This window comes from Myotis nattereri (genome assembly GCF_964212035.1).
Source record: "Myotis nattereri genome assembly, chromosome: 18".
NCBI classification, from domain to species: Eukaryota; Metazoa; Chordata; class Mammalia; order Chiroptera; family Vespertilionidae; genus Myotis; species Myotis nattereri.
Genome location: NC_138093.1, coordinates 23,925,491 through 24,213,166, shown reverse-complemented (window position 1 = coordinate 24,213,166; position 287,676 = coordinate 23,925,491). Strand labels below are relative to the sequence as shown.

Sequence of the window (287,676 nt, the reverse complement as noted above, 5' to 3'; positions counted from 1 at the left end):
AAATGCCTCTGTAGAGTAAGGGGACGGCTGAGAGGTGGCAGAGGGGGTAATTAATGCCGGGCTTGGTGGTTTGGCTCGGTACTGCAGCATAATAGAAACTGGGAGAAAGGAGGTGGAATTTAGATGTGTGACCTGCCCCGTAGCTTTCGTGCTCTCTGCATTTATCACATCACATCACACCCAGCAAGACAGCCCCCTCCTCCTGGCTCATTAGGAGATTTGGTTCGGCGTGGCTCCTGCTGTCAGCAGCTGTCTGGGGCGAGGTCTTTATGCTCCCTGCTCCCTGAGCGGCAACCAGCCTTCAGCAGGCAGCGGAGCTCATTAGAAGGGGACCCCCTGGACACTGGATTTCTTTCATTGGCGGCAGGAAAGAGTTAATGCCTCCGGCTTCGCTGCCCCCTGCACAGCCTCTGGGTGCAGAGGGAGGCAGCTCTGGGCTGTGGGGACTTCTCCCTGAGCCTCAGCCAAAGAAGCAGGGGAGCAGCTTCGCGAAGCTGAGGAGGAAGGTGCGGGAGGAGTGCCAGGCGAGCTCCGCGCAGGGGCACCTCCAGCATCCTGCCAATGAGGATGGGCGTGCAGCCCGTGCCCCGGAGCTGAGCCGCCGCCCGCTGGGTGTAGGCTGCTCCAGTATTTATTGGATGTGACAAACAGGGAGAAGAGATTTCAGCGGGGCTGCTCGCTGCCCGGCTCAAGTGGTGGGAGGTGGATTGTGCATGCATGCATGTGGAGATGTGTGTGCGTGCCCGCGTGTGCCTGCGTGTGCATGCACACATGCCCTTCACCCGCCAAGGATTTGACTGCTAAACTGCTAAAAGACAGATCTGCTCTCTCCCCAGACCTCCCTCACCCGCAGCCTCTCTGACCATCCCGTTGGCAGAGACCCGCAGGCCATGAGGACCGGTCAAAGACAGTGAGTATTGCTTCTCTTTCTCCTCTCTGGGTGCCCGTGTGGGCTGATTGCATTATCCATATTTAATTAACCTGCCTCTCCATATTGATTGCCTTCTCTCCACCGAGGCTTAATCTCTCTTCCCCTCTTTATAAATCTTTGCTTTGCTTTTAACCTTCTTCTTTTTTTTTTTTTTTTTTTTTGCCCACTGAGCATCCTCTGTTTCCATTTTGACCCATCCTGTAGAGTCACCTGTAACTTGATGTCCACCTCTGAGGGCACATGAACTGTGGGTGTAATCGCACTGCTGGTTTTCCTGGGCTCTGGGTAACCCCAAACTCTGTCCCCCAAAAGTCAAGGGCCAAATGGGATAAGAGCCCCGAGGTGCTGGGGTCAGAGAACCTTGCAGGTCCTCATTCCATGGGCTCCAAGCCTGAGCTCACGGAAGGGGCGGTAGAGGGTCTGAGGCTGGTGGGCACGGCTGGATCTGGAAGAGAGGGAGGCAGGCATGTAAGCAGCTCCAGCAAGCCGGTGTGGGAATGGGAAGAGTGACAAGGCAGTGACAGGAGGCCTGGGGAAACTTGCCCCAAACGACCTTGCCTCTGCTGCGTGTGGGGGTGGGAGTGCCTGGTTCTGCTCAGCTCCAGGGCTGTGAAGGCCCCTGGCCTGGGCTTCCCCCTCCTCTGCGGCTATATCCCACAATCCAGAGAAAATGAGGCTTAGATGCCCAGAACAATGATTTCTAGAGATCCTGACAGCTATGAAAGGCTTCGATCTCCTGACTTCTGAGCAAGCAGGTGTAGGCACGGTTAGGACCAGGATTAGGGAACTGTTCCTGCTGCTGTCAGGGAACACAGCCCCTGTCATATCCTGGGGATGAGCCTTACATAAAATCGAACTTTTTTTTTTTTTAGTTTTAATAAAGCAATCTCGTTATTTTATTAATTGTGGTATTATTCAAAAAGGTATTATAAAAAGTCTTTGTGAAATGTTCCTGGTAGTAGCAAAAGAATTTAAGTGGATCTCAGAAGGGCCTTATCTATCTAAAGGTTTCTTTTAAAATGGATTCTATGTTTGGTGTCAGGGTTCCCCCAGGGGATCCCTTTACGGATAGACTGCTGTCTTCACACGTTTCTTCCTACCAGTTCTCTTCAATGGGAACAAAGGGCTTGAAGCCCTGAGAATGGGACCCTCGGGAGAGCGAGATGATCCATCAATCAGCCCTCAACCTCTGTCCCCTTTCCCTGATGTCCTCCTGCTTCAGGTCGGGGACGGGCCAGTCCGGGGGCTGAGGTGGGCCAGGCAGCTTCCATACGGGGGAGGAAGAGTGACTTGGGTATTCATTTCTTCGGTCTGCGTCTGGGATCCCTGCAAAGGAGCAAGCCTGTGCGGTGACAGTGCCTGGCAGGCTCCCCTGGAGTTACCCAACCTTCCTCCCACTCATGTCCTCCTGAGGCTCCCACACTCTCACCTCTGGGACAGGTTCCAACTTTGGAGGGAGGTGAGAATCAGAGCAGTAGCCAATGGACTGTTTCTGGAGCAAGTGCTGTGTCTCCCCCCCCCCCCCCCCCCATGGCCCCTCCTCTTGGCTGGCTGGTCACAGGATCCCACTCAAGTAACATAAAGAAAACAGTAATTTTTGGCTCGCCACGCCCATGCCTTCCTCCCATGGGGCACGTGCCCCACTTTACTGTTGATGGCCAATAGTTAGGGAGATAGAAACTCCTGACCAGTAGGCAGCAATGTGAACCCACCCAACAATTTTTTTTTGTCCATCCTTGGTTCGTCTCCCTGTCTCGGGACTAGTAGAAGTTTGTGGGGAATGGGGTGTGAGCGGGGAGGTATTCAGTTGGCAGAAAGCCATCAGAAAGGATTTCTAGCACAGTCAGAGAAGAGAGGGTGGCCCCCTCTTACAGCGGATTCTTTGATTTTAGGTGAGAGGACGTGAAAGGGTAAATCCCTGTGCCCCGCAGTCTTATCTCCCGCCCTGACGTCCCTGCACACCGGCCAGAGGGTTAACCATAAGCGGGTGCCTGTATGGCCGCCTTACTGATGCCACGCAGGTAACTGATGCCAACCTGTCTTTTTGCCCCTGCCCCTCTGCTCTTTCTCCACCTGCTCTGCTGTTTGGGCCTCCCAGGGGTAGGCCACTTGTATCCGTCTCCCAGGCCTCCTGTATAGACTGTGCTGTCCTTACCTGGGTGCTTCTTGCAAAGTTATGGCCTTGCAAGCAGAACCTGCTTTAGCACCAAGCTTTCCCATTGATCAGTGGAATTCAATGTGCATGAGCTTGTATTGAACCATCAAGGGACTTCTATGAGTTATTGGGACAGGGGAAGAAGATGAGGGCTAGCCTAGATTTTTTTTTTTTTTAATCCTCACCCAAGATATGCTTAGAGAGAGGAAGGGAGAGAGAGAAACATTGATGTGAAAGAGAAACATCGATCGGTTGCCCTCCACACCTGCCCTGACCAGGTATATGCCCTGATCAGGAATTGAACCGGCAACTTTTTGGTGCACAGGAGGATGCTCAACTGACTGAGCCACTTGGCCAGGCAAGTTTTTGAAAGTAACCTTAACCTCTGGTTCTTGCTTCTGCTCCTATTATTTCAGACTGAACTAAAAGATTAGAACTGAGGTCGCAGCTAGACAAGATGGAAAATCAAAACCATTTTGTTCCAAAGAATAAATCGTGGAAGACTTTTGCAAACTATTGGGAGAATCATTGTTGTCTTGGTAACAAGTAGCACTCTTTACTCTGGCCCCTGCTAACCCTTGTTAGATGGCTTGCATGGATCTGACATTTTTTGGAAATCCTCTTAATTGCTTTTCGGGGGCATGGCCTGGTGTCACAGCAGCCTGTGATTTGTAAGAGTGAGTGGACATGAGACACTAGAGCAGATGTTTTGAATGCCAGGAAATCCGTGGCTTCACAGTGCACCTGGCTGAGATGAGAGGTGGGAGCACAGGATGTGCAGGCTCAGTTTTCTGCAGGATAGTGGGCATTTCTGGGAACTTGGATGTCCCAGCCTTAAAAGACCCTTTCCTCAGAGATGGGCAGTGGCATATGAATGTTGTCCATGCTCGCCAAGTGTAATAACATCCCAGTAGGTGTTTGTTAGATTTCTGTGAATATTTGTCTGAGGGGGTCAAATCCCACTTGAAGTGAAAGGAAGAGATGGAAATGGATGAGCTGTAACATTTCTGCTCAGGCCCAGGATTTGTGAAAAAGAGGGAAGAAACATCAGGCAGGAAGGACTTCCCTTCAACATGGAGAATAACATCTCCTAGGACCGTTTCCAGAGCACATTGTTACAGTGTGTGGTCCTGATCTGATTATACCAACCTCCTGCCACTTACCTTTGCCCTCCATTCGAGGAGTTGCTGGGGTTAAAGTTCGGAGCCAGAGAGTAAATATTTTCAGCTTTTGGGCCATATAGTCTCTGTTGCAACCACCCAACTCTGCCCTTGTGCTCAAAAGCAGTGTTCCACAATACTAGTAGGTAAACAGATGGGAGTTGTTGTGTTCTAATAAAACTTTATTTACACAAACAGGCATCTTCCAGGGCTGACCTCTGGTTGAAGGTAAAAGGGGCTAATGTTGGGAATCAGAAAGAGACATGAACACAATTTCTCATTGGATCCTCCACAATAGATAACTATAATGAAGTGTCTGGACCTTAGGAAAATAAAATGTATGAGAATTCTAAACATGTATGTTAAAATTTTAAGCCTGCTGATTGAGAGATGCCAAAATACAAACAGGAATAGGAGAGCTTAGTTAAGCAGAGAAAAGAACTGACAAAGGGGACACAGGTTCTTCATGGCCGAGTGTTCCAGTCTCCCTTCCTCTCACCGGCAGGCATGGTCCTTGCTGGTCTGTAGCCATTCGTGTATATCCCCAGGTTTGTGGGATGAGAGGGGGAACCCGAGCCACTTGACCTGCCTGGACGCCCCAAGCTTTGTGCTCTGAGACCCTGTGAGATGCATTCCTATATCACACCAGTGCTCAACCCTCCACTCTGTGTGGGAGCTGCTCTGGGGCCTTTGCAGTCGGGAGCTGTGGCGGCCACAGCTTCGCCCTCCTAATGGAGAGCAAAATGTGGTTTGTTATTTTGTCATCACTGTATTTCCTCTCCCTACAGAGAATCCTAATTTAGAAATTCTTCCAAGCTAACGACCTTCATTGACTTACCATCAACTTGCATGTCAGCTTTAAAAAGCTAGGCCTCTCGGGGAGGGTACCTATTGCTATTTCTGTAGTTGAGCTAGGGAGTGAGTCTATCCCTTCTTGATCTTCTAGGGTTTTCCTGATGGAGAAATCTTCAACCCACCCCGCCCTGGGGACATGGTGGGGTTGGGGAGGTGGTGCTGGCTTCTGCAGCAACAACTCCAGGGGCCCTATTATGGAGCTGACAGCTCTTGTCATGACAGGCCAGGCCCTTCTTGTTGCAGGAACAAAGGGATGAGGACTCGACTGGGATGCCTGTCTCACAAGTCAGACTCGTGTAGTGATTTCACAGCGATTCTTCCTGACAAGCCCAACCGTGCTCTGAAGTGAGTAGTAATGGCCACTTGGCATCCCGGGTGCCCAGCGTGGGGCTCCCACCGTGTGGCCACAGAACCCGTTCCTCTCTAGTGAGCTGTTGGCCAGATGAACCAAGAGACAATACATTCCTGCCTCCTGGCAGCTCCTTTTAGACACCATTATGTGAATGACAGAATGGTTATTATCCTTTCCTACTGTATCACTTAGCACACCTTTTCACTCTTTTCACTTTTAAGAAAATCATATTAACCACCACTTTTCTGCAGCTGCGGTGGAGGATATTTCTTGGCCCTACTTTGTTGTCAATCTGAGCTCTCGATTTGGAAAGGAACACTCCAATCTATTTGAAAAATCTGCTTAGGTTGAGATAAACTGGATTCAGTGACTCTACTGTGCAGGCCCAGAGTTAAATGATGTCACAGATGTCACCTCATTTAACCCTCCTAGGGTTCCATGATGGGCGTCTCTGTCCCCCTTACAGAGGCGAAGAAATTAAGGTGACAGAGAGGGAGTCGGGAGCTCAGCCTAACTTTCCTGACTCCAAGACCAGTTTCTCTACATGGAGATCTTGACATTTTTAAATCACGCAATGGCTTAGCTTTGTTCTTTAGACTGAAAGCCGAGATACTAAATTCCCAGAAGGCCAATCCCGAGATTTCCGCAACCATTTCTTAGGCATGTAACACATTCCAGTGACAGAATTTCAGGAATCCAGGTATGGTCTTCATTTGCCCTGCGTTGTTCCGATCTGTTCTGCTAGCAGATCTCAGTGGTGGCTAAAGGCGAGAAGGTCATTTCAAAAATAGTCAAGAGAGATGGTTTTTCTTTTCTAGGAGACTTTCCACGGAAGAAGCCACCAGGTGGGCCGATTCCTTTGACGTGCTTCTCTCCCATAAGTGTGAGTAGAATTCATGTTTCGCGCTGTCTGGGCAAGTCACTCATTTATTAAAACATGCTGCCTACCATGCACCAGGCAGGTGCTGTGCAGCTCCAGCCCCTGCCCTCAGAGCCCTGTCTGGAAGGGCGTATGGATCGCAAAACATTAATTTCCATGCAGTGGAAAGAGGGCCTTCTTTTCTGTTTTCTGGGTTGAAAGTAAGGTCCTAAGAAGCCTTTACGTTCTCAGCAGGTTTAGCTAGAAAACTGTGAGCTTAGGGAGTTGGAATGATGGTCCAGCAGGAGCGAGAGAGTCTCTGTTCCATCCCAGATCTCATTTATAGATGAAATGACCTTCCCCCCGGGTCACTGGAGAGCCTTGGGTTACTCTCGGCAAATGCAGATCCTGTGCATTCTGTCGTATGCTGGAGTTGGCAGATTTTTTTCTTGTTGCTTTTTATTTTGGGGGGTTTACTACCCCAGCTGCATTGTGCCCCTAGGTTTCTGACTGGGTGCAAGTCTAACTAGAGCACATTTCCTTTTCCCCGCTTTCCTCATCTTTTAAGCCTTGTGTTCCTCACAAAGGCAGACATAGTTGTGGGAAGGGAACCTTGACGTTGGCCTCACTTTTCAGTCCTGGCTCTTTCCTCACCGTAAACAAGTCCAAATTCACTGGGCTTTAACATCCAGGTGGCCTTAAATACATGGGAGTGGGAGAGAGAAGGGTCTTTGGAAGAGAAATGGATTCTGACGGACAGTTGGTGCTCCTCTCCAATGTGTCTTGTCACCATTAGAAGTCCTGGTGGATCTGGGAGCAGAAGGACTGCTTTTAGTTTAGTGAATTGATTCCAGTGAATGGGGGAACACGGTTTTGTATAGTGACGTGAAGAGCATTGGTTGGTCGTCAAACCTATCTTCTCAGTTTTGACCCAGCGCAGCCACTAGATGGTTGAGTGGCCCTGGTGGAGTCCCTCAGTCTTCAAAAGATGTCTTTACAAGTGATTTTGCTTCCAAGTGGGTGAGCAGTTTCCTCTGCCTGTGTCCATGATCCTAATGCTTATTAATAAACTAGAGGCCCGATGCACGAAATTCGTGCAAGGGGCTCAGCCCTCACAGCCGCAGCAGCTTGCCTCGGCCCTCGCAGCCCTGGCTTCATCAGGAAGGTCATCTGGAAGGACATCCAGAAGGTCGTTCAGCTGTCCGGTCTAATTAGCATATTACATTTTTATTATTATAGATGCTTCTGAATAGATTTTAAAATGAAATGTGAAATCTCACTAGAAGCACATATTGTAGCAAGTAACTTTGTGAGATCGTCATTTTAGTGTTCTAGGGATTATACTTAGGAAGGAAAATAAAGCAGCATACTACAGCATATATAACATATGGCTACGGCCCCAAACAGAAGCTTATGTGGTGAATTTGCCAAAGTAATGGCATATGTAGGATAATACTTTAGATTTGACAGTAACACTTGCTGTGTGTGTTTTTTTTTTTTTTTTTTTTAAATGGGGCCATTCTGACTTACTTTCTGGAGGCACATGGGGCTACATGAGTGTCACTATCAATTCACACCTTTTCGGGTTGGATTTGACTCAAGGTCATCTTGAGTCTCGCTTCTATTTCGGATTCATGACTGACTCACTCAGTTCAAGTCCCTGAGGCGCTTTCCTTGTTCTAAAATGGGGCTAGAAGTACCTGTGTGCCACCCATCACCCAGATATGAGATTCTTCAGAGAAGGACACCTTTGGATAATTTTGGGTTCTCAACTCCAAGGTGTTTTGTAAGAATATGGTGTTTTTAAACATGAGGCTTTTAATTATCAAATGCAAAATAAATGTGAGAACAAGGTTGCAAGGTTGCTGCCAATTGAGTCATTAGAGACAGAGTTTGGGTGTAAAATGAGTGGCTGGAAGCTTCCGGTAATTGGGGGTTGCTGCAGTGGCAAGCGCTGGAGATGGAAGAGGTTTGACTTTATTTGCTTGATTCGGTGACTCTTAGAACTGTAGACACTTGGTTCTGCTTTTGTCGGGATGCTTTTGGTTTCCAGGAATTCAGTGACACTCTTCTGAGATGAGGACTCCACTAAGGGGCTAGAGGCTGACGCCGGATTGCTTCTTTGGAAAACTACTACGGCAATAGGCTTTGGACTTTGACGTTCTGTGATCCACCTTGGAGTCCGATGTTCTGTTGTTATTTCTGTTTCGTATGGGAATAAAAAGCCAATGGAGTGAATGTCTTTGAGAAAAAGGGGGTCTCTGTGCAGGGGTCACTGGCAGCACTTTAAGGTTTTAGAACTTGAGCACTTACTCCCCGTGAAGGCGGTGGAGGAGTCGGAGCCCAGGTTGCCTTAAAGAGCCCTGACAGCTTTCTAAAAGTCTGACTAATTTGGGTTAGTTTTGTGGCTCAATTAGGGCTGATTAGGCTTTTCCAAAGGGATTGTGTGTGTGCTGGTCCCTTAGGAGGGACAGCAGTTGATCAGAGGTATACAGGGCTTTCGATTAAGACAACAAAATGTCCTAAAAAAGTAAAGAAAGGAAAATCGCTGAATGACTGGGCTCCAGAAAAAATGTGTGTTAATCTAGAACCTACTCTCTGGCAATTCTCCACATCTAGGCAGCTGTCCCTCCTAAGTTTTCTATTTCAGAAAAATTCAAATAATTATTGTTGTTCCCATGCTCCATCTACAGAGCATCTCTGCCATCCGTGCTTTGCTGGGTATTTTGGGCAGTCATTTGTTTTACAAAAGGTGCATTTGAGTGTTCACTGTGTACAAAATCTATGCCACACAGCTGGTTGGCTGATGAATAGAACAGTCCCTCCCTGGTGGAGAATGCCACTTTCTGAGGAAACAGGCATGCATTCACTCAACACAAGAAATAATACAGTGTGCTGATTGCAGACGGGGGGCCCACAAGACTGCAGATCGGACCCCGACATCCAGTGCCCCTCTTAAAGTCCATCTTGTCCATAATAGAAGTCCTCACTTTTGGGAGCGAAGGGCTGCTTTTAGTTTAGAGCATTGCTTCCATTTAATCAGGGGACATACTTCCGTATGGTTAGGAAGAACTTGGCTGGTAGTCAGATTTTGACCCAGCCTGCCACACAACAGCTGGGCAGCTTTGGCAGAATCCCTGCCTCTTGGAAAACCTGTTTCCTCATCTCTACAGTGAAGGGTCTGGAGTAGGATGTCTCAGAGGCTGGATTCAGGTCTGCCCCCTGGATCTAGGATGCCGTCTGCAGTAACCATCGAGGCCCGGCAATAACCAGTTCCCTCGGCAGGTAGCTGGAGTCAGTGCTGCCTGCAGGGTCATGTAAAACTGCTTCAAAGCTGAAATGGCTGGAGCAACCGGAAGAGGGTGTGTTAGGAAGTCTCCTCTCTAGGTCAGGGTCCCATTGTTCAAATCAACTAATTCCAGTTGCAGGGGATCAAAAAGCAAGTCCGCTAGTTCTTAAAGCTGAGAATGAAAAATAAAAATCTGGGAGACAAATATTTGGAGCAGTTTTATTTCCAATCACATTTGCTGACAAATGCAGAAGCTGAAGAAGCGTCCGTGGAGGTTGGGGAGATAATCACTTGCTAAGTGCTCTCTCTCTCTCTCTTTTAACTAACAAATGAAAAATGAAATTAAAATTGCTGATGGCTTCATTAGATAGGGAAGGATTTATAATATGTGTTAATTTGGCATCATTTTCCTGTTCATCCAGTGACAATTAGACTGGGTGTCTAAGTTGGGCACGTAGTCTGCCCCCCAGGGTGTGTGTGTGTGTGTGTATGTGTGTGTGCTCACGTGTGCGTGCACAGACACCCAGAATCCTTTCTGCTTCTACAACTCATACCCTGAGAGTGAAGGCTCCCAGATTGTGGGAGATCTTTTCTGACTGGCTGCTGGAGAGCAGGCCCAAAACTGGGCGTCTTCTGCTTTCATTCCTCATGAGGTTCCGACACATGCTCATAATTTGTCCAGCTTTTAGTGCAGGGATGGGGAATGTCTGGCCTGCGGGCCCTATGAGGCTCAAGAAATCATTTGGTCTGGTCCTGCCAAGGCAGTAGGGGTGAGTTAAGTAAATGTTTGACCAAATATAGCAGGCTAATTTTGAAGTTGATAAATTTGTATGGCCCATGAATTATGTTACAAATATCCATATGGCCCTTGGCAGAAAAAAATCCCCCACCCCTGTTTTAGTGGGACATTCAGCCCTTATCTCCAAATCAGCCCTTCCTTCCTCCCTCCCTCTCTTCCTTCCTTCCTTCCTTTCTTCCTTCCTTCCTTCCTTCTCCCTCCCTCCCTCTAATTCTCGTCTTCCTTCCTCCATCCCTAGCTCCCTCCTTCCTTTGTTTCTTGGACATAAAAGTTGGGATCATTCCACTTTTAAGGTGAAGGTGTAGACAGGGTTCCTTCCCCTTTCCTCTCGTCTCTTTCAGCCTGATCCCACACCTGGATGACAGAGCCCCTCACTCTGGGCATCTCTTTGGTCCTTAGGTTTGTTTTATTGTTTGCACGGAGCGTGGAGGGTTGATGCTGACCTGTCCCCACCAGGCCTAGGGAAGGAAAGGTTAATGGAATAGGATGATTGAAAGCTCTTTTGAGTTTGCAGAGTTGGCATCCATCTCCGAGAAAAAGAGACCAATAAAGAAGCATTTCGTTTTTAAAAATTAGCCTCCTTAGGGATAACGGTTGAAATATAGAAAAATGTAATGACTTGATTGGGTCACATAGCAACTAAGCAGAAAACAAACAAACCAACCAAACAAATACTACTATTACCAACTCATGAAATTTCTTAATTATCCACCCAAATGGTCTTCAGCGCCCACCAAAGCTTGAGAAGCACTGCTCTGAAACGCGTGTAGGTACAACCGTGAATCTGGCGCATCTTGGTGGGGCAGGTGGTCTGTTCTTTCCAAGAAACACACTACCCACTATATCGTAGCTTTCCCAAGTTCTCAGGCAGCACATCCTTTGATGGTATGTCATCTGTGCATTGCAGATTCCACATTTGTGGCAGGTATGGTGCAGGCTGTTCACAGTAACTAAACAAATACGGCAAGTGCACTTTCTGGGTAAATTGGGGATAAGGGTTAGAGATATGTGGAGAGAGGTGGAGGGGAGACTTCTCCTTCTTGCCATCCTCTCTACATTGCTGTAGCTTTGACTTGCAACCAGAGAGGTGGCTGCCTTTAGCCTTTATAGGAGTGGCCGGCTTATATAAGGCACCTGTTCAAAGCTGGTTGAAAAAGTTCGAATGAAAGCAGTTGGACAGGCCTCCAACACCCATTCTGTCATTGACCAGCCGTGTGACCTTTGGCAAATTCTGTCACCTCTGTAAGCCTCCCTGTCCTCATCTGTCAACAGGGAATCATAAGACTTAGCTTGTAGATTTGTCGTGAGAATTCAATGTGATCATGATTGTGAAATGCTAAACATGATGACTTTCACATAGAGGAGTTCCATAAGGGATAACTATTTTTATTAGTTTTGTTATAACATATTAAACTCGTTGAGAAAGCGTGCATTTCGTGCCTCCTATATACTCAAGGTGGTGTTAGCTTCTTGTTTCCATAGGCAGCTTGAGGTTGAGGTTGAGGTTGAGGTACAGGTGGCGGGGGGCTGTATTGGAATCACAGGTGGGCTTATTCAAATTCCATAATACTCCCCCCTCTTTGCCTCATCCCTTCCTCATCCCTCCTCAATTTCCCCTCAATGTATGTGAGAGGGTCCCTCTAGGGATGTAGTTGTTAAAAGCCCAGTAGGTGAATCTGATGAATCCCTGTTGTTTTCCTACGTATCAAACCAACAAGGCAAATATTATTGGACACTTCAATTTTGAAATCATTCCGGCTGTGGTGTACATGGGCTTTTAGAAAAGTTCTCTTGCATCAACAGTCACTTGTGGGTGCTAACCTTTCAATGTATCAGGGGCATTTGTCTCCCCTTGCATAGAAGACTCCTGGCTTGTTTCTCGTAATAGTTGGAGATACAGGCTCTGGCTTGTTATTTTGTCACTTGACTCAGCTTCTGGTTGATAAACTAGGAAAGAACTTTGGAATAGGAGTTGTAAGACCCAGGCTGTTCTTACTCTTCTGCTACTACGTCCTAGGAATAAGGGCCCATGTGACCTCAGAGCTTCTCCATCTCCTTGTGTCCAGCGTAAGGCTGGTCTTAGAATCTCTCATGTCCTTTCTGGCTAAAGTTTCTAACAACCATCATGTCCTATTACTATTATAATATGTCATCTTGCTATATATACCCTAACAAAGTAGAGATCATTGAAGAAAATTATGTTACTCACAAGACTGAAGTATAATTAGCATTGCTAATAAATGGCAGTAACTGGAAATAGTTTGCCCTTGAAATAATGCCCTTCCCTAAATCTTGTTTAGCCCTAGCTATTTGTTTAAAAACAAACACATATGATGCTATTCTTATCACAAATTTCAAATTAGAGAACTTGGTTCGGAATGAAAGTGGTTTTGACTTCACCATTAATACATGTATCTTGGGTTTTTAATAAATAAATGTGTTTTCCTCTCCTATTTTCTACCTGACCTTGGAACCCATTCCCGGTTTATTTTTTCCAATTGATCAGGGATGCGAGAGGACTCTGGTCTTTGGGACTGCACTTTGGTAAACAGAGAACTCAACCAAAAAAATAAAATAGAAATTGCTTGTGATCTTGTAATTTTCCAGGCCTGGGAACCGAGCTAGGCTTAAGCCCACCCCCCGATGCCAGCTCAGTCAGGGCTCCTGGACCTTGAACTGTTACCCAAGCCAACCTCCCTGCTGCACCAGCTGCACGCTCATTCACAGTGACCCAGTTTCCCTTCTTATGTAAGCAGCCCGCGCCAGAGAACCAGAGAGAGTAGGCCGGCAGCAGGCAGCGTGTGCGGCCACGGGACGTGTTCTTGGAGAGCCTGTGCCTGCTCTGGAAGATGCCAATATTCTGCTCAGTGTTCCAGGAATTCTGGACACAAGCCTTACACACCAACCTCAAACACTGTGTCATGTTCTTAGAGCCTGGGCTTCTTAGAGGAGCCTACAAAGAAAACCAAAGGGAAGTGAGAAATGAAAAAGAAAAAAAAAAAGGCAGATCCCCATGTTTCTCTCTCAGTTTCGTGAACTGTCTACCACCCAACACCTTTAAATGACCAGGATTATCTTTGGGTATTAGGCATGTTGTGTTCTGTGTGATGATGCCTTAAAGCACTGAAGTGTAGGCACAATGATCACAAACATGGAGGGAACATTTATGATCTGAGTGTCAGGCTCTGCGTGCTGTTTACATGTATTATGTGATCATCCCCACAGCCCCCTGGGTCAGTGCTGTTAGGGTCTGCATTTCTTTTTTTTAAATTTTATTTATTGATTTTTTAGAGAGAGAGGAAGGGAGAGTGAGGGAGAGAGAAACATCGATGTGCTGCCTCCTGCAGGTCTCCTACCAGGGATCCAGTCTTCAGCCCACACATGTGCCCTTGACTGGGAGTCAAACTGGCAATCTCCTGGTGCACAGGACGAAGCCCTACCAACCGAGCCACACCAGCCAGGGCTAGGGTCTGCATTTCACTGATAAAAGAACCGAGGCACAGAGAGGCTAGTATCTTGCCCAAGTCACACAGCTAGTGTGTGTCCGGACACGATGCCAGGCAGTACAGCCTCAGAGATCAGAGAGAAGTCACTCTGTCCAGCTGCCTGGAATCTGTGGGGATGGAGGAGGCTCTGGTTCCTTGGGTGTAGGGGAGGAAGCAGCATTTTACGTGCACAGAGCGGAGTGCATGGAGCCCTTGCGCAGCTAACACAATGCAGGTCACACTGAGAGGTGCCAGTAGATGCCCGTGAGCCTTTCAGAGATAAACCAGCATCCTGCATTTTAAACCAATTGCAGTGTCTGGGCAAGCAGAAGGGGAGGGTCCTGGTGGAGAGAAAGGGAACAATGGAAAAAAAACAAACAAACAGTGAAAGGGACAGAGGAGAGAAGGAAAAGAAATGGGACAGGAAAAGATGCTGAGGGGTCAGGGAGAAGACCAGAGAAAAGCCTTGCTGAGAAGTGATGGGAGGTGGTAGCGGGGAGGACAGGATGCAGATGGGAAGAAGAACCCCACTGGCTCTGGTCCATACAATTCCGTTGCTAGGTGACATAAGCAGGAAAGGTGGGCCAGGTGGGGGACCAGCGGTCTGTACTCAGAAGCCCTCTGAGGCCATCTGCTCTGGGGAAGGGGCCTTGGGGTCCCGCAGCCTTGGGGGCTTTCTACCCCTTCTCATTTCCATTGTTCAGTGCAGTTTCTCTCGGTACAAGCCAATTCTCTAGGCATCAGTTTCCTCACCCACAAGATGGGAAGAAGTAAAGCAACAACATCCCTGAGAGCGTGTTGCAGGTGTTATCTCTTTAATTCACACAAAGACCCAACAAAGCTGAGGCTTAGATGAAAAGAGATAACATCTGTACCTCGGGTAGCACAAGGCCAGTTTCCTTAGCTGGGTTATCTTCACCAAATACTGTTGATGGAGGCAGAATGGTAATTTTCTTTTTTTCTCTGTAACAAGACTCGGCTTGCTCATAAAAAAAAAAAAAATGATGAAAAGCAAAACAAAATCTAACGCAAACAATAAACTTGAGCTTTCCCAACAGGCTCTTCCAAGTTCCTCCTCTAAGTCACTTTGCATTTGCTCTGTTAGATGAATGCATCGGGTTTTAGGGTCCTCCCCCCAATCTCTCCTGTCCACTCCCTGACTATAGTGGAAAGGCAGCAGGTCCTCCTGAGAGTGTCCATGGCTCTTGTCACGTGTGGGCTGGTCCCACTCAGAGGCCACCTGGGCTGTCTCGGGCATTGTCTCCTCAGAGGCGTCCACAGCTCCAGCTAGGTTTTTATCCAGCCTCTGCCTATGGCCTCGGAGTGGTGGCCATCTCCTGGCAGGCAGTCTAGCTCTCAAGTTCACGTTCTTTGGAGCCTGTGGATGCTTCTGGACCTCCCCTGTGAGAACTTGAAGGAGATGCGGGTGGTAAAGAGAGCATCACAAGGGCTCTTCTGGGCAGAGATTTTAAAATTTGTTTTCTGAGGTATCCCAAGACTTTGCACAGTATGTAGTTGTACATTAGTTTGAAAAATGTTGTTGAATTGAATGAATGATTCTCAGGCCACCTCTCAGCCTAACTACTGCCATGTCACTGTTTCACAGTCACTTTGACTCTCAGTTTACCTGGGGTTTCTACTCCCTCTTCTCAGGGTTTCAAATCCAATGTAGGAATGAGGTTGGGTGGGATCCAGAGCAGAGCTCTGATTTGAGTCTTGACCAGTGGTTCTCAACCTTCTGGCGCTTTCAATACAGTTCCTCATGTTGTGACCCAACCATAAAATTATTTTCGTTGCTACTTCATAACTGTAATGTTGCTACTGTTATGAATCATAATGTAAATATCTGATATGCAGGATGGTCTTAGGCGACCCCTGGGAAAAGGGTCTTTCAACTGCCAAAGGGGTCGCGACCCACAGGTTGAGAACCGCTGGTCTAGACTATGTTACTCTTCTCCTCCTTCCCCCGCACAGGAACAAGCTTATTTCCATCCTTTCTAATGGGAAAACAAGCTTACATAGTTTTCTGCTTTCTCCGTTTTCTATGTCGTAGAGATAAGGTGACCAAATGTCCTCGTTTTTGCCTGTGGGGGTCATAGTTTAAGCCCAGTCTTCCCATGTGATTCACAGAAGTGCCCCCCTTCACTCTCAGAAATGTCTTGGCTCGCGTGATGAGTTCATGGCCACCTCTAGCTTTGTTAGACACTTTCAGCTCATACCTCCAAATTTAGATTTATTTATGATTTCAAATTTAGCTTTGGGAGTCCCACCAGAACCCTTTTCTCTCTCAAGTTGGGGGCTCTTGCAATGAAAAGTCTTAGCTTTATGGCCATTGTTCTAGCATCAGTCTATATTGAAAGACAAATAGTGACTTTTTAATTAGGAGAAATAAAAATGTTTCAGAAAAGTAAAAGCAAACATTCAAGTACATCAACAGCGTAGCGCCGCCAATCCATCAAACAATCCAGCGCACTGTGCTGGCGCATGTCGGTGGACCTCAGATCCGCGAGCAGGGCATGCCATCACCCAGAGTTAAGAACTGCTCACATATGGTCCTCCTAATGAATTTTAGAAAGGAAGTAGTACACCATTATAGCGAGAGCCATTTTTAATAGTGCAGTGACTTTATTCTAGGCGGTGCCTACTCTTCCCCTGAGGGAAGGTCTTTGGGCTGCCAGCGGCCAGGTAGCTGCAGGATAGCTCGCAGAAAGCTATCATTGTTACTCATTTAAAGGAGAGTGTGGTAAGGGTTGAAATAATTCATTAAAATGTTTTAAAATATAAACATCAACTGAGTGCCTAGGCTATCAATGAATACTATTTTCTTCTCCAAATCTATATGGTAACCCTGCACCTCTTCTTCTGATTGGAGGCTCTGTTTGAATAAAAGTGAAAGGGTATATTCATTCAGTCATTTAGAACAAAAACTGTAATTAATCTTAATTAAAACACATAATGTGATAGGCAAGGTCTTTTGAAATAAATGAACTATGTTGTAAACCATTAAAATACAGGGCCTCAGAGGTTTTCTAAAGGAGGCTGGGAACCCCGTGCATGTACTAGAAGGGCATTACCAGCTGAATTTCAGTGTGTGTTCACCTTCAGATATGATTCTGGTTGCAGCAAAGGATTTGCCCTGAGGAATTCACACCTCCCTCTAGTTTATTTTATAATAGATTGGGTTTTTTGTGTATTTTTTCCAGGCTTGTATTAGGGTAAGGAATGGGTTATACGCATTACTTTGGCCTCATTAGAAACACAGGCTCACCAGTAGACCCAGGGGGCAGCCGACTCTGCATTAGGGGTCAGGCAGTGACCACTGACGGCTGATCAGAAGTGACCAGGCCCTCCCATAGTCATTATTACTGTGGTTTCCTAAGCATTTCTCCTTAATATCACTGTTGCCTCTGAGACTCTCTGCATGTCTGAGAGCAGAAAGTCTTCAAGAGGTTCTGGAGGAGCAGTGGGGGTTAGTCAAGGCCACTCTGACATTATTACTACCTTTCTTTCTCTCTTCTGCAGTTCTTGTGCCTAAGCTTCTTTCTATCTCTCTTCCTTTCCACCTCCCTCCACATCCACAGATGGGGTGGCTGCATTCCTCGCCTTCTTGAAGACCGAGTTCAGCGAGGAGAACCTGGAATTCTGGTTGGCCTGTGAGGAGTTCAAGAAGACCAGGTCAACTGCAAAACTGGTCTCCAAGGCCCATAGGATTTTTGAGGAGTTTGTGGATGTGCAGGCTCCGAGGGAGGTGTGTTGGCAGTGGCAAGCTCTTGTCAGACCTCTATCCATGGCTCCTGGCTCACACCTCCCTCCTCATGGGGGTTTGAGCCAGGCATGATGGGGACTGTCTTTGGAACTGAGCTCACTGGCTCTTGATGCATGGGGGGATCCTTTTAAAAGCAGAGCCAAGGGCTTGTGTAAAGGAGCTCCAGGAGGAGTGCTTTAGCTGTCTGCCAGTTAAACATTGCCCGCAGGAACTGTGTTTCTCTAGAGATTCTACAAGGAGAAACACCACTGAATCCATGTGAGTTTTCCTAGTGGAAAGCAGCATGGCTTAATGGAACGAGCATCCACTTTGGAATCTTGTTCCAATCTCAGCTCCACCACTTACTAGCTGTGTGATCTTGGTTAAGTTACCAAGCCTCTCTGAGTCACATTTTCCCAAATGTAAAAGGACCTAATATCACCTTCCTTTTAAGACTACTGTAGGTATTAGGGATAAAGCACCTGTTGAGTATTTGTCGATGCTTATTAATTACAGTCATTTATATTATTTTACCAGAACTTCTTATAATTACTTAGAATAAGAAAATGAATTCAATGTACTGCTATTTTGATATATAAAAGGTAAATTTACTTGGGAGGGTTTTATAGAAGAAAAGCATTCGCTGTCAATGAGTTTAGGTGCATTACACACCTAGAACTCTTCAATTGTGCTTTGACTTGGGCTGCTGGAGGCCTTTGGCCTGTGGCCAGGATGCTGTAGGCTTCTTATAATGCTGCTTGGAACAGAGATGTGCATTCTAATCACAATCTCTCTACCTGGAGCATTTGTTTTCATAGTAGTTAAGAAAGGACAAGAGGGCAAGCTTACTTTAGGGAACCGGCATTAATACTTGTCTCTAGTCTAACCCTTTGACATTGCAAAGGCCTCTGGACTAAGAGTTAAGTGAATTGGGGTTTTGCCTTGGCTTTGTTACTGACTTTCCATATTACTTTAGACCAGCTTTTTAGTATCTCTATTATCTATAAATTGGGATGGGGGAATATCTGGTCTTCAGGACTCATAAGATTCTTTCTAGAATCAGAAGGGATGACCTCCATGAAATCAGTTTGAAAAGCCTGACTAGCCTTATATCTATCAGCTGCTGTCATTGATTATTACATAATTAGGACCAGCTGCCAGGCGCCTTGGCCCTTGAGAGCCAGTGACCATGCTGTCTGTTTGTGTCTCCAGGTAAACATAGACTTCCAGACTCGAGAGGCCACGAGGAAGAACATGCAAGAACCATCCCTGACTTGCTTTGACCAAGCGCAGGGCAAAGTACACAGCCTCATGGAGAAAGACTCTTACCCCAGGTTCCTGAGATCCAAAATGTACTTAGATTTGCTGTCCCAAAGCCAGAGGAGGCTCAGCTAGACCTCAGATGGGGACTCTTGGAGATCGCTGGCTTTCCCCGCCCCTTGCTGCCAAGACCATATTCTAATGTGAAATGTCAGGGGTGTTCTAAAGCAGTGGTGTTTAGGTTGGGAGGCTGGGGGTGAGGAGGGGATGAGGGGCCATTCCAAAGTGTAATTCAGTCACCAGATCTGGGATTCTATTTTATTTACCCATGTTTATGTTTTGGTTAGTGGTAGCACCTGGCTGCACTCATCCTTCTCTGGGTCAGCAACTTGCCCTCCATAACGCCTTGGGTCATCTCCACTGAGAAGGCAGATTCGCTAGGCCGGGCTAACCAGTAAATAATAGAAATGCAGTGTCCATACCTCCCATACCCTCCTCCGTTAGGATTCCTGACACTCTAACTTGTCCTATACCCCTGTGAGGAAGAGTAAGAAGACTGGCTCACACCTGTGATTTGCTATCACAGTGTAACAGCCAGTTCCGGGTGCTGGGGCCTCACAGTTTAGGAGAGAGGTCTCTGTGGAATCCCCGGTCTCTAGAACTATCATTGATAGGGGACCCCTGGGAGAAGGGGCAAACTCCATGGAGTTGGCTGTTTCTTCCATTTCCACAGGACCAGTGTGCAAGGCTGTGCTCACTGCCCATCTTAGTCTAGGATATTCACAAGACTCCCCTACCCTTGCAAGACCCTTCCAGAAAGGGTCTTGGGAGATGTCCCTCACAGCTTCTGATGCGGAGCTGCTATTAAGAAAGATACAGCTTGCCTATCTTCCTACCTTCTACCAAGAAGTTTCCCAGAAGTTGAACAACCAGGAAATGTAGCACCAGTAGACCTTTCTGCAGTGGGGCACCATATAACCTTTCTGCTGCTTAATGTACTCTCTGCCCTCGCTTCCCTGTGGCATCACACATCACCGATCTCTTAGAATGACAGACAGCTTGGCAAAGGGAGGCGAATTCCCATAGCATGGACAGCTCTCACGGTGCCTACTGCTCTCCCTGTCTCTCTCTGTGCCCCCTCCCATGCAGGTCATGTAATTATGATGGGGGAGAATGGGAACTTAGGCCATAACTCTTTCCCAGCTTGCTTCCTGGGAGCACGCTTTCTTAGAAAGGCCCTTCTCATGAGGGCCACCTTGGCTATTCAGCAGCTTCCTTTTTGATTTCTGACCTTTTGGGATTGAACATGAGGCTAAGAAGATCACTGTGAACATTTGCTTGTGGAGAATCTTCCTAAAATGCTTTCCTGGTACCCTGGGGCTGCTCTTGGAAATATGTCAAGAAAGTCTTTCTTAGAGGAAGAACCAGGCACATGGAACCTACTCTAGCTGCCCAGGAAAAAGCTGACTCTGGCACAAGACTGCGGTGCCAAGGAGATGAATCCTCAGCAGAGAGACCAGAAACTGGAAGAGGGCCCTGGAAGAGGCTGGTCTCTGGGTGAACTGAATCACAGAGAATGTGGCGAAGGAACCACTGGGACAATTCAAAGTCAATGGATTGGGAGGCATGGCAGATCTCCAAAACATTTAGTTTGACTAAATGGAACAGCGTCTGACTAGATGTAAGCCCTGGAGTGCAGGTGATTGAGAACTGGGCTGAAGCATTCTCCTCCTGTGGGGTGATGGGCCTTTTTAGACATGCGGGGATCCCAGTGTTTCCATTCCTGTCCAGAATTGTGCGAATCTCTTCCTTCCTTGGCTGTAGCTAGACAAGGCCAGGAAGGCTCTCGAGTCCCACTGGTGTTGGGTGCACTGCCCTGCCATGGCACATCGTATCCATGAGTGAGGATTGGTGTGCCGGTATGAACCACCAAGGAGAAAGAGAACTCATGCCTATAGTTCTCACACGGGAGACACCAGTGGAATTTCATGTTCAAGAACTCTGAAGCCTCAAGTGGTGTTTCTAGTTAGATCAGGAAGTAAGTATTCCCTTGCCCCCACTGGTAAAAAAAAAAAACCCATCCGTAGCTAAAGCTGCCAGGATTAATGTAATGATCAAATTCTCAAACAGGGTATTTTAAACATTGTTTACATACGAAATGTGCATCTGCTGCCAACTCTACTGTCGAAAATGAGGTGCATAGAAATTGGAACAGCACGGAGTTATGGAAATCTGAAACGTTCTAAGAGGGGCCTTTTTACCACTTCCACTATCCCCAGGAGACAAGTCTGAACAAGAGTGTTGTGCGGTGGCCTCACTGGGGCCCTAGAGTTCTTGCCAACTGTTGGTGGAATGAAGGCTTCAGATGGTGGTGTCATGGTGCCTGGTGACTTCCTCCCACAATGGGGAGGCATGAAGGACCAAGCTTGGGTATCCTGAATGTTGCCACTAAGCGAGGGTATGTGGGCATGTGTGGAGGAACATGATCGCTGTTTATGGTACTCCCATGGAGTGTGTGTGTGTGTGTGTGAGAGAGAGAGAGAGAGAGAGAGAGAGAGAGAGAGAGAGAGAGAGAGAACTGTGAGCATTAGACTAGTAACCACAGAGATGGTCTTCCCGTGGGATGGAGCTGTCTGCACACCTGTATGTCCTGCTTCCCACAAAAGGCACAGAGCTCTGCGCTCTCGTGCCTACTTTCAGGCACTTTGGTGATGCCAACCCAGATTTTGGTCTGAGACAAAACAAAGAGAAATGTTTACAACATCTAGAGCAATATCCAAGCATACCTCATCCCCCACCTTCCACCTCCCCGTCCTGCCTGTCCTATTTCCTCTTCCACAAGCCCTCATCGCCTCGCCTTCGTAGGTGGGCCCCCAAGAGGGACCACTTCTTCCATCTAAAGTCTTCCTTTTGCTTCTGCGGTCGGCTTGTGCTGTGAACTGCCTTCTGGGCTCCAGGCGTGCTCTGTGCCTGGGACCTTTGAAGGCCAGGCACATCTATGACTTTCAGGACCGTTCTCCAATGTGAGTGGCCTTTTGGCCCCATTTGACTGTCAAACTGTTTGGGGGCTGGTGTGGAATTTCCTGTTGCCCTTGGCAAACCAAACAGAGCCGTGCTCAGTGACAGGCATTCACAGCCCCGGGCACCACTGGGGTGAGGAAGGGCCCTCGAGCAATATTTATTATTAAACGTGAGCTTCAAGGAAACTGGCCACCCGGGAAAGCCTGTTACAAGTTCTAATTCCCAGGTTCCACGCCCAGAGATGCTGACCCAATAGACCTAGGGTGGGACCCAGAAGTCTGCATTTTTAATGTGCTCCTAGGTGCGTCGTGAACCACACTTTGAAGAGAGATGGTCTAAGATGGTGGCTCTCACCCTTGGCTGCTCATTGCAAATACCTGGGGGAGTTTTAAAAACCCAAATGTCCAGGTCCCATCCCAGAACAGCTTGGCCCTGGGACCCAAAGCATTAGTAGTTTTTGAAGCTTCACAGGTAATTCCAATGTACAGGTGAGGTTAGGAAGCAGGGGCCTGAGGAGTGAGGAGGACACGGCTGAGCGGGAAACACCACTGTGCGGGCCAGAGGGCTGGAGCCCCCCCCGCCTCCCCCCCACCGGCTCCCTGGGCCCCGAGATGCACATAAGCACAGGGACCAGGAACCTGCCAGCCCGGAGTATGACTGTTGGGGTGGCAGCCTCTGTGCCCTTTCAGTCTGCCTTGCTCCTTTGAGATACAAATACCATGTTTCTGCTCCAGCTCCGTGCATTGCTGGGCAGCAGTTATGCCAAAAGTGGGGGCTGAGGGGGATTTGGTTAAGAGAGGTTTTTTCACCCCCCCCCACCCCCAAGTCTTGTTCACAGTGCTTCCTCCAAGCTGGCCTCCTGGGCTGTTCCCCTGTTTGTTTCCATGCATTCTTGTGTTTGGCCATTTTCCAGTGGTTCTCAACCTTCTGGCCCTTTAAATACAGTTCCTCATGTTGTGACCCAACCATAAAATTATTTTCGTTGCTACTTCATCACTGTAATGTTGCTACTGTGATGAATCGTCATGTAAATATCTGATATGCAGGATGGTCTTAGGCGACCCCTGGGAAAGGGTCGTTCGACCGCCAAAGGGGTCGCGACCCACAGGTTGAGAACCGCTGTGTGAGCCTGTGCCTCTGTCCCCAAGGCCATGTGACACAGTAGTTGGAACTCAGGTAGTGGGTGAAGGTGTGTGGTAGTCATCATGGCGGTGGCACAGTAACTTGCAGATTCCTCCAAGGAGGGCGTGTCATCCTGGGAATGTCAAGCTCTCCGAGGCTTTCTTTGCCAAGGCCCCAGTGGGGCTCCAGGTCCTGCTCTGGGCCCTCACCATTCCCTCTTTGGTCTCAGGCAGGATGGGCACCTAGAAACTTCCTAGTTGATTTTACCCTCTGGTGCTTGCTGCTCTGAATCAGCCGAAGCTGTGGGCGGTGTCCTGCCCAGGCTGCAGGCCCCGGGCACCACTCCTCCACAGGGCAGGGCTGGTGTCTGGGCTCTGCAGGCCCTGGGCTGTGAGGGGAAGGCATGAACCCTTGGTGTTGAGAGCTGGGCGAGGGAGGAACTGGGAAGACAAGGGGAAGGGGGAGGGGGAGAGGAACAGGGAAAGTGGGGTCTGCTTCTCCAGGGACCAGAAGGGAGAGGGGGTGAGAGGCACATTCTCAGAGGCAGGATGGGCTCCCACCCATATGAGTGCCCAGCACGCTCCCCACCCTGTCTGTGCCCACATCCAAGCAAGGCCGAGGGTTTACGCTTTTCCACTCGCGGCTATCCTTGCATCGGCCTGTGTCAATCCTCTGAAAATCTGGCCCTCCGGGTTGGAAGCAAGAGGTGGCAGAGTCACCCTGGCATCAACATCCTGTGCCACGGGGCAGCAGACTTGGAGGAAGAACGCAGGAGCAGACATGTCTTCCTGTCCCCGGGGCCTCTCTGGACTCCAACCCGATGCTATGGACCAAATGGGAGACTGTAGGATGGGAACACTGGCCTTCCCGCCTGGGGCCCGGGACCTCTCAATAAACTGCCCCCCTTTTTTATCCTTATTCCCTTCCTGCTCCCTCCCCTCTGCCAGGTGCAGAAAAGGTGGCTGGTCTGGGTGTGTTCCCCAACCACGGTAGCATTAGCTGAGTCACACGGCGTGCACGACATTTGTAGCAGCTCATCTGCCACGTAGAGCGCTTGGCTGATGGAGTCCTCATGGAGTTGTCTCATTACCGTGCAAAGTCGAATCCTGTCACTCACCTTGACTATAAACAAGCCTTGGAGACATAATAAACAGAACCTGAACCCGCTGCCCTTTGCTGTCCGCCCACGTTTCTTTCTGAGGCCCCGCTTTGAGTAACACGTGGACGCCCCGGGGGAACATTGGCCCGGACCTCACCCAGCCCAGGCTGGCAGGGGGCCAGCCACCAGGAACGTGGCGGTGGTGTGGGTGGAAATGGGATGGGGCTGGTTTGGGATGAATGTGGGGGTGGAAAGTGACTTTGGTTACGAGAGTGCCTTTGAAGCTGTAAAAGGCCAGACAAACAGGAGGTGGTATTTGTATTAGTGCCACCTACGGCTGGATAACGCAGGGAGAGAAAGGCTGAGGGATGGCTTGTGTGTTTGTGCAGCTGGGCAATCTGAAACGGAGTGGTTGGTCCTGTTTATGACTGTCCTCACTTTATCCAATTGGCGTGCCCCTGACAAGTGTGCATTCGTCACCGAGTCTTTGAATGTCTCTGGTGATCAGGTTCCGTGGAGGGGACGAAGGAGAATGAAGGGTAGTATCTGCTTGCAAAAGCTCATTTTTAGGTGTAGTGATGATAGAGATATACAAAACCTTAACAATCCAAATAATTAAAATGCACCAGAGAAAGGAACGCGGATATTTCTTCTAAGGTGAATGCTTTGTGTTACATGAAAAAGCCTTTTGTAATGCAGGTGATCACTCCTAAATTCTAATTTTGTGGCCTGGGCAAGGCACCGTGGTAACCTGGGCTATTGCAGACCAGAGGCTCGCCCACTGGGGAGGGGCTATGATTGGATCCTCTCCAGCTTAGCTTTTCTACTCCCTCTTACCCCATTGCTCCCCGGGGCTTCTGACCCCTCCGGGACCACTAAGAGCAGGGAAGGAGGAGAGGAGAGGGAGCAAGGGACACACACCTAACGCACATGCCACCTGGCACAGGCCTCGGGCTCTCTGGGCCTGGGAGGAGACCCTGTCTCATTGAAGACCCTTTCTCTAGGGGATTCCTTCCGCCCTCCAGCTCTCCCAGCAAGGACGAGAGCTCTCCTATTCTGGCTGGTGGCTTGCTCTTTCCTGGGCGGTGCCCCAGCTTCTGTCTGTTTGCCCCTTTAGGGCTCCCTCTTGGACATCTCCTTGGATGACCCCATGCCAGTCTCTTTGTCTCAAGAGACCCATCTTTGGCCCATTAGAAGCATTTGGGCCTTACTTGCCCCTAATAGCGGTTCTCAACCTGTGGGTCGTGACCCCTTTGGCGGTTGAAAGACCCTTTCACAGGGGTCGCCTAAGACCATCCTGCATATCAGATATTTACGTTACGATTCATAACAGCAGCAACATTACAGTTATGAAGTAGCAACGAAAATCATTTTATGGTTGGGTCACAACATGAGGAACTGTATTGAAAGGGCCAGAAGGTTGAGAACCACTGCCCTAGGTGGTCAAGGCAGCAGCCGCTCTGCCCTCATTTTGCAGCCAGAGCCCCACACCGGCCCGCTGCTGACGTTTTTGATTTTTCAGGCCCAGGTCAAGCTCTCCAAGGGACCCGCTGCACTCTCCCTGGGAGTGAGGTGAAAGCCAGGCACCCCACCCCTTCCCTTTTGACGGGGTGGCACTGACAGCTCACTGACAAACCCTCACCCATTCTTCCCAGCCCCTGGCCTTCTCCGTGGGCTGGTTTTGAGTGCCTTCTCCCTGGTCCTCCATGCCCTGCCTGCAGTGTCTGCTTGGCCTGGAACCCCTTTGGTATCTGAGATCTATGTCTTAGGCCTTGACAGAGAAACCGCTTATGCAGGATGGAGGAGGGGAGGGCATCTCATTAACACAGTAAATGTGGAAAAGAACAAACAAAGTCCTTTCTGGTCCTACAGCAAACAAAGCGGAAGGCATGGCCAGAGGGAGCAAAAGAGAGGTCATTGAGAGAACGCACTCCTGGGGGTACACATCTTCCTCGGGGCTGGTCCTGGTTCCCTGTCCAGCGGGTATGGCACAAAGCCCTGGTGAAGGCTGGAGAGGGAGAGTGGGCATTCACCGTGGGTGCTGCCTCCCCATCCATGCCTCATTCACAGAAGACGGGAGTCAGAGCCCAGCACCTATGCCACCGTGGCTGCATGTGCTGCCAGGGAGCGGGCAAGTCGCCAGCCTGAGGGAACTGTCCTTGCCAGGGTCTCATCAGCACTCTTCTTCTTCTTCATTATTTGGGCTCTGACGCTAGACTCTCCGAGTCTGAATCCCAGCTTACAAGTTGTGTGATTTTAGGAAAGTTATCTTCCTGTGCCTCAGGCTTCTCATCTGTAAAACGATGATAATCACAGAACTAACTGCTTGGGGCTGCTGTGAACATTAAGTTAACATGGAAGGCGGTTAGCACGATGCCCGGGACTCAGTTAGGCAACAGCGTTGTGCTAACTGGTATCTTCTTTCACATTGGGGTCCCCAGGACTCAAACCAGCACCTCCGTACAGAGCCGAAAGCAAATGATGTGACGCGCTCCCCGGCTCCTCCTTCCCTTCCAAACCATAACCTCCCTGCGGGCAGAGACTGTGTCTGCCTAGTTCCCGGCTCTACTCCCTAAGTATTCATTGGAAGAATACTGTGTCTACAGAGGTGTTCTGAGCACCTCTCATAGATGAGGCACTTGGGGTGAATGGAGGCAGAGGCAGGAATGCTACAATGCGGGCCCACCCTTACCTCTTACAGGAGCTTAACCCTTCACAACCCTGCACGCGGCCTAGAAGATACAGGTGGATCTCAGATCCCAAAGGACTTACCAAATGAGAGGTGAGGAAAGTAAGTGGCTGCCTATTCCGAAGTGGCAACACTAAAAGACAACTCTTAGGAGCCAGGGACTGTGCAGGGCCGTGTCTGTGCTGCATCTAGTTCAGTGGTTCTCAACCTGTGGGTTGCGACCCCTTTGAGGGTCGAATGACCCTTTCACAGGGGTCGCCTAAGACCATCAGAAAACACATATATAATGACATATTGTTTTTGTGATGAATCACTATGCTTTAATTATGTTCAATTTGTAACAGTGAAATTGGGGGTCACCCCAGCATGAGGAACTGTATTAAAGGGTGGCAGCATTAGGAAGGTTGAGAACCACTGCTCTAGTTGAATGCCTCGACAATTCTATGAGGAAGTGTATTGGTCTGCTAGGGCTTCCATAACAAAATGCCACAGGCCGAGTGCCTTACAAAACCGAAATTTATTTTCTCTCGGTTCTGGGGGCTGGAAGTTTAGGATAGAGTCAGGGTGAGTGTCTTCTTAGGCCTCTCTCGTTAACTGGTCAATGGCCACCTTCACCTGCTCCTCACATGGTCTTTCCTCTGTGACCACCCCCGTCCTGTCTTCTCTTCCTCTGAGGACGCCAGTCAGGTTGGATCTGGGCCCACCCTGATCATCTCACTTTAACTTAATCACCTCTCTGAAGGCCAGTCTCCAAATACAGTCATATTCGGAGGTACTAGGAGTTAGGGCTTCCACATATGAATTTCAGGGGTGAGGGTGCAATTCAACCCATTTCAACAGGTAGATATTATAAGTACCCCCATTTACACATGAGGAAGCTGAAGCACACAGAACTTCACACACCCGAGGCCACACAGCCTGCAGATGACAGAATCATATACCCAGAACTGGTGCTTTTAACCGCAGCTGCACCTCAGAGTAGGAGGGAATGCGGGGTGGGTTGGGGAAGCACCTGGGTCGGGTAGAGCGGGGTGCTGGAGCTAAACTGCTCGTGGGATGGGAAGGTTCCAGCATGTGTATATACACCAATGTGGGGGAGGTAGCGGTGAGAGTAGGGGTGAAATGGGAGTCAATTCCTGCCTTTGCTGGCTCAGAAGTCTGGGCTCCTGCAGGCCTGGTGAAAAATGACCGTGGCTGAAGCCGCTAGAAATTGAATTAGCCAATTATCTGCCCGAGTTCTTCCCCGGCAGCGCTCAGGCACAGTTATTCGGGTTTGTTTTGTTTCAGTGCGATCAGTCCTCTGCCTTCTCCCAGCACAGCTCTGCCATCCTCCTCGCAGCCCAGCAATCTTTCCAGGGCGGCTGAGTCACGCCCCTCTCCCTCAACGCAGGGACAAGTTTGACTCTACTGCCTACACCTGCCACTGGGCAGGCACGTGCATCCATTCGGTGCAGGCTCCAAGCAGCCCTTCCCGAGGCGGGAGAAACAGCCCCATCTCCCCAGGCACTAAGACCAGCCTTGCAGGCACCCACAGGGGCAGGGGGCTCTCCTCCCAGCCACATGGTGGAAAAGAACAAGGAATTTGGATGCACCAGCCTGAGACTGAGTCCTGACACTGTTGCTTACTCCGGGTGTGGCCCTGGGGGAGGAACTGAGCCTCTCCTAGCCTCCATTTTCTTCTTAGAAGGGGGAATAATTAAACCTACATTTGCAGGCAGTGTGGCTGCCAGGATTAGAGATGGCCTGTGCAAATCTCCAGGGCAGGAACTAGTCTGTGCAGGTGCTCAAAAAGGAGTGTATTAAGTATGAGAGATGCAGGCCCTGGTTTGCAGACATTTCTGGGCTGTCTCTAACCTTTCCTGGGGGTCTTGGGGGTCAGAACCAGTCACAGAACTGTTGGCGGTCGAGTCTATAGGGCAGGTGAACGCAGGCTGTGCTTGCAGGAAACCAGGACCTCTGTCCGCTAGACACAAAACAAGGAGCCTTTCGTTCAGGAGGGGGCTCTGCCCCGGGCAGGGTATTAGGGCCACTCCACGGTGCCCTGTGAGCTCAGTGTAATAGGGATCACTCACTTGTCACACAGGCTTTTCCATGAGGCATTCAAAGGCAAACAAATTAACTGGCTTTTAAATTGGCAATTAAAAAAAAAAATCTCGGAGTCTTTCCAAAACAAATCAACTCATCAGCTGCCTTCAGCATGCCCTTTTGTAACTGATCCCAGGATCCGAATTATACTTTTGAAGCCTTTGGAGAAACAGAACTGATGTGGATGTAGTCATTCAAGGTACATGGTATGTGAGTAGCTCTGGATTAAATTAAAGTAGAATTTCCCCTCCTTTGCCCCCCACCTCCCCACCTCCTTGCTGCAGAATAGCTGTGTGTAGACTTCCTGGGATATTCAAGAAAATTATTTTAATCATATATTTTTAAAAAGAAATCAGGGTTGCTTTCTTGAAATTACAGAAATCCCAGTAATGCTTTGTCAGATCACTTGTAACCAATAAGGCAAGTATGATTTCAATCAGCAACTCCACGAGGGTCTAGAATGGCAGCATGTCCCAAGCCATGGCAAGGAAGCAGGGAGCTGGGAGCTGGGAGCTGGGAAGGGGGCTTCGAGGGCCTATGAATCATTATCCCTGGAGACAGTCAGTCGCCTGCTGGGTCAGGGCAAACTTCCCTGCATCACAGGGGTAAGGGGGGTTGGCTCCTGGGGGGAGAGTATGGGGCAATTAGGGCCGGAGGGCAAATCGGTTTCCTTTCCTGACTCATGGTCAGGCGGTTGCTAAGAGAAAGGGACTTGCAGGAGAAGAGAGGGGCTCTGTGGGACCCTCGCCCCTCCCACTGGCAAATGGCCCTTTCCTGGCAGCTCTGCGGAGGGACTTGTCTCGGCCAGGAGGAAACATTCTCACGCAGGAGGGCGGCATCTGGCCTGCTCTGCAGCCGCGGAGACAATCTTGCCCGCTGAGGGAGCAGCTGTCGGCCACCTGCTCACCAGCCCGGGTTAAGCCTTCTTTTGAGCAGAAGCAGGGGGAGCCTGGCCTCTGAGAATAAAGGCCTTCAGTGCCTCCTGCCCAAGCCATTAACTTCTGGAGGTGAGCCGTGAACGGGGTAAGGTGGCCTAGATGCCTATCACGTTCCCCTCCCACCCCATCCAGCGTCCCATACACAGGGCCCCCTCGGCAGCTGGCAGCTGTCCCGTCTTTTTGTCTCAAGAGCACCTGCCCCTGCTCCCACTTCCCTGTCCCAAAGGAGGTGCCTGTCCCAGAGCCAGCATCTGTTTCAGAGCCAGACAGACTAGCAGCAGGCTGGGCAGGGGAGGGCCGTGCCAGGCCCCTGCGGAGACGGGGGCTTTGGCCTGTTGCCCTTGCCCTTCCGCTAGGGCCCGAGCAGCCTACCCCGCAGGCCCCTCCCAGAGCAGAACCACGGCCTTTGGGTGTCTCTGCTGGTGGGAGGAGAGGAGCAGGGAGTTACGCTCTTTAAAGCTGGAGGAGAAATGCCCTGTGTACACATCCACACCACCCAGGAAAGAGAGGAAAGAAACAGACGAGAGGTGAGGGAGGAACGCATCCCATAATCGCTGAGTGTGAGCAGAGAACTCGGGGCCACTCAGTTCTTCCTGCAGAGAACGCTGCACCCACGAAGCACGCACTACATGTCTGTGCCTGATTCAGCCTCACCCAGCCCCGCAGAGCCGGCCTCATCACCCCATTTTATAGACGCTCTCCAGGGCTACGTGCCTTTCCCCAGGTGAATGGCAGGATGGGATGGCAGCCACGAGCACCTGTGCCCTCGGCCCTGGCCTTCCCCCTCCTGTGCCGGCCCTTTCCCTTCCCAAAGAAAAGAACCTCTCTGGACTACCTCTTTTATGAGAGCTCGAATCCATTTACTTAACTTTTCACCAGTTGTTCATTGTCTCTTCTTAACAGAATATAAGCTCTCAAAGGCCAGCGCTAAGCCTGATACTTCTTGGCAGGCAGCTCCTGCCGCCCGGGCCCCCGATGCACAATGAACACCTGAGTGCTCCCTGCCGATCCCAGGTAACACGGGGCTGTCCTTTCTGTGTGAGAAGACATCCCTGACCCGCTAGCTGCAGGGCTACCATATTACTTTTTCCAGTTGGGACCCACACTCTTTCACCCAATTACCCTTAAAACCATCAGCAAATGCCATTAGAAGGAGAAGGCCTGGAGAAGGCAGGTCTGTGGCCTTGGCAAGCGCGAGGCCTCTGTCCAGAGGAACAAAATCTGCACCCATTCTCCCCCGATCACCGCCCCCCACCCCCCGGGGTTTTGTAGGCCCTGCCGTTCTTTAAATACACACAGATCTGTGAATCCTGCAAGCCCCAGGCCAGTGAACAGCTGGTCTGCCAAGGGCATATTTGCCTGGTAATTCTAATTTTTATTTGAATGCCCATCTGCCCGTCACTGACATCACAGCGCAGCTGCGCGTCTTGTTTTCCCTTCCTGGAGCCTGTGCCTGTGGCTGGCCTTGCACTCCGGATGATTAAATGGCTCTGTGGGTGGCCTCACCCAGGAGTGTGTGTGCCTGGGGTGGGGGTGGGGTGGGGCAGGTGGGACCAGGAACAAAAGGGGAGGCCCTGGCAGGGTGTGTGTGTGTGTGTGGGGGGGGGGGGGCGGGGGATGGTGGGGCCCAGCAGGGGTAGAGTCTGGGAGTATCTCAGCTGGTGGGGGGAAGGGGTGCCCCTGGGAACAGGCTGCTCCTGAAGCCTAGAAAGATTTGCCACTTCCGTAACAAAGGAGTCATTTCTGGGAATTACAGGGCCAAGTGGCTGCATCAAGAACCAGGGCCTGAGTTTCCCCAACCTCTGGAGCCTCCCAGCATAGGCCAAAGGGCATGAGAACAGACATAGACACCGCGCAGCACATTCAGCAGATGGAAGTTCTTGTCTCGAGATAAAATGTTAAAATATTTCCTCATCACTCTGAGGACCCCTCACTACCCCCTAACCCCCACTTTTCTCTTACCTTCTGTTCTTCATGGCAGAGCTGGGTTGAAATCATGGATCTGGTTATTTTACTAGCTGTGTGATCTCGAATAGTTTCCTTAACTGCTCTGAGCCTCAGTTTCCTCATCTGTCAAATGGGCCCAGCATTTGCCACTCGCATGCAAGAGTGTTCTTAGTAGCACTGGTAGACCGAACACCACACAAAAGGCCCTCAGAAGAAGAACGGATAAATTGTGGCATGTTCGCACAATGGAATAGCAAACAGCTGTGAAAATGAGGGGGCTGTAGTGACATTATAGTAACCATATGGGTGAATCTTAGCAAAATAATGCTGAGCTAAAAAAAAAAAAAAAAAGCCAAGTCCTTTTTAAAAAATTTAAGTATAGCCAAAATAAACAATATAATTTGAGATTTCTATGTATATGTAATAAAACTAAAAAAGAGCAAGGAAGTGATAGGGGAGGAGGTTGCCCTGGGGGAGGGGAGGTAGGGAGGAGCATATGAGTAGATGGAAGTCACCGTCAGTATTCTTCTAGTTCTTGGGTTGAATTTAGGTTCTTTATTCCACTAGAAACATGATTGAACAATAAATAAATAAGACTCAAGCATGGACCAATAAGGATCGTATGAAATGAAACAGGGATTATAAAGATTAATTCAATTTTGTGCACTGAGGTCCATTAAAAAATATGAGCACAGAGATGGCAAAATTGCATTAAATGAGATAATGTTCGTCACAGCCTCCTCATGCACGATCTGGCTTCCAGCACGTATTCAAGAAATAAGGTTAATGTCTCTGCTCTCCCAGCCACCCACGGACCTTATCTTGTTCCCCATAAATCAGGATTCTTAGCGCTTTGATTCTTTAGGGCTGAATTCTAAATCGTTCGCTGATTTCCTTTCTCTTCCTCCCTCTCGCCCGCCACTGTCCTCTCCCTCCCTAGAGCAAATAAAGCTTATCTCTCCGGTGTCACAGAGCTGTGGGGACAGTAAATATGAGAAGGCTCTGAGACTATGAAGTGCCCCCAGTAAGCGGTTGCTTTCCTTTCTCCCCTGCGTTCTATCTGTAGAGGAAAAGGATAAGATAGGACTCTGAGCCTGGGCAGCTTCCAGGTGAAATGGACACCTGGCCCTACTGTCATATTCTGAGTGGAGAGAGACTGCTGGGACTGGAATATTCTAGGAGGATGCTGGAGGACATGGCCTGGGGTTGCACCTGGAATGGCATCTGGGGTCTAATAGAAAGTACCCTGGGCCCTAGCCGGTATGGCTCAGTGGATAGAGCGATGGCCTGCGGACTGAAGGGTGCTGGGTTCAATTCCAGTCAAGGGCACAGGCCTGGGTTGTGGGCTTGATCCCCAGTAGGGGGAATGCAGGAGGCAGCCGATCAATGATTCTCATCATTGATGTTTCTATCTCTCTCTCTCCCTCTCCCTTCCTCTCTGAAATCAGTAAAAAAATATATTAAAAAAGCAAGTACCCTGGGCTTGGATTTAAAGCTGTGAAACCCAGGGTAGAATGATCCTGACCTTCCCATTCCTGGGCTGTAGGTGGGCAAGTTACTCAGCCTCACTGAGCCCTGCTTTCCTCATCTGTAGGATTCATCTTGGAATGTAAATTAGACACACACACACGGGCACCCACACCCACACAATACAATGCCTGCCTGACACAAGGTGGACATTCAAACACTGCTGAGTCTGAACCCCATATCGTCTCCAGACTTTGAATTTCCCGCTGAGGGTTGATACACTCACTCTAGCTAGACTGACAATGGCTTTATCCAGATTTGCCTAGAAAGTGTCCTTTTGAGATTCAACACTGATAGATTGGTGGGCTAGATGGGTGGCGTTTGTCACGGGGTGGGAAGCAGTTCCCCAATTCCCATCCTTGCTTCCTGAGCCTCATGTCCCCGGGAGCAGGATGCCCGGGAAAACGTGAAAGGTCCCAGGTGCTGCCCCCTCTTTTTGTAACTTTTGCGCCAGATAGAAGCCAGGGAGGAAGGCCACCAAAGCAGCCCTGGGAGGAAAGAGAAAGCAGTGGAAAGTAATTGGGGAGAGCCCTGCTTCATGGTGATGGAAGTTGGAAGATTTGGGGATGCTGGTGGTTGCATAACCCACAGGCCTTTAAAAAATTGTTAGGCGTGGCCTGAGAAAGTTACCTTCTTTTACCCTCAAAAACAGTGACTTACCCCAGCTCAGCACATAATTAAGGTCTAGGTCTGTGGCATAGACTAGAAGCCTGGGGTAAACTCTTGTTACTTATTTTCAAAATAGGGATATACTGAACCCTCACAGGTGCTGGCATGGTGCTAAGCGTTTTTGTATACTTACAAAAAGTCTATCTTCAGGGTATCTAACCACGACCAGTCTCCAAATGTTCGGTTTCTAGGTGTGCAGTTGACAGTTTCTTAGATCCGGTGGGGGTTACCCTGAGATAAATAGTGAAAATGTCGGGGCAGACACTGGGCGTCTGGGTGGGGGTGGCTGCCACAGACAGGAAGTGCGGCATCCTATGTCTGAGGTCACACTTGCAGGTCTAACTCAGAGGCGGGGGTGGTGTCTGCAGATCATGACTGGGGCCCCGTTATGAGATGGGAGGGAGGCCCTGGAGGCCCCCAGCTTCCCAGTTGGAAATACCTCCTGTCATTACTGACCTCATGTGGAAACCAGAGGGTGCCTAAGGGGGGCCTGTCATCCCAGCGTCATTGGCATTCAGCTGGAAAAAAGTCCTAAACGGAAAAAGCTTGGTGAGATTTTGGATGTCCGTTGGAATTTGGGGGGAGGAAGAGCTTAAAAGGACCCTTTGAGTGGCCTTCTCCTCACTCCACAGGGGCAGAATTCAGTCCTATTGGGAAATGTGGTCACCTCCCAACTCCCCACCCTCCCACATCTTTGAAACTCTGAGCTATTTGCTTGTCTTTGTGAGTAGCGAAAGGCCTTTTTACATTTAGGGACACTCTTGGGGAGGGAGATAAGGTATATGAAAGTGTTTTATAAATAGTAAAGGGTTACGTAAGTGTAAGGCGGCGCTTTTCTTGCTGCTTCCTATGGTGCCTGCTGCAGGCAGAGGCCTCTGATCTCGCCACTGGGAGCCCTTCTCCCTTCCTCGGAGCCTGGCCCAGATTTGAAGCCCAGGAATACATCTTATGTAAGGTTTGGCTACATTGGACAGAGCCCCTCTCCCCTGTCCACGTTTGTTTAGATTGATTTCAATGAAAAACTTTTACTAAGAGTTCAGACACTGTGTAGAGATGAGGATACAAAGAAGAATCCATGTGCATAGTTCCTGTATGTGAGGCATTTATAGTTCAGTGGAGTGGCTAAAAAAAAAATGTGGACATTTTTTTGTTAAAAGAAATTGTAGTTGAAACCCCAATACACAAAATGAAGAGGAGGCCACTTTGATTGCGGTGAAGATAGAGGAAGGAGGTAAAGGAAGTGGAAGGTCAGAGGTCATGTTGGCCAGGCCTCACCATTTCTCCTCGAGGCCCTTCAAGGGTTCTCAGAGGCCGGTTCCAAAAGCAGTTAATTCCCATAAGGCTTCTAGAAGAAAACAGGAGAAGACTTTCATGGCTTAGAGACAGGCAAAGATTTATTAGGACTCAAAAAGCATTAAGCATCCAAGGAAAAGAATAAATTAGACTGTGTCCAAATTTAAAACTTCTGCTCATCAAAATGACATTGTTGAAATAAATAGGAAAGCCAGACTGGGAGGAGACATGTGCAGTACACTTATCTGACAATAAATGTGCATCCAGAATATGTAAGGAACTCCTACACTCACTTTAAAAAAATACAACAATTTAGCCTGGCAGATGTGGCTCAGTGGTTGAGCGTCAATCTATGAACCAGGAGGCCATGGTTCAATTCCCAGCCAGGGCACATGCTTGGGTTGCAGGCTCAGCTCCAGTGGGGGACGTACAGGAGACAGCCAATCAATGGTCCTCTCTCATTATTGATGTTTCTATCTCTCTCTCCCTTTTCCTTCCTCTCTGAAATCAATAAAAAATATTTAAAACACACACACAAACAAACAACAAAACAATTTGAAAATTGGTCAAAAGACTTACACAGATACTTCACAAAAGAATGTACATGAATGGTCAATGAGTCAAATAAAATAAAAAAAAAACTGGTCAACCCCATCCATCATTAGGGAAATACAAATCAAATCGTTTGCCAGCAGCTTGCTCTGCGCATAGTGGTGCCAGCACTGGAATCAGCGTTGTGTCCTCAACGCTTCCATGGGTACCCAAGTGCTTTTTCTTATTTTAGGTATAAAACTTTTCCTTATATCCCTTCTCTGACTCCAAATTATTTTTACCCACAGCACTGAAGCCATGAAGGCACAGCTACTAGATTACCCTCAGATGTCAATGCTTATGTAATCCTTCGCTTGCGGCCTCTGAGGCCTCTTCTCTCTCACAAGTGACATATTAATATTTCTCTTTGCCAGGCAGGGAGCTCTCTGTGGGCTGCAGTTACCACCCTCTGTACACACGCAGACCCACATTACTGTTAGTGTGGCATCAGATGACTCTCTCCCGACCACGAACAGCCGCACTTGCGAAGTACAAATGACAACCCAAAGGAGTGCTCAGAGACCCCTGTGGGGAGCTCTAGAGGCTCTTGCAGGGACTAGGGGACGTGTGGGAAAATTACACCAAAACCCACAGTGAGGTTCATTACATACTCACTAGGATGTAAAATGAAGGTCCTGATTCGGGCAAGGATGGGGAGTAACTGGGATTCTTCTACCGTGCTGACGGGGATGCAGAATGGCACAACGCGCTTGGGAAAGCGTGTTGACGGTTTCATATGAAGCTAAAAATATATCTACCCTGTGGTCCAGCTATTCCACTCATGGGTCTGAAAACATGTCCATAAGAGGACGTGCACAGAGATGTTCATAACAGCTGTATTCACAATAGGCATAAACCTTAAAAAGCCCAAGTGAGTAGGACAATGGGTAAGCAAATACGGGGAATTCCTACCACAAAGAATGCCACTTAGGAATGAAATGGAACGCGCTCCCGACCATCGTAACAACGTGGATGAATTTCAAAAACCTGCCGAGTTGCAGGAGCCAGACACAAAGCACTACATTCTGTATGATTTCATGTCTGTGAAGTATTTATGGGGAGAGAGCCCACAAGTATAACTTTACGGCTGTCCCTTCACATGAAAACACAAGGAATCAGAAATACATATTTCCCCCAACAATCAAGTGGGATTTAGACACAGATCCACATGGCCACACATTTACTGCATCAATGGGCTTCATTCTAGAAGTTGAGGGCAAACTAATTTCTGGGCCCTGAGTCTAAATTAAATGGACTAAGAGACATTTAATGGTGAACTTTCTGTTAATGGGATACTTTCTATATTCTTTCATTCACTTAAATACTTTCTGTACACCTAACAGTGCATAGTCCTTGAGCTCATGGCTAGGCAGAATAGGATCAATTCTTTACCTCAGGGAGCTCAGCAGCCCCTCCTAAGTTACAGCTCCGGCCTCAACTTACTTTTCCAGCATATCTTCTGCTGATCATTTTTGTGCCTCCTATTACCAATAAATAGGATCACTACTTGTGGCCCCTATATATGTAACCCCTACCCTGTCTCATCTCTTGCCTTCATTTATGCTATTCCTTTTGCCTGGAATCCAATTCAATTAAGCATAACTTTTGGAGCATCTGCTGTGGTAGGACTCTGGAGGCAACAAAGAGAAGTATTATCTGGTTACTGATATTGCAAAGCTTGGCCTTTAAATATCTATATGCTATTTATCCTTCAAGGTCCACTTCCTACATGCAGCCTTCCCAGATTTGCTATCAAGCTGGAATCTCTGATCTTTGCCTCTGGAGTACTTTAACTGTGGCTTTAAATGGTGTTTCAGCCTTCTGATCGGTGATTCCTCAGGCAAACCTACCTGGGGGAACACAATGGAAACACCCCACAATTTCTTGACTCATCTCCATAGCAGGGTCCTTGGAAGCTCATCTTTCATTCCCTCGTCCCCAAATTTTGCTGCCTAGCATACAACAGCAGGAAAAGGTCATAGTTTATGAATGGTGAAGGCAACCACATATTGGCCTGCCGGCATCTTGCTTGGCCATCTCCTCCTCCAGCTTACGTTTGCTTTGGTGGCTGTTGCCACTCCTTTGTCATCTTCCTGTTGCTACGCTATTGATCCTCTCTGCCTTTCCCTCTCACATCCTCCCACCTCGGTCCCTGCACTTCAAGCTGGAATGAGCCCCAGCCACAGATGCCCTGCCTCTCCCCCTTTCCACCCATAGCCCAGAACCTCCGATTTTTCTGTCTGTCCTTTCATTCCATCCAAGTCCAAGTCCATCCCAGGAAGCCAGGGCTGCTCTGCCCTGGGCCAGAGCCAGATCACATCTCAGTGCAACCCTGGGGACTGCTCTGGGTTTTTCCAGCTGTAGACTTACCAAATGTCTCACTGGGCCAGGGAATATGAGCAGATCCTTTTTTTCTGCTGTCTGTCCTGGAGCAAGGAATGGGGAAGGCCCCCTCTATTTCTAAAGAAATTTTGGTTTGCAACGTAAGTTCAACTCAAACCAGCATGAATAGAAGGGGGGTTTGGCCAGAGTACTGGGACATCCTATGGATGGAAACAAAAGTAGGGAGCAGAGCTCCTGGGGACCCAGCAGCCCCGTGTCTCCTCCCCTCTCCCTTTCTCTCTGTGCACCTGTCCTCCCCTTTTTTCTTCCTGCAGACTGTTTATTCTCTTTCCCAATTCCTGTGGCAAAAGAATGATCAGTAGCTCCCATGTTTACATGTGAGACCTAAGGCAAAGACATCGAGAGGGAGACCTCTCCATCTGTCAGTATCTTGGGCCCCGGATTCCTGAGTAGGGGACTGAGTGTCCCAGCTTGATTTGGAGGTACTCTCAGGTCAAGGTCGCTTGATCAGGGCACAGCACTTCTGCTGCGTCTGCGTGGAGGCAGGAGGGGAAGAGAAATTCCTAGAGAAGGGTGTGCTGGGGCCTCAATCCGGAAGGTGCCTTCCCACTGAGCGCGTATTGACAGCTACTTCCTCTAGGAAACTAGTCCCCCAATGCCGGATCCTGGCCCCTGGACACTATTGTTGGTGAGATGCTTGTTTATGGGGAGGCTTCAAGCCCCTCCTGAAGCTCCTTGGAGGGTAGGGACAGGCTTGAGGTCTTTGTATCCCTCACAGCTTATCCGTGCGGCACTCAGCAGGTTCTGCTGGAAGAATAGAATACATGTACCAAGAATTGTTCTGACTCCTTTATACATCAACTCATCGAATCCGTGAAATAGGATTCCTACGAGGTAGGAACAATGCAGACAACAGAGGACGGTAAGTAACTTGTACAAAATGACACAGCTAGTAGGTGGCAGAGCCAGGATTCAGACCCAGGGAGTGGTGCTCAGGTTGGGGCTCCTAACCAGCACACCTACCACCTCTCCAGGAGGTTTTGGTGGGTTTCTACTTTGCTTCTCAGGGTTTTCAAGTGAACCACCGCTAGACTGCACACAGGCAGCGCTCAATGTGGAGGAGAAGTGAGGAGTTTCTTGGCCCTCCTCTGTTGGGTGGCATTGGCTTCTCTCACCTGTGCATAGGAAGCATCCATAATTCTTCCCCGTACCTGTCTGTTTGTGTCTATCTCACATACATGACCAGTGGGGTTTGTGTTTGATATTTGCTTAACACACTTTTATTTTAAATAAAATGATCGATGGGAAATTAGTTGAAGTTATATGTGTAGAAAAACACACACAATAAAAATTAGCCATTTCTTAACCCCTCCCCCCACCCCACCTCCTTTTCCATGGAGAAAACCACTGGCAACTCAACGTTAAGTTATTCACCTGGTATTTGCCCTTTATTTCTAACTCACAGTGTGCTACTTGCTCTCAATTCAATTCTAGACATTAGTAATAGACTCCCTATTATGCTAAGGAGAATTTAAACTCATGTAATTTTCCCTCTTCTAGTCCTCCCTCATTTCTTGGGTAACAATTGCTTTTGTGATCATGATTGTACAAATATTGTTTACTATGAAGCCAATGAATGTGTGTTAATGACATATGCATTCTTGCATAATTTGTTTTTGTTTTTCCTGGGGTTAATAATTGCCTCTAATTTTCACTTGTTTAGTTTTCTTTCAACACCTAAGTCCTCCCACATGTTCCCACAGCTCTGTAAAGCACTGCTCATAACATTTCCACATCGACAAGCCTGGGAGATATTCCCCTTACCTCTCGGCCCAGGCCCCAGGACCCCAGATGTCCCGCCTGGAGTCCTCTGACCCCCTGACGAGGAATCCGTTGGTCTCTCGGTCTGCTGTCTAGCTCTTGTAACCCTTTCCTCTGCTGAACTGCCTGAGAATTTCTCCCACCCTTTTCTTGTCTCCTAATTCCTATCTCCCACCTCATTCTCTTTCCTGTTCTGATTTCAGCAGAGCCTGTTCTCCAGTAGTAGCTTTCTATGAAAGGGCACATGGAAGATCAATCAGAAAACCTCAATCCCTGCTCACTCTTGATTTGGTTGGTTTAAAATGCCAGGTTGAAATAGTTTTCACTTAGAACTTGGAGGCGTTACTATTGTCTTTGATTTTCAATGTTGCCATGGAGAAGGCGGCTGTCATTCTGATTCCTGATCGTTTGTGGCCTGTTCCCCATTCCCCCTCACCCTGGTCTCTAAACTTTTAGGATCTCCTTTGTGTTCCAGCTTCTGCGTTTGCAATGACGTGGGCTTATCACCAGACGAGAGCGCTTGGGAGGTCTTGTCCATTTCGAGACCGATGCTTCACTTTGGGGGCCCCCTTTCTCTTCTTACCTTTCCCCACTTTGGGGGAGAGCTCTTCAACGCTGTCGTTGAACACTTCTATTGGTGTTTTTGTTTTTGCTCCCATATTTTTCATTTACAGAGCTTGTCCTTTTTTAAAATTACTCTTTAGAAAACAAAATTTTGTTTTTTTGTTTCATGGATGCAATATTCTCTCCCACTTCTCTGAGAATATTAATGATGGCTTTTGGTTGTTGTTTACTTTTTGTTGTTGTTCTTGTTGTTTACTTTTACTCTGTTCCCAGCATTGTGTCTGTTTTTATTTTTATTTTTTGACCTTTTTCTTTTGTGTTTGAGGTTTTGCTCTAAGGGCTGGTGATCCTTGGTCGTTCACTCATACTTAAGAGCAAAGCACCAAAAACAGGACTGGAAGCTTCATGGGTATGAGCAGGGCTTTTATTTATTTATTTTTTTAAATATATTTTTATTGATTTCAGAGAGGAGGGGGAAGGGAGAGAGAGATAGAAACATCAATGCTGAGAGAGAATCATCGATCGGTTGCCTCCTGCACGCCCCCTACTGGGGATCGAGCTCACAACCCAGGTATGTGCCCCCAACCAGAATTGAAAACCAGGACCCTTCAGTCTGCAGGCTGACGCTCTATCCACTGAGCAACACCAGCCAGGGCATGAGCAGGGCTTTTAGAGAAACAGGTTTTTTCCGTGGGGTCCCCCAAATGTCAGCATCGGCAAGTCTCCTCTATGGAGTGGTTTAGCTTCTCCATTGGAAAGAGGTTCTTGGGGGCTGGGGGCAGGGAGGAATAAAGAGCTTCTGGGTTATCAAAGCGGAAGGGGTTTTCCAGGGGTGTCCCCAGGGAGGCAACAAGACCTACAAAGGATTGATGGTGGGGGTCAGGGGGCCATAGGCAGGACGGCAAAAGGCTCTTGTTCAGCAAGAGAAGTAACCAAGCAACAGAGAGCTGCTGCGCCGAGAACCTTGTAGAGAGGAACTGTGCTGTCTCAGCAGGAACCTGAGTGGACAGAGGACCAGAGACCAAGGCCACTCCCCCCACCCCTCAAGGCCTTGGCCTTCTACAAAGCCTCACACCCTGGTACCGTGTCATGGGGAGGCGCCTTGGGAAGGTCTGGCTTCTTGCTTTGTTTTGTGTTTTGCCTCTTTAGCAGTCTGCAGAATGGGTGCTCCAATTGAGAAGTTAGGGTAGGATATAGGAAATAAAGAAACTTGCAGGGGTTGTGGACTGGAATCCAGACCCGGTATGTGTACATTCTCATATAGGCTTTAATGCCAAAAGTGCCAAATAATGGTGACATTAAATCAATTCCTGGGCCCCCACTGCGGGCGTTCTGGGTGGGCTCCTGTAGGCGCCCTGGCCGCTGCCAGGCTTTCTATGCTGAGTCTTGCCTGCATCCTCCACCAGAGGAGGTTGAAGACTGATCCCCCCTGTGTCACCCACTCGTACCCCATCAGGGATCACCAATCCTACGGCGGGGACGTCACATAAATGCAGCTGAAACTGCCGGCCTTTCTGGAGAGAATTTCAGTCCTATAGCTCAGGACTCACACATGTGTGTGCACCCATGGACATGAGGACTGGCTTCCTAACCCAAGTAACCAGGAGAGAGATGGGGGAACCAGGCTCATTTCCGGTCTGATTCCTGCCCAGGGGTCCCCAGGCAGAGCCCCAGTGCCTCTGCACATGAAATCACAGCCCCAAACAGTGCCTGGGCAGCTGGGGCCAGCTCTGCTTCCTAGAGTCCGTTAGTTCCAGAGAGGCAGGGTGGAGAAGAGAGACGGTGGCAGAGCCTGGAGGCTCACAGGAGGGTGGCCACAGGGACTGGACTCCTGGGCACTGGCCAGAGCAGCCCTACCTCCCCTCTCCGTGCCCACGAGCCCGGGTGCTGAGGCAATCAGTGTGTCACCATATGTTCAGCCGTTCTGCTAAGTTGTGTCTCAGAGAAGCGAAAGACAAATCTCCAGAGGTTTGCATGTTTGATTCACACCTAACACAGCAGCGTCGTGCTGCCGGGGAAATGTTCCAGCCGCCGCTGTAGCGTCTTCAGCCTTGCAGCTATTTTGCTTGTCCTGTTGGCCGGGCCTTGGGGAAAAGCGTGAGTGATGCAACGCCACCCTCCTCGCTCAGGGTGACTCGCTCTGGGAAACCAGAAGCAGGGCCCAGGAGAGGGCCCTGAGCAAGCAGTGGCAGCCCCCTTTTTCCTTATACCCAGAGGTCCGATGCTTTTCTCCTGGCAGGCATATGCAGATGGCATTCTAAAATGCCGGAGAACCTCATTAAAATCTCATGACTCCCTCACGAAAGATGCAAAGGAGACTCTGCCCTGTATTTCAAAGAGAGAAACTGAGTCCTGAATGGCTGACTGGGTGGCCCAGGATTAATCAGAAAGGCCCAGAAATCCATATTCATTCTCACTGCCTCTCTCCATCTGTCTATTCTTTTTGACCAAATGACCCACTTTATAGTACTGATTTATTATGAGACCACGAAGTAGAGACATGTCATCTGATGAAAAAAACAAAACAAAACAAAAAACAAGAAAAAAATCCAATGCAAAATATGAATGTATTAGGAGATGATCAAATCAAACAGCATTTTTTTTTTCCACTTTATGATTCCTCTTGGGAGTCCATTAATGGTGAGCTTCCCTGGTACATTTAAATATTGGCCTGTGGATCTTTGCTTGCCAAGTGAAGTAGGGGAGGCAGGGGGCGATGCTCCTTGAAGCTGAGTGAAGTACCCCGATGTCAATGAGCGCTGAGCGTGGTTGGAGTTAACAATGATTTCTGAAACGATGGTGTATATAGAATTGGTTCATAGAAATGCAATTCCCGTGCAGCTTGGGGCCTATACACATTTTATGAAAGCGAGCCCTGCCTTTAGAGGTGTAAACCCAGAAGTACAGAACTCCAGAGGGGCTTTCTGGAGGCCTGGTGGACTAAGCTTGGGAGATGGAGGGGTCTGCCTTGGCAAGAAGGAACCAGAGAACCCTGCCAAATGGCCTCAGAGCTCAGCTCCCCGGGAGGCTGGGACAGCTTCAGACCTAGGGTATCACAGGTGATTGGCAGGTAAAGGGCTGTAGATGGAGTCCTATCCATTTAGGACTCCACCTGGTCCTAAATCCAGATGGAGTTCACTGCCTTCCCTCTGTATCATGGCCAGGATGTGGGAGCGGGGACCACGTCTATGCTGAACATTTGTCTAAATTCCAACCCCCCTAGAAGCCAGTGTGTGCGCCTGAGAACATAATAGACCTGCTTTCAAATTTGAGCTCAGCGATTTCTTACTCTGGAGAGCCTGGACACGATCTATAATCTCTCTAAGCTTTAGCGTCAGCATTTGAAATGGAGAGAGTCATTAACGGCCTTGCAAGGAGGGAGTCAGTCTTAGAGATGATGTCTGTGAAGGATTTGTGTCTAAGAGGCGCTCGGAATTAGTCGCTATTATTTTTATCGGAAAAGAGGCTGAAATCTCATCAAGGGGAAAGAGAAAGCTGCAGCAGCCAAACTGGGTCAGGCAGGGGACAGTTCAATAAGGAGTGGATGGAGAGTCAGGGCTCCTCCCCATTCCCTGCCCTGCCTGAAGCTCAGGTCTGCATATTCATCAGTGCCAGCAAATGCCCATGTCGGCTCAGCACAGCTTGGAACTTTGCATCAGCAGCAGCGGGGCGCCAATGAGGTGCACCCATCTGGGTCTTGAGTCAGGAGCTGGTGATGCAAAGAAATGGGTGGCGGAGAAGCCACTTTGAGGTTAGTGGTGGCGGCAGCATCCGGCTTCCAGGGCACCAGATGTCCGGGGAGTTCCAGCGTTGGCGCGGGGCAGGCAGGGGCGGCTAGCCTCGGCCCTGGCACCTGCTGGCTTCTCAGAGTGGTTTTGCGGAGGGATTTTTGGCTGCTGCGTCTCCCTTTGTTCTTGTCTGTGTTGACACTTCCTGAAAATGTCGTGGGCTACCCAAAACTCCCTTCAATGATTTTTTTCTCTCTTTAAGTCAGAAATAATCCTTTTCTGCCGTTAGCAACAGGAAGTTGACTAGGACACCTTTTCAACCACCCTGCTCAAAGTAGTTGCCCTTTGACTCTCCGCTTCCTTTACTGCGTTGATCACTCCTGCCAATTATTTTACCATCCGATGATCCTTGTTTATGATCTGTCTGCCTCCCGAACGCGGAGAGTAACAGCTGCTTTTCAGGTTCTTATGATTTTGGTTCCATCACTTCAACCTTCACACTCCGGGAGGACCTTTCCTCCAGGGTCAGGCTGACCACCTACCAGATTGGAATTTGATTTGGGGTCCACTGGGTCCCAGACCCAGGACCCCGTCTTCCAGGTGGCTCTCTACTTCCCAGCACTTTACACCTGCATTTTGCTACATAAACAGCCCCGACTAAGCGCTCAGAGCCTGGGAAGTCAAGCTTCTCTGAAACCATGGAGTCATGGACCCCCTCCCCCCTCTCACTGTCTTTCCCCAGCCCCTGGGGTCAGCGGCATGGTCACTGCTTCCGGGAGGAGCTGCTGCTCCAGGGAGCTCCAGGCCCTGGAGGCTCCAGGAACATCAGGGCTCGCATCTCGCCCGGATGGGGCGCGGGGCGGGGCGGGGTGGCCAGCCAAAACTCCACATTCCTCGATGACTGCTTTTCTCTGGAATCTGCGTGCTGCTTTTTCCACGGCCTCATCGGCTCCTCTGGGGCAGAGGCCTGAGAGCCACTTGAGCCAAGGTTTCTGTGCGCCTGCTGCGTAAGCAGAATGGTGCAACGGAGCCCGGGGCTGGGAGTCCAGACGTTTGCTGCTCTATTTTAAGGTTCTCCACTCTGTTTCCCAGCAGCTGTCACTTGGTCAGAGGAAAGGGAAAGAGGGGGTGGGAGAAAATGAGGCCCAAGCCAGAGGCGCTCATCACTCCAGGCTGGGTGGAAATTCCCACCCTTTAAGGAGGCGAAGCACCGCCTCCTACCCCCACCCCAGCCTCAAACTGAGTGACTCAGAATTCTGCACTGATCATAGGGAGGACAAAATCTTGCTCATTTTCATAAGAAAAATGCAGATAGCACTGCATTGTTTGTATAAGTCTTTGACTTCTCAGAGCATACTCACACACTTTCCTCCATTCGTTGGGCAAGACAGACTTGTTACTCCTTGCTTGCAAGTGAGAAAATTGAGGCACAGAGAGGTTGGTAATTGCCTGTGGTCACACAGCTGGTTAGTCATAGAGCCAGCCACAGAGGCTAGATCTCCTGATTTTTACTTATGTTCTGCCATCCAGTAAACAGCCATTTGTTGCCTTTCTCCCATTTCACAGTAGCTTTTTCTGTGCTGATGGGCATCTGCCTTATGGGGAATGAGCATCTGTCTGACAGAGAATGAAGCGTGGTGGTGGGTGTATGGTGACTCCTATGACTTCCTGTTCCTGTGGCTTATTGTTCATCAAGTTCAGCCTCACAGGAGAGGACATCCATTCATGCAGATAACCAGTTCCTGAGTGCCTACTGTGTGCAGCTACCATGCTTTTGCAGGTTCACAGTGTGTGGAAGAGAGAGTTGCTAAACACAAAATCACAATAAAAGGTGCTGTGTTGTTGGGAAGGGGTAATTCACTTTGTCAGGGACAATGAGGAAGCTATCACAAATGAGGTGATCCCACCTCCCCCGCAACTTTTAATTGTGAACATTTTCAAGTATAGACGAGTTAACAGATGACTACAACCACCACCTAGATTCAACCCTTGTCAGCATTTGCAATATTATCTCTCTCTTTCTCAATATATAGATAGGTAGCTATAGATGCATAGGTATATACACATTGATGTAAGCATATAGCTAAATCATTTGAAAGTAAGTGAGGGATTCATGACATTCACTCCTAAACATTTCAGCATGCATCTTCAAAGAATAAAGACATTCAAAGAGGTGAATTTTGAATTGGGTTTTGTCAGATAAATAGGAGTTCATCAGACAAAAGAGGAATGCCATTCCCTCTAATGGCAGTGACAATGCATGCAAAAGCGGATGCATGAACAACGTAGAGTATTTGGGGTAAAGGTTGTTGAGCGTGACCAGAGCTGAAGGGGTCGGGGAGCGGGTGGAAGAGGAGGTTGGTGTAACTGGTGATGAGACTGTGGGGGAAATGGAATGTCTGGTGCGGAGTGTCAGTGTGACCCCGGGGAGGTGGAGAGACTGAAGACTTTAAGAGGGTGATGCCATGGTCTGGCTTATCTTGGTCTGGCACCAGAGTGTGACGGAACAGAAGCAGGTGGTGGAGAAGATGGGCTAGGATGCAAGAGGGCGAGGACAAGGTTGTGAGGATGGAGGGGGAAGAGTCCACAGAGCAGATTAGAGTAGACAGGACCTGGAGGCTATATGGAAATAGGAGGGATGGAAGTGAGGGGTCATGAATGGTGAGTGAGATTTCTTCTACAAGCAACTGAATAGATGCTTTACTGCCATTAATGACTGCCATTCATCTAGTGAAGTGTGGTGGTGTGTACAAGACACTGAATTCGTTTTGGACAAGTTAAGTATGAAGACACCTAATGGTGGAAAGATGGGTCTTGAACGTGAGCAGGGGCCAGAGTGATAGGTTTGGAGGTCATCACCACACAGACGGACAGTACTTGAAGCAACAGCACTTACTCTGGTAGAGGCTCTAGGCCGAGAAGGCAGGTGACAGGCAGGTCAAGGCCACAGCCCTGGGCAGCACCTACACCGAATGGACGGACAAAAGATAAGAGGAGCAGCCACGGAGGTGGGAGATGAGCCCGAGTGTGGTGGCCCCACCTGGCAGGTTGGGAGTGAGCATTAAATGAGCTCCTGTGTGTGAAATTCCAAAGGACAGGCTGAAGTGGGTAGGTGCTGGGTAAGTGAAAGTACCGTTCTTAGAGTGGAGGGCCACTTCGCCATGAAGAAGGGGGGCCCCAAGGTCAAAAGCTGCTGAGAGAGAGTGGCCGGGCTGGCCACGCTGAAAGCTGGCAGTCCTTTCCCTGTACTCTCTGCGCCCCTCCCAGGAAGTGAAGCCCAGACAGACCAATGAGAGGAGGTAGAGCTTCATCGCTGGAGTCCTGCTGGAGCGGGGATGTGAGCATGTTGGAACCCAGGGCGGGAAAGAGGTTTCTGCAGCTCTGAGGGAGTGGCTAACCGCTCGGACGCTGCAGTCAGATGCCCAGGATCAGACCATGACTCTACCTTCCGTCCCTTCCTCCATTAACCTCTCCAGGCCTCAGTTTCCCCACGTGTAAAGCAGCAACAGGAAGAGTCCCTTCTCCAGAGGTTAGTGTGAGGATTGCATGGACGAGGACTGTAATACCATCCCTGCAGCACAGAACACGCCCGCTAAACGTAACCTTGCTCTCAGTGCAGCCAGAGACAGGGAAGTCTGGGGATTGGGAACCAGTAGGTTCCCAGGGATCTCACTTGGAGCCGCACAGCGAGCGGGAGGGTGGGGAGGGAGTGCTCACCCGGCCCAGTCACACTGCTCCCCGCGTGTCTCCTCCTGCTCAGATGTGTGGGGCCCAGTGGGAAGAGCTCCTTTCTTTCTCTGCAACACATCACCCACCCCCCGCAGGCTCTTCTCTTTGTCCACAGGGGCCCGTTTCTAGGACAGATGCTGGGTCAGGAGCTGAAGGTCTGGTGGGAGGACCACCTGTTCCAACGCTCCCCGGCCGCCGCCCTCCCACCCAGCTCTCCAGCCCAGCCTCCAGCTGCTCACACACCAAACCACGTTTCTCCCTCTGCTCGGCGCTGAGGGAGCGCAGAGAGGCACGTTGCTGCACAACTTGTCTCGGGGACTCACACCTAGTGTCGGTGCTGTGCCCAGCCTCCCGTTTTCCTACAGAACCGATTTTCCTCGGAGCCCTGCCTCGGCCCTCCCCACCCCCACACCCTAATCTCCCTGTTGGCGAGGGGCTCACAGATGGTGACTCAAAGGAGGGGGCCAGGGCTGCGTGGAGGGCAAGTCCCTAACCTCCAGGAGCTGCAAAGGCCTCCTGTAGTTCTGACCTCACGTCTCTGCGTGTGTGTGTGTGTGTGTGTGTGTGTGTGTGTGTGTGTGGTGGTCATATGCTGGGCTGGTGCTCCTGTGGCCCTCAGGTCTCACCCCTGGCCTGTGGAATCACCTAGAAACCCCTAACAAGGGCAGTGTGGAGAAAGGGCCTGGTGTAGCTCTGAGGTCCAGTGTGAGAGCCACTCAGAGGCCCAGGACGGGGCACTGAGCAGCCCTGGGTTTGGACCTGCTGGACAGACCTGATTGCAGTCCTGGCACCTTGGGTTTCTGGGTGTGGCGCTGTGGGAGGCTGCTTACCGCACTGCTGTCCGGCTCCCATCTGTAGCCGTGGCGTCTGCAGGCAGCTGGGTGTAGGATCACCGTGGACCCTGCAAAGGCAGTTTCCCGTCCTCTGAGGCGGGGTCTACAGCAGGGCCACGTGCGAGCCGGCTGCAGCCAGCTGAAGTCTGTTTCCACCACCAAACAGAGAAACGGATCTGGCCCACAGCTTCTCTGGAGCACAGGCCTCTCTGTAATCACTAAGAGAGCGGGAGGGGCCCCAGGGACTTTTTCTCTTGTCTTTTTTTTTGTTTAGCATTTTGTATCTATCCTAAATGTATTCACATTCACATAATTTTAAATTTCAATTTTACCCTTGTATAGAGTTGGGATTACAGTATTAAAGCTTGTTTGTAATATATATTATATTGTATGAATTTTTAAAAATCTTTATTGTTGAAAGGATTACCTAGGTCCTCCTTTTCCCTCCATTAACCTCTTCGAGCCAGCTCCCATCCCTGCACTGCCCCCCCCACCCCCGCCCATGTCCTCACCACCCCATTGTCTGTGTCCAGGGGTTATGCATATATGCATACAAGTTCATTGCTTGATCTCTTCCCACCCACCCTCCCCTGCCTCCCCTCTGAGGTTCAATAATCTGTTCATGCTTGTATGTCTCTACCAGGGATTCTCTTTACTGAAGATCTTCTGAGAGGGAGGTGGAGGTGGCACAGGGTCCCTGGGAGTTTGATGTCCTGTGTCCAACTGGAGCCGGGGGGCACTGGACCCCCTAACATCTGCTGACCCGTCCCTGACTTTGTGCCAGTTTGCTGCTGTGGGGCACTCCGTGAGCTGCAGCGGGGGTGAGGGAGGGGGTGTTCAGGAGGTGCATAATAAGTTGCACTGAGTCATCCAGCCTGTCTTCGACCCCTTTCCAGAAAGTCACCTGGTTGAAGTTCAGCCAGGAGTGTCTGTGATCCCAAGGCTCCTGGGGGGTGAAGTTGACCGTGACTCTCCCAAGACTGGCAGCCTGTGGAGTGGATGCATCCTTCATTCCCCACTCAGCCACTAGGCTCCGAGGGCCCGGTTTCCGGGCCTGCCTGAGGCCACTTTAGACCTGCCCGAGTGAGCGCCCACATCTCAAAGGCAGCTTTCCAGGGCCTGGAGCCAGGGGCACTCTGATGCACTGATATTTCCCAAGAAATGAGGGTGGGTGGGCGGGGACATGAAGAGCTGCTTGCGCTCGCATGGCGTGGCTCAGGGGTTGAGCATCCCCCTATGAACCAGGAGGTCACAGTTGGATCCCTGGTCGGGGCACATGCCCGGAATGCGCTCGATTCCCAGTGGGGGCGCGCAGCCAATCAATGATTCTCTCTCACATTGATGTTCCTATCTTTCTCCCCTTCCCTTCCTCTCTAAAATCAATAAAATTATACATATATATATATTTTTTTAAATAAACTGTGGCCCTAACTGGTTTGGCTCAGTGGATGGAGCGTCGGCCTGTGGACTGAAGGGTCCAGGTTCAATTCCGGTCAAGGGCATGCACCTTGGTTGCAGGCACATCTCCAGTAGGAAGTGTGCAGGAGGCAGCTGATCGATGTTTCTCTCTCATCAATGTTTCTAACTCTCTATCCCTCTCCCTTCCTCTCTGTAAAAAAATCAATAAAATATATTTTTTTAAAAATAAATAAACTGCTGCTTGTGATGTTGCCCTCTGTGAGGGTCTTTCAGTTACACACACACACACACACACACACACACACACACACAGTTTGAGAGTAAAATGATGCTTTTTCTCCACCTGTTTTGGATCCCTGTACCCCTTGCCACACCCATTGGGCTGTTCACAAAGTCTCCCCGAGAGCAACGTGCCTTCTCTTTGCTCCACAACTCTGCCTATCAGTGCTGCTGGCGGGTGCCTGTTGGAGAATGTGGTAGCCAGAGAGAGTTGGTCAGAATCCCCCCGCCGCCCCCACACACACACTCGGGGTGGCCTCCATTAGGCTCCCCCGGGCGTCTTTCCTGCGAGGAGAGGCACCCCTCCTGCAGCACCAGCCTGACTTTTTAGCTCTGGGCTGAAGAAATGCTCACTCCCCTGCTGGGAAGAACAGGAAACTGGAACTTTCAGTCACTTGCACATCCCAGGTCTCACCTGTTTCCCTCTCATCTTTCATTCTCAGCTGCTTCTCAGGGCCTCCCTCAGCCCATTAAATGAGAACCATTCCGATTTTGATGAACTTTGTTTCTAAGTCTTAGTGAGCGGAAGTGAGAGGCTCCCAGAAACATGACAGTCCTGACCAGTGAAGAAGGGGGTGGGGGCGGAGGGAGGGTGAGGAGGAAGACTGCCCAGGTAATTCTCCCTTTTTGGAATGGCAGGATTAGGGGCTCATTTATTGCCTCTGATTTTGTCGGTACTTTGGGGGACATATTGATATGACAGCAGAGTGTTTGCAGGTGAGAGCTGAGGCAGCAGTGGCCCAGCTGGGGACAGGCCCAGGACAGGCGTGCTGGGGGGACCCTGGGCACTGGCACCAGGGAGAACTCAGGCAGACAAGCCCACGTGAGTGTGGCAGGACACGAAACACCAAGCATAGAGCCAGCTTGGGACACCAGGAAAGCAAAACACCAGAGGCTCCATCTACCAGCACTCAGGCTCCAGGAGGGGGAGGAGGAGAAAGGTGCCCAGGGCCTCGCACATCCCAAAGGCTCTGGGAGCTGAAGCTGGGTCTCCTTTAGCAACTCCCTGGGTGGCTTCCAGCTGGGTCTAGGTCAGGGATGGCGAACCTTTTGAGCTTGGCGTGTCAGCATTTTGAAAAACCCTAACTTAACCCTGGTGACGTGTCACATATAGAAATTTTTTAATATTTGCAACCATAGTAAAACAAAGACTTATATTTTTGATATTTATTTTATATATTTAAATGCCATTTAACAACAACAAAAAAATCAACCAAAAAAATGAGTTCACGTGTCACCTCTGACACGCGTGTCATAGGTTCACCATCACTGGTCTAGGTCTTCTGTGGGCTAAGAGGAATGGGGAAGAGGGTGGGGAATGGGTGGCAGGCCGAGCAGCTGAATTCAGACTCTTCCTGCAAAGATAAACCAAAGCCCAGATATTAACCGAGGGAATTCTGAAGACCAAGGGGCTCTCCGCAGCCATGTTCCGGAACTGTATCCACAAGGGACTGCAGAAGCCGAAAAGTCCTGGGCCAGTGATGACACACAGCTAAGGGCAAACCGAATGTGGAAAATGTGACTGACGGGAGGGGAATGGGGTGAGCTGAGAAGGGGAGAGGGGTAGAGAGACAATCCAGCAAGGAGAACTTCAGAGGACAGAAGGATGAGTTGCCAGCATTTCCCAAGCTATGCTTTATTCTTCTCATGGGCAGCAAATTCTGAGTTTTAGAAAATTCCACACAGCAAGCTGGCAGGGTGTACTAGTATGCTTAGGAACACAAATTCTGTAGTTGAACTATCTAAGCTCCAAACCCAGCTAGGCCTCCGACTCTCTGTGTGACCACAGGCAAGTTACTTAACCGCTCTGCGCCCCAGCTTACTCCCATGTAGAAGGAGGACAAGAAGGAACCCATTCTATGGGGTCATCATGAGAACGGAAAGCTAATTCCAGGAAAATCAAAACAGAGCCTGGCACATAGCAAGTGTTCAATAAAGGTTAGTTCATATGATTTGTGTTGACACAGAAGCCAGCCAGCCAGCATTTACAGCATATACACTAAACTGGGCCTGGTGCTAGGGGCTGAAGAGGGGATGAGAAAGCACGTTTGAGATAGGCCTCCAAAATAAACAGAAAAGTCAAGGACAGTCAACACTAGTCTTAGGTCCTAGGACCCAGTCCAGAGGTTGCCTGAGAAAGGGGATATCATGAAGGAGGTTTCTAGAGTGATGAACATGTTATATAGCTGACGGGGGATTGGTTCCATGGGCGTATACATTTGTCAGAAATGATTAAACTGAATGCTTGAGATCTTCGCATTTTGTTATATGTAAGTCATATGTCAATATCCTATATAGTAAAAGGGTAATATGCAAATTGACCCTAACAGAAGAACAACTGGGAATGACTGGTCACTATGACACACACTGACCACCAGGGGGCAAACCCTCAGTGCAGGAGATGCCCCCTGGTGGTCAGTGCACTCCCACAGGGAGAGCTCTGCTCAGCCACAAGCCAGGATGATGGCTGCGAGCACAGCGGTGGTGGCGGGAGCCTCTCTTGCCTCCTCAGCAGCACTAAGGATGTCTGACTGCAGTTTAGGCCTGCTCCCCGCTGGCAAGTGGACATCCCGCGAGGGCTCCCGGACTGCCAGAGGGATGTCTGACTATCAGCTTAGGCCTGATCCCCCGGGGAGCTGGCCTAAGCCAGCAGGTGGACATCCCCCAAGGGGTCCCAGACTGCAAGAGGTCACAGACCGGGCTGAGGGACCCCCCCAAATGCACAAATTTTTGTGCACCAGGCCTCTAGTAGAAATAATATTAGTTTATTGAAAAATGTCTTTTAAAATGAGTTGTGCAGGGAGGGGGCTTCGGGGGTTTGTGGTCCCAGGCAGCACGGACCTGTAGTGACCTGCTCACTGCCATGTTGGGCTGGGTTTTAGGGTTTGAAGGGAAGAACCCGAGATCAGGTGGTTGGAGCCTGATATGCATACAGAGCAGTCCTAACATGTTCCTAGCACCCATGGGTACCGCTGGCTGAGACTGCCCTGCCTTGGAGGCTAGGGGTCCATTGGCTAGCTGGGTGGAGAGAAGCAGGTCTCCCACACACCCACCCCATGAGGACTCTGCCAGGAGGGGAGGGGGAAGGGAGGGAAGAGGAGGAAAACCAGAGAGGAATCATCAAAATGAGCTGCACCCAGTGCCCTAGAGGAGAATCAGAGGAAAACAGTCATTTCCTACACCCAGGCTGAACTCCATCAACTTCCCTCAGCGGGGAGGGGAGGGCACCATGGTTGTGTCACAACCAGCTGGGAAATGAACCCCAGGGACTATTTCACTCCTGAGGAGGCGATCTCTCCCTCCTCATCCAGCCACTGTTATGTTTCTAAATCTCGTAAGCCTGGGCGCCTCTGTCTGTGTGTCGGGAATTCCTAAATCTTCTTGAACCTGCCCTGTTCCCCCAAACTATGACATGCTCTTCCTAGCTGCTTCTCCCTCCTGAATCATGCTCCCTCCTGTGTGTCCAGTATGTTCCACGGCTCTCAAACACTCTCACTTCCCAAACCACCCACCCCTTTATTTAACACCATGACCCTATCTGATCCCTCCCTTCCCTGAACATCTGTTGCAAGGCCAGGCAAGGGTTTCTTTTCATCCCCAGTCCCTACCCGGCCCCCACAATGTTCGCTTCCTCAGCTCATTTACAAGGTCAGTGAAGGCAGGGAAGAGCCTTAAGGGCTGCTGTTTCTCCCACCGACTTGGGAACATAGTAAATTCTTAGTAAATATTCATTGGTAGGTTGATGGTTGGAATGAGGAAATCTAGACCAATGTAGGGATTGTCTGTGCCAAATCAGAAGTCCAGAAGTATTTTCTTCTCCCCCAACTGTTTTCAACAAAGATCCCATCTGGCCCTTGGCCTTGGTGGAAAGGGTGGGGCAGGGGGATCGGAGGGGCTGAAGGAGATGGAGGGTAATGTGGCTGTGAGATGTTTAATCCTGACCCCAGAAGGCCCAGGCTGCAGAGCTGTGTCCCCACACCCTCCTTTGGAGAAAGTGCAGCTGTGCTGAGAGTGCTGGCAAAGCAATGAGGTCAGGTTCCATCACAGCCAGAGCGATTCATAGGTGAGCTCATCCTTCTGGATTTACAGCAACAGTCGAGTCATTACCGAAATTGCAGTTATGAACCGACCTACCTGCTGAGAAGAGAATTTGGGATAAATGATGAACTTCAAGGACTTTCTGCCAGGAAACCGAAGAGGTAACCATGGCCACCCGGCTCTTCATCTTGAGCAGGCTCTTCATCTTGAGCAGGGAGCTCCATGTTCACGGAGTGGATGTGCAGGCCTGTGCCCCGTACAACCTTCCCTTTGTCTCTTTTGCTTTCTTTGTCAAATTGGAGACAGAACTAGCTCAGGAATCTGGAGCTTCACGGGCCCAGGATTCAGCTGTTTTCAGTTCCAGAGCAATTAACTGAGGGCGGCTTGGGCACAGCTGTTGGGTTGTCTGCAGAACAGAAAATGGAAACCTCCTCTGGCTCAGTGGCAGGGAAACAGGAAGGAAGGGAAGGTTTGCGGAGGGTCTCTGCACAATCCCCATGATTGTTATCATGTGGCCATGTCCCAGCTCATTCCTACATGGTGCCGCTGAGGGCCAGGCTGGGGTTTCATCCATCCATACACTCGTTTTTGTCCCTTGAAGAACGGCTGTCCCCACACCCACACGCCCACCTGGCAGCTGCCCTGGGGCGTGAGCAGCCCCAGGTGAAACAACAAGCCTCACCCCAGCTGAGAGTTCTCCAGACCAGAGAACCCCCGCTGATGGGCTGGGTGGGTGGTGTCCCACGGGGATGAAGGAGCATGCTGAGAAACAGATGTTCAGGCAGACATCCCTCCATTGTCTGGTTGCACACCACTGCCCCTCCCAACCCTTGCCCATCTCCTGCCCCACACCGGCCCAGCCCTGGACGTGTGAGAAAGTTACATCAGGGCCTCAGTTGGTGAGTCGGGGGTGCTTGGAGCTGAGGTGGTGCTACCCACGTGTGAGCTGCCACTGTACCTGCCCCCCGAGCTCCACTAACCAACCCCCTAACCAACCGGGAGGCTGGGGAAGCGCTGACTGGCTCCTTAGAGGGCACTGTGTTTTGACGAACTAGGCCAGATGCTGCAGGCCCTGGTTAGCGAGGGGATCAGCCTGGACAAGCGAAGCCACACACTGTTCTGAGCTGGGCCTCTTGCTCTAGCCATGCCTCCAGGACGCCTTCCAGGCCTTCTTCTCCACCCCCCTCACTGCTTTTCCCCGTTCCTTCCCCCAGGGGCTTTTCTGGGCCTTCTCACTGAGCTCTCTCAGGTGGGGAACCTTTTCTCCTCTTGTTTCTCTTTTTCCTGACCCTTTACTTCCAGGCCTTGCTGAGGAATAGCAGCTCTTAGATGCCCCCATATGAAACCTAACTTCCAAAAGACACAAAAAAAGACAGTACTTACTTTTCCTTACTGCCTAGCAATCCCTGTGTTAAGTGGAACTGAGCACTAACGTTTACTGAGCGCTGGCCATGCGCGGAGCACTGATCTTAGAGCCTCACCTGCTGTTGCAGGTGTGTGGCATGCCGCCCAAATCCCCTCTTTGGGACCGAGGCCCTCATTCCCAGTGCAGACTCTTTAGGTGTTTTCCCCTCGACGGAGAGAGAGAATTGCCTTGTTTAATATAAGGCCGTCTCTTGGGGCAACGGGTTCCAATGAAAGGCCGATGTCGGGGTATCTGAACCCTTCCTTCAGTGGGGGACAGCTTCAAGGGACTGTGGCATTCGCCTCCTCCCTCTGAGTTCTGAGAACTCTCTCCAGCAAGTCTCTGCCTCAGAGGAACTGAATTTCCTGTTTCCTGGGAAACGAAAACTAAGAATTAGCTTATTTACACCTCACACCCACCTTATGAAGTACACATGTCACGTTCTCATCTTAGAGACGAGGAAAACGAGGCTGGGAAGGTTAAGAGGCTTGCCCAAGGAAGGTCTTCCGTCAGTAAATGGTGGAGCCATGATTTGCAGCCAGGATCTGGCTCTAAACTCCACACTGGCAACCTCGCAAGCAACCTCTTCATGGCGACCCCAGAGGGAGCTGAGGGGCAAGGGGTGGAGGTGGGGGGGGGGTGTATCCCTTTTATGGGAAGGTGAGGAGAGAGGCAGGGGAAGCATTGATCACCTTTATCTCAGAGGCTAGGACACTGAATCAGCAGCTCTTATACCCAGGATCACTCATCAGTGACAGAGGTGGTGAGATTCCCTTTTTTTTTTTTTTTTTGAGGAGGAAGCAGTGGGAAAAGCATAGTAAATCCATTCCTGTGCAGCTTGGAGTTATTTAACCTTAGTAAGGTGGCGAGTACATAGATGCTCAATCAGTCCTCACCTCCCTCCATCTGTCCGCTATTTCCAACTCTAGGATCTCAGGCAAGTCTCTTTAACTTCCTCAGTTTCTTCATTTATAAAAAGGAGGCGATGATGAGATGTTGATAGAGGGCTTACTTAGCCCGTGGCCATCCGGCTAGGAGCACAGTAAGTGGTAGGTACCAGTATAATCACGATGCTCTCCTGCTCGGGGTTGCATGTCAGGGCCCAAGAGGCTCAGGCTGTGATCCACACCATGTGTGCCTCCCAGACCCGTCTCCCCACTGCGAGAATCCTCCGCCTCTGCGTTGGTTTCCAGCTTTTACCAAAGACCAGCGGGTTTTTTTCCCTCCGAACTGGGTGTGTCTCATCTTCCTGTGACTTCTCTGCCCGGAGCAAGGCCGCCCCGTGTGACCCCCCACCCCCACCCCCGTGTGAAGGTTGCACGCGGGTGGCGGGGTGCAGTCCTGGACCGGCGCCGCGGGGGTTCGGCTCCGGCCCCCGCCTCTGCCGCGGCAGCGCTCAGTCCCGCTCTCGGATTGGTCGGCGGCGAGCAGTGCGCCCCGCCCCCTCCCCTCCGAGAGAATAAAAGCCGCCAGACGGCGGGCTCCGCGAGCGCAGCCTGAAACACCCAACCCGAGCCAAGAGCAAACGAGTACCAGCCGCAGCGGACCCTCTGCCTCTCGCGCTGCCGTGCCCACTGGAGCCCGCCGCCGATCTCCCCACGACGTGCTGCCCTGCGCCCGCAGCCATGTGCCGGACCCTGTCCGCCTTCCCCACCACCTGCCTGGAGAGGTAAGAGGGGCTTGTCCCGCCGCCCGGAGGAAGTGGGGCGCCGGCTTGGGGACCAGGGCGGGCGGGGTAATAGGATGCTGAGCATTGATGGGCGAGGCAGAGGTCACCTGGGTACCGCTTGCTCAGCTGCTTCCCTTAGAACAGCGGTTCTCAACCTGTGGGTCGCGATCCTTTGGGGATCGAACGACCCTTTCACAGGGGTCGCCTAAGACCATCGGAAAACACATGTACAATTACATATTGTTTTTGTGATGAATCACTATGCTTTATGTTCAATTTGTAACAATGAAAATACATCCTGCATATCAGATATTTACATGACGATTCATAACAGTAGCAACATTACAGTTATGAAGGAGCAACGAAAATAATTTTATGGTTGGGGGGGTCACCACAACATGAGGAACTGTATTAAAGGGTCGCGGCATTAGGAAGGTTGAGAACCACTGCCTTAGAATCTCAGAGAAGCAACGGAGCCAAGAGGAGAGAGGAGGGAAAACAAGGACCGCTGTTTACAGTCCTTCTCTAGCCTCTGACAAAGGGCAGTCCTTCTCAGGTGACCTGCAGAAGACCACGTTGGCATCCCCAGGCCGGACTGACCATCTCCCTCAGTTTCTCAAGCTCTTGGTTTCTATTGGCTAGCCCACACCTGGGGGCGTGGCCTCCTCTGGCCCTGGGAAGGCAGGGAGGTGGTTTTGGATCCGCAGGTGAGGGATGGACCCACCTCCCAGGCGGCCACTCAGCTGCCCCCAATCCTTGCTGGAGCTGGAAAAGATAAGATGAGGAATTACTTTCCACGCAGTTCCAGAAATACTCAGCACAAGCCCAGAGGGTGGGAGCAGTGTGACTTAACTGTCTGAGGTGCTGTACGCTCAGACAGTGTAAGACCTACCGAGGCCCCGCTCAAACATTCCTTTCATTGTTTGGGGGTTCTTGGTACTAAGGAGAGAAGCCAAGTTCCCAGGAACTCTTGAGGCTGGAATTCAGGGGGCGCCAGCCCGAGCTCTTAGGCCCCATAAACCTCTCTGCCCTGGCTGAGCACGTGGAGAATCCTTATGCGTATGCTCCTCCTGCTTTGTCTTCCAGAGCCAAAGAGTTCAAGACCCGTCTGGGGATCTTTCTTCACAAATCAGACCTCAGCTCCGATACTGGGAACGCTGGCAAGCCCGAGTGGAACAACAAACACAGCAAAGAGCGGTGAGTCCTGCTGACCAGCCCCGGGCCCGTAGAGGAGACCAAGTCCGAGTTAGGAGAGGAGTCATGAGAGGGAGAATCCAAGGAGAAACCTGGACATGCTGGGAGGGACCTGGGTGACCCCCTCCTGGGCTTCTTGCTGGTCCGCTCTGGCTGCTTGGCTCCTGGGTGACTGGGAGGATGGCTCCAGGGTTCTAAGTCTGCCTACAGATGAGTGTACCCAGGACCCGAATGTCCAGTTACCATGCTCTCCCACCTGGAGATGTCATTGCACATGCAACCAGGGCTAGGACAGAGTCCAAGGACCACTTGAAGTTTTCAGTCAGTGGCTCTGCTTCCACCGGTGTGCGCTTTACCTAAAAGCCCTTTTGTATTGAACATCAACTGTGCCAGGTGCTGTGCCAGGCTCTGGGGTTCTGGGTGACATACCCTTTATTCACGAGGCCCTAATTTCCTTGGGGAAAAGTACAAAACAACACCCCGAGAGCCAGGGGGAAAGAAAGAATCTTGGACAGCAAGGAGACCGCCTTAGAAGATATTTACTGAGGGCCAAACGGGGCCTGGCTTTGGTTCCTGGTTACAGACTTGCCTTCTAGAAAATACTTCTGTTTTCCCTTCCCCCAACCAAGGGTTGGAGGAGTCGGTTCCAATAATCGCCGAGCAAGTCTTCCTGTGAGTTAGGCAGCTCCCATCAGAGTTCTGGCTAGGATTTGTGCTATGCATGAATTGGTTGGACTTTTTCTTTAAATTAAAATCTTGGCCTTTTTTTTTTTTTAAGCAGAAACTTCTCAGAAGATGTGCTGGGATGGAGAGAGTCGTTTGACTTGCTGCTGAGCAGTAAAAGTGAGTAGGACCCCGTGGTGTCTGTCTGTGGATGGCACGTGTGCGCTCATGTGCTTGGGGGGCCAGCCTGAGAGATGCTGAAAGGGCGGGCAAGATAACAGTAGTAATAATAATAATGATCCCCTAGTCTGCCAGCCTCTGTTCAGAATACAAAGGCAGGTCCTTGTTCGAGAAAATTGCCTCCTAAAAATAGAGCTGTTAACGGCAATGGCTGTCTTCGCTTCTTTTATTCCCTGCTGTTCCCTCAGTCTGACCGGTCTCTTCCTCTCTCCCTCCAACCCAGATGGTGTGGCTGCCTTCCATGCTTTCCTGAAGACGGAGTTCAGCCAGGAGAACCTGGAGTTCTGGCTGGCCTGTGAGGAGTTCAAGAAGATCCGGTCAGCTACCAAGCTGGCCGCCCGGGCGCACAGGATCTTTGAGGAGTTCATCTGCAGCGAAGCCCCGAAAGAGGTCAGAGCCCAGATATGTCCCAAGATCCTCCGGACCCTGCCTGCTCCTTCCCCACTGAGAATTGGGGGGGCTTCGTGCCACCCTTGGGTGCCATTACCCTCAGACTCACTGATGGGGGTGAAGGGGTTGGCAGGTGCTTTGGCATCTGTCCATACCCACTCTTGCAGACTAAGCCATTTTTAGAAGCCCAAAACACACAGCTGGGGAGCCAGGTCATTGTAGGGACCTTGTGTAACCTGCCTCGCTCCCCTGGCGGGCCTGCCTCAGATGGGCAGCTCTGTGATCAGTGAACTTGCAACCTTCTCTCAGGCCTCCACCCCCTGGCGCCTGCATTTGATAAGGACCATGGGGCCACCTAGTGGAGAGATGAGAGTAATGCTTTGCTTTTAGTGCCATAGTTTTTATTTTATTTTCTGAACACTTTTATCTAGTCCACGTTATTCTGTAAAGATTTATTGAGCATCAGTTCCATGCCAGGTCCTGTTTTAGTCACTGGGAAGAGAGCAGTGAACAAACAGAGCCTCTATCCTAGTGGGAGAAGGTGCCAGCAACCAATCAAACAAATAAACATTTGCCAGGGCGTGCTCTAATCCTCTGATAACAGAAAGTAGGTACAGGAGGGAGCACAGGGGTGGGGGGACGGAGGTGAGGTCTTCCCATTTTACAGAGGGAAGTGAGAGGTGGGCTATCAGATAAGGTGACACATGAACAGAGGCATGAGAGTTATGGGAGGACAGAACACCTAACAGGAAAAGGAAAGAGCAAAAGCCAGAGAGTGTTGTCATCATCACAAACCAGCACCTTGGCCTGTGTGGAGCGGGGAGCGACTAGCAGATGAGGTCACACAGGTGGCAGGTGGCCAGGGGTGGGTCCAGGTAGCTGCGTGGGCCCAGCATGCACTGTGGCTTTTCCTCTGAGTGATATGGGAAGATGAGAGTTGCCACCAGACTGACTTGGGGTTTGAAAGGTTCAGTCTGGCTGCTGAAAGGAGAACAGACTCGAGGGGAGGGCCGGGGAGCGGCGGGGAGAAGGCGGGAGGAGAGAGAAGGGAGGGGTGGGGGAGGACCCACTAGCAGGCTCTGGCACTAACCTAGGAGTGGTTGTTAGAGAGCAAGGGGTGAAAAGGGGTTGCATCTGTGGACAGTCTTAACACATGCTTGAGGATTCTGAGAGATTGGAGGGCAGACACTGGATCAGATGTGGGGACAGGCCCAGAGTTGAAAGCCACTTAATAATGGACTCTGGAGACCCGGGTTCCTGGTTCAGAATCCAGGGCTCCTTCCACTGCCCCACCTGCCAGTCCTTCCTCCCTCTGCCTGCTGGACCCTTCACCGTGCCCCGCACCCCCCACTCACCCACGCGCTTGCCCTCCTCCCCACAGGTGAACATAGACCACGAGACCCGGGAGCTGACCAGGACCAACCTGCAGGCTGCCACGGCCACGTGCTTCGAGGTGGCTCAGGGGAAGACACGCACCCTGATGGAGAAGGACTCCTATCCGCGCTTCCTGAAGTCACCCGCTTACCAGGACCTGGCTGCCCAGGCCTCGGCCACCAACGCCTCTCCGTCCAGCTGCAGCTCAGCCGAGCCCTCACACACCTGAGCTTCGTGGCAGCGAGGAGCCAGCCGGGGAGAGAGGTTGAGTCACCCAGCCCTGAGGCAGCTGCCCCTGTGTGGGAGGCAGGTTCTGCAAAGCAAACAAGAGGACAGTGAAGGACAAAACCGTGTTGTTTTTGTTTGTTTTTGGAAGCAACAGCCTCTCCTCCAGAAACGGTGGGGCTGAACTTCATGCATGAGAGGGTCGTCCCCACTCCCAGGACTTGCGGATAAGGGCTGGAGGTCACGGCTGTGTGGTGCTCTCTGGGAAAAAGAAGGGTGATGCAGGAGGTGTCACGGGCTCTTGTCATTCTCAACGGGGCAGGAAAGAGTCCAGGGGGGGTTTGGGAAATGTAAATAAAGGGAAACTCAAAAATGGGAGGGAAGACAGCCAGGTCAGCTGCTCTGCCTGTTGCACAGCGGACTGGTCACAGCCTGTGTGCCTCATTCCCAGGCTGTCCTGGGCACAGGAGGGAGCCCTGGACGTGGACCCTTCCCGTTCCATCCGCCCCACCTGCCTCAGCCGCCCAAGGGCCCTTTAGCTTGTACGTCTTAACACTCCCGTGTCCAGCCTCACAGTCTTTTCAAGGCCAGGGGACCAGCGTGACGCTGGCCCCAAGGGAGATTTTTATACCTCAAACACTGGCCTGTGAGCCCACTTCCAAGTCAGCGGAGAGACACCATCTTGCTCATGGGAAATGAACCTTGGTGCTCTCGGTGACCTTGTAGGTGGTCCCTGACCTTGTGTCTGCAGCAGGGCGCACACGTGAGCAGGGCCTCTTGCTGGGATACGCCCCGTCAGCTCGGTTCCACCCTTGAACCCACGCCCTCGAGGAGAAAGAGGTGGCCCCACTCGGTGAGTGGCTAGTCGGCTCTCATGCCCGGCTGTGTGCAGGGAGGGAGAAAAGGATCATAAGATAGAAATCTCTTGACAGTTCCTGAAAGTTCTGTTTAAGTCAAGCCAATATTTTTGTGTGAGGATGAGAACAGGGGAAAAGAGGCACCCAGGCTGGAAGCGGGGGAACCTCTGTCTCCTTCCTGTGGGTGCGAGGGGCACTTACCACAATGTAAGGGACCACGATGACCCTTGGACAGATCCCAGGAGCTGGGAGTGGAGTTACAGAGAGAGGCTGCGTGGAAGAGCAGGACTGGGAAAATCGGAACCTGCCTGTCACCTCAGGGCATCGCTGAACAAACCTGCTGGGGGGGGGGGGGGGGTAGGGCCTGCGCAGGAGGCCAGGCTGGGGAGGTGATGGACCAGGCGGCCCCCTGTGCCCGGGAATCAGCCCTGTTCTCACTGCACTGTCAGCTCCTCCAGGAGACAATTATTTAAGTTATAACGTCTTGTTGGTTCTGTGACGACTGCCAGAGCATGTTATTTTTGTTACTGTCTGTTGGTGTGATTGCTATTGTTATTTATTATTGTGACTATATTATTGTGACTATAGTCTGCCTCGACCTGAGAATCTCAGCAGGACCTGGCAGCCTGTGTCCCTCCCGCCACCAGGCTCTCTACCTCGGGATGTGCTGGGAACCTCTTGGCGCCGGTCAGGGACTCCTCACTATTGAAATATTTATTTATTGTTGACAACTGGAGCTGGTTTCCGAGATACAGATGATGTACTCAATCCCTGTGTTTCCTGTTGCAGCATGTTATATTCTTGTAAAATAAAAATAAAACCCCAACGTGAGATCCTGTCTCCATGGGCTGTGTGTGTGGTCAGGGGACGTGGGGCGAGAGTCCTGTGGAGGAGCTGGCCTCCGCCAGTCCCACAAGGACAGAGGGATGAGCTTCCCTGTCACAGGTGATGAAAGACCCATGTTTGGCTGGGAACTGGTGGAAGGGAAGAGAGGGCGACAGGGATGAAGGGTGGAGCCCATCCATCATGGTGGACCCAACTTGTGTTGGGCTGTTAGGTCATGTTGGTGGGACTTGGCTCAGCCTGCTGTCATTTCAGAGCCTGTATGACTTTGTCCTCTGAATAGAGACAGCATAGCCGTGACCAGTTCTGCCTGTACCAACACAAGGGCTGCTCCCCTTGGTCCAGTAGCTAGACATTATCAGGTGGTAGTCATTTTTACTTTTGCCCATTTCCCGCTTTATGAGTATTTTATAAGTTCATATACATTCAAAGTCGTATTCTGGAGTCATTTCACTGACATCTCTGCGATGAGCTAGGGCAGTGGTCGGCAAACTCATTAGTCAACAGAGCCAAATATCAACAGTACAACGATTGAAATTTCTTTTGAGAGCCAAATTTTTTAAACTTAAACTATATAGGTAGGTACATTGTTATTAACTTAATTAGGGTGCTCCTAAGCTGGCCTTTGCTAAAAACATCCTCAATCTGATTGAGGTACGTTCGCTGAGGTCGACCCCTTCCAACTCTCCCATCCACACTCGTCTTGTATACTTGTTTCGTCTATCTCCTTTCGTTCATCCTCTCTATATGTCCAAACCATCTCAACATACCTTTCTCAATCCTCGACACTACAACTTCTTTCACTCCATAATGTTCCCTGTATGTGCGCACCCGCACGTGGTACTTTGTGGAAGAGCCACACTCAAGGGGCCAAAGAGCCACATGTGGCTCGCGAGCCGCGGTTTCCCGACCACTGAGCTAGGGGAAGCCACTCTGTATGTGCGACTGCTCCACTCCAGGGCTGAGGGAATAATGGGTGAGTGGGGCTTGAGGACTTTGGGGGGAGGTTTGCAAGGATCCAAATCTGTTCTCCTTTCTCACCCTATGGATCTCTAATTCTTTCTCTCATTACCACTATTTAAAAAAAAAAAATTCTTCCCGATGTTGAATTATCTGTTCCTATACGGATCTGGACCTTATGTTGACTTTTATTGCTCCCCTGCTGTAAGCCTGAGTAAAGTGGCCAGACTTCAGGTACATTGGGTAGAAAACCCCAGGAATCACACGCTAAGCCCAGATCTAAGAGGCGATGGATTCTGGGGGTGATGCCTGAGGGATTCTGAGTGTAAGAGCCTGGGAAAGGAAGAAGGGAACAAACATTGTGGGGGATCCCTGGTCTCATTTAGTCCTTAGAGCAGCTCCGTGAGGTTAAGTAGGATTGCCCATCACACAGATGAGAAAATGAAATCTCCAGAGGGAGGAAACGTGCCCAGGGCAGCTGGCCTGAGTGAGAGTAGAATTTGCAATAATATGGGTGCCCAGATGGGTGAGGGAGCTTGGACTCTGGGCTTACATTAGCTTCTCTGAGTCCCAGTTCCATCATCAGCAGGACTGTTAGGGAGTAACTGGGACAGTGAAGCAATGAGTGGCAGGCCTCCAAGTCAGTGCTCAATAAATGTTTATTTTCCACTCATTTCCCTCAAGAAGATAGGGGATTTGGAGTAAGGTGGTGAGGATCAAGCTGGAGGCTGTGACCTGAAAGGCTGAGAGGTGAGCAGCATGACGCTGGACATTAAATTGGTCACCGGCCGTCAGAGAAGAGCCACCACTTTTCTCTAGAGCAGCGGTTCTCAACCTGTGGGTCGCAATCCCTTTGGGGGTCGAACGACCCTTTCACAGGGGTCGCCTAAGACCATCGGAAAACACATATATAATTACATATTGTTTTTGTGATGAATCACTATGCTTTAATTACGTTCAATTTGTAACAATGAAATTGGGGGTCACCACAACATGAGGAACTGTATTAAAGGGTCGCAGCATTAGGAAGGTTGAGAACCACTGCTCTAGAGGGTATAAAAGCCCTGGCTGCACAGGCTACGCCTTCCAGAGGGAGTGCCTGTGTGCCAGATTACCCTCCCTTCCCTCCCTGCTCACTCCTTTCTTGGCTCCGCCCCCCTGGCTCAGTGACTGTGACCAGGGGAATTTTTTCCTGCTGGCAACAGTATTGAAGATTAGGTGCTGACAGGAAGTAGCAGAGGCGGTGGCTGCGTTTAGAAGGTAAGATGAGCAGAAGGGGGAGAGATGGAAAAGACTGAGAAAGTCTTTTCTTTGAAGGATTCCCTGGGCATTGGGGATTTGGAGGTGAAAGGGGTGTGGGACTTTGGGAGAGAAAGGAGAGGCAGCAAGAGGCACCCCAGGGCCCTTGAGTCCTGAGCCTTCCTGAGAATGCCAAGGTTCTGCCACAATCCACACATTATTTACTCAAGTCGGCTCTGTTTACCAGGCACCTCCGGTCAAATGGGGAAAATGAAACTGAAAGCAGGAAGTGCCCTCACCCTGCTTTCACTCAGGGTTTCTTTCCTTCTCTGCTCCTTTCCTGAGACTGGCCCCTCTCAGCTGTAACAGACACAGTTGGACCAATGGTTTCACTGCTGGGCGGTGGTGCTCAGGCAGCACCGTTGATTTAGACCTCAGAAGGTGGAGACGTTGAGACAGAGTGCTGAGATAGCTGGAAAATGGTGGCTGTGTGAATTTGGGAGCAGGTGCAGTAAATATCCAGATCACACTTTGGTGCAATCTGATGCTTAAATTGGATGTCACTTGCTCTGAACTGATGGAGGGCAGTTGGACTAAACTGACACTCCCAGCTCCGATTTGTGTAGTATGTTTGTGCAGATGGGTGCGGAGAATAGGATGCATTGTTGACATGTTCTAAAATTTTGCCATTGTCTGTTTCTGGGTAATGGGATTATAGAGTAATAGTTTTCATTATTTGACTTTATATGTATATTTATAATATTATGTAATACAACATTCTCTAACAAATAAGTAGGTGCATTTTGAAAAAGTTGCCAGTAAAATTCATTTTTTTCTAATTCAAATGTTTTCTATTATAAAATTACAAAATACCTCTTTTGTCTCCAGGTGTAATGTCAGAAGACTCCCAGGGTATTGCCCTCCCTCATACTGCTGATCTGTAGTCAGATAATCCTGATTTATCGTGACAGGAGTTTCTAGAGCTCCATGTTTCTTTGATCAAGTCCCAAGGAGATAAGTTTTCATTTTCTCAAAGGCAAAAAATTGTAACCAGTGGTATTTATGATCATGGAGACCAAGAGCCATAACAACCTCCAGGACAGACCCACACCCTCTGGCAATGGGGGGACTTCAGGGGACAACAATCATTTGTTGATAAAAGCAGTTAAACGAGAAAACATGGAGCTGGTCAAGCAGTTGCTGGAAGGAGGGGCTGATGTCAATTTCCAGGAAGAGGAAGGGGGCTGGTCCCCTCTGCATAACGCAGTGCAAATGGACAATGAGGACATTGTGGAACTGCTGCTTCGCTATGGTGCTAACCCTTGTCTGAGGAAGAGGAATGGGGCTACCCCCTTCATTGTCGCTGGGATTGTGGGAAATGTGAGGCTGCTCAAACTTTTCCTTTCAAAAGGTGCAGATATCAACGAGTGGGATCTTCACGGCTTTACGGCTTTCATGGAAGCCGCTGTGTATGGTAAGGTCGAAGCCTTAAGATTCCTGTATGAGAACGGAGCAGAAGTAAATTTGGGTCGAAAGACAATGGAGGACCAAGAGAGGCTTAAGAAAGGAGGGGCCACCGCTCTCATGGATGCTGCTAAGTACGGACGGGTAGATGTCTTGAGGATCCTTCTTGAAGAGATGAAGGCAGATGTCAGAGCTCGTGACAACATGGGCAGAAATGCTTTGATCCATGCTCTTGCGAGGCCTGATGACAGTAATGTGGAGGCCATCACTCGCCTTCTGTTGCACCATGGGGCCGATGTCAATGTGAGCGGAGAAGGAGGGAAGACGCCCCTGATCCTGGCAGTGGAAAAGAAGCACTTGACTTTGGTACGGATGTTTCTGGAACAAAAACATATAGAGATTGATGACACAGACCGGGAGGGCAAAACAGCACTGCTGTGGGCTGTCGAACTCAATCTGACAGAAATTGCCCAGCTGCTGTGTGGCAAAGGAGCCAGTACGGATTGTGGGAACCTTGTTATGTTAGCGAGGCGCCATTACAACAGTTCCCTTGTAAAGCTTCTTCTCCATCATGGAGCCAGAGAAGATTATCACCCTCCCGCTGGAGACTGGGAGCCTCAGAGCTCACACTGGGGGCGGGCCCTGAAACATCTCCACAGGATATACCGCCCTATGATCGGCAGACTCAAGATCTTTAGGGATGAAGAATATAAAATCGCTGACAGTTCAGAAGGAGGCATCTACCTGGGGTTCTATGACGAGCAAGAGGTAGCTGTGAAACGATTCTCTGAAGACAGCAGTCGTGGACAAAGGGAAATCTCCTGTCTACAGAGCATCCGAGGGAAGAGTAACTTGGTGACAATCTACGGGCATGAGATCCACAAGGGCTGTCTGTATGTGTGCACCTCCCTCTGCGAGCAGACACTAGAGAGGCATTTGGCCCAGCACAGAGAGGAGGCTGTGGAAAACGAGGAAGATGAGTTTAGCCGAAACATCCTCTTATCTATATTTAAGGCCGTGGAGTGTATCCTGTCATGTGGATACACTCACCAGGATCTACAGCCACAAAACATCTTAATAGGTGAGTCCCCAGTGGTGTCTTAGAAATTGTGGGGTCCTTTTTGACAAAAGGAAAGCATTTTCATTGCAGATGGGAAAGGACTGCAGTCAGTGTGGATTATTCAGTTTGAGGGTCAGTGCAACAAAGTCATAATCACAGCGCGGGCTCTCCTGCTCCCAGTTGTAACCCTTCCTCCGCATGGAGGTCATGGCTGCTAATGGAATACCAGCTAACCTCATATTGCCTTTGGCAAATACAAATATGAAGGTATGTCTTAGATGGAGCCAGCTCTAGAAATTTGGATTCCCAGAATAGTCTTCAAGTCAGAGAATCCTGAAGGTGGCAGTTACTGTGAAACTTAATGGCAAAACAGGTCAAAATTGGGAATGCCAGGACAAGATGCAATACCATGAAACAGATTCCAAGCAAGCACTCAAGTGGCTTAAACACATGAAGGGAATTTATGAGAAAAGTTCTCATAACTGAAAACAATCTGAGGTTTATAATCTGCCCCCATCTACCCCTTCAACCTCATCACAAGCCACTTTCTGACTTAATTCCTCCTCTCTGGGCCTTCTTTCTGTCACGGTGGAATTCTCCAGGTTCCTTTCTGTCTCAGGAATTCCTACCTGGAGTTCTCTCTCCCTTCTCTTCTCACCTACCCAGACTCTACTCACAAAGATGACTCCTCCCCACCCCAGCCATGTAGCTTTTTTAGGAAGACACTTCCAGAGCTTCCTGCCCTTTTGGCTAGCATTTTCAAAATTGCAGTTAATTTCATGTGTATCTGTAACTATTTGTCTCCTCAGCCTGAGACTCTACACTCCCTAGGCCGAGACTGTGCCCCTCCTTTCACGGGCCTTTTCCCTGCACTAAACACTTGTTGAATAATTTGATGGATTTCCACACAGGATGTCTAAGTTTACAATAAAAGGGGCTCCAGAAGCACACAACTGCTCTGGCCATCATCTATATGGGGTTGCCCAGCCTTCCTTCTCAGACCCCTTGAAGCAAAAAGCAGGAGCCACCTCTTCGATGACCAATCACTGACTTGCCCTCCTGTCGTCTTGTTCCTGACCATTCTCATCCCTGCATCCCTCTGTCTGAGGACTCAGTGGCTTCCTTCACGGAAGAAAGATTCCGAAGAGGGCAAGGAGGCAGTGACTCATCACAAACACCGGGTGGATCCATGGTAACTGATGACAGTGTCATTTTGGGCTCTGGCTAGTGGGCTAGATTTGTTATGCTGTGTTATGGAATAGTATGCTAAAGTGGCCTTGGGACTGGAGCCTTGTAGGCTAGTTGTCGTTTAGCCATAGGATGTAACCTTAACTCTGCCAACACCTCCTTTACAAATCTCTGCTCTTTACCCCCAGGAATTGCATGAATGGGGGGCTGGTTAAAGGTCCCCTCATCCTTCCCCACCCCCTGGCCTGGAAAAAATAAAATATAAGACTTGCTATTGGCAGATGCTTCGTAGGTCAAATGACACAGGGCACATGAGTGTTTTGAAGAACAAACATAATAAGTTTTATTATGGCCTTCTTAAGAGATGATGGATTGCCTACTGGGTTACATATTTATTTAAATAAATTACTCACAGCATGGAGAATGAGGATTTTCAATTAACCACTCTCTACAAACTATTCCTTAGATTCCAAGAATGCTGTTCGTGTGGCAGATTTTGATAAAAGCATCAAGTGGGCTGGAGAGCCAGAGCAAGTCAAGAGCGATCTAGAGGTAATTTCTGGAGCTGGCTAACTTTTCCATCTCTCTGCTTCCTTATTCATTCATTACCTTATTTTCTATGGCCAATTAGAGGACATCCCTATTTTAACCAGGAAGGAAAGAACTTTCAAGGAATTCCCCCCTCCCTCCCTGTGCTCACTGCTGTCATTCAATTACAGACAACGGCATTTCCCTAGGCTGGTGTGGATTGGTTGTCACTGTGGCTTCTTTCTGTGTCTTTTTGGATCTCTTTCTTTCTCCAATCACTTCCAGCAGGTATCTCCAAAACAGCTCCAGAATTCCAGTAGTAAATAAGATTTCTTTTCCCACTCCATTCAAACTCCAAAGAGGGCCAGATTCTAAGGCCCTTGAAAACACCTGGGTGGGATTCCCCAGCTCAAAAGAGACTAAGTTTGGTTAAAAAGGTGAAGATCCTGGAATATCTGGTTCTCTGAGAAGAGACAGAGCCTGGTCTCTGAAGACCAAAGTTCCCCATTGATTCCAATTGGGTCAGGGCAGATCTCTCCTGGAGAGTCTCCAGGGTGTTGAACTTTCACCCCAATGGACCAGGGCTCTTCATCCCTGGGTCTGGCCTTGGTGGTTCAGTGGCTCCAGATTTCAGCCCCTTCCCTGATTGGTGTCTGCCTGATGCAGGCATTCCGATGTTGGCCTCCTCCTTGGCCTTTCCTCCATGTTGTGGCCTAACCCCTGGGCCCATTGCTATATCCGGCTGGACCTGGCCTGGCTCCTTTACCTGCTTGACTGACACAGCCCCAACCCAAAGTCCCAGTTCCCAGCTCCTGGCATCCCCCTGGTTTAAAACCTTCTCTCTTCCTCATGTTTATCTAACTTTTGCCCATACTTTGATGTCCAGCTCAAATTCCTCTTTCTCCAGGTAGTCTGTCTTGGCACTCTGGCCCAGGATTCTCTTTTTCTCCTTATAGACCTGAACTGTGAGGCCTACATACTGCCTGGAAGAGTTCTCTATGCACAAACCTGTGTCTTCTCTCCCTAACCAGCCTGTGGACTCCTTGAGATATTCCTCCCATTTTCCATTTGCCCCTAGCCTGTACCACAGGCTCCAAAGTTACCCAAACAGAGTGATCGGGCGTTAGCAGCTTTGGCTTGATTGCTGGTTTTGGTGCAGGCCCTTGGACGGCTGGTCCTATATGTGGTAAGGAAGGGAGACATCCCTTTTGAGACACTGAAGACTCAAAGCAACGAGGAAGTGATTACATTGTCTCCAAATGAAGAAATTCAGGACCTCCTTCGGCAGCTGTTCGGGCCTAGGGAACATGTGGAGAACCTTCTGAGCGACCTGCTGGGTCATCCTTTCTTCTGGAGTTGGGAGAGGTAAGTAAAACTTACGTGTACGTCACAGGCCCCTGCATGGAGACAGTGAGTGCTGCAGTCAGGGTTCTCTAGAGAAACGGAACCAATAGGAAAGACATAAAACTCCGGAGAGGACAGTCTGCTTGACTGAGCCCACTGATGTCAACGCCAATCTCACCTGGAAACACCCTCACAAACACAGCCAGAAAACTGTTTAGTCTGGGCACCCTGTGATCAGTCAAGTTAACATGTAAAATTAATCACCACCCTGAGGTGGTGTGGGTGGGAGTCCGGCTGAGAATCAGCAGATCCACCTGGGCATTTCCTGGCTGTGTGTCCTTGGAGTGGTGACTTAACCTCTCTGGGTTCTGTTTCTCTCTTCTGAAGAATAGGGAGAGAGAAAGAGAGAGAAACAGAGAGATGCCTGTCTCTCCCATCATGCAGAATTTTTAAAGACATAGTTTTATTACTTCTATTAAAACCCAAAATCTAACAGTTTCGTCTTTCTTGAAAGAGTGGGAAGGATGGAATGACCATGATAATTCTGTCATCCTCAGCCGCTATAGGACCCTTAGGGATGTGGGAAATGAATCCGAGATCAAAACGAAAATACAAAGCCAAGAACTCAGTATCCTCCAACTACTGGAACCTAGACCATCTGAACCTTCCAGAAGTTTTGATAAGTGGACCTCTGAGGTATGAACAATTCCTACAGTCTGGAGGTTATTTAAGGAATAAGAAGCTATGCAATGTTTTATCATAGTTTTTCTTTTTTATATATTGTTGGCCTGGCCCAACCAAGAAGTGAAAGAAAGGATTTCCCTTTTCTTCCTCCCCATCGTAGTCCCCTTTACCTTTTGGGTCTCTGGCCACTACCCCCCCTGCCCCCCGCCCCCCGCCCGCCCCTTATAGAGGCCAAGCCCTCCTGACAGACTCCCATCTAGGCTCATCTTTAGGATAGTCTTGTCCCAGCCATGAGCCTTTGCCTTTTCTGTGGCTCTTTCCCTCAAGACTTATTTTCTGAGAAGGGCCTGGCTAATGACCCTATTGCCATGGTAACAAGAGCAGCTGACTAGATAGGGCTTAATCCAGAGGAAGTGCTCCACCATGAGGCCTTTCAGTCCAGGGCCTCTGCTGCCTGTGAACAGCCCAGCTCTGAGGATCCACACAACACACCTACATTCTGCCCCAGAAAGCAGACTATGAAGAGGAGATGATCTTTCAAATTCCTCCTCTTCAAGCAAAGGTCCACTTAACTTGAACTAAATATAGTGAAACATCAAAATAAATCACCATCTTGATCTAGTCAGTACTATCAGAACTTTCATTATTATTAATTAGCACACATCCAACAAGTACTAGGTATGTGCTAGGCCCATGTGAGGTCATGAGTATACAAAGGAGAGTATGGCATGGCCAAGGTAGGGCCGGGACACTCACAATAACAATGGCTGTATGATACATGCCGGGCGCCCAGAGACAGGTACAAAGCACTATGAGCAAATCCAGAATCCAGAGGTCTTTGACTGAGACCAGCAGCTTCCCTATCTTAGGTCAATCTAGGACTCTGCTTCTCCCACACCTCTTTGTTTCTGGGTCTCATTTTGCTTTCCTTCCCTCACTTGACTCTAGATTACACATCACACTCATAAATGTCAGCTTATTGTTCATTTTTCCTGCTATCCTATAAGCTCCACGAGGGCAGAGACCATCCGTTATCTTGTCTGCTGTTCTATTCCTGGCATGAAGTAGGTGTGCCATGACTCTTTGCCAAATGAATATCTATAAAACTTCAGCTGAGACTTAAACTTGTAGAAACAGAGAAGTGAGGAACCAGAGCAGATGATAGTTATAGCTAAGGACTATGTCATGCTGACTATATGGCAGCTACAGTTGTGAGGACTTTTGTGAGTCACCACAGTTAATCCTTATAACAACCTCTGAGGCAAATATCTCCATTTTGCAGGTGAGCAAACTGAGGCAGACAATTTTTCCAAAGGCACTGAGCCAGTTTGGCTACGGAACCTGCGCACTAAAGCCACTCACTGCATAACACTCTGATGCCATCAGGCCCACCCAGCCATTCAGTTGTCGAGGAAATTGAGGCTCCCATAATACCCAGGACTGGAAAGGCAGAGATTGGCAGAGTTGGGAAGAGAACCCTATTATTTTGTTCCCTAATTCATTAGCTGTTTCCCCTAAACTGCATTGACTTATATTTAATTTTGATGAACTTCAGGCCTTATCTTTTAATTTCCATTTTAGACTTTTTTTTTTTCCTGTTGATTTTGGTGGCTTGCCCATGTTCATGGTCGTACAATCAGTTTTTGGCAGCTCAGGTCCAGAGCCACGTTTCCCGGTGTATATTCCTGCCTTCGTCCCCACCCCGCCACATACACGTGGCTCAGCATTTCCCACATGTGCTCCACCCATAGTACATGTGGGCTGTCTCAACAGGTCTCCTCTAGCCGTGGCAGCAGGCACCACTCACTCTTCCTAAGGGACCTATGGCCTCATGGTTGTTGCGTCTTGTTCCCTTATTCCAAACCCTTTCTAAATATGTAGCCACCTATAAGGGTGCCAGCACAAAGAGGGAGGCATTACTATGACCGAAGTTGCCCTGGGACACCTAGAGGCAAGGAAAAATATGTAACCCCTTTGGAAATATAATTCAAAAGAAAAAACAAACAAACAAAAACAACCATGATCATATTGGAAGGGTGGCCACAAGGATAAAAGTATGGTATAGTATAATGAGCACATCTCCTAGCACAGTGGCCAAAGATTTTCTGAACCATGTGTTAATATATTTAATTGCTTTTGGAAACAGACAAATTTAGTTACCGAATCCCATATCCAAACACAACTATCATTACCACTGCTAATGTAGTAATTTTGATGCATATTCAAATTTGTATGTCGCCAGGATTTATTTTGCATTGCTACCACATTTTTGTGAAATGTTTTGTTGTTTAGATTGACAAAGGCATTATGAAAAAAATGCAAGGGTTTTATAGAAAAAAACCCCATTTAAAATACGAGGATACTGTGGGTGATTTGCTAAAGTTCATCCGGAATTTGGGAGAACACATTCATGAAGAAAATAATAGATGGTAAGTATTGTTTTCATTCCTGTAAGTCACATTTGAAATGAGAAGATCTAAAACTCCAGTTCTGCATTTATACCTGCTATTTGATGGGAAGAGCACAGTTACTTTTGATGAAAGAAAAGTAACTCCTCCCCTGTGTTGGGAAAAGGGCCACTACATGGGTCTTACAAGGAATGATGGATGTGACCAGTAGGCTCCCATCTTTCTTCTTTTTTTTTTGTAAAAGAATATTTTTATTGATTATCGGAGAGGAAGGGAGAGGGAGAGATAGAAACATCAATGATGAGAGAGAATCATTGATTGACTGCCTCCTGCACGTTCCCTACTGGAGATTGAGCCTGCAACCCAGGCATGTGCCCCTGTCCGGTATTGAACTCTGCACCCTTCAGTCCACAGGCCAACGCTCTATCCACTGAGTCAAACCGGTTAGGGCTCATCTTCCTTAACTTCTGCTGGGTCCCACTGAACACCAGGCTAGTGACTCCCTTGTGGAACCAGAGTGAACTGGGCAGCTGGGTAAAGTGAATGTAACATTTAAAAAATCTAGGAAGTTGCCGAAACCGGTTTGGCTCAGTGGATAGAGCGTCGGCCTGCGGACTGAAAGGTCCCGGGTTCGATCCCGGTCGGGGGCATGTACCTGGGTTGCGGGCACTTCCCCATTGGGGGATGTGCAGGAGGCAGCTGATCGATGTTTCTCTCTCATCGATGTTTCTAACTCTCTCTCTCCCTTCCTCTCTGTAAAAAATCAATAAAATATATTAAAAAAAAAAAAATCTAGGAAGTAGCCCCATGTTAGTTAAGTCAGCGTTTACTGCCAAAAATGTTAGCTGCAAACTCATTAAAAAACAACAACCACCAACAACTTTCCACTTCTAGAGCTCTTCTGGATTTTGGAAATGTAGATAAAAAATTGTGGAATTGTATTATGTCCATTTCATGGATGATAAAACTGAGGTTCACAAACATCACATTGCCAAAGTTCACAGATAGTTGAAGAATCAGGCGATGACTCTTGCTCTGTCAGATTCCCAAGTCCTTATTCTCTCTTCTATAGAAACTAGAGGCCCGAGGCACGAAATTCGTGCAATGGGCTTGGGCCCCCACCGCCTCAGCGGCTGCCTCTGCCCCAGCCCCCACCCACCCCAGTAGCTGTCTTGGCCCTCACAGCCCCGGCTTCGTCTGGAAGGTCATCTAGAAGGACGTCTGGTCTAATGAGCATATTACGCTTTTATTATTATAGATCATGGGAGCACAGTGATCTCCAGGCCATGTGCTATAAAGGGGGAAGCATTGGGAGCATGCCTGCCAAAATATTTACATTTCATTTCAGGATGAAGTTGAAAATTCCAGACCCTTCCCGGTATTTTCAGGAGAAATTCCCCGATCTGATCATCTACATCTATGAGAGACTACAGAACACAGAATATGCAAAGCATTTCCCCCAAATTCACAACGCACACAGGCCCCAGTGTGATGAGGGCAATGGTGGCCAGCAGGCTAGCCAGCCCTGAGTGCTGACTGAGCCTTCTGAGGTCCTTATTAGCTGTGTGATCCAGGGCAAATCACAACTCTCTGGGCCTCTTAACCAACCTGGTTGCTTGGGAGGGATGAGTTGGATGGATAATGTCAGTTCCTGGCAATGTGTCAGGCAGTCCCTACATATTTATATATATAAAAAAGTATATGCTCAAATTACCATGGTGCTTTTTTTTGGGTAAAGATTAGAAGCAAGAGCCAGAGGGCATCCTGCTGAAATTCCTCTTGTCTATTGCACGGAAGGAGTGAGTACCTAGACTTCTAGTACTGTATGCTTTACATCAACTATCTCGTGTAATTATCCCAAAGATCTTGTTTGCAGCATGGGTTAATATCCCCATTTGAGAACTGATGAACTTGAGACTCAAAGAGTTTGAACTACTTGTCCCAGATCATACAGCTTGTACAGAGCACTGAATAAATGGATGTGGTGTTGTTGCCTCTCACTTAAGCATCTTAGAACTTAATTACTAGCCCAGGGAACATTCGGATGAGACCTAAAAGAAATATATCAAAGGGACTCCAGGTGGCTTGCTCATTCATTCACTCACTCACTCATTCATTCAGCACAGTATAAGTCAAGGCACTGATATTTTTTTAAATTTCATTCCTTCTAGAACCACCTGCACTGGTTCTATGACCTTAAGGTTTTTATGACCCGAAGGCAGTAGCACTAACCCAGGGCCATTTTGCCTCTCTGGGGCCATTTGGTAGTGTCTGGAAAAGTTTTTGTTGTCAAAGCTGGGGGACAGGGAGTGTTACTGGCACCTAGTAGACAGAGGTCAGGGATACTGCCAAACATTCTACAAAGCACAGGAGATCCCCCACCCCCAAAGAATTATCCAGCCTAAAATATCAGTGGGACTGAGGCTGAGAAACTTGGCCTTAAGGGGCTAGGATACCTGCAAACTGGCTCAGGCCCCAGGACCATGGAGTATGTGGGCCGTCTCACACAGGAGTGACTTGCATTTGTTTTTTGCTTTTTGATCTGTAGTGAGCCAATTCCAGTGTCACCTCCTCAGAAGTCCTCTGAACACGCTTGCCGAGTGCTCTACACCCCAGTCTGAGTGCTCTTTCTGGCTCCTTAGCACCCAGAGCCACATGGGAGCATGCTTCTCCCCACCCTGAGCATGCTTCTTCCGCACAGGAATCTAAGCTCCTTAGGGCCAGTGATATATACAGGGTGGGCAAAAGTAGGCTTACAGCTGTATGTGAAGCAGAGTTTATTCTTGTATTATTGTATATTAATTACTGTATTCTTTGTGAAAGTGTATTCTTGTGTTATTGTTTATTATTATATTCTTTACCATATAAACAACTGTAAACTTACTTTTGCCCCACCCTGGGTGTGTGTATATGTATACACACACACACACACATATACACACGTTTTAATTTATATCATTACTGCCTAGCAAAGTGACTGCCACAGGTAATGTTTAATAAAAATTCATTCAAAAATGAATCAACCACCATATATGAGTAACAACACTACCTGATATTTTTATGGTGCTTTATAATTTCTAAATTAAACCTGCATATTTTATTTCTTAGTTTTCAACACAATCCATTTTTCAGATGAGGAAACGAAGGTCAGAGACAAGGTGACTCACTCTAATACACAGCTGGGAAGCGTCACTGTCTTGATTTGAACTGCTTTTCTGGCAGTAAGTCTGCCATTCTTTCTACTTATCCTCCTCATGGGGGTAAACATGGAGCTTTGCAATGGAAGGCACAGGGCAAAACAGGATCCTGGGAACTTCCTGAAGAGGAAGGAGGTCTCACATGGGTGTCACCAAATGAAATGAAGATGTGCTGGAAGAAACACACTTAGGGCTTTTGTTTAAGGTTGGAGGAGTAGCAAGATTGTGTTAGGTTTTAAAATGAAGCTTTGATTTTTGGATTTGTAGTGAGTATGGATATGTCAGTCATTTCTATCATTATGTCAAGCTGGCTTCCTCCTTTTTAATTCTTATCTAGATCTTTTTTATTAACTTTAAAGAACTGTTCGCATTTAGAATTACAAAGGTATTTAGTAGAAGGCTTGAGTTGATATGTAAAAGAGATAGCGATTCTGCATTGGTGTGTGGCCTCACCACCTTGCCCCCTTGAAGAAGACAGCTGCACTCCAGGGTTTTGGTCACCTGTCCATGGGATATTTTTTTCTCGGTACTGCACTTCTGCCCACTTCTGCTCTGGACTGGAAGTCACCTGATCCACACACACCATCTTCCCCATGGTAATGATTTGCATTCAGGAGGCCCTGGTAGGCACCAGTGACCCCGAGAGTAGCTTCCTTCCTATCCCTGGAATTACAGCCCAAGCCTTCTCGGCTAACTGGCATTTCCCTGATGCTCTTTAGAGCAACATGGATGACTAGTGAGTGGGAAATTTGTGAAGACTGCCCCTTCCCCCAAAAAACAAACAAACATTGGTCTGTCTTTTATGCTGGCACACATGGTAAATAGGAGCCCCCAGAGGGCAGTTTATTTGCCACTGTCCTGAATCTGTGTCCTCAATATGCTTCTCTACTCTGGTGACACAAGGTGAGGAACTAGATCGTGGTCCTCCAACCTGAAGTTCTACAAGCCCCCAGGTAAGAATAGCACCCATCCTGCCCCTTCCCCCTAGTCAGGTGTGTAATGCCCATTCACAGATGCAATACAGATTCAGACAAGTTCAGTGATTGGCCCAGTGCTGCCCAGCCAATGACAACGCCAGGGTCTTTCCACACGTTAGCTAAGATTCTTGTATATTATTGAATGAGAAGTAAATCAAAAGCAAAACAAAACTTGTAGGGTGTGAGTTTTCTTTAAAATAAATGAGGTGGGTCAAAAGTAACCAGAATCAACATAAACTTGAACTTTAAGACATAAGCCAATTTTTGAATAAGAGTAACAAAACTTATTGTAGTGTCTTGTTAAAAAATCTAGTTTATATTATTTGATAAATACTATGGGAACACCAGAAATAAAAAACAGCCATACTCCCATTATGATAATAAACTTTAAAATTTCCACATTTCATCTCAGAGTTTGTTTACATGCATAGGAGAGTTTTACATAATCGACACCCTAGTGTATTATTTCATTCTGATTCTGCTTTTTTACTGATTATATTAAAAATATAATGTCATATTGATTTACTGTAATTTTTTTAAATGATTGTGTAATGCTCTAAGTTAAGATTTCAAAGATTATTTCAACATTTCTTTTTTGCTTGTATTGTTAGTTTGCTTTCTCTCAGTAATATACACACTCCAAGGAGCTGCTTTAAGCATATAACTTCATCCTTTTTTAAATAAAAATTTATAGTTGATACTTGAAATATGTGAGATTCATATTTGTGTATATATTTAATGTTAGTTCACTGCTGGAAAATTAATTTTAGAGAAGAAGAAAATAAATGTTACTGTGCAATTGCAACACTTAGAATAATTGCTGTTAAACTTCTGGTTTTTAAAGATGCACGTTCATGACATAATTATTGGGAGTTATATATATGTATGCTATTAATGATACTAAATGGAAAATTAGAAAAATAACAAATTAAATCCAAAGCAAGCAGAAAAATATAAATACTAAGGATAAGAGCAGAAATCAATGAAACTGAAAACAGAAAGTCAATAGAGAAAATCAATGAAACCAAAAACTGGTTCTTTGAAAAGATCCATAACAGGGGTCCTCAAACTTTTTAAACAGGGGGCCAGTTCACTGTCCCTTAGACCGTTGGAGGGCCGGACTATAGTTTAAAAAAAAAACTATGAACAAATTCCTATGCACACTGCACATATCTTATTTTGAAGTAAAAAAACAAAACGGGAACAAATACAATATTTGTATTTGCATGTGGCCAGCGGGCCGTAGTTTGAGGACCCCTGATCCATCATATCAGTAAGCCTCTAGCCAAACTACTAAGAAAAACAGAGAGAGAGCACAAGTTATTAATACCAGAAATGAAAGAGGGGACGTCAGAACAGATCCCATGGACATTAAAAGGATAATAAAGGAATACTATGGACAGCTCTAAGCCACAAATTAGATAACCCAGATGAAATGGACCAATTTCTTGAAAGACACAATTTCCCAGTACTCACATAAGAGAAAGCAGACAATCTAAACAGGCCTGTATATCTGCTAAAGAAATTCAATCGATAAGTAACAACTCTACAAAGCAGAAATCAGGCCCAGATGGGTCACCTGGCGAATTCAACAAAACATTTAAGGAATGTGGTTTTCTTTTCTTACAATGTCTGTCTGGGTTTGGTGTTTGGGTAATGCTGGCCACATAGAATGAGTTAAGAAGCATGACCTCTGCTTCTATCCTCTGAAAGAGATTGTAGGGAACCAGTCTGACAGGTAGAATTCAACAGGGAACCCATCTGGGCCTGATGAGCTCTGTTTCTGAAGGTTATTAATTACTGGGAAAACCAGGAAGAGGAGAACGGAACAAAAAGAAATATTTGAAGCAATAATGACTGAGCATTTCCCCAAATTAATGCTAGTCACCAAACCACAGATCCAGGAAGCTTAGAGAACACCAAGAAGAATAACCGCCACATCATACTCACTCACACTGTGGAACATCAAAGATAAAGAAAAAATCACGAAAGACGCCAGAGGAAAGAAATGCCTCATCTATAGAGGAGTGCAGATAAGAATTACACTGTACTTCTCAGAAACCATGCAAGCAAGAAGCAAGAAACCTGACCTCTCCACACCTCCATCAGCTCGCCTGTAAAACAAGTCTGGCAATTCCTCTCTGTTCTGTCGCATACTAAGTGCTCAATGGGGGTCACAAACATTTGAAAGCACCTGTTAGGGGTCAGGGAGTGCATGTAATGGCATAGGAGGAAATATATTTACTTCCCATTTATCTCAAATATACAACTCTTCCTACATACACATCAGGAATTGAATAGATTTGTGGGTATCCTGGCCACTCAACCCTCATGAATCATGTATCTTGTTGGAGGAAATGCATTCAGAATCTCCCCAGGAATTAACTGTTCAACTATACCCCTACTGGTCTCGTGCTTTCTTCATGCTGTGGGAAGGATTAGAGAAGAGGTGGAAAGAAGAGCAGCCGCTAATGTCCCTGGTCCCATGCCATGCACGTGGCCTATGTTAACTCATTAGTCTCCAAACAACCCGATGCGGTAGATATTCTCCTCTCCATTTCACACACAAGGGTGTTGGGACTCAGGGAGGTTCAGTCATTCGCTGATGATCACCAAGTTACTAGGGATTAAGGATGGGTTTGCACACCAATCTGCCTCATGGAAAACTTGGCTCCGAAGGAAAGGCAGCAGGGCTTCCTGGCCTGCACTCTGTGGGTCAGGAGAGGGCCCATGTGTCAATGTCTCTGAATGAGACCGACTGGCCCTTGGTCTTGATCCAGGATGGGGAGTAAATGTTTCTAATCTCTTATATTGAAAATGGCCTGTGGATCCCAAGAAATTGCATGCTGTTGCTTGTGCCCTTCTCTTAAAGAAGAGGACAGGAGGCCTCCGGACTGTGAATGTGAACATGCTTTATTCTGATTAATGATCTGCAGCCCCGGTTGAGGTGTGGGGGTGGGGACGAGCACCCCGAGCTGCCCACAAGCTGCCCCCGCCTCTGGGGTGACACTTGGATCAGTTGGAGGCACTCAAAATGAGGGACAGACGTCTTTTCATACTTCTGTAGAAAGAGGGGCGGTCTCGTGTCACTCCCTGACACACGAAACTGAAAAGGCTCCTGAAGGTGGAAGGCAGGTCTGGCTCAGTCTCTCTGGCTTTGTTTTCCTCTACCTCTTTCTGTCACTCTTTGGTCTGAATGGGTCGTATGAGCTTCCTGAGGAACCAGAAAGTTCTTCAAGCATCCAGAATGACTGGAACAAAAACAAATTGCATAAGGACAATTTGGTATTTCTTCTTTCTTGGGCTAGTCACAGCTGTCTTTGATCGCTGATTTGATTGTCTGGCAAACTACACTGTCTAATGACTGTGAAGCCAGCATAACTGATGGTAAGGCCAGTGCAGATATACATTGCAAATTCTGTTTTCTCCACTACACCCCCGGCATCTAGCACAGTTCCTTTACTCATGCCGTCACTGTGTACTCATGGGGCGACTCTCATCTGCATGTCACCGTGGTCAATGTTGGAGGTACAAAGAAAAATAGGCAAAGGACTTGTATGCATGCATATAAGCATAACCAATGGACATAAGACACTGGGGGTTAGGGGAGGCTAGGGGACTGTCAAGGGCCGGGGGAAAAAAAGGACACATATGTAATACCCTTTGTAATACTTTAAGCAATAAAAAAAAAAGAAGAAGAAAAATAGGACGTGGTCTCAGCCCTACAGTCTATAGTCTAGTACAGCGGTTCTCAACCTGTGGGTCACGACCCCCTTGGAGGTCAAACGACCCTTTCACAGGGGTCGCCTAAGACCATCCTGCATATCAGATATTTACATTACGATTCATAACAGTAGCAACATTACAGTTATGGAGTAGCAACAAAAATAATTTTATGGTTGGGTCACAACATGAGGAACTGTATTTAAAGGGCCAGAAGGTTGAGAACCACTAGTCTAGTAGGTGATGCACATGCACAAACAGGTGTCTCCAAAGAGGGGACAAATACGTTGCAGAGACAATGAGGAGATGAGAGGAGAGAGGAGACAACTAGGAGGTGTCACCGCTGTGATGTCTCTTCTCACCAGGCGGAGAAGAAAGGGCAGGGCATTCGGAGTACGGAATGCATGAGTGGGCGAGATAAAAGATGAATCTGGAAACCTAGACTGGACCACATTGTCAATGGTCTTATATATGCCACTAAGGAGTTGAGGCTTTTGCAAACAGGCAAAGAAAGGCCAGTAAGGAAACCAGACCTCAGCACTATAACTGTAAAGGCCGAATTCTGCCAATAACCTGAATGAGTAAGGAAAGGGAACCACCCCTAGAGCCCCCTTAAAGGAATGTAGTCCTGCCAATGACCTTGACATTATCCCCATGCTTCCCAGGTTAGACTTCTGACCTGCAGAACTATAAGATAGTCCATTTGTGTTGTTTTAAGCCACTAAGATTTGGGCAATTGTTTGTGGTAGCAACAGAAAACGAATACAGGCCCAGAGTAAGCCAGCTTCCTTCCCTCCGTCCGTCCATGGCCTATTCTGTAGATGCCTGTGGCTCCTATGGGTCTATTATTGGGGTTCTCTTCTTCCCCTCCCATATTTTCCATCTAAGGTAGACTTAGGGCCTAAATATAATTTCAAGGGGAAAGAAAAAGCTTAAAGCAAAGGTTGCAAGTTTCCTTGAACCTGCTTAATATTACAAAATTTTAAACTTTCTCATTCTTTCTTTTCCCCTTTTCATTCTCTCCCTCCCTCCTTTCCTCCTCCCTCCTTTCTTTTCTTTTCCTTCCTTCTTTCACCTCCCTCCCTACCTCCCACCGCCCCTTCTTCCCTTTCTTCCTTCCTCCCTTCCTTTTTCCTTCTAAGTAAGCAGCTCTGGCAACTGTGGCTTGGCTGGCTGGCTGGAGCTGTCACTGTCCCCTCTGAGATAGGTTCTCTAGTTCTCCAGTCTCTACCACTCCGTTCTCTCTCACGGGTTGCTTTTCTCATGTGTATCACCCATCCGCATTTTAGAGGTGACTGGTTCTGTGACGCTAGCCTAAATCTGGTGTTAGAACATGCTAGACCTGGGATCGCTGAGGGGAGATGGTGTAAGAAACCAAAGGAAGCAATCAGCCGTGCTCCAAGAGCAGAACGTCTTTCTATTCACGGTGGTCCTGCTAAGTGTCGTGAGGCCTCCAGACCTGTCCGCCTCTGGTCTTCCTGACCTGTCACCATCAATCACAGCCTCACCCACATGCTCTTACAGTCTCTCCCTGTGAGCCGTGTGTCAACATTGCAACATCTTTCATCCTCTGGAAAAGTCTAGGAGCTAAAGACATCAGCCTGGCAGGAAACGTTGGCTGGAAGCCCGAACGGATTCCCCAATAAACGTTCTAGTCTTTCCTTGTCTTGCAACCCAGAGAGTCAATACGCCAACCTCTCCTTGGCCTCTGGTGGTAAGCCCTTCACAGCATGCTATCGTCTTCCTCCCAACTGTCTTCAAACAGCAGAACATGGGCCTCGTCACTCTAAACTATGATCATAAGTTCGGCCGTTAGGCCAACATTTATCCAAAGAGTCTCTTTATCTATCAATTGGCAAATGAACAGACCCCCAGGGAAGAACGATCCCTTTTGTGATGGGAAGTTGCATCCATGGTGAGCACGGAGTGAGAAGCAGCAGTGGGTACTCTAGTCCAGACTCTGCATTTACTGCCTCGTGATGTTGGGAGAAAGTCACTTACCTCCTGTGTGTGCCGGTTTCTCCAGCTATTTAAAAATGAATGGTTTCTGACACGGTTACCCACAGGGTTCTGAGGATTTGCTGAGACAGTGGACGGGAGTCACTGTCCAAATGGGAGATCCTAGCATTCGAAGACCCCCATCTGTCTAATAAAACAGCACCTTGCTTCCTGGGGTGCTTCATGCCATCTCCACACACTTGTCTCAGGATTCTTAAACGACCTGGAGTCAGGGATTCTCCAGGCCACGCGGCTGCAGAGCGAGACGAAAACCCGGGTCTCCTGACCCCAAGAGTAGGGTGTTCCGTCACACGTCCATGGAGGAAAGACTGTCTCTGCCAGGCCCCCCAGGATCAGAGGGGGCAGAGGTGCTTCTGCTCACGCTCTCTGCCCACATCTTACCCACTGACGTCACCCCACGGATCTTTCCAGGGCAGAGGGTGCCAGGGCATTTCTTTTCTGACCAGAAAAGGTTCTGTCAGTGTCAGGAAGCTTCTGAGAGATGATGCGCCTCTGTTGGGGGGCCCAAACTAGATTATTTCTTCTCCTTTTTGATGCCAGATGGTTTTTTTCTGAAGGAAGAGAGAAGAATGACTGGTTAGCGCAATGGCGATAAGGTGTTAGCACTCTCTGCGATGGCAACAGCCTAAACCCAAACCCTTTGCCTTCAGGAGAGGGCCCCTCCCATTCTTACTCTCACCATCCTCCCCAAGGGCTTGTAACCTCTGAAGACAGGCAATGCCTTTCTGAGCAAAGAGCTCCCAAGTGCCTGGCTTGTCTTCCAGGCACCAGCGCTGGCCAATGATACCTGGGGAGCTCCAAGCCCCATTGGCCTGGCAGCAGGTCTGAGAAGGTGGAATGGCTGGTGAGGAGGCAAGGCCCGCCCACCATTCAGAGCCTGCTGTCTGTAACCTTGACTCTCAAGCAGTTCTTTGGCACTGGTTTCTATGACCCCCTGGGGATTCTCCCAGAGCCTTAATTTAGCATCAGCCCCACATTGATGCTCTTACAGAAGCGAGGATGAATCAGATTGTGACAGGTTCAAATCCTTTCTGCTCCTATCGCCAATCTCCTGCCAAGCAGAACAGCTCCTCTTTCTTTCTCATCTTAGGTCCTTATCCCGGAGCACTGGTGTATTGGGGGAGCTAATAAAAGCCCACTTGGGTTGCTCTTCCTCCAGCAATGGTGTTCTACTGGAAGCTGGGTCAAGGCTTCAACTTCCTCGAGGGCCTGTCCTAATGGAGGTGGGTGAGGACACCCCAGGCCTCTCTGGAAGCAGCAAGCTCAACTTCTTGGTTCTATATGCCAAGGAGTGTCAGGAGGTGGAGCTAGGTCTCTGGGAAGTTTCTCCCCCGTCTCCCATGGTGCACTTGGACAGAGAAGCTCAGCACCGAAGAGGACTTCCAGCTGGTGCCTACCCTAAGACAGGAAACAGCTGCATGGAGGAGGCCGTATGTCCTGTCTGGGTCAGGTTGCTCGTCGATGAAGCTAAAGACAAATGCAGAGAAAAACTGCATCAGAACTCAGGGCACAGGCCCTCCCTGGAGGCCAGCCAGCCAGGGAGGCATCCCAGGACCAGAGAAGGAGCTGGGAAAGTGATGAAGCAGCAACACTCCAGGGACAGTCAGGAGACCTGGGTTGGATGCTACAGTGTTATTATTTTTTTTTGTCCTAGGAGACATTTCATCTGGGTGCACAGATCATGAGCTCAACCTCACTGACCCGGGGACGTAAAATAAGGAGCTGAGGCCAGATAAGCTCTAGAAACACCAAACTTTAGGGCAGTTTGGGCCCTATGGCTCCTGGGCAGCGTTCCATAATCACCTCCCCACTAAGCAATGAGGGGACATTTTGGAGAAGCAGAATCTCCAACATGGAAAGAGAAGCTGCCGATGGGCAGAAAGGAAAGGTTTGTTGGGAAAGACCATGTGAGAACCAAGGCAGTTTTCCTGGGAGTGACTCCGAACGGCTGGAGATGGGAAAGGGAAAGGATATGACATGGACCCAAGATGGGTGTCTAGGACCGGAATGCCCATTACAGAGATAAGGGGATCAGTAGCAGAAGCCTCCAGGAAGCAGGCGGTATGGACTGAAGTTCCATTGAAGCAGCAGGTGCTCTGAGAGGGAGGGGAAAGTAGCAAGTGGGACATCATCATTGTTTCTTAATGAAGATGACACAGCATGCCTGGAAATGGGCAGAGGAGCCAGCAGAAATATCGAGAAGCTTCAGCTACTGCCTTTAAAGGGCTATAAAAGATATGATTATTCTAATGAGAGCTGGCACGGGGCCCTGGAAGGATAGTCAGGAGACCTGCTTCTCACTCCATCCCCGCCACTCACAAGCTGTGTGATCCTGAGCAAGTCATCTCTTAATTTGGGGGCCTCAGTCTCCTCCTGGCCAATAAGGAGATGGGCCAAGCTGGCCTTAGGGTCACCCTCTCATTGAGTGGGCTTTTGATATCCATGGGGTTCCAACTCCAACTCACAATTCTGGACTGAACCTGCTATTGCATCTCGCTGCTGAGGCCGCAACCACTCGATACCTCTGAGCAAGGAGAATCTTAAGATGGCATGTTCTCCTGGGGAGGCAAGAAGGGGAGCATTAAAAGCCTTCACAGCAATACCCAACAAAAGAAACCATTCCAAGTAAGCAAGAAAGCTCCTGTTTAACACTCCTGGGATTACAGGATGCTAGCGATAGAACATTTTCTAAATCCAAATGTCTGTATCTTAGATCAGGGGTCCGAGGCCTCAAGAGGGGAAGCGAAAGTCTCAAAATGCCTCAGCTCATACAGGATGAGTTTCCGGGCCTAGAACCCAAGCAGCCTGACCCCTTAATGCAGGGCGTCCTGCCGACCCCCTTCCGACTTCTGACACCAGAAAAGATGTAGGGATTTACTTCCGTGGAGCGCACTTCCTGTGCCCTCGGAGTGAGCATCATTGGCCCACCCTGCCTGCCCACCTCCCTCTCCTTTTCCTTTTGCTGTCGCCTCCTCTCTCCCTACACCCACCCTCATCCTACATAAGCCCTTGCACCTGCAGGAACATTGTCGCCCACACACTGAAAAGACAGCCGATTGCTGTCTGCGGATGTGGCATTCCACAGGGCAGAGACCAGGAGGAGGCGCTCGGCTCCTGGACCACAGGGTGGCTGCAGCCAGGGACGAAGGTAATTTGTTTCCACCTGAGGTGAGGGCCCTCTCCAGGGGTCCGCGGGGCAGGACCAGGGCTCTGTAGCCAGAGTTGTTCCCCAGAGATGGAGTTAGGTCTCCAGGGCCCCGAAGAAAGGGGTGGCACCTTTGTGTGTGGGCTCTGGGGTCGGGGCAGGAGTGAGCATCTGGGGAAAGGAACACGAGCATCGGCAGGTAGGAGCTGAAACAGCGTGCCCAGCTCCATCCTGGGAGGGCCGGCTGATGTTTTTAAAACTCCTGTCCTATCCCCACATGTTGTTCTGCAGCTGGTACTGTCCCCAGGTGCACAGAACTTTGGTTCCCAGAACTTTCCACCCAGCCCTGCCTGCCCTCGCCAGGCACTGCCCTGTGCACCCTCCTCCCTCTCTCTAAAATGCCCCTTCACTCAAGTACTGATCTCAGCGCACGTACTGGGAAAGGGACTGAGATAAACTGCTCTGTGTAAAGAAAACATGTATATGTGTGTCTTCAAACACAGTTACCTATAAATATATGAATAACATAACATAAATACTATATGAATAATATGATTAACAATATATTAATAATATGTAAATCTGTCAAAATCACAGCACCCAGAGATACTCTTATTAACACTCTATTTCTAAGTTGTTCCTCATGTTTTCATAAAAATCATACATGTGCATAAAGATCTATATGCATATATACATATATACACACACACACACACACACACACACACACACACACATATATATATATATATATATTTACCACAATAAAATCATACTCTACATCCACATCTCCATTTTATCACTTAACACTATAACCGTTTATGGAGCTCCGTGTCCCCACCACGGAGGCTGTGAACCACGTGCCCAGAGGCACCCTGGGAGGTAATGCCAGGGAGCCACCCATGGGGTGGGTGGGGGACCCTTCTGCCAGCACTGATCGCCACAGATAACATATACTTGAATGCTTCTCTGTGGGCCCAGTAATGAGATGCCCATCCCAGCAGCAAACACCCTCTGTGAGGTCTCACCATTGGTCCTCCCAGCCCTCGCCTTCCCTTCATGATTCCCGTTTGCTAGTGAATCGAGCTGTGGGTCCTGGCGGGGCTTACCTCCACTCCAAATAGAGTACTTGGCCACAGACTTAGAAGGCGTTTTTGAGTCCCTGCTCTTCCTCTCCTTCTTCTGGAAGTAAGAGCGGGTGACCTTCCAGGCACAAAACCTGCGAGAAGAATGGCTTCTGGTCACAGGGACAAAACCTCCCAGGGGACTGTGACAGAGCACAGGGGACCTGGCCAGAGCCAGTCTTCACGGGGGTGGGGGGGTAGGGGTGGCAGGGCACAAACAAGAGGACAGCTCCTGCCTCAGTGTGCTACCTGGCTCAGCGAGGGGCCAGGACAGGCAGGATGCTGGGACTTCCTTCTGGAACCTCCAGTGAATGGAGTCTATAAAGGACCTGCTGTTCCCCACCCTGGTGTGTTCCCCTGAACATCAGACTCTCAGATCCCATCTAACTCCACCTGGTGCAGCCAGAGCATCTGGCTGGCCTCCCTCCGGTCCCGATGAATGACCCCTAGTTGGCATCCTGTCCCTTGCTGAGGACCTGGGCCCCCTCACTTCATTCCCACAGCCCTGCCCTGGAGGAAAGCCTGGCTCCTCTCAGGAGCTCAGACTCGCACACGCACTACAACCTGAGAACGGCCGCTCCCTGGAAGCCCTCACAACGCTCCCCAGCTCTCCGTCCGTGGCCCTGAGCCCTGGCTCTCCCCAGCCTGTCCTGAGAGTGGAGCCCTTGGAGGTGTCTTGGCTTTCTTTTCTATCCTGCTTTGGCTCTGGTGGTCTTGACTGCTGCCCTCCTTCCTCCTCCCCAAGGCACATTCCACCCAATCACAGTGGGTTTCTCCTATTCCACTTGCTAAACTGGGTCTCCCTCCAATCATGGACCTCCCAATATGCCAAGGATGCATTCTTTTAAAAAAATATTATTTTCTTGATTTCTCAGAGGAAGGGAGAGGGAGAGAGAAATAGAAACATCAATGATGAGAGAGAATGGTTGATTGGCTGCTTCCTGCACGCCCCATGCTGAGGTTTGAGCCTGCAACCTGGGCATGTGCCCTGAATGGGAATCAAACTGTGACCTTCTGGTTCATAGGTCAACGCTCAACCAACTGAGCCACAGTGGCTGGGCCGAGGATGCATTCTTTATGGTGCTTGAGAGACCAAGATTCCTGGTTTTTAACCCACTTACCAAGTGGTACCACTTACCAAGGCCCTGAACCACTCCGAACCTCAGTTCCCTCATCTATAAAATAGAGACGATAATATTTTGCATCACCCACCTCACGGGGTTGTTGAGAGGTTCACCTGAGATAACAGATGTGGACACAGTTGTATGATATAAAAATCTTCATAAATATATAGGAAAGCGAGTAAAGAACCAGTTGCCCGAGGATCAGGACTTGAGCCTCCCCGAGGCACCCCGGTACTTCCTTAACGGGATGCGGGAGCGCTGAGCCTGACTCCAGAGGAAGCCGCGAACATACCCTAGGGGTTGCTGATCCCCCAGGAAGCTTCGGGACCCATTTGTATTTAGTCCTGGTTAGCAGGCGGAGAATTAAGTCTAGACGTGAGTGCTAGATAACAATTGGTGCTCAGAAGGCTCAACTGGTTATCTTGACCTTAGATTTTTAAAAAAATTTATTTCAATCTTGTTTTGCATAATTTATCTTAGGAATTTAAAATGGAAGGTTGGTGGTTGGTAAGCAACCTTAACACTTCTATTTTAAGAAAGTAACTGGGGGCGGGGGGAAGGGGGGGCGGAGAGGGAAACCCCTAAGTGCTGGAATCACAATAGTAATCTAAACATCCCAAACTAGCCTGGTCTGGGGCCACTTCAGCCAGTTGTCCTGTGGTCTCTATCACCCAGGGTGCTGCCATTCACAATGGGGGAGGTGCGGGCTGGGGCCACGGTGAACCACAGGCCAGGTGAGTAACCAGCTGGGAGAATTTAGGGGACAGGTTAGGAACCAGGGGGTCACATTTGTTCTGTGGATTTTGTCTTTCTTCCAGTTTCATTTCTGGCCTTTCCAGCTTCTTCCAAGGTTTTAGGTTTGAGTTGGTAGCCACCTTTCCTACTTTAACCTGGGGAGATAGGACCTAAGAACTTGAATTTCTAGCTTCTCTAGAAAATGGAAATATCTAGCAACTGAGCCCCTACTGGTAATTATGGGATGTGGGCATAGCAGAGGCAATCTCTCCTGGCTCACTGCCCCCAGGAGGCTCCCTGAGCATGGGGACAGTGTGTCAGCCTTGACAGGCTGCTCCCAAGTAGCTGTGGTCCATGTCACCCTTAGGTGAGGAGCCCACGCCGAACACCTAAGAGCCTGCTATTCCTTTCTACTCCCCATCCCACCCAGGGAGTGTTGGGAGCCAGGCGCTCCGGTCCCCAGTCTTACTGGGTCTCCCATCCTCTGACTCAGTGCTCAGTGCGAGCGTGTGAGGGACAAAGTGTAGTGAGCAGGAGGGGAACACACCACCTGGAGCAGAGAGCTATGGGAAGACAGGAGACTCTAGCACAGTAGTTCTCCACCTTCCTAATGCCATGACCCTTTAATACAGCTCCTCACGTTGTGGTGACCCCCAATTTCATTGTCACAAATTGAACATAATGAAAGCATAGTGACTAATCACAAAGACAATATGTAATTATATATGTGTTTTCCGATGGTCTTAGGCGACCCCTGTGAAAGGTTGAGAACCGCTGCTCTAGCAAGTCAAGTGTTTCCCTGACCTGGGGAGGGGCGGGGCGACAGTTTTACCTTTTCCAGAAGTACATAATGACGGGGAAGAGAGACACGATGGCCCCGTGAAAGATGTTCCGATCCAGGCGGCCCTCGGCAATGGCAGCGATGATGGCATCCCTCTGGGTCTCAGTGATGTTCACCTAGCCGCAGAGTGGGAGCCGTCACTGGCAGAAAACCTCTCCTGGGCCCCACAACCTTGAAGATCCCCCCTCCCCAGAGGGCAGAAGCTTTTCTGGGGGCTGCTAGGTCAAGGATATCTGACCGACCCAGGACTCAGCTTTCAGGGTTTTTGTGGGAAAATGCTCCTTGGGACAAGGCCAGAGAGGAGTGGAAGTCCCCCTTACCCTCAGCCTCGGCGGGACCTCGGACTGCAGGTAGAGCTTTAGGATGATGTTGATCTTGGACTTCATGAGGATCACGTCATTCTCGTTATAGGCCCAGCTGACTTGAAGCACATGAGCTGAACTCACCAAATCGTTAAACCTAAAGAGAGGCAGTAAGTAGGAAATCAGCAAAGAGGGAAGCAGTGGCGTCTTAGGGCAGCCAGCCCACACCTATTTTTGGTCTAAAAGAGAGGGGGCCAAATCCTGGCCAGGTTGTGACTTCATTCATTCAGTCGTAATCCATCTATCGGCAAACACGAATTGAGTGCCTTCCACGTGTCAGATGACATGCTAAGTCCTTCCTCAAGTGCGTTTCTTCATCACTAACTCCTTTATTAATCCCATCCTCCCGTCCTTACCCATCAGGCCCTCTGACTGCTTTGAGGGCTAAGTGCTGTCTTGCTCTTTCTTTCCCCTCCTGTGCTGACCCTCTCACAATTACCACCAGTCTCTGAAGCAACATATTCCTTTTATTGATTTTTTTTTTTACTATTGTAAGATATACATAACATAAAATGTACCAGTTTAACTGTTTTTGCAGTAGCATGAAGTCCGTCCACGTGGTTGTGTGATCCTCACCACCATCACCTCCAGAACTTTCTCATCTTCCCAAACTAAAACTCCTTGCCCATTAAACACTGTCCCATTCGCCACCTCCCCCAGCCCCTGGCAGCCACCACTCTACTTTCTGTCTCCTAGCAACATAGGCTTTCAGTGACCCTCAAATATTTGTCAGTTACACCTTATGTTGATGTAAGTACACAGCTGACTTCTCCCAGGCCATTTAAAATTGTAACAATTTAAAGTCTTCCTAATAGTAGAACACCAGGTTTTCCCATATTCATTCCATTCATGTATTCAGTCAAGGAATATTTTAATTCAGGGTTTATGCTGTGCCAGACACAGTTCCAGGAGCAGGGACTTATCAGGGAATAAAATAAACAAAGGCCGGCTTTCCAAGAGCTCACAGTCAATGAGGGAAGAAGACGCACAAGTAAATAGGTGATTAATGAAATATCCAGAGGTTATGAAGACAGAAAAAGGGCATGATTTAACTGGGATGGGAGCAGGCACTGAGAAGGAACAATGAGAAAAAGACTGTCATGTGAAGCCAGCTTGGTGGGCGGGGAGGGGCAGAGGTGGGGGCGGAGCCTCTGAGCTGGAGCCTGGGGCAAGTGGTTGGTGAGGGGCAGGAAGGAGATGAGCTCTGAGATGCAAGGGGGTATATCCTGCTTGCATAGAGCCATTTAGGCCATGGGAGGAGGTGTGGACTTGATTCCCGTGGAAATAGGAAGCCGCTGGGTCATTTTGGGCAGGAGAGTGCTCTAATCTGGTTGACGCTGTTCACAGGTTCTCTGGTTGCTGTGTAGCCAACAAGTGAGAAAGCAGAGCGGGAATTGGAGAGGCAGTGGGAGGCTGTACAACCTGACTGGTATTCCTTTCTGTTCCCCACTCACCTCTCCCTTACACAGATTTTTTTAAAAAAATTCTCACTAACCCCCTCCTCATTCTTCAAACTTCAGCTTAGGTGACTTGTCTGCCATGAAACCACACCCGAGGGCTCAGTTGTCTAAATGCACTTCCTGACTCTACCATAGCATCACACTTCCTAACTTGGTGTCCTTCCGGCCATCCCTCTCTCTGTGGGATCGTGGAGGACGGAGAGCATGTCTTATTTGTACTTTGTGGATCTCCAATGCCAAATCCAGAGCCAAGAATAATCAAGCAATCTATAAGTGTTCGTGGAACTGAGCCTGGTCCCTCACCGAAGTGCAGTGGAAAAGCTCTTAACCCTAATTGATGCGCGGCGTTACCAGCACTCCGCGCTTCCGAAAAGCACAGCGGCAAGTTGACTCCATACGCTGCTGGTACCTTCCTTGTACAAGCTCACACTGTCCCCACTAGCTAAGACAGGCATTTACTGAAAGTTCTTCGTACTTCTTCCCAAATATTTTTGCCTGTTGTACTTGTTACTATAATTCATCATTTATGAAAATTAACAAAATACAAACGTGAAAATAAAGGTATTCATTGTTTCTGTGAAAACAGATTGGAATGCTTTGGAATATTCCAATAAAGGTCGAATTGCTTTTTAAAATATTGCTATGGAGTTATGTATAGCAAGGCGATTACAAACATTTAAAAGATAAGTATAAAAATCCAGAAGGCTTAAGTTGCTTTGCAGTAACCTTTAAGTTCTTGCTCCACTTTATTTATTTATTTGAATATATTTTATTGATTTTTTTACAGAGAGGAAGGGAGAGGGGTTGAGAGTCAGAAACATCGATGAGATAAACATCAATCAGCTGCCTTCTGCACACCCCCCACTGGGGATGCGCCCACAACCAAGGCACATGCCCCTGACCAGAATGGAACCTGGGACCCCTCAGTCCGCAGGCCGATGCTCCATCCACTGAGCCAAACCGGTTAGGGCTCTTGCTCCACTTTAACAAGAGAACAATTTTTAGAATTAGTAGATAGCATTATAGGCATAGTATATACAAGAAAAATATGTGAGCCCCCAATTAGTGGAATGGCTTTGGCTTTACATCAAAAGTTTGGTAGCTGAGTGAATGCACATTTATATGTTTTAACTTAAAAATATCTGTTAAATGTCATACCCACACAACCTAAATTATTGTAATTCCTTGCTTTAACTAAAGAACTACTGGTCCAGCCCTGACCGGGTAGCTCAGTTGGTTAGAGTTGTCCCAATACTCCAAGGTTGTAGGTTCGATCTCTGGTCAGGGCATATCCAAGAGTCATCCAATGAATGCATAACTAAGTGGAACAATAAATCAATGTTTTTCTCTAACTATTAGTCTAATACATAAGAGGATTTCTATCATATTACTAAATAATAGAACAAAAGGGTTCCACATCCCAGGTATAAGTAAGTGCATTTCAATATTTGGAACTCCAGAATATTAAAGAGCTTTCAGGATGAAAAAGGAAAAAATGGTGGAAACTGATACAGTGACAGCATTCAGTGAGGTTTTCACAGAAATCACTGTGCCAGTCTTTGCCAGGAGGCACTAAGCATGAAAAGCCACAAGGGGAAGGCGAGATGGGAAACTTACCTCTCCATTTCAGAAAAGAAATATAAATCACTGAGAGCAAAGTTGACAGTGATAACCCTGTGGCCAAATATACGGCGCTTCATCAAGATTACATCTCCATTTTCCTCTGCACTCCGGACATTTGAGTGATGTGGGGATGGGCGTGATGGTACATTTGGCGATGCAGGGTAATCTGAAAAAGAAAGAGGAAGGAATTAACATCTAGCTTGAGCAAGTCCCTCTTAAGCCTGAAGCCTTCAATCTGGGCATAATTAAAGTGAAAGATGATGGACACACCTTTGGGCCTACTGAAATAGTGACTGCCTCCCATTGGGCTCGACCTTTCACTTGGACTTGAAGGACTGCTGGAAAAGCCGTCTGCTCAGATGGCATGACAACATACATACCAAAAAGAAATCAACCAAGTATTGAAAGGCGCCTTCCTGATGCTGGTCTAATAGAGATAGGAGCACACTGTAATTATGCCCATCTCTAGCATGGCTGCAGAAACTGAACATGCGGAGGTGACCTTCAAAGTAGAGTGTGTGGTTCTGATGCTGCTTATTCGAGGTTCATCAGGGAAATAGTTTAGAAGTAAACTGGGAAAGAAGCACAAAGGAAAAGCCAAAACAGGAAGGGTAAAGAAGTTAAATAAGAAGCAGAGGGTAGGAAGCTAGAGTAGAAACATGACAGGAATGAATAAAGAAGAAGATCCTTCAAGGTTTGGGTTGTGTGTCCAAAAACCAAGGCAGTTATTTTAGAAAGTCTCTTGATGAGGATATATTCAAAGAAACCCACTCAGGGGGATTCAGGGCTTAGGAGAGAATAGTGTTGGACTGGATCTGACAAGTAGGCCCTAGTTCATTGCCTGGCTGGGTTTACCGGTAAGAAACTGTCTAGTCCTAGTGGGATTCGTTCTGATGGGAGGGTGACTACAATATTCAGTAAATACCTCTCACTTTCTGTGTCCCAGACACTGTGCTAGGTCCTAGGGTTACAAAGCATAAGGTCTCTCCCGACTATCTTACAATCTCTCTTTCTCTGTCTTTGAGACTTGCATTTGAAGGGAAAAAGAGTTTGAATAACAGTGGAAATTGATATGATCATCAGGGATTTTAGGAAAGAGCGTGCCAAATCCACCCAAAAAATCTGGATGCAGGGGCAGGTTGACAAGTCTTCTCTGGTAGGGGTTGGGCAGATATGATCTGTTTTATTTGCCTATTTCTATAGCAAATGCTCCCACCATGGTTGATTTCAATCTATCAATGGTTTGTCAACTAGCTCACAAAATACCTAAATGCTTAACAATTGGCTTTCAACTGGGCTAAGGTCATAACGGTGGATTTTTTTTTTTAAAGCAAGAGCCAATTATATGCTGGCTACAGGAAAAACACTTTAAATGTAAGGCTTTAAATAGGTTATAAGGAAAGGAATGGAAAAAGTCACATAGGCTAACACTAATAAAATGTGATAGTGGCTATTTTAATATCAGGCAAAGTACATTTCAGAGAAAAGAATATTACCCAGGATAAAGAAGGTCCTTTCATAATGAGAAATGGGTCAATCAATTGGAGGACATAATTCTGGAAAAGACTGTAGTGGTGGACCACTGGTCGGGCAGATCTCCTGTGGAGTTGCAGGAGCGTCTTTTTCTTGGGCTCCCATACAATGCTGGGGATGTAGGAAGTCAAAAGAAGGTGAAATTGGACTTCCTACATCCTGGGCATAAGAGGTGGAATTGATTTTACTTAAAAGAAGAAACAAAAGAGCTAGAACTAATTTTTTTAAAATATGTTTTTATTGATTTTTTTAGAGAGAGAGGAAGGAAAAGGGGGAGAGAGAGAAACATTGATGTGAGAGAGAAACATGGATCTGCTGCCTCCTGCATGCCCCCTAGTGGGGATCAAGCCCGAAACCCAGGCATGTCCCCTGACAGGGAATTGAACTGGTGACCTTTCGGGGCATGGGTCGTTGCTCATCCAACTGGGCCACACCAGCCAGGACTAGGACTATTCTTAAATCCTAAATGTTTGGTTGTGAAGCAGTCCATAAGACATACATACAAAAACTTTTTGCAAGTTAGGAAATACAATAATAATACTACAATTCCAATAGAAAAATAGACAAAGGACATATAAACAGTTCAAAAAGAATACAAATGACCAATAACTTAAGGTGCTTAAATACTAAAAAAAAATGTACATAAGAATTGTACATTGTTTTTCATCTACCAGACTGCCAATTTCTAAAAAATGTATAAGAGCCCATGTGGGTGATAATGTGGCCTTCATTTATACTCTTGGTGAGAGTTTAATTAGTGCAGTGGTTTTAGAAGGCCACAACTGAACTATTTTTAACCATTTACCCATTACTTCCATTTTTAAAAATGTATTTCATAGAAACTGACAGTTGCAAAGTAAGTTTTGCAGCATTGTTTGTTGAAGTGACAGCTGGAACAACGCAAAAGTCATCAAAAGAGACACAAGGTCTGTCACTCTCAAACCCACTAATCTCATCTCACTTTCCCCATCTCATTAATCTCCAGTCCAACTGGAAATTAATGGCCTCAAGTTCCTGATCTGCACCATCCCCTTTCCTGTTTTAGGATTACATGCAGACCTAGAAATCACTCCCTTCTATGTTGCCTGCCTAACTCGCTCATCTCTGAAACTCAACTTTATGTCATTTTTGGTACGTTTCTCTCCTGATCCTCCCCCTGGACTAATTAGGGTCTCCCTGCAATCATCAATAGGATCACTCATCACAATGTATAATAATGAAAGCATAATATGCTAATTAGACTGGACAGCTGAACAACCTTCTGGATGTCATTCCATATGTCCTTCCAGACAAAGCCTCAGTGGCGGGGGCTGAGGCAGAGGTGGTTAGGGGTGATCAGGCAGGCAGGCGAGCAGTTAGGAGCAATCAGGCAGGCAGGCAGGCAAGTGGTTAGAAGCCAGTGGTCCAGGGATCGGGCTTAAATTGGCAGTCTGGCATCCCCCAAGGAGTCCCGGATTGCGAAGAGGGTCAGGCTGGGCTGAGGGGGCCCCCTCCCTTCCGCCGTGCATGAATTTCGTACACCAGGCCTCTAGTGATATAATAATAGCAAGAATACTGGCTAACCCTTTCACAGCACTTACCATTGCCCCAAATAGTTCTAAGATGATATATATATATATATATATATATATATATATATATATATATATATATATTCGCTTAATCCTCACAACAATTCTCTGAGACAGGCACAATTATTTCCATTCTACAGATGAGGAAACTGAGGCACAAAGCCACTTTCACAAGGTCCTCCCATTAGAAAGTGCCAGATTCAAACCCAGGAAATCTGGTTCCAACATCTGTGGCTCTTACTTGCTGCCTTGCCCTCAAAACTGGAGGTACCTTGAGGGCAGATCCTATGCTGCACGCTCACTACTGTATCCCCAGCAAAGTGCCTGCCACATTCTCCAAAAGGGCGTTGAATGAATGAACGAAACAATTTAATAAATCTCTTACTACTAACAAACAACATCAGCAAATAGTTTGGTAAAATGTGAGATCTCGCACTGCTTTAGCCTAGTCCTTCTCCACCCTTTCTGGGTCCCTGAGCAGATGCCACTGGACTCTCATCCTCTCTAGGCTGGCCTGGGCTTGGCTTTGCACCCAGAACCTGGACTTCTTGCTGGACCCCCGGCTAATGCAGACATGAATGACACAGAGCCATATCCCTGCAGCTTCTTCTCTGAGCCAGCCCTGCTACTGAAATCAACAGGGAAGGACAGCAGACAGACATGTGACTTACTTTCCTTGTTGTTAAGTTCCAGGTGGAGATATTTTTCAAATTCCTGGCGCAAGTTGGCATTGTTCATGCTTCTGCGGTACTTACAAAAGCTCTTGATAAAGCTGACCAATTTCGGCCAGATTCTTTTCTGGGGAAAGAGAGAGGGTATGACATAGTTGGTACAGCTGCTGTCCACTGAGAGTCAACTATGCCCCGGAACTCGACATTCTTTACATGCAATCCTCACAACACCTCCTTTAAAAAGGACTAATCTTAAGCTCCAGTTAAAAGCCCAGGAAATTCAGGTCAGAGAACTTGTATAACCTTCCCCAGGTTAAGCAGCTGCTGAGAAGTTTCTGGCTTCAACCAGGCATGTCTGGGGCCATTGGCAAATGAAGGTTTGAGTTGCCGTGTTTGAGAAAGGACTTGTCCGAGCTAAAAACAGGAAGAAACAGAGGGCAGAGATAAGTATGACTCACAAGGCGGGAATCATGGCGCACGCAGATTTTGAAATGTTGAAAAACATAAGGAAATGAATGAAACCATTTCTAAGCATTTACAAAAGAAAGACTAATAATTACATGCAGACACTCATACACCACACGCTCGTACACTCTCACACACAAATCCATTTGGTAAGGTTCTTCATCCATTTCTTCACAGAGACCTAGTGAACATTCTCTAGTTCATTTACCCCTTGAAAAATGGATGTTGAGGGCCAGAAAGCATCTGGCTGATCTAGTTTTGTTGTCTCGTTCTACAGGCAGGTAACCTCAGTAGAAACATGGCTTCAGAGAGCCGGAGGTCAAGTTCAAAAACACATGGACTTAGAATCAGAAACTTTGAGTCTGGAACCTAGCTCACCCTAATTGTATATAGTTTGAGCCAACTTACTTAAACCATGAGTCCATGTCTCCATGTGTAAGACAGAAACAAATGGTTGTGGTGAGGGTTAGTGATGATATATGAAAACCCTAATACAGTACTTAGCACAAAGTAGGCTTATGTACATGTTGGCTTTCCATTTATCTTTTCTTATCTAAGAGCAACAGGAAGACCTGAAAGTAAAACAAAGCATCGGGTTCTGAGTGCAGTATTCTTTCCAATGTCCTATGTGATCTTTCCTGGTACCCTGACATGGAGTTGATTCATGTATGGAGGAAATACCAAGAAGAAAGGCCAGGGAAGCCCATTTCCATACCTGGGGTATTGGGTCAATGGGCTTAGGAATGATTTTCAGAAATATCTGGGCATTAAAAAAAAAAGACATTGAACCAAGATTATTTAAGAGATTATTTAGGATTCTTTTTATTTTTTTCTCCAACCCTATGAAGACTTTTCTGAATAGCATACTTGTCTTCTCTTTCTTCCCTTTTTATCTCCTCCAGTGGGAGAAAGAATGAGTTAGATGACTGATGAGTTTGGAAGAAGGAAGCAGGTATGGCCTGCTCTGGGCCCTTTGCACTCTCTCTGGGAAGTGTTTGTCTTCAGGACACATGCTCAGGCCTGCCCTTTCTCATACAGGAAGGGGCTCACTCAGGTAAGTGGGGGCCTAAGTTGTTCCATTATGCTATCGTGACTGGACATGTGAATGTCAAAGAGAAAGGATGATCAAACCCTTTCGGCTTCATGGTCAATTCATGTCCTTGAAAGTAGCTTTCAGCAATAAAAAACAAGCAAAACCCAAACACAAAAAACAAAAACCTGACATTTTCATCTCCATCAGTACCTGCTGCCTCTCACAAAGACAGTAGAGAGCGACTTCCTTAAATTCTCACTGAATTTCTCTGAGACTCAGATTCCTCCTTCATAAAATAGGGTTTCAGAAACCTACCCCAGAGAGTAGTTGTTTTGGTGACTGAATAAGCTAACAGCGCAACTGTTTTGTATGGGGGACAATACCTAAACAGCGGCTTCCTCACTCACCTGGGGTTCCTGTATTTGCGTTGATGAAGTCTTCGAGGGCTTCCTATACACAGTTAGTATCTGAGTTTGCACTTCCTGAAGAAAATCTGGGAACAGCTCTTGGTATTCTTTAAACCTAGCAGGAGGAGGTGAGGACTGTCACAGAAGGCCAAAGCCTGGCACACCAACAGGCGCAGCCAAGGCAAGCCTATCTCTGCTTTTGGAGGAAGTCAAAGTAGAAATTGGGGAACATCAAGATAGTCAAAAATAGTCTCCTTAATATTTCCATCCTTTGCTAATGTCAGCCTGCCCTTCCCATCAATGCTATATTGTTCCTGTTCAGACAAATGAACAGGTATGTGTGTAAGAGTGTGTGTGTGTGTGTGTGTGTGTGAGAGTGTGTGTGTGTGTGTGTGTGTGTGCATGCCCGCATATCCATGTAGGTAGGTAAGAAGGTTCAAGGTAAGTTTGGCTTTTCTTTTGTAGGGAGGCTCTGACGATGAACTCTGTAAGTGTATTATGAGACTTGAATCATGTGGCTTGCAGCAGCCAATGGGCAGCTCCAGAAAGGCTCACTGCCTCCACTAAGCAATACTCACCACTTTTCTTCCAGAGATTTCATGACACAGCTCTGGAGGATCAACAATGAGTTTGTGCTGAGACGACCCTTCTGAGAGACTTCTCTGATGATAGGGTCATCACACTGCAGCACTTCTTCTAGAAAATTACATGGAGAGGGGGAGAGAGGAGGGGAGAGGGGGAGGGGAGGGGAGGGGAGGGGAGGTGAGGGGAGGGGAGGTGAGGGGAGGGGAGGTGAGGGGAGGGGAGGGGAGAGAAGCCATCATCTCTCGTCTATAATTTCTGAAGTTGCTGGTGTTTTTTTCATCTCAGAGTCTTACAGTCCCTTATTCTCAATCTGGTTATAGACTGATCTCTCCACAGATTGCTTGAAAATCTCAAACACATCTTCAGGTGTTACGTGCAAGAGTATTTGTAGAGCAAATACTGTTCCTATTCTAGTTTAGTTCCACTCAAATCTCGGATAAGTGTGTAAAGGGAATAAATATTTAAAAGACTCATTTCTGCAGTTAATTTGAAGTTTTTGGTTCAGGAAGAGAGCAGAAAGGTAAAGGATTAAAGTTAATTGCTGAGGCAAGTGAGAAATCCAAGATTACAAGTAAGTATTGTAAGGGCAATACAATTTTTGTTCAAAGACTATGGTGTTCACTTCTGGCTCATTCAAAACACTTAATAAATAAACATTTCTTACAAGATTTGCCAATTTTACCTCTTTTTTGACTTGTACAAGATCTATAACCTTTCTTGGTGGACCACAAGCAAAACACACACACACACACACACACACACACACACACACACACACACACACAACCATCTCTGTCAAAATAGTAGGCTTCATCTTTATTACTTGGCTTGTTTACCTCCAAGATGGGACCAAGCTCACCCCCTTTAGTTTGCCTTCAGACTTACAGGTCAATACTTTACATGCAACTTCTGCTTCTGGCCAAATGAATTTACAGGGTCAGATCTACCCTCCCACCTTAGGCAAGAAAACAAGGCAAAATTTATGAGGATTTTCCAAGGGATAGCTCTGTTTCCTGGCACAATTACCTTTATAACCGGTGAGTGGTGGACATGCTTGCTTTGCATACAGTTTACTCTCACTTTTGTATCTAACTCCAGTGTAGTTGATTTGAAGGTCAAACAACTTGAGCTTGAATTCAAGTTCCACCAATTGGATAAGTTAGCTCCTCTGTTTCACCTTCTGAATTAGTTAAGTACAGCTATTTATCCCTACCTTTTAGGGATTAAATAAAATCCTATTTTCAGGGCAAAATTAACTGAGAGTATGTATTTCACATATAAATGCAAGTGTTTTGCACTTGGCTTCTTTTACTACCAATATTTCTAATTGATTGTTGTTCTCTGCTTTCACTATCCCTCTTAACCTTTGTTTGAATACTGCCCCATGTGGCCGCTATTCTGTTATGCTCCCTTAGGAGACTCAAGACCAGCTCTTTTCCAGACTCTTCTATGATACTAAAGGGAGAAGCGAACATTATCAGGAGGAAGCTGCATACCAGCAGGGACTATGCCAGAGAAATAAGTCTCCATTATATTTTCAACAAGAGACTTGGCGACCTGTTCATCTGTCTCAATACTGATCTTCTGTAATGCCATCAGGAATTGCAATGGGCCCTCAGCCTTCCGTTCTTTGAGGAACTCCGTGAAGTACTCCAAGTGCTGTACATTTCGAAAGACTTCTGCCAGGTTTCTGGAAACAAGAAAGCATCACTGGTTGAGAGAATGGATGGTGACCCTGAATTCTGTTTCACTTAAGCTTCTCCCGGGCTGCGGGGCCTTTAACTATGTGTGAAGATCAGGGTGAATGAATTGGTTACTCTTATTTCCTTGTAGATAAATTTTTATGTGCCCATCCTAAGCGTGGTTCAATCATTTGCCAACATCAATGGAAGAAGACAAGAGGTATTTTAAAGGGGCTAATTTTTTTCCCTAGACCCACCTTCTTTCTGCATTATGGATTCAAAACAACCCCTAACTGGCAGTCATTTCAGTGGGTAGAGCAAGAGTGATCAGCAATTATTGATCAATATTTCTAAATTGCCTTTGCTGAGTTTTTTTTCACTGTTCCTTAAATAAAGGTGCCCCTAATGTTTCATTCTCAATCCTCTTGAATTTTGCCTTATGACTCCTCCCTCTCCCCTCCCTGCCCCCAATTCTTACCTCCTCTGTGATCTCAATGTTCATTGATATGGTAAAACTATGTTTCTAGTCTTTTTGTAACTCAATAGTTTGATTATAATGTGCCTAGGTGTGAATATTTTTAAGTTTATCCTACTTGGGATTCATTCAGCTTCTAGTATGTTCTGAGTAAGTACTCAACCATTGCATATTCAAATATTTTTCCTGCCCCTTTATCTCTCTCCTGGTATTTCCATTATTTGTATGATGGTGTCTCACAAGTCTCTTATTTTGTGATGCTTTCACACTGGATAATGTCTGCTGAGCTAATTTTAAGTTCACAAATTCTTCTGCCAACTCAAATCTGCTATTGATTCTTTCTAGTGAATTTTTCATTTCAATTATCATACTTTTCCAATGTTTTATTTGGTTCTATTTTATAATATTTATCTTATTAGATATTTTCATTTGATGAATCATTATCATAATACTTTCCTTTAATTTTTCTTTTTTACTTTAAAAATTTTTTTTATATATATTTTATTGATTTTTTACAGAGAGGAAGGGAGAGAGAGAGAGAGAGAGAGTTAGAAACATCAATGAGAGAGAAACATCGATCAGCTGCCTCCTGCACATCTCCTACTGGGGATGTGCCCGCAATCCAGGTACATGCCCTTGACTGGAATCAAACCTGGGACCTTTCAGTCCACAGGCCGATGCTCTATCCACTGAGCCAAACCAGTTTCGGCCCTTTAATTTTTTTTAAACATGCCACAACCTTTAATTCATTGAACATATTGCTTAGAAGTTCTTAGAGTTCAATATCTGGATCACTTCAAAGATAAAAGTTTCTAATGAGTGCTCTTTCCCCTCTGTGTATGAGCCATCCTTTCCTGTGTGTTTTTTTTTGGGGGGGGGGGGGAGGGGGGTTGGGGTATGCATAATTTTTTAACTGAAATTTTAGATGACATAATTTATAGAGTTCTAAAATTTTTGACAGGTTTGTCCAGTTTTACCATTGGAGAGACAATTTTTTGAGGTTCTTACTCTACCATTGCAGAAGTCCAATTCCTCACCTTCAGTGTTTTGTTTTGTTTTTTAATCTGTATCTTCCCTTGTATATCTACTAGAGGCCTAATGCACGAAAATTTGTGCACTTGGGTGGAGGGTCCCTCAGCCCGGCCTGTGCTCTCTTGCAGTCCAGGAGTCTCAGGGGATATCCAACTGATGGCTTAGGCCCACTCCCCCAGAGGAGTGGGCCTAAGGCACAGTCTGGCCTCCCTCTGCAGGAGGTGACCCCTGCGGGCTGACCTGGGGATGGCAAGATCTGGGGATGGCGAGTGGCCGGCCCCGCCCTGAATCGCTTGGCTACTGTCGCTGCCCGTGGCCTCCCTCTGTAGTATGTGACTGGGCAGGTGATCAGGGGTTGACATGAGCCCCCATCACCCTGCCACTGGTTGCTGCCACCCTCCACCCACCCCATCGCCATCCCCTCCCTCTGCCCACTGGCACGCGCCTTGGCTGGCCTGGCACCACCTGCTCACCGACCAGTTGTTCCGCTGTTTGGTCGATTTGCATATTATACTTTTATTATATAGGATTCCACTTTTAACTTCAGGTCTTTAATATCACTTGCCCAAACAACTGCCACAACCTTCCAACTATTATTTCTGCCTTTAGTCTGAGTCTCTGACTCATCATACTATTATTATGTTTACCAGAGTAATATTTTAAAAATCCATATAATAGGGTGTGTTGTTGTTTTTTTGCTACTCCTGTTCCAACAAACCCCCATGAATCCTGATTGCCACTTAATCAACACAAAGTCCTTAATAATTCACTCAAAACCTTCTTTCAGTTATTTTAATCTCAATCTAGGTTTCTAATTTTGTATTTTATGTCTAAATTCTCCCTAAGTATTCTGTGCTTTAACACCACTGGACTATTTTCAAATACCACGTTCATACTTCTGAGTTCATTTCTTCGTGTCATTTCTTCAGTTTAGAAGGTTTAGCCCTGCCCACAAAACACTCCCTTTCTTTGCAATTGAATTGCTCCATGCAGATCAGGGCCTGTTTTGATATTCTAAGTTTTCCTAACCCTCACGCAAAATTTCCTCCTTCAATGATGCTCTTATAGCAATTAATCAATATTTTATCATGACATTTAAAGGTCAGTATTGTAGTTTATTTAGTTATGTACTGGATTAAGGGCAAGGACTATGTCTTTATTTGTATCATTAGTATCCACAGAGTGTCTGGGACACTGTGTATGATCAAAAACTGTTTAGTACATTGAATTTGGACTAAGGGCAAGGTTTAAGAGAATTAACTGTGGTATACCTGGATCATTCTGCTGTGGTCCTAATGGAGTCGTGAAACTAGACCAGTGGTCGGCAAACTGTGGCTGGCAAGCCACAGGCGGCTCTTTGGCCCCTTGAGTGTGGCTCTTCCACAAAATACCGACTTCTGCGCATGGGCCACGAAGTTTCAATCACACTGTACATGCGCGCCCGCACATGGTATTTTGTGGAAGAGCCACACTCAAGGGGCCAAAGAGCCGTATGTGGCTCGCGAGCCGCAGTTTGCCGACCACTGAACTAGACTATATAACCCTGCCTAGTCCCTCTAGAATTTAATGATCTTATAAATATATGATCTAGAAAAGACTTCTGTGATATTCATTTTCAACTAATTTGGAAAATACGAATCTCTGTAGATATAGTGAAAAGTAGCAAGTAGTACAAATTAGAATATCAAACGGAATAAAGATTAAACCTCAGGGATTAATTTAAGTTCCTTGAAAGGGAGGAAAAACCTCTCTAGAGTATTTAGAAGAGACAGAGGGCTTCTCAGCCCCTGTGAAGGCTAACAGTAACTAAAAACATACTTCTGGGAACTTTTCTTTGCAAATACTCTGCTAGCGATGTTGACTACCAAACTTGTACGTGCTAATCTATCTCTATCCTCTGTGAGAGAACTCTCCATGTCACTAGTCATTAATAGATAGTGAATTAAAAAAAAATGAATGACTGGCCAGCTGACATGGCTCAGTGGTTGAGCATTGACCTATGAACCAGGAGGTCACCATTCGATTCCCGGTCAGGGCACATGCTCGGGTTGTGGGCTTGATCCCCAGCGTGGGGCGTGCAGGAGGCAGCCGGTCAATAATTCTCTCTCATCATTAATGTTTCTCTCTCTCTCTCCCCCTCTCCCTTCCTCTCTGAAATCACCAAAAATATATTTAAAACAAACAAACAACATTAATTAAATAAATAAATAACAAATGAATGACTGAATGAATGTCCTGGCTTACAAGAAAATGTTAGTCAAGAAGGTAGTCAACATACCTAAAAAATAAAGAGCAGTACAAAATAGTACATGGTAAGTGTTTGGGGTTATATTTTAGGGATTTAGTGTTTCAGAGGAGAGGGAGTCATACATTTGGATAACTTCTATGTAGAGGTGGCATTTGTACTAAGAAAAGTGGATAAAGGTGAGGGAGCACTCCTGAAAGCACGGGCCAGCAGTGAGATCTTACCAGAGGCCGACTCTTGGATTGATTGTGAGGGGGAGAGACAAGAAGTAAGGACCCAGTTAGGAGGCTTCTACAGTCACACGCAACCCAGAAAACAGAAATATGCAAGGACACATGTACAAAGACGAATATTATGGTACTGCTGATAGCAATAAAAAATTGAAGATAACATAAATATCCATGAAAAACATATAGTTAAGGAAATCATGCTCCATCCATTCGATGGAAGAAAGTAGACCTGTATACATATTGACATGAAAGGATGTCCATAATAGTTTGCTATGTTGAAAAACTTACTGTATAATACATATTGCATGGTGCCAGGTTTCAAAAACATACAGTGATTTAAAATATTTAGTATGCTTGTGCATGTATATGCAATATATGGAAAAGAGTGTGGACATTAACACAGAAAAATAGGCTCATGCTGAACTCCAGGGCTGTGCCTGGAGATATTGGTGTCACCAGATCCTATGTCTTACCTGGGTCCGTGGGAAGGCTTCCTTACAACAGGAATCTTTTTCACGGACGCTTCCTTATGTGGGGGTGAATGTGTCCTTGGTTCTCTGGTAATTATCTGACGATAGACTTTATACTGGTAATCTAATGAGAAGTCACAACATTGGGCAACACCATGTTAAAAAGAACATTGCAGAGAAGAAGAAGGGACAAAGTAGCAAGAGTGCATGTGGGAGAACCACAGTCCGCACAACTGCTGCCATCTCAGGCCATTAGCGCTGGGAGTGCATGGGCCATTAGGGCATAGGAGACTTGGGGAGGATTCTAACCCCTGACCCTACTTTCAGTCCAGGCTGCGTTATTTACGTCTGCTGGCTATTAGGCCTAGAGCCCACCTTACTTAGAAAACTGCTGAGACCTACTCCATCATACTTCTTATCATTTCAGCACCAAACAGCATCTCTCCTCAATCAGTCATTTTTACTAGACCGTACTCCACATGACAGTCTCCCCGGACACCTCTGCTGCCTCCTCCGAAACCCTTCCACTTGTCCTCTGGAACCCCTGCTTTGTCATCAGTAAACTCACGAATTCTTTTTTTTAAAAATATATTTTATTGATTTTTTACAGAGAGGAAGGGAGAGGAATAGAGAGTTAGAAACATTGGATGAGAGAGAAACATCAAGCAGCTGCCTCCTGCACACTCCCTACTGGGGATGTGCCCGCAACCAAGGTACATGCCCTTGACTGGAATCGAGCCTGAGACCTTTCAGTCCACAGGCCGACGCTCTATCCACTGAGCCAAACCAGCTAGGGCAAACTCACGGATTCTTGCTTGACCTCCTCATTAAGAGTTCCCCCCATCTTCTGGCTTTAACAGAAACCATTCCCTTTCCTGAGGACACTGCTTGCACAGCGAACTTCTCAAGTGGTATTCTGTCACACCATAGTACACAATTTGGGGTGGGTGTCTGGTGCCCTATTGCCACTTAGAAACCATTATTTCAAAAATATGTTAAAAACATTACTTTTTAAAGAACGACAGGCTCCAAGCATTTTAGTATTCAAAGAGCCTTTTGAGGTCGTTAATGTCGTAGAAAATAATGCAGACTTTTGGAAGGGCAGGGATGGCATATTACTCACCTTGCCCCTCCAGAAATTAGAACATGGCCTGGTTATAGTAAATCCTTTATAAACTATTTATTAACTAGAATGTCCCCCCACCCCCCACACACATAGGACATTTCTGTCTGGTTTGGTAATACGTTCAGTGACAGATAATATGCCAAAGGATCGAAAACAGTAGAAACATATACTGAGTCTAATACGCAACTGAATAGGTGAAAAAGTACAACCCAGACAATGTAAGACCAGATATTAAAAAACAAACCAAAGAACCCCAAGAAACCTCCCAATAAAAAACACCTAGAAATGCTGGCTAACAGAGTAACATGCGTTCAAACCTGTAAGGAAGCCTGTAAGACATTAATACAAAACCAAAATAGAAACTTAGGGATCAGAAGCAAAGAGAAGGTTAGAAGCCAGAGGGTAAGCTGACACCAACAGTGCACCTGCCCTGGCGGCATTCGCCCTGTTCCAGGCCAGAGGAGGACTGAAGACAAAGCCGTGTGCCCTCAGAAAATGGGCAGAGAAACCCACTGGCCACTGCTTTTACGTTCAAGGCATTTGACAAGTATGACAACTGTTACTGAGAAATACAGAACTTTTTGGTGGGCTCTCAAGGCAGAAGACAGCAACACTGCAAACCAGCAAAGGAGAAAAGGCCCCGAAGAGCACCCCAGGCTTTTAGTTGGGACCACCCCCTCAAAAGGAAGGAAAACCAGAACTCGCTCACCCATCCAAAGGCATGGAAGCTAGTTCTGAACCAGCTCTAACCCTCAGTGGGTGAAGGTCATCTGGATGCGCCTGTTCAGTGTGTGTCAGAAGTAAAGCAAACCCTCTCCGGAGGACACCAAGGGCACCCAGAGCCTCAAATCACCCCCACACACCCCATGTGAGTTGATACAGACTTGGACCAACAGCGCGTTCACAAATAAAGCAGAAATAACAAGGCATTTCAAAAGATGACCAAACACCGCGGAGAAAAAAGACACGTGACACTTGAAAAAAACATGGCAGGAAATCCAAATATGGACTTGAAAATTACTACTATTCATTTAATGTAAGCAATGAAAAGAGAAAAAAATATCAACACGGACCGAGTATCGCAAAAAGGAAAAAAATAAATTCTAAAAATAAAAGGTTTAATGACTGAAATGTAGAAAATTGAGAGTTAAGAAATGGGTAGGATGACAAATTATAAATAGCTGAGTGAGGATTGTTGAACTAGGAGTAAGACCCAAAGAAAATATCTATACTGAAACAAAGAGAGAAAAAAGACATATGAAAAAACAGAGTAAAGCATATGAGACATGGGGAATGTGGCTGAAACGTCAAAAATATGTGGCCTGGGAAGTGTGGCTCAGTGGTTGGGCATCGACCTAGAAATCAGGAGGTTACGGGTTCAATTCCCAGTTAGGGCACATGGCCAGGTTGCAGGCTCGATCCCCAGTAGGGGGCGTGCAGGAGGCGGCCGATCAATGATTCTCTCTCATCATTGATGTTTCTATCTCTCTTTCCCTCTCCCTTCCTCTCTCTCCGAAATCAATAAAATATAGATATATATTTTAAAAATATGTGTAGTAAAATTATCAGAAGGAAATAGAATGAAGCAGGGCAAATACTTGAAGAGATAATAACTGGAATTTTCCTAAAACTGACAAAGGACAAGTCACAAATGCAGGAAGTCTTGAAACTCATTCTGGGAGTTGCCTCTAACAAAGGGCCCTGCCTGACCCAAGGTCAGACCCTCCTGAGGGACAGCCACACCCCATGTGAGTTGATACAGACGTTATAAAAGCCCCTTGCCTCAGTGAGGGACCATGCTGAAGTGCCACCTGGCACTCCAGCTTCTTAGGGGATCTGAGGAGGTCTACTGTAACCGCCTAACAGTCAGCGCCTACCTCTGCCCAGTGCTGCTTTCCTCATTCCCTTACAGGCGTTATTCCCAACAAACCTCCTTCTATACATCTCTGACCCCAGGGAACTTCGCAGAAGATAAATCTGCATTATTTAAAAGCCCAGAGTAATAACTAGGCAAGAAGTTAGGAATTAACTATTTTCATCCTCATCCTCGTTCACTTATCACCACATCTCATTTTCATGATGCCCTTCGATGACTTTGTAGGAGGGGGCAGGAGCTGGGAGACAAGTCTGACCATCCCTCATTTCAAACAAAGCACGGTTCCCCTTTTGGTTTTTGGCTCATTGCGTTGGGAGATTCTTTCGTACTGGGCTGTCTCCAATCTTTCTGTGGGTTTAAACACTTACCCATCTTTCTAGTAGGTGCTTTTTCACAATATATTTTGTAGTCTTCACTTATCTTCTCTATGGCCACCTTTGGATACTTGTAGCAGAGTTCCTCAAAGGACATTTTCTCTATATCTATCAAGTAGATAAAAACAGGGGAGAGTCTAGTTGACTACTCTGGAGTCAAAAATTGATATGCTTTTGTTGAAAGTATTGCCTTTTACACATTATTTAAGTACGACAATAATGTTCTAATGGAATGTCTATACGCAAGGAGCACAAGTTCTCTAAGCCAGATTAGAAGCAAGGAAAGACCGTGGGCCACCCCTCCAGCGTGGGAGGATTCTGTCCTTCTAGGAGACACCTGACCCGTGGGGACCTTCTGCCCAGTCACACCCAGTTTTCCTGGAACTCCCAGGGCAGTCTAGTGCTTTCTGAGTGATACTGGTGAAGTCCAGAAGGAATCCTAGCGTGTGGACTCACAGATGTCAGTTGTCCTTATGACAATTGCCACTGTTGTCAATAGCGCCTCTTAGCCAAGGGTGTCTGGCTGTAAGTTGCAAGAACAGTGGCTTATTTCTGTAGAAGATCTAGGTTTCTGTCCTCCCTTGCTGAGCAGCCTTGGGCAACTTTTCCACCTCTCTGGGACCAATTTCCTCTGTATGAAAGAGGAGAGCACTCTAGTTCTGGTGCTCTGTGAGTTTCTGGAGCAGCGTGAGTAGAGGCATCAGCCTCCTGAGCAGACAGAGCTCCAAGATGGACAATGCACAGGAGGCCCTTATCAGGTCAGACCCTTGTTCAAAAAATGAAGCAGCAGTTGCCGAAACTGGTTTGGCTCAGTGGATAGAGCGTCGGCCTGCGGACTGAAAGGTCCCAGGTTCGATTCTGGTCAAGGGCATGTACCTGGGTTGCGGGCACATCCCCAGTAGGAGATGTGCAGGAGGCAGCTGATCGATGTTTCTCTCTCATCGATGTTTCTCACTCTATCTCTCTCCCTTCCTCTCTGTAAAAAATCAATAAAATATATTTTAAAAAAAAAATGAAGCGGCGGATGAAACCATCATGTGTGCTGCGGGGGGGGGGGGGGGGGTGGTGGAGGTGGGGGCATCTCCATGGAGGGTGGTTCCCTCTTCCTGGCTGCCCCTGACACTCCTGGCCACTAAAGAAATGCCTGTTGCCCTGTATGGTGTGGTGATATTTACCAGCTACCCTTTCTCCCACTTCTTTCTACATTTCTGGGAGAGGTTCTGGAATGTTCGGGATTTAGAGAGAAGGTGAAGCTCTAGGTAAAACAGGGGGCCTGATCACGGTAGATTTAAATAACTCATGCTCAGGCACAGCTCTGAGGGGCCAGCGTCCAGGGCATCTTGTTTTGTATATAAAGTGCACCGTGCAAGGCAAAGATTTCAAGAGTTGAGTGTTATTTAAAAAAAATTTTTTTTTTATTGATTTTTAGAGAGAGGAAAGGAGAGGGAGAGAGAACCATTGATGTGAGAGTGAAACATCCATCGGCTGCTTCCTGCATTGCACAGTGCTGACACACAGTCAATAATCACTAGATGTTAACGCTCCAGAGTTCCCAGATGCCTATGTGTCAGGGGTCGAAAAAATTATGGTGACGGCCCTCACCTGTCAGAAATACTGGAGACTTCAGTTCTACCCGAAGAGACCCGTCATGTCTCAGGTCCTCAGTAGCTAGTTTTCTCCACTGCACAGAATCCATTTCCTCCATGTTAGCCAGACCCTGGCTTAATGCCAGGGACTCCTCCAATCTCTTATAAAGAAGAATGTTCTCTTGTTTGCTTATAGAGTCTTTCTTATGCTTCCTCGTGTGGTTGACATTGGTCTGAGTCTAAGAGAAGGGGGAGGGGGACAGACAATATTTGCTACAGGAACTAGACCAGAAGCAAGACTTTTATAACAGCCCAGTCCTCCTGTGTCTCCCTGTCAGGCGGACTGAGGCTGGTGGTTTTCAATTTGCTCAGATCCATTGCAAACCCATTTCCTATAACGGAGAAATTCGATGTGACTCTTTTAAAGTCAGCTTAGGCACTTGAGTCTTTTGCCTTGAGAGTTTTATGTTTAAGCATCAGGGACTATGTCAACCCCCCCAGTAGCCTCTAGGAAAAAAAAAACACATCAGACTTTCATTTACTTTAACGAATAAGGCTTCTAAAGAGCAGTTACTCTCTTTTCTCCCCTCAACCTTATGATTCGTCCCCAACTCAAAGCCCCTCCTACTGCATAAGTGAGAAACAAGGAGTCCTCTTCATTCAGGAATTCATCATACCAGGAGCTGAGCATCTGCAATTCAAACAAGACATAAGGACATAAGCGTTAGGAGGTGTGCTCAGCCTGCTGGTTGTTTACCTGGGAGAAGTGTAGGCTGCCGATTCCGGAGTCTCTAGTTTGGAGATACAATGGAACAGCAAACATTAGCCATGACCAACCAGGACGTTCCTCTGTCTTTCTAAATTTGCAGCTCATGCAGCCTCTCTCTGAACCTCAGAGGATAGTAACCGATACTTAAGAAGAGGTACAACAAATAGTTTACTGAAGGACAGCTATTTGACACCTCTTAAATCTTTGTTCCTTTCCAAAGTACTATCTCATCTGATCTTCAAAATGGTCCTGAAAACCAAGCATCTTCTTTTGGTGTGTCTACTCTTAATATCTCCTCCTTGAAGTCCTTGCCCACTTGTGAAAATTATTTCATTACATTAAAATAAATAAACAAAGCCCAATAATAACAACAGAAAGCTATGCGTTAGTGCTTAGCTAGGTTTATCTATCTATACCCTCACGTTCATTCATTTATTTATCTGATGAATACTTTCTCAGTGCCTCCCACGTGCCAGACACCGTGCCCATTGCTGAGAATATACAGATCAATATGCTGCAAGCCTGGTTCTCGAGGAGCTCACCTTCTAGCATGATGGCACTTGCCACCATAGAGGTGTGGGCAAAGTTCCCTGGGAGCGGAGAGGAGGGAACACATTTCACAAGAGGTAGGGGGCCTCTAGACTTCCAGGACTGAAGAACTGTGCACAGGAGAGCTGTGGCTATGGATCCACTGGACTGATCTGGTCCTATACAACCCAGATGTGCAACCCTCGATAATTATTCTGTACTGGAAATTGTGCTGGACTTAGAGCCAAGAACTCCTGGGTTCTGCCCCCTGGTTCCTCAACCAGTCTGCTGTGGGCCTTGAGCTAATCCACTTACCCTCTCTGAGTCTCACTTTCCTCATTGTACAAATAACAATACTACCCTGTATGCCTATGAGAGGTGCTAGGAGGCCTCAAGGAGGTAATGTGTTTTATAGGGTAAATAAATTATAACGCACTAAAAAACTTGCTACTTACATCTATTTGCCCTTCCAGATCTACTCTCTACCCTTTCTTTACCGGGCTTATGCCTTGGGAAATTAACCTGTATGGACCACATCAACAAGCTCCCATGACCTGTGGTTGGGTTTATCCAGTCAGGAGATGGGAAGGCAGGAGCCGATATCTATTCCCCTTGGTTCCTCCCAGCCAGATCACTACAGACTGGCTACATCCCTCTACTGACAATTACAGCTCCTGCCGAGCGCTCCATTCCATGTAGCTCTTCTGGTAACTATTCCCTCTCTTCCACTCTTCTGGCCTAAGTGTGATAAAGGTGATCCACCATTATTGGCCCTGGGGTACTGCACTATCCTCTGTAGTTTCCCTACTCTCACGCCCACTACCTTGTAATTAGTCCCTTTTATTGGATGCTCATCTGTTTCCCAGCTGACTCTGCCATTTGTTTTTCTCCCAAGATCTTGATGATACAACAATCAAGCAACGGGCCTTACTTCCTTTGAGTCTTTAGGATGGTCTCCTGCTTTTATCTCATGTTTTGGGATAAGAATAAACCCTTCTCCATTGGCCATTTTCTTGTTGGCTATTCTAGGAAAGAAAGACCTTGCATTCTAATACACAATGTTCAGAACAGAGTTATTAAAACTTCCCTCAGTGGAACACTCAGAGGTTCATGGTTTTGGGAGACTCCACATAAGGGGGAACTGAAGAAGGAATAAAAGGTGGATATTGACCACTCCCCCATCTCCATTCTACTTTCGAGTTTTGGCTGTTTCTTGGGAATCTGTACAGCCTGCTCCTAAAGAATTAACAGACTCTTCAATAGGTGAAGGGTTATATGGGTAATTATATCATTAACTTAGTATAGATGAGCAGATAGGATTTTAGGTCAGTTTTGACCCAATCTTCCAGATCTTAACCCATCTCGGTAAGGCGTGACCTACCTGGCAGATCTCCTCCTGGGCTTTGGGTATCCAGGGGTTCATATTCCCAGAAGGCAGCAGCTCCTTCAGACCTTCAATGGTTTGGGATTTGAGTGGTAAGCGTGGACCCATCTGTTCGTTCAGGTAGAGCTCACAGATCCGGTTGCCCAGTATGTGCCAAAAGGTGGCATTCCCAGTCTTCCTGTTATTCATCAGGACACTGAGGAAATGGTGCAGGTCCTGCCAGAGGTCCAGGAGTTGGATCTCCATTTTCAAATTCAGCTTCTTCAGGTGGTCCCGGAAGGGACTCCCTGCAAAGGCATCGGCACACAAGGCCCAGTGGGTGTACCCCAAGGAGAGTCTTTTCTTGATGGCCCCCTTGATGGTCAAACGGGGGGAGTGACGGATGATGGGGGTGGCCATCCTCAGGTGGGTAGAGATCTTTGTTTCAAAGAGGCCCTCCATGTGGAGATGGCTCTTGGCTTTCTTCTTCATGTTGGACTTCCTGGCACTGAGACTGTCCTTTTCCAGGGAACTGGTTATTCCCTCCTTTGAAGAGGCCGTTTTCAGGGAAGGCATGTGTACAACCACTTTCTCCTGAGGAGAGATCTTCTGGGAGGACGTAGAATTGTCGCCTGGCTTGGTATCCAATTCTAGAGACCACGAGGCATGATCTATCAACTGCCACATCTTCCGTTTGATCTTCCTGCTCGAGTACCACCTCTGGGGGTGGCAGGACTTCTTGATGCTCATGTTCAGAGGGAGCTCTCCTAAATGGGAACAGCAAAGACTGCACTGGCGAGTCTCATACTCTTGCATCAGATGCTGGCATGAATCCTCCTTAGCTATGATGGTCTTGGCATGAGTGTGAAAGTTGGGAAGCCAATAGCTCTGGAGTTTGAACAAAGCCACTTTCTGCATGTTGCTCAAGATCTCCCGCCTGGTGGTTGACTGGTTGGGATGCCAGATGGAAAGGTTCAGGAGAGACTCTGGAAAGAAGGCCGAGAGATGGAAGATGAAAAACGATGTGGCGCCAGTGAGTTTTTGAAGTTTTTCTGAATGTTTTTTGATTAGAATTTCATTGGTTCCTCATGCAACCCAAGGATGTGAAGAGGTCAAATATATGGTGGATGCAAGTTTACAATTTGCTCAGCACAGTGACCCCTTTCTCTGATTACCTTCCTTTTTCCCCAGATAAATAAGTCATTCTAGGGGATTCCTCAAGTTATTTTTTAGACTATGGAATGTTATTGTAAAGAAAAGCAAACATCACATGAAAACTTGTGTGAGAACATGTACCTCTGAATGGGACTTCTCGGGATCAGATCTGACAAGAGGAAGGACTTTGGACAATAATTTGAAGGAGTCTTTATTAGCCCTGATTTTAATGCCATCAATTCTCAATTATCTCTATGAATTAAGAGTAGCGTGACTAATTCCAAAGAGCAAATCTGGAACACATTTGTGTTTGGGTTAGCAATGCCTCCTCACTGGGTGTTCTAGAAAAGAGGTTGGCGGCTTTGTCTGTGAAGGGCCAGCTAGTAAATAGTTCAGGCTTTGTGCGCCACCTACAGTCTTTGTTGCACACTTGTCTTCTTTAACCCTTTAAAAATATAAAAACATTCTTAGTTCATAGGCCACATGTACTTCACTTGAGCCGTGGGCTGCAGTTTATTCTAAAGAATCCCAATTGAAAAAAAGACAAGCCCTGCAGGCTCAGAAGATGGAGGAGGTATGCAATTACCTTGTTCCAATTCTTCTTCACTCCATCCAGCAAAACATCACTGGCAAGTAAAAGCTCAGGAAGAGGCCAGTATCAGCCTAAGGACAAATGGTCTCTCCCATCCCTCCCCTGTTATGGGCTGGGTCTCCCACTGGCATCTCTGATGCATAGAAGATGGAAAGGGTGGCAGTGTGCAAAGCCAGAGACTGAGGGCCATCAGACACTGGATTGATTTCTTTGGTTACATCTCCCAGGGATTTTACTTCAGATATGCTTTATAGTTCTCACTGATGTTCATGTTGCAGAGGGTCACGACCCGTGAGCCCTCCTGAAGATGGGTGGCCTTCAGCAGAAGGAGGAGAGATAGGTAGTGGTCTCTCAATTCCAAGTCCATCTCATCTATGCCCAGGATCTTCTCAGCAAGGATCCAGAAATCCACCAGCTCTTCACCTACAGATCAGACAGGGGAGGCACAGAGCTACACCCCTATCTATCCCCTTCAGTGGTTGCATCTGGGGGTGGCAGCTGATACCCCCACCATCCACCTGCTCTACTGCCTCCAACATTAGCCACTCCTCTGGGTCAAGGCACCATTTCCAGAAATGTCCTAATATGGGGGCAGATGGGAGCCATGGGGGAAGGGAATTCATGGATAGGGATCTTTTGTGACTTTTTTGTTAGAAAAACTGTCACTTTAAGAAAAACGGCACGACTCTGAAGATGGATCATGAGACATTGGAGTTTGGTCCAAAAAATAAAGACAGAGGGAAAAGCAAATTTCCAAGATTTTGGACCCAGAGTAGCTAGCAGAAGGGCACTGGGGCCAGAATGTGCCAAACACTATGTTCCCTGTTTCATAACTATCAGGGCTGAAGTCCTTGTGACAAACTGAATGATAGTTCTTCCCTCCATGCTCCCTGGAGATCCAGGATTTCACCCTTAAACCAGGGCTTGTCCCTGAGTAAAACTTAACATTACTGAACTGTCCAAGCTGTTGGCCTCCCAGTATCCACCAACTACTGGACCCAATAGAGCAGAAAGCGATGCATCCCAACACTTTCGCCACCAGGATTTATTTATTTACTTGTTCCTTGTCTGTCTCCCCACCACCGTGGCAGCTTTATGACGTGGGGATTTAGTATAGCTCTCATTCACCGTTGTATCCCCACCTACCAGCACAGTGGCTGCCACAGAGTGGTGCTCAATCACCATTGTTGAATGAATGAACAAATGAGTGAGCGAAAGGGACTCAGAATGCGTTTGTCCTAACCTACACTATGAATCCCAGTTTTAAAAGACTTTACTCAAACTGCATTATAAATAAATTTTTATATCCACTATAGACACACAGAACTGTCAGTAAGTGCTCTGGGGCATCCTAGAAACTGTTGAGAACTTGCAAAGGCCCCAGGAAGAACTCCAAGAACCCACCTGCACTGCCCTTGAGGTAGGTACAGAAGCGCCACATCCCTCTGACCCCGCCAATGCATTTCTGGAGTAGCCACTGGTCTGCCTTTTTCCATCTCATCATCTTGGCTGCCAGGAAAAGTCCATGGTGAGAGAGAGTGAGCTCTGTCCCCGGCTCCTCTCTCAGCCTCACACACGGTCAGACCCCCATTCGCTCAGTGAGGAGAAATGGTGGATAGTTAGATGAGTTGGGTCCTGATTATGTGGTGCTTTTGAAACTAGGCACCAGACCCTCTACTGATATGCATCAAGTGACATGTGAGAGACCCACAAGCACACGTACAATCCAAAACCAAAAACACCCTCCAACCAAGGCCCCCTCATGACAGTAATTCTACCAACCCAATTTCCCCAATACGTATATCACAGGAGAGAGAGAGCATAGCAGTGATTTGTTACAACATTTTACTCAATGGGATCTCCTGGATCTTAACCTTCCCTGGGTGGAGCATATCTGATTTCCTTTGATTAGTTGAGCTGAAAGTAAAGTTACCAATTCAATCCTAGATGGAGATTTTATTCATTCATTCTTTCAACAAATATTTATTACATGTCTACTAAGTGCCAAGTACCATTCCAGGTGTTTGGGATACATTAGCAAACAACAAAAACCCCTGCCCTCAAGGAGCTTATAGTCTAGTGAATGAGACAGACAATGAACAATCAGTATAACAAGAACATTATCTGGAAAAGTTGAAGCACTACAGGAAAAAATGAAAAAGTAGAGAAGGGTTGGGAGTGCTAAGGCAGAGGGTGGACAAGTGGGCATTATGGTCTTCATGCAATAGGTGAGAACTTCACAGAGATTTGAGGAGATGAGAGTGGGAGCCAATGTGGATATGGAGGAAGAGCATTCCAGGAAGAGTAAACAGCCAGTGCAAGGCTTTGAAATAGAAATATGCCTAACATGTTTAAGGAACTGCGAGAGGGTCAATATGGTGGAAATGGAGTGATTGAGGAGGGGCATAGGAGGAGATGAGGTCAGAAGGGAAATGAGGCCAGGTCTCTAGGACCTTGAAGGCCATTGTAGGGGTGTTGGATTTCACACTGAGAAAGCAGCCATTGGTGCAGGGGTGGTGGGTGGTGAGTAGAGGAATGACATGATCTGAATTAAATGCTGAAAGGCTCACCCTGACTGCTTTGAGCAGCAGAACAAGAGCAGAACCAAGGAGTCTAAGATGATTTCAGTGGCCAGGTGAGAAATGATGGTGGCTGAGACCAGGTGGTGGCAATGAAGGTGGTGAGATATGTTTGATTTTGCATAGAGTTCAGGCAATTTTGTCATGTTCTGTGGCCACCACTCATTCTCTCTTTTATGAATGTAGTGAGACAACAGCCAGCCCATTTGACTCCTGCTTATTGATCTAGGTAACAATTTTCCAGCTCGAGATTTTACCTATTGTCACAACACAGACCGAGCCACCTGCATGTCTAAGGCTATAAAAGTAGCCACTATTTGTATGTTACTGTAGGACTAACACGCAGCCTGGCTTCCCATATTTCTTCATACTTATACCTTCATGCTTACCTCCTTCTGGGGAATTAATGAAACTGATGAGCTCTTGACAAAGAATGTAATGGAAACACAAGTTGGTTTTACAGAAGAAAGGTAACCGGTATTTTCCCAGCCAGGTCAATAATCCTTTGTACTTTGGAATCTAGAGTCCAAACAAAATAGGAACAGAAAAGAGAAATGGAACTGAACTGCAGAGAAATGCAGCTTAGAAAAGGGCAACAAATAACCTAACACTTGCTGAGTCTGGCCCAGAGATTAAAAAGAGAACCTAAAGAAACTGAAGACTTGAACTGAGGCTCCCAAAGGAGTGAACGGATTGGTACAAAAGAAATATTTGTGGGTGAAGCTGTTTTAAAAAAAGATCTAAGTCACCCAGCTGATGTGGCTCAGTGATTGAGCGTTGACCTATGAACCAGGAGGTCACGGTTCAATTCCTGGTCAGTGCACATGCCCAGATTTCAGGCTCAATCCCCAGTGGGGGTCATGCAGGAGGCAGCTGATCAATGATTCTCCCTCATTATTGATGTTTCTATCTCTTTCCCTCTCCCTCTCCCTTCCTCTCTGAAATCATGATCCCAGAGAGGGTCAAGATCATATCCATTTTGAAATAAGATCTAAGCCTTGCTTGATAGAAGAGGAGCAGAAGAGACTTTGGTGTTGAGTCATAACTCTATTCAATGTGTTTCTTTATAAGCACATTTATAATATTTTGCAGGCTCCCAACCCATATCAACTGCACAGCGTGTACAAAAGCACACAAAGACTCACACATAACATCAGTTAGAGTACAGGATGGATCCCTGAGACACTGAGCCACCAGAGAAAGGGGGAAAAAACTAAAATGTTTACGTTTTGGAGTTCTAGGAATACTGAATGTAACAGTCAAAGTGGGGTGTCTTTCTCAGCTCTCCAGATCCCAGGGGAAAACAAAACCTTGCTGTGAGCAGGGATTAGGATGATCTGTCTGAGATTGTCTGCCGCCGGCAGGGTATGTGGAAGCCATTGGTATGTCTCACATTTATACGGTGGAAGAGGATACTAGTAACACGAAGGGGGAGAAGGGAAAGAGAAAGACCATGGATGAGGACAAGGAAAAAGGATAGAAAGAGGGAAAAGTGAGACAAATCTCTGGAGGAGAGTGGCGGAGTAGGTATTCGGAATTGGAGAGTGGCATCTGACCTTGAGCTACACTTTATCATGCAAATTACTATGTAGCCCATGAACTGTGACTGCCTACCCCACACCCATGTCAGGCTTTGCCCATCAATTCCCAGACTCTTTCTGGCTTAGGTGTGGCCTCAGAGTTCTTTTCAACACAGGGCTTCAAGCATCTACGACCCAACCAGTCACCGTGAGCCTGAGAGATGAAGTCCCATTTGCTAACCCTCGATTGGAATATAAAAGGAGGAACTCACCAGCACCTCTTGGACAAGTGATAAGAATGCACAAAGGAGAAATGTCTAACTGGCTTGATACTGTTCGCTCTACTCACCTGCTTTCCTTTCTCCCTCTCCCTCTCCCAATCACACTTCCATTTCAGCTCCCTCAGCCCCCCACCCCAAGACGGCCGCCACTGAAGTAAGGCCCTTACTCACCAAGTCATGAGGTATTTCTGGCCACAAGCTCCACTGTGCATTTTCAACTGTATAAAATGGTGTCTGACCGAAGACCTGCAAAAGAAAACTAGGAAACAGCCAAAGGGGTAGAGCGTCTCCTCACGAACATGTCACGGGGCATCGCAGCCACAGGGGAAGAGAGGTTCCATTGCTTTCCTATTTCAGGGGACATTCATTCTTAAATGTACTCCATTGAATCAACTTGCCTTGCCCCAAAACACCCAAAGTAGACGAAATGACAAGATTTGTTTATCTTTTAGCTCCGCCCTCAACCTGGGAGTTATCTTGCCTGTGTGCAAAGGCCAAAGCCCAAGCTATTAAAAGGTGTTGACTTTTGTGTATTTTGTGTATTAATTGGCTAAAGCCAAAGGTCTAAACTCTTTCATAAAGAGAAACAGCTTTGGATTTGCCTGAACTCTTGAGCTGGAGAAAGTGGAAAGGACCAAGGACATGAAGATTAGGGGTACTGATTACTTATGGGGGCATTAGGTGTACAAAATTGATAAATAATTCTAGCCTTTTGTCATGGAGCAGAGCCTGTGACCTAGGGAACCAGGTGGGAGGTGATAAGGATCTAAAGGCAAAAAAACGATGGGACAGATAAGAGAGATTTTTTACAAAGCAAAATGCCAGACCTCTCACTGTTTGAAGGTTGGGGAGAGGCGGTAACAAGAGGGAGGAGTTTTGGGGTAACAGGCTTAGCTGCCTGGATGGATGGTGGTGCCGGCAACATGGTAAAAAGAGGAAAGAGGCAGAGCCCTCTCAGAGCAGGTCTTTGGGGTGATCCTCACGCATACTGTTACCTCTGCCAGTGTCATGAAAGGTTTCAGAAGTAATACTAAGACAATGTATTAGTTGCAAAGTGCTAAGGGGCACAGAGGCAGGGAAAATAAGTCCCATTGGAAGGACACCTGGGAATTCCTTAAGGAGAACAGGACTTAAGCAGCGATTTGAAAAATCGTTAAGACTTTGGACGGTGGAACTACAGAAACTAAGAACACAGCTCAGCAGAGGTGAGGAGGAGGAAGAATGCCAGGGGTGCCCCTTTGGTAGACTACTGGGTACCGGCAGAGGGTGTGATGGGCAGGCAAAGGCAATTACGGAGGTGGGGACTTAGGATTATATCAATGATGGGAAGCTCCTGAATATTTAAAGGAAATTCTAATTCATATTTACTTGCTCAAAATGAAAAGTTTTTATTTGGTAAGTTTATTTATTTTTTTTAAAGGCACATGGCTCAGTGAGATTCACTACTTGTCTGTTGATGAAACATGTGGATTTAACTCCCGAGTGAGAAAACTTACCGGGAGAGAAAGAAATGTGTTGAAAAAATCAGCAAAGATTTCATCCTCCAGCAGAATTATGAGGTTTGTAGAACAGATTATCTCTATTGGGGGAGAAAAAACAAACACACTCACAAACCAGAATTGTATTCAGGATGAGAAAACGAAGCAACTGAATGGGTCATTTCACATCACCAAATCTCAGCTGACCATGGCCTCTGGGGTCATCTAACTCAATTTCCACCCCACCCCCAAGACTCTCCTCTGCAGTATCACTCCGCTTGAGCACCCCCAGCTGTGGGGAGCTCACGGCCTCCCAGGGCTGCCATGCCATTTATGAAAAGAGGAACTGGTTAGGAAGATTCTTCCTATTGTGAACTGCCTTCCTTTATCTTCTTTCTACGGACAGAAATTCTACCCTCTGAAGCTTCACAGGATTCATTTAAGTCCTCTTCAGTGGGGCAATGCTCTCACATTGATGAAGACATCACAACCACCTGCTTATCTCCAACCCCTCTTGCTAGTCATTAAGCAATTCTTCAACCGCCTCCTTGCCATCTGGTTCCCCTTGTGTGGGTTGGAGTGTCTAGCACAACTCAAACCATCTGCACTCACCCCAGGGAAGGACACAGACAACTGCTGTCCATATCGCATGTTTTATCAGTGTGGCCGGAAGTAGGGTTAGCTGTGGGTGCCCTCTCATTTCACTGTTAACTCCACCATCCCTTATTTAATCAGTCACTTTTCAGAAACCAAGGGCAAGAATGTACATTTATTCTAGTCAAAGTGTAACTTATTGGGTTGGGCCCAACATTAAACCCAACGAGAGCTTTTCTAAATATTGATCTGGTCGTGCAAAATATTTTCATTCTCCTCAGGCTTGATCACTGCACTGTCCAAGTTCATCTGAGGAGATAAATGTTGAACGTTACAAAGCCAAGCATGGAGACCACAGGTGGACGAGGTGGCCCCTGTAAGTTAACTCTAATTCACACTCTGCTCTTAGAGCACAATGCTCAACTAGTGAATAATAAGCTAATTGTTCTATCGATGTTTGCCCATCACACCTAAAGTTTATAATGGGAGACTTATAAAATGAGCAACCTATATACATAACTAGTCCTATCTCTCAGTCTGAACAACTGGTGTGAATAGTAAGTACCACTCACCACCACTAGAGTGTAGTTATGATAATATAAGAAAACTAAACAAGACTTCCATAACTTTTCCTGATGACACTCGATGATTATTGTCTTCATATAATAAAAATGGAAATAAAAGCTAAAACAACCAAACACTATTGTTACAGAGTCTGTCAGCTCATGCCCTCTGTTCCACAGACCTATTCTTTCTGCCACCTCTTGTTGTAATTAAAAAAACCAACAACACAGAGATAATTTATTTAAATCAGCAAACTCAGATTCTTCAAGCCCCAGTCCACAGTGGGAAGCCCTTCCTCCTTTCTCCCCTTAGCCATCCCTTAGCCACAGCGAGGGGAATGGAAAATGAGGGGCCAGGAGGGCCTCTGCCAGGGCAGGCTTCCTTCAGTGTGTGGCCAGCCCAGTCCAGCTGCGCAGGGGTGGCAGCTGCCACAGACCCCTCCCTATCAATTAAGTCCCTGCAGCCACAGCTGTGAGCGAGGCATATTTGTGGAAGGAAGGCCCAAAGGCATTGCTGGTGACCCCCAGCCAAGGAATGAATTGAAGGCACAGAGATCCGGGGAGAAGAGAGGTCTGAAGGAGGAGGAAAAGGCCCTAAATTTTGGTCAGGGAAAAAGAAGAGGCCAGTTGGTCCAGGTTTTGTGAGTTTGGAGAAGGGACTGTATTAGTAAGCACAGGGGGAGAGGCTGCCATTGGGCACCCCCAGAGGAGATATGCCAGGCCAGGCCCCCACCCTGGCAGAGGGGAGCTTGAGAGCTCCAGGGGCTTCTAGGGAATGTCACTGCTAAAACAAACAAACAAACAAACAAATAAAATAATACATAAAATAATAAATAATAAATACATAAAATAAAAATAAGCTGTCCAAGGGAGGGCAGGAGCAGGGCTGAGGATGGATCAGAGGAACTGGCATGACATCCCATAGCCAGTCATGCCTGCCTGAGATGCCCTGTGGTTGGTGCCTATCTATAACCCAATCATGTTCTTGCCCTCTTGCAGCTAGTTGTCTTGGATTTCTTAAAAAACCAGTTGGGATCCCCAGAGAAAAATCCATCACCCAGGCTACTGCCACCCAATTTTATCAGTGTCCTCTGCACACAGACCATTTCTTTCCTTCCCAGAGGCCCCTGCTCTGGAAGATGTCGGTGCTACGGATGCCGTAGCGCTTGGCTGCTGACAGGAACTGCGACATCTGCTCCATCCACATGAAGGCCACGGAGAAGGCCTGGATCTTCTTCACTGGGCCAGCCCCTCGGGGTACACACAGCCCGTTAATGTGCTCACACAGCACCGTGTGCCATCCCTGAGCCTATTCTGGATGTCCTCACATCCTTGCCGCACTGGGCAGTGCTCCACTGGATCAGGATCTGCTCCAGGTCTGCACTGTACTGCTTCGCAATCTTCTGCTGCACCTCCTGGCTCAGGTCACAGGCACGTGCCGTTGGCCATTCTGAAAGGTGGTAGTGGCTGTGGGTAGCTTCGGGCGGGCTGGAGAGCCCATACCCCAGGTGGGGTTGCGGGGCAAGTGTTTGTATTGTAAATGTATATCCATGTTTTTTCTGTCTCCCTTCTCAGCCCTTTGCCCTTCCTTTTATAAGCATTCCCTGAGATATTTATTCTGTGCCATGTGGATGATTCCAAAATCTGTGTTTTTGGTCCAAACTTCTCTATCTCTAGTTCTAAATGCCCAAGGAGCTATGGGACATCTCTACATGAACATCCACCAGCACCTTCATCTCAATATTTTCAATGCTGATCTGACCTTTTTTTTTTTCTTTCTTTCTTTTTTTTTCTTCATCCAACCTGTTCCTTTTCCTGTATTCCCAATCTCTGTTACTGGAACCACAACTCATCCAATGATCTAAACCAGAAACCTGAAAATCACCTTTGATTCCTCTGTTTCTTTCTCTCTCTCTCTCTCTCTCTCTCTCTCTCTCTCTCTCTCTCTCTCTCTCCCTCTCTCTCTAATATTCCCACATGCAATGGAGGACCATGCCTTGTGGCTTCTCCCTACATGTCTCTGAAACCTGTCCTCTCTTCTCCATCCATAAAATAAGTCACTCCCTTATTTCAGGCCCCTGTCATCTCTCACCTAGACTACTCCATCGGTTTCTTAAAATCACCTCCCGAGCTCCAGGCTCTTTCCTTTCCAAGCACTCTCCACGCACTGCTGCCATAATCTTCTGATGTTATTATTGTTAAGACCTTTCAAAGACTCTTCACTGTCCTAAAGTCAAACTCCTTAGTACAGTATCTGAGCTTCACCAGTTCTGGCTTTTGGGTTCCCTCCCAGGCTCATCTCCCACCACCCCTTAAAATTAAACCCCTTGGACTTCCTCTCAATGATGGACTTTTCTGTATAATTCCTCCCGCCACTTCTTGTGTGTATCCTCATGTTTAATTAAACTTCCTTTCCTACAGATGTTATAAAAGAGGAAGTAAACAATATCTATATGGAAAGAAGCTATCAAAGACCTTCAACAGTGCCACCTGTTGACCAGACGAGACATTGCTCTTCCTTGCACATTGCTCTGTATTCTCACTTCCAACCTCCATGTTTTTGTTCTTGCATTCCCATTGCCTGAAATGTCATCTCAATCCCATCTGCTTCAGAAATAACTAGTCATCCATCAGGAACTGGGCTACATATAATCTTTGTGGTAAACCAAGCACAGTAGAAGCTACTGCAATGGCACCGCCCCCCCCCCCCCCCACACACACACCATCATGTACATCTCCCATCAATACAATGAACAAGTCATTGTTTTCATCCATTGGTGTATCTTGTCTTCCTCACTCAACTGAACTCTATGAGAGTAGGGACCTTGCCTTTTCATCTTTCTTTTCATGGGCACTGAAAGGGTTTTCACAATGTCTAAGTTCTATAGCTCTTCAATCTTTAGGACTTTTGTTTGTTTGTCATTCACAAGGCCTACCATGGATTTGTTTAATAAGATTATTAAGATAGTTGAGTACAGGAAAGTGGGGTTTGGCAGAAATTTCCCAGTTGGTTGTGTTCCATAACTATACACATGGCTGGTGACAAGGGCTTGATTATGACAGGACAGTCTTATTAAGGTATGGGAACAAAGCTCTCCACATCTTCCCCTTACTCATCCTATAATTTCTTCATTCTTGTTTTCCCTTTCTCACCTCTTCTGCCTTCAAACTTCCTAATAATTTAGGAAGGCTTTCAACACTCATTCCACACAATAATAATATCAACTTGAGAACCAAGGAAATCATTGACTAATCTTAAACCTCATGCTAGCCTGGAGGAGGTATGACACAGGTTGGCCTGACCGGCATTTTACTTAGTTGTTTTATGAACGGGGTCCTGTCCTGTCCTCAAATATATGGTGGCATAAGGTGGGGAAGGTGGGGTGGGGAAAACAAGAGCAGAGTGAAGGAAAACGGAAGGCAGGAAGAACTAAGAGCCACTCGTGATGTCCCTGAATGACTCAGGTCTATTAATGAGTGGGAAGGTGAGTGATTTGCCTTATTTGGGGACTCAAAGCCTGGGAGCCCTCCCTCTCAGGGACTCACCAGCATTGCTCATGTTGCCATGCTCTTCCTGCCACTGTGATTCATAAGGGGCAGCATTAGCCCCATTAACAGAACCCAGCTCTTTGAGAATGCACAGTGACACCTGTTCCAAAGGGTTCCAGATTCTACCAGTCTTTATGTGACCCAATCTCCTGGATCCCCTTGAACGTCTCAGACTCTTCCCACTCTAAGGCCTTTAGTCCATATTTTTTGTGTGCACTGACAGGTTCTTTGTCACTGTTGTCCAATGCTAGTTTTAAGTCCTAAGTTTAAGTTCTGCCTCTTTAACTTGACTTTATGTTTTGGGAAAGCAGGAATCTGCCATTTCTAATGTATCTTTTGGATATAACATCCTTCTAGAAATTTAACAGGTAATCAATGTATATGTAACGACTGTCTCTCATATAAACTGGAAAATTCAACCTAAGATCCAAGTTTTGTTTTCCACCTCTTCCCCTCCTTTCCAGATCGTTTCCTCTGGTTGGCTGTGGGTTATCTCATTTTCCACTGGCTTTAAAAAGGGAGGCAGTAAACATTAGCTAAGTACCTTCCATGAAGAAGGAATCAGACTAGGGGTTTATACTTTGTCCTCAATCAATTCTCAGCCCTGAAAAGCAAATTCTCAAGCTGTCCATAAAACAATTTTGTGTGGCTCTTCCTTAGTCACCCTTCCTAGGGGGCAGGAACTCAATATTTTTCTCTGGAACCACTGGGCCATGAAATCCCATCACTGGACCTGCAATGCCAAGTTAGGTGTCTGAGTACAGGAACTTACAAGACCTTAGAACGCCTGCCTGAACAACTCTAACAAATTCCCACTTATCCTTCAAAACCAAGATCAGAATTAAACTGACATTTCATCTATGCTACTGTACCAGACTGTTTGTTTACTACTTATTGCATGCCTATTATCTGACTAGAGGCCCCGATGCATGAAACTGGTGCAAGAGTAGGCCTTCACAGCCCCGGCTTCATCCAGAAGGTCATCTGAACGGTCGTTCCGCTGTTTAGCCATTTGGTCGATTTGCATATTACGCTTTTATTATTACAGATTATTACAGATAAGCTAAAAAGAGCATTTTGATGGTTCTTATAAGGTTGCTAAAAAGCAGCCATGGCTCAAGGGATATTGACACTGTATTTTTGAGATACATACATATCTATAAATCTATATATGTGTAGATATCTATATATATGTATCTGTTGTTTATAGATCTAAAAATATAATCTGTAGCTATTGATTAAATATTATGCTTATCATATTCACACATCTAAGTTTAACAGGAAACACACAGACCATTATATTAATGGATTCTTAGACAACCCTTGCTTCTGTATTTTTCTTCCCTCTTTCATTTCTATTAAATGGATAGTTCAATACTAAATAGAGAGCAAATGCCTTAGTGGGCACATGTAAAGATAGTGCCCTCTGGTGGATAGTAGTGAAGATGACACCTTTCTCTCCAAAACCATATTTATTTTTTTGGTTTTGTTCTTCCCAAAATGTATCTTCAGCTAGTTTTACATTTCAAAGTTTAGGATTACTGTCAGAGTGCGCATAAAATATTGTGATGTAGGAATAAAGAAATGTCCTTATCATCTAAACAGGAAGCCTGACCATTCCACCATTATCTCAGGCCCCATTAATAATCCTTGGTGGCTCTGTAGGCCCCTATTAATATTTATTGTTTTACTTGAAAGACACATGTTGTGAGACATAATATTTCTAGGCATTAATTTACTACAAGAATGAGCTCATCCATATCTAATAGGACTCAAAAGTCCTCGGTAATGCAACAGCTCTGTAAACTTGTAGCTTTGGTATCTCTTCAATGTTTACCTTTGTAGAGTGAAAATACCTCAAAATATTAATATGTGGGCTTTGCTTTTCTCTCCTTGTATACAACATCCCTTAATTAGTGAAAGCTATTGCCTCAAGATGAGGTCTGATTATAACAGCAAAAAAGTATCATTTTTTTAGGTTAAAAAAAATCCAAAATATGCTCTAAATATCAAAAAGAGGAGGCCTGAGTGAAGTAGGAAACAGAGTTTTGCTATACCACTAGGAAAGGATATAGCAGATTTCCTACCACCCCAATTGCAGGTCACTAGAGGAGGTTCAACTAGGCTACAGAAAGGGGGAGCTGCAAGGCTGGGCAAGGCTTGGAAAGATACCCAAGATTGTGGGGAGAAACCCAAGGAGATGGGACCAGAGGGACCAACCAGGAACACAGCAGAACCTAAAGGGAAAATTGCTGAGCTCCACTGGTCACCTGGATCAAGAAGAAGCACAGCAGCTGAATGAAGGGCCAGAATTCCACAGGCCCAGAAGCCTGGAGAAATCTGGACTACCCTGCTGGGGCGGGGCCAGGAGGGCTGGCCGGGGAATCCTCCATTAAAAGACAACAGGAAGCCTTCATTGCTGGAGAATCCCAGGATGCTATCAGAAGTCCGAATGGGGACTGATTCTGCCATTTTAAAGCTGCAACCTCAGAACAGTATTTGGTGGGTGGGTTTCCTTTACAGGGGAAGCTCTGCAGATGGTTGGGAACCTTAGGAATACCTGACAGATGCTCCATCTCCTGGGCACAGCAGGGGGAGAAGCAGCATGGTGACACAGAGACACTGTTTCCCAAGTGCCCAATAATTTACCTCTACTCTTCAGAATTCCAGCCCTCCTTGACACCCAGCTATGGCATTATGTGGCATTGCAAAATGACTAGCCACCTTAAGCCACTTTCTTTGAATTTTAGATTATCATCTATAAACCGATCTGACAGGGTAGCTGAAGGAGTAAAAAGAAAAGGATGTGAAATAAACAAGCCATTGAATTGTACTATACATGAAAACCAGGAAGGAGTGGGTCCAGGTGGGTCTACTACTTGGAAATTGATTGAGGTATGTACAGAGAAATGGACTGGTACTAGACACAGACAGAAGATCTTACAGAACACACTCAGGAAGAGAGAGACAGAAATTCTGGAAGCAGATGATCCCTTCTAAGCGTCACTCATGTAGGGTGTTACTCTGTTCTACTAGACCCGTGATGGCGAACCTATGACACACGTGTCAGAGGTGACATGTGAACTCATTTTTTTGGTTGATTTTTCTTTGTTCAATGGCATTTAAATATACAAAATAAATATCAAAAATATAAGTCTTTGTTTTACTATGGTTGCAAATATCAAAAAATTTCTAGATGTGACACAGCACCAGAGTTCAGTTAGGGTTTTTCAAAATGCTGACACGCCGAGCTCAAAAGGTTCGCCATCACTGGACTAGACTCTGAGGAGGACAATGCCCCACAGTATCACATAGGTCCAAACTCACTAAAATATATACATGAAGTATGTACGATTTTTTTTTGGTATATTAAGTATACCTCAATAAAGCTGAAAAGAAAGATCTGACTTTCCTTTTGACAAGTTATAAAGTAATCAAACAAAGAACTCAGTAACAGCTCTAATGGTGCTATATATTCAAAATGGCAGCTCCGACTCAGTATGAGTATGGAAGAGATCCATAAAGAGGACGGATGTGGAGGTGGTTATTATGAGAGGTAAACTATTATGATGTAATAGTGAATTATGATGATGTACTAAATATGACTAGCTGGTATTCTATGTGGTGGGTGAAGGGTATTTATCGAGACCCAAAGGCAAGATGTAGTATATTATTTTTCCATTCTCCTGGAGGGGAGTGGAGAGTGCAGAGAGGAGCAGGGTGAGCAGCTGCCTTGGCTGGAGTTGAAGAGAGTGAGGAGAGGTAGGGGAAATACTCGGGGAGCTGGGAGTGAAGGTCATAGTCACATGCCTATCACCTTTCCTCTGCACCCAGCTCAGCAAATGAGACTGCGAGGAGCCAGAAGGGCGGGGGGGGGGGGGGGCTGCCCGTCCTAGCAGCGTCTCCTGCATCATCAGGTGGAACCTCTGAAGGAAAGGCACCTGGTCCTCCTCTCTGACAGCTCCACTCCCCTCAATTTCTCCACCAGGTGCTCCAGAAGGTGCAGGTGACAGGAACCATTCTGGGCCTGCCCAGGTTCAGACATCAACAAACGTAACAATACCACCAAAACGAGAAGCCGTAGATCCAGGTCATCAAAATGGCAATGAAAGCCACATGCCAGCAGAAGAAGGTGGTGACGAATATAAGGTCGTTTTTGTCATCGTCCATCCACTTATGGCCCGAGATGGGTTTGTACAGCATAAAGCCTATCTGCATCAGCCAAGAGCCTAGAATCATATACAAAAAGGCCTTCATCACCCAGAGCTGCAGCACGTTGGGAGCCCAGAACTCTGCAATGACCACGAGCGTCAGCAGGAAGATGACCTGGGTGAGCAGGATGTGCGACTGCAGCTCCACGCCTTCTGAGTCCTGTATGTGAGACACCATCAGGGGCAGGAGCAGAAACATGCCCAGGACTTGCGCACTTTGCTCCAGCGCAGCGCACCTCTGGGGCAGCAGGTTCTGGCTCACCACATCTACACACCCACTCAGGAAAAAGGTCATATACAGAGTGAGATGCTGCCACTGCTTGCGGTACAAAAAGTTCCTCTGATGATATATCTTGCTGATGAATACAAACTGTCCAGGAATGCTATGCAGCTCTTGGGCCACTAAAATGCAGGCACTCAGTACCTTCACCAAGCCGACATAGTACATCTGCTGCAGCCTGGCCCATCTGCCTTTGCTCCAGGGACAGCGTGGGAGATACTGAACGGGGCTGTTGCATATCAAGGCCCTGAAAACGAGTCGTGCGTGATAAAGTCCGTAGAGGAAGAGGGACAGGCCTGGGTACAGATGACCCTCAAAGCCTCCCATGGAACTGAAGACAGGTCTGACCAACTGCAGAGGCGAGAGGGTTGGCAAGGACCTCCTCAGGCTCTAGGATGTGAAGAGAGCTTCCTGAAGTCGACTTATATCCTCTATCCAGCTCACTGCATCCACATTCAGAAGGGAAATGGTTTTGGAGAAGACCCAAAGTTATGGCGGGGTGGGTGTCATGGTTTCCGTCTGGTCTTCTGCTCTGGTTCATTGATAACTAACCAACCGTTGCCAAATAGTGATATAAGCATGTTCTCCAGCACAATGCCTGGGCCTCTGCCCTTCTCAGAGACAGGGCTATGGGTCCCCCTTGCTTCTCCTCCCCCTTGTCCTTGATGCCAATGCTACCTTCCTTACTTCCCTCCAAATTCTCAGAACGTAAGGAAGAACTCAGAGGAAGCACGGAGAACACACAACGTAGAGAACATCCCTTGGTGTCCTCACATATAACCTCATACAAACACAACTACAACTGTATTTCCCTGGGTATAAATAGTCTTTAAGGGCCACAGTAAACACACTTAGTGCCTGATTACTTGAGAACTGCCAGGAAAATGTTCACTCCTGAGAAGCCCAGATTAAACACTGTATCTGGGTGTACCTATGGGATTTGCTTTAGAATCAGTGGATTTATAAAAATAGCTTACCCGCATCAATATGGATGAGTTTCATCCAATCTGTTGGGGGCCCACATAGAAGAAAAAGCAGAGGAAGAAGGAATTTGCCCCTTTTGCTTCCGGTCTGTCTACGGAGCTGGGACATAGATCTTCTCCTGCCTTAGCACTGGGATTTGTACCACCAGCACCCCTGGTTCTCAGGTCTGTAGACTCAGACTGCAATGACACCAGCAGGTCTCTAGATAGAGACAGCAGATGGTGGGACTTCTCTGTCTCCGTAATCACAGAAACCATCTCCTCAGAATAGGTCTCCTTTCCATAGATCTTTCCGTTCTATTTCTCTGCAGAACTCTAATACAAACATGGAACCTCAGAAATATAACTCTAAGTGAAAGAAGAATAAGTTCAAAAACACACACACAAAACTGAACGATGTGAACACATATGTAAACTATAAACAAAGTTCAGGCAAATGGTGACCCCCAAGAGTTCCATGCTATTTTGTATCTATTTGATATTAAGTAGTTTTTTTAAGGAAATAAGAAAGCAGTAGAAGTGCTGTGTGGGTACGTGAGACCATGCCTAACAAGTCCACTGTAGGGTGAGAAAGTGGAAAAGCAGCTATTTGCAAAGGGGCTCTTCATATGCCAAAATGAGTTTTCTTTCAGATGTCAATACTTATACGTATCATTCTACAATTTTTCAACTCAGTCATAGAATGTGTTGGAGATAGAACCATTTTGCTACAGAGAGGTGCTGCTCATTCCTTTTAATGTCATATTCTTCATCTAGTTCTTTACCAATGAACATGTTGGTCTGATTCTTTTAAACAAACAACGCTGAACAAATATTCTTCTTTAGGGTAGGTAACCACAATTGACATTTCTGAATCACAGACTATTCCCTTTTGGGGGGTTTTAACAGATAGTGATGAATCTCCCTTCAAAGTGGTGGTACCAATTTTTACTCACCCCCACATCCTCAACAAGTTCTCTGGATTCCCAAAACCCACCCACTACCCTCATCCAGGCATCACCAACTCTGCATTGTTGCAACATCTGTTAACCAGGCTCCAGTCCTCACCTGTTCGTATCCACATTGCAGTCAAAAGAGTTAATTATGCGACTGGCTAACCTAAATCCCCCAGTGGCATCACACTGCTTTATGGGTAAAATCCATGTCATGAGAATAAGCTTGAAGGCGCCTTTTGCTTTAGCCTGACCTCATTCCTAGTCCCCTCCCACCTGTACCATCTCCAGGAATATTGGAAGCTTTTCTGGAATGTTCTTCCTATTCCACGTTCTTTACCTGGGGAACTCCTTTTTCCTTCAAGGCTCTGCTCAAGCACTGCCTCCTCCCAAATGGGAAAGATCCTCTCTATGCAACTTATACACATCTCTATTGTTATGCCTGACACACTGCTCCACCATTCTTTACGTACTGGGAAGTCTTTCAAGTCGGAGACCATATCCTGCATTCTTTGTCCCTTCAGAATCTAGCCTCATGCCTAGAGGTGTTCAATGAATGTTTGATAGATGAGTGGATAAATTAATGAACTGTCAAATGAGCACATGGTCTCTATCCAAAAATGTTTTATAGTTAGTTATGAAGATGGAACAGATCCATACAAATGATGCAAGGCCACTAATGCTCGGAGCTAAAGCTATGTGAGTGGAACAAATGATCAGAGCTATGCAGTTAGAGGAGAATTTTATCTCCGACTTCTTCGTCCTTGGACACAGGAGATGCAGAATGAAAGGATGTGGATGACTTGGCATAATTTTAACTTCTCAGCCACAGGCGCAGAGCCCTTTGCATAAATCAGTGTTTCTCAACCCTTTTCTAGTTTTTGTCCCCTCTAAGAAACTTTTTCAACATGTGTTCCCTTACCACCTTCCCTGCATGAAAACATTTTTAACTATTTTTATTGTTGACACTATTACAAATGTCCCCAAGAAAATTTAATATCACAGCTATACTGTATATTTTATTTCCTATGGCCTCCTGGAACCATTGTAATACCTAAAATCACAATATTTTTACCCTCTTGGGGGCGATATTGCCCCCATTGAGGGCACTTGGTGTAAACCAAGGGCAGAGTGTGAATCCAGCAAAAAGCTTGGTGAGGATGCAGCCCAGAGCTTATCTGCAAACATTGTTTACCTTTCGGCAATAGGCAGAGTGGATTCATTGGTACAGGTAGACTAGATGGCCTCAAAGATTCTACCAAGTTCTGCATGTGTGTCCCCCAGAGATCTCATGTGGGGAAGTCCTGGCATTTAATTAGGATCCTAATTTAATTAGGAATTTAATTTAATTAGGAAACTCATTCAATTAAGAGAGAATTGAGTGGAAATTGCTCTTCTCTTCTCATTTCCAGCCAATAACAGGGGTGACAACTGTTTCAGAAAAGGAAGTGTCATCTAAAAGGGTGAAAGGAATGGACACATCTCTGGCTTGGGGACTGATACCCAAAAATAGATGGAATGCAGATAAGAATACTCTGCTTGCACAAATATGGCAGAAGCAAGAGCTCCCCCTATTGCGCTGGAGGTATCACTGATGGGGCATCCACCTAGGTCCTAGAATGTGGAGGGAGCAGATGCCAAACTCACTAGCTGATGTTCCATGACCTACAAGAAAGACCTCTACCTTAGGCGACCCTCTTGGTACTCCTGTGGACACTTGGCCACTCACTGGCTCACCACTAGGGGCGGACCTTGTGGGCACAAGTATGAACCTTGCCACTCATCATAATCACCTCAGAAGAGCTTTTTTAAAATACGGAGTACTACGTTTTCACCCTGACCCTAATGAATAAAGTCTCTGCATCTGGAATCATACATGTCTCCCACCCCTGGTGATTCCAATGTAGGCCAGCCATCCTTTAGCTGATGCTTGAAGCCACTGCACTAGACTAGGAAACAGCACCCTGATCCTTCGGCTGTACCTGGACACCATCCTCCTGCCCTCACTGACCCACAGATTCACCCAAGAATGTGGGGAGACATCTTTACAAAGCAGAACCCAGCAATATTTACCAAGAGAGGTTGGCATGCACACGGAGAAAGGGGGCAGGGAGGGAGGAGGAGGCTAAGAGAGGGATGAATAGGGGAGGGAGAAGGTGGAGGGGAGAAGGAGAGATGAAGACTGAAAGAGAACACGGGGAACTCAACAGAAAGAAGGCAAAGAGGGTAAAATCAGCTCGGCTCCTGAAATGGGAGAGGCAAGGAAAAGAAAGCAAAGGAGCCGGATAAGTAAAAAAAAAAAGAAAAAGAAAAAGAAAAAAAAAATCCTCCTTATTCAGGTCCCAGGAAACATCATCCATCAGTATTAAGAAAATGAAACGTTTGATCTGTGTTTGAGACCTAGTTTGCCTAGTTTGCTAGGTGGATGATTCAAGATGAGGTGTTTATCTTCTCCAAGATTCATTCTCCTCATAGATAAACATGGAATTGTGGGATTCCATAATATGTTGTATTTTAAAGCAGGTTATAAATATAGATTACTTTGAGTTGGTCATCTTAGGGCTGGATGAGACCATAGGGCCTATTTGAAACTAAAGTCCAGAGAGAAGTGACTCACAGGATGTCACATGGCTGGTGGCTTAGTTGGGACGCTGAGAGTCACAAGCTGGCTGTCCACGAGAGGCACAAGAAAACCCCAGCTCAGTCAGCATAAGGCAAACACGTAAGTGGACCAAGGCTGTGAGCCCCCTTCTCAGCCAGCTCCCAGGCTGCAGAGAGCCCAGCTTCCTGGCGGGCCCACTGACTAGCTCTCAATCTGTCCCACTCTGCCCAATGCCTCAGTGGTACTGTCAAGAGAAGAAGCCAAATAAGAGGTCCGCAGAATTGGGGGACATGGAGAGTCAGCATCAAATAAATGGAATAGTTTCTGCAGAAGCATCCCCACCCTAAGAGAGTCTAGGTGCCACACACACGCTGCCTGGCATGAAAATGCCCACTTGCGTGTGTCCTCAAGACTAGATGCTGCTAGAAAGAGCTGTGAGCGAATCAGTTATGTTGAAGCTGGGCTTCCTGGTGGAAGGATGTGTTGGCTGAAGGAGGAGTGGCTGGTCAACATGGAGTCTGGAAACACAGACTTTATCTGTCTTTATCCCAGCGGTTCTCAACCTGTGGGTCGTGACCCCTTTGGCGGTCGAACGACCCTTTCACAGGGTCATTATCATATCCTGCATATCAGATATTTACATTACGATCCATAACAGTAGCAACATTACAGTTATGAAGTAGCAACGAAAATAATTTTATGGTTGGGTCACAACATGAGGAACTGTATTTAAAGGGCCAGAAGATTGAGAACCACTGCTTTATCCAGTGCCATCCAAGGAGAAAGACTATTTGGGAGAAAATGAGTACTCTGTTACAGGAGTGAAATCTTTTTGGAACAGGGACAATTTCTCAAGCTTTTCCTTTATCTGCTTTATTCTCCCCACACGTTCCTTTAGTCATCTGTGTTCGGAGTCAATGTTCTGAGCTAAATTATCCCTAGCTACTTCGATCCCAGCAAAAGGGGCGGGGGTGGGGCGCTGGCGGGGGAGGGTGGGTGGTTGGCCGGGGTATCTCATCAGCAGGCAGGAGCAACTCAGTCACTGGGAAGACATGGTTGCTAATATTAGTGAGTAAATTGTCCTTCTGGTTTAGGTGTTAGTGCCCATCAGTCCTTCAGAACCTAAAGAGACTGATAAAATTGAGTTTCTGGATCTGTAACGCTGAGGTCTTGGTTCAACTCAGGATTTATCCTGCCTTCCTGGGACCCCCAAGTTCTGCACCACCTCACTTTCTGCCATCCCAGCCACAACAGTTTTCTAACCCTGCCCAGGTCACATATTCACATTTAAAGGAAACAACAGGAACTTGGCCACTTCAACAAATGTGTGTTAACCACCTATAATCAGCCAGACATTATGCTATAAGGTGGTGCTGAAAAGGTGAATAAGACATGGCACCTGCCCTCAGGCAACTCAAAAGCAGTACCGATGCTGGAGGGGTGAGTGCCTAGGGGAGAATCCGGCCCTGAGCCAAGAGTGTTCTTGGCTTCAAGCAGGAGAGAATTCAAGATGTGAGCCAGGCAGACAAGAGGTTAGAGTGGAAGCAAGTTTCTAGAGCAGAGAGGATAAGCAAGAAAAGCCACTCCACCGACAGAGTGGCCGACTCTCCTTACAAGAGAAGGAAGAGACACCCTAACTGTTCCTACAGGCTGAGCTTTTATATCTGCTTATAGTTTCTATGGAAGACTGCTTGTATGGGGAAATAGAGAATGGAACAAAACGTTGGGATTAACTTTAACCTTTATAAGGTATATTTTCTGGTCTGTTTCCCTTTATGGAATGGGTAAATAAAAAGTATGGATGAGTAGCTATATATATATATGAATGACTTCAGAGAGGAAGGGAGAGGGAGAGAGAGATAGAAACATCAATGATGAGAGAGAATCATTGACAGGCTGCCATCTGCATGCCCCACAATGGGGACTGAGCCCGCAACCTGGGCATGTGCCCTGACTGGGAATCGAACCGTGACCTCCTGGTTCATAGGTCGATGCTCAATCACTGAGTCACTCCAGCTGGACTGTTAATCAATCTTTACAGGAATTTTCTTTGTCCCGGAAGCTCCCTGTGGTCTGCTTGCATCTCTAGTCAGCCCCGGGCAGCACATAGCAGGCCCCTACTTAGCTCTGTTTGACTTTAGTTCATTTATATAGTACTTATGCCCCTCTCCAATTATATTAATATTTTGCTATTCAAAGTGTGGCCCATAGGCCAGCAGTGTCAGTATCACTGGGAAGCTTGTTAGAAATACAGACTCCCAGGCCCCAAGCTAGACCAATTAAATCTAAATCTGTTTTACCAAGATCCCTAGGTGATTAGTATGCATTTAAAGTTTGGGAAACACAGATCTAACAGAAAAGACCCTACTAAAGCCATCTTGGATTAAATTTTATGATGATGGAATAGACCAAGTATGGTGGGAATATAGAGGAGTGTGGGGTTAATTCTGATGGAGGAGTAAATATTTGCACTGAAATTTCAATTGCACTGGCCAACAACCTGGGGATGGGGAGCAGATGATAACAGGTAGGAGCATCTAGGTATGGACAATGGTATGGACAAAGCTGTGAATGTGGTGGGTGGGTGGGGGAGGGGGAGGGGAGGCCATGTGCAGAGCCAGCCTAGAGCAGACTAGAAGTCTTTCAAGAGCTCCCTGGGATGGACAGTGCCACTCAGCCCGCAGGTGCTGTGCTCTCCTTTGCACTGACCTGGATGGTGCCCTTTCACCAGTCCTGCACACTAGACAGTGGTCAGTGGTTAGACAGGGAGAGGCCTCTTCCCCACACCTGGCCCTTCGTGACCCTTCAGGGATGATGTTTGCAGTCAACAAAGGATGCCGAGTCTCAGATCTCATGCCAGGCCACCTGGTCCCTGGCAGCGACTCTGCAGGACGACCTTGGTAGGAAGTAGATTCCCACAAATTCTCATGGATTCCCACACATTCCCATGGATTCCCGGCAGCCCAACCTCTGGGGAGAGGTTGGCAGGGAAGGTGACTGTGAAGAAAGTAATGACAAAAGGGAAAGGGGTTGAAGCAGGAGTCAAGAGACTGTGCTCCAGGCCTGGCCTGGCCTCTGGCTGCCTGACCATGAGGCAGCCTCTGGGCTCAGCTGGGAAATGAAGACGATGGGCCAGGTGGTTCCCAGGTCCTTCCAGCCCCGAGAGCCTGGGATTCTGGCGCCTCCCGGTTTTGGAAAGGTCTGCCATTGTTCCCTTTTTCAAACGATTTAGAGTACATTCTCCTGGAACTCACTTTCAGTGGCAAAATGAAACATTTTTCTTGGGTCACAGTCTCCAACCAACTCACAAGGGCTATTGGGTTAGATCGCCCATCAGAGTTACACTTGGGGGAAATATATATGTGTGTGTGTGTGTACACACACACACACACACACACACATACTATGAAATAGATATTAAATACCTACTATGCATTTTTCTTGACAACTGAGTTGGGCAGCAACGAAGCAGAAGCTTGCATTCTGGCCAAAAATGTTCTCATACGTATTTGGAGAAACATGATACATATTAGTAAAGAAGAAAGCCCTATATAATTCTATAATAAAGTATCCTATAAATGATAATTGTTAACATTTCACGGTGCTAAACTCTTTATAGGAATATCTCATTTATTCCACACAAATCTATCAGGTAATAAGTCATTTTGGATGTTTTTGGCTGCAAATAGAAAACTCTGATCCCACTGGCTTAAGCACTAGGACATTTATTCTCCCACTTAAGCACTCCAGAGGTAGTGCAGCCCCATCAACAGCAAGGGAACCAACCACCAGTGGGGTCAGCCTGCTTCGGTCCCTGCAAACATGGCCGGTGCCCAGGCCAACCTCCTCTGATACACAAGGCGGGGGGGGGGGGGGGAGGGAGGGGAGGGGAGGGCGGGTAACTAGCAAAACAAAAAACAGGGTCCTTTAGGGAGAAAGAAGAGGCAGGTGGCTATTCAGAAGGCAAGCAAAAATTTCCATTTTGCAGTTTAAAAAATGAAGTTTTCCAGATTGTAAGTAACTTGTTCAAGGCTACACAACTTATGGGAGTTGGGATTCAAAGCACAGTCCATACCCTGGGCACATTCCAAGTCAGGTCAAAGTCACCTGCCCCCTATCGCCTCTGCTCCCTTTCTGAGCCCCCTCCCCAAGCTCGCTTAGGGTCAGAGACTCCTTCCCTCCATATCTGTTATTTGCTTTCACACCTGCTCCAGGACATGGACTAGTCAGTGGTTGGCAAACTGGGGCTTGCGAGCCACATGCGGCTCTTTGGCTCCTTGAGTGTGACTCTTCCACAAAATACTGACTTGTGCGCATGGGCCACGAAGTTTCAATCGCACTGTACGTGCGCGCTTGCATGTGGTATTTTGTGGAAGAGCCACAGTCAAGGGGCCAAAGAGCCGCAGTTTGCCAACCACTGGACTAGGTTTTATTCATATTTTTATTTCTCTTTCCCCCCCATCCTCTAACACCATGCTTACTTGCTTTTACACTAAATCTCCATCTACTGGGCTCAATAGATTGGTGTTTCCTCCTTAGTATAAAGCATAACCTCTTTCTTTTGCCGTTTCCTCAGCCTCACTGCTGCCCAGAACTCAGCTCTAATACCAGAGAAATTCAGAACAAGGCTCAGACTTTGGGCCTTGACAGACGAAAATTTCAGTTCTAGCTTTGCCACTTATGAGCCCATCTGTCAAATAACTGAACCTATCTAATCTTTGTCTCCCTACCCATCAAATGAGGATATTCACCACGTAGGGTTATGGTGAGAACGGAATGTGATAGAGTTTAGCACAGCCTTCAGTAGATGGGCGTTATCTTTTTAATTAATGAAATAATGTAATAAAAATGAAAATTCATGTTTTTAGTTTGCTGAGCTTTCTCTACATTATCTTCTCTGACCCTCAAACCAGCCCTGTTAGGTGAAGGAGGCGCCTTCCCTGTGACAGCTGGGGAAATTGAGTGTGAGTGAGGTAAAGAGCCTTGTTTGGATTCTTCGATGGTACATTCTTGGGGTGCTTTTCTTTAACCATGTGTGTCAGCGGACCCTGCTTGTGTGGATCGTCCTTGGTATGGGTTGAATTGTACCGTCCGTTTATATGTTAAGTCCTAGCCTCCAGCACCTCAGAATCAGACCTTATTTGAAATAGGGGCATTATAGTTGTAATTATCTACGTTAAGATGAGGCATACTGGAGTAGGGTAGATTTCTAATCCAATCTGACTCACATCCTTCTAAAAAGAGGAAATCTGGGAAGACACAGGGAGAACAGCACTTGAAGATGCAGAGATTTGGTGATGCTTCTGGAAGCCAAGGAATGCCAAGGATTAACAGCCAACGGCCAGAAGCTCGGGGAGAGGCAATGGAACAGATTCCCTTACAGCCGCAGAAGGAACCAACTCTACTGACCCCTGGATCTCAGACTCCTCACCTCCAAACATTTCTGCTCAAGCCACTCAGAAAGAAGGCAGGCATGCGAGAGAGTGCTTGCTGTTGATACAGCAATGATGTCCCTCTCCTCTAGCTCCAAGTGGGGGGTGACGCTCCATCTCTGGTGCTGCAGCCCAGGGGGTAAACGGGCTGCCCCAGCCTAGTCCCTGCTCACACCAGCAGGGGCTGCAGGAGGAGGCCGCTCTAAGCCACCACCCTCCTCATCACTCCGTGAGACCTCAGACACGTGCTCCTTGCATGGCCCTGGGACCTTGTCTCTCCACTCAATCCTATCAGACCCCTGCTGTCCCCTCTTTAGTCCTGCTCAGGGGAGTAATTGCATCAGATAAACCCTGAGTCTCGTGCTTGTCTCAATCCTTGGGATTTCATCTAAGGCTCCTGGCTCTCTCACTTTCTAAACAAAGGGTCCATCCTGACCCGTTCTGCTGCAATAGTTTCTGTACCACCAGGCAGGGCCCACATTTTCGGAACAAAAAGAGAGCTGTCCACCCTCCTGAGAGATAAGGAAGATCCAAGTTTCTGGAACAAAAGGCTTATTTGCCACCCTGGCAATGTAATTAGGACAATACCTTTCATTCCTGGTCAGGCCCACCCTCCTCACGGGCCATGTTGAATTTCTATGGCTGCCTAAGTATAGCTGGCCCAGAATCTTTTCCACGGTGGAATGGGGCAAGCAAGGCTGGTGTCTCCATCATCCCAGCCAGCAGTTGGTAACCTAATAGAAAGCTATAGTTCTGAGTGCAGATAGAGCCCAAAGTCACTGGTTAACATTTTCATTGCCTACTCATTCCCTCCAGCTATGTACTTGCCCAATTGCTCTGTGTAAATAGCCCCAGGATCAAAAAGGATATTGAGTCATAATCTAATAATCAAAAGAATTCAGAAATGGCTGCAATCTCCTGTTAAGAGTTTTCCTTATAAACTGGAACATGTAACCAAATCAGGATTACCAAAGAGTGGACTGTAATCTGGGGTGACCTGCTGCTTCTCCCCCATAGTTCTCCAATTACCCAGAATTTATTAACTAGCCAGAACTGGATGACATTTATAGAATGAATGGCAATAATAGACATTCTTCTTATGCAACAAACTCCGGAGCTATCACCCCCATTTGTCAGGTAAGTAATCAAGGTTCAGGGACTTGTCAAAGGTCACATAGCCAGGAGGTGAAAGAGGGGAATTCAAACCCAGGTCCCGCTGGGCCAAAGCCTGGTGCTTGCTCTCTCGGACCCACACTCACCACTCATCTCCTTGGGTAACCAGACTGGTCAGAATCTCAATACTATATGTGACCAGATGAATCACCCGAACTCTAAAATATCCAGCCGGGTGACTATTTTGCCACCCTGATTTGTGGAAATGAGAGAGGCATTGTTCAGGCTTACAGGCCTGAGATGTGAAAGCCTGCTCCTAATAGCCAGCTGAGAGAGCGGTGCCTGGATTTCTGCAGAAACAGTCTGTTTTCAAGCCAGCATCCAATGACCTCACTCAGGAGACCCCCCTTTGCCCTACCCCTCCTTAAGTTCCTAACGTGAGTTCCAATTTCCTATCAATCTTTATCCTCAGAATTTTATTCCCAGGATTGTCCTAACTCAGGGAAGAAACTGAAGGTTGGGGTTAGTATAAAAACATGTGCTTCTCATTAGATTGTCTGGAGCACGAGTTATAACCTGCTCAACTTCAACGCTTGGAAGAGAAACACAGCACATAGCCTGAAAAATACAATGAATGCTATATTCCCATTATGTCCCTGATGGCTCAAGATCTCCGGCTCCCTACTGAATTATCAGACCCAAAATAAATGCCACAGTCTAGCACTCAAGGTCTTCTGTCAGTCTTGTCACCAGCTGTCTCTATTCAAATCTGGTTTGCTCCCCCAAAGGCTCTGGGGCCTGGCAGGCATGCTGCCCTCCACCAAACTCCTCCCCATCTTGGTGCCTTGGCTCATGCCTGAAACATCCTCTCACCCCTATGCTCCTCCTCTAACGCCATCATTTAGGACTCAAAAGAAAAGGCTCCTAGAAGCCCTTCCTGACCAGTCCCTATGCCTACAGCTCTTCCTGTTCACATGTATTCAGAAGGCCAACATTTACTGAGCACAACCCAGGAGTCATCAAGTCCTCCTTCGGCCAACATTTATTGAGCCCTTTCTATGTGCTTGGCACTGTGCTAAGTGCTCTGCATACTACCCTATTGCCCTACTTCCCTTTACTAGAAATCTCCAAAAAAAGTTGTTTATACTCATGTCTCAATTCCTGTCTTCTCATGGTCTTTTGAGCAAACTGAGGTGACCTCCATGTCAGCAATGCCCCTCCTCCAGATGGCCACCTTTGACCCCTCCTCCCCACCCTTAGGTTCCTTCACCCCCCAGGGGTTCTTCTGGGGGAAGAACCTTAGAAGAAGCTCTGTCCTGCTGGCTTCCACAGGGTTCGTATGCAGACGCTGGAGACAACCGCCATTGTCCTCTGTCATGAGCCTGCACCTCCCCACCATGGGGCCACCTCTCCCCGCTCTGCACCAGGCAGCCGCAGCCCCATGAGAGCCTCTTGCCACTAGATTCTCAGGTGAGAGCCAGACACAGCCTCTCCATCCCTCGAGAGAACACACGTCCTGCTTTCCACCTAGCGCCCTTGAAGCCATCTCACTTGGCTCTAGGTGAGGGGAGTGCACCTTGATGCCTCCCTCAAGCCAGTGGGGATGGGGAACAGAGAGCACACAGGGCACTGACACTTCTCTTCAAAGAAAGCCCCAGTTTCCAATCTCTTGTCAACCTCAGCTTCTTCCATGGGCTAGAGCTGGGTGACGAACCAAGGCTGGCAGCACAACTCCAGGCCTCCCCTTTGGAAGTCTTACACAGAGGCTCCAGCCACCGCTGCCCCCGCCCAACCACCACCTTGGAATGACACTGGGGTTTTGCCACTGTTTTACTATTAGCCTTGGAAGCCACTGTTGGTACTCAGAGACCAAAGGATGAATTACAGTTAAGATCTTGTTTCAAACATTTGTTGAATTCAATACCAAAAATAGAAAATGACAATATATGGCTCCAAAATGAGACCCAACACTCTTGAGACAAGTCCAGAAGACCAACTCTGCTAAGGAAAAAACCGTCTGATGAATTCTTAAGCTCCTGAGATCGTAAGCTTTCTGGACAAGCTTCTTCTTCAATCAGAAAACTGGGGAAGCAATGAAAGCAATGTCTTTGAAAGAAGAGATCTTGGTGATGTAGATGGGACAGGACACTTGGGAAAGATGACCATGGCATCCAGGAGTCTGTGACAAGGACAGGAACAATGTGACAATTAGTCCAGGACCAGTTCTATCGAGGATTAGGGCCCTTTTATGGCAGGAGAGAACTATATCTCTGCTGGGGCCTGCCTGTGGCAATCCTAACTTCCTTATTTAAACATCAGTATTGACATGCAGCGCCTCCTCCCCACCCACCCACCCCCCGTTCCCTCCCCCCCACTCAAGTTCCTAAAGCTCTATTTCTCACCATTTAGGGACTAGAGTAAGGTGAAGAAACAGAACCAGGCATGATAGACCCAAACTACCATTATTCCAGCACACACAACAATCTACACACTTTCCTATTACAAATCATTCATTCTTCACAATAATTCTGAGTAAACAGAACTAGCCCCAGGAGGAAACTGAACTCAAATTAAGAGATTTTTTTCATGAAAACACTGAAGACAGGGAGGTACAACTCACTATTTCCAGAACGTTCCCCAGACTTCCCTGCCTTTGCTCATCCTGTGCTCCATCTGAAAGATCACTGCTCACCTCTACCTGTCCAGATCCTACTATTCCTAAAAGGGCAGCTCCCATCTAACTTCCTGCTTATTGCAGCCTCGGCTCCCTCCAAGGTAGAAGCAACAGTTCCTGGAACTTTGTACCTCTGCTGTAACATTCAGTCCCCCTCCTAATGTGCCTATTAGTGTCCATCTTATTGCCTCTAGCACAGCGGTTCTCAACCTGTGGGTCGTGACCCCTTTGGTGGTTGAACGACCCTTTCACAGGGGTCGCCTAAGACCATCCTACCTATCAGATATTTACATTACGATTCATAACAGTAGCAACATTACAGTTATGAAGTAGCAACGAAAATAATTTTATGGTTGGGTCACAACATGAGGAACTGTATTTAAAGGGCCAGAGGTTGAGAACCACTGCTCTAGCAGCATATAAAGTCCTTGAGGGCACTAATGGTGTCTTATTCACCTTGGTATTACTCAATGCACAGAAGAAATGCATGAGAGCAAGTTTCTTGCTCACAGCAGATACTCAACACGTTTGTTGAATGAGGAGCACAGAGGTGTTACAAAAGGTGAAGTCTCGGGTATCTGGTACCAGAGCCCCTTGTTTGCTGCTCAGATGAACAAGATCTGAGAGTTCGCTGCAATCAAAAGCAAATGCTGGCCTGTCTCCAGAGGGCATCTATCCCATCCTGGCTTCTGCTTCAAAGTTCCCCCTAAGTCCCAGTTGCAGGTCTCTTGATCTTTCCATGTTTGCTCATTAAAGTTAATTTGAAACATGAAAAGATTCAGGACTGAGTATTTCATTAAGTCCAGGTCTTCTTAATGCAGCAACTGCAGACAAAACGTAAAAACAGGGCAGAGGTTGCCAGCACAAGGCCAGTACCTGGAGCACCCCTTTAAGGCCCTGGCCTCTGTTCACAAATGACATCTGCTGTCAGCTTTGGGGTTGCTAAGAGTATCAACAGAAGTAGATTATGCCCCTTAGAGATATCATGTGTCTTCAAGGAGTTCCACGGCTCTCCCAGAAGCAACAATTTATGTGAAAACAGCCTTGTCTAGAGTCCTGGGTGTGGACTAAGATAACTGTTAACAATTATCGGCTACCATTTCCTGAGTTCTCCCTGTATACTGAGGATTATGCTGTTTTTACCGGGGCTATCTCTTCTAATCCTCATAGTAACCCGCTGAGGTGATACTATTATTGATCCCATATTACTTTGAGGGAAATGGGGCTTAGAGATGTTCAAGCCACATACTGACCCTAGAATCTCAGGAACGTAAACTCATAATGATAAATGGGGCTCAATCAACTTTTCCATCTCATGCTAATGGTCAAACACTTTCTAATTCATTCACATCCATGCTCCCCGCACTCTTGCCAATACTGACTGGTGAGGTCTTATAATTCTTTTTTTTTTTTTCTTATAATTCTTTTGGTGCATGGACTTCCTCTCCCACCTCAGGTCTTGCACATCCTTGTCAAGGCTATTATTGGGATCTACTCTTGTTATGGATGTGGAGGTAATAGGGGTGGTGGGAGTGAGTCCTACAAAGACTGGTGTCCCCTGGTGACAGAACTCTCCCAGGTGCATTTATTGAAAGGTATTTCTACAGAGGAAGACTTTTGTCTCAGCTGGGGAGAGGGGTTTCTTCTGTCAGAAAGGGAGGTTCTATGGAACTGGGGAGTTCAGAGTTCTCAGCCTCACCTGTTTCCCCATCCCAAATCTCAGGGTCCCACTCCTCCCACAAGTGCCCCTGTCTTAGCATTAGAGACTGGGGGTGGGGTGGGGAGAAAGCATTTAATTAGTCCTGTCTCTCTACAATCCATACAACACAGCACTGGATTCTTAGCCATGTCTGTCTGTCCTGCAACAAAAAGAAATGAAAGATTCCTTTACAGTTGGTATAAAAGCTTTTGAAAAACCTTCCCTGAGTTACTGGCAGTCCAGGACATATCTGGGGATGTTTCTCACTAACACTGAATCTCCCCCAGGAACAACAACTGTCATTGAAGGTTTCTAAAATACAATCTACACGTCACTCAGCATGACATTCTCTAATTCGAAATAATTCTCCAATTACCATACATTTCTATATTTCATGTGTGTGTCTGCATGTATATACTATGCTTTTAACTATATTGTAAGCTTTGTGGGGACAAGATTATCTCAGTATTTAGTAAATTCATGTTGACTAAATTCCTGAAGACCTTCTTGCTCATTCTAACATTTGATTCCAGACAATGGGCAGTGGCTGTGCCTGGGGACCCTCAAGAACGTGGGGAGGCAGGTGTGTGTGTGTTGGGGGGTCTGCGGGAGCCTCACCGTGGAGCAGCCAGGCCATGAAGGACCTCCATGGGCTCCCGTGGTCAAGCTGAGTTTTCCTTAGGAAACAGCTTCCCAGGCACTCGGAGCCCACAGACTCAGGACTGTCTGCCAGCTCTGCTAATCATTCACCCCCTTTGGCTTTCTTCTTGGCTACTTGTGGGCAGGGTCTGGTTTGGGGTGGGTGATTCCTACCTTCAAAATTGAGGTCAGGATGTTCATGTTTCAATGAACAGCATGTAGTGTTGGTGTGTGGCCAAGGTGGGGGCCTGAGCATCCTGGATGGGACCTTAAGTGGGGCTACCTGTCCTCATCTGTGCCAATTTCAACTTCGCATCTCTGTTGGATCAGCACTGCTGTTCTCTCTCCTCCTCTGGCCACTGGCTCACAGATGCCAGGAATAGTCAAAAGGTGGAGACAAATGGGGTGGTCAGGAAGTGAATGCACTTCCCTCAATGTCCACTATGTCCCTTAAACCCACAGCTATAACATCTGGAAGTAACATAACTAGTGACTGAAAACAGCCACTTCTTTAAAATATATAAATATATATATATTGATTTCAGAGAGGAAGGGAGAGGGAGAGAGCTAGAAACATCAATGATGAGAGAGAATCATTGATTGGCTGCCTCCTACACACCCCCTACTGGGGATCAAGCCTACAACCCGGGCATGTGCCCTTGACTGGAATCAAACCTAGGACCCTTCAGTCTGCAGGCCGATGCTCTATCCACTAAGCCAAACCGGCGAGGGCTACAGCCACTTGACACCTTCAGTGCATTCTAGGTAGAACCGGGCTACTCAGAAACATGCCTGGGCTCTTTGTGGAGCAATGGACTTTGCTGCCCAGAGGCCACCTCCCCTCAGAGCAGCTCAGCAATTTCCCAGAACAAAGGCAAGAACCAAAGAGAGCCCCAGAGCTTTCTCCTCCATGACCCACTCCAATCCAGGGTCGTACTCACACTTCCCTTTGTACCTCCTCTCCCTAAGCATTCAGCTCCTTGACATTTTCTGGGCGTTTTGACCACTAGCTAAAAAGGGAAATTGGGGGTACCAGAGCCACTCCTTTCTATGCAATAACCCCCACATTTTCCTCTCTTTCTCCTACTCTCCCCCTTTCTCGTTCTCCTCCTCTTTCTTCTTCTCCACTCCCCCCTCTCTTTAGAGAACACAGGTGCCAAAGCCCTTTCTTTTCTCTAATAGAGAAATCGAAGCTCTGCTAATTAGGGGGAAATTTGGACTGGAATCCTGGTCTCTCAATTGCCAGTCATTATTTTTTCCATTTCAAACCATGCCTTCCTAAAGCTGAGGTTCTACAACAGAATGTTAACAGCAATTATCGTCGGGTTTGGAACTGCAAGTGCTTGTTTTTCTCTATTTTTTTTGCTTAGGGATTTTTCCAAATTTTTCTGCAAAAGGCTATGAATTACTTTTGCAATAGCTTGGGTAAACTGGATGCTATAATAAACAAGTGTAAAAATTTCCATTGCTTACCCAAAAATGTTTATTGCTTGACCATAGATAGTCCAAAATGAGTATTCCTAAAGAATGTATAGGCCTCCTAGAAGAAGCAATTCAGGAAACCTGTTCCTTCCACCTTGGAGCTCCTCTATTCTCCAGTGTGACTTTCAAATAAGCTGTAATGTTCTGTATAAAGCAAGAGGAAAGGAAAGAATACACGAGGGACACTTTTATGGGGGAGGCCAGAAAGTAATATATGTATATCACTTCCATTCACGCTCCATTGGCTAGAACTCAGTTGCAAGGCTGCATGAACTGTAGGCATAGTGGGAAATGTAGTTTATCAGCATACAAAAGAAGAAAAGGAAATGAATACAGAGAATGTGTAGTCAATCTATGCCACACCTGTGTAAGGAAAAGACAGCTGAAGTTAAAATGGAATAAGGAAGGCAAGTCCCTCTGTAAAGCTATCTGAAACTCTATCTCCCTTACAGCATTTTCACACTCAAATCCCCATTGTCCCACTGATAAGAAATGCCCTTCATCCTCAAGGGTATGAATAGATTGGTTTTTCTGATGTAAATGGGTGTAGAAAAGGGAGATCACTGGATAAGACTGAGGGCTCAGGCAGCGCTGTGACCTAGGGGTAAACCTCCTCCTCCTCACTGGGGGCACGATCAGCATATGGGTGTTGCCTCTCTACCCCACGGTACTGCTTTTCACCGTGAGGACAGATGATTATGAAGACTGCGATGTCACCATGGTTCATGTTGAGTAATGAATTTCCTCTCCCCTCAGCACAATGATCAGGCCCAGAGAAACTCCTATTCCATGTACCTCCTGCAACAGATCCAGAACCATTTGTGTGCTCAGAGCATGCACCTTGTTCTCTACCATCCCCTCTAAATGAAAACCTCTTGCCTTAGATACAGTCTTAACAGATGTGTTAATATTCGTGAGTAACCCAGACTTCATCTGGATAATCAGGCCATGGGAGAGAGGGGCAGCTGCGACCAGAAACATCTCAAAGGCCCCAACTCTGAGCTCATGAGAACACACATTCTCACAGGTGCATACCAGGAAACAGTCATCTCCCTTCTTTGGCAGAAGTCAGTCAGTTCCCAGTGTACTAGAATGGAATGGAACAATGAGACCCACCTCACCCAAAGTGTAGGCTTCTGTCCAGAACTTTCCATTCTGTCTGGGAAGAGTGGGCAGAGAGAGATAATAAAAGTAGGTAGACGCTAGCTCTTTATATACAGCCCAAAACTTGAGGGGGTCCTCTAAAGAGAGGAGGGCAGAGAGGTTCTGAGTTCTGCTCTTCGTTCCTGAATCAGAAAGATCGGTAATTTCATGGGAAAGTTCAATGGTCATGTATACCCAGGGCTGTATCTTTTCTCTTATGGACTGTATCAGGCAGCAGGTGTCTTTAAGACCACCATAGTCAATGACTCTCTTCTGTATCCTTCATGTCCTCCCAGAAATAAGGGAATACGGGCCAGGCTGTGGGAAATATCCTACCAAGGTTTGTTGAAAATAGTGACCGGCTCTATCTTTACGATTTATGTGATCTTCTGTCTTGATGATGGGATGGTGCTGATGAACAGGGAAATGCCACCGAGATTTATGTACCCCAAAGAGTGGCAGCACCTCACCATGTTCATCCTCCTCACCCTCAATGGCTGTGTAGATGTCACAAGCAAGAACTTGCTGCCTCAGAGGTGTGTGCTCCTAGAAAAAGGTGCCCTGGTCCTGATCTTCTACGTGCTCCTGATACTGTTGGTGTCACATGTTCAAGATTCGACAGGGGTGGAACTGCAGGTTCATTCTCTACTCATCTTGGTGGTGTTCCTGCTCATGCTGGTGTTCACTGTTGAGCTGTGGGCGCCCAACGCATTTCACCTCTCAATGATTGAGGCCTTTCTGTTTCTGATGATGGGCTCCTGGCTGATGCAGGCAGGCTTTATTCTGTACAGACCAGTCACCGGCTACCCATGGCAGGATGATGACATCAGTGACATCATGTTTGTCACCACCTTCTTCTGCTGGCATGTGATGATCAATGCTTTGTGTCTACTGGGAACATATGGCATCTCTTCCTTTTGGCATCATTGTTACAGTTCCAGGTCGAAGCTGATGGGATCCAAAGAAGCTTCCATATTATACAAACACTGAAGGACCTGTCTACCAATTGCTGCCAGAAGTGGAGCAGTCAGAGAAAGATGACCAGGCTCTTCTCCTCCCAGAGAGCTCATCCTGAGATACCTGGCACATTGTCTATCCCTACTTCCTCCTTGTAGGTTCTCTCAGACATGTGCATTGTATCCTCTTTGGTCTCCAATGAAGGTAATGGCCAAGGAGAGCATTTGGTCTCCATCTGCTGGTACATCTCCTGTCCTTGAACCTCAAATCACTGAGGAGATGAGGAGAGAGGGGGCTGAGAAAGGCATGCTGATGGGATTGATGTATTGGGGGAAGAGGACCATAGGAATAGATAAATGTGGGAGAAAAACTATGAGAGTTAAAGAATGCAATCCAAGATCGGCCTCTGAATGGAAGAGAGTGGAGTCCAGCAGTCATGCCAGCACCAGCTGTTTCTCCAGGTTTTTACTTGTGGAATAAAGACTACTTTCTCACAAATCAAAATTGCAATCGTAGGTGTTTCTGTTTGCCAACTAAAGTGAAACATTTATGGTATAATCCACTTCTCTCACCTGGTTACAGTAATAAGAACATCATACATACATTTTAAAATTTGGATAGATCAGGATTGTTTCAAATTTTCCACATAAAGAATCAGTACTTTCATATCACAGTTTGTCAAATTCCCATAAACCAAATTTCCATTAAATGGTAGCACATTTCTTATTCTTGATTTCTAATCCAGCCAAAGCAAGATGTAGCTACTTGTTTAACTACCACCAGCCCTACCAGGAATTTACTAGGTCCGACTTTGCTCTATCCTACACTTGTGCCTTTGCCAAAGGACACTGTGCAATTTGGAAAAAGCCATCGCCAGTCACATATAAACTATACGGTGTGACTTTATACCTGGCATTAAAACTTAACACTACGGCCACCGAGAATTATTTCTCCAGAAAATTCTCACATACTCTTGATCTGGAACTCTTCAGCACCTCATCTAAATCTGCCTTGTTTTTTCCATGCTGATGATACATTCTTTGTCCTGTTTCTCACATTGTCTCTCACAGGGAAGTTTTGCCTTACCCACTCAAGGCGGTCTCCTTAAGAGCAGAGATCTGTCATATCCTAGGCACCTCATTTGCTCAGCATGTTCCAGAGGAATATAACGTTGGCCTCTACACATGAGGATTAAATTGCTTTACCAACTTTCATAATACATCATAAATATTCTATAATTAAAGCTGTGGTATAGGAGCAAGCAAGTACCACTGGACTGCCCATCAACATAGTATAATGTAATAGACACTCCAGACACAGAAATATAGTGTGAGAATTAAATACATGCTAAGAAAGGGCTCCTCAATTAATGTGAGGAATAACTGACTCTCCATTTTGGGAGGAAAACCCTTAGTTTCTACCTCAGACAACACACAAGGAAAGAATTATAGATGGATTGAAAAGTTAAACATCAGCAATAAGACTGTCAAATTATTTTAAAGGAAATACAGGAAGATATTTTATAATAAAAGATATGAAACTTTCTTGAGCAAGACAAATTCTAAAAAGATTACCCATTTTAATGAGCTTTCCCATAATTAAAAGACACAAGAAAAAGAAAAAAAGAAAAGAGACAGCCCTAGTCAGTTTGGCTCAATGGATAGAGCATTGGCCTGCAGACTGAAGAGTCCCGGGTTCCATTTGGGTCAAGGGCACATGCCTGGGTGGTGGGCTCGGTCCCCGGTGGGGGGCATGCAGGAGGCAGCCGATCAGTGGTTCTCTTGCATCATTGATGTCTCTATCTCTCTCTCCCTCTCCCTTCTTCTCTGAAATCAGTAAAAATATATTAAAGAAAATAAAAGGGACACTGGGAAGAATATTTTTAACACATATAACAGACAAAAAAAAAAATCAGTATCCAGAATATATAGAGATATTCTAACACTGACAAACAAAATGCAACCTGATATAAAAATGGGCAGAAAATATAAGTGTCGCCAAACCGGTCTGGCTCAGTGGATAGAGCGTCGGCCTGCGGACTGAAAGGTCCCAGGTTCGATTCCGGTCAAGGGCATGTACCTTGGTTGCAGGCACATCCCCAGTAGGAGGTGTGCAGGAGGCAACTGGTCGATGTTTCTCTCTCATCGATGTTTCTAACTCTCTATCCCTCTCCCTTCCTCTCTGTAAAAAATCAATAAAATATATTTTAAAAGAAGAAAATATAAGTGTCCATCGCTCAGAAAAAGAACAATCTCTGCCTCCACCTTCACATTGTCCTCTGCCTTTCTCTTATAAAGCCACATGCCATTGGATATAGAATCTACCTTAAAGCCAAATGATCTCATCTCGAAATCCTTAACTTAATTATATCTGCAAAGACCCTTGTGCCAAATAAGGTCACTTTCATAGGTTCCAGGGTTAAGACTTGGAGATATCTTTTTAGAGGCCACCAAGCAAGCCACCACACTCTGCTTGCCCATACCAGGACCTTCTGTCCCATGTCCCTTGGGGCCTAAAGGCAGTTACAGCTCCATCTGTTACTCAACTATCCCTTGCGGTCACCTTACACCCAGCTCACATCTGTGTAAGAAGTACCCTTTTAAGCCCTCCTTGAACTATTCCAATTTAGGTTGCCATCTATTTCCTATTGGGACCCTCTCTGAGTCCCAATAGACACTAATAGAGTAATTTCAGAGACGAGAGCTTTAAACAGAATTCACCCCCAGATATTTGGAACAATGATAAGAGAAAAACTTTTTAACTGAATTTCACTAAAGTGAACCTACAGTGAAGGAGACTAATTTGTAAACAGGTAGATAATAAATTAAGGGGATCTTCCAAATTCAATGAAGATGATCAAAGGATTAATTCATTCATTAAAAAAATCTTAAACAGCTACTTTTTCCAGGTACTGTGTAGGGATTAGCAATACAATAATGAGAAAGACACAAACAGACATACACAATTATAGTGCAACTTATAGTAATGAATGAAAAGGAAGATTAGATGGTGTGGTCAGCAGAATTCTAAGATGGTCCCCAGGACTCCTGCCCCTGGTGTACACACTCTGTACAATCCCTTCCTCTTGAGTGTGAGTGGGACCAGTGAATGTAATGGAATAGCATTCCATGGTTCGTTTGTAATAGTTGAATTTATTTCGTTGTTGTTGTTGTTGTTACTTTAATATATCTTTATTAAATAGATATGACTTATTGAGCACTTACTGTGTGCGAGGTTCTTTATATGTTACTATTAACCCTCGTAATAATATTTTTGAGGCAGCTTATTTTTATTTAATAATAATAATTTATGCCCACTTTGCTGAAGACACTGAACCACAGAAATACAAATATATAGTAAACTAGTTGAAAAACAAGACGATTTCTGAATCCAAGCTCTTTCCTCATACTATAATAAGTTGCATTTAAATTAGTGAAAAGGGAGATTGCCCTGGGTGGGTCTGACCTAGTCAGGTGAGGTCTTTATAAGAACATGAGCCATCAGGGAGATGCAACCTTCTTAGCCTGAAGGAAAGCAAACAGCTGTGTCAAGAACTTCCTATTGGGGGCAATATGGCAAGGAAATGCGAGCAAACTCTAGTTGCTGAGAGCAGTCCTTGACTCACAGGCAGCAAGAAAACGGAAGCTTGGGTCCTAGAACTGCAAGGAGCTGCATTTTGCCAACATCCAGTGAGCTTGCAATAGGATCTTGAGCCTCTGATGGGAATCCCAGCCCCAGCCATCACCTTGCTGAGATCTGAGAGAGGACTCAGCCAACCCATACTGGATTCCTGGCCATGGAAACCATGAGATAATACATTTGTGTTGCTTGAACTCCTATATTGAAGTTAATTTGTTATGCAGCAATAGAAAACTAATGCAGGTCGTATTCGTTTTGGGTGAAGGTTTATCCAGCACAGGTTAGGGATGAGAAACACCACAGTTCATTAAAGATGTATGGCTCTGCCCGGCTGGTGTGGCTCAGTGGTTGACCTCTGGACCAGGAGGTCACAGTTCGATTCTTGGTCAGGGCACATTCCCAGGTAGTCAGCTCAATCCCCAGAGAAGGCGTGCAGGAGGCAGGTGATCAATGATTCTCTCGTCATTGATGTCACTGGAAGATTGTATCCAAAACGAAGCTGAGATCCTAATGAGAATGAGGAGCTTCAGGCCCATCAAGTTCTTACGCTCTGTGTCTACAATCATAAGGTGGAATTTAGTTTCTTGGGCCCCAAACAGTGGCTTGGACAGAGTACATGAGAATTCTAGATTGTGAGATACTGAAGGTAGAGGAGGAAGTTGGGTGGGAATAATAAACATAACCCTTTGGATGTCTGTCACATCAAAATTAAGGAATTTACTGAGCTTTCAGTGAGCCTCTTGGAGGCTTGGTAGACAATGTATATTAACTACCTGATTTAAAACCAGGCAAACCCTTAACTCCTATTGGCTTAACACAACAGAAGGGTATTTCTGCTACGCTCATAAAGTCAAATGCCAGCATGAACACACGTGCCGTCTCTGACCTTGTGTCTGGTTCTGCTGGAGCCCCCAGCCTCTGGCTTTCTCTCTTCCTCTGATGTATTTCTGCCTTGCAGCAAAGGTAAGCTGCAATCATTTTCTGATGATGATGATGATGATGATGACGACGACAACGACAAGAAAGGCCTTCCTAAACAGAAAGGAAGTAAATTAAAAGATGCTTGTAGACAGCACCATACTAAAATCCCCCAGCCATTGAAAAGCTTATACTGTGGCTCCCTAGATGCCATTTCTGACCAAACTTCTACATCCTCTCTGAACTGTTCTTTTCACTAAAACTGAAATTCACTCAACATGTCATTCTCTCCTAAATCGGCACAATCCAATATGGCAGCCCTAACTATACCCAACAATGGAGCACTTGTAATTTAGTTTGTCTGAATTGAGATGTGCTGTAAGTATAAAATATATGCCAGAGTTTAAAGGCTTAGTATGAAATAAGGAACATAAAATACTTTATTTATAGTTTTTTTGTTTTGTTTTAATATATTTTATTGATTTTTTACAGAGAGGAAGGGAGAGGGATAGAGAGTTAGAAACATTGACAAGAGAGAAACATCGATCAGCTCCCTCCTGCACATTCCTCACTGGGGATGTGCTTGCAACCAAGGTACATGCCCTTGACCGGAATCGAACCTGGGACCCTTGCATCCGCAGGCTGACGCTCTATCCACTGAGCCAAACTGGTTAGGGCTCATTTATAGTTTTTATAATAACATGTTGAAATAACATTTTAGACATGTTGGGTTAAATATCTCATTAAAATTAATTCCACTTTTATATGCTTTTTTTAATGTTGCTGTTAGAAATTTTAAATTACATGTGACACTTGATTTCTATAGGAGAGGTAGTCTAGTTTTCTCATGTCTTCAGTGTATGTGTGTGTGTATGTGTATATAGAACTGTGTGCCTTCAACTAAATAGTAAGCTCTTTGAGGATAAGAACTATGATATACTTTTTATATGCCCTGTGGCATTCAGGATTCACAGATTTTATTAAGTTCATGTTTACTAAATTCCTGAGGACCTTCCTACTCATTCTAGCATATCAAACAAGATAAGTGGCAGTGGCTGTGTCTGGGGACCCTCGAGAACGGGGGGGGGGGGGGTTGGGGGGGAGGCAGGTCTGAGGGGAGCCTCACCATGGAGCAGCCAGGCCATGAAAGACCTCCACGGGCTCCATGGTCAAGGTGAGTTTTCCTTAGGAAACAGCTTCCCAGGCACTCAGTGCCCACAGACTCAGGACTGTCTGCCAGCTCTGCTAATCATTCACTCCCTTTGGCTTTCTTCTCGGCTACCTGTGGGCAGTGTCCGGTTTGGGGTGGGAGGTTCTTATCTTCAAAGCCGAGAGATCAGAGTGTTCATGTTTCAAAGAACATGCAGCGTTGTTTGGTGTGTGGCCAAGGTGGGGGCCTGAGCATCCAGGATGGGCTACTTGTCCTCATCCATGCCACTTGCAACTGCTGGGTCATCCCTACTGGGTCAGTGCTGCTGTTCTCTCTCCTCCTCTGGCCACTGGCAACGAGCTCATGGCTGCCAGGAACAACTGGGGAGACGAGTGTGGGAGCTGGAGTGAGCTCTACGGCCCCCACCTCACTGGGACCCACAGCCTCAAAGTACCGGAGACAATTAATGACCATATGCAGCCCCTCTTGGGACCTACAGGCCACATGATCTCTAGCCCAGCCCTGCTGATCCCCGGAGGAGCAATGGACCCTACGCTTCTCCCGGAGCAAATCTAAGAACCAAAGAGAATCCCTGGGGTCCTCTCCTTCCTGAGTCATAAAACCTGTCACTTCGAATCCAGCACTGAGCTTTACAGTGTGCTCCAAGTATTTTGAAAATTCACCAAATGGGAAAAACCAGTCAGGAGATAAATAAGCTCATGTCTGTGTAACAGTATCCATGCCCTTTTATTTTCACTTTAATAGAAAGTTCAACACTCGATTTTTATTTTTTTCAGTTAAGGAGTATGAAATTCAGTAAATCAAGGGAGAACTGGATTTAGAACCCAGATTTCTGGCTTCCAGTCAATGCATTTTTCCCACTTTCTCAGGCTGCCTTCATAGACTGTGTTTCTATACCTTAGTGGTGACAATGGTCACCTTCAGACTGTGGGATTACAGATGATTTTTTAATATTCTTTTTGCTTAGATGTTTTCTCTGGGTTTTTTTTTCCACAATGACTATATAATGAATAAAAACACCTAAAATTAAAATTTGAAATAAAGCAAATTCCTTCAGAAAGCAGAATTAAGCTTTGTTTTTCCTACTTGCCTTCACACTCAAATACCCAGCCCCACCAAATCTCTGAATAGCAAGAAGAAATCTAAATTATTGCCATCCGCGAGGGCAGAGAGAAATTTAACTTTTCTGGAATAAAATGGACTTGAGAAGAGTAGGTATTTGCTCAGAGGCAGTGCTGTGCGACCTGGGTGTGAATTCTCCTCCTTTCCACCAGGGGCGCTGTCAGCATGCAGGTGCCAACTCTCTGCTCACAGCATTGCTTGTACTTTGAGGGCAGATGATTTTGCAGAAGACCGTGATGTTAGCACGGCTCGTGTTGAGTGATAAACTTCCTTTCCCCTCAGTACCCCCAGAGAAAATCCTATTCCCTGTACTTCCTGTAATACACTCAGAACCATTTGTGGGCCCAGTGCATGCCTCACATTCCCTGTACTTTGTTCTCCACCATCCTCTGCCTTATACTTGTCTGGCTGTTACCCAATACCAAGGACACTTTCTTCCAAGGTACATCAGACATTAGTTATGGATAAATGAAGCTGATGGGCTAATTCATATTAAAATACAAAGAGCCAGCATCAGCTCATTGGAGTCATTCTTCTCGACAGTATCTGCATTTTAAGGATTATGCCCTAAATCCCTTATATCGGTAGGGATGCATCATGGGAGCAGAATGATATGAAATATTGAGGTCTTATAGTTATTAGACCTTAAACATTTGTGGTGAAGCAGTCTTTGGAACTGTTGCCTCTCTGCTGTATGATGGGCCTGAGGTCATTTCAGGTTAGTGTGGCAGCAGCCAGAAGTAGTATATGATGTGAAGCTAGGGAAGAGCTGGGACAAACCAAAACCTATGAGGACAAAATGGAGCCTATGTCTGCCTCTCACCACCTCATACTTCAGTGGCAGGTGACCTGCAGAAGAAATTGGTACCTTTCACACTAAGAGAAGGTAAGGGAGCTACAGACCTGGCTGTTGGTCATTCCAAGGAGGTGAGCCAGCAGATCAGTAACCAAATGCATAAGCTACAGTGGTCCCTGGCACCTACACCTTCAAAGTGTGCTTAGGTTGCTGCCTTACTCCCACCTTCAGATTCTCAGGTAAATTTCTCTTGTAGCCAGCTCAACCTGGAACCATTTAGGAAAGGGAATTCTGGGAAACATGACTCAAGCTTAGGTTTATACACTACAAAACCACCACTATCTCTAAAATCATATCAAAAGGAAGCTTTTTAGATCCAGTAGAGATGTTGGAGTGGGGGTAGGGGTGGGACAAAGATGTGAAGAGGTAAGGGGAGGAGGTGAAGGGAGCTTTCTTGGTCATTTCCATTTTCCATTGTCTATAAAAGAATAGAAAAGCCAGGTAGACAGTAAGTATGTATTAAATGGTTATATATCCAAATGTTTATAAATATATGTATCCAGAAAGAAAACCTTACAATTGGACCCAAGTTCTCAGAGGTACTGAATGATATTCAAGGGTCTGTGAGTGCCCCGGCTTCCTCTGGATATCATGGTAACCCCTACCCTATCCCTTAGTCCTCTCTCCTTCTGCTCTAAGTGCTGGGCAGCACAAGGGGAAGGAATCCAGGGGAGAAAGGGACAAGTGTGACCTGAAGTACCCCAAAGACCATAGAGGGGAGCCCCTAAAAACACATTCATCAACTTTCTTCTTTGGCAGAAGCCAGTTCCCAATGTACCAGAATGGAATGGAACAATGATGCTTTACACCACCAAAGGTGTAGGCTTGATTCAAGAAACATTTCCTCTCTGTAGGGGGGCAGTGGGAGGGGTGAGATGATAAAAGTTGGTGGAAGGCAATTCTTTCCAAAGTCCAGACCTTAGAGTGGCCCCAGAAGGTGTGGACGTGCCCAAGTTTTGTTCTTCTCTCTTTCGTGAAGAAGATCTGTAATTCAATGGGAACCTTTATCGGTCATGTGTACCCGGGGCTGTTTCTATTTTCATACGGACTGTATCAGGCAATAGTGGTCTCCAAAGCTGTGATATTCAATGACTCTCGCCTGAATCCTTCATGTCTTCCAAGAAATAAGGGAAGATGGGCCAAGCTGTGGGAAATATCCTACCGAGGTTTGCTGAAAATAGTGACTGGCTCCATCTTGATAGCTTATGAGAACAGCTGCATTAAAGGAGGGTTGGTCCTGATGAACAGGGAACTGCCACCGAGATTTATGCTCCCCAAACAGTGGCAGCACCTCACCATGTTCATCCTCCTCACCCTCAATGGCTGTGTAGATGTCACAAGCAAGAACTTGCTGCCTCAGAGGTGTGTGCTCCTAGAAAAAGGTGCCCTGGTCCTGATCTTCTACGTGCTCCTGATGCTGTTGGTGTCACATGTTCAAGATTCGACAGGGGTGGAACTGCAGGTTCATTCTCTACTCATCTTGGTGGTGTTCCTGCTCATGCTGGTGTTCACTGTTGAGCTGTGGACTCCCAACGCATTTCACCTTTCAATGATTGAGGCCTTTCTGTTTCTGATGATGGGCTCCTGGCTGATGCAGGCAGGCTTTATTCTGTACAGACCAGTCACTGGCTACCCATGGCAGGATGATGACATCAGTGACATCATGTTTGTCACCACCATCTTCTGCTGGCATGTGATGATCAATGCTTTGTGCCTGTTAGGAATCTATGGTGTTTTTTCCTTTTGGCATCATTGTTACAGTCCCAGGTCGAAGCTGACAGGATCCAAAAAAGCTCCATATTACGCAAACACTGAAGGACCCGTCTACCACTTGCTGCCAGAAGTGGAGCAGTCAGAGAAAGATGACCAGGCTCTTCTCCTCCCAGAGAGCTCACCCTGAGATAGGGCCCAGGATACCTGGCACATTGTCCATCCCTTCTTCCTCCTTGTAGGTTCTCTCAGACATGTGCATTGTATCCTCTTTGGTCTCCAATGAAGGTAATGGCCATGGAGAGCATTTGGTCTCCGTCTGCTGGTAAATCTCCTGAACTTGTATTTGCTGAGGAAATGAGAGGGGGCTGAGAAAGGGATGCTGAATAGATTGGTGAGGTGGGGGAAAGAGGACCAAGTGAATAGATAAATGTGCAAGAAAAGCCAGGAGGATTAAAAATGCAGTAGAAGGGAAGCCTTTTAAGGGAAGAGAGGGGAGTCCAGCAGTCATTCCATCTACCAGCTACTTCTCTGGGTACAAGTGATTGCCTTTTACCTGAGGGAGTAATGATTTCTTACAATTCAAAACTGGAATCATTCATGTCTCATCCTGATAAAGAATAGTGGGTATTTCTGTTTGCTCACCAAAATGGTTCTACCACATGGAGCTAGCATCAACAGAACTTTTGTCTCCTCCCAAAGAAAGCCCTTTAAGGATTGGGTTAATTTCAAATTAATAAAGTGAAACTATACTAATGCTTTAATATAGTAACATTTCAAATCTGTACAACTGAAATTTTTATAGAATCCAAATATTCAGTGTTTTCCTAACTTCATATTTTATTAGTCCTATTCCAGACAAAGCTCACCTAGTTCACCATTACCACCTTAGCACATGTAATTTACTAGGTCCTATCCATGAGTGTTGGCAAAAGTTCAGTCCTATTTCACAGAAAGCCGTCCCGCAGTCACATTTTTATCATGTTATCTGGTACCCAGCATAAGACCTACCTTCAACCTCACACCATGGAGCACCCCCAAGGAGGCCTTCTCCACTATGACTCTTTTGTTCTGGGACTCTTAGACACATTTACTAGACGCACTGTGTTCATTGGCTCATACAGCTGATACACTCTGCTTGCTCTGTTTCTGAGGTCCTTCCCCTTGGGGAGGCCTTTTCTCACCATCTAGAGTGTAGGCCATATCAAGTTACATACTTTCCTATGTATGAGCCAGCTATGTAGCATAGGTGATGCTTAATAAAGGCTTGTTTGCTTTCAAAATCTCTGCCTACAAGTTTCTTCTAAAAGTGTTGCCAGACAGGTCGGAAGGTCTGTGAAACTCTGGAAGCCTAAAGCCTAAGTCATCTCCTTAGTCATGTGCCCACTCTCTTCCTCATTCTTGGGATAACAAAATCCACTATTCTGTTTCTGCATTGTTTACTGTGCTAATCTATACTAATAAAAGGGTAATATGCTAATTAGACTGGGTCAACCAGACATCTTCCGGATGTCTAAGTTCCTTCCAGACAAAGCCACAGTGGTGGAGGCCAAGGCATAGGCAATTAGGAGTGATCAGGCCAGTAGGGGAGGGCAGTTATGGACGATCAGGCCAGCAGGGAAGCAAGCAGTTAGGGGTGATGAGGCCATGAGGGGGGCAAGCAGTTAGGGGTGAGATCAGGCTAGCAGGGAAGGGCAGTTGGGGGTGATTAGACCAGCAGGGGAGGGCAGTTGGGAGTGATCAGGCAGGCAGGCAGGCGAGTGGTTAGGAGCCAGTGGGATCAGGCCTAAACCAGCAGTTGGACATCCCCCAAGGGGTCCCAGATTGGAGAGGGTGCAGGCCGGGCTGAGGGATACCCACCCCCCATACACAAATTTTGTGCACTGGGCCTCTAGTTGTTTTATAATTCCCATAAGCATTTCTACAAGGAACCTCCAAAAAACGCTGAGACTCAACAGGTTGACTTGCCCAAGTCTTACAGCTAGCAAGACAGGAATTCAAGTGTAGGTGTGTCTGACTCAAGCCAATGACTATGTCCTCTGGGTCACTAATTGTGATTTTGCTAATGGCAATGGTGAAGGGAGTGATCCTTCAAATGAAATTGTTAAGAGAGAGAAAAGAGAAAAAAGAGCAAGCAGCAGTGCAAATACTCTAGGTTCCCCTAAAAGATGTCTCGTCACACTTTCTGTTCATCACCACCCCCCAGCCTTGCCCTCTGGGGTGAGAGAGAGAGAGAGAGAGAGAATGAATCTAGCTGACTCTCAACTTCTAGATGGGTCTTAAATTTTTGGGCTCAGATCTATGTGAGGGCTGAGGATAAGATTCGTTTGTGACCAAGTTTCCTGATTCTTGCCATTTCCCCTTAACTGTTGGTTCCTAGGCTTTTCTCAATGACCTTTTTTAGAGGGGACCTTCTTTCTCTTCATTTCCGGTACGCATTGATGAGAGAAGGCGAAACACCACAGTGCTGCTTGCTGCCCATTTCTAGACATCTGGCTTAATTTTATAATCATAAACAAGCCTCTGGTAATCAATTGATACCCACAGGATAATACCTCTTCAATATCCAGTATAGGTAATAAACTTACCTGTTATTAATTTACTATATTTGAGATGCAACAGAGAGGCCCTCCCCTTGAAAGCCAGTCAAGAAAACAACTTCCCACTCTTCAACTTGCAGGGAGACATGTAATTCTCACAAAATTCCACCAGGGGGCACTACGTTCACACCACCCCAGTTAAGCCTCTAGCTCTCCAACTTGGTAAACAAGTCTCTCAAGAAAAGGTTTAAAAAGCAGGGGTCAGAGAGGGAAGGTAAAGGAGATCAGGACAAATACAGAACCCGTCTAAGTATTGCCCAAGCATCCAGAAAACATACCCCAGGGCTATTTGTTTCCCATGAAAATTTGGCATGTGCATGTGAAATACACAGGGATTCAAATCAATTAAAGGGATGGGGATGGGGGAGAAGGACCTTGGACCCAGTTGAGGATATCTTTGGGAAAAGTACCAACTAAAAAAAGGCACACTCTGATCCTAGTAATGTTTTGACCGCAATGCTAAATCTCAACTTCTTCATAAACTTCAACAATGCTCCCATCAATAGATCCATCCATACATTGAGAATAAGCAACCCATTTTATCGGTGAATATCCCAGATTCACAAAACAGTGAAACTGGGGGCCAATTATTGAATATGAAATATGATCTCCAAAGATCCCTTTAAATGGAACCGTAAAACATTTTTGTTTCTGGTAATCCAGCTGTTCACAAGGAATGTATTGAATGCCCACTTTATGGAAGGCACTTAAACCCACAGTAGTAGTGTAGCACCTGGATTAGTCCCTGCACTTGGGTAGAGATTTCAGTGTTTTAGAGGTGGTAGTCCAGGAAGGCACTGTCCACAGCCTGACACTGCAGAACAGCGGTTCTCAAACTGTCAGTCGCGACCCCTTTGGCGGTCGAACGACCCTTTCACAGGGGTCGCCTAAGACCATCCTGCATATCAGATATTTACATTACGATTCATAACAGTAGCAACATTACAGCTATGAAGTAGCAACGAAAATCATTTTATGGTTGGGTCACAACATGAGGAACTGTATTTAAAGGGCCAGAAGGTTGAGAACCACTGCTGCAGAAAGTGAAAGAGAGTAAGGCTCTCAAGGGAGTTACACACTGGAAGCACACCGGCTGTGAAAAACTGCCCTAAGATGACATCAGCAAGCTACTGACTTATTGAGGCCTCCGTTTCCTCACCTTTAAAGACAGAATAATATGAACATCTAATTCCAGAATTGCACGGCTTTAATTTTCCCAACAGTACTTGTTTTCCCATGTTGTTAGCTAAGATGAACTTAATGCTTCCCAACTCTGCAGTTCCCTACTGGAAACAAGATTTGGGGTAGGGCTTAAAGAGACGCAAACCCTCAGCCATAACATGGAGCTTGAGAAACCAAGTCTTCACTGTATTCGAATGACTTCAAGGAGCCTTCAACAAAAATCAGGCTAAAGAAACACAGCTGAGGTTTGAACTTCTCATTTTCTAACCTGAGCTTAAGAATATCAAACAATTGACCCAGCTGGTGTTGCTCAGTGGTGAGAGTGTCAGCCCAAGGACTGAAATGTTGAGGGTTTGAGTCCGGTCAAGTGCATTACCTTGGTTGCAGGCTCCATCCGACCTGGTCCTGTTGGGGCACGTGTGGGAGACAACCAATTGATGTGTCTCTCTCTGTCTCTCTCCCCGTCCCTTCCATTCTCTCTAAAAATCAATGGGGGAAAAATATACCGGGTTAAAAAATTAACAAAACAAAAAAGAATATCAAACAATTGGGAAGGATATAAAGAACAATTTCTCTGTGTTCAGTGTTGGGTGCTGAATTAAGGTAAAAGCTGGTCTTCCCTCCTTTAATTGTGTAATGAAATTAGAAAGCTTGGCCACCTGCAGCTCCTTCCCTAAATCTGGTTTAAGAGTAATGACATTAACTCCCAAGACTGTTCCTTTCCTTCTTTTGGATTTTTGTTTTAAGATTATACAATGGTCTATTCTTCTGAAAAGAATTGGTATTGATTTATTTAAAAACAAAAATAGTTGACGATTTGGGGTTGGGTTTCCAGGGAGTTTCTGAAGCCGGGGTCTCAGCTGTGTGCCTTTAGCCTGATTAAAGGGTTTTGTCGAATGCCTACTGAAATCATTCAGATGAGGGGAAACCTCCATTTCTCAAACTACATGTGATGGGCTGACGGTTTGGGTCTGATTGAGCCCTACCCCAAATCTTGTCCCTCAGGAGTGCAAGGCAGCCATGCAGGCCCTGGGAAGGTCCCTCAAACCGCCAGATTAAGGGCTTCCTACCTGCAGGGTGAGAATGAGTCCTTCAAAAGAGATAGAAATTGAAAGGTGAACTCCCAGGTAAACCCACCCTAGACAAGGCCTTTATTTCAGGCAATAGAGCAATATTGAAGAAATGCTTTTAGTCCCCAGCCATCCTTTGATATGGAACAAAATCTTTACCTGGCCCTAGCTGGTTGGGTTCAGTGGATAGAGCCTTGACCCAAGGACTGAAGGGTCTCGGGTTCGATTCCAGACAAGGCCCCAGGTGATCCCCAAGGCAACTAATCGATGTGTCTCTCTCACGGCAATGTTTCTCTCTTTCTGTCTTTCCTCCTCCCTTACACTATCTAGAAATCAATGGAAAAATATCCTCGGGTAAGGATTAACAAAAAAAATTAAAAATTGCTCTCCCACTCCACCTACCCCTTGGACACACGGACTCGACCTAAGAGGCAAAAACCTGAATTTGCAGCACATGTAATAGAACCCCCTGTCGGCTCTGATACTGAGTGTACCAAGAGATAGGAGAGCACATAGGCTCAAGCATTCTAATGCCCTTTTCACCGAGGGGGTGGGGAACGGGGTGGGCGGCCATTTGGGGAAGGAGCGGAAGGAGAACAAAGGGCAGCAGACACAGCAAAGCCAAACCAGATGAAACAGGCTGTTCTACTTTTAACTTCTCCAAAAGTACAGTCTGGGTTTCTGGGGGTGAACCAGTTAGTAACAGGACTTTCTCTTCCCTCATACCCTTTTAAGATTCCCAGATCAGTCCCTGGACTCCTGTGAGCCCTACTTGGGTTGGCTTCAGTAAGTGTAGGGTGGACCGAGGAGGACAAGGCCTCTTGCTCCCTCCTGAAGACTCAGCACTCGTGTACTGTGTTGCTAGCACTGACAAAGTATGTCCCTGGTCACAGGAGTGGCTCAAAGCAAATCCATTTCCATTCTTGGAAAAGCAGCTCAAAACCACATGGTTTCTTGGTGCCGCTGTCCTATCTGTGTGGTCAACAAACACCACCACTTATTGAACACTCACCCTGCATACTATTGGGAATTACAAGATGAGTAAACTGCTCAAGGATGTTAAGCTACCTAGCAAGCATTCACAGGACAAAATATGACATCATAAGCTACAAAAACACTGCACTTGCTACTACTCCATTTCCCGTTATGTTTGCCATTCCCACCTCAAGCGCTGGATAGAGGTGGTCAGGAGAGTAGAAGGCTCTGGTTTATGCTTAGGCAGTTTGGCATCTGGATAGCAACACCTTTTTAAACAAGAACATCTTGTTTGAAAGGACCTTTTCACTTCCTCACCTCCCCCTCCTCAACCAGCTTAAACTCAAGACTTAACAGAAAGAAATGGAATGAAGACAGCTCACTGTTACCAGGTCTAAGCCCACTCTCCGAAAACAAACAGTGGAGCGTAAGAGAGTTAGAAAGTTGTACCTAATGGGTTGTTATGAGGGAAGAAATAATCCAATCTCTCCAGATTACATTTTATCCTATAATAATCATAAACACTATGTTCCAGATACTATACTAATTTACTTGCAAATGCTGTCACAATTAATCCCTACAATATTTTGTAGGCAAGGAAACCGAGCCTTCATGTGGCTAAGTAACTAAGCCAACACAAAGCTGGTAAGAGGTAAAGCCCAGGTTTGTCTGACCTGAAGCCCCAGCTTTCAACAACCACATGCTAAGATTCCAACAGGCAGCACTGAAACTTAACATGGAATCCCTTACACTTGCCGGGCACTTTACCCAGTCCAGAATGTCACCTGTCCGAAACATACCAAAAGCTCTTTTAAGATGAAGGTTGCACTACAGTAATTTTAAAGCACTACAGTGTGGAACAAACTCTTAAAGGGGAGGGATGTTGACCAAGAAGCCACGTTGTGTGTTTGTGGTCACAGGCAACATTTTTTTTTTGCCACATTTGTGGTACAAAAAATAACTAAAAGAACAAACTTCTTCCCTTCCTCTTCTAAAGGCACTGAAAACATGCCTTCTCAATCTTCAAACAAAAATAAGTTTCCAACACTGGGGCTCCTGAAAAATGTAATAAAGGCCAGATACCTTCAGATGGACTTCAGAGAATAAAAATAGAGAATGATTAAGTAATAAAATTGGTGCATATATATCGGTATGTGTGTACATATATATGTATATGTACATACACACATACACAATTACTGTGCATCTGTTGACAAGCATCCATTTCGCGATTGTGTTTGTCTATACATTTTCTTAACCACTGCTGCAAGGCTGAGAGGGGGAAGGATACTGACTCTCTTTCCAGATTAAAAAGGCGGCGCAATAAAATTACCTGAAAAGCAAAACCAGGGAGGATTTGTTTAAGGAATCCTAAATTTTCTACCTACCCTAGGTCTATTCCAAAACCTCCCTTTCCTTTTAGCCGCCCTTGGGGAAGTTTGCACACAGAGAATTTCAATCCTGGTGGGCAACTCTAAAGGTTCTCTCTTGAAAACCTTTGTTTGCAGACAAGAAAACTTGGGCCCAGAGAGACTGACTTGCTTTCCGTGTAACAGAAGGGGAATCAGGTCCCTAGCTTTGTTTCGCCTGCTCTCAGGTTCCTCTCTATGGATGGTATTATAAACACAGCACGTTGACTATTAACTGTGAGCTCGAAGACATCTGGTCATTCACCCAAACCCACCCAGGCCTATCCCGGGAGGCCCCCTCGCTGCGCCGACCTCTCCGCCCGCAGGCCCAGGGCTTTCCGGCCCCTGCGCCCTGCGCCCCTCTCCATATGACACGAGCGCGGAGAATGGGGCTGGGAGGGAGGGTGTCTCTAACAACAAAAGGCAAATTTATGTTCCGCGGGGTCAGAATTTCGTACGGGGTCTGCAGTAGGACCTCCTGAAAGACAGGACTCTTGCAACTTAATCCAACCTGACGGCTGCAGGGACGGAGGCTGCGGGCGGCTTGCTGCGCGCTTCCAGAGCCCGGTGGGCGCGGCAGGGACGCCCCGCGGCGGCGGGCGGAAGGCGAGGGCACGCAGGGTCCTTCCCGCAGGAACTCGCCCCTCGTGACGCAGCCCGCCCTGCTTCCCGCCCCACCCCTCCCCTCCGCCCAAGCACTGGCGCCCCCTCCCCTCTCCAGCGCTCCTCCCCCAGGGCCCTTTCCCTTTCTTTCTTTCCCGGCGCGCTCGCCCCCTCCCCGGCGGCGCCGCCTGTGGCCCAATGGCCGCGGTGCCCGGGCGCGCATCAGCCGACCCGCCCCGGCTGCCGGCCGCTGGGAGCCAATCAGGGTGCCGGGGACGGCCCGGGCCGCCGATAAAGGGTGCGGGCAGCGCTGGGCCCCGCAGAGCCGAGGATGGGAGAAGAGCCGAGTGTCTGAGCAGCACTCCTAGCTTCCTCTCTTCTCCTCTCTGCACCTCGCTCTCACGGCCTGCCCGCCCTGCCCCCCTGCCGCCTGCTCGCCCCCCAGGTAAGCGGCGCGCGGGTCCCGGGGACTCGGTGGCGCGCGCCACCCGGCCGTGGAGTTCGGCCCCTTCCCGCTTCCCGGCCTCCGTCTGCCCCGCGGCCGACGGGCTGCCTCGTGGGCTGGCGCCGCTCCGGCTTCGGGGGGCCTGGGTTGGCGACGGTGGGGCGCGCCGGTCGCCTGGCTTGGAGGAGGGCGGGGACTTGTTTTGATCGGCCTCTGGCTGCCGGCGGCCCCGAGCGCCGCCCCTGGAGGTCGCTCGGCGGGCGGTGCTGTGCGCGCGGTGGATGGAGTCGCCGGGTGGCCCCTGCGGGAGCGCGCCCTCCTCCCCCGCGGCGGCGGGCCTCGGCGATCGTCGTGGTCTTGATGCTCTTCTAGCGGCCTCCGTGGAGGCGAGTGGCCGTGTTAGTGCGGTCAGCGCCGGCTGCGGTCCCGTCCCGGGGACCTGCCACTGTGACTGAACAATGGGGACCCCGGGCTGCGGCGCGGCGGCGGGCCTGGCCAGTGGAGAGGCTTGGCCTGGCCGAGGAGAGGCGGCCTCGGCGCGCTGTCCCCCAGCCTTGGGCCTCGTAGGGGTATGGCTCCCACGGCCAGGCCCTGAGATCAGGCCGGGGGCCCGAGGGGCGGCGGGGCACCAACTGTCGGGACATTTCAGTAGGAAAGGGCTGCTCTCAAAGTGGATTATTCCGACTACCCCGGGGGTGGCCCAGGGGTCTTCTCCCGGAGCCGCAGATCCTCGGTGAAGACAGCGAAGCAAGATGAAGATGACCGGGAGTCCATTTCCTCCGAGCAGCCCCCCAGCTGCTTCGGCTTTGTCGCCTACTCCATGAACAACCCAGGAGAGAAATCGCGAGTTACGATGAAGACCACGAGCCACCAGCATGCGTATTCCGGCGGGTCCTGGTCCGATCGCTCTCTGACTCCCTCGCTCTCTCCCGCTGCCTCTCCGGGCTCCATTCCCTCGCCACGTTCGACTCCCTCGCCCCGGAGCATGTTCCAGCCAGAGCGGGACAAGGAGGACAGGCACGAACGCCACTCCAAAAAGAGAAGGGCCAAAGAGTGCAACTTCAACGACCCGCTTGACCTTCTGTGGCTGGGGTGAGTGAGGAGACCGGGAGGAGGCTCTCCAGCCAGCGGCAGCTGCAGAAACAGCAGGACCCTGTGTTCCTCCTCACCGGGTCAACTAGGCACGCCGTGGCACCAGGTGATACAGTAAACAACTAGGCTGTTGGCGACCAACGTGTTTCACGGAAAAGAGCAGAAGATCCAAGATCATCCCCCACCCAGGCTGATGGGAGGAAGTGGGCTTGGTGTCTGGGAGGAAAGCCGGAGACTGGGTTGTGTAGCTTTTATTGGGAGCTGTGAAGGGATCGGGGGATTTGTTCCTTCTGGACTTAAGAAGCGGGTGTGGGGGTGAGGGTGGGATTTGACACTCCCACCGAGTCTTCTAAGACTGTCGGCAAAGGGCGACTTGAGAGGCGAGTTCCTCTTCCCCAGGGGAAGGGCGAAGATATTGGAAGAAGCTGATGTTTTCAGCTGGGTAAACATGGACGGTTGCCCATAGAAACTTTGTCATTGTACTTCAGAGTTGCCCAAGTCATAGGAGGAGAACAATATGTTCCCTTTTGAGCCACCCCTGGCCACCGAGGGGGTGGGGGGGGAGGGAGCAGTAGAACTGATTCCTCTTAGGTTTTGTGGCTGCAGAGTGCCTTCTTTTCCGAGGTTTTGTGGTGTTGGTTTGCAGTTTCTAGCAGGCGTCAGCTTTTGAAACTGCACATCTTTTTCATGTATTAGTGGGAATCCCCTCATTCCTTGAAAAGCTCTCTAGTGGAAATCTCAGCATGTCATTCTCAAACTTACCTTCTTGAAGTGAGAATTTTGGCTTTGACTGATGGAAATGATGGCTGCGTGCATCTTAGGATCCAACTTGGATCAGCTATTTTTTAATCTTGGTGACTATAAGGACTGCAGCTCTTTTAGGAAGCCACCGGTTTTTCAAGCCTGGCTAACCCCCTTGTTTTATCCTACCTACTATCTGAATGAGGTTCCCCCCCTCCCCCCTCCAGGGTTTGGAGGAATCTTCAAAACAGGTTTTTTATTGACATGCCCACTAAGGATGCCAGGCAAAGGGAAGACTCACCCAGAGACCATGGCAGCCAAGCCTTTCTGTGGCTGGATTTTGTTTGTATTAGAAGACCACGTCTGTTCTGTAAATTTGTGTTTCTGAACTTCTGTGTCTTTTGTTTTGGGTTCCCTCCCCTCCTCCCCAGTGTCTTAGTATAAAAATAAATAAATAAGTAAAACCATTTCCCTGCCATGGCCACACTGAGAAAATAAAGCTTAGCCCTCAAGATTCTAGCTTGAGGAAGCTTATAAGGAGGTTTTTGTCTCATATAAATCTTTAATCCCCCCAAAAGCAGAGTAATAAATAGACCCTTGAAGTATGTAACTTCTGAAGGGAGGGGGTCACCACTCCCTCTGTGACTTCTTGATTTCTTTTTTTTTTTCTTTTTTTAAAATATATTTTATTGATTTTTTACAGAGAGGAAGGGAGAGAGATAGAGAGTTAGAAACATCGATCAGCTGCCTCCTGCACATCTCCTACTGTGCCTTGACCGGAATCAAACCTGGGACCTTTCAGTCCGCAGGCCGACGCTCTATCCACTGAGCCAAACCGGTTTCGGTGACTTCTTGATTTCATTGTCCTTATAGAGTGATTCCTGTAGAGGATCCTTTTGGAATTGGTGTTCTTCATTTATTTATTTTCTTTTTCTCACCAGAGCAACTTCCACCATGTCCACCTCAGCGAGTTCCCACTTGAACAAAGGCATCAAGCAGATGTACATGTCCCTGCCTCAGGGTGATAAAGTCCAAGCTATGTACATCTGGATTGACGGTACTGGAGAAGGACTGCGATGCAAGACCCGGACCCTGGACAGTGAGCCCAAGAGTATAGAAGGTGAGCAGAGTGGGGAGTCTGTGCTGGGTGGGCAGTCTGAGACCAAGCCACTAGATTGGGCCTCTTTATTGGTCTGTTTGGAAAGCTTTTCTAAGGCAGGTCTTTTCAGACTTCACTCACTCAACATTAAGCTCTTACACTGCCTCTAAGCGTGGCCACAATGGACTCCTTTATTTCAATGAAATCTTGTGTGTAAGTCAGTATATATAAGACAAAAAATAAAGTCTGGTTCGGGGGTACAAGGGGGCTGGATACTTTGCGGACTTGGGTAGCCTTTAGTTGCCTTAAGGGCCCCCCAGGAACCCAGTTTGTTAACCACTGCTCTAATCTGACTGAGACATCTACTTTACAAACTCTTTGACTACTGTTTTGAACTCATATTATTGGGGTTCTAGATGCAAAGTCAACACCCTAAAGTGCTTTCTTAAAAGGACCAGCCCATTCATGTGTTTGAGAATCATTGATTGGCTGCCTCCTGCACATCACACACTGGGGACCAAGCCTGCAACCCAGGCATGTGTCCCAACTGGGGAATCAAACCATGACCTCCTGGTTCATAGGCCAACACTCAACAGCTGAGCCACTTTTGGGAATTTTTAAATAATCTGATTACTTGTTCCACTAACAGTCATTATATGAGTTGTAGCCTTTATTTTTTGGGTCTAGACCAGGGAAGCCATCGCCCTCTTCCTTCTAGAAAAAGGGATCAGAGAACAACTGTCACCTCTTACCTACTTTTAGGATAGCTGCCTCTTCTGAGAACTTGCCATTTGAGTGAATGAATGACCATAATATAAAACATACCTTGTGTGTCTGCTATGTGGCAGGTATTAGAAAGACATTGGGGGTACAGGTAAGAGTTTGGTTTGTGCCTTCGGAGAACTCAGTCAGCTGGAGAGAGGAAGAGACCGGCCTTTAAGCGGGAGAAGTGGATAAGTGCTGTGGGAGCATCCTTGAATAAGTCATCCTGCTGGTCAACTGTTTCCTCATCTATAAAATAAGGACAGACCATAGACCCAGTCAGGGAGGGGGTGATGAATCAGAGAAAGAAGAAACACAGATGATCTAGTGGGGGAATTGAGAATCCTTGTTTCTCCTATTTCGATATTTAAAATGATGACTGACTGCTGATGTCAGAATATTTCCATTTGTCTCCTTGGTGTCCAGTGGTCTTATTAAGGGAAGAACCATCATTCATAGATTGTTCTTGTGACTGTTATTTCGTTAAGGAAGTGATGTGAGGGTCTTACTAGAACTCAGAAAGAACTGTAGGGCTACGTGCACACGTCACAGTGCATATTAATAGTGGCAGACATGCATCACTGGCTTTCTGGAAATGGGAGTGTAGACGGGTGAGTGAAGGGCTGCGTGCTGCCTGAAAAGCTGTGCATTTTTAACTTAATTTTCCTCTCTTTACCCCAGAGTTGCCCGAGTGGAATTTTGATGGCTCTAGTACTATGCAGTCTGAAGGCTCCAACAGTGACATGTATCTTGTTCCTGCTACCATGTTTCGGGACCCTTTCCGCAAGGACCCCAACAAGCTGGTGTTCTGTGAAGTCTTAAAATACAACCGCAAACCTGCAGGTGTGTATCGGATAGATATGGATACCCCCACCCCAATTCATGAATGGAAGAACGGGGAGGGAGAGGCTATTGCCAAATTAGTAATGGACTGTCTCAATGTTTTAGGAGTCGGGGGGAGGGGGAGGATTTGGGGGTTGAATGTGCATCTCTCTACCTTGAACTTCCTCATTCCAAATGGTAAAGTGGGCCATCCTCCCATGGTCTCCTGTTGGTTGCATAAAATTGAATTCTTCTAAGTCTGTTTGCTGGTGGAGTCCCCCGTGACACAGTCCGGCCTGCATGCCTGTAGATTTTAAGAACATGGTTCTGAAGTTAGAATGTTGGGTTTGAATTTGGGATCTGCCACTTCTTAGCTATGAACTTGGGCAAGTTACTTATCCCTTATCCTTCATTCCCCTATCCTGATTTTAAAATGAGTAATAAAATCCATCTCCTAAAGTCGTTTGAAGGATTAAATGAGTTAATATATGCAAATAATTGAGAGCAGTTTGACATCAACTATTGGTTGCTGCTTCATTCCAGACATCTTTTCTTCCTTGTCTGTCCACTGACTGAACTATGAGCCTCTTGGTTCATTGATAACATACGTTTACCTCGAGGTTTGCTGTAACTGCACCTTTGGGTTTCGTCAGGCATGCCTATCGTTCCCAGTTCTCGGTCATTCATCTTTTTAAACTCAGCTGAAATCTCACTTCTGTGTAGTCTCTTGCTACACTTTGGCACTGAGACTTTTTGGCAAGTCACTTAGTTTTGTAATGCCTTTGTTTTGAGAGCCCATATCATTGTGGTAAAGGGCGTGAGCTCTGATGGCCAAGACAGTCATGGGTTTCCTGGCTCTGCTGCCTGCCTTGTAACCTGGACAGGTCACCTAACATCTCTGAGCCTCATTTTCTCACTTGTAAAGGTGGAGATGTCTAATACCCTTCTCAGGGTTGTGAGGAAGACTTGGTTGTGGATTTTTCTTGATGTAGACCTCTTTAAATGGGTCCTGGAGCATAGTTAAGCAGTCAGTACGTCTGTATTTACTTATTTTAAAGTTCCCTTCTTGCTTAGGAATTGTTTCCAGTTGAGCTCATCTCATTGTAATGTTTTTCTTTTGCACTATCCAATTCTTTATAACTCAGCACTAAATCTTCTCATCTGAAATGAATTCAAGGCTCCCAATGCACAAGTGATTCAATAAAAATTGTAGGTTTGGTTCTAAATGCCCAAGAAACTAGAAATAGGTCTGGCTGTACAAGCGGCTGTCTTGTCAATAGACAGTGTAAGTGCCTGGCATTGGGTACTTACAAGGTGGCCAGCATGCTGATAAGGTGAACACTTGCACTTTCCTGGAGCCACTGTCGTGTGACTTGATTATAACAAATTTTGGGGATCCTCCCTACAAGTGTTTAATTAGAGCATCTCCCATTTACCTCTTTTACACCAATGAGACCCAGCAAGGTAAACAGGGCCAGTTTAGCTTTTTCTCAACACTTTGGCTGCGTGGATTCGCAAGAACTTCTTTTTTCCCCACCAGCACCGAGATTCAGTATATTTGCCCAGATGTCTCTAAAGCAGTGGTTCTCAACCTTCTGGCCCTTTAAATACAGTTCCTCATGTTGTAACCCAACCATAAAATTATTTTCATTGCTACTTCATAACTGTAATGTTGCTACTGTTATGAATCGTAATGTAAATATCTGATATGCAGGATGGTCTTAGGTGACCCCTGTGAAAGGGTCGTTCGACTGCCAAAGGGGTCGCGACCCACAGGTTGAGGACCACTGCTCTAAAGGATTGTTGTCTCTTTTTTTTTTCTAGAGACCAATTTAAGATATACCTGCAAACGGATAATGGACATGGTGAGCAATCAGCATCCCTGGTTTGGAATGGAGCAGGAATATACTCTCATGGGCACAGATGGGCACCCTTTTGGCTGGCCTTCCAATGGCTTCCCTGGACCCCAAGGTAAGTCTCCTGGGTGAGAGGTGAACTTGGCTCCTCCCCGGCTGCTCAGTTGGTGAGGAAAGTCTCTTTCCCCAGAGATGGCAGTGACTCCTTGTGGATCAAAAAGCTATGGGAGTGTCCCTGAGACTGGCTGGAATAATACTGTGCCCTCATGTTACCCAGACCCAAACATAGATGTTTAGCCATTGATACTGGGGGGAAACCTTTGGCTCCACTGAGGAGCCCCCTGCCCTACTGCCCCACTGCCAGCTGAAGGCGGGGACAGTGATTCCGGAGAGCCAGTGTTAGAGCTTTCTGATTGCCGACCTTGGGCTGTTTATTCTAGGTGGAAAGTGGGGGGTGTTCTGGATTTCCTCTCTCAACATTTCGTCTTGATGCCTCTACAGGTCCATACTACTGCGGCGTGGGAGCAGACAGAGCCTACGGCAGGGATATTGTGGAGGCTCACTACCGGGCCTGCTTGTACGCTGGCATCAAGATCGCAGGGACAAATGCCGAGGTCATGCCCGCCCAGGTAAACGGCTCTCATCCGCCGCTTTCCCCATCACTAGGCAAGTAGAGGCTTTTTGGTAGCAAGGGTGGCTGATGCTCCCCTCCTTAACCCAAAACCTAAAAGGTTGGATGGACTAGAGGGGAGAAGGGAGCGGGTTTCAGAGCTTCTGAGTGGGGTGAGCAGTTGGCTTTATGTTCAAGGCCAACCTTCTTGTTCTCTAGTGGGAATTCCAAATAGGACCCTGTGAAGGCATTGACATGGGAGATCATCTCTGGGTGGCCCGTTTCATCTTGCACCGAGTGTGTGAAGACTTCGGAGTGATCGCAACCTTTGATCCCAAGCCCATTCCTGGCAACTGGAATGGTGCAGGCTGCCACACCAACTTCAGCACCAAGGCCATGCGAGAGGAGAACGGTCTGAAGTGAGTGCCTTCTCCTGCTGGGGGCCATCTTATTTCTGTGTGAGAAGACTTGCCAGGGACGTGATATATTGGGGATGAGTAAGCCAGACTTCTTAGTTCGGACCTTAGCTTTTGCCACTTGGCTTCAAAAACTGTCTTCTAATCCTGTGGTCCTGTTCCTATTTGAAAAGTGTCAAAATGACTCCAGGAATAGAACTCAAGGGTGGCAATAGGGAAAGTTGACGTAGCTTCATGGCATGTGAAAATCTTTAATAAGAACTAAATTAGTAATAGTACAAGCATATGAATGAACTTCATGCTTATGGGTGAGAGAAAGTCTGGGATCTTTTCATTCAACAAATGTCAGGTACTGGGTGTCTGGCACTATTTCTGAGCACCCGGACAGGCCAGGAACAAGAGGAGCATTTGCTCTGCTGGAGCAATGCGGAGGTGACTTGGAAACTGGGAAAAGTCTTTGATAGATAAGTCACTCCATTCTTGAATCCGTACCTACTCCTGCCTCTGAAGGACAGATTTCCTGGGAACAGGTGGACGGACCCTCATCTTCTCTGTTTCCTCTAGGTACATCGAGGAGTCCATCGAGAGGCTGAGCAAGCGGCACCAGTACCACATCCGAGCCTACGATCCCAAGGGGGGCCGGGACAATGCCCGGCGCCTCACCGGATTCAACGAAACCTCCAACATCAACGACTTCTCCGCCGGCGTGGCCAACCGTAGTGCCAGCATCCGCATTCCCCGGTCTGTGGGCCAGGAGAAGAAGGGGTACTTTGAAGACCGCCGCCCCTCTGCCAACTGCGACCCCTTTGCAGTGACAGAAGCCCTCATCCGCACGTGTCTTCTCAACGAAACTGGCGATGAGCCCTTCCAGTACAAAAACTAAGTGGACTAGACTTGCAGCCATCCAGCTCCTTCTAATCACTTCTTCATCCCGCGCCCACTCTCGCCCCTCAATTGTCATAACAAATGTAACTCAAAAGGGCAGAATATCAAGGTCTTTTTTTATTCCTCCTGCCCAGTTAATATCTCTTGCTTTCTTTGGCCAGGTTAGCGGGGTCAAGTTCTTAGTCTTTTCACACACACACACACCCTTTTTTTCCCCTATCACTGAAGCTTTCTAGTGTGTTAGTGGGGAGGGGGCGGGGAAACATAACCACTGCTTCACTTAATCAGGTGTTTGTCCAACAGGCGTAGCTATCTGGACAGTGAGCATAGTATTTGTGAAGGGAGGGGAAGGGCCTTTTTCTTCTTTGAGGTAGCTGAAGGGGGTAGGAGTGCTGGGCTTGCTCTGTGACTAGGTTAGAAACTCCCTTTGGTTGGGAAGTTCCATAAAAGGTTATAAGCAGCTTTCTAATGAAAGTGAGAATGAGGAAAGGGGGGGCAGGGCAGCAGGCAGGAAGCCCTCTTACCTGCCAACTGTGACCCCTTGGCAGTGACCTGCTTCCCTGGCCTGGGGCTGAGCGCCCTCACTGGAAGGCAAGCTTGGCATAAAGGCATGGGATGGGTAGCCCTACCTTCGAAGAAAAAGTTCTCGTTGCTTGGTCCTCCGTTTATAACACAAATCAGAGTAGTATTTTTATATTTAAATGCAAAAACAAAAAAATTATATATATGGGTGTGCAGATCTGTGTGCTTTTTCTAAAGGACAAAACCCGTTCTGGTCGCTGGGAGCCAAAGTTGAGGCGAGAAGTCTGATTAGAAATAAGGCTCACCTTTTGAGGGGAGGGGGTGAGGGTGGCAGTGCTCGAGAAGTTGGCTCGTCGGGGCTGTTAAACACTCACTACCATTTAAGGGTTTCTCTGTGCCCTGCCTGCCCTTCTGGACACGGGTCGGCTAACAGGAGCAAATAACAGTCACCCGAGCCCCTTGGCTTTGGATTGTAAAGACACATGTATGCACAGGGGTTTAGAATTATGAGTTGGCTGGTCAACTTGAGCATGTATGTTACTGACAAGGGGGGTATTGGGTTATTTTCTGGGGGACTAGCATGTCACTAAAGCAGGCCTTTTGATATATTAAAAAAAATTTTTTTTTTTTTTTAAAGCAAATCCAGTTTAGATTTTAATCATACTTGTAGGGATTTGAAGTCTCTTACAGAATTGCTTGTTTGCTCCCACTGTCTCCTTCCTGTCTGCTCCTAGAGGGGAGGGGGACAAGACTGGGGTTAAACACTTGTAATTTTGTATCCTGGTGTCTGTTCTGAGTGTGAAATATTCCTTTTCGTTCGTTAAGATACTGAGGAGTTATTTTTTTCTTTTATAATAAAAAACAAACAAACCCCACCTTCATCCCTACTGTTCCTGGCTGTTTTTGTGTTGGCTGGGGCAGCAAGCTGGCTGTGGTTTTTTTTGCCGTGACGACATCTCATTACCATGTACAGTATGTTCAGGGTTAGATAACTCCTCGTTGTAAACAAACTGTTAACTGCCCAGAGCAGCTCTAAATCAAGCTAACATTTATATCTTCTGACTTGCTTCTTTTAAATCCCTGTGTGCCATTTCATTCCCTCTCCTGCCAAAAAGGGGGGTGGGGGGGCATGAGTATTTCAGAGGCCAAATAAGTTCAAGTTTACCTGTTTTTGGAATTAAAAATCGAGTCATATTGCTGAACAACTCTTCCTTGTACTTTGGGTATTTGGCATTTCTGGATGAAGACATATCTCAGCCCTAGAGACATAATAGAGTACAACCCTCCACCCCAACCCCTTGGCCTCAGAGCTGGGCTCTGACCTACCACACTGTCAGGTTGTTTTGAACCACTCCTCTGCCATAATTTTATAGCAGCCTGAAGTATTTGTGTTGTTAGCTGGTCTCGATTTCATCCTCTGCCCAGCTGCCAGTGATTCATCTAAATGGCAAATATTGACCGCGTTGCTATCCTGGTTAAAGCCTTCCGAGGCTGGGTGTGCTCAGGGTCAGCCAGCCCACATAATGCCCTGGATGGGCCTTCCCTTGCACTAGACCAGTGGTCGACAAACTGCGGCTCGCAAGCCACATGCGGCTCTTTGGCCCCTTGAGTGTGGCCACGAAGTTTCCATCGCACTGTATGTGCGCACCCGCACGTGGTATTTTGTGGAAGAGGCACACCCAAGGGGCCGCAGTTTGCCGACCGCTGCACTAGACCAGCGAGCTGCCTATGATTCCCCAAAAGCTCATGTTACACCTCCGTGCCCTTGCTCTTGGTCCCTTTACCTGGAAGTTCTTCCACCTTCTCCTGGCTCATTCCTGCCTTAGTTCATTTCTACCTCAGGCCGGGTAGGAGCTCCCTCCGGCTCCATAGTGTGTTGTACATATTTCTAGCAAAACCACTTACTCATCCAACACTTGAACCTAAGGTGTCGGGTATTGTGGCCAGTAGTAATCACCACATCTTGTTCATATTTCTGTTTTTAAAGGTGATGTCCTCAGTCAGTTCGGAGTTAACTGGGGCCTGTTACAGCGAACAAATGAGTTTTCTTTGGGCAGGTCACTAGTTTGCTCCAGTCTTCGGTATTTTGTTTTAGATTTTTCGAGGATGGTTGGCTCCAGGCACAATTTGATTTTCAAAGTAGGATGGATGATCTTACCTCTGAATTTGCTGGGTCTAGTCCCAGTTTGCACCTACTGTTTCAGCGTGATTATTAAGAGTGCCCCCCTATCAGTGTCTTCCTGGTTTCACTGATAGATTACGTGGTGGTTCTTATTTCAACTGAAGCTCTTCGTCTTCTCTTCGCTGGGTCGGCCTTGCAGTGCTTGGGCTCTGCACAGCGCGGGCCCTAGATTGAGGCAGTGACTTGAGCACTTTGATTTTTTGCTCATTGAAACCAATTCCCTGACGAAGATTACGTGACAAAGAATTCTAGAGTAATTTGATCAGAATTTAGGTGGAAGCAACGAGGGTATTTCCTTCCCTGCCCTCCTGCCTAGAATTTGATGTGACCTGCAGGTCACAATGCACTTCTCTTGTATTTCAAAGGTGTTTTTTATAGCTCATTTAACAGACACTGGGTTACATGATAACTTTATCAGTGAGATTAAACAATGACAGCCAAGCCTTCAGCCTTAAAGAGACAGAGGCCAATTTGCACAAAAGGAACTCTCCATGTTAAACATAAGTTCCCTTCATTTCATCCTGCCAGTCATAGGAGAAGAGCTAAAGGATGACTGCACACGCTAACAGGAATGCCAGGGAGCTAAGAGAAGATTCCTGGGAGTGCCTTGGATGGTCACTGCTGGGCGCTCCCAGGTAGAATGGCACACGGAGTGGATGAAAGAAGTTCCTAAGCCACCGTTTGGTTCTGGAGTTTCACCAATCTCATCAAAGGCTGCTCTTAGGTAATTCCTGCTACTGCTCGGCCCTTATACCAATAAGGCGCAAAGTCTGCCCAGTAACTTGTCCCAAAGAAAGCTCATCACTCAATAGAACCTTCTGACAACTTCGTGAAGGCAGGAATCCTCCTTTTCTTTCTCAGGACCTTATCCCCAGACCTGTCACATTGCCGGCAGTGCTTGCTTAGTAAATTACTGTTCAGTATCAGATTTGTGAGCTCTATGCCTGCAGCTAACTCTATCCGGTGGTGTCAAACCCTCCAACAAGAGGTCTTAGTGCTTTGGCTGTGTTTCAACAATCCAGTCATGGCACTAAGCGAAGTTCTGTTTCCCTGGGCTTTTAATGACTCTGCCGTCTTGGTTAATTCTGGTTGAAGGTGTGCTGCCAGGAGCCTCATGTTGCTTTATGAGTTATAACTAATATAAAGTGGCAATTCGTCATATAATTCCGGAGGTTTCAGGTACATTGCTACTGTAAATGGTTGGGCTGATCAGAGCCCTGGCATTTTATAGCTTGTAGTTCAATCACCGACACTCATTTTTTAAAATGTCATATTTGAGCCCAGCCGGCATGGCTCAGTGGTTGAGCATTAACCTGTGAACCAGGTCACAGTTCGATTCCCGGTCAGGGCGCATGCCCAGGTTGTGGGCTCCAATTCCCCAGTGTTGGGTGTGCAGGAGGCAGCCGATCAATGATTCTCTCTCATCATTTCTATCTCTCCCTTCCTCTCTGGAATCAATAACAATATATTTTTAAGTCATGTTTGATTTTATAATATTCAGATAAATGCTCATACACATATGTACAATATAAATATACTATATTTAGGTATACACATATATATATACATACACACAATAGGTACATAGCACAGGTATCCTACATGAACGTTTTGCCAAGGTTATAGTATCTTATAAAGGAGAAAGGAACTTAAGAATATCTCTTCTAGAAGCTGTACACAAAAACGAATTCATTGGGTTGGGAACCTGTCATAGGAACAAGGAGGCGGAGCATAGAAGTTACGATTATTGTTAAAGCATGGCTCTACTGCCAACCCTTTCTAATTCTGCCCTTTCCAGGGCTTTATAGACAGAAGGTTCTTGGGCACTGTCAACTATTTGTCTATAATTCATTTCTCAGAGCCCCTCTGATATAAGGGGGTGGATGATATCCTAGTCCCATGTTACAGAGGAAATGTTCATGCACTTCCTGTTATCATTTGATTAATTGCATTTATAAGTGGCTGGGACCTCAGCAAGTTGTCCTCTTTCTCATGGGTCTCAGATGGACTTATTTGCATTGTCTTGAGATTGTAACTCGCCTCAGCTTGCTCAGCTCCTCCACCACATGACCTAGTAAGCAGACCTACTGACTTCAGTAAAAATTCAGAGTAACTGCTCCCTTGTGACCACATTATACTGCTCTATAGACATTAAATGGAAAAGACATTCAAGATACTCCAAATTTAATAAATAAAACGGGGGCCAGCTAAGCACTATTGTTGGTGTTTTCATGCAAGCCTATGGATGAAGAGGTCAAGTGAATGGAAATTATTTTCTTCCTCTTCATGTCTCTACTCCTCCTATTGCTGCTGGAGGGGTACACACGTGGGAATCCTCCATTGTTTGTGGGGTTCTTGGGGCACTGCTGAAATCAGCATTTTCAGAAGCCCCCCCCCCCCCCACGGGAGGATGAGAGGCGGTAGAAGATTTTATTGGCATGATTGCAATGTCCCATTTCCTCTAAGCCGGTCCTGAAGAGGGGCATTGGGTGTTCAATAGAGTCAGCAACTAGGCCAGCATCCAGAGTTCCTGTTCCATGTTGCAGCCAGGTGTGTGGTTTAGCTTTCAGGCCAGATTCCAGTCCATTAATCCACGTGTGAAATCCAACATGGTGGGGTGCCGTGTGTGCACAGGGGCGCACTGCCCCCTGCAGCAGGAGTCTCAAGAGGGCCCAGGACCCTGGAGCCAAGAGAAAGAAGAAGGGCTGAGCTTCCTTTGTTGGGGAGTTTACATATTTAGATTTTGAGCGCTTGCAGTGGCCATGCCCATCTGTCCAATGACCTGTTTCCAGGTGTGATTGATGGGCAATTAGCCTCCCAAAGATTTCTATATTCTTGCCACGGCAATCCCAGGAGGGAACCCAAGGGGGCCACATTAATATTTCTGCCTTAATCAGGATCTGGACCCAGGGACATCACCTGGGGACAATGTTAAAGTAAGTCACTTCTAGGAGTATGAAAATATTTGTATGTCCCTGCCCTTTTGTCTACACAACTACTGAAAACCCAATAAACATTTCCAGGGGCTACTAAATGAATGGGGATATTGCAAAGTTTTTAGGAGAGTGCGGACTGAGAATTTCAGAGGTAGTGACAAAGGGTGGAAGGAATGGAAGAGTCTTGCTCTAGTCCTCACATTATGTAACCATTGAGTTTCTACCAACACCCACTCCCTCCCTTGTCTCTGACATGTTTTTTTTTCTTTTTTTTCTCCCCGGACTGAGTTGGTCTCAAGAGAGACTTAGATACACTTGGTGCACTTGGGACATGTCAGCCCTCTCCTGCTGATCCGCCTTGCAAAGAGTCCAAGAAGCCGAGAGGTGCCAAGCGCCAGGTGTTTTCTTTTCACTCTGGTTTTGCCCGGCCTGGCATGGCAGGCAGCAGAGTTATTTTGCTTTTATAAGCCATATTATATAACTAAGATCTTGAACAGTGATGCTGAGCCAACTTAGAGGTCATAGCAGAGTGGGAGGGGAAGAACAATCAAAGAAATGGAGAGGGGATGGGAAAGAGAGCAAGGAAGGAGAAGGAGACGGGAGAGAAGAAAAAACAGAGGGGAGAGTGGAGACTGAGGGAGACCATTTCATTTATTCTTGCTCCTCTGTTCTTGGTCTCCCGTGACGGGCTAGGCAACCTGAAGAGTTCTTTAGCCCTCCTTTTAACGGGCGAGGGGGCAGCCTTTAGTTCACAGGCTGTGGAGGAGGTCCCTGAGTGCCCGCTGCCTGCAGGCATCCCCCCAGGGCCCACTGGTGCCCCTGTTGGAGACCGCAGCAGCCTGGTGTGGCGCAGCACTCAGAGTTAGACATTGTCTCCATTCACCCAGCCTCCGCGCTGACTACACGAGCTGGTGAGTGAGGAAGCCCCAGTGGGAAGCCTTTCTTTCTTTCTTTTTTTTTTTTTGAATTTCAGAAGATGATATAGCCCACTACAGCCCGCTTCCAAGAAGTTGGATAGACATCAGGAGCAGAGGTCAAAGACAGGTGTTTTGTTTTTATTTTGTTTGGGGGAGGCAGCAAAAGTTATGCTCAGTAACTGGGTTTGTATTTGCCAGTCATTCATCTAGCACAGGTTCGCTGTACGACTTTCACAAGCCACTAGCGTGCAGGATAATATTTCTTAATAAGCAAAATAAAGAAATAACATGTTCCCAACAAATGACAGATTAATCACACTATAGTTCGAGGCAAGGGGAGGTGAAGAAATAGAGTCCAAATTTAATATGATGTGTACCTTTATATCCTTGGAGGCACTCAGCAGAGCCACTGTCCAACCAAGAGCTGATTTCCAGCTGCCAGCGCAGAAGTAAAAGTGCTCTGTTGCTAGAGCACGTTGCTAGGGAACAGAGAGCCAGTGCTGGTAGGCAGGCGGGTCGCTTTCTAGCCGTTTCAGATGAGGCATATCACCACCATCCAGAAGAAATGTCTCCCCAAGACGCGAAAGAATGCCCCAAAGGTATCTGGAGGAGTTTTTAGGTTAGGGAAGGGTCACCTGGCCCAAACGGAAAGTCTCAAATATCCCTCACAAACTCCCAGTGTTTACAGCTATAACGTCCCCTTGCCATAGTTGCTTCTCCATGTGTTCATTATAGATAAGACCCCAGTGGACCCACAGATGGGCTGCTGACTGCTTATCAATGACAGCAGATGTAGAATGATGACATCATGACAGGACTTACTTCATTCTTACATAACAGCGATGTGGGATAATGACATCCTGACACAAATCACTTCACACATCAAAGCAACACTGGGTTCTTCGTTCCCTAGCAACGTGCTCTAGCAACAGAGGACTTTTGCTTTTTGACGCTGGCAGCTGGAAATCAGCTCTTGGTTGGACACTGAGTCTTCCTGAGTGCCTCCTGGTATGAGAAGTATGGATCCAGAGAAGAAAGAATCTTTGATGTGAACCCCAGGTGGAAATTTATCTGCTGAGATGAACGCTTCATGGCCAACCGAGGGCCCATTTGCTGACAAGGACTCCTCCTGTATTCTGCATACAGGGAAGAATTTCAGACTGAAGTCTTCCTCCCCCTTCCTTCCCCCGCTTCAGCTCCCCCCAAACCCTCCCCTCACTGTGCCAATATGTTACTCTGAGTCAACCACTGCAGGGAAGCCCTGGTTTTGTCTTTTAACCAATGAGCTGAGACCTGCCCCATCCAATCAGAACTGCACAGCTAGATCCTCATTTGCATCGAAACCGACCAATCAGAGCTACTCCATAACAACCAACCAGATTGGTCTGATTCCGACCAATCAGAACTGGGACCCATTTTGAAACTATATTTGCATAAAACTGGACCAATTGGAACCTTGGGAGGGAGGGAACTTCCTCTATAAGAGGCAGTGTCCCGTCCGGTCCCGTGTGTCTCAGTAGAGTTGGCTTTCGGTGTTTAGGGTGAGCCTGGTTCGCGAACTGCGTCACCTGCTGCTCGGGTCTCCCCTTTTTGTACGAGTGACAGGGGTAACAGAGCCCGTTCTTTGTTTTAACTTCCTTTTTGTGGCGTGGCCTCAGCTCTACTCCAGAACCCGTGTTCTCGCTGCCTGTGCTTTTGCCTCCACCTCAGATTTCTCCCGCCGGGAGCCGCCTTGACCTCCGGGAGGCTGTTCCTACCTCAGAAAAGCGCGTTCTTTGTTCCTCACTCAGGGAAGCTGCCTGTGTTCTCCCTCTCAGGCAAGCTAGGTTTTACCCCTCAGAAAAGCCCCTTTTTTCCTTCCTTGTTCGGGGAAGTGATTCCGACCTACCTCGCTCAGCGCAGCTTCTCGGCGCCTTGGTTTCCTCTCTTTACGAAGCGGAATCTTCCAGTGGGCATGTCTCACCAAAACGGGTTGGGGCGTGACCCTCCGCGGGGGCGGGCCGGGAGGAAAGGGAGGAAGGTCTCCGAGGGAGGGTGTCCTATCCAGATGGCTTCCCTTTCTGATCTGAGAAGACTTCACTGGAAGGGCGATGAGTGGCTCACATTCTGAAGGAGCTGCCATCGGGGCTTAAATAACCAGACGGATTAAGCAGGAAAACAAACAGCCGGAGTTTTCCATGATGGTTCTCAGCTTCCCGGGCCTCCCACTTCCAGCTTCTAATCGGGTAGGAGCTAGAAGGCAGCCCAGGGCATCTTCTAGATGAAAGGCAGGGGGAAAAGAGGTGCAGACAACGAAAGGAATATGGAAGCAAAGTATGTTGTCCCCGGGAAAAATGCGTTCTAGAACTGGCCCTGAAGAGCACGCCTCCCCGCTGCTAACGTATTCCCTGGACGTGTAAGTTTTGCTTTTCAAAAGGCCGAGGACTTATTTGTATGCTATTTGTTTTTCATTGGTGGGGAGCCACTAGACTGAGAACTACCTTTCACCCCCCCCCCCCCCCAACACACACACACACACACTTTCTCCTCAAACATCACAACCATGGAAGAGATGGTCCTCTAATGTTCCAAGCCAACCCGAGAGTTCTGTGTTCCTGGCGCCACCATCGCATTCCCACTCCAAGTCACTATCCTCTCTCACGTCTGCTTTAGCCTTGCAAATGGTCGTTCTCCTTCCACTCCAAGCTCTACATAGTGTATTCCCCGCAGCAAGGAAAGTCGTCTTTTAAAAACCTAAATCAGATTGTGTTCCATCGCTTCTAAAACTTAAACATATATAATTGATTTCAGAGAGGAAGGGAGAGGGAGAGAGAGAAACATCAATGATGAGAGAATCATTGATCGGCTGCCTCCTGCACGCCCCCTACTGGGGATCGTGCCTGCAACCCAGGCATGTGCCCTTGACCAGAATCAAACCTGGGACCCTTCAATCCACAGGCGGCCGCTCTGTCCACTGAGCCAAACCAGCTAGGGCTCCCCTCCCATTTTCATGGCATGAATCAAAGAAGTGCTCTAAGCACTTTCATCTTGCGAACTAGTTGAGTGGACGGACACAAGGCCCCTCACTCTTGGAGAATAGACTTTAGGGAAGGCAGGCAAAGCTTCCTGAATCTACACAGGGAACTATTGCCAGCCAGACAAGCCCAGTGAGGCCCAGGGAGGACATTCAGGAGATCCGGTGGAGACAAGGTAACTTTTTAAAGTAGCTCCATGCAAGCATTGGACTTAATGAGACTCAGAAATGGGGCTGGCCTTTGGCACTCAGGTTGTTCAGAGATTTGTTCATAAGTTTGTATTGCTTGATTTACTCCTAGGAGCTAACCTATAAAGATGGTGACATTATCCTTTCAAATTTCATTTAAAATTTGACTTTCTCCCACCTCCTTTAGACCATGTCTATATGGAAGGTAACTTTTGCATAAAAGGCAAAATAAACACTAGACTTAAAAACAGAAGTCCTGGGTCTGGGCACTGGTTCAGTCAGACACAGCAGAGAAAGATGCTCTGAACCTTTCTGGCAGGTTGATATCACTGGCAGTCTCTCAGGTAATGTTAGAGGAAGTGAAAATTGGGAATCCTTCTAGGAGGGCAATTTGCAGATCATTATTTGCCAAGCACATATCCCTTTGACCCAGCAAGTCTTCTTCTAGGATTGGATATGCTTGCATATGTGCATAAAAACATGTACAGGAAAGATCATTGCCTCATTGCTTATATTAGCAAACTAATGGAACCAATGGTTTAAATAAATTTGGTTTATTCATATGAATTATGCAGCTGCTAACAATGACGATCTATGTGTACTGATAGAGAAATTGGAGTTGTATTGTTAAGTTAAAAAAGCAAGGTGGAAAAGAGCATATTGTATTTTACTGTGTGTGTGTATGTGTGTGTGTGTGTAAGAACACACACTCAGAGACACACATTCTTATCTGGTTGTGTTCATAGACTATTCTTGGAAAGGTTTACAAGTACTGATGGTCGTGACTTGCTCGAGACAAGACTAGGAAACATTGTGACTATTTTTATCTACAGTTTTTTTAAATCACGCATTTATGATATTTCTAAAAGAACAAACATCTACACTTTTTAGTGCCATAGCACCACATCTATGATAGCACTGAGTCAGGGAAGGAGAAATGTCTAATACCATTACCTTTGGGCAAGTCACTTAATCTTTTCATCACCTATAACATGATTATAATGATGTACAGCCCTCAGGACTGAGTAAGGCCACTATGTGGACGTGCAAACGCACATGAGTCGGGAGCACAGAAGATGTCTAACAAATGCTTGTGAGTCTCCCTTTTTGTCGCCCGACCATAGGTAGCAATAGCTGCACGTCATCCTTCATGGCTTGGGTTTTCTTTCTCAGGCCAGGAAAGTTGCTGTGCATGCCACAGCTATTTAAGTCAACTGACCTTTCCGGCTAAGGCCACCTCTATCTTAGGGGATGGGGATGACTAAGGTTGCTGATGACATGTGTTGGGAGGTGGGGCAGGGGTGGGGCTGTGCCTTCGTCAGATCCATGTGACCTACTGGCTCTTATGCTCTGCAAATTTTTCTTGATAGAGATGCCTGCCAGCCTGGCTGTAATCCCAGAGAAGATAGAAATAGCAGAGCTCATGGCTCCAACTTCCATCCTCTCTTTGGCCTGAAGTCTTTCTCCACTGTTGCTGGAGTTTTAATTTCCTTTATGGCCTTGGCCACCTCAAGCCCCCTTCTGGGATGATGGAACTTTGTTAGAGCATCAGGATTGGGCTGGCATGCTTTCCAGAGGTCGTGGTCTAGAGAAACACGAGAACATTTCATTATCTCCTGAGGAGGCACAGTCAGAATGTCATCGTCCCTCCTGTTTCCTTCAAGCCAAGTGACCCCACCAAAGGAAGTCATGTGATTTAACCCCTCACCACAATCTCCATCAACTCTACTTGCCCCCAACCCCATCATATAATCTAAGGAAAAGCAGTGTGCTTGCTACCTCCAGAGAGTAAACCCATTCCACACACACTGCTACAGCCTACTAGAAAACTCCTGGAGTTAAGCTGAACTTGCTCAAAGATGAACACCTGAAATTGTTTCCACGAATGCAGCTAATGTGTAAGAAACGACTTATGTAATACAGAGTTCCTTTGAGCCTCATAGTTTTCATTTCTAAAAGGTTTTTACAAAGTGTTAATTTTATGTATCAACTAGGCTGGGCCATGGTGCCCAGACACTTGATCAAACATTATTCTGGATGATCCTGTGAAGATGTTTTTGGATGAGATTAACATTTACATTGGTGGACTTGGAGTAAAGCAATTTACCCTTAATAATGGAGGTTGGCTTCATCCAGTCTGTTGAAGGCCTTAATGAAACAGATTGACGTCCCTTGAGCAAGACTCAACTTGCAGTTCTTCCCTGAATCTCCAGCTGCTGGCCTAACCCATCAGATTCTAGGCTCACCCAGCTTCCACAATCACGTGAGTCAATTCCCTAAAATAAAAGTCTCTGTCTTTTTATATATTTATATCTATTTATATGACTTATATTTACAGTTTTTCCCATGAGCAAACAAAACCTAATTAGTTTTTATCAACATCTTATCAGAGTCAAAACAAAGAAAAACATGCACTGGAAGCAGTGAAATATAGTAAATGTTAAAATTAAATGAGGGAATTATGGTTGATTTTCATAACATTTATAAATGTTTAATAATGAGAATGCATTTTATAATGAAAACATTTAAAATTAATTTCTCAACAAGGAGGTTTATGTTATGACAAAATAGAATTTTTAAGTAAAAACAAATTTCAAAGTAAAAAACAACGGTGTGCTTGCTGTTGGAAATATAGCTTCAACTCAAATAGCCCAGGCCTCTCTTTCAACCAGCGGCTGCCACTAAGACCCTCTATCTGAGTCTTGCCATTGCTCAGGTATTCCCTGAATTTGTCTCCCAAATCCAGATGTGATCAACAGTCTGAGGGCCTGCCAGCTACACGCCAAGCTCCAGCTGCGTGCACTCAATCACAGCTAGTTTTCATTTGATTCTCACGACTCCGACATGAGAGGTAGGTTACTGTCCCTTAGCAGATGACGATACTAAGGCTTCAAGAGGTAATGTACCTGTATGTCACTGACTTACCATTTTTCGATTTTTCAACTTTATTATGTTGCAAAGCAATGCGTGTACATTAGAACCTGTACTTTGAATTTTGAATTGTGATCTTTTCCTGGGCTAATGATAATCAATACCATCCTGTCTCTCTCTTTTTTTTAAAAAAAAAATATTTCTTTATTGATTTCAGAGAGGAAGGGAGAAGGAGAGAGAGATAGAAACATCAATGACGAGAAAGAATCATTGATTGGCTGCCTCCTGCACACCCCGCACTGGGGATGGAGCCCGCAACCCAGACATGTGCCCTTAGCTGGAATCAAACCTGGGACTTCTCAGTCCACAGGCTGATGCTCTGTCCACTGAACCAAGCCAGCCAGGGCCCATTCTTGCCTCTTAATGTTGGGTAGCAGCAACCAGCTGCAGCTCCCGTGAGCTACATGATCACAAGACTAAACAACCCATACTCTGTTGCTGTGCTTTCAGTTTTTGTTTGGATGTTGTGTTTTGTGTTTTTGCAGTCCATCATGTTTATGATATGCCATCTATGTCTCCTACTTCCTGGTGATAAGAAGAAGAGGAAGGCAATTATTATTTTGCTTAAGTGCACACAGCAAGTTAAGAGGCAGAGCCAGCATTTGGACCCCTGTCTCCTAACTGCAGCCCCCTAGCTCTTGCCTCCATCCTGGCTGTCTTTCCTGGGATCCCAGGAGGTGTGGGAGAGGGCAACAGCAAGAGTCTGGTTCATTCTAGATCAGCTTTTATATCAGAGGAAGTGGGATGTGAAAAAATGCTTATGAACATAATTTTTCATACCATTTCCTGGGGCTTATCACCCCCACCTCACCAAGTCTCCATGAATTCCACATTCATTATAACTTCCTGCTCCAAACTACCAGACAGGAAGACAAGGCCAGTCCCTCCTGGAACACAGCAGAGGCTGTAGGCCCCGACCCTCTTCAGCTACCTCCTCCGCCCCTTCCTGTCCTCCAGGGCGGGCATCTTCCCTTTATTCTTCTGCTATTTTTTTTTTTACACCAAAGAACCATCCTTCTTGCCTGCCTCCATCAGAGCAGGAGTGAGGTGAGGACATTCTGTTGACATTGAAGGGAGGTGGCAGGCAGGGGAGGTAGCTTGGGAGAGTGGACCCAGGGAATGAAGAGTAGTGGTTAAAAGCAGACTCTCTGGAGCCAGATTATGTGGGTTCAGATCCAAGCTCTGCCCTTTTACTGTTTCTGTGTGGCCTCAAATCAGTGGCTTTGCCTGTTAGATTATCTACCTTGTAGGGTTGATGTAAAAATTGAATTAAGGCATGTGAATGTGAAGTTCCTGGTATATGCGCTCTGCATTTGTTTTTATGATCCCCAAACTAGCTGGGTGACTTGAGCAACTCACTTCCCCTCTCTGACCTTCAGTTTTCTCATTTCTAAAGTACAAGGTTTGGAATAGGTAACCCACATTTCTTTCTCATTTCCAAGTTCTAGATTTCTGACCTCTACTTAATTATTGGAAAATACTCTCAAGTTTCTGTCAAGAGCTGGCTCTATGTAGTATCATTTAAATGATTCCTTGTCACTCAGTTCCTACCATTTAACTTTATGCCTTTGGACATTACAAATGTTTTGATTTTTAAGATTGTCTAGTTGAAGTTCAAATTCTCTGAAATATACTAACAGCAAAAATGATGGAGGGATCCTAACAGCAAAACAGGGACAGCAGGCACCCTGGGAAATGGGCTGGCAGAGGGACATGACTGCAACCTGTCACAATCTAAAATTCCCACCCAGTTTGCCCCTTCAGTCCTACAGCTACTTTCTACTTCTTTTGCCTAGACCAGTGGTTCTCAACCTGTGGGTCGCGACCCTTTTGGGGGTCGAACGACCCTTTCACAGGGGTCGCCTAAGACCATCGGAAAACATATATAATTACATATTGTTTTTGTGATGAATCACTATGCTTTAATTATGTTCAATTTGTAACAATGAAAATACATCCTGCATATCAGATATTTACATTACGATTCATAACAGTAGCAAAATTACAGTTATGAAGTAGCAACGAAAATAATTTTATGGTTGGGGGTCACCACAACATGAGGAACTGTATTAAAGGGTCGCAGCATTAGGAAGGTTGAGAACCACTGGCCTAGACAGACCCACCTTCCACCTTTCCTCCACAATAGTGTTAAGTTGCCACCTTATTTGTTCCTTCCTTTCACTGCCAGACTTTAGGAAAGGATGGTCTACCTACATTTCGGGGCCACCTGGCCACATCCCAGTTCTCCCTGGCCTCTTTGAGGTGCTCCACCCAGTTAAGTCCTTCTCACAATGCTCCATCCTCCCCTTTAGTGTCAGTGGCTGCCACTCTTGTATCTTCTTCAGTCTCTTTTTGACTTTGAAACAGCCTCTAACTCCAGTCTAGCTGACCTTTGGCCAACCCCAGGCATAAGGAGTGATCAGGCTTGGGGAGTCTCATTAGGAGAGATTTGGCCTATCTGACAAGTCCAAGATTGGCTTGGGAACTATCACCTGCAGAGAGTTGAGACATTAGTAGTCCATTTCCAGAGTGTATACCATTCTTTCCCCTTCTCCTAAACTCCTTTCCACCCCCCCAAAAATATCCCCTTCTCTTGCCTGTTTTTGAAACAAGTGTTTAGGGAGCTGCCCAGGCAGGTTCAAAACACAGCTGCCAGAGCCCCACTCCTCCCGCTGCTGCACTTGCACTTGCTGCTGCTATAAGTAGAATGGGATCTATACCCCCCAGCACTGGAATCAAATTGCAGATACTCAACCCTGCCCTGTGTTTTTGCTTAAGGGAGATTTTAAGCTCCGTGGACTTCCTGGCTCCCTTCCGCGTTTCTCCGTGTCTTTGAGGGCTCTGTGATGGCCAGGTGTAGGCTGATACATGCCCTTGGCCTGGTGGTCCCAGGGGAACTTGGAGTAGAGCAGCAGTTCTTTTACATTTTCAAAGCCAGGATAGGCTAAGACCTTTCAGGCATCTCTGTTCTTTCCCAAAGATGAGCCTCTCCAGACCCCACGGTGCTCGTTAAACTGCCTTTGTCAGCATGGACCTGACTCTGGGCTTAACCGCAAAGAGGTTTATTTTTCTCACATAAGAAATCAGAGGTAGCCACCAGGGCTACACAGCAGTGTCAGGGTGTACCAGACACCTTAAGGGCTTGTGCTTCGGCTCTTCTCATGGCCTAAAGATGGCACCTCCCAGCATTATATCCGTGTTCTAGGCAAGAAAAAGGGATGAATGGTGAAGGGCAGAGGCCAAAGTGACACTTATCCACCTGCGATGTCTCCTTTAGCAAGCTTTCCTGCAAACATCCTCTGCTAGCGTCTCATTGGCCAGCACCATGTCACCTGGCTGTCTCTATATGCAAAGGAAGCTGTGAGAATTTTAACTGAGGAACACCCAACATCAAGTCAGGGTTCTCTCTCTTTTTTTTAATCCTCACCCGAAGATATTTTTCCCATTGATTTTTACGGGGAGTGAGAGAGACACATTGATTGGTTGCCTCCCTCATGCAACCGAGGTATATGCCCTTGACCAGTATTGAACCCGGGCCCTTTCAGTCTGTAGGCCAATCCACTGAGCCAAATCAGCTAGGGCAGTGGTTGGCAACTGCAGCTTGAGAGCCACATGCGGCTCTTTGGCCCCTTGAGTGCGGCTCTTCCACAAAATGCCATGTGCGGGCGCTCACGTACAGTGCGATTGAAACTTCTTGGCCCATGTGCAGAAGTCGGTTTTTGGCCTGGGAGAGTCTATTTTGAAGAAGTACTGTTGATATTTGGCTCTGTTGACTAATGAGTTTGCCGACCACTGAGCTAGGGCAAGTCAGGGTTCTCTTAGTGGAAAAAGAAGATGACATAGATATATTGTAGGTAAGTAGCCCTGTCTGCCATAATTGGGACTCCTCCCATAGTACCCCCTACCAAGTTCACATTTCCAAATCCCAACCCTACCTCTGTAGATCATCTATGCTCTCTCTATACTTGGACAGTACAGCAGAGTACTTAAATCTAGACTCCAAAGTCAGAAATATGTGTTCAAATCTCTGTTCCAAATTCACTAGCTTTCTGGGTTTGGTCCAGTCACTCCGGGCCTGTTTTCACACCTATGAAGTAGGGATAGTAATTGTCTCTACTTCTAGGGCTGTGGTCACAATTAAATGATTTAATAAACATATGGCCCATGGTACATAATAAGAACTCAATAAGTGTTTGCTGTTACTATTTGATTGTTATACAGATCATACTAAAATATATTCTAACACATCATTTAAAAGATTGTGAGCCCGCTGAGCGAAGATGCTGCCTTCTCCACTGCTTTAAGTATAAAAGCAACCATTTTAACTAAACAAGTGATCCATAAATTCACTTGCCTTCCAAAAATTTAAAACATTACAGAGAAGGCTTAAAGGCCCCTTTGACAACCCCATTCCTTCACCATCCCTTTTCCCATCGCTTTTGTTTTTCCTTCAAGCCTTTTTCTGTACATTTCCTATATGAACTCATTGAAAATAATGAAGTTCGTGTTTTTTTTTAATTACACTTGCTTGTAAAAAAATTACACTTGCATTATATTGTATGGATCATCTTTCAACTTTCTTTCCCCATGTTCCCAACTCAATGACATATCTTGGCAATCTATTCTTTGATTAAATGTAGCTTTCCCAAGTTGTCCTTTATTTCCTTTTTCCAAATTGCTTTCTGGTATTTCCTAATGTGGATTTATATATTTATTTAGATAATCCTCTATTCATCAACACATAGATCATTTCCAATTTAGGCTGTTGCAAAACGGTGATGCAGTGGTTGTTCTTATACAGATGCCTTTTTTGTGCGCCTAGTTACCATAAAGGGCAGTTTCTGGGTTTTAGCACGCGAGCATTTTAAATCTTTAAAAATATTGCCAAGTAACCCTCTACTCCCCCTCAGAGATAGCTGTATCTAAGAATGTGGTGGCGGGGGATTTTTTTGTTTTTAATCTTTAATTCAGATCTACCTTTGAGCCTAGTCCAGTCTAAGCTAGAAAAATGTAAAGGTGCACACTCCACCAAGATTTACACAGGGAACTTTCTATATCCTGAGGCCTCCTGTTTTCTGTGTTAGAAAATTCTTTCTGTTGAGTCTAATTAGGTTCTCTCTCTACTGTTACACTTTGATCCTTTTCTACCCCCTAAGAGCCAGGGAGAACAAACCTAATTCCTGTTCACAAGATGTGCCCAGCCTGCATCAGACTCAAAATTCCTGCTTCCTCCCCCACTGTGCCCATTAAAAATTTTTGAGGGTGTTTGTGAAGATAAATGAGATAATCTTTGTGAACGTAATGTGAGTTTTTTTCAAGGTTGGAATGTAAGTATGGCAACAATATGTTCTAAATTTTTTAGGACAGATTAGTTTTCTATCTGATGAACTTTTATTTTGTTTTAAGATTTTGAATATCAAAAACATTCACATGGCTTAAAACTTCAAAAGAACACACTGAGAAGTCTTGCTCTCACCCTTATCCCTCATCCTTTCAACTCCTGACGCCTCTATTAATGCTCCCAAGGAACCACTTTAATGAATTTCTGAGTATCACTTAAAGATTTCTTTATTCAAGTGCTTGCATATGTAAAAATTCGTGTGGTCTTCCACTATGTGTGCCTCCCCCACCGTTCCCCACTTCTTTTAATTCACATTATATCTTGAAGGTATTTGCATATGAGAACAGAGTGCTTCCCAGTGGTTACTTTTGACTCTATTATGGAAAAGTACTTTAAAGCAAATCCCTGCCAGCATGTTTCCATACACGTTTTTTGCATGCTTGAAAAATATTTATTATTTTTAATGGACATAGGAACTGATATAAAAATATATACCATAACTCATTATAACATTCCTCCACTGATGGATATTTAAGTTGTTTACATAGCCTAATTATGTTAATAAAAAGGAATTGCTATATACTAGTGTATATATATATATGTATATATACACACACACACATGCTTATACACATAAGTTGTATACTATTTTTACTATTTAAAAATTGTATAAAAATAAATCCACTAATTAAAGAAGGAAATCCTTTATCAGACCATAGTTTCAATTTGGAGTTCATAAAATATAATCACTGCAGGACCTGAGCAGTAACATGGAGAGGGCAGCTCTTCTCAACTTGCTGTAGGAGCTTTAACTTTAAGTACCTGCCTTTATTAATAATGTTCTTCTCACATTTTCATGATTAAGAAAGCAATCAGTTTCCTGAATCCTGTCTTTTCTGTTTTCTTCGCAAGACCTTTCTCAACTTACCCAGAATTCCATTCAGTGTTTCTCAGTCTCAGCTATATTGACAGTGTTTCTCACTCAGTCTCAGCTATGTATGTCCATATTGGGCTGGATACCTTTTTGCTTTAGCGGCTGTATTGTGCATTGTAGGATATGTAGCATCATCCCTGGTCTCTACTCACTAGATGCCAGTAGCCCTCCCCACTTCCGCTTTCATTCTGATAATCAGCAATGTCTCCAGGCATTGCCAAGTGTCCCCTGGGGAGCAATCTGCCCACCTTGAGAATTATTGCTTCTGCCTTTGAGCAAAAAAAGGAAAAAGAGATAAGATAGCAAGTAGAAAACATAGAAATATCTCATGGTCTACTAGCTAATATCCAAACAAGAAGAACAATTATACTGAATTATGCTTCTGTTTCATTTACCATTCCAAAGCCAATTGCTTGTTTGTTTAAGAAATTCTAATTAACTAAACAGGTTTGAGAATGGTAATAGAAGCAGAAAACTAATGAATTTTGCTAATTCCTCTTTCCAGCTAGTGACCTTGGTTGATATTTCTTAGCAGTGATATATATCTTAAGTACTATTTATTTTTTTTACCTCTGATAAGTCATATTGTATGTATTTATTTTGTGATACAATGCCTTGCTTTCCATTGAATGTCTCAAAATGAACTCTATGAAGTTGAAACATTTTTTATGTGACTTGAATTTTTATCCAAGTATTGATTAATTTCTGCATCCAAGGGTATGTGTTTGTCTCTGTGGCTCTCAGAATGTGTATTCGATTAGCCACTGATGAGTAAGTGGAAGAGGAATCTGAAGGAGTTTCCTTTATCCTCGTTTCTGAGAAATAAGTAATCTTTTCTGGAGAGGGAAGAAGGGAACTGAATTTCCCCAGTCTGGAATATAAACTAAACATGCTGTCAGGTGCCTAGAAATCCTGCCTACCTATCAAGGCTTGGTTGGTTCACTTGCCTACTCCCCCGAGAGGTCCCTGTGTATACTTGTTAAGCAAAACTAGTGTTTCTCATCCTCTGCCCCAGCAGTGCTTTTTACAACTCTGCCTGGCATGGTGAAGTGAGGATATATGTCCCCCTTTCATCTGTCCCCTCCATTTGGCAGTGAGCATCTTAAAGGCATATATATATATCCCTATAATCCAGCGGTTCTCAACCTGTGGGTGCCGACCCCTTTGGCGGTTGAACGACCCTTTCACAGGGGTCGCCTAAGACCATCCTGCATATCAGATATTTACATTACGATTCAGAACAGTAGCAACATTACAGTTATGAAGTAGCAACGAAAATAATTTTATGGTTGGGTCACAACATGAGGAGCTGTATTTAAAGGGCCAGAAGGTTGAGAACCACTGCTATAATCCCTAGTATTTGTTACCTTACTTGGCTCATACTGGTTGCCAAATAAATCTCAGTTTAGTTTGAATTGGTTACATAATTGAACCTTTTCCTCTTAAACCTTCTGACTGCTTGAGAAATATTTATTGCTTATTCCTTTTGGAGTTTATACCTTTGGAATATTCTTTCTATGTCCAGAGAAAAACATTACTGTGTTACATTCAGTGAAAGATGACTTCACCACCACCATCACTTTTTTTTTAACCCTCACCCAAGGATATGCTTATTGATTTTAGAGAGAGGGGAAAAGGGGGAGAGAGAGAGAGAGAGAGAGAGAGAGAGAGAGAGAGAGAGAAATTGGTTGCCTTCTATACTTGCCCCAACCTGGGATTGAACCTGCAACCTTTCGGTATACATGATGATGCTCCAACCAACTGAGCCATACCACCCAGGACTCATCGTCACTCTTAATAAATGCTTGTCATGTACCAGACATTTTACAATTATGGTTCAAAGTAGGCATTCTTATACCCATTTTTGATGAGTCAGAAAGCTGAAGCTCAGGGAGTTTGAGAAACTTACCCAAGGCAACTCAGCTAATAAGTGGGCAAGCTAGAATACAAACTCAGATCTCTGATTTCTAAACACCTGCTTTTTCCACTGTGTCATTTGACTGCATGATAGAGGACAGTTTCTGGGGAAGCTCCAATGTGGAGTGAAAGCTTTGGTCAAAGGCATTCTTATTTTCTTCCCGAGCAGGACATTTGAAACCTTGGTAGTCTCTCAGATTTCTTCTCCGCAGGAGAGAATCCATTATCTGCTAGAGTTGGAAGGACATGGGTCTCCTGCCTGGAGAATGTTTGTTCTTAGTAGCATGGGGGTCCACTGGAAAGATCATCTGGGGTAGCAAGAACCTTGTGGCATGTTCCAATCTCTTTCCCTCCTGTCCTGGAGGTCATGGCTCTGGCATTGTGTAAGCAACAGTTTGGAAGGGAGCATCTGAGGCAAAGTCGGTAGAAGTTAGGGTGGGGCAGGCCCTGAGAATGTCAAAACCCTAAGCCTTTTTCATGCTTACTGCTCAGTGATCTCTTGAGCAATTCTTTTTGTAGTTGTGTGTGTGTGTGTGTGTGTGTGTGTGTGTGTGTGTGTTTCACTCCTCTGTTCCTGGTCTATCTTGGATAAGGTAACTATAATTTGTTCAAATGGGATATCAGAATATCAGAACTCTTCTGGAAAAACAAGGATGCATGGTTTCACTATTTTGGAAGTCCTATTTCCAAAACATTTCAGAAACCCAGAGGCAAATGTTTCTCACACCCTCAAGCACAAAGACCACATCTGCACAGGCTGGCTGGAAAATCTCATAAGGCAGTAAAAATGGATGGGGCCTTTTCAAAGCTGCTTGACCTTGTATAAGCCACTCAACATCACTGAAATCAGTTTTCTCAGGTATATAATGGGCACAGTGATGTTTCTAAGGGGTTTACATGGAATAAATATATGTACTATCCATGGTGCATAGTTGTTCATTTCTCAGCTGGGCTGGGGGGCCCTGGTGGCTGGTTAGGGTGGCAGGGACCACTGGATATTTGGTCCAAGTTCAAGAGAATGCTGGAAATCCTGGGAAATAATCTGAGTTTCAGGTTCCTGTCATTTGAAAATTCTTAGCCTGCTCTTAGTAGATGAAAATGAAACCCACTCATTTTTATGGGTTAAGGAATATCCATCCACCAGCTGGGAATGAGAAGGAAAAAAAGAAAAGAAGAAAGGGCTATCAAACATGCTTCGTGTACTGTCCTGGGGAGAGGCACTGACCCAATCCTACCTTTCGACAATGTGGAGACAGTATGGGATCTAATCTCGGTGTCTGTGTTTGCAGTTACCACCAGAATAATAAAGATCTGAAGGAAAGAGATAAACTTAGAGCTGGAAAAGGCCTCAATTTTGACCTTCTACCTATTTTCTTGGCCCTGCATAGGTTTGCTATCTGCTAATTCAACAGTGATCCTTCAGGCATCCAAGCTCAGAACATTTTCAAGACTAGTTTGAGTTTAGGAGAGGCTGGTGCAGGGTTTCCCTGCTAAAATGGGCCACCTTAGGCTTCCTTGTCTTGAGAAAGGAGCGAGGGAGCCCTGCTTGCCTGAAACCTACTGGTTTGCTTAGAAGGTAAGACTATTGAGCCCAATGCTCGCTAGGTCAGTCCTGACTTCTAACTATGCTGGAACAGCTAGAAGATAGGCAATGCGACATTTGTTCCCTGGGACTAAGCTGAGAACACCATGTAAATAATAGTCATGGATTTCATACAAAGGGACAAGGACTCAACTGGACTCAGGTTATAGGCTTTTGGAACAGACAGGATGCTGGTGGGCCTTGGCTGGTGCCCAGGGGCAGGGAGATTATCACACACTTGCCTCTTCCTCCCCAGCTTTGAGCCCCTTTTCAAGACCTAGAGTGTCTCTCTGTTTTTAGCACTCTAGCCTCCTCTGCTCTTCTAGTGGGACGAGGAACAAATGTCCTGAAATGCTAGAAGGCACATGGCTGGGATGCTATTTCTGGCTTGGGCTGAACTCAGAAGTCCTAGAAAGAATGCTTGTGATGCTGCTTGTCTTCTGAGAATCCATGAGGCGTAGGAACGGACTCTGCCTGGCTGGACTCAGTACTCACTCACACAGTAGGCTTATGGACAACACATAAGAGAACAAAGCAGAGTTAACATTTTTTGCTTTCATGGATTTTATAGCCTAGCCAGGGGAAGATAATAAATTATAAGCACCATAAATAAGTAAAATGTTTAATGCCAGAAGGTGTTAAATGCTGTGGGAAAAAGAAACATCAGACAGAGTAAAGGGGGTCAGGATGCTGGTGGGAGGCTGCAGTATTGGACAACATGGTCAGGCTAGATGTCAATGAGAAGAAGATTTCAAAGACTTGAAGAAAGAGGTTAACAAGTTTAACTTAGCTTATCTGAGGGAAGAAGGATCAAGGTGGAGGAAACTGCTACAGCAAAGATACAAAGGTGGGAAGATGTCTGGCATGTTCCAGGAACAGTAAGAAGTCAGTGTAACCAGAGCAGAGGGAGCAAAGAAGTATGACAGAAGGGGCAGAGGTGGTGAGTATGGGGGAGGCACTGATCCTACCTGGCCTTATAAGCCATTGTAAAGAACTTGGCTTTTACTTTGAGTGAAATAGGAAGTTATTTCGGGATTTTTTTTAAAAAAATTATTTTTGGTTAATCTTCACCCAAGGATAGTTTTCTATTGATTTTTAGAGTGGAAGGGAAGGGGAGAGATACAGAGAGAGAAACGTCAATGTGAGAGAGACGCATCAATTGTTTGCCTCCTGCATGTGGCCCTGGAGGCTGGGATGGAGCCTGCAACCAAAGTATGTGCCCTTGACCAGAATTGAATCCAGGACCCTTCAGCCCGCAGGCTGACACTCTATCCACTGAGCCAGACTGGCTAGGACTCAGGATTTTTTGAGAAGTGGCGTGATCTGATATGTTTCAAGTCACTCTGAAACAGCAGCAGCGTGCTTTTCAAATATTTCTAAATCCCCACATAACAACAGACAGAGGAACTAGAATGAAAACTAAAAACCCTTGGATGACATTTAACTCAAAACTAGGTGACAGAGTATCCGCACGGCCCCAAATAAAAGTGGGCAGGAACAAATCCTCAAAACCACAATACCTGTATGGCATCAGCTCAAACCCCCGAGCCTCTCAAGAGCCCCACCCAGATCATAACTTCCGGGTAGCGTTCCATGGCCCAGTTTATTCCCAGTTTGGACCTGTCCTGTTCCATTTTCTTAAGCCCCTATTTCCTGTTAAGCCTTTTTGATAGATGACATTGAATCAGATAGTGTTAGTAATGGTTTAAGGAAATGTTTAGACATGATCAACGTCAGTGGTTCTAAACCTGGCCCTTTAAATACAGTTCCTCATGTTGTAACCCAACCATAAAATTATTTTTGTTGCTACTTCATAACTGTAATGTTGCTACTGTTAGGAATCATAATGTAAATATCTGATATGCAGGATGGTCTTAGGCGACCCCTGTGAAAGGGTCATTCGACCGCCAAAGGGGTCGCGGCCCACAGGTTGAGAACTGCTGATCAACAATACACATTTTCACAAATGCTTTTTAAGCCATGACTTAGAGAAGTGAATTGTGATGGAAACATTTGGCACTTAGCAGAAGCAATGGGACCACTTTGCCAATGGAGGAAGCTCAATCCTCTGCAAACAAAGGCCTCTCTTGAGTCTTGCTTGAAGAATAAGTTCCTGATGAATGTTCTGCAAGCATCAGAAGTATTTGCTCCCATAAGACACTTACCCAGACCCCTTCTCTTTCTCTCAGCCTTAGTACACTGAGCAGTTATTTCCTTGTGGAGCGATTGAGCATAGAGAAAGTAGCACAGAGTGATGGAGGAAGGGACACTGAGTCCTGCTTTGGGAGGATTTTTCACGGCAGAGGCTCACAGTCTCATGATCTTGGATCTGGGGAGACTGGTCGCTGTCTCTCAGGGCCAGTCTGCACCCAGGGTTCAAAGTCATGGGCGTTTGAGGAGAATACACTGCTCCTTTTAATTTCTGCATCACCCACAGAGAGTGATAGCAGAAACGTGGTAATGGGAAAATTGCCTGTGTTTTCTTCCACTCCCTCTTTAGCCCCCAACCTCAGTTCTCTTAGCCAGGTAGTGCATAAAGCTGGACTCCTCAGCACCCACCCTGACAGACCTGCCAGGCAATGGGCAAGGAGGTGTGTCCAGCCAGTGGATGAGTGAACACTCACATTCCAGCTCCAGCCCTACACCCTGCAAACAACCAATGTTCAGTTCCCAGAAGTCAACTTTCGCATCTGAGACAAAAAATTACTGAGGAGAAAAGGGTATTAGCGTATTTGTCCTCAAGAGGAGACAGTATTTCTGTGGCTGAAGATTTTTAGTGATGATGTCTCCTTGCCCCCCTGTAGATTCCCAAGAGGCAGGTATAGGACTTGTGAGCACTAATCCTTTTATGTTATAGGGCTTTTATTTTGAGATTTATATTAGCCCTCAGAGTGTCCATAAACCTGAAACTGTATGAAATTTTGATAAACAGCCATAGCCGGTTTGGCTCAGTGGATAGAGTATCGGCCCATGGACTGAAGGGTCCAGGGTTTGATTCCGGCCAAGGACATGTACCTCTGTTGCAGGCTGGATCCCCAGCTCTGGTCGGGCATGTGTGGAAGGCAACCAATCAGGTGTGTCTCTCTCTCACATTGATGTTTCTCTACCTCTCTCCATCCCTTCCACTCTCTCTCTCTCTAAGAAAAAAAAAAATCAATGGAAAAGTATCTTAGGATGAGGGTCAATAACAAAAACTTCTTTTTCTAAGTATGTTTTTTTCCGGTAGATTTTGGCTATCGTTTTTTTTTTTTAAATCAGATTCTTTGTGTGTGTATGAGTGAGACCAAAAATTGTTTCTAAAACACTAGCACTGTCCTTTTGCTATCCCTTTTATTATCCATACATGGTAAAATATGCCCTTCTCATTTTCTGCTACTTTCTCTCATAATTTTCTAAGCTTAAAAAATACTAATAAAAGCCCGCCTGGAGTGGCTCAGTTGGTTGAGCATTGTCCCGTGCACTGAAAGGCTGCCAGTTTGATTCCCAGTCAGGGTACATACCTGGGCTGCAGGTTTGTCCTCCGCTCTGTCTCTCTCTCCCTTCCTCTCTCTAAGCCTCTCCTTGGTAAGGATTAAAAACCAAACCAAACAAACAAAAACCTAATAAAAAGATACTAGCGAATATTTGCCCAGGGATTTAGAATATTAAGGCTTCACAGAGACCCGTGAGGCTAAGTACTGTTACCACTGTGTCTAAACTGAGCCTCAGAGAGGCAGGTAGGTAATCCAAGGTGGATCTAGGATTCAGCTCAAGTCTTTCTCACTCTGAAGGTAACTCTTTCTCACGCTCCACAGAGCTGAACTACGACGTGATGCCACTCCATCTGTAGCCAGACGCCAAGAAATTGTGTGCACATGGGAAAAAGTCCCACTAAAGCAATAGATACTTAGTTTTTGGTGGGAAAGGATGATTCGCTTCATTTGTAGACAACTTGCCTTTGACACATTTTACTATATGTGTGTGTGGGGGGGGGGGGCAGGGGTTCTGGAAGGCTGTGCTCTCAGAAGCAATGGAAAGGCTAGGATGGAAAAATACTCCTATAAACGAAAATATTCCCTTTCCACTGCTTCTCAGAAATGTCTCCTACCATTGCCAGTCTCCCAATTTTCATCTGCAAAGGGTTGAGACTGAAAGGAGCTGTGCAGTGAAGTTCAAACAGCTGCCCACTCACATTTTTCTAAGCCCACATGCTATTTCTCTACCCAACAAACATAGTCCCATGTCGCTGCAGCGCGGTCTCTTGTGGCTGTAACAATACCCTGGAGACATATCTCAGATAGTTCAGGAGTTCACGTTTTTATTAAGTTCCTCAGTTGCCACCTGTGTTCTTTTTGGACAAGCTTAACATTCCCCAGGCCCTGGAGAACAGACTGCAGGGGAATTGTGCCACACGGAGTTAAAGCTCAAGTTCCATGTTGCTGTTCTCTTTAATCTGGATCTGTAAGCCCTAGGAATCCTGCCACATTGTGTGCCCTCTCAGAGTGCCCTGGGGCCACAGCAACCCCCACGCACAGATAGACCCAGGGTTCCTAGAACTACAAGGGAGGGTAGTGAGGGAGAGCAGACCAAAATCAGCCAGTCTCCCCAGCTTTGCCTCTTTTTATCCTGTCCCTGGAGCTTGAGCCCACTGTACAAACACATAGAATCCGTCTCCTTATGTAAGTTTCCTGGTCCCTGAGCTGGATGACTCAGCATGAGGTGGTGCCCGGCTCTTTCCCAGCCTGGGGGAGCATGCTAGTTAGTGCCAGGTCAGAGGCGAACTGGAATGGAAAACAAGGCCTGCTAATGGGGTCCAGCTGAGCAGTCTTCATTCTCCATGGTGTCTGTCGAGGCGGGGAAGCCCAGGGGAACCATCCAAGGGCTGTTGTGACCTAACCCATGGGTGGAATTCTACATCGCTCTGCTCACTTCCTGTTCCCTCCTCTTCTCACCTTTGACGGAGGATCAGAGAAGGTTCACATTTGGTTCTCCTTTGCCCTGAGGCTGCCACTTTGGGCCCCTGTTATGAACTGAATATTTGTGTTCTCCCCCTCCTCCCCCAAAGTAATATGGTGAAGCCCTAACCCCACAATGTGATGGTGTTAGGAGATAGGAGCTTTGGGAAGTTTAGAAGAAGTCATGAAGGTAGAATCTCTATGATGGGATTAGTGTCCTTATAAGAAGAGGAAGAGACCAGAGGTCCCCCCGCCCCAAACTTTGCCATGTTGGCATACAGCAAGAAGGTAAGCCAGGAAGAGAGTCCTCACTAGACCTCCACTGGGCTGGCACCCTGATCACAGACGTCAAGCCTCCAAAACCGTGAGAAAATAAATTTCTGTTGTTTAAGCCACAAAGTCTGTGGTATTTGTTATAGCAGCCCACGCTGACTAAGACAGTCCCACTGACCTGAGTCTCACCTCTGGGTTCCAGCAAGGCTCAGGCAGAAAGTGATGCTGGGGCAGGAAGATGTGTCCTTGGGTGTGGCTCACCCTAGACCCAAACACTCCCTCTCTCCTCTGCCCCAGGTTCCAAGCACAGAGTAAGAAATAAATCAGAAACACTGGCTATAGAGAGGACAGGCTTTGGCTGAGTTTGGTCTGTGTCAGGCTCTCTCTCACTTCCCTCCCTTGCAGGCAGGTCACTGAGTTTTATTTCCTTCCCAGGACAGGCACAGGTGCCGGCATCCTGCTCGTACTTGGACTAGGAGCCAGAGACCTCAGATTCTAATACAGGTTTTGCCACTAACCAGGTGTTCAGGGTTAGGTCACTTCTTCTCTCTGTACCCTAGTGACACTTTCCTTAGAATTGTTATTCATTAGTCAAAAATGTGTTGCTCTTCCCAGTGTTGGGATATGGTGCTAAACAAAATGGTTGTGATCCTGCCCTAATGGAAACTGCATTCTAGAGTGAAGAGACAACACAGAAACAGGAAAATAAGACAGTTATTGATTGTGATCAGTGTTGTGAGGGAGATAAACAAAATGCTGAAATAGAGAATAACTTGGAGGAGGTGATATTTATTTAAAAGCCTCTACCCACAAGCTGCCAAAGAGCCCGTCCTGTCAACCAGGGAAGAGCTTTCCAGGCAGAATTATGGGCGAAGGAAAGTAAAAAATGCTTCTCAAAGTACTTAGTGCAACACAGATATCAAATTCAGTATCAGTCAAAGCGCCTCCATTCTCTGTTGCTTCACCCCACATTCCTCGATCAGAGCCTGGAGTTGGCACAACTAGTTAGTGTCTGGAAGGCAGTGTTGGGATAATTGAAGTCACACAGGAGGCCAGCACAGGGGCTCCTGGCGGGAGGGTGTGGTGGAAAGGCGAGTGGACTAAGAGTTCCCTTCTTTAGGACATAATAGACCCGATTTATACAGGAGGCCCTTCTCCTCCCACAGCCTCCCATCTCCAAATACTTCCATTCTTTGTTACCCTTCTTTCAACACCCATCTCACGTTTATAGAGCACCTGCTAAGAGTTGGGATCCTCCCCTCAGGAAGTAACATCCTCTTCTGCTTGTCTTAGGCCTGTGGCGGCCACTCTTCCCAGCCTCGCCATGTTTGGGTCCATGTTGGCCACAGTCCATTTTGCTTGTTATTTGGCTCTCCAGCTAGATAGATCCCTTTGGGGCTCCAAGCATGCTGTTTGTAAATCAATGCCGTTTACCACCAAGAGGGGCCCTCGAGGGGTTGGAATGTTTCAGCAGGTGTGTTCTCTCTCTGGACAGAGGTCCGGAGGCATGGGGGGTGGTCATGCAGGCCAGCTCCCGCAGGGAATCCTGGTAGCCAAGTCCATCAACTGACCAACTGAGCAAACAGCACAGCAGGCACCGCCAGGCTCACTGCTTCACATTCCCTCTGGGCATCCTTCCTTGGAGCCAAGAACCTGCTAAGCATGGGGCTTGATCTGCAGTTTTGTATCAATTATGCCCCTTTGGCCCTAACATTCTTCAGTGTGACTTCAGGGGGACAAACTTCAGCAGGGAATCGGAATTCTCTAAGATCTTGTGGACGTGCAGATTCTTGGACTTGCTGAATGAGTAGGTCATTGACTTGGGGAATAGGAATCTGTATTTGTAACAGGCATTGAAGAGAACTTCTGATTGCAAGTAAATTGCAGTTTGGGAGACATGGCTGTTAAAATTGGTATTGCCAAAGTGTCATTTGGTTAATTCCTTTCTTAAAGGGCTCATTCCTCATGGAGGTTTGAAGCCAGGCTTCCAGACAGGGTTTCTGGAGGCACCACTCCTCCATGGTAGCCCTGACACTTCACACAGTGCCAGGGCCCAGAGCATATGCTCAGTAATGCTGATTGAATGAATGAAGAGCCAATGAGAGATGGGGAGGGGAATTGGGGTAAACTGTTAATGACTAATTTGTGCCACTAGGATGCAAATTCCAGAAAAGTACGGGGCATGTCCTTAATTAATCCCTGGGCCTGATACATACTGAAAATGCTGAATGAAATAACGACGTCACCTTCTCTGTCTCTCTGGAGTGAGAGAAGGTCTGAAACCCCATTGAAGCAGTCCTACCTTATCTGAAAAAGTTCCATTTCCCCAAATATCCGATTCAAACCGACTCCCGTAGGATCAGTAGTGTATGATTAGAAAACAAAGTCAAAATTTGAGGAATTTTGATACTCAGTGACATGGCAAAAACATCAACTCAACATACTAAAGCAAATCACACAGTTTCTATTGTAATGAGAAAGGCTGGGGTCCTTTATTTCCCTTTCTTCACCTTAACCACCAGGGCCAGAACAGCCGGGCTATTAGGAAAACCTACTAAATAACAAACCTCATTTTAAAAAAAGAAACAGCAAATTAAATTGATAATAGGAAATCATTTTTTACCCACAAGATGGGCAAAAATTTTAAAAGTCTGACAATAGCAAGTGTTGACAAGGATGTAGTATAATAAAATCTCTAGTAGACGGCTTGCTAGTGGTTCAGCGACTTTGGAAAAAGAGTGGGCATCCTCAAACAAAGTTGCAAATGCGCCTGCAGCAATTTCACTTCTAGGGAGTTAATTCTTGTATATGTACAAGAGACATATATGAAAATGCTCATGGTTGGCATTGTTTTATGTGGCAAAAACCTGAAATAAACAACCCTAATGTACCTCAATGGTAGAAAGATAGATAAACCATTAAGTAGATACAATGGCAAACTATATAACAGTGGAAATGAATAAACTATAGTTGTGCATCACCATAGATGAAAATCAATGATATAATATTGATTAAAAAACCAACTCATAGAAGAATATGTACATTATAATTTCCCTTATTTGTTTAAAGGTCAATAACAACAGAGAGAGCAGGGTGTAAAATTTGAACAAAACTTTGTTTTACAATCTTTGTGGATTTCTTCCCTGGAATTATTTTCCTGTCACTTAATTAAGAGGTTCTCATTCTTTCCTCAAGATAACACTTAAGTCATGTCCCCTTTGGCTCCACATGAAATTACGCCCCCTCCCCAATTTCTGACATGTCTTTCCTTTGCATACATCACAGCACTTGTCACACCATATTGCAAATATTGGCAGTGTGTATAAGCCAGTTGTGTGCTGGTAAATGGTTACCAACTGGCTCTCAATGGAAATAAGCAATAGAGATCTGTCTGTCTGTCTGTCTGTCTATCTATCTACCTATCTATCTACATGCATGTGAGTTTATTATCAATTTTACTGTTATAAAGAAGTATATTACATAATTTATAAAAAATAAAATATGCAATCTCCTTATGTGAATTCTATGTAGCCAAATTGATTCTCATGAAATATTTTCATTTTCAGCAAAATCTTGAATCCATAGCCAGTCTTACATTAATGAATAAGAAAAAGTAAAACAAAGACATATTGGAACTTCATTTGCTTATCAATAATTTTGCTGAAATGGATAATAGCTTTTGAGTAGTGGAAGAATATTTCCTCAAATTTTTATGCCATTTACAATGTAGTAGCTTCAGACATGACATACTTTGAGTTTTTAATCTGCATTATTAACATTTTTTTCTTTCACTTAAGTCTGACAGTTAATAAAATAATAAGCCAAGCACTGATTTATAGTGTTTGCCAATTTCCATTATGTAAATTCTCCTACCCTGGAACAGGGGTTTAATGTAACATTATTAGATGAGGAGTCAGAAAAAGATGCACATTGCATAGCATTATACAGTTTTTGTACCATACACATAAGTAATCATAACAATATAGATAATAGTAAAATGTAAATAAAATAAAGTGTTATTTAGGAAGCGATGAGTATTATTTTTATTTGTAATATAATTTACTTAATTGTAAGTGCATATAATTTTTAAATTAATGGCTGTTTTAACAACTCTAAAAATTCCTGAAAATGCAGCGACCAGCATTTATACAACGTTTGTCTTTACGAGTGAATTCCAACACGTCACTGCATGTCCCCTAACTGTAGTGTAGCTCCTCTGTGGTAGGATATGCCTTATTAGTTTTATGGTACATGAAAGGCACTTCATAAAGATTGGTTGAATGAATGAATGAATCCATGCATTTGCAGGGCATTTTTCTAAAGTTCTGGGGGTGTAAATAGCCTGGTTCTGGTCACACACCATCTACGATTTTAGCGTATGGGTCTGTACTAGGCCTAGGAACTGTTCTTATATGCTTACACCCAGAGAACAGTATAGGTGTACACCTAACTTACATGGCAGGGAGAAGGGTTTGTAACTGACAGCCAGAGGAATGAAGGAAGAGTCCAGGGCTCTTTACCCGCAAGAAAAGTTTGTAAGTCAGAAGTTCCAAGGCAGGCCAGGTGCCATGTGCTGAAATGTGTAGGTGTGAGAAGCAGAGGTGAAGGGTTGTGGGAAGTGGGGGAGTGATCATTTGAATTTCCTCATGTGGCTTTGAAACACATCATATTAGGCTTCCCCCCTACTGATTTATCTTCCTCATGATCAAATTGCATGTTTGACTTTAGTGACTATTAAAACAGGTGTGTTTACCATCAGCTCACCAAATAAGAACTAAGGGAGTGGCCCTGGCCGGTGTGGCTCAGCTCTGTGTACCAAAGGGTTGTGGATTTGATTCCTGGTCCAGGTCCAGGTGCATGTGGGAGGCAACAGATTGATATTTTTCTCACATCGATGCTTCTCTCCTCTCCCTCTCTTCCTGTCTCCCTGTCTCCCTCTCCCCTCCCCTCTTCCCCTCTCCCTCCCCATCTCCTTCTCCTTCCCCCTCTCCTCTCCTCTCCTCTCCTTTTCTCCTCTTTCCTCTCCTCTCCTCTCCTCTCCTCTCCTCTCCTCTCCTCTCCTCTCCTCTCCCCCCCTCCACTCCCATCCCCCTCCCTTCCTCTTGCTCTAAAAACCACACACAAAAAACCCACAAAAAACCCTAAGGCAGATAGTTTCTTCCAAAAGAAGCCAATCTGAAATTAAATGTTATGTTTTGGTTATTTTGTCTGTTTTAAGCAGAAACCAGCCCACACGTGTTGCTTCATGAGCTCCCATTGCTGTCAGAATAAAGTCTCACTGCAATCTGTCTGCTGCCCACGGTGCCAATAACCCAATAGATTTCTACCTCTGGGCAGCCCTCTTTCTCGTCCTCTGATACCCCAGGCTCTTTCTCTCCTCAAAGGCTTTGACAGTCCATGTTGTCTGAATAGTCTTCTTCTGCCCCCTTAAAGGATGACTCCTTTTCATTCTTCAGGTCTCAGCTCAGATGTCACCAATTCAGAAAAGTCTTTGTGGACCTAAGTCGTTCCCCCTCATGTATTTTGTTCACCACCTATTTATTTCCTTCGTCCCACTTACAACCGTCTTTAATTATTTTGTTCACTTGATTATTGCTGGCTCCCCCATTAATGCTAAGTTCCTTCTGGTTAAGGACCTTTTCTGTTTTGGCCCCACTTTAGCCTCATCCATCAGCAAGTATTTGCAGAATGAATGAATGAAAATGTAAAAGAGGATTCCTCAAGACAGGAGTTCTTAAACTTCACCATGTAAGGGAATCAGCTGGAAGGCTTTTTAAATCAAGATGGTTCAAGCTTCACTACCAGATTTCCCGATTTTGAATGTCTAGGCAGAGGCATTTGTAATAACTTCTCCAGCGCTGTTAAACTGCTAGCCCAGGGCCCGTAATTTAAGGGACACTGCACAAGATTTGTACCCCATTGAAGTACGTTGTTGACCACTCACAGGGAGGAGGAGTCTGATAGGGGGGTCAAGTTGAGAAAGAGCAGAAGTGAAGATGATTGACCTTAAAGATATTGTGGAAAAGGTAAGGACTCTAGGACAATGGTCAGTTTTGTTTTGTTTTTAGTTAGAGATCCAGGGCTTCTGAGATAAAAGGCTGCTTTTCCAATGAGGAAGCCACGGTGGACAGACAGATCTTTCCTTCCTCAACTGCCAGAATAAGCAGAGTTAAATAATGGTTCTTAGGCCCCAAATTGAACATCCATAATATTCATGAGCTGCAGTGGTGACCTGTGTTTTACATCAATTCTGGCTTCAACAATCCCCAAAGATCTAAACCAGAGGTTTAAAAAGTGGGGAAAAAGAAAAAATTATTATCTTTATCCAAAGATAGTTTTCCCCAAAGTGTATTCTGAAGAATATTTGTCCTGTAGAGTCGCATCCCAACAAAGGAGTTCCATAGTCAGATGAAATGAGAGGATGCTGAAAGAAGCCACATTCCTTTGCGGAGACTCACAGCGCACATCTGAGAGATCTTGTAGTCAAGAAATCCATTTCAGATTAAGCTCAGTCTTTGGTAAAGAATGCTCTGCTTATAAATAGTCTGTGGCACCTATTTAGAAAAGCACTGCTTTTGGATGCTTTCTCTCTTCAAAGGGAGGAATTTTTTTTTCAGGATGGAAACTTCATGCGGGCATAGAAGAACAATCTGATTCACACGCACACTAGCCTCGGGCCTCAATCCGAGATAGGCAGGAGCGGAGGGATCCAGACCTTTCCAGTTCTCTTCCCTTTGAAGCTGCCCAGAGGTATGACCTTAGTTGCCGCCTGGGTGGGGTACGGGGGCTGCTTTTTAATGGGGCAGTTAGGGTGGGTGGAAGAGGAGGAGGAAGCGCTGGGGGCAGGTGATAGGCAGCCAGGAAAGTGCTGGCCTAGGGAATGTCCAGTGGAATTTTCCTCTGGAAATCCTTTTGAACTTGGTGGATGTGAATGTTGCACCCCTGGTGGCCTAGATCCCATGGCTAAGTGATTTGGTCTTCATTTTCCAGTAATGATTAACACCGCTATAGTCACTGCAGTGTGGGGACAATTTGTGGAACTGTGGTGATGGCAACAAGTGGGAAGCCCTTCCCCAAGCCCCTCAGCAAAACCTGCTGTCCATTTCTGACTATTGGTGGAAGAGGGGGAATCCTAAAATATTCCTGTGTTTAACAAAACACCCATTTGGGGCTAATGGACGATATCCTTCTAGCAAAACTCCAGTAATGGTGTTTTTTTAAAAAAATAAGGAAGCAGAGGCTGAGAGGAGCAGCAGCAGGGAAACTTGTGTCTTGAATCCAGACTCATTGGAGACTTCTGATGCCTCCTGGCAAGTTGTCTGGGTCCCACATTTCACTTTGAATAAAGTTGGATCTGATAGCCAGGCGACTTCAGAGAGTCATGGCCCCGGGATGGAATGCCAGGTATACTAGTATATAATCACTGCATTGCAGAGGAGACACCAGCAACCAACCAACTCCAAAAAGCATGGCTTTGTTTTTTTGTATTGTTTGCAAAAGCTTTGCTCTCTCCTCCCTCCTTCCCTTCTTTCCTTTCTCTCAATGAAAAGGGAAAGGCTAACAAAATATTACCCATTTGAGAGAGGTAACAATAGAAAGCCATCAGAATACATCTGGGAGTAAGGGGAGAGCTTCCTTTTCTATGACGCAGTACAAGTCATAGAATAAGGAGGGACCTCAGGGATTGTTCTGATCCACCCACTTGAAGATGGTGGCCCAAAGGCTAAGGTCTTGCACAGAACTCTTAATCACAGCCCTGCCTCTTTCTGCGACTCCAGGCTAGAAGTGGGAGCAGTGCTCACGTAATTTCACAAGTCCTGCTGGAGCTCTCTCTGAAGCATAGCATGACATGATACTTTTTGGAACCTTTAAGCTAGTATCCTCTGGCTTGGTTATATTTGCGGGCCGACTGGGTGGGTTGAGGTAAGGATGAGATGGCCAGCCTGCAAAGAAAGGCTGCTTGTCCTAAAACTAAAAGTATTGAAAACATGCTTGATGCCTTCTGGGCTCTCGGTCAAAATTAGTTTGTCAAAATTGTAATGTCTGAGGCCTGGAGGGAGAGGGAAACTGAGCCAGGTGTGGGATACTTCAGGCTCAGAGAAACCCACCAGGACTCTGGCGTCACCTGGGTAACTGCATCTGTCATGAGATGATGGCCCAGTTCACATTCTGGGCCTCAGCCATGCTGTGAACAGTTGTCTCCTACAAAGGATGTAAATCAGGGCTTGTAGCTGCATCAACTCTACTCAGCTCATTCCTCCTTCAAGGGGTATTTCTCTCTTCATAGTGCAATGTCACTTGATGCGATGGAGCCACTGATGCAGAGCATGGCCATGTCTGTTCTAGATAATTTTTTTCTTATCCTTGTGACAGAGGGATATTCTACTATATGGACTTGCTTTATGATTGGCAATATATCAGTTATCAAGTATCAGTTATTTGTTAATAACATTCTTAAAATTAAAAATGTAATGATAGGAACTGACTGTTGATTAAACCTGTGACTACACCAGTAAAAATAATTTTTAATGTAGAGTATAGAGACAGAGGATGGAGAGGATAAAAGCAAGAAAAGGGAAGGGATCCTAGAGACAGAGTTCTGCTAGTGATAGAGAGTTGCTGTTGGGGTCTCTAAAATCTTGGCCAGGTTCTCATCTGATCACGTATATTGTTTTCTTTGGATCCAGAGTAATATCCTGAGCTATGAATAAGAGTTAAAAAGCACGGGAAAGTGTATTTCCACAGTAGGGGTAAGAATATGTGGCTCACAGCCTCAGAGCGAATTCCCATGACTGCACGGACTCACACTGGATAGAACACAACTGGCGCGTTTCTCAGTTACAGCCCCAAGCATCAGCGATCATCAGGACCCTGAGATTGCTAAGGACATAAAGGCCACCAAATGCCAGGGTTGGGAGGACGGTGGAGGTCATCCAGTCCTTTCTCCTGCTTTTTTTTGCTCCCAGACAATGAGTGAGTTAGGAAGGAGGGAGCTCCCGCCTCTGACTTTTTTCTATCCTGAAATGAGGATGGTGTCCCGGCCACCCAGATGCTATCAATCTATTCTAGTGTTTAGTTTTAAAGGAACCAATTGTATGGGTAAGAGTGAGTCATATTATTGGTGGCACACAATACTGTGTCTGGCACAGTGCTGAGTACCTACAGTGCATCTTACCTCATTTAATACAACAGCCCAAATGAGGTGGGCACTTCATTTTACAGATCAAGAGACCAACGCATAAAAACAGTGAATAATTTACTCTAGCCCACATTTAGCAGGTGGCAGAGCTAGGGCTCAGACCAAGTTTGCCTGATTTCACATGTCAAACTCTTAACAGTACTATTCTACTCCCTATTGGCAAGAAAGTCCTACTATATGAAATTATTCTCTTTTATGTGCTAAATAATTGGTTTTTATTTAAGGATCAAAACACATTTAACTTACAAATAATAAGAGGTTCATTAATTGGGTTGCCATATTTAGCAAATAAAAATAGAGAGTACCAAGTATTTTTGAATTTCAGATAAATAATTTTAAGTTTAAATTCTTACAATAAAAGTACACCCCAAATATTACATGGAACAATCTTAACACTAAAAATCTCTTCTTTGCTTTATATGAAATTCAGATTTACTGGATATCGCATCTTATCTGGCATCCATATTCATAACGAATGAGAGCAAGTTGGTGAGTTTAGTTCCGTCTGTAGACCGTTTAGTGTTGCTCTGTTCTATGGCTGACTCCTCTCTTCTGGGGACACCCCTCAGTCCCACAGTGTCTCAGTGTCTGTGATACATAGATCATAGATTATAGTATATTCTAATTTATTTTAAAATATTTTTATTAAATGATTGATACATGCAAGAGAATATATGGACCGTATCCTAGTTATCAGTTGCTGAGTCAGAGATTATAGGCATGTTCAGCATGCAAGGTAAGTCCTATTGTTTTCCAAAGTGATGGAACAAATATTATTTTCATTGGTGTACACACGTTCCCTTTGTTCAATATCCTCGCTTCACAAGGGGCATTGTCAGACTTTTTAACTTTGGCCTTTGTAGTGGTGTGAGGTGCTCTCTCACCATGATTTCAATTTGCATTTCCCTGATATGTCATGAGGTTGAGCATCTCTTCCCAAATTCATTATCTCTTTGTTTTTTCAAATGTTTGAATTTTATGGAGTGCTGGAGTCTAAATGTCTACTGTTTTAAGGAAGATGCTCAGAGATAGTAACTTGGGGAAAAGATTAAGCAGAGACCTTCCACATATGGAGTCCACCTTAGCCCTCAGTGAGCAGAATGAGTCGATCGCTTCGCATACAGCACTGCCTGGAAACCCTTCAGTTGCCCAACCACCACTTCGTTTCTCCCCGGCCAGGTGTTGTGAAAAATACTTCCAAGTCAGATAGACCTAGATTTAAATTCTACAACGTTTCCTAGTTACGTGGCAGCAAGTTACTTTGTTTCTCTGTGTCAGTTGTCTTTATTATTATTATTTATATATTAAAATATTTTTTTTATTTTTAAATTACAGTTTATATTAGATTTATTGGGATGATCACTGCAAGTTATATAAATGTCTAATCACTGTGTCATATACATGAAACTAATATGTCTTAGTTTTCTTATCTATAAAATTGATATGAAAAAGCATGCCTGCAGACTTCTCTAGGATTAAACAAGAGATGGCAATGGGAAGAACTGCCTGGTAGGTGCTTTTTCAGGCTTCTTTGTACTAAAGAGCTGACCAGAAAAAATAAAACACCCCAAGGGGACCAATATTCTGTTCCAAAGGATTAGAATAAAATGGTCAGGAATCTTGCACTTAAGACCTTATTTGTGGCAAAGGTCATCCTAGGGTTTTTTCTAGAATGAAAATAGTGATGGATTTTGGAGGCAGTCTGACTTGATGGCTCCTTTCGAGGTAATACTGTGAATAAATCATCTGAGAGTGGAACATCCGATACGCCTTCAGAGGGAGATGCCACCACCACCCATATTCCTGACTTGTGTCTTTTAATCCTTTTATAGTTCAGAGTTCTTCCTGATGTCTTGCTTAGAATATCTCTTGCTTCATATAAATTGTACTCTCTTCTCTCAATAAGTGAGCACCGCTATGAGACAGACTACACACGTAAACTACACAACAGCATCCAGTTGCCTTTAAAGTTCTGCCAGTCGCTTTGCTGGCCTGGTTAAGTTATCTATTGTATTATGGAACATTCGGGCTAGGTCAGACCTCTTGATTCACAAAGGCCCAGGGAGGTCCGGCATCTGGCTGTGACACTACAACTAGGAAGAGGCAAGAGCTGGGTTCCAACTCAAGTGTTCTGAGTCACCAGTTGAGAGGGTCTTCTTTTACTGGGCATGTGTCCAAAGAAGAATCCTTCAGGCATTTCCAAGGGCTAAATTCAGACACCTTAGTCCGGGATCAGAAGACCCTAGTCCCAATCTTCAGAACTGCTCCTCTGGAGACTGCAATGACAGTAGAGATTTTATGTGCTTTTGAGGGATACCAACTGTCACAGGTGAGGCATGAATATCCTTTGGATATCTTTTTTTAAATTTTTAAATGGAGAGGGACCTTTTTACCCAATTTTTAAAAGGGCGTCCAGGATCTAAAATAATGACTAAATTATTCATTCCTTATTCACTCAAATATTCACAGCAAATATTCTAAAAATCCTCTACTAGGCCCAGAGAATATAATAGAAATAAAATAGACATGATCCCCACCCTCACTTCCAAAGTGAAGAGGCAAATGATAAACAACAACACATGAAATCACCCCTATGACAGACTAAAAGAAGCGAAAAACAGGTTAAAAACTACTGGTCTAACTAGACTTGGCATTTCTTTGTGGACTTTATATTTGAACTTGCCCCTCCTGAGGAAGTCAAACCCCTTTAGAACCAGGCTCAGTTTAACTCTCAATTGTAATTTGAAGATCTGTAGTTAAGCCCCTAAGTCCTGTGACCACCCCCTCCACTTTGATAGGGTTGTTTTTCACAGCCAGGTTGATTAGATGAACCCTTCCTCCCCACCTCTCAGGCAGGCAGGGTAGTTTGAGCTCTAGAAATAAAAGGCAAGCCTGTTTGGCCAGGATCAGCAATGTACCTTCCCCCTTGTAGAATCTCCCCGCTGATTACAGCTGCTTCTTGTGTCGACTGTATGATCTGAAAATCCCAGAAAGGCAAACCACCAAAAAGCTCTGGTGAATTTTTAAAATCTGTGGGTTCTCATAATGAGGATATTGTTCAGAATTTTATCTCAGATCAGGTTTTTTGTTCTTGCCGAGTGGACTTCTCATATGTGCACATCTATTGTTTAAAAATGCTAGTGATTTACATCCTCCCTCCATCTCTAATCCTTAGCAGACTCACAGAACAATGAGACATTGTACAACAGAATTGTTACTACTTCTGAGCTGGCGTTGTTCTAAATTTACCTATGGACCTGGGCAGTCCATAGAAGGGGTGACCTGCTGAAAGTCTTACAACTCAGTGGCAAAGCTGAAATCTGAGTCTAGGACACCTGATTTCTGGGTCTCTGCCCTCCAGGCACTAGATTAGATCCACTGGCCTTACTCAGGTTACACATGTATGTGCACACAATGTTATCAGAAGGCTGTGGGATCAGGTGATTAGAATTTTCAGTCCTTACTGATTCTAGAGAAAGTGGCCCACCATCAGCTGAAAGGCCAGTTCCGACTTAAAGAAAACCAGACTGGCACGAGTGCATGGTTGTAACACTTTGAAGTGACCACACAAACACAAGTAAATTAAATAAGTTTAAAAAAGATTTGGGGCTGTCGCATGGAGGGTGACTAATGAAAGGTTAATGATGATGTGCAATTAAGGTGCCAGGTCAGTATCTGAAGCTCCGTTGGTTGTTCAAAGGGCGTCTCAGTTAGTTTGAACTCAGCTGATGGCTTCTCTTTCCCATTACCTTTCTTCTACCTTCATCTTCCCCTTACATCCATTCACATATTGGATCTGGTGGGGAGGTGACAGCCCCTTTCTCTGAGAGGCTTTTTAGGGATGCGCTTCAGGTCATGGTATTCTAGCCCTGGAAATGAGTTAGTGTTTGGAGTCTCCTTTAGAGAATCTTGCCCTCTTCAGTCCCCCAGCAAGGGCATGGGAAAGTGTCAGAAAAGGAAATGGACCTCATCTAGGGAGAAAGTCAGGCTTTTTTCCCTGAGAGCTACTGTTTCTGGAGAGCCATGCCTACTGCCAAGAAGGTTTCACGCACAGACCGAACTACATTAGGCACTGTGTCCTCACATCTCTTAAGCCCATGCAGTGTTGGTCCCTTGGCTGGGGGGCAGCAGGGAGGGGGCTGACTTGCATAAGGACAGACTGACAGCCAAACTGAATAGGGGACTCTTCCTTCACAGTTACTGTAACTCGGCCAATTCCAGGATGTAAGCTCAGGCCTGTTAGGCTCCAGGTTCAGTTCTCCTGGGAAATGTCATCTGTTGGGGATACTGATTTCTGAACAGCAGAAATGTTACTAATTCTGTTCTGGTGTAGTTGCCATATAGCATGCCTTTTATCACCCTTGGCCCAGGAAGAAAGGGTAGGGGTCAGGCATTTGCTGTCACCCAGTTCACCCTGTTTTTGTATGTTCTACCTGTTACCTGAGGTCACTGTCATACCCCTCACTCTCTTGACGCCCCTCCGCCCCCCCCCCCCCCATCACACACAACCAAACCCTCCCTTAGTTTTCAAGTCATGACTTGATTTAAATGCTTATGTCAATTTTCATATACAACCTAGTCTTTGTATCAAGTGTGCTAAGGCTCCACCTTTGCTAGAGTAAATAAGGAAGTGCTGTTAGAAAATTCATTCCTTAGGATCTTATTTATGTCTTAAATTAGACCAGTAACTTTGGTTATTACAGCTGTTTTTTAGTGTGGTGCACATAGACTTGCCTTTGTGACTTTTAATTTTGAATGCATTGTTGGTTGACACCCCTAGAATACATGTCTACCCTTTCTTTAATCAGTAAGACAAATGCACATGCCAATTTAGGCTGGCTGGCCTGTGCTGTGCTGTGAGTGATTTGATCAAGGTTATCTTCTCAACACTTCTTTGACCCCAAAGCGTAGACACCGTCGCAGGGGTCCTCAAACTACGGCCCGCGGGCCACATGTAAATACAACTATTGTATTTGTTCCCGTTTTGTTTTTTTACTTCGAAATAAGATATGTGCAGTGTGCATAGGAATTTGTTCATAGTTTTTTTTTAAACTATAGTCCGGCCCTCCAACGGTCTGAGGGACAGTGAACTGGCCCCCTGTTTAAAAAGTTTGAGGACCCCTGGTCTACAGAATGGAGTCCTGATTCGGGAGCTGGTGGATTCCTTACAGATTTCAGGAGTGCAGAAGCACAGGTGAACGGAGAGGAGGGACCCCTCTTCTGGCTTCAAACTTCGGAGACAAATTCCTGTCCAGTGCCTAGGAAAGCTGGTGTTTTTTTGGCTAAAGTTTCAGTTTCAGGGAGACTAGAGGTTCTTGGGATATGCTTTATTGAATTTGGGACTAGGTGGAGAGAACAGGGAAGGAAGCCATGTGCTCAAGACAAAATTGTGGGTGACATTCTTGATTCTTCTCTCCTCCGTACCCCCATTATTAAGTGTGTCAGGGCCACCTTCAAAGCATCTCTGAAGTCACATCTGTTTACCTTCACTGTCATCACCCTAGACAAGCCTCTGCCTTCCCTCACCTACTCAACTCAGTTACCTCCTCCCACTAGGTTTTTGTGCATCTTCTCTTCCTGCTTTCTAATTCTTTCTCCGTGCAAAAGATAGAGAAATCCTTTATAATTGTAAATTAGATTACATCTCATTTATGCTTAAATGCCTTCACCAGATCCCCTTGTTCCTAGAATTACATGGAGCTCTTTTGCAAGGCCTACAAGCCCCAGGTGCTCTGGTTCCTGTTCATTTCTTCGTGTCTTCTCATTTCACTCCCCTCCATGGGCACTGTTCTCCAGTCACACTGGAGAACATTCAAAGCCAGGCATTTGGATGCCTCAGGACCTCTGCTCTTCTGACTGCCTGGAAGTCTCTATCCTACTTCTTCACCTACCTGATCCATCTCCATGTTGTAGGCACCCACTCCAATGCTCTCTCCTGTGAGAGGCCCCACGTGGTTTTCTCATCTAAAGTAGTAACACTCCCTGACCCTACCCCTCAGTTGCTATCTCATCACTGTATTTCACTTCTAGCACTTATCATAATCTAGAATCATCTTCTTTATTCTGAATCATCTTCTGAATCTAGAATCATCTCGTTACTTATTTATTTTCTAACTCTCCTGATAGTATGATGACGAGGCATTTATTTCTATCTAGATCTGTGCTGTCCAATATGGTAGCCACTAGATCCACATATGGCTGTTGAGAACATGAAATGAAGCTTGTCTGAACTGAGATGTGCTTTAAGTATAAGGTACACACCAGATTTTGAAGATTTAGTATAAATATATGATATTCATAAATTTATACTGCTTACATGTTGAAATGATAATATTTTGGATGTATTTGGTTAAATAAAATGGGTTATAAAAATGAATATCACATTTTTTAAAAATATTTTATTGATTTTTTACAGAGAGGAAGGGAGAGAGATAGAGAGTCAGAAACATCGATAAGAGAGAAATATCGATCAGCTGCCACCTGCACATCTCCCACTGGGAATGTGCCTGCAACCCAGGTACATGCCCTTGACCGGAATCGAACCTGGGACCTTTCAGTCCGAAGGCCAACACTCTATCCACTGAGCCAAACCGGTTTTGGCAAATATCACATTTTTAAAATGACTTTTTTAATGTGGGTACTAGAACTTTTAGATTACATACATGGCTCACATTATATTTCTATTGGTCAGGACTAATCTGGATCACCATAACTTTGTTCAGTGTGCATTAAATGCTTTTTTACTGAATGGTTGTTTATTTGCTTCCACTTTCCTCTTGAAATTTACTGAAAATAAATGGTTTCTACAGTTGTCAACTGCTCTTCATTACCTTGTTCAAATTAGGAGATAACGTCAAGAGAAGTCCCCTGAGCCATCCAGTTCCTAGTAGGGAGCCAAGGATGGGAGGCTGGGGTTAGGCAAGGAGTGGTAAGCCAGGATGCTGGCAGTTTCAGCAGCCAGAGATTGTGCCTTGGGCCTCAGAGCTGACAGCAGTTTTCCCAGAACGACCTTGACACAAGCAGTAAGTCAGTAAACAAGGCAGAAGTTTGCTGGAACCTGGTCTCAGTCAGTCGTAGTTGTGACTCCTGTGTCATGTGAGCCAAAGAGCTGACAGGAAAGTCTCCTCATTCACCAGCCCACCTGAAAACCACGCCTTTCTGCTTGTATGGTGGGAGGAAATGGAGAATTTGGAGGGCCAAAGTGGGGTGGCGCAGGGAAATAACTGTGGGGATTGGGAAAGCCCTAATGCAGTGGTTCTCAACCTTCTGGCCCTTTAAATACAGTTGCTCACATTGTGACCCAACCATAAAATTATTTTCGTTGCTACTTCGTAACTGTCATGTTGCTACTGTTATGAATCGTAAGGTAAATATCTGATATGCAGGATGGTCTTTGGCAACCCCTATGAAAGGGTCGTTCGACCGCCAAAGGGGTCGCGACCCACTGGTTGAGAACCGCTGCCCTAATGGTTGTTTTTTTCTTTCTTTTCCCCCCTTCTTTTTCCTGGAGGCAGAAGAGGATTAAAACTTTAAGTTAGAGAAGAATGAAAACTCTTAGGGAACTCGTTAGCTGGGTTTATCCGATTAATCCTGGGAACACTGGTCACAATTCAATCCAACAAAACACATGCACACATACTTCTTAGGTGTGCATGTTAAACTACTGTCAAGCAATATGTTAGTATCTAAAGGACAGACGTCTACCTATTGCCACTTCCGCAGGGCCCTGTCCTGTGAATGTGGAGGTGGGTAATTCTCCCTGTAGGAATCGCCCCCCACACTTATGAGCCTGCTCTTTCCTCCCCTCTGCTTCCCCTTACTTTGAACTCAACATTAAGGGCAGCCCAGCCGTCAGACCACAGTAATAGTGAAACGGGGATGAGGGTAGCTTGGGGCTGGGCATTCTCAGAAGCCCTCTTTCCACTTCTGAGTGTCTCCTCCAAGTGAAGTCTCCTCCATGCTTTTCTCCTTCACCCCCAGCCACCCTCTACTTCCTCCCTGACCTTTCATTCTAGTTCCGTCTGTAAGAACTGGGGTGGGACTGTCACCACCTGCATGCAGCAGGAGCTACAGGCCCTGGAGAAACAAGTTCAGATTGTTCAAGGATGATAGAATCAAGTTGGTGGTGGGGGGAGGTGTGGGAGCTAGAGAGATAACAGAACACAAAAGGGAATTTAAAAGATCTGGCAATGAGTAGAGGAGGCTGGAGCCAGAGGGAGGAGGTGGGGGTGTCCTGAGCTGACTTGAACCTTGCCTCTTCTCCCTGGTTTTCTCCCAGCCCTTCTCTTCCCACCCTCAGAGGTCCTGGGCCGTCTGCCAGCTCCTGAACAGGGTAGTTTCAGTTCTTTATTAGAAATCCCCCTCGTGGCTCCTTTGCCTCATTCCTCTCCTACTCCTGACCTCCGCTCTTTTCCATTTTGCTATTGAATCTTTTTGGAGCAAGTTTTGGGGGTGGGTTGGGGGTGCAACTGTGGAGTCATTGGTGGCCTCTAAAACTATCTCTGAGTTTGATTCCTACAGACCTCTATGCCTGAGCTACGTCTGCTGTGGGGCTTTCAACTCACCCTTGCCCTCAGATAAAGGTAATGGCCTTCGCCGGACACTGTGCTGGACCACAGGAAGGAGGGCCAGACCACAGGGTAGGAAGATCTGCAGGTCTTTGCACTCAGGTCACTCGGCTTTCATCCGGGCTTCTTGATGCGACAGAGGCAGGGCAAGGCAATCTATGCTTGAAAAACAAAACATTTATTTACCATTACTAGAGTCACATTTGCTCATGGTGAAAAAAGTTGGCATTTTGATGTATTTGTTTTTGCTCCCTGTTCAATGCTTACCTTTGTCTCTATCTCTGCCTGTAATACATGGTATCTACCAATTGATAGCCTGCTTTTATTTTCCCCTATTCACATTCTTTCTTTTTTTTTTATACCACATGATTCAATTGTTATCAAATTCAAAAACAGGCAAAGCTAATCTATGGTGTTTTTTTAAAATTAAATCTTTACTGTTGAAAGTATTGCACAAGTCCGTATTATCCACACACCCCCACCCCCCCACACACACACACATACCATTGACCCTTCTAGCTCACCCCTATTCCCTGCCCTAGGCCTTCACCACCCTACTGTCTGTGCCCATGGATTATGCATATATGCATACAAGTTCTTTGGTTGAGCTCTTCCTACCCACCCACCCTTCCCCACCTCCCCTCTGAGATTCTGCAGTCTGTCCATGCTTCTGTGTCTCTGGATCTATTTTGCTCATCAGTTTATTTTGTTCATTAGACTCCACATATGAGTGAGATCTTGTGATGCTTGTCTTGCTCTGACTGGCTTGTTTTGCTGAGCCTGATACTCTCCAGGTCCCTGCATGCTGTCTCAAAGGGCTGAAGATCCTTTTTTTCTACTGATGCATAGTATTCCATGGTATAAATGTACTACATAGTATATTCCATGGTATAAATGTACTACATAGTATATTCCATGGTATAAATGTACTACATGGTATATTCCATGGTATAAATGTACTACAACTTTTTAATCCACTCATCTACTAGCATTGTTTTTTTTTTTTTTTAGTATTGGTCCATTAAAAAAGTCTTCCAAATCAATTATTGACATTTAACGAATAGATATTTGTCTTCCAAGACTAAGACAGTGTATTTATCCAGGAATTGGTTTTGAATTGGAAATGATGACATTAACAACCCTACTCAACACTATCCCCCTCTCCCCCTGGCCCCACGCCTGACTTCTGTCTGAAAGTTTATCAAGAAGGCAGGTGGATCAAACACCCCTCTCTGTGAGGGAGAGGCTCTCCAGGTGGTATTTGTGGGCTTGGGTTGGGGTGGAAGTAAAAGGTGGCCACAGGGGGATTGTTTATAGCTGCTTATTCCCCCACTTAAAGTCCCCTTGACCAGTGAACTTACTTGGGAACCAGTTACCTGACAGCTGGGATCAGGGCTCAGAACTATGTGGGTGTATGTTTTGATGCTCAAGCAAGAAAATGACTCAACATGAACTCTGCCAAAATAAAGTTGGATCAGACAAGGGAGTTTTATCTATGTTCCTGGGAGTACCGATATGATTCTCCCACATCACAGTTGATTTTTCTGGTTTGCTGGGTTGCCCTTAATCTGGTGTGTATTCTAGAACTGATGCTCCCTTTCTGTAGAGATGGTGGCCCCACAACCCCAAAGGCCATGGTCAGAGCCTATGTGTCTAGTACCTCAGCGACACAGTTCTTGACATTATTTGGGGTTCTTTGGGACTAGCCCAAGAAAGAAGAGTGGAGTGTAGGTGGGAAGTACAGCCAACAGCAGCTGTGAGGCCACCTCAAAGAAACTAGACACAAGCTGCAAGGGCGAGTTCTTAGAAAAAGGTATCGGGGGCCAAGTTTGTCAGCTTTGAGGTTCAGCAGGTGGACTATGCAGGAACTGAGACCACTGGGAGGAGGAAAGAAGTGAGAGAAAAACTGAGGGTAAAGGTGAAGGGACAGGAGCAGGGATGACTACCCGAAAGGCTATCAGGCTCAGGCATTTAGAAAACAAGGGAGTCATAGTAAGGAAAGAAAAATAATTTTCCTTCTACCCTTTTAAGTTCTTCTGGTTAGTCTTATCAAATTAACATGAGACAGATTAACAGGAGAAGATAACCAAATCTATTACATATCTACATCTGGAGGCGCCATAAAAATAGGAGACCCAAGGACAAATAGGACTGTTGAGGCTAATACGTCATCCTGGATGAAGGAGAGGGAGTTGGGGGTCTTGGACTTTGAAGGGAAAGTAGGTAATTTGCAGGTTAGGTAATAGTCTGAGATAGCAAGCCCAGAGCCATCGAACGGCTGTCCACACCTGATGAATGCATGAATGTCCAGATAGTAAGTGCTGCACGTGAAATGCTGGTGGACACAGAGCAAGTGGAGGTCACCGAGGGCTGGGGGAGGGGCTGGAAAAGTGTCAAGGAACAGGAGACATGTGAACCAGACCTTGAACCTGCTTAGCGATTGGACAAGCAGAGAGGAAAGGAAGAACTGTGCTTAGCGGTAAAAACAAACAAATAAACACCCTCCCACCCCACCCCCCATCCTCCACCCCCCAAAAACAAACAAACAGACCAGCCATGAAGCAAAGTGAGCTGAGGGTTCAGGTTGGTTTGATTACAGAGGAAGAGTCCTGGGAGGTAGGGCTGTAAGAGGCAGGTTGAAGCCAGATTATGGCAATCACTGGAAAGCGGGCTAGGAACTTCCATTTCCACGATAGGCAATGTCTTTCCATTTTGTGCTCGAGGCCACACTGATCTGTCCCCATCCACACCCTGCATTTTTTCAAAAATGCCACTTATTTAGTATTTATATATTGCCTTATATTACTACTATTTTCTTTGTTGAATATATGTATCACAGTGTGCCCTAAGCAAGATTGTAAATTTCAGGTTACATAAAGGTTTCCTAACTTGATATGGCTCAGTGTGGTAGTATGTCTTAGAACAGCGGTTCTCAACCTGTGGGTCGCGACCCCTTTGGCGGTCAAAGGACCCTTTCACAGGGGTCGCCTAAGACCATCCTGCATCTCAGATATTTACATTATGATTCATAACAGTAGCAACATTACAGTTATGAAGTAGCAACGAAAATAATTTTATGGTTGGGGTCACAACAGGAGGAACTGTATTTAAAGGGCCAGAAGGTTGAGAACCACTGTCTTAGAAGGTGAGAGATAAAGAAGGCTTGGGGAGATCCATGGAGAAGCTGGAGTCACACCGTTGTCACTGTAAGGCCCACGACTGCACAGGGCACCATAATCAGCATATTTGAAGTCTCTCTGATGTTGATTTTAAAACTGTTGGAGTTGCCTTAATGGCTTGAGCAATTTCTCTATAGACCCCATTTGATGTGGTCCCATTCCTGAATACAAAATCCTCACATATAAGTGGAGAGGACACTTTTCTGTTAAAGGGTCTTAAACCTTCCAGAATCTTTTGGGTGTTGCCTGGTCAAGCTCTTTGACCAGGTGCGGGGGCGGGGGGAGGAGGGGGAGGGGAGGGAGTCAAATACAAAACCATTATCTAACAAGAGAACTGCTGTGTGCTCTTAACCCCCTTGCCTCTAGAGATCCTTGTCCTTTGATAGTCCCAGCTGCCCCTTGTCAGCTTTATCCTGAGGAAGAAATTAACCAGGAACTTTGGGAATCAGATGACCAAGGGCAAAAAGCAAGAACAAACATGGCCTGCCTGTATGTTTGCTTTGGTTTAAAGAGTTACTGGGGATAGTAACCTTTTGTTTTTCAGGGAGTTTTATTTTCTTAGTAAATACCTGTTTTTGAGTAGCAATTTCTCTATGTGACCAATCAAACAGATTCTTAAAATAGACCTGACTTTATTCTCTGTAGATCAGCCAGGATGGTAACAGTGAGCCCTGGGCCATTGGTCCCACTCACATGCCAGGACAATGGCCAATCAGGAGTATGTGGGCTTCTTATCTACTCACAGCATAGCTGTTCATTCATCTCACTGCCTCTTGAACTATAGCCTTTGGTGGCCCTGACTACCACCATGAGGTAGAGTCCTCACACAAGTGCCTCTGCTGCAGACACTGCTAGAGACCCTCACAACGGGCCATATGCATAAACAGTCTCACAGACCTGGAGTAGATTACAGACACTTTTTAACCCGATCTTCCGTGAAGCAAGGGAGGCTAAATTGGGGTGGAGGTGAATATGGGACTGGAATAAGAACATACCTAGTAGTTATGTTCTAGTAGTTAAGGAACGAAGACAAAGTCTCCCCTTCCCAACCAGAGCCTGCTTGTGCTGTTGGGGGGCAGGGGATGTCTGTAGCTGGGTTGTTGATTGAGCCTCACCTTCAAGACCCAGCAGATGCTGACTATCCTCAGCTTGTTCCCTCCTCCACTTACACAGACTTTCACTGGAGTAAGATGAGCTGTTTACAGATACTCCCCCCAAAGTCACACACACACACACACACACACACACACACACACATATATATCTGTGCTAGTTCTCTCCTCTCGTCTATGTGTCCTATGTTCACACTCTCCTTTTCTCCTAAGTCCTTCCCTTTGCTCTGTAGCAATTAATCTTTCCTGTCCTTCAAGGTCAACACAAGGTCCTCCTCCCTATAGCCTGGCCAGAATGTTCCCTTGTCTTTCTCACAACTTGGCCCTGGTTCTTATCTCATGTTATTGGGTCAGTTTTGTATGCCCACGGAGTCTGTGAACTCCAGGAGGGCAGAGGCCATGTTGGATTTTCTTCATGTTTTGCCCACGTTACCTAAAATGCTCTTGTTCCTGGGTCACTTATCTTCCCTTTGTCATCACTTCTGAAATGCCCATAGCCAGCTGCACAAAGTTGGTGGTTGTTAAATGCTTGCTGATTGGTTGATTTATCTATAGTCGATGTCAAGGTACACTAAATAATCATTAGAATGATAACAGGCTCAGCATGATCCATGAGACTTATTTGGGATCCTTGAAAATAAGCATGTCTCAACACATAATAAACTTTCATGTAGGTACTGAGCAAGGGGGTCTGACACTAGCCTCTCATGTTTAGTTAGAACAATTCAAGTGAGCAAATATGAAAGAAGCCATCTTCTAAGTGCACTTCACTGCGCTGGATCCTGGTAGTGGAATCTGAGGCTCTGTTCCTGGAGAAGAGAGTTAAGAAGCCTTATCAGTCACTGTCACGTACTTCCTTCTTAGTCCTAAGGGGAAGTGACCATGATCACTATGTGCGACCACAGGCTGTTCAGCAGAAGGAAAAAATAGGGAAGGAGTTCCAAAGGGTCAGAAGCTAGAACGAAGGATTTCAGCTTCCAAGAGCACAAACTGGTTGATTCTGAAAGTGAATGCCATGACTTGTGGTGACTCAAAGGACCAGTTATGCAAGTGGCACAGCAGTCACCAGGACCAGATGAGACCTCCAAGCGAGGGGAGGCAGCCCAAAAAAACTCTTTCTGGGGAGCAGCCAAACCTTTAACAGTCAGGGAACAAAGTCAACAAAGGTTTCTGAGAAGAGCTAAATTTATCCAGGTTGCCCGAGGTGCTTGAGGGCATGAACTTCAGGGGAAAAAGTACCAGAGAGATTAGAAAAGACAGTACCCATGGCTGGTGAGTCACAAAAGGGAAAGGGGGAAATCTCATCAATGCTGATCAGTAGCAGTGCTTAATCATACTGTGTGTGTGTGTGTGTGTGTGTGAGAGAGAGAGAGAGAGAGAGAGAGAGAGAGAGTGTTGGGGAGGGAGGGTGATGAGGGGACAGGGCTAAGAGGGGATGGAACAGGTTATCTTTAACTGAGGCACTTGAAGCATCCGGGGATTTAGGAATAACAGACGATCATGAACATGCGAAGTCTAGGGTACAACAGCTTGGTGACATAATGATAGAATCCCACCTATTGATGGTCCAGAGGAAATGATGAGGACATGGTAATTTTGGACAGTGTATCTAATTTGCAAGGAGCTTGAGAAAGCCAGGACAAAGTGTTATTTTACTCAAGGGTGGCTCTCAAGGGTGAGATGAGCAGGAGGAAGTAGAAGGTGAGGGAGCACTTGCTTGTTACCTATTGGTACCTTTTTAGAAATGCTGTCTTGTTCAGCCCTTTGAGGTATGTATCATCCCCATTTTATAGATGAAGAAACTGAGACCCCTTGACTTTACATACTCTCAAAAGGTCACTCAATAATAATTATTAAAGTCAGAGTTAAATAATCTGCCTAGCTCCAAAGCCTGGGCTCTTCACTGCATGTTTTCTAGCTCTCTCTCATCCCAGCCAGGAAGGGCCTCTAAGGAGGGCCTAGTGTACTTAGGCCTGGGGGGAGGGGAAGAGGCCAGGAGCTCCTTGCTTATAAAACTTTCTGGATCTTAGGCCAATCAAAAGCTAATAGCCAGCACCCCTTCTAGGCCAGCTCAACACTTTCCTCCTTTGAATTTATTCCCTCTCCCTCCCAAAATGCCATTTCTTTGAGAAATTCACTTAACTGGGCGAGAGGTAGATGCCATTGCCTCCTTTCCTTTGTTTTTAGCATATGATAACCTTTATGGTCATATCCTGGTCTCCTTGGTCTTTGCCCTCAGCGCAGAGAAAGTGCATGTTTGCCCAACCTTTATACCACATGGCCCTGAGCAGCCCAGGCTCTGATCTGGACTAAGTCCACTTAGCAGAGGGGTGGGTGGCCTTCTACTGACCCTTCCAGGAAACACCTGTTCTCCCCAGGTTCCGCCAGCACCGGTGCTAGTGGCGGCAGTGCTAGGGTGGGGGCGGAGTGGGCAGCAGCCTCCATTTCTGCAGGAAGTCCAGAACCAGCCCCACCCCCCAGCTTCTCCAAGATGAACTTCAGATGTCTTTGCTCACCCTTAAATTCTCCCTCTTCCTTCCTTCCTTCTGTCACTCCAAGCATTGGCCACACGTGCTGTAACACATGAGAGGAACATAAGCAATGAGAATCTCATACCTCAGCTCAAGATAGTTATTCAGAGACAGGTATAGGCTCCAGGAGCTCCTTGTCTTCTCTTTTTCTTGTCCTAAGGCTGGCTTTCCTTAGGATTTTGTCATGGGTATCTTCTCAGTGTACTCATTCTCCGTGGGCAGTCTCATTCCTCAGTATGACAGCGAACACCACTTGCATGTCGATGACTGAAATCTCTCTTCCCAGACCCCAGTACCCACCTGTCCACTAGACACCTCTACTTGGAAGTCCCTCAGGACACAGTGACTGCTCAGTAAGTCACTGTTGAATTCATGGACTGTCTAAACCCTTCGGGTTGGCAGCTCAGGCAGAGTAAGCCTCTGACTTGTTGGATTTCACAGCCCCCCTTTCATTGTTGCTTTGCGAGGCAGTGTGGAGTGGTGGAAGGAATCGAAAGTTTCAGACTTACCCCTGTGTTCAGACCTCACTATAACATCTATATCTCTGTTTACCTGAAGGCTACAGATTCAACTCTGAGGTTAGCAGTACAGAGTCCCATTCAGGATTCTAGATCTGGTTCTGAGGAGGTACGTTGGGGAGCTTTGGACAGGTCTCCTTGCCTCTCATGGTCGCGTGAGATAGTTTGGATGAGTTTTGAGGTCCTTTCTACCACTTACCTTTTAGGATGAAGCATTCCAGTGCCTCCAGGTAGGACGTTTAATTCAGACTAACTAGCTGATAGTTTTTGCTGGGAGGATATACTGTAAATCTCAGCAACTTGGCAAATTTCATTCCGTTTTTCTATAGCTTTGTCTAGACCTCTCGAAATGAGTGTGAGAACTAGTTGTTAGTTTCAACATTGTCCAAAATTTAGACTCTGCCATAGTAGATGTTTACATAGTAGGCTTAAAGATGAGGGTAAAAATATCCCCAGCTCACACAAACACCTATTTTTGTCTAACTCGGTTACTGTCCTTTATCCTGAAACATGTACTGGCAGAAGCAGCTGTTGCCTGAGCACATGGGCAAGTGTTTGTGTGCACAGGTGACTGTGCAGAAGGGAGCTGAACTCCAGGTTGGTAACTGCTTAATAAAATCTCAGACGCACAAGTGATGCATCCAAGTGAGTTGCTATTTTTCCAACTATTCACCTTGGTGGGTGCATAGTTATTATTAAGTTGTTTGGTGGCTACTATTTATTTCTGATAGTAAATTAATTTAAATTTTAGTCAAAGTGACATGGGCTCTCTTGAAACAAGTCAAGTGGGCTAAAAACACTTGTCAACACAGCAGTCCAGGACCGCCTGCCCACCTCCCCACCTCCCCCACATTCTGCTCCCCAAGGGGCAATTGCGTCAGTCTTTCAGCTCTTTCTAGTGATATGTACTTCCATATTTTAAAATAATATGCTCTCTCACTGCTGTCAATAGATTAATAATTTGACAATACTTTTACCATTGATGAGGTTTAAGATCTCTTATATCCTCCTTTCTTTCTCTCATGCTTTCAATTCCTTCAACAGAGAATTAAAAACAATCATCAGTGTTTAGATTCTTATGACCACTGCAAGATTGTTCATGCTGAGCCAAGTGGTGGATATCATTTCAACCTTTTGTTTTTTTTCAGGTGGCTCATGATTGCCTGCTTCCTCCTCTTCCTCCTCCTGCTCTTCTTTTGCCAATTACCTTTGTATCTATGGCTAAATTCCCCTATGCTAATTAACATCGTCACTGTACAAATTGTTCATGTGGTCAAACCAGCTGTGTGGGGGATGGAGGTAATTTCCCATTCCTCTTGAAGCCTGCTAGGTATCCCTTTTCTGGAGACCTTCCTCCAGGAGTCTGTCCTCCAGCGCCTCTTGCTCTCCTGACCAGCTGCAAACCTGTCCACAAGGCAGGGGACCTCCCTTCACCGTTATCCAGGAATTTCCTTCCTCTTTCTCTTCTGTTGCAGCTCCTATTTTCTGGATCTCATGTCTTCCCCTTTCTTGATTTATACCTCATTTTGTTGGGGCATATTCTCTAAGAATTTCTGAGAAAGGGTACATAGGCATTACGTATTTTGAAATCTTATATGAAACTGTCTGTATTCAATTAAGCTCATATTTAAGGGGGACCTTTTGTTGGGAATACATGGAAATAATTTTGCTTCAAAAAATTTTTTTTTGGTCTACTAGCTTCTAGAGCTGATGTTGGGAAGTCTACTGCTATTCAACTCATTTCTTTGTCAGCAACGTATTCTCCCTCCTGCAAGCTTTTGTTTATCCCTAGGATGTTAAATTTTCATGATTATATACTTTAGTGTGAGTCTTTTTTAATTCATTATGTTGTGCAACTGATGGGCCTTTGTCTGCAACTTTGTGTTCTTTAATTTCTTGTATTATTCTTTTTTTGAAAATGTCTTCCCTATCATTTTTCCATTTTCTTTTTCTTTTCGTAACTATAATCAGTCAGAAAAATAACACCCTACATTGATTCTCTGACTTTTAAAATCTTATCCATCACTTTGCACATTTTTTGTACCTATTGGGAGATCCCTCCAATTTAATTTTTTACATCTCCCACTGAGTTTATTGTATACTTACAATAAACTTTTATAATAAAGCACTTTTTCTTATTCTCATGGTTCCTATTGTTGTCGTTGTTGCATTTTACTCTATTTTCATGGATATAATCTTTCCTCTATCTCTCTGAAGATACTAATGATACTAATTATCTATTCTTGGTTGTTTTCTGCTTTCTGAATTGCCTCTGCTTCCTCTAGGTTGGTTATTATTTTTTTTTTTACTGTTTCTTATTATCTCCGTATTTCATGTTGGTGGGTTTTCTTAAGTATGTGATGCTTCCTAGTTGTCCGTTCTTATTTCAGAGTGAGGTTTGTCAACTGGTGGGCCACATTTTAGGGGGTCATCAGGTGGCAAGTGGGCTTTTACACACATGGCTGGTCATATTCAGAAGACAGGAAATGTAATGCAATGGCCAGGTCATCGAAACAGGGGTCATTGAATTAGTATGGTAAAAGTTCAATGTTTTTTCTCTTTGTTTACAGTGACTTTTTGTTGTTGTTGTTTCATTCTTGAACTTTAAAATCATCAAAGGAATTGATAAATGATTGCCTCTTTGAGGTCATGTCAGGTGCTGTCTGAAACTTGTAGCTGGTGAAAGATTGGAATTTCAACTCATTGAGCCGGAAGAGCACACCCTCTTTGGGGATAGACACAAACAACCAGCTGGAAAAGATAAAAGGAAAGATTACTTGGATATTATGACTACCCACAGAATTGATACAATTGTGCCAAGCAAGAATGGGACTATTGTATCGATACAAAATCCCAATGTTATGTGAACTTTCTATTTGAAAGGGAGCAGCTTCTTGCAATATCACTGTATGATTAATCCTGTTATCAGAAGGCTGTCTCAACCAGAAGTTTTCAGATTTTTAATGAAAGATGCTAGATCTGTGCTCCCTCAATTCCAGCCGTGGCTTGTGACTCACATGCATCAAGTCCATCCCTGAACCCAAGGGTTATGCTTTTTATTCTTTGATCTATCCATTCATTTGTCCACCCACCACCTATTCTTGTTCTCCCTCCTTGTCAAGACCAAGTCTAAGAACCTTTGCTCAGCAATTTAATTCTACTGATTTCCCTAGCACGGAGTAATTCATCACTTAGGTTGTTCTGGGGTTTAATCACACACACAAGTGCCTCCCAAAGGCTAGGCATCTATAAATGCCGTTCTCTCTGTGCGTCAGCTAATAGAGAATTCTGGGGACTGGAGTGGCCTGGAGAATGGATGCTCTCAGTAATGGGCAGCCTCACCTTCGCTCTAGTCCAGTGGTTCTCAACCTTCTGGCCCTTTAAATACAGTTCCTCATGTTGTGACCCAACCATAAAATTATTTTCGTTGCTACTTCATCACTGTAATGTTGCTACTGTTATGAATCGTAATGTAAACATCTGATATGCAGGATGGTCTTAGGCGACCCCTGTGAAACGGTCATTTGACCGCCAAAGGGGTCGCGACCCACAGGTTGAGAACCGCTGCTCTAGTCAATTGCTTTCTGGTGGGAATGCAGGGCAAGGGCCACACGTCTCCTAGTTTTTCGGGAGAAGCCAGGCTTTCTTGTGATTTTTAAAAAGTGATGGTTCAGTTTTACAAAAGCACTGTGTGGGGCCAACAACAATGGTGTGTCACACTGTAGGTGGGCAGCCTCTGACACCAGTTTTCTCTTTCCGTGAGGCGAGGAGCTCCGTTAGCTTGTTGTTTCCGAATTCCAGCAGCTCATGCACTAACCAGTGTGCATGGTAGGTACCTGGTCAATGCTTGACCGACTTTCTAGAACACCACATCCAAGCCGAACAAAACTATGACCTCAGCTGACTGTCATCTGTAGGTGGTGCAAAGAAAAGTTTTCCCCTCAAACTCATTTATGTATGGAAGCCTCCTCCTTGCTTCCAAGTCTGGTGGGTCTTATGCATTTGCCTGGCAGGTGCGAGTGAGATATTAATGTGTTCTCTGTCATCTTTACATGAAACGCCCCCTCAGCCTTCCTTGCTAGAGCTACCACTAGCAGTGTAAACTCATTACCTCTATTTGATCATTCATCCTTCCACATATACTTGTCCCCAGAAATCACTCTTAATAGTAGGGCCACCAGTGGCCTCTCTGATGTTGCATGCAGTGGTGCCAACCAGCCCTGCACATCCTCTTACCTGGCTTGAAGTTAGTCTAGAGCATTTCACGCTGTTCATTATGTCCTCCTTTGTTCCTTAGTCTTTGGGGCTCTGCTCTCGCCTGAATTTTCCTCAGTTTTTCTGGATACTCCTCAACAGGTTTCTTTTCCTGACCAATCCCTCATATGCCAATTCTCTGCAGGTTTCACTCTGGGCCCTCACCCCTCCCCCTCCACAGATTCACCCTGGATGACCTTATGCTCCCCCGCCCCTCCCCTGCCCCTCATCCCATGAGTGCTGATGACGCCTAGGTCTGCCATCTCCGCTGCAGACTCATCTAATCAGCTGCCTTCTGGCAGTGTCTGTCTCCATTGATGCTTCAAACTCGCAGTCCAGTCCAAGGCTGAGCTCATCACCTTCTGATCCGCTTCCTGCTACGCCTCTTCCTGCATCCCTGTTCTTTGTGAGAGGCGTGCTATCACCTAGTGGCCCACACATGAATTCCGCGACGCTTTCCCAGTGTAGGACTGCCCAATAAGCACAAAAGGGCACCTGCTGGAAAAATTAGGGAGCCAGAACATTTTGAAAGCATTCAGTGCTTAAAAATATACCAAAGTAGCCATCCTAGAATAACACAGAAACTTTCCAGAATTCCTTATACTTGTTTTATGGCTAGATATCAACTTTATTTTGAATGTTGTATACAGAAGGGTGGGTGGGCGTAACCTTTTTCCAGGGATTAGAACCACTGAGTAAGTTCTTACAGTGGCCCTGGTCTTCCTTAGCTGCCGCTCGCCATGCCTAATTGCTTGCTGAGCCCTGTTGATATTGCCTCATTGACAGCAATTCAGCCGACTCTAATGCCACCTTAGGGGTTTTGCTGTCTGCTACCTGGATTGCCACACAGAGCTGTGTACCTGCTTCCTGTATCTCTCTCTCCTTCCTAAGATCTTTCCATTGTAACTTAGTAAATTCAAAGGAAGTGCCAGGCCCTTAGCCTGGCTGACAAGGCCCTGCTGGCCCTCACTTGGCCTCATCTCCATGCACTAGTCACTTCTAACCTTCACTCTACCCTTCTCGGGCTTGTGCCACCCCCGTCCACTCCCACAGACCCCCACCCAAGGAAAGGGTCTGCAGGAGAAGTGGGAGGAAAGGCAGAGGACTCTGAACTGGCGGTCCTCAGAGAAGAAATTACCCCCCATTCCCGGCTCTTCAAAGCTTCCAAGAGGCAGCATCACGCACGCAGAGCTAGACCTGTCTTTCCCTCCTGTCTCTGGGTTGCCTCTTGGTGATGGCTTTTGCCCATCAAGTGCAGGTAGATTCGTTTCTGGCCACGTGCACAAGAGGGTCATTGTCTTCTTTCTCTCAATGCTCCACTCAGTGTGAGCATCTTCGGGGCACCAGCCACGAGCCAGCCTCTCAGCTGACAGAACCCGTGTCTGCTGTAAACAGGGCCGGGAGAACGCTCTGTGCGCCTCCGGTCCGCGCTCAGCCTTGGCGAGGGAGGGTGGCATTACTCACTGGAGCCCCATCCTCTCCTCTCCCCGACACTGCCCATTCTCACCAGCGGGCTACAGGGGGGGTGGATGGGGAGGTGGAGGAGCACAGAGGAGGGGGCTGTTTGTTTTCTTCTTTGTGTTAACAATACAACATCTGTTCCCCAGCCTGGCAGCTGGGCCAACGTGAAATGATGTGAGCTTTCATTGCCCTCTGGATCGGGGGTGGGGAGTGGGAGAAGGAAGGAGGGAGGGTGCAGCCAGGGCCAAAGTGTCCCTGAACAATAACAACAGCACCAATAATGAAAATACCTTCCACACTGCTGGCCAGGCTGGGAACCCACAGAGCTGGGTAACTGGATATTCCAGCTGATCCACATATTGCAACGAATGCACTGAGCAGCGATCTGTGTGCCTTTGTGGAAGAATCACCCAATTAAAAGGATAGTGTTTACCTGGTAAATATCTATTTTGGCTCATGCGCTTTGATAGAAAACTCCTTTATTTACCCAAAAGTGATGCCTAGAGAGGTAGAGTGAGCTGGAGCAGAAAAGAAAATGAGAGTTTGGAGAGAGCAGTGAGGGGAAAGCAGGACCCACATCCTTCTGGTTTTCCTCCCACTCCTTCCTTTACCTCTCTTCTCTGAGGTCTCAGGTTGGCGTGCTCCTGGACTTGGCCATCGGGCCTTGTCTCTCTTCTACCCGTACTCAGTACCCGTGCTTTCATCTCGTGTGATGAGCATAAGTAAGTGCCATCTAATTTTAGGGCCTTCCTATAAGGCCTCCTTTTAACCCGGACCTCTCACACTGTTAACGCCAGCCTTGCTGGCCTCTGTTTCTAGGATGTGCCAGGCACATTGCCCGGCTTCTTCCTGAACTGCTTTTCTCCCTGCTTGTTGCTTCTCTATACTCTCTCATCTTTAGGCCTGTATCTGAGCATTTGGTAATCTCCTTTCTTAGCGTATTTTTCTCCACAACACATCCCACCCAACAAGTTATATCTGTTTAGCTCATTGCCTTCTCCCAACAATGATGCAAGCTATATGAGGGCAGGGATCTTTGTCTGTTTTGTAGTCACCTGGAACAGTGATTTGCAGATAGAAGGCACTCAATAAATATATGATGAATGAATTAATTGATGAGTAAATAAGTAGATGGGTGTGTGAGCTTTGCTGCTGTTTGTGGCAGGATGGCTAGAGTGCTAGGGGCTCATTCCTCAACCTCTGAATCAATGAGAGAGTGCTTGTTGAGTGTTTATTTTGGGTGTAATATCTTTCCTCCCCTGGGCCAGGAAGGCAAGGTAGACTCTGGGGACTCATTGTGGCTCTCTGGAATGGGATTTGGGGGTGCCCCTGGTGGAGGACACAAACAAAGGCTTCCATTCCAGTTTACAGAGCCCCTCCCCCTTCTTTTTACAGACTGGCTGATAGTAAGGATTCCTGGGCAAAGGCAGAAGATTACAGATAAGGGGACATGGGAACAGCTGTCACTCAGACAGAAGAGGGGAAGGTGAAGGGTGCAGGCTGTCAGGTCAGGGCCTAACCCCTATCATCGGGAGCAGACCATAGCCCTCTCCTCTGCAACCTTCCTTGGGGCCACCTGGGCCCATGGCTTTGCTTCTTGACTCGTCAGCCTTCCACCCAGGGCTAGAAAAAATGCAACAAGGGTGGTCATTTCCCGTGTTAACCAGGGCGCCTTACATTTACACAGTGTGCTGAGAGCCCCCATGCTCATTTCTTGTGCATTTTTTGAGAGCCAACCACACGCAAGGAAACGGTGCTAAGCATTTTTAACACAGCACAGTGAATGCTATGAAATGCTATTGTAACTAAAGCAACAGGTGGTAGGCAGATATTATTCCCTTTTTCACAGATTAGAAAACAGATTTAGAATTTAACTTGCTCAAGAATACCTGGGGATTAGAAGAGCTCTGGGGATTGGACTTGAGCCCAGGGGCTCTGGTGCCCAATTCAGTGCTCTGACCTTTATTTTACACTGTGTGTCATTCACAGGTGCCTTCCTCACCATTTTCGAAGCCCACACAAATGCTCACACCAGCTTGGGGCCTCCATCTACCCGGTCCAGAAGCAGAAGCAGCACCATGTGCGAGCTGTTTGTCTTTCTCAAAGTCTGCCTGCTAAGGTTGCAGGTAGGGCCCAGGCTTCTGTGATAATCCGTTTGAGTTCCGTCACTCATGACGTTGTCCCAGCTCTGCACTTACTGATGAGGTTATTTAACCCCTCTAAGCCTCAGGTTATTCATTTGTAGTATGAGGATGATAATAGTTCCTACATCAAAAGGTTGTTATAGGGATTGATGAATGTGTATTGTTAAAGTAATGCCTCGGTTTTCTACGGCTGCCATGACAAAGTACCACCGACTGCATGGCTTAAATTCCTGTTGTTTAATCAGTTTCTCCCAGTCCTGGAGGGCAGATGTCCAGCATCAAGGTGTCAGCAGAATTGGCTTCTCCTCAGACCCCTCTCCTCGGCTTGTAGATGCCACCTCGTGCTTTGCCCTCACATGGTCTTTCCTCTGTGCACACATGCCCACGGTGTCTTTTTCTCTGTTCTAATCTCTTTTTATAAGGACACCAGTCACACTGGAACAGGGCTCACCCTAATGGTTTCATTTGAACTTAATCACTCCTTTCAAAGGCCCGGTCTCCAAATGCAGTCATATGCTGAGGGTATGCGGCTTAGGGCTTCAACATGTAAAATGGGGGAGGGAGGGCTTAATTCAACCCGAAACAAACATCTAGAACAGTGTTTAGCACATAGAATGTTAAATAAATAAATACAATCTGATGTCTTGTTTGGATCCTCATTCTCAGCCTCTACTGCTTGTTAGGGGCATTGAGTTCTGTGAGTTCATGGCCCTGTGTGCACAATTACACTTCCTTCCCTTGTTCTAAATGCATCTCTCAAGCTTCCAGAATGGTTTCAGGTCCTAGTATGTTTACACTGTTGGGTTTTGGAAGATTCTAAGTTTACTTTCTCCCTTTCCTTTGTGATTTTCTAGAATTTGTGGGTATAGTTCTATGCCATTCTATTTATTTTTAGATATCCGCTCTCAGCTTTTATCTTTTATCCACGGCACAGCCGGAAGACCTGGCCTAGGAGTCAGGCGAACTTGGTTCAAGCCTCAGTTATGCTACAAGCGTAACTTATGGGCAAGCTCCTCAATTTTCTGAACCTGTGATTCGCTAGATCAGCGGTTCTCAACCTGTGGGTCACGACCCCTTTGGCGGTCGAACGACCCTTTCACAGGGGTCGCTTAAGACTATCCTGCATATCAGATATTTACATTACGATTCATAACAGTAGCAACATGACAGTTATGAAGTAGCAATGAAAATAATTTTATGGTTGGGTCACAACATGAGGAACTGTATTTAAAGGGCCAGAAGGTTGAGAACCAGTGCTCTAGATGAAGACGGGGAGAATGGACACTTGCTGATGCTTCATGTCCAGTAATCATTAAATAGAACATAGTAGTTAAATGTATAGAATTAAAACAGATGTGGGTTTAAATTCCACCTCTGTCACTTTCTAGTTGACTTTGCTACTCTCTTACTCTTTGTAAGCCTCAGTTTCCCCAGCTTTAACATGGGAATAACAGTAGTATCACCTCACTTCATAAGGTGGCTGTGAGTCTTACCCATTTGAAATAATGCAAATAAAGCCCCCTTAACACCGTCCCCTTTAGTATAAAACCTGGCACGCCCTAATGTGCAAACCCCCTTTTTGGCTTCATTCTTTTCTCGAGTTATCGTTTCTGGGTGTCTTTTCAGTCAGCTAGCATCCAGAACCACACACACTGTCCCTTTCAGGTGGAGCAAGAGTTTGTTGTGTTTGAAGGAAGAATAATGTTCACTGTTTTGTTTCTGGTTCGTGATGTTCAGCATTTTGTTTGCTTTTTTGGCCAAAGCAGCACTCTCATCTCATTCTCTCTGCTGGGTCCTAAATAGAAAAATTCATCAGCCAACAGAATAGGCTCACAATCGTGAGACTGCTCGATCAAGGCCTCTGTCATGATCAGGATATGGAAGTGAGTGTCTGCAAGATTCTTTTCATTGGCTTTTATCATCATACTTCTTATAGCCTTTTATAATAGCAAAGTGTCAAATAATTTCTTTTTAAATTTTTGTCTAACCCTCATTCAGTGTATAATGTAAATTAATAAATTGATAGCAGTATTAACCTTGAAGCATGAAATCCGTCCTCTGTTTCATCCACAGATAAAGAACATAGGAAAGGTGTGCCCCCTTCCTTGACAGCCAAGGCAGGTATTTAGTATAAAACTTCTCGGTCCCATCTGAAAGGCTGAGACGTTTGGTCCCTAAGTGTGAGTCACAGGTCTTAAATCTTAATAGCTCTGGACATAGTTGCAGGAGGAGATGGTTGAAGGTGGTGACAGTAAAGTGGAGGCTCCTTAAACGAAGTGACACAATTTCAAACAAGTGAAATAGCAATTAAGATTCATTTGGAAGAACATTTTGATATTCTAAGTTTATTCCGCTTCAGTTGTTCTAAAAGAGGAGAAACTGTAATGCAGCTAAAATGAGTTCTCTGTGTACTTTCAAAACACTTCATGTTTTGTGAAAAAGTGTAAGTTTATTGTAGCTAAAGGAATGTCAAAGACACCTGAATTTGATTACCAAATGACAGTCTACCAGGTTGTAGAAGACAGCAGCTATGTCTCTTGGAAGTCTGCACTTTACATGGTTAAATACCTTTACTTCAACTATATCTTATATGATAGGGCCGTCCAATTCTGGGTGTTTTGTCTAGCTGTCAGTGTGTTTCAGTCTGGAAGCTGAATTGCTATTTCAGATGCAGATTGATGTAAACAAAATAAAGTGGTACTTCTGGAGTCCTTCTTTAGAATTATTTTTTTTTTAAATTACAGTTTACATTCAATATTATTTTGTATTACTTTCAGGTATACAACATAGTGATTAGACAGTAATATACTTTATAAAGTGATCCCCTGGGTATTTCTAGTACCCACCTGGCACCATACAGTTATTACAATATTATTGACCATATCCCCTATGCCGTACTTACATCCCTGTGACTGTTTTGTAACTACCAATTTGTTGTTATTAACCCCTTCACCTTTTCACCCAGTCCCCCAACACTCTCCCCGCTGGCAACCGTCAATCTCTTCTTTGTATCTATGAGGCTTCCATTAATCCTAGCCAGATTAGTTTGTCAACCACATCACAGTATTGTAGTCAGTTAAAACCTTTAAAATATCTGCTATTTTCTTCTCATAAACAAAAGCATTTTTCTTAAGCTTTTTATTGTGAACTAGAGGCCCAGTACACAACACTCCTGCACTTGTGCACGGGCGGGGGGGGGGGCAGGGAGGGTCCCCTCAGTCTGGCCTGTACCCTTTAGCAGTCTGGGAGCCCTCGGGGGATGTCTGACTGACAGCGACTGACAGCTAAGCCACAGTCTGACATCCTTAGCGCTGCCATGAAGGCGGGAGAGGCTCCTGCCACCACCGCTGTGCTCGCCAGCCGTCAGCACACTGACGGAGCACACTGACCACCAGGGGGTAGCTCCTGCATTGAGCATCTGCCCCTTGGTGGTCAGTGCATGTCATAGCGACCGGTCGTTCCACCGTTCGGTTGATTTGCATTTTACCCTTTTTTTATACTGGATAATAATAGAGTCTTGGGAAGTTGCAAAGATAGTTCAGAATAGTCTCAAATACCCTTCCTCCAGGTTCCCCCAGAGGACATCTTAACTATAACACAATATCAAAATCAGCAAATTGACATTGGTACAATGTGTGGGTATAGTTCTATGCCATTTTATCTATTTCTTGACTTTAAAATATCTGAGTTCAGCCTTGGCCGGTGTGGCTCAGTTGGCTGAGCATCGGTCGTCCCATGCACTGAAAAATCACCAGTTTAATGTTATTCCTGGTCAGGGCGTGCAGCTAGTGTGTGGAAGAGCCGGGATGAGACCTTGGGCAGGCCAGCTTGGGAGTGCACACTACGGCCTGCTACCTTGTGCCTTTGGAAGGAAGTCACTTTGCACAGCCCATACTTAAGGGGTGGGAGTTAGGTTCCACCTCCTTCAGGGCGAATTAGCTACATAAATTATTGGGAATTCTTTTGCATGGGTGATTTTTATTTTCATTTATTTATTTACATCACATGGACACACAGATATTTATTTTTCACCTTGGGTAATAATTTACTACTACTTTATTTAATTGCTCAAATTATTCCAGTTTTGGCCATTGGGAGCTCTGTCAGTTTGCTCCTGGGCCATTTTGACATACTCCCATGAGTGTGGGTTTTTTGTTTAGTTTTGTTTTTTGTTTTTAAGCACTTCCTTACTTTCTGACACCAAAAAATGTTTCAAGCTTATGTATATTTCCTGCCGTCTCTCTAGAATCAGCTATTTCTCCAAAGAGCTTGCTCTATTTTTAAATGACACTTATCATTATTTGACATCATATTATCTATTTATTTGTATATTTGGTTTTTGTTCCTTTCTCCCCTGACTAAACTGCAAGTCCACAAGTACAGGAACTTTGCTTTATTCAATGCTGTATCCTTAGCCATAGAACAGTGCCTAGTATATAGTATGTGCTCAGTCAATATTATTGAATCAGCTTCTGTTCATGGGATCACTGGTCTTTTTTTTTCTAAGAATTTTAATTTGCCCTCCAGAAGTTCAGAGTACACAACCTTTCAGGCAAGTCACTTCAGATCTTTTTGATGAAGGTGGGTGTACAATAGGTACATGCAGGAACAGGATAGATTTTTATCTACCCAGATGAACTCAGGTTGGCTCCTCTGTCTATGGCTTTCTGCTCCTTGGGTTTTAGTATGTGGCTGTGGGTTTGTGGGTTTGGAAGAGATACAGTTGGCTCTCATTATTTGCAGTAGTTATGTCCTATAAAGTTGTAAACACTGAATTGATGAATATCGAACCATTGTTCCAAGGGAGAAACAGGGTTAGGTGGTGGAGCTTCTGGTCACAACGTTTTAGTGAACCAAACAATACATCACATTGCTTTATGTGCATTTCTGTTTAAAGACATCTTTGCAGTATATATTGTTGATTCCTATTAACATTGAACTCACAGCCAACAGCACTGTGAGTCATGCCTGAACCTAGCTTATTGAACATGTGTATTTCCTCCCTAAGACACATCTCAGCCTTCCTGTGCTTGGGAACACAAGAAAGCACTCTAGCACTAGGTTGGGGACCATTTTAAAAAGCAATTACTGAAAGAAAGCACAAAAATGTTAAAAATCTGGCACCAAATAGACTGGAAAAAGGACCCTTGTTTACAGTATGAGAGCTGGAACAAAAGGGCAGAGCATGCTTAATTCAACCTTAGCTGGTAACAAGCATGTTCAGAGATTCAAATTTTTCTGCACTCAGCACATGTCTGTAAATAACCAAAACTGTGCTACTAGGATTGCTTTGGGAGTTACCAATACATTTTAGTGAGTAGGCAAATTTGCAAATACAGAATTCATAAATAATAAGGATTGACTGTATTTTTAAAAAATCTTTTTACCTTCGAAGTAGACCAGTTCCAGTACTGTGACATATGCCAGCAAGACTGAGAGCTTTTTATTCATTCATTGGATTTATAAGACCCTCAAGTAGAGTTATCCTTGAGGCATATTCATCCCAATGTGAAAAATTCGATTCATAGTTCAAGTTTCTATATACCAAGGGGATAAGTGGTTCAGGCCCTGTAGGACTGGTGTGCAGAGGTTATTTTCACTGTTTAAAACACTATTGGGAACATTTGGCAGATGAATTTGGAAACTTGTTTCTCACTGGCTTTTCCTCAGGAAGTTAAGGAACCAGAAGGTGTGATCAAAGTGGTCTGTTGGATCAGAAATTCGTTGAAGCACTGTGGTCAAGAGGAAAGTAAAAAACTCCAGCCTCTTATGCAGAAAGGACTCTCATTCTGCTGCAAGGCTGGACCTCATACGCAGGTGGTCTCAAGATGCCTGTCCAGATGGGGTGGAGAGGAGGAACAGGAAGCAAGAACTGAGCTCTTCAGACTGTTTCCTCTTCTTGATCTAACCTAGGTCTGTGTTTGTGGTTCCCATTAGTTTCCTAGGTATCAGTCTCAGATCCTCAATCATCCTTGGTGCCCCTTTCCCTCTACACAACGGATAGCCAAAGTATAACTCTTCTTTCTCTTGAATATGGATCCTGCTTTCTATGTCTACAGACACTATATTATTCCATGCCTTCATTAACACTCTCCAAACTTATCGCCACAGTTTACATAGGCATAGCTGCCTAATGTTTTTCCCCACCTCTAGCCTCAACTCCCGTCAAGCCTAATTTTTTGTAAAAATACCCCCTTACTCAAAAGCCTTCTGTGATTCTTCATATCTACTGATTTGATGGATATTTGATGAATATGAAACACCTCTGACTTCGAACTCATCTACGTCCATTCATGGTTCTCCCCAAAGTGATTCCAGATGCGTGTCTAGTCTCATCTATCATGATTCTTCTACATATGTTCATGAGTCTAGGCAGACTATCTTCCTTGCTAGTTTCAAAACATGACTAAATATTCCAACCCCATTACTCATCTTGTACTTTTCACCAGGTATAACTTCTTTCTGTATCTATTGTTTAAAACTAGAAACAGCATTAATGACATGTTTTTTAATTCTCCCCAAATAGGTGAAGTTTCCTCTCCTCAGACCCCTAGAGCAGTTTGCTTTTGTCTCTAGTGGAATTTTACGTTTTGCTTTATCTTAATTATTTTTGTTTATATATTTCTTACCATTAGTTCTCATTAATAAAGCATCCCCTCTCTCATAATCCTTAAAGGAGACCTTGCACAGAATAGGTACTCAATAAATATTTATGGAACCTGAAGGATATTTTAACTATTCTATGGTAATTTGGTAGCCGCCTCTCTAGGAAGGAAAGGAGAAAGAGGGAGAGGGGTGCCATCAGGAGATTATACCTAAAGAGGTATAAGACAGCTCCAGATAAAAACTGGAATGGCCCTGGCCATGTGGCTTGGTTGGTTAGAGCATTATCCCATACACCAAAAGGTTGCAGGTTCGATTCCCAGTCAGGGCACATATCTAGGCTGTGGGTTCGATTCCTGGTTGGGGTGCATACAGGACGCACTGATTGATGTTTCTCTCTCACATTGATGATTATCTCTCTCCCTTCCTCTCTCTCTAAAAACCAATAAAACACATCCTTAGGTGAGGATTAAAAAACCAAAAAACACACTGGAGAATGTACTCCACATCCAATATTTGTAAGAGGCCACAGACGAGTCTTAGAATTCCAGAGAAATATAAATTAATTTCACAAACTCCGGAGTGTGGTGTCAAAAAGAACTGGAAATCTCAGGAATTTCCATCAAAATTTAGCTTGAACTGTTGTGGGCATCCCAGAGTTTGTGTTCTCTACAGACCTTGGCTCCGTTGCGATTCCAGGTGTGACTTCAGTCCCCTGGTCATCTCTAGTCCTTGGCGGAACCAAACAGGAGGCTTTGAGGAAATACACAGGCTAGAAGCCTTGCCGCATGTGGTGACCACTCTGTTCTTCCCTCTCCAAACTACCATCTTAAAAAACCAAACAAACAAACAACACTTAAGGTGAGTATGTGTTTAGGGGATGGACAGAGGAAGTTTGTTTATGGGTTCTCTCTAAGATAGTGGACAAAGGTAAAGGCCAGAGATTACTCTATAGACAATAAAGTAGCATGTCTGTTTTACTTTAAGATAACTATGTTTCTCTAATTCTAATGTTAACCTGAGGCAAAAATGCTTCCATTCACTTACTCCATAAATAGTTATTGAGTGCCGGTTAGGTGCAGGCACTTTTCTGGGCATCGAGACACACTATTGACATTACAAGAACCTTCTCTCTCCAAGATGATCTGGGCCAGCTGCCTTTGGTGACCACAAGCCTGTCAAGGTTCCCTACAGCCCTGAACTTGGTGGTTCCCTCTTACATATGAGGCAGTCGTACTCAGTGAGCTGTTTGTCTGGATATCTTCCTCTGCCCCCATAAGAGTTACCCAAATAGTTTATGGAATTGAAGGAGCTCTCCTGAGATTTAAGACTTAACACCCTGGTAATTAATACCCTGGCATGGATCCCAGGAGAGAGTATGAACTTGCTAGTAGGATGGCTCCTAGAAAAATTTAAAAAGTGATGGTCCACATAGAGAGAAGCCGGAATGCCAGAATTGTAGTGGTAGACAGTGGATGAAGGAATCAAAAGGCTACGGGAATGGTCATGTGGCAGTGAATATGCTAGGTATGGCCAAATGATCCACTGAATGCTTGTGTTTCAGAGCAGGAAAAGACTTGGATATTAGTTCTTGACTGGTGCAACACTGCCATTTAAATGTCTGATTGAGCATCGACCTATGAACCAGGAGATCACAGTTCAGTTCCCGGTTGGGGCACATGCCTAGCTTGTGGGCTCGATCCCCAGTGTGGGGTATGCGGGAGGTAGCTGATCAATGATTCTCTCTCATTATTGATGTTTCTATCTCTCTCTCCCTCTCCCTTCCTCTCTGCAATCAACAAAAATATATTTAAAAAAGAAAAAAACATAAATGTCTGATTGAGGGAGCTGCCTGTGGCTAATTCCACAACGGCTTAAGCCACTTCCAATCCACTGTGAGCCCTCTTGGCAAACTTTACACGAGAGCCCATGTGTACATTTTTTAAGTCCTCATGTCCGTCTTCTATACCCTCCTCCCCCACTAAAAAGTGGAAGGTGCATTTCTTCTTCATTATTTTGCCTTTTCACACTCCTCCTCACATCTGTTTCTGCTACAACTGGCAACAGAAGTGCTGACCCATCATGGGAAAGGCTTTCTTGGGGACATGCAGCAGCAGGAAGTACAGGAAATCTCATGAGGTGGTCTGTTCTTGAACACTTGTCAGCCTTATTCTGCAGATTCATGAGGTATAGGGAAGCATTCAAGTTCCTGGAGAGGTAACTGGAACAGGGTCCCAGTTCTCAACTGTCTGAAGTTCACCCGTAATCAGCAAAATGACCATAGGGCACACGTTAGACTCCAGCCTGTGACCACGGAGCTAGAGGTTGAGATACTTATCATTCTAACATCCAGGGAGCCCAGCAGTTAGCACCGGCAATGAAAGGCCTCAAGCGGGGCTTTCTCTGCAAGCACTGTCATGTGCTGGCTCCTGGCAAGACATTGCTGTGGAGTCCTGGGGGAAGGGATGGTGGCCTGCTTTTGTGAGGCAACAAAGTAGCTGCTTCTAAGGGGAACACAGGGCAGTCTGGGTCATAGATCAGAGCTGACTTCTCTAGAAGACTCAGGATGGGGCCTGTGACTGCTCTTTGCATTTCTGGACAATTTAGCTAACTGGTCACACACAAATGTAAACTCGGATGAAGAAGCTTGTCCCAAGCCAGCAAACTTCTGAAAGTTTCATCACTTATTGAGAGCAAGAATGAGAGAGAGAGAGAGAGAGAGAGAGAGAGAGAGAGAGAGAGAGAGAGAGAAAGGGAGGTAGGGAAGGAGGGAGGGAGGGAGGGAGGGAGGGAGGGAGGGAGGGAGGGAGGGAGGGAGGGAAGAGCCTTTCTTTGGCAAGTATTGTTTCCTGGAACAGCAAGCTCCATTCTTAGAAATGGTTGGACTTCCCTGCTGAAAGCATTGCCTTAACACCAATACAAAAAGACTGGCCCCGCCTGATCCTCTGGTGCACACCTGGAGAGCTGGAAATTCTGAGATGGTGGCTCTTCTCACATATACCAAAACCATTGGGCCAGGCATAGCCCCTACCTTACAAAAAGCACCTGATGGATCCAGTGGCTGACTTTTTTTTTTTTTTTTTAAGCATAAATGGCAGGTAAACCCAATTGGAGGAAGGATGAGAAGCAAGTCAAAATATGGCCAGAGACCAGAGTTGGGCCCTGGACCAACCGTTACCCATCATGAGCCAAAAACTCCCTCTGCCACTGCGTCTGAAGAGGAACCTTCTCCAGGCTGAAAACATGAAGAGCAGAGCTGGGTATTATCAGTAGATGGCAGCCTGGAACGGTGGTCCCAACATTGTGGTCAGTTGAAGATTATCATCTGACTTACTCATTGGACGTACCGATAAGGCCCTTGACCTTGTGGCAGGGGTACTTTGAAATGGACCACTGTATAATTAAGTTCTGAGAGTGTTTAATCAAGGGACCTAAAACAGATACATGGATACAGAAGGGTTTAGGGAATTGAAGGAAGTCTCCTGAGATATAAGACTTAATACCCTGGTAATACCCTGGCGTGGATCCCAGGAGAGAGTGTGAACTTGCCGGTAGGATGGCTCCTAGAACAATAAAAAAGGTGATGGTCCACATAGAGAGAAGCCGGAATGCCAGAATTGTAGTGGTAGACAGTGGATGAAGGGATCAAAAGGCTGTGGGAATGATCATGTGGCAGTGAATATGCTAGGTATGGCCAAATGATCCACTAAATGCTTGTGTTTCAGAGGAATGCCCAAAGGACAGTAGCAGAAATTGCTGCAGACCTTGGCTTGCTTATAGCAATAGGGGTAGGACCCTGAAGTAATAAAGGCCAGGAGGCAGCCCTTAACTGCCAAAGTCAAGAGGTTATAATTATTGAAAAGACTGGTGAGGTCAGAGTGAGACCTAAGGAGGCCTGATCTGTAGAGTTATGGGAACACTTAATAGAACATCAGGTTCCCGGGAGAAAGTAGATGAGATGCTGATCATGGTATTACTCAGCTTGAATCAGCAGGAAGAAAATGAAGATGGATGATGGGAGATGAAGTGTATTTGAGAGGAGGGTGGTCATCACAATACAATCACCATCCCTTGCACAGATTCTAGATGTGGGCCAATATTCACCCTGGGATGCTGTCTGATGAGGTGGCTGGGTTTCCAGGCAATAGCCAGGGGGACCCTGCAACACCACGACGGGTGAACAGGCTATTTTTCTAGTTCTTTCCCAAAAGGAACTATGGCTATTTACTTGGGTCTCTATATACAGGGCAAAGAAAGATATCCAGATATTTTGAGGACTGTTGGGCACAGGGTCTGAACTGACATTGCTATCCAGAGGCCTACAGTATACGGGGCATATGAGGGTAATTTAGGAAACTACTTTTCATAGTAAAATCTTCATGATTAATGTCTATTTATTTATTTGTTTGGTTAGTATCATCTCATTAGCAAACAACAAAGAGAAGTGCAAATAGGTAACCTCAATTCCCCAGAGTATATACAGGTGGGGCAAAAGTAGGTTTACTGTTGTTTGCATAGAAAATAATACAATAATTAATAAGTAACATTATAAAAATAAATATGTGTTTCATGTACTCACAACGGTAAACCTACTTTTGCCCCACCCTGTACAGGGGTAGTAGTACTTTATATGACCAGTGTCAAATCTTATACTATGAAAATACCCATTTCAAAGCCCAGGAAAAAGCCAGTGATTTCAGTACTCACAATCCCAAAAGCAGAACTGTCCTCAGAGGGCTGTTGCTAGCATGGAAGGAGAGAGTGAATATGAAAATACTTTGTAAACCATGAGGCCCTAGACATGGGTGGGTGCTGATGATGATAGTGGTAGTTACAGAGATGATGGTGATACAGACCAATTTGTTAACCTTGAATAACCATTTCCCTTGCATGCTTCTCTCTAGATAGTTTACTAGAAGCTCTGTCATGCATGTCTCTTGTTCAACCAGGTCCCTCCTCCCTCACAATCTCAGTGGGTTCCACTCTGTGGACCATAGATGTCAACACTGGCCTGTCCCACATAATGTGCGTCAACATTAGTCAAAGGGTGGGGTACAGAAAAGAAGGGGCATGACAAGGAGGAAGGCCTGTCTAATGATCCCCAGGAAAGCGTCATAAATCTCTTGTCCTTACACCACACGGACTGCTCACTTTCTAATGGCTAAACTCTCTTGAGACAGTTACGTAGAAGTTTCCACTTTGGTGGGGAAGGCAGACATAGTAAAACATTGTAAAAGTACACATAAGTATCCCAGGTTCTCAGAGCACACAGCTACAATTTCATTTTGGTTGGAAGATAAAAAGACTTTATGGAAGAATTAGGAGTGAGGACAAATTAAAAAAAAAAAAGAATAAAAGTTAAACAAATGCAAGAGGTTTATTAATCTTTCCAAGTGTTGTGGTTGTTGTTTTTTGTTTTGTTTTGTTTTGTTTTTTAGAGGAGAAAAGTATTAGTATCCTTATCTCAGTGCTTCTTCCATATCTATTATAGCCCTTATTCTGGCAGTTGAAAACTTCTTCCTCTAACATTTGGGGATTTTTTTTCCTCCAGAGAGCTGTTCCATCTGCCTGTTGATACTGGTTGATACATCTTTGACCAAAACAACTGTGTATAGGAAAAAAAAAAAAAATCTCAGTTCTTCAGGATCAGGGAAGGAAGTTAAAAGTAATAAATCTGACCCTCTCCCAAGCGTTGGCCAGGAGGCATATCCATCGAGTCATCTCAGCCTTGTGGAACTCTATCAATGACAATACCTCTCTTTAGAAGGACAGGGGAGAGTTTGTAAGAACTCTTACAACTCACCGTGGGACCATTATCTGCCCCATCTGTCCTCATCACAGCACTTGAACTTCAATCCTTTGAGGATGGCATGATCAGAGATTTTTGTTGTTGTTTGCTTTTAAACTCTGGAAACCTACCCAAATGCTATTGTGTTTCATCTTGCTGGCTTCATCCCCCCCTGTGTGTTCTAGCCACTAGTGTCTGGCACTTCAGTCACAGCCAAGTTCCTCATGAGAGTTTTGGGGGACAAAAGTAGACATTCTTCATATTGACACTTTTGATGGGAAGATCAAGCAGAAGTACAGGAGTGTAAATAGAAAGGCTCAAGAGAAAGCTCTCTGTGTGAGCAGATCCCAGAGTGTCATGGGCTGCACTGGGTGGAGGGTGGAGTTCGACCAGAAACCTGGTGAAGGCTTGTCCTCTCCCTGAGCCCCCCTGGCTCACAGCAGAACTAAATGATGGCTCCGTAGAGTCTGTCTCCCGTGTGGTCAGTGTGGCCTCTGGTGGCAGACTGCCTTGGCTTTGCAGAGAGTTCATGTGAAGCCAAGACTGGGGGACTCACCTGAAATAAGTCAAAGGCAAGTTCTCATTCTGTTATGGGCACTTGTGAAGGTAAACTGAGAAAGGAAGTGAGGGGATCAAGTGTGCATGGTTGGGGTCAGAGAGTGAGAGAGTAAAAATGGGAACGTACAAGGTATCTAGGGGGATTTGGGCCCCTTCACAAGAACGCTTGAGGTGAGGGGTGTCCTCATGATCCTAAAATGGGCTGAGATGGCCATTTGTTTATCCTATATAAAAATGTCTCCGCCCATACAGTGATCTTCCATAGGAGAGAGCTATACTTGTATTGTGTGTGTATTTTTTAATGTACGTGTATTTTTAAGTTAAAGGTGTGTGTGCATTTTTAAAAACGTGCTTTAAATCACCCAGCAAGGTAATATGCACCTTTGCTAAGTCAAAAGATACCTCCTGAGTGCTCCAGGGTAGACTAAATTTAGCAGCCTTTATTAATGCTCTAATGAATGTGAATAACTAAAAATCAATGCTATGCCCTGTGGAAAGTTGGGTCCTCTCCTGAGCTTCTGGAACATTCCATGCCAAGAAGCCACCTTGATTTCACCTTCCTAAGAGCCAGGATAAAGGAGTTGGGGCTGTTTCATGTTGGGCAGACTGATTTGGGTGACCAGATTTCATGAAGAAATATAAAACAACAATGACACATTGCTTCAGATTTGCCCAGAACCAATCAAGACCCCCAATGGATACTACCTAACTCTATGCATACCATGATTTTTCCTATTCCTTTCACTTAAAAGAAATACCTTAGTGCTTGTCTTTGGCAATCCAAATTGCCAGCATCACTATTCTTGTACTTTGGGACCATAATTAAGTGAAATAAAGGTTACTTGCACAGACGCACCGTGATACCACAACAGTTGATCTAATAACCAAGATGGCTAAGTCACTAATGGGCAGGGAAAATATACAACATGAATATACTGGGCACAGGGATGATTCATATTCCGGGCAGCACGGAGTGGGATCACGCTACTCAGAATGGCATGCAGTGTAAAACTTACAAACTGTTTACTAGTATTTCTGCATTTTTTCATTTACTATTTTCAGACCATGGTGACTGCTATGGTAATTGCTGTTCCACTGGCTCCTCCTCTGTTTCTCTGTGAGATCTCTCCCTCCAGTTGATTCCTGGGGGTGCCCAGGGGTCTCGTGCTCCCACATGGCATGCGTTTCCTCCTCTGACATGTGCTCTGATGGATGCTCACTGCCTGAGAAGCCTGTGAGGACCACAGCTGCCGGTGCCCTCCATGGCAGTGCTGCCGCCCGCCCCCCCCCCCCCCGGGTGTCCCCAAAGCTCTGTGGAGCGATGTGCTGTCACAGTCTCAGAAGCCCAAAACGCCACAGCGCAGACACAGAAACAGACGAATGTTCCTCCTTCCCACTTTCAGTTGCCGCATGTTGTCCTGGCATCAGATTTCTCCTTTTCACATCTCCTCCAACTTTGAAAACTGTTGCAGCTTCAGCATGCAGTTTCTCTTTCCCTGGGGCCAAGGCAATGATCTGCTGCTGCCTGAGGTCCCCACTCCCACTCCTGCCACCTAAATCGCGTTCTGTCACACACACCCAGTCAGGCCTGAATCCCTGCATTGGGCACTAGTTAGGCTGAAGTGGGGGCCCTGATCTGTTCTTCAAAGGAAAAAATAAACAAGTTATAGGAATCCTGAGGCTATTCATCTTAAGGACTATTCGTGGAAGCAGGGAAATTAAACACAGCATCCTTGAATATATACCCTCCACATCTCAGCTTGGCCTATTGTTTCCTTGATAATGACAAGACACCCATGGGAGTCGGAGAAGGCGCACTGACCGCCGTGCAGCACAATCGCATGGGGCTGTAGCCGGTATCGGGAGGAAATGAGGACAAAGCTATATTGTCAGGAAGCCTGAAGGCTGACCCAAACACAGCAGGGCTCCAGAAATTATTGTGGCAAGTGCTTCCTGCATAGCTGCCTGTGGCCGTTCAACCCAGTCCTCGGTCAGACTGGACTGGGAGAAGAAAACTACCGGTCACTGGGCAGAGAAGCCTGGGTGTTGCTATTCAATGAAGGGGAGAAACATGCAGAGGAAAACAAGGATAGTGGAGTGAGTCACGGCTCCGGGGAAACCACTGTCTGCCCTCACTCCTTATCTCCTCCTCAGTGTCCCTTCCTGGGGCTCAAACGTTCTTTGAGTTCTATAGGCCTTTGTCAGCAGGAGAAGACATTGATTTGACTAAACACATTCGTTTTTAGAGGAGCTTCTACCTCCTCATTTGATTCACCGGGGGCTCAATGAGGGTAAGAAATCCCAGAGGCAAAGGGGAGGTGAACCAAGATTCTTTAGTAGTGAATTGTGGGGCTGGAAAAATTGTCAAAGTGGAATCTAAAATGGGTTCTGTCTTCCATAAGATCCTTGAGCCCTTCTGCTTCTCTTGATAATTACACGGCTATTCCCCACGTAGCTTTAAATGCCCTACCTCAGGACATGGAGGCCATTGGGTATGTGTGCTTAAGCCGCAGTTTGGGCAAAATTAAATTTCTTTGGAATCACAATCTATCAAGCCTTTCTGGTTGAAACGTTTGTGGTATTAGTAAATCAGTTCCTTTTTGAAGAGTGTGGAAGCTGTGGAGATAACCTGCAAAGGGAGTGTAGATGAAACTGAATATGAAGTGAGAAAAGGGGAAGAACTTCTGTTAATGAGCTAGTCAGTTCCTATAGGTGACAGCTGGCTTGGGGATTCATTTATTCATTCATGTGGGTTTTTATTCATTTATCCATTCATTCAACACCCGTTCATGGAACCCCATTATGTGCTAAGCACTATGGTGTTAGGAGTAGATGAGTGAGCAAAATAAAAAAGAGTGCTGCTCTCTCAGAGCTTGAAACCTGGCAAGGGAGACGGACTAACAGGAGACAAATAAATTATGTAACTGTAATTATGGTAAGAGTTAGGAAGGAGAAGCACAGGGTGCTATGAAATCAAATAGCAGGGGTGGTGATAGGTCGGAAAATTTCCATGTGGAAAGTTGAGCCCTGAAGGATTAGCCAGATGAAGAGGAGGAGGGTTGGGGGAAATTATCTAAACAGGAAATAACAGCATGAGTGAAGAGAGGCAGGTGAAAAGGGAAATCTCAAAAACAACAACAATGAAACCATCCGTAAAGGGCAAATGGGCAAAACTCATGAAGAGAAGGCAGAACAAAATAAGGACAAATCACAGTGGGACCAAAATCTCCCAAACAGCTGCCAACCGTGGCAGGGGTGTGGGTGCAGAGCCCTCTCCATCCAGCCTGGCTTCCGTCCATCCCACATTGATAGCAAAAGGCCTTTTTTGCTCAAGTCCTTCATGGTCCAAGATGTTACCCTAAGCCGGATGGATGCCGTGGATTATTTATAAAATTATAAAGAATGACAAATGACAGAGTGGCAGAGTTGGAGGTGGGGCTGAAGCCTCTGGTGGGCAGGCAGTGTCTAGGCCAGTGATGGAAAACCTATGACACGCTTGTCAGAGGTGACACGCGAACTCATTTTTTTGGTTGATTTTTCTTTGTTAAATGGCATTTAAATATATAAAATAAATATCAAAAATATAAGTCTTTGTTTTACTATGGTTGCAAATATCAAAAAATGTCTATATGTGACACGGCACCAGAGTTAAGTTAGGGTTTTTCAAAATGCTGACACGCCGAGCTCAAAAGGTTTGCCATCACTGGGCACTTGGTGTGCATGATCTCATTTAGCGTTCAAATAGCCCTGGGTGGTGGATCGCACAAGTTTTATCTCCTCAAGAGGAACTGCAGCTCAGAGAATGTGAATGACTTGCACAGAGAGGTGAAGGCAGAGATGAACCAGCCTGTTGGTCTGACTCTCATGAATACTGTGCTCCCATAATGCTTTGCAACCTTAGAATAACCTATAATTATCTGGTCCCTCTTACTGAGGGACTTCGGAGACTCATGTAAGGGCTGGGGGATTAGTGGCAAATGTAGAGCTAGACTTCTGGTTCCCAACTGCTAACCCATACATCTTCCCAGTTTCTTCCTGTTTTATAAATGTAGTAAAAACCCACACTCGTGAGTGATCAGGATGCCAAAACTACACCTAAATTCACCATCATTTTTCTTGAGTTACACCTTTTTTTCTCCTAAAAACTTTAGTATTGAAAAATGTAGTGGAAACTTCCTATTTAAAAACAAACAAAAACCAGACTGATACATTTTATAATGCGACAATCAGACAGTTTATTTTTGAATTTGGGTTTTTGTATTTTGAACTCTTTTAAAGCAAGGCATACTTATATTAAACAACTGATTTGTGCATTTTATATAATATTCTTTAATATTCATTTAATAAAAGGGAAAGTCTTAAAGTACTTAATTAATTAGCTTCTCTAATAATATCTCATATCCAGAATATATCTTAAAGTCACTGAGTCAGTGAGACAATACTGTGGAACAGGACGGTAGAGAGTAGAAACATTGCTCGGTCACAAATGAGCTCTACATTTGTTGTTACAGAGTTGCTTCTAATCAGTTTTAACTTTGAACATACCATTCCACTCTCCTGGCTTTGGATTCTGCATCTGGGAAATGAAGGGATTATATCTGATGGTTTAATGCATGATCCCTTTCAGCTTTGAACTTCAATAAGACAGTGAGTCTTGGAGGCATGCTCACAACTAGCCCACCCTCTCCTTCTGTTCAAAAGCTCCCAGTTATCATTCTCACCTGCAGCTCCCTTAACTTCAATTTCCAGCTCTTCCCTACTGGGTCTTAGAAATACCAAAGGGAAACACTGACATTTTCAATTCCTGGGCCTGAGCGCCCCCTGGGTCCACAGAGGCAAACTGTTGTAACTGTAAAAAACACATGTAAGCTTGTAAGTGTCCTGGGAAGCTGGTCTCTAAGGCCAGCACCAAATCCCTCAACTTCCCTGGGCGTACTCTGAGGCAAGAACGTGGGCCTTTCTGACTTGGGCAAGAAAGGATCTCAGAAGGACAAGGGGGAAAGGGTGGCAAGCTCTGTCACCAGACTGATACTGCAGGGGCTACCTGGGGCTGACCCCTAACAACAGGTATATTGGGAATGGAAAGTGGTGAGCTGGAGGCCTAGCTGATGTGCCTGTGGAAGTCAGTCAGTGGCTACAGAGTGAGTGTGTGGGGGCTAAAGAGCAGTCACTTGAAACGTATTCTGTTCAACTAAATACATTCACAGAGGACAGTTTTTGAGATCACGAGACATCAATTATTTGTGTTGCCTCCTGTCCCTGTAAATACCATGCATGCTTTTCTACAGAGATTTTCATCTTGTGTACATATCAATTTTGCTGCTTTTCCCCACTTCTTTTACTGTTTTGTATACATACCTCCTATATTCATTGTCCACCATTGTTTTAAACCTGTATGACATGGTTATACCACACTGAGGCACTTTTTGAGAAGTAGTGTCTGTGCACGAGCATGAGTACATATATGGTGTTGTGCACTGTGTATGTGTTCCTGTGTGTGCTTCTCATGCAGATGTTTAAAAGCCTGCACCGTCACTGGGGGCCTGCGTGTGCGGCATGCCAGCAGCTCCTGCAGAGACGAGCGTCTGTGGTTATCAGCAGAGGCAGGGCACTCAGGAAGCCATTATCGCAGGCACCAGAGTGCTTGTGTGTGCTTTTTTCTCTGAGATCATATTTTCATTTTCTATTAAAAAAGAAAGAGGAAATAGAAAACATCTCTTGGGTGAATCAGTCAGTCATACTCATTAGGCCCATCTCTAATCCTCTTTCAGAAGAGGGGGAGGCGACACCACCCAAATCCGCCGAATGGCCTTTCCCCCTGTATTCTGGCCCCAGTTCCCTGCTGGACTTGCACACACAGCTCTGCCTCACCCACCCACGTGGCCACACCTCCTCCATGTTCCTCATCATCAGCCTCCTGCCTTCCTGACTTGGATCAGACCCAGAAAGGGAAGACATTTTAGGCCACAGGATTCTCGGTTTAATTTTCTGTTTACCCATGATGAATGAACTCCTCTCACACTCGCTTAGTAGGTGTGGCCATGTGCTGGGTTAGGCATGCAAGATTCAGTGACGACTAGTATAATAGTGGTTAAGAGGATGGGCTCTAGCCCTGACCAGTTTGGCTCAGTGGATAGAGCGTCAGCCTGTGGACTCAAGGGTCCCAGGTTTGATTCCAGTCAAGGGCATGTACCTGGGTTGCAGGCACATCCCCAGTGGGAGATGTGCAGGAGGCAGCTGATCGATGTTTCTCTCTCATCAATATTTCTAGCTCTCTATCCCTCTCCCTTCCTCTCTGTAAAAAAATCAATAAAATATATTTTTTTTTTAAAAAAGAGGATGGGCTCTAGAATAAGGTAAAACCTGGTCACCTCCCATCTCCACTCCTACTCTGTGACCCAGGACATGGCAACTTCAGATGCTCTGGTGCCTCATCTGTAAAATGAGCACTTGCCCCCCTGGACTGCTGTGGGCGAGGTTGGCATGAAGTCCACTGCAGAGTCCCGGCATGGGATGGTCAGTACATGGGAGCCGTGTGCGCATGGGCTCACTCAGGCTGCCTTGCAGCCTCCTTCAGGGGGGGAGGTTGGAACGCGGGGCACCATATTTCCCATACATCTTTGCACTCAGAGTTCGAGACGTAAACTGTCTTCCACCAAGTAGATGAGCTCAGCATGAGAAGTGGAAGGCAGAATCTGATCGCTTTTTTGTCATTTTTGCTGTTAAGCAAAGCTGTGGAAGTGTGAGGTTTTTCCGCAGTGCTGCTCTAGCGTCCATTCTCCAGCTTCTCAGGCACTGAGAAGCAGGGGTTGTAGCAGAGGTGGCCCCGGCTTCTCCATTCCAGCACAGCACCAGAGGGGCCCGGGTGTCGCAACTGCCCTGGTAGGTCATTTCTGTATTGCTTTAGGAGCTGTTTCTGTAGCCCTGGTCTAGAATCTGTTCTTTCAGCCCTTCGACGAACTTGGCAAGCACTTTATTCAAATCCCTTCCTTCTTAATATAAATAAAGCAATTTCTATTTCCTGTATCAAACCCTGATGGATACAACTATTATTATTTGCTAATATATGGAAACATTAAAATAATAGTCATCACATATTGGTTACACCAGTTCAGATTTTTGCAGATGTAATCTAATTCCATCCTCCCAGCAAAATGATAGTCATGAAGGGGCCTAATCAGGGTGTGAACCTAGGTCTTTCTGCCCAATGGCCAGAGGCCTAGCTGCTATCCCCTGCTGTTCCTTCTCTGGAAGAGCTCACAGCACAGTGAGCATGGCTCCCATGAGTCTAAGACAGGGGTGGGCAAACTTTTTGACTCGAGGGCCACAATGGGTTCTTAAACTGGACCGGAGGGCCGGAACAAAAGCATGGATGGAGTGTTTGTGTGAACTAATATAAATTCAAAGTAAACATCATTACATAAAAGGGTACGGTCTTTTTTTTTCAATAGTTTTATTCATTTCAAACGGGCCAGATCCGGCCGGCGGGCCGTAGTTCGCCCACGGCTGGTCTAAGACATGCTGAAAAGAGCTATGGGCCCAGGCCTGTGGAAGCCCAGAAAAGGAGATGGCTAATTATACCTAGGGCTTGGAAGTCCAAGGTGGTGTCTGCTTTCTACCTTGGTCAGGGGTCACAACCTCTAGATTCCTTAATATGTTCAGGGACCCTGCCTCAAATCTGCAGTGGCCTGTTTTTCAAATAATCATGATTTAGGAACCCCAAATCTTCAAGTTTGCAAAGGCAACTTCTGTTTTAGTGTCCAGTTGAGTCATCGCACGCCCTGAGACATTCAGATTCCTTTATGGGACTCGTTCCTCCTGGCAGCTGGGAAGCTCCCTGAGCCAAGGTTCCAGCCAACCTGGGGCAAGTGCCTGCACTCATCCTCAGGCAGCTCTCTCCCTGTGTCCCACCAGACTTCTCCACAGCAACACCTCCTTGCTGAGAATGCCTCACGATCGGAAATCTTGCCTTATCCTGGTCTCATCCACTAGCACAGAGCTGATGCTCAGTGAATGACGGAATGAACAAATGAATGAATGAGTGAAGTGAGTGAGTGGAGCAGCCCCGGCCTGCAGCAGAGAGCTGGATCCTTTCCATCCCATTCTCAGCTTTTCCACCCCTGCTTCTGGTTGTCATCGTTCACACACATACCTGGCTTTGCACGGAATGCACTCTCTCCCCCTCTTCCCAGCATCTGAAAAACTGGGGTTTGCCTTTACTTGGTGCTTCCTTTAATGTCCATGAAGTGATCTGTCTTTTCATGGATTAAAATAATTTTCCTCCGCTACAATTTAAAAGTTTATGTGCAAATACAAAAGGCTAGGACTCCCAGTGTGTTTCTGAACACTCTCTTGATGCTGAAACAAGACCTTTGTTCAGCTGAAGGACTCAGGAGAGTTCCTGTCTCTAAATGGGAAGTTGCTCTCATTAACTAGTTACTAGTATAGCTGGTCTTCCCTCACTGGGGACCTGGGGACCCTGGGCTACAGAAAAGAAATGTTATTTGCGTTGGTCCGCTTCACAGTTTACAATAGACTTTTTTCATTTTTAAAAACTCCAAAAAGCTCCCAACTGATCCAGATAGGCAAAGCAGATACTCCTGTTTCAAAGGAGTAGCTTGAAGTCAGAGTCCCCACAGCCAGTAAGTGGCTGAGTCAATCTGTGACTCTGAATCAGTTCATTTTCCAACTTTCCTTGGAACGGAATCTTTCCCAGAGCTGCTGGAACAAAGGGCGGGGCATCTCTGTTTGCTCTTGCCCTGCCTACCGCAAGCCTGGAGGAGGAGCTGGCTCTGTTCCCCCAGCTGGACGCGGGAGCAGGAAGCACAAACAACCCGCAGCATCAGCCCAGGGAGCGGTGGAAGCAGGGTTCCCTTGGGGAGTGGGTGCCAGACCCAGGGACTCCGACTTCCTGGCTCTCAGCTCCCTCATTTCCAGGATTCATTCCCACCCCTTAATTTCCACGCGTTGGGACCTGTAAAATGTTATAAATTGGACACACAGGAGCTTAATTATGGAGCAACGTTTCTAATTCCTAGCCGTTGGGTGATTGGCTCCTCTCCCTCCACAGTTAACCCAACGTCCATGATCACACCCTCAGCAGAGCCCTGGGCAGGCACGCAGGGAATTGTAGCCGATTCTGTTCCCAGGACAACTCTTAGGCGATGTCCGAGAGACAGACTGCCGTAGATGTGTGCCTCATACAGTCCTGGGTCACACCGGACCTGAAATACCACAGAAAGGGGGCACAGACAGTCAGGCTTAGAGCTTAGGCAGCTTCTAGAAGATGAGATGGTAGGAAGGAAGTTACAGTGGCGATGAGGAAGCACTCTTAAACTACTGATACCAAACATTGCATGGGTATAGTATTTGACAATTTAAAAAGCTGTCTCATAGACATCATTTCATATAATTCTCAAAGTAGCAGCCTTGTAAAGTAAGCAGAGCAGACACGGTGGTACCAGTTTAGGGCAATAAACCCGAAGCTTGGGGTTGAGGGTCTCTGATCCCAAATCCAGCTCCCTAGTGAAAAATCAGGACCCATATGACATAAGGATACACCAATTTAAACAAAAATTTGTAGTCCAAGTTACCTGATTCTGGTTTTCACTTGTGTATGCAAGAGTTCAGGTTCCTGACAATTCCCCCTTGACTAGTTCTGGGGTCATTAAGAGGTTTCTCACCTGTGTTCAAGAACAAGGCTACTCGAGGAAGTTTCACAGCTGGTGAATGCCCAGTTCTGCTGGGCCCTATGAAGGTCATAAAACTGTGGGCCAATCCCCAGGACCCACAACACTGCTCTTGTCTCTCAGAGCTGCTCTCTCCCCTGTGACTCCACCAGGCCCAGCAGTTTCTGTTTCAAGGCTATGTGGTGGTCTGTGGCAGAGTGGGGGACAGTGGCTCCCTCCTTGTGGAACTGCATTGTGTCAGAGGCACCCACAGCAGGGCGACTGTGATTGTAGGGTCATACAGAGGTTAATTTAAAAACTATGTCAGTTTTCATGTACCCCCTACCACCCCCATCCCTGATTCCTGGCAACCCCCAATTCCCTAATTACCTGGAGATTCACTGAAGTTGTTTTATCACGAGTTCATTCCTTTTTATCACTGAGTAGTATTTCACAGTATGGTTGTGCCACAGTTTAACCATTTGCCTGTTGAAGGACATTTAGATTGTTTCCAAATTTTGACTATTATGAACAAACTGCTAATTTACAGGGTTGTTGGGTTCTTTTGTGTGAATATAAGTTTCATTTCACTGGGACAAATGCCCAGAGGTGCCATTGCTGGGTTGTGTGGTAGTTGCATGTTTACTGTGATAAGAAATTACCAAACTTTCCTAGAGTGGCTGTATCATTATACATTGCTACCAGCATGTAGGAGTGATCCAGTTTCTCCATATCCTCACCAGCAAGTAAATTTTTGACTGACTGCCCCCCTGAATCACTCGGCATGCCCAGATAGGTCGGAAGTCCATCAAGGGGCGCAGCTGGAGGTTGTGGAATTTTTTTTTGCCCGGCAGGCTCTTTAATGTCCATGCAAATTTGACTTCTTCCCAGCCTGACCCACCATTTCTTTCCATGTGTCCAGACCTGCCTGAAGCTTCAGCAGTGGCCAGCAGAAAGCTTTGCATACAAGTCCCTCTGCATATAGTGAGATGTTTCATCCCCATGGGCTCTTCTAAAGATCTGCCCTGCCCCATATCCCGTGCTGAAAGGTAGGCCCCGGAGACGAGTTGGGACCCATCCCCCTGACATGAGGGAGGTCCTCTGAATGTTGTGTTCAGACAATCCGCTCCTTTCTCTTGGCATCTATTGTTGTGTCGGGCTCTGTTCTCGGTGCTGCAGATAAAACAGTGATCAGACCAGGCCCCTTCTCTTGTGAATCTTATAGTCTATGAAGGGGAAATTGACAGTAAAGAAGCAAGGGAATTTCAGATAGCAGTGAATACTACAAAGACAATACACAGGGCCACATGAAGAGAATAAGAAGATGGACTCTCCAAGGAGCTAAGCCTTTTGGTATCAGAATTCCTTCAGGCTTCTTGTTTTAACAAAGCTAGTAATTTTCATCTCTTCCACCAGTGTGTTTTCTGAACCCAATATACCATGGTTAACCTTTGCTATCAATAATTCCTTTTATTTGTTTAAGATCCTTTTATAATTTGTTCTTTGGATTAAAAACACATTTCTCCAAATATGGCATGTATACTATGGATACAGTAAAATACTTCCATTTTGTATTTGGACATCGTATTTCCATGAATACAGCCAAAGATGGTAGGCCTTTGGTAGGCCCTGTCTTTGCCCATTTCTTGTTGTGTGTGAGTCAGTATCCCGGGTCCTTTTCAAGTGAATACCGTAAAGTCAAGCATCTCACATCCTATACTAGTTTCAGTGATTTCTGACAGCAGGATTATTTACATAGATTTACATCAAACCCCATCTTGCTAGCCTCAGCCTGTCAGATTTCTGCCACTTGAGTCTGTCATTTAACATACATATCAGGCATCCATCCTGCTCAGCTTTGGGTCATCTGTGGATGTGACCATTTGAGTTCTCAGGCTAAATTTCATACTCAGGTGTTGAAGAGGACAGAACACAGGGCCTGGCCTTCAGGTTAATGTAGTCCACTGAAGACTACATTATGGGCTTAGTTGCTTAGGGAGTTAGGAAGCTACCTTGGTTTTCCTATCTTGCCCATGAGAGTATTATGAGAGCTTTGGTAAATGTTTTGCTCAGAGCAATTACTTTACATGACCTGTTGGGTAATACCATCAAAAAAGCAAATGAGAGTTTGATGAGACTTGTTCTAAATGATACCGTGTTGGCACCCAGCTCTTTCGTCCTGTTTACAGTCTTACACCATCTGCCTCAAGCAGTTAGCTTTCGTTTTTTTTTTTCTTGTTCTTCCTACTCTGAACACAACTAAAACAAAAATTTCTGTTGTCTTTAGGCTTTTTGTAAGTCTCAGCTTTTTCTTACACTGGTCTTTTGGGGCCTTTTGTTCCATCTTTTGTGCTCATCTTTTTAAAATCTGAGTGTCCTGAACAGCCAAATTGTTAGTTTCCATGTATTATTTTTGGCATGGCTATGCACACATGCACAGCAGGTTGGATGACTTATGACTATATTAATAAAAATGTGATTTAAAAAATAATCTTTCAAGTCCCTTGAGATGTCCTGTCTTTTGGAGTCCTTGGCCATAGACTCAATCTCTCTTTTCTATTTATTTTATGACATCCACTTTCCTAAAGTTTAACACGTGTGACTAATTCTTCCTAGAATTCTCTTTCTTTAAAATGGCATCGTTACCTTTCATCAGTCTTAAGAGGCCTGGCTAAAAATATGGGCATGGGAGTCAGGTAGACCAGGGTTTTATTGCTAAGTAACCTTGCACTAGTTAACCTCTTTAACTGTCAGTTTCCTCATCTGTAAAATGGGGATAGCTGCATAGGAATCTCAGAGGACTAAAGGAAGTGATGTTTGAGACATGGTGAGCACTCAATACATGTTAACTTTTATAAAGGTCTCAATAAATGTACACTATCATTTTTTTCACCCCTGTACATTAGGATTGAATACAGAGCATCATTTCCTCAAGCTACTTCTTTTGCTTTCTTCAAAAAGGAAAGATCATTATTATTATTTTTGAAGTATTAGGCTTCCTGGTGTTCAAATTTTCTTCTCTATTGCTATTAAGTATCTTATTATGTTAGTTTTCTAATCTGTATTTGCAAAATGTCCGTCACGTTCTGAAATGCTTCTATATTTTAGCATTCAATTAATCCTCACCCCAAAGTGTCTATTCTCTGCTTCACATATGTTTCTAAAGGTGCAGATAATTCTATTATACAGGGTGGGGCAAAAGTAGGTTTACAGTTGTTTGTATGAAAATTTATAATGCAATAATTAATAAGTAATAATAATACAAGAATAAACTCTGTGTTTCATGTACTCACAACTATAAACCTCATTTTGCCCCACCCTATATATTGCAAATTTTTAACCTTTGAATTAGTTGTACTTCTTCTGGGCACTGGATACTCTCTCAGGTGATACCCGCCCCAACAATGGCACAGAATGTTCTAGCTTTGAGTCACTTTCCAAAAAGTCTAATTCTTCTTTATAAAAGCATGACTTCCTTTTTATAAGAACGATCACCTTCGCCCTAGCTGGTTTGGCTCAGTAGATAGAGCACTGGCCACGGATTAAATGGTCCCGGTTCGATTCTGGTCAAGGGCACAACCTCGTTGCAGGCTGGGTCCCTGGCCCTGGTCGGGGCGTGTGTGGGAGGCAACCAATCGATGTGTCTCTCTCACATTGATGTATCTTGCTCTGTGTCTCTTCCCCTCCCTTCCACTCTCTCTAAAAATTAAAAATAAAAATCAACTGAAAAATCTCCTCGGGTGAGGATTAACAACAACAAAAAGGAATGATCATCTTCACTTTTATTATCTATGCTTAGCTCATATCTGAGGTCATATGTTTTGCTACCAAACCTTTATCCTCTTGTTTTCTGGAGATCTTCACCACTATTGTTCTTTCTGCTTAACTCCCGAGCTTCCCTTCATATTGAGTTATCAGTTTTATCTGAATCTTTTCTCCCTCCGCATCAAATATTAAGGTAAAGCTCCCTTGATCAGTTTATGAACTTCCTGCCAAATCTCTCTTCCTGTTCTGCCTATTGCCAAGAGTCTGTTGCTCTGTTATTATAAGCCATGGTCCAGGAAAATCAAACTCGTTTTCAACTTGTTTATGAAGCTAGCAGTTTCCTTCCAATATCTCCTATCCTCTTCCAAGGTCGTTAGTTTCAACTGGAATATGAGATGAAATGATCCTCAGTGACAACCAAATGCCCATTTCCTGTCCATGATTTCGCAACAGGAGAGGCACTATCAGATTTCCTTATGCTGCACTTTCCCTTTCCATGAAGACTGGTGAAAGCAGGTAGTGGTCAACAGGTTCTCTTATGTTACCTGTGTCAAAAAACAACAAACACCCTGGGAATCCTACTAGGTTCTTCTTCCTCAACACCAATTTATTCACACAGGCCTCCTTGCTGAGCCTTAAACACACTGGGCATAGTTCTGCCTTAGGGTCTTTGCCTCCAGACATCCCCAAGGGAGCCAGTGATGAATAAGACAGCATTTTATGCTCAATGGAGCTGATATTCTATGAGGAGAGAAACAAATGAGAAATAAACAATACAGTAGGATAAGAGTAAAGAGTGGTGACGGAGCCATTTTAGAGGGAAGACCTCTCTGAGGAGGTGCCGGGCAGATGTCTGGGGGGAAAACCTCCCTCACCAAAGGACCAACAATATAAGTCTCTGAGGTGGAAAGGATCATTAGTGGACCAGGAATAGCAAGGGAGCTGGTGTAACTGTTGTGGAAGGAGCAAATGGGGAATATTAATGCACACAGCTTCACCACTCTGGGTACCTTTGAAGATGCATCTTCTGTCTGCCCAAGTGCACAATTCATTTTTAGAGGGCAGAGAGCCAATGCCACGGACACAGAACCATTGTTATAGAATCAGAGCATCTCCAAGTTGAAAGAACTTTAGAGAGCTTAAGGTCAAGTCTACCTACTACAGAAATTTCTGTCATCACAGGATTTCCCCAAATGTATTCATTCAAATTCCACCTATCTGACTTTCCTTAAATTTATTTTAAAATAAAATTTTATATTACTAACATAAATGGAAAACTAGTATATTTTGAATTAATGTTAAATAAGTACTTAAATATTAAAAGGTTTTCCCTTATGCCACCTAAAATCATCTTCTAGTTTAGAACATTTAGATTTAAACTTTTTTTATTTTTATAAAGTTGTGAGAAACAGCCTTATGCTATATCTTTATATTTATTGATTTCAGAGAGGGAGGAAGAGAGAGAGAGATAGAAGCATCAATGATAAGAGAGAATCATCGATCTGCTGCCTTCTGCAGGCCCCCTACCGGGACATATGCCCTGACTGTGAATCAAACCAAGACCCCTGGTTCATAGGTTGAGGTTCTACCACTGAGCCACGCAGGCGGGGCACCTTATGCTAGATCTTTGCAGTCATGATGACCTACAGCAGTGATGGCGACACGCGAACTCATTTTTTTGGTTGATTTTTCTTTGTTAAATGGCATTTAAATATATAAAATAAATACCAAAAATATAAATCTTTGTTTTACTATGGTTGCAAATATCAAAAAATTTCTATATGTGACACCGCACCAGAGTTAAATTAGGGTTTTCCAAAATGCCGACACGCGGAGCTCAAAAGGTTCGCCATCACTCACCTATAGTATACATTCCCAGGAGTGAAATGGCTTAAGCATTAGTAATGCATATTTTTAAAGCTTTAGCTGTTTCCTTTCAAAAGCTTATATAGATTTATGCATCTACGGTCAGTGTAGGAGAGTATGTTTCCCCATGCCCTTTTCAAACTGTGTTTTCATTCTAAATTATCCTTTTGACAGATTATCTCAACTAGAACTCAGATTATTTGTCCAAGTCCTGATCATTCTCATCCTGTATATGCAGGACACACTTCACCTAACAAGAATGCTCAGACCCAACAATAGAAACAATAGAGGTTCTTTTGTTTGTTTCTTATCATCTTAAAATAAAAAGACTTAGGATAATTAATTATGAAATTCTAATTTTATTCAAATTAGTTTAGATTATCATCCTAAAGGAAGAAAACAAGAGGCAAATATTTCTATCTCAACCAGGTATTGATTAGCAAACTTGGGCTTTCAGTATGCAGATTTACTTGTACATATATAATTCTTTACAAATAGGGCAGGTTTATATTTTATCTCCTTCAAAGAATCTAAGCTTGTTGAGGGCAGGGACCACTCCTCCATACCGGTAGTAGAAGAAGCTAGAGAGCCATAGGGAGTTAGAGCTGAAATGGACTTAGTATTTCTCTATCCAACTTTTTACTAGAGATGAAGAAACTGAGTTCCAGGAAGGGGTAGAGATCTACCCCCTAGTTAATAGCTAGTTAGAGGCCACTAGGTGCTAGAATTCAAGGAACCTGACTCTTCCTCCCATGCTCTTAAAGGATAAATCTGGTAAGAAGAGAGAACACACCTGCCTTATTCAGAGCAGGTTCATTAGAAGTGGCTTTGAATCACACATAAATTAGCGATGACCAAGCCTTTCATCCTAACTTTCCATTTGACTGGCCTGTCCTCACTGCTCACCATCCAAAGCAGTTAAGTACCTGGGGACATAAGAAAAATATATTTAATTGAATTTAGGCATATTCTCCTATTTTTAAATGACGTTTTTTTATGTAACAGAAACATTAAGATTACCAAAATAAGGAGGTAAGTAGGGATGTAGAATTAAGAAATAGAAACCCAATTTCCAATCATCATAAGAAGTAAGGCAGAGGCTGAAATTAAATATCAAACTTGATCAAGACTTTCTGGAAACTATAATGAAGGGCAAAGAAAAGAAAAAGAAACCAAAAGGATAAAAGGAAAAGAGAGAGGGAGAGAAGGAATAAAATGGGATCCTTCTTTTTATCTAAGAGGAGGTATTAAGTAATACAAGGTTCTCCTTAACAACTTCACAATGAATGAAAAGGTGGAATTTATAGTTTTCATGACAATTTTTGATAAAAGCAAAAAAAATCCTATGCTGAAGCATAAATATAGTAAAAGTAGTTCTATGGTATGTTAAGTATACTTAGAACCTGGCCATCATGGCTTAGTGGTTGATCGTCGATCTATGAACCAGGAGGTCATGGTTCAACTCCTGGTTAGGGCATATGCCCAGGTTGTGGGCTCAATCCCCAGGGTGGGGTGTGCAGAAGGCAGCTGATCAATGATCCTCTCTCATCATTGATGTTTCAATATCTCTCTCCCTCTCCCTTCCTCTCTGAAATCAATTTTAAAAAAGAATACGTAGACATGTGGATAGATATCATGCCTCTCAGACTCTCTTAACCAAATATTTGTGTGATAACTGTCAGCTAAGTTTTTAATAGCAGCCTATGTTTGAGATTAGACTTTCAGTAAGGTATTCTATCCTCCAAATTAACAGAATGCATATGTTTTAGAAACAGGATGAATGGGTAGGAAGGTCAGCATGCAGGCACTATTACTTGAATACTTCCTATGCTGGAGAACTCTCAATCTTATGTCATTAATTCATTAATTAAATATTTTTCAATTCATTAGCTCTGCCAGACACTAAAAATGCAAGGTGACAAAAGGCGAGGCCCAGTACTTATGAATTTCATAGTTCAAAACAAATTTCTCTGCTGTTTCGCTGTTTTTGTTTGTTAAATAGGGTCACGTACTTGGCTTCTGCTGATGGTACTTGCCAGTGCTCTCCATTCCACAAGCCATCTGGGAGAATCGCAAGCACAATACCGTAGTCCTCTCTCAGACCCCACGCAACCTCACCCTAATTATTCCTAGAAATGTCCATGCGACCTCCCCTGGGGCGTTTAGAAACTACCCGCACAGCATTTTCCATACCCTTTTCTCCCTGGAGGATTTTTTGCAGTCAGTCATTTGTTGCAAAACAGCTTCTCCTCGGCCTTCCGTTTAAGGTTTCTAAATTCTGCCCCTGGGTCCATGTCAAAACCTGTCATTGGATCATTCAGGGGCTGAGCCCGCTGTCCAGTGTCTCGGTGTCCTTCTCCATATTCATCTTGGAACGAGCCCACACCAGACCTTGCTTTTCGTTGCAAAACTTGCCTCTGCTTCTTATTTCGAAACCACTGCATCTGCGAAGTGGCCACTCACCTCAAAGCTGCCTTCCACTTGTGCTGCCAGTGCACAATGTAATTTGCGTCTAGAAACCAGGCTGCTTTCAGAATTGCTTTAGAAGATATCATAGAGGGTCAGTTTAAAACCCTCAGGATCATCTTCCCTGACCTCTCCCTTAGCCTACCCCCAGCTCTCCTCCCTCACTCTGCCTCACTTTAGGGTTCTAAGTCGGCCCGCAGATCATCTTCCCAATGTCTGCTCTCGGCCTCACCAGAAGAAATGTTTTCCTGTTAGCGTGTCAGACTCCGCTGTAAAGTTGGCATTTGGGCATTGGTAAGCAAAAGTTACTTCTAAATCGCCCTATTTCTACTTTTAGGTAAAGCCCACGGTGTTTTTGAGCTTCACTCAGCACTCAGTTCCTCCTGCTGGGCTGCCCCTGCTCTTTTTTTTTTTTTTTTAAATATATTTTATTGATTTTTTACAGAGAGGAAGGGAGAGTGATAGAGAGTTAGAAACATCGATGAGAGAGAAACATCAATCAGCTGCCTCCTGCACACCTCCTACTGGGGCTGTGCCCGCAACCAAGGCACATGCCCTTGACTGGAATAGAACCTGGGACCCTTCAGTCCGCAGGCTGATGCTCTATCCACTGAGCCAAACCGGTTAGGGCTGGGCTGCCCCTGTTCTAACCTGTCCTAGAGTGGTCTAAGGATGTGAGGGGAAAGTGGACGACCAGTGCTTATGGAGTACCTGATGTACATTATCCTGCTTAGTCCTCCCAGCATCCTGGGAGATCGGCTCTATGAGCTCAGTGCCCCAGATGAAATGAGGCAGAATCCAATCAAGTAACTTGTGAGTCCTCCTACCTGGCAAATGGAATTCAAATCTGCATTTGTCTGACTCCAAAGCCAAAGTTCTTTCTAGTGCTTTATCCAGTTAACTTCCTTAGTTGAAGATTAGAACCTTGGGCAAACCAATGAACTTTGGCTGAAACTCAGGTTCCTCCCCAAATGAAAATGGTGGACCAGATGACTGCTACGGTCCTTCTGTCTCCAGCATCTCTGTTTCTATTGCTCTTGGGCTAGTTGATTCTGGAGGAATAACTTAACACCAATCCGAAGCAATAGTAACAGGAGCCGTATAAATAACCAATTACTGAGTGCTAACCTCATATGAGGTATAAGGTCCCACTACCCTTGGGGAAGTAGGTCCAAGGTTTTATAAAGGCAGGTACATGACCTGGCGGAATGCAGGCATGGGCTCTGGGATCAGGTAGATCTGGGTCTGGACAATACCAGTACTTGGTACATCCCCTTTCTGGCCTCAGCTTACAGCCCCAGTTGGTAAAGTGAGGGTGACTGAGGCTTTACAGGGTGGCTGTAAACATTAGACATAATATGCATGGTGCTTTAAGCGCCCTGGAGAGACAGAAAGGAGGCCAGAACTGTTGTCATTATTATTAAGGAAATAGTAAGAGGAAGGCTTTTTTTCCTGCCTTGAGTACTCAAGCAATCATCATTTTTCATGCTGTTTTGCTTGTCCAAAAACTGGAATGTGACCATTTGGTGAGTAAAATCTGACAGTACACAGTGGCCACCAAATTTCTGAATGGAATAAGTCTCTGGAACTGAAAACCAGCTCCAGAGACTGTTGAAACACACTGCCCAGAGCTTAAATGAAGGAGTCATACAGCTTTTTACGTGGGAGATTTTTAAAACCTGCCTTCTCCCTGCTTCAAAATAGAGATGCAATTATTGCCTGAGGAGCACTGTTAAACAAGGAAATAAATGAAGACTAGGCCAAGTTCAGTAAAGGAAAGGGTCAAGTCAATCATAGCAGAGAAGGAAGTCAAGCAGTGTGGGGCTGTAGAAGGTGGGAGTGATATGCAGGGTGGGAAATGCACCCACTAGTCATGCAGGTGACCCTATGCCCTGGTTAATGGCTTTGTCCCAGAATGGTTTTCAATAGCCCCCCCCCCTTTTTTTTCTCAGAGATGTCCCAGTGTGGATGATAAATTCTTTAGTCACCTAGTCATATGGAATATAGAGCATCACTCACTCATTTATGTGTTGGGAAGGAGAAACTATGCCATTTGGGCTACCAAGCCCTGAATTTCCCCAGGCAGATGGACACTCAGAGAAGGAACTTTCAGAACTTTGCTTTCTTCATATTTTCACTAAGCCCCTCTGACTACTACTTAGGCCCATCTGCTGGCTGGTGGAATAGAAATGGAGACAGGAGAAAATAGGAGGGCGTGGGGTGAGGCAGGGAGGGGAGCATAAGCCCTAGGAGTCACAGGATCATCAGTCAGTTGTTTTATGCCGTGAAATCAAAGGGGGAAATGGACCGAGTGACTGTGCTGCTTGGCTGCCACTCTGTCTGTCCTTCTGGAAGGCGGAAGTATTGCTTAGAGAGTGGACCCATTCGTCAGTGGCCGGACTTGGCCTGAGCTCAGTGTCTCCTGTGCATACTCTCCTGCTCTGGGCTCCTTGGGAAGTGTCCTAAAAGGAGGTCACCAATTCCTGACCATTGTACCAGAGACCATCTGAGTTTTGGGAATTCATCCAAGTCCCACTGGAAGCGAGAATGTGTATATGTCTGTCAGTAGGAGGTGTGGGTGTGCCTCCCTGATCCAGGAAATGAAAAAAGGCAACTCCCGCAACTCGGGCCCCACCCAGCCAGCCCCCTGGGCTCTATTTTAAAAGCTCCAGGGTAGCCTGATCTGAGGTCTGTCCACCCCATCCCCTCCTTGTTTACTGGAACATTGGGTCACGGCAGTGCAGCTGGAATGCAATCTCCAGGCGATTCAGCAAGGCCGAAGCGGGCCCTGCGAGGCGTCATGGCATTGCACTGTTTTTCCTCCCCTCCCACTGCGTTTTCTTGGAAGTTCTGAGCCAGGCTCAGTGTGCCTCTCCAAAGACGCATTCCAAATCGCCAGCTGCTTGCTACTCAGCAAGTCTCACTGCCTCTCCTTTTCAACCAGGTGCCCTGAAGGTGGGCGATGAATAAGAGGGATCACTGAGACCCTTGATGTGTCTGCTACTGCCCACTGTCACTCATGGTTCAGGTAGTTTCCCGTCAAAAAGCAAAGAGGAAAATAATACCTGTGTAAGATGCCTCTGTGACCCGGTTGAAAGAATGAGGAACAGACTTGCCTTCAGTCTGTCCCAGCCAAGGGGGACTGGGTGGTTCCAGCAAAGGGAGACTTTGCTGCCCTTTCCCTTCCTGCGTACAGATGTCACGTGATCCTCTGTCCTATCACCATCTTGCTTCCTGTTTCCCTCCAGCCTTTCTGCCCCCTTCATTTCTTCCTTTCAGTCTTTTCTCATTATGATCACTTCATCCCTTCCTGGACTAGAGGAAATAATGGGGGGCAGGGGGAATTAACTAAACACATCAATTATGTACAAATCATATTTGTCTCATTAAGGGTGGAAAAGGAGCCTTTTCTTATATTTCTTTTTGCTGTTGGATCATATGTTGATTCTTTAGGGTTGAGCCCTGGTTCTCGAAGTGTGGTCCTCCGACCTGCAGCCTCCTCATCACGGGGGAACTTGTTGGAAATGCACATCCCCTGGCCGTAGCCCAGACCTTCTGAATCAGAAAATCTTGGGGGGAGGCATAGCAATCCTGAGTTTTAACAAGCTCTCCGGGGCATTCTGATGTGTGCAAAAGTTTGAAAACTCCTTGGTGGAGGATTTTCCATGGGGGTGGAAGGGGCAGTCTGAGGTTTCTCTCTGCTCTCCAGAGGTTCTCTCTGTCAGAATCAGTGTGAGGAGGACAGCCGGGCCTGTGCTCCTCGGGGCTAGCTTATGCACCTTGCCTTACAAACTGGAGCCAGTGTGAGAGTGAATGTCTGGAGAAGTGAGGCCGGGAGATGATGGTGGCCCTATGGGGTGCACTCAGTGAGCTGGCTTCATGGACTACCCTCTGGCCAGGGATCTGGAGCTCCCTGAGCTTCTTGTGTCCAGCACCCCTCTTAAAGTATAAAGATACCTGATACAAGCTCTGCAATGATGTAGATTCCATCACTCAGATTCTCACCTGCTCTTAGGCAACTGAGCTAACCACTAGTTGTAGAAGGAAATTGTGGAGTTTATTCCTTTTATTTTTCCCTTGGACTTATCAAGAAAATAACTAGAAACATGTTCTTCATCTTGCCAATTCTTTGCTTTCTATCCTCTGAAGAGTTCCCAGGATTATTTTTTTTTAAAATATATTTTATTGATTTTTTACAGAGAGGAAGGGAGAGAGATAGAGAGTTAGAAACATTGATGAGAGAGAAACATCGATCAGCTGCCTCCTGCACATCTCCTACTGGGGATATGCCCGCAACCCAGGTACATGCCCTTGACCGGAATCAAACCTGGGACCCTTCAGTCCGCAGGCCGATGCTCTATCCACTGATCCAAACCGGTTTCGGCTCCCAGGATTATTAAGGGAGTTGGGATCCATGAGCTTAGATTGGCAATGACCAATTCAGTAGCTCCTAGCCACATGTGGCAATTGAACAATTGAAATGTGGGTAATCTGAACTAAGATGCACTGAAAGTGTAAATGCCACCATATTCCAAAGGTTTAATCCACAAAAAGCTGTAAATGATTTTATTAATAATGTTATATTGATTTCATGTTGAAATCCTAACATGAGTATACAGGGTGGGGCAAAAGTAGGTTTACAGTTGTGAGCATGCAAAACAGAGTTTTCTTGTATCATTATTTATTAATTCTATTATTTTCCATATGAACAGTCGTAAACCTACTTTTGTTCCACACTGTTTTGAATTAAATAAAATATATTATTAACATTAATTCTACCCATTTCTTTTTATTTTTTAAAGTGTGGCTAATTAGAAAATTAAAATGACAAGCGTGACTCACATTATATTTCCATCACACAGGGTTGGTCTGGTCATTCTGGGGCTCTGGGCAAACAGAGGGTTTTGAGTAAAACTGGTGGATATGCCAGAAGCAAATACAAGGAAACAGATATGAACTAGCATGTTCAGGTGAGGCAGTATAGCTTAAAGCATAGCAGATCATCTCAACCTTAGAGGTATAAACATACCAGAGTTGAATCTAGACTCTGCTACTTACTTGATCAAGTAACTTAATCTCTATGAACCTCAGTTTTCTCATCTGTAAAATGGATTGTTTTGATTCCTGACTCAAAAAGCTTTTGTAAGTTAGGACAATAAATATAAAAGGCTTACTACTATTCCCAGCTGTTAATATGTACTTGATTAACACTAACTGTCTTTAAGAAAAAAATTATATTATTAGATGGTATTAGATACTGATCATGGAATCTTAATTTCTGGGCGTCTTTTACATTTCGTTTGATTCTCCTCTATCTGGAATTGTTCATATGTCATCCTGATCCAAAGCAACTTAGAAATCTTCTACTATTATGTAATCATGCCCTGGGGACATCACTCCCCAATCTGAGCAGTTTATCACAGGCCCTCACATAATGGCCTCTCCTTTATGAGTTGTGATAATTCTGTTCTCTGTGCCTTGCTGGATTTCTAGTAATGTGTTAGAGAGTCTTAGAGGTGGGTTCCCTGAGGGTCCTACCCTTAACGCCAGCTCCAAGAGTTCCTGAAACAGAATTTAAGAGAGAATTGGCAAGAAATGTGGCTAGCTGGCCTAAGAGTAGGAAACAAGATTATGAAAATCTTTGAATTCTGAAAGTGGACAGAGAGGACCAAAGGAAGATTAGGCTGTTGACTGAGCCACACTGATGAAGACTTGCTTATTCCTAATTACTCTAAGGTACAAGCTGTCCTCTCATCTTCTGAGGGAAAAAATCCTGCCTAAAATTTTCTTGGTGTCTTCTCTTATTCCAGATACATGTTTGAGCACATAGGAAGTAGTAAAAAAAATAATATCTATATCTATCTATCTATCTATCTATCTATCTATCTTTCTATCTTGCCTGGCCAGCACGGCTCAGTAGTTGAGTGTCGACCTATGAACTGGAAGGTCATGGTTTGATTCCCAGTCAGGGCACATGCCTGGGTTGTGGGCTCAGGAGGCAACTGATGAATGATTCTCTCTCATCATTGATGTTTCTATCTCTCTATCCCTCTCCCTTCCCCTCTGAAATCAGTAAAGGGAAAAAAAGTTGCTTGGTAGGTTTGAATGGGCTACCAAGAGAGGCTGAGTTTTAGAGAAAGATCCTTTGCATTGCAAAAAGTTAGATTCTTCAAAGGCAGAAAAAATAGTTTATCTGGGGTCCAAGATCCTCTCCAATTCGTCCCGTCTATTCTAAAGGCTGTTTCAATTTCCCACTCTCTCCCACTAGGAGGCAGCATCATTCCCACTGTCCTCTGGAACAGGGATCCTCTGTCCCATAGTACATAATATAAACAAATACATAACACACACATAAGTATATATTCCACCTTAAATGTTGCCTGGTGTCTTAGCCAACTAGCCTCAAAACTCAAGACATGGGGTTGTGGAACATACAATTCTCTGACCTCTAACTATCCCTGAAGGAGCTGCCTCATACACCAGTAAAAACTATTTTCTGCAAAGCTTCTGCGTGGTAGATTGATTCTGTAAGCAACAACTGGCAAATTCAAAGATTACAGACTTCTGTGCTGGGTACAGAAGGTTTAGATGGAGTTGGGCTGTCTTTTTCAGTTGAGTTTTATACAATTCTGGATCCCTAAGGAGTTTCCACAGAAAATCGGTTCAGGGTGTGCTGGCCTCTTGTGGTGTAGCTGTTTATTTCATAGTGGTTGCAATATAGTGGCACTTGTCCTTATGCCTGCAGCATAAGGACATTAGAAATAGAATTCCTTTTTAAAAAATTATATATTTTTTTTATTGATTTCAGAGAGGAAGGGAGAGGGAGAGATAGAAACATCAATGATGAGAGAGAATCATTGATTGGTTGCCTCCTGCACATCCCCTTCACCCCCTAGGTTGGGGATGAAGCCCTCAACCTAGGCATGTGCCCTTGACTGGAATCGAACCTGGGACCCTTCAGTCCGCAGGCCAACATTCTATCCACTGAGTCAAACCAGCCAGGGCAGAAATATAATTCTTTAGCAAGCAGCCAAAGTATACTCCAAGCATGTTTTCCTCAAGGCCCAGGTTTTCAGGATAAAAGTAAAACTCAAGGAAAGCTATTTATCTGATCCTGGCTGCCCATGTGTCAATTATATGTTGTCCGGGCATCTCAGACTGTCTTGGAACGATTTGTCAATCAGTTCAACAGAGCCTCTCAGAGTTTGTTACGTCAGAGGAGTTCAGGTTATTTCTGAGTCACAAGATGGGACAGCCAAGGCCAAGGACATGGTCAGCCTCACTCAGACACACAGCTTCTGTCAAAATGAAGTTTTAGGTGGGCCCCTGGCATAAGTCTCTTTAATCAAGATTTGCTTTGACAGGTGGCTGGTTCAAAGACCAAGGTTATAAGCTACTACATGTGTGTGGGAGGGAGACCATGCAAAGTGATAGGAGCATTTCCAGCTTTTCTTCCTTTGAGCTTTGCTGAAGTCCTTCCAGAATTTACAAAGGCAAAGTCAGCACTGTTCCTTCAATAGCATGTATTGAGCTGGAACTCTCGCCAGTGCTGAGGACACAAGGGGAGTAAGACTTGGAGTGCATGTTGGGCCATCCCACCTGTTGCAAATGGGCTTGCACTTAAGCAAGGATAAGTCCTTTCCATGTAACACATCATGAGAATAAATAATAAAAAGAAAGGAAATATTACTCTTATAAGGGAAATAAACATTAAAACAAAGCAAGAACATTGCCTTTGATTTTTGAAGCTATTATTATAGTGGAAGAGTCACACATGTATATAATAAAAAAAAGATTGATCATAATATAGATAATTGCCAACTATATAATATAGGTCTTTTCTACATTATTGTGAAAATGCAGAAGAAGGCATTATTGGGAGGAGTTTAACTCTTTTCCCATAGAGAATTTATAATACTAATGATAGAGAAAGCTTGGTAGAATCACCAACCAGAAAAACAGTGGTCTTGTTTCAGGGAAATCATACTCATTTACTCAACAAATATTTATTGAGCACCTACCATGTGTTGTTAGCTTCTTGGGATTCATCAATTAATAAAATGGAAGCATATTCCTGTCCTTATAGCAGAGAAAACAGGCACTGATCAATAAAGTACTTCTTAAATAACAGGTAGAAATCTAATTGTGGGTGTTTTTGTTGTTGTTGATGATGGGTCTCCTAAAAGCCATAGGACATAATATCTCTTGATCCTGAAGGCTAACTAAAACAATAATGTCAAACAGTATGTTAGAATAATCATTGCCCCAAATATATCCTGACCATGATTTTAAAGCAATGTGGGCCAGTGGTATGCTAATAATAAAAAATAAAGTCCTCACTTGTAGCATTTGTCATTTTTTTGTGGTGCATATACTCTCACTGTGACCATTTCAAATTACCAATGAGATGTCACTGAACACAAAGTTGGGAATAGATGTGCACAATGGCTCTTAAGAGCCAATGCAAGCTCCCCTCAGCGCACCACTGATAGAGGGCTCAGAGAATAATGGAACATTCCAGATATAAGGCACCTTGGCAGTCCAAGGAATAGTATGTCTTATTCCTGGTGTGTGCGCAGGGAGCCTTTTCATTTCAAGGCTGGACTATGAGGTAATATTTTGGTAAAGCTTTACCCAAATTCAGGGAACCAGGCACCATATGTAATATAACTTTGGAAATATGAGGACATAATACAACAACCACAAAAATATAACCATTGACTCCTAGAATCAAAGCAATATCCAGTAGGTTAAGTATCAGCATTTAAAAGAGATGCAATGTTGCTGGCTTTCAAGGGGCTACCAGCCAAGAAATGTGGGCAGCCTCTAGAAGCCAGAAATGGCAAGGGAACAGATACGTTGATTTTAGCCCAGTGAGACTCAGATGAGGCGTCGATCCTGTAAGAGAATAAATTTATGTTGTTTTAAGCCACAAGTTTGTGGTAATTTGTTACAGTAGCAATAGAAAAGGAATGCACAGGTGCTTCTCTACGTTTCCCAGTATCTCTAATCTACAGTAACAGTGCAGGTGGGGCCATGATACTAGCTCTGACTCATGCAATGTGGTGGATCTGATATGCACCCTATCCAGGCCTGGCTTCTGAACCTTTGTGCAAGGTCCCATGATCTCTCTCTCTCTCTCTCTCTGCTGGGTTAGACATCAGAAAGCAGAAGATCAGCAGAGGATCCCAAGGAAGCTCTAATGGGTAGCAGAGCCAGTGCTTGCAAGGAGTCTGGATTCCTGAGTTACCATGTGGAGCAGAGTTGCCTGAAGGGATTTCCCCAACCAAAATGCATAAAGGTTAATTCCCTGACTTTCTAGAATTCATTTCTCCTATTCTAATTAATACTCAAAATCAGAGATTCTGGAAATAGTTTAATTTTTTTAAATTAAACTATTCTATAAGATCAAAGTAAGAAGTTTGTAGGGCCTCCTTAGCTTTGTTTTGTAATTTAGTGTTTTTAAAATGTTAAGTAGTGCCCTGACCAGTTTGGCTCAGTGAATAGAGCGTTGGCCTGCAGACTGAAGGGTCCCAGGTTCGATTCCGGTCAAGGGCATGTACCTTAGTTGCGGGCACATTCCCCATAGGGGGTGTGCAGGAGGCAACTGATCAATGTTTCTCTCTCATTGATGTTTCTAACTCTTTATCTCTCTCCCTTCCTCTCTGTAAAAAATCAATAAAATATATTTTTAAAAAATTAAAATGTTAAGTAGTATTTGAGGAGCACTGTAATTAACAGCTTAGTGCTTAGTGGAGGTATTAACCCTGTTCTGCTTTTTTGGCCACTGAGGCACTCACAGCTGCACAGTGAAGATAGACAGCTCATTGGACTCTTTGAGAGTCATCTGGCCCTTTTCTAAATATGCTCTCTAATCCCATCGATTTCTACTTTTGTTCAGGAATTCTCTTTCTTTAGTATATTTACCCCTCCCCTTCCTTCAAGCTCAATTCAACTCTATTTCTTCCAAGAAGTCTTTCTAGATTCCCCTAAGGCAGTGGTCGGCAAACTCATTAGTCAACAGAGCCAAATATCAACAGTACAACGATTGAAATTTATTTTGAGAGCCAAATTTTTTAAACTTAAACTGTATAGGTAGGTACATTGTTATTAACTTAATTAGGGTACTCCTAAGGCTTAGGAAGAGCCACACTCAAGGGGTCAAAGAGCTGCATGTGGCTCGCGAGCCGCAGTTTGCTGACCACAGCCCTAAGGAAACTAGTCAATTTTCTTCCTCTGTGATTCCATGGATTCTTTCATAATACTACTGCATTTGCATCTGTCCCCTCCCACCAAGTACACACAGATGCACACACTAAAATGCAACTTCAAGGCAGGTACTATTCCTTACATCTTCGCCATGACATCTTCGCCATGACATCACGCGCTGAATGCAGGAAAAGTTCCATGCATTTGTAAATTTTAATAAAACTATCTTTGGCTGTTGGCAAAGTTTGTTGGTTGGTTGGTTGATTTATTGATTTGTTTTACCAGACAGGGTAATGCAGTGCCTTTTAAATGATCACATCAGCCACCTGGCACTGTGCTGAATGCTGGGGCACTGTGTACCTAGTGTAACTATCATATGTCACCAAGCAGAACAGCTGCAAACCTCATATAGTGCGAACCTACTACGTGCCAGGCTTTCTGTAGATGCCTTACGTCAGCCTGAGCCTCTGGCCAAGCCTTCGTTTTGCAGAACTTCTTCCTTTTCAGGGAGATGAGCAGACTCCCAACATCTAGAGAGCCAATTGTTTACTTGTTAATGTTTGTTTGCACGTCATGATTTTTTACTCTTAGGAACAGGCTGTTCATGTCTCTCTGGCTCAGATCTCTGTGTTCCCATACCACTATTTATGATGAATCTATCTTATGGAATTAAACTCAATTCAGTTTTGAAATTGTGCAAGTGATCTACTGCACCCATTTTCTTTCCATTAAAATGCAAGAGGGGTGTGTAGGAGCAATATATTAAGGGGCCCTGGGGCTATTTCCAGCCCATTATTTTGCCATTTCCTTACAGCTCACTGAAAAGGGTGGGGGAGAGCAGGAAAAGGGAGACTTGTTCTTTCCTGAGTGATTGTTTGGCCAATCCACAGGGACCCTACCATCCTATACCCATCAGGGAAGCAGCATTTACAGGGTCATCGCAGGGGCAGGGTCGGCTGTGTCAGGCTGTGGTGAATAGTCCAGCCCGGGAGGTAGAATTTGGGCAACAACCAGGAAAGTGTAATAGGAGATGGTAATTATTAGAACATTTGACTTTGAGAATAGGATCCAAGTCTGTTCTATGTAATCCTGGGTATTGATACGATGACTTGGCTTGGTGACTGATCTATAATATTTAAATAGATGCTAAATGAATGACTGACTAAATTAATGCTGTATTCTTGTTTCCTCCTTCAAACATGCTTTATAAAAGCATCTCATTCATGTCTCGTCTATAAATCAGGGACTTGGGAAGGCATGCAGACCATTGCTCTACAGTGGTTCTCAACCTTCTGGCCCTTTAAATACAGTTCCTCATGTTGTGACCCAACCATAAAATTATTTTCGTTGCTACTTCATAACTGTAACTGTAATTTTGCTACTGTTATGAATCGTAATGTAAATATCTGATATGCAGAATGGTCTTAGGCGACCCCTGTGAAAGGGTCGTTTGATCTCCAAAGGGGTTGCGACCCACAGGTTGAGAACCGCTGCCCTAGAATCATTATGCCTAAGCACAAAGGCCCCAGGGGCGTGGTGTTGATTTAAATAGCACAGGTTATGTTTGTTCACTTCAGCATCCCCAGCACTTGGTCCAGTACCTAACACAATAATTGTTGTGTGGATAAATGAGTGAATGAATAAAATAAATGAGACTAGTTCAGTAAAAAAAAAAAAAAAAAAAAAAAAAAAGGCACAGGTTAGGGGGAGAGAGTAGAGTTATTTAGGGCTCTTCACAGTAAGGAGAATGGTTATATTTGCAGGGACGAGCTACAGTTTTAGGAAAGCCCTCTGAAGGGATGGTTTTCAGGAAAGCCATTCTTGGCTTAAAGTGCCTTAAAGAACTTGAAGGGTGTTGAAGAGCTATTCTTCATCTTCATTAAGGGCAAGGTAAGAGGAAATGGAACCCAATGGCAGCTGGAGCACTTCTTGCTAGACAGGAAGTAACGTTTTAAAATATCCTCCAGTAGTTGTATGCCAAGGATTCCAGCAAAGACAAAAACAGCCTTAAAACACCAAATGAGCTACTAATTTGTTTGCCAAGGCTTATTCAGTTAGTAAGGGCTGCACTTTCTTGCAGGGAGAATTCCTGATTGCAGCTTAATGGTAACAGTCACCGCACCAATAGGTTCATATTAGCTGCTCACCATCAAAATCAGCATGGACAAATGAGGGTGACCACTGGGCAAAATCTTTTCAACAGATTTACAGACATGCAGAAGGACCCAGAACCCTGAAGTTCTCGGCTCTCCTGCCTGCCTCACTGTATCCACAGTCCTTACACTGTGTCCCTTCTCTTCTGCCTCAGTTCAACACTATCTCTTATTGCTGTCATTGTGAACAGGCTCAGAAATTCTCTCCAGCAAGAATGCTGATTTTTCTCCAACATGCAAATTTCCAAAAATATTTAACGGGAGAAAAGCAGCCTTTCAAGAGATTGTATAGATAGGGCAGAAGAAAGGCAGCTGCCCTGAGATAAGCAGGTCAGCTAGCTCCCCACTCTGGCATACCATTATATTTGTCTAGCATCTACTCTAAACCAGGCTCTGTATTAGGTTATGTGGATGCCATGGAGAATAAGATAGACGACTCTTTTCTGAACAGTGCCATTTTGAAATACCCTGCCATTTTCTCCATGAAAATAAATTCATGTCTCTTAGACCTTTGTCTGAGATTGTAAGTTAGGAAAACAGTGACATTTATTCCTCTCTGTTTTCTCATGTCAAGGCACCCTCACATCCCCACCCTACTACAGGCTTTACCTAGCCTATCAGTAGGTTAGAGAGCAGGGTCCTGTGCATCATTGCCTATATTCCCTAAAATTCATTGACTTTTGGAAAGACAAGACCAAGGGCAGCTGTATTCCCCGGTGGCAAAAAAAATGCAGAAACATCGGTCAGAATGTCCTATGCCTGTAACCAGATCATTTTTGCAGCCTCGGGTTGCAGACACTATCCATCTGTTGTCGTTTTTGTTTTGTTTTTTAAAGGAAAATAAAAAAACATTTCAACACAATTTGCCAAAAAGAATAGGTGTTTTTATGGTGCCGGGTACTTGTCACACATTATTTGTGCTTTTCTCCACATGATCTCAGTGAATGTCAATTGCTGGGGCTAAATTGAAGGCGCCAGCAAGCCCTCACTCCCCCAGCAGGGCTGCCTTCCCTTCGAGCTCTCTGATATGCACAGGAAACAACAGCCAAGCAGAAACTAGGAAGAGGTTGCAGCATTCTGCTTCCCAGCTCCCTTGACAACACAATAAGAAAGATGGAGCCAGAAGCAGGATGGTAACTGGGTTCCCGGGGCTCTGAAAAGTCCAGGTAACACCACACGGGTCCTCAAATATTGCCTGACTTTAATTTCCCTCTGAAGAAGTGTCACGTAGGCCGTAGACTCTCTCCTTCCTAAACGTTTAGCAAGACTTCAGAGTTTCCTGTTCTTACCATTTTCCTGATCTCCCAATTTTGATTTGATAATTCTCTGTGGTGGTATCCAAGGGTGGACTTTGCTGACACCCATTATTTACCGTTTCTCCCGAAGGTCCTTCCAGGACTTGGGCCTCTCCTGCCCAGCGAGCTGCCCTGGTGGCCCATGGCGCCTGCACACCCATTTTGCAATTAGTTCCTGTGTTGCCTCAGCAGCCTCTTTCCCTCGGAGACTGAGAAATGGATCCGCCAGAGGATTCGCTATCAGAGAATCTTGCCTGGGGTTAGCCCCTGGAGCAAGCAATTTAATGTTGTGCAATGGCTAGAGCAGCAGACACATTGCAGTATTTTTCAAACTGCAGATCAAGACCCATTAGAGGGGCGTGGCCGGTGTGGCTGAATATTAACCTATGAACCAGGAAGTCATGGTTGATTCCCGGTCAGGGCACAGGTCCAGGTTGTGGGCTTGATCCCAGTGTGGGGCGTGCAGGAGGCAGCAGATCAGTGATTCTCTCTAATCATTGATGTTTCTATCTCTCTCTCCCTCTCCTTTCCTCTCTGAAATCAATAAAAATGTATTTTTTAAAAAGACCCATTAGAGCAGCGGTTCTCAACCTGTGGGTCACGACCCCTTTGGGGGTCGAACAACCCTTTCACAGGGGTCGCCTAAGACCATAGGAAAACACATATATAATTACATATTGTTTTTGTGATTAATCACTACGCTTTAATTATGTTCAATGTGTAACAATGAAAATACATCCTGCATATCAGATATTTACATTACGATTCATAACAGTAGCAAAATTACAGTTATGAAGTAGCAACGAAAATAATTTTATGGTTGGGAGTCACCACAACATGAGGAACTGTATTAAAGGGTCGCGGCATTAGGAAGGTTGAGAACCACTGCATTAGAGGGTCCTAAAACAAATTTAATGGGCTAAAACCAGCATTTAAAAAATGCCATCGAGTACATTGAGTACAAGAATATTTATTTGTGAGAAGGTAAAATATTAATTACAGTGTCCTGAGTGTACTAAGGTGTTATTTCGTGACACTATTGTTTCAGTTATATACATTTATCAGCATAAATGTACACATTGTGATGTAAAATGAATGTCATTCTGTGAGGTTGCAATCCAAATAATTTGAAAGCTATGGAAACATTAAAGTTGGATTCCACTGTCTTCAGAACTCTCGTCTGGGAAGCAACAAATATATTGTTTATTTAGGGAACTGGAGAGAAATGCTTTTAGTTACACACTGCCTAAAAGCAATGTCTTCAAGAGCCTACAGTTCTTTTAGGAAGCCTGCTGCCCTATCCTATTCAGAAGATGCTGCCTGCTTCAGCCACCTTCCCCGCTTCTGCTCCTTCCACTGCCTTAGGGGACTGCTCAAGAGGAACAGGCATCAGAACTAGTGGAGCAAATCGGAAGGTCAGAGCAGATTCCAGGCCTCCGATGACCTCCACTGAAAAACGTACTATAACATCTGCCTGCAAGGTTGGAACATGGCGACCATTGCGTAATAGGGCTGGAGCAGAGCTGCTCGTGCTAAGAGGGGAGCAGAAAGTCCATCTGCTGCTTGGACGTCACTTTTCTTCATGCTTCCCATGGTGTCTTATTGTGGTAAAATTTACCATTTTAACCCTTTTCAACTGTACAGTTTAGTGGCATGAAGTGCATTTACCTTACTATGCAGCCATCACCACCTCCATCTCCAGAACTTTTTCATCATCTCAGAAACTCTATATTCATTAAACAGTTTCCATTCACCCCCTCCCTCCAGCCTCTGCTAACCACTGCTCTACTATGAATTTGACTATTCTAGGTACTTCATACAAGTAGAATTATAATATTTATTCTTTTTGAGAGTGGCTTTTTTCACCTAGTATGTTTTCAAGGTTTATCCAAGTTGTAGCATATGTCAGAATTTTATTCCTTTTTAAGGATGAATTATATATATATTTTCCTGCCTGTAAAAAATATGTATGCTGCCTGGCTGGTGTGACTCAGGGGCTCAGCGTTGACCTATGAACCAGGAGGTCACGGTTCAATTCCCAGTCAGGGCATATGCTTAGGTTGCAGGCTTGATCTCCAGTGTGGGGCATGCAGGAGGCAACCGATAATGATACTCTCTCAACATTGATGTTTCTATCTCTCTCCCTCTCCTTTACTCTCTGAAATCAATTAAAAAAATATATTAAAAAATATATGCCTTTCCTCTGGCATTCACTATATAATGTTCAATTTGGACCAGCATCAGAGGGAAGAATGCTATGAAGCTATTATTGTCCATAAAAGACCCAAAGACAGTATATCAAAGATCCCACAGCCCCTAGGAACCTATACAGGGTAATATAAATGAAGTGTTTAGTTTTCCATCAGGTGGGCATTGAGCAGAGGATGGCCCATTCAGGGAAATCTCTATATGTTAACTTTTAATGCATGATGCCAGCACATTTTCCCCACAAGTTACTACTCATCTTTGTTTCTAGAGAAGAGATTTAGTCACTTCCCACTTCTTTCTTAAAGTCAATCAATCACTTTAAAAATTAAAAGATACCTTTGGAAATTTCCTTAATTTCTTTGCCTTAAATAGTGGGACAATCAAGGGCCAGATAAAGCTCAAAGCAATATATAGTCACTGCACAAGAAAATAAAAACAACCCGCTTAAAACTAATCAATACCAAAGAGGAAAACAAGGTCAACACAAACATGTCCTCCGTCTCTGACATGAGAGAAATTTCTCATTTTTTGGTCATGTTCATTTCTGTTCATTTTCTGGTTCATTTCATGAGACTTCCCCTGGGTCTTATTGGGGTTACTAGAATCAGAAATGACAGCCAGTGAACCAACTTTGACTTCAGCAAGCATCGCACGGACCTGCCCATTCTTAGAGATCTAGAGTCACTTTGGAAGAGGGAATGGAACACACATCTCACTAGGAAGAGAACTGAAACCTCCTTCTTTTGAACAGTTTTAGTGTCAGTGAAGAGCTGCCAAAGGATACTGGGCAGCTCCAAATGGCCCGAGGAGTCCATACCCCCTAAAGCCTGAATCCTGGCTCAGATGCTTGGAAGTCTGTGTATCCCATGGTCTTGGCTACATTTCAATCGAGGTGACCCCTGAGAACAGTGTTTCCTCAGTGTGTGCCCTGCATTCACCAAAACCTGCATAAACGAGGGTGCTTGTGAAAAGTGCAGGTTTTGTGAGGGCTTAATGACTCCCAAGTCTTGGAGGTGGGGCCAGGACTCGACTCTCTTTAACATTCCTAGGGTGCTTTTCCCTTCCCCTTAATCTGTCAGCCACTGAAAGGGCAGAGGGACTTCAGCCAGCTCAGACTTGGGAACAATATCGGGCAGCAGAGCATCCCTTCAGCAGGCAGGAGTGATGGCTAGGGAAGGGCCAGGAGGAAGCGGTGATCAGTGGCCTTTGGCTATAAAAAAAAAAAAAGAGTCTCAGCAAATGCCAGCCCGAACTGGAAGCAAAGTCAGGCTAAAAAAAAAACCCCCAAACACAACAACCCCCCTGCCCCTCCCCCCAAAAAAAAACCCAAACACACAAAAACCAACAACACAGCCTGATTATAGGTCTGCCTAGAGATCCCCTGGCTTTTAATTCTCAGATTTAATAGGGAAAACCAAATTTCTTCTTCCTACACTCAATACCCCTTTAGATACACGCCCCCCCCCCCCCCAGCACCTCTTATCCAACCTGTACTTTACCCAAAGTAATCAAATGGAAAATTTAGTGCAGAAAGAGAAAGGATGTGGAGCAGCAAGGGGGGAAAGGGAGTGGGAGAGCCATGGGGTTGCCATAGAAACCCTGCCTGCTGCAGCATCTGAATGGTTTTCTGTTTGCTGACGTCCAGTTCTTTAGGGCAGACCCTGGCATCGGCAGGGGCCTGGACACCACATCCTGTTTCCAGCATCCGGCCCAGTGGCACCCACCCCAGGAGGCCTCCTGGTCGCAGGCAGGGTGTCCGGGCTTGAATGCTTCCTCCTGACCCCTTGTCCTGCTGCCATTGCCCTCCCCAGCTGGGGAGTGACAGGCAGCAGAGGGTGTTCCCCAACTCTTTGAAGAGAGAGTCCTTGTTTTCTCTTGCATTTTAGCCTTTCTTCCCTTGTCATCCAAACATGAACCTTTGGCCATTTGCCTGTCTCCGTGCTGGCCAGCTGGCCTCGCCATTCTCAGTTCTGAATTTCTTTGTAACTCACAGGGACTACAGAGTTTGTTTTCATCCAGTCTAACACACTGGGCGATCTCCTGGCTCTAGTTGGTTCTCCGAAATTTGGTTTGTAGCAGCTGGTTAGAAAAACTGGGATGACCAACATCCAAATGCTCCCAGGAGAAAGGTTTGCTAGTCTCAGGTTAGTTCAGATCAGGCCTATGTGTGCCCAGCTCAGGCTGTGTAAGGAGTTTATGTCTCCACACTGTAGGCGACCATCTCACGTACCATTTCCTCCGACTGCCAGCTCCTTTCACATCTCTAGGCTTTCCACAGGCCATACCTTCTGCTTGGCAAGTCCTTGCTGCCCATGTTTACTTTGGCTTATCAAACCCTCACCAGAGATAAACAGAAAACTACTGCTTAGTTGCAGAGGAGAGAGATACATTTCAGAAGAAAGGTCTTGTACAATTTTGTTCTCATGTTTCCTGGTATTTCATTATATCTGATTATATTTCAGTAGTCTAGGCAAACAATGACCTGATCAAGTCTTAAATTAAACGGCTGAGTCCCAAGTCCTTTCCTACTGAAGTGATCCTATCATTGCAGGATCTTAGGATGCTCATTCCCAAATCCTGCAACACCTGGATGGGGGTTGGATTTCACACACCTCTTTGGGCCTCCGTTTCCTCATCTATAATGCCAAGGATGGGTAACATCATCTCTGAAATACCTTCCAGCTTTAACATTTTGTGATTTTTAAAAAAAATCAAGATAACTGACATTGACCTTTGAGTGCTTTGAACAATTCCCGATGTCTCTGGAGCTCATTGTGGGTGCTCTAGGGCCAAAGAGAATCCTGGCTGGAACCCTAGCTTTGAGCATCTCAAGTTTGTGTTCCCTCTCAGAGCATACAGAGTCACCCTCTTCCCACGTCATTAAGTGAGATGTGGCTCAAAATACTGTGGAAAAAGAGCAGAATGTAGGACCGAGTACATGATGAGGAGAAGAGGGACTTTCAGGACATGATGTGGCTCTTTGGTCCAGCAAGGAGTGATGCTGAGGGGGCCTGAGGCGGGCGTGATTATTTCCAAGAGCACATGACTTGAGTGTGCCTGGGAGAGAGGGAATTAGGGGGTGAAGAAAATGTGGATTAAAGCTAAAATGACTTGAGAGGAAGAAATGCTGAGATAAACAAAGGAAGAAGATGGGAAGAAGAACAGGCAGCCAGTAAAATGTAGCAGAAAGACCATGAGCCCAGCAGTTAGAAGACTATATATTTAGCTCAGGTTGACCACCAACTAGCTGTGTGAACCAGAGCAAATCTGTTGACATCTCTGAGCCTCAGTTTCTGAATCTGTAAAAAT

At 45.9% G+C, this 287,676-nt stretch overlaps 8 protein-coding genes across 11 annotated transcripts; 6 read left to right on the top strand and 2 right to left on the bottom strand.

The window, feature by feature from the left end:
• The first annotated feature begins 416 nt into the window (after positions 1–416).
• RGS8 (regulator of G protein signaling 8) lies at positions 417–21,260 on the top strand. The gene is made up of 6 exons (XM_081112188.1): positions 417–910; positions 2,824–2,952; positions 5,345–5,446; positions 6,272–6,336; positions 17,467–17,633; positions 18,843–21,260. The coding sequence occupies exons 2-6, from the start codon at positions 2,927–2,929 to the stop codon at positions 19,023–19,025; spliced, it is 543 nt and encodes a 180-aa protein (XP_080968314.1). The 5' UTR covers positions 417–910; positions 2,824–2,926; the 3' UTR covers positions 19,026–21,260.
• A 36,263-nt stretch (positions 21,261–57,523) lies between these two features.
• On the top strand, positions 57,524–63,468 carry RGS16 (regulator of G protein signaling 16). 2 transcript variants are annotated; one of them, XM_081111827.1, is made up of 5 exons: positions 57,524–57,699; positions 58,786–58,896; positions 59,675–59,736; positions 60,020–60,186; positions 61,568–63,468. In XM_081111827.1, exons 1-5 carry the CDS (start codon positions 57,656–57,658, stop codon positions 61,787–61,789), a joined length of 606 nt encoding a protein of 201 aa, XP_080967953.1. In that variant the 5' UTR covers positions 57,524–57,655; the 3' UTR covers positions 61,790–63,468. The 2 variants fall into 2 exon arrangements, with proteins under 2 accessions (XP_080967953.1, XP_080967952.1); XM_081111826.1 differs by having other exon boundaries at positions 57,535–57,699; positions 59,672–59,736.
• A 3,140-nt stretch (positions 63,469–66,608) lies between these two features.
• Positions 66,609–76,359, top strand: RNASEL (ribonuclease L). The gene is made up of 6 exons (XM_081112361.1): positions 66,609–68,229; positions 69,863–69,948; positions 71,084–71,289; positions 71,826–71,964; positions 74,245–74,381; positions 75,709–76,359. Exons 1-6 carry the CDS (start codon positions 66,747–66,749, stop codon positions 75,887–75,889), a joined length of 2,232 nt encoding a protein of 743 aa, XP_080968487.1. The 5' UTR covers positions 66,609–66,746; the 3' UTR covers positions 75,890–76,359.
• On the bottom strand, positions 70,186–127,032 carry RGSL1 (regulator of G protein signaling like 1; the record flags this gene model as incomplete). Its single annotated transcript, XM_081113288.1, has 25 exons — positions 70,186–71,321; positions 84,658–84,827; positions 85,674–85,743; positions 86,742–86,834; positions 88,531–88,640; positions 91,237–91,361; positions 91,566–91,704; positions 94,685–94,856; positions 98,466–98,592; positions 100,371–100,485; positions 100,949–101,066; positions 102,452–102,645; positions 107,093–107,213; positions 110,460–110,573; positions 112,068–112,290; positions 112,680–112,742; positions 114,730–115,697; positions 116,720–116,881; positions 117,863–117,967; positions 119,427–119,556; positions 121,010–121,084; positions 122,335–122,417; positions 124,605–124,724; positions 124,810–124,923; positions 127,020–127,032. The coding sequence occupies 24 exons, from the start codon at positions 127,030–127,032 to the stop codon at positions 84,791–84,793; spliced, it is 3,591 nt and encodes a 1,196-aa protein (XP_080969414.1). The 3' UTR covers positions 70,186–71,321; positions 84,658–84,790.
• Positions 127,033–131,066: 4,034 nt separating this feature from the next.
• LOC308534532 (transmembrane epididymal protein 1-like) lies at positions 131,067–131,840 on the bottom strand (the record flags this gene model as incomplete). Its single annotated transcript, XM_081113060.1, has 1 exon — positions 131,067–131,840. The coding sequence occupies one exon, from the start codon at positions 131,838–131,840 to the stop codon at positions 131,067–131,069; it is 774 nt and encodes a 257-aa protein (XP_080969186.1).
• Positions 131,841–150,380: 18,540 nt separating this feature from the next.
• Positions 150,381–151,202, top strand: LOC308534167 (transmembrane epididymal protein 1A-like; the record flags this gene model as incomplete). Its single annotated transcript, XM_081112515.1, has 1 exon — positions 150,381–151,202. The coding sequence occupies one exon, from the start codon at positions 150,381–150,383 to the stop codon at positions 151,200–151,202; it is 822 nt and encodes a 273-aa protein (XP_080968641.1).
• An 8,667-nt stretch (positions 151,203–159,869) lies between these two features.
• TEDDM1 (transmembrane epididymal protein 1) lies at positions 159,870–160,775 on the top strand (the record flags this gene model as incomplete). Its single annotated transcript, XM_081111921.1, has 1 exon — positions 159,870–160,775. One exon carries the CDS (start codon positions 159,870–159,872, stop codon positions 160,773–160,775), a length of 906 nt encoding a protein of 301 aa, XP_080968047.1.
• Positions 160,776–168,595: 7,820 nt separating this feature from the next.
• On the top strand, positions 168,596–178,555 carry GLUL (glutamate-ammonia ligase). Of its 3 annotated transcripts, none has more exons than XM_081111875.1 (7): positions 168,596–168,869; positions 171,644–171,822; positions 173,245–173,406; positions 175,210–175,356; positions 175,743–175,870; positions 176,071–176,270; positions 176,832–178,555. In XM_081111875.1, exons 2-7 carry the CDS (start codon positions 171,657–171,659, stop codon positions 177,148–177,150), a joined length of 1,122 nt encoding a protein of 373 aa, XP_080968001.1. In that variant the 5' UTR covers positions 168,596–168,869; positions 171,644–171,656; the 3' UTR covers positions 177,151–178,555. The 3 variants fall into 3 exon arrangements, with proteins under 3 accessions (XP_080968001.1, XP_080968000.1, XP_080968002.1); XM_081111874.1 differs by having other exon boundaries at positions 168,746–169,961; XM_081111876.1 differs by lacking the exon at positions 168,596–168,869 and adding an exon at positions 171,081–171,243.
• Positions 178,556–287,676: the final 109,121 nt, after the last annotated feature.

Bases quoted from the DNA above. Each gene is read 5' to 3' on its own strand.
- RGS8 (XM_081112188.1), top strand. From the start codon at position 2,927: ATGGCCGCCTTACTGATGCCACGCAG. The intron at 2,953-5,344 runs GTAACTGATGCC...TTCTTGTTGCAG, and splicing joins GCCTTACTGATGCCACGCAG to GAACAAAGGGATGAGGACTC. The intron at 5,447-6,271 runs GTGAGTAGTAAT...TTTCTTTTCTAG, and splicing joins AAGCCCAACCGTGCTCTGAA to GAGACTTTCCACGGAAGAAG.
- RGS16 (XM_081111826.1), top strand. From the start codon at position 57,656: ATGTGCCGGACCCTGTCCGCCTTCCCCACCACCTGCCTGGAGAG. The intron at 57,700-58,785 runs GTAAGAGGGGCT...TTTGTCTTCCAG, and splicing joins CCCACCACCTGCCTGGAGAG to AGCCAAAGAGTTCAAGACCC. The intron at 58,897-59,671 runs GTGAGTCCTGCT...TTTTTTTTTAAG, and splicing joins AACAAACACAGCAAAGAGCG to CAGAAACTTCTCAGAAGATG.
- RNASEL (XM_081112361.1), top strand. From the start codon at position 66,747: ATGATCATGGAGACCAAGAGCCATAACAACCTCCAGGACAGACCCACA. The intron at 71,290-71,825 runs GTAAGTAAAACT...TGTCATCCTCAG, and splicing joins TTCTTCTGGAGTTGGGAGAG to CCGCTATAGGACCCTTAGGG. The intron at 74,382-75,708 runs GTAAGTATTGTT...ATTTCATTTCAG, and splicing joins CATGAAGAAAATAATAGATG to GATGAAGTTGAAAATTCCAG.
- GLUL (XM_081111874.1), top strand. From the start codon at position 169,690: ATGAACAACCCAGGAGAGAAATCGCGAGTTACGATGAAGACCACGAGC. The intron at 169,962-171,643 runs GTGAGTGAGGAG...TTTTCTCACCAG, and splicing joins CTTGACCTTCTGTGGCTGGG to AGCAACTTCCACCATGTCCA. The intron at 176,271-176,831 runs GTGAGTGCCTTC...TGTTTCCTCTAG, and splicing joins CGAGAGGAGAACGGTCTGAA to GTACATCGAGGAGTCCATCG.